At 44.6% G+C, this 288,358-nt stretch overlaps 2 protein-coding genes and 1 long non-coding RNA gene across 20 annotated transcripts in view; 2 read left to right on the forward strand and 1 right to left on the reverse strand.

Annotated features, from left to right (window-relative positions):
• Nucleotides 1-8,330: 8,330 nt before the first annotated feature.
• On the reverse strand, nt 8,331-14,158 carry SRSF6 (serine and arginine rich splicing factor 6). Its single transcript, XM_082430321.1, has 6 exons — nt 13,918-14,158; nt 13,544-13,692; nt 12,129-12,253; nt 11,774-11,982; nt 11,441-11,524; nt 8,331-11,342 (listed from the first exon to the last, which is right to left on the reverse strand). Exons 1-6 carry the CDS (start codon nt 14,022-14,024, stop codon nt 10,979-10,981), a joined length of 1,038 nt encoding a protein of 345 aa, XP_082286447.1. The 5' UTR covers nt 14,025-14,158; the 3' UTR covers nt 8,331-10,978.
• A 170-nt stretch (nt 14,159-14,328) lies between these two features.
• On the forward strand, nt 14,329-167,658 carry LOC309645381. Of its 4 annotated transcripts, none has more exons than XR_014254844.1 (5): nt 14,329-22,660; nt 53,453-56,611; nt 93,627-93,729; nt 155,051-155,305; nt 156,934-167,658. It is a non-coding gene; the product is annotated as an uncharacterized lncRNA (long non-coding RNA). The 4 variants fall into 4 exon arrangements; XR_014254846.1 differs by having other exon boundaries at nt 53,453-53,568; nt 56,431-56,611; nt 155,051-167,658; XR_014254843.1 differs by having other exon boundaries at nt 155,051-167,658.
• Nucleotides 167,659-245,214: 77,556 nt separating this feature from the next.
• Nucleotides 245,215-288,358, forward strand: part of PTPRT (protein tyrosine phosphatase receptor type T) — a 1,093,164-nt gene continuing 1,050,020 nt past the window's right edge. For all 15 annotated transcript variants that reach the window (XM_082430071.1, XM_082430082.1, XM_082430079.1 and 12 more), the window contains exon 1: nt 245,215-245,353. In XM_082430071.1, the coding sequence (XP_082286197.1) occupies nt 245,266-245,353 (88 nt within the window). In that variant the 5' untranslated portion in view covers nt 245,215-245,265. The remainder of the gene's footprint in view (nt 245,354-288,358) is intronic.

A 288,358-nucleotide genomic window follows, 5' to 3' on the forward strand; every position in this document is an offset into this window, starting at 1 on the left:
CTGCTCCTCACCTGAGGAAGGAGAGCCAAGGAACGTCAGAAAACCGTCTCAGGGCGGGCGAAGGGCCGTGCGACCAGAAGAAAGGAGCTCCCCGCGAGGTGCGGGTTCCGATCCTGGCCCTGATGGCCTAAAGGGCAGCATCAGCCGCGCCTGCGTTTGGATGACCACATTGCCATTGGCTGCTGCTGTGACCTGGGGCATATCACTTTATCCTCCTGGTCCTCCATTTCTCCGTTTGTAAAGACTATAACCTACTTCATGGCGTAGGGTTTTTGTTTTTGGGTTTTTTGTTTGTGTGTTTTGTTTTGTTTTGTTTTGAATAATGGGTTCCCGTGGTGGTGTTGCCTTGCGCAAATCATTGCCTGTCTGTGCTTCGATTTCCTTGGTCGATCTAACTGGTCAAATCTCCCTGTTACTGGTTCTTGTAGCACAAAATGCCTCTAAACGTTCGGCAGCTGTAACTTCACATAGATTTGTGTTATTGGAGAGGTTAAGAGACTGCAAGCTCCGAGAGGGAAGGAAACACACTAGTTTGTGTATCCCCAGCGCCTAGCACACAGCTGGACACTTGAGTGGGTGCTCAATAAACGTTTGTTGACTGACTAATGGTGTACTGCATGCAGGTGAAAACAGGGCAACTCTTGGTACAGTCGAGTTGTGCCCCACACCCTCATTAGTGATTTAATCTAACCTCTTATTTTACAGAAAAGGATATTGAGGTCCATCTGGCCTAAGGTCATGGCCACAGGTCAGACCTCCAGGCTCCTGATTTCCAGTGCAGATGAGAAAAGAGTTCCTAATTAATTGTAGGCAAATTCCCCTAATTGTTGCGATCATCAGGTTTAAATTTATGCGGACTTTATTCTGGTTGCCACACCAACGCATTACATGTGTCCTTCCTCGCTGCAGTGTCAATTTTTAATCACAACTCGTATTATTGGGAACAGGATTACATCAGTTGAGGAGGCTGGTTGCCATAACAATGGAAGTCTCTATACACACCAACATATACACCATCCACTCATTTTTCTCTCATTTCTACCCAGACTGTGTTTGTTCTAGATTCCAAAAGGTTTATTTTAGGTATTCAGAAGATTAAAAGAAAGTGACAGAACTACACAAACACATAACTTCTCAATAAGGAATGCGTCTTTTAGACTAGTGGAATCTGAGCTAGTGGGACGCAGGAATAAACAATGAATGTGGGTGTGAGTTGCCGATATATTATTTTTTTCTGCTCGTTAACAGTATTTTGGTGGTCTTGATACCTTTGGTGGGCTTGCTTGCCTCCACACCTTCAGGGATGGAGAGCTCCTCCCAAGTGGATGTGTTTGGGGAAGGTTCTGCCTCTAATATAGCCAGAGTTTGCTCCGCTGGTCCAATCTGCCCTCAGGAGAAAGTGATCAAGTCCAATTCTTCCCTCAAGAGACAGCCCCCTCTTCTACAAGTTAATAGCCCCCAGTGTCTTCTCCAAGTTAACCCCCTACCCAAGAGTGGACCCAAAACTTTTTGAAATGTTGATGAATAGAAGCACAGAGAAAACTGTTGTTTGTGAGCAGCCCACACCTTTCTGTTCCTACAGGAGATTTAAAATTCACCATTGGGGCAGTCCATGTATTTTAGGAAAATCATCAGGATGTGCCCTTTTTGTAAGTGGGAAAACACTTCTGGTTTCAGCGGTATGGCACATTTTGCTAATAGGGAGCATTTTGTAGCACAGACACCCCAAAATCCTGGATAAAATATTACAAGGAAGGAAGCAGGCAAGCCAAGAAGGAGGGAGAGTAAATTCATGGCTGAACTTGAAAGAAGGGGAAGTCAGCAGGAGTCAGAAACAAAGACAGAAACAGAGCAACCAGGGGGTGGCCTGATGTCTCTCTTGTCCTGGAGGTGGTTGTTGGATAGGGATTTGGATTTCATCACACACATAGGGATGGGAGATGGGATCTTGGGTCCATGTGGTACTGGGAGTTGAAACTGAATCCCCTGTATAAAGACTGGATACCCCTGACCTAGGGGTCCCACGGTGGAAAAGGCAGGGGAGGTGCAAGTTTCCAAATATGATTAGCTTCAGGTCCTGCTTTCCCCCTGGACATAGGTGTATGGGTGTATGTTTTCCAAAGCATCAGAAACTGACAAAATTTATATTTGGCTTTGGGAATTGAAGCTTACATTTGCAACCACTAGGTAAATTTGTCTCAGTGAGGGCCAGAGCCTCGGCTATTTCCATTACCCCAACCCTGCTAAATATCTGAATCTTGTTCTCAACATACTGATAGAATTCATGTCTCATAATGCTACTGAAAAACCCAATGGGTGGGCTTCCCTGGTGGCGCAGTGGTTAAGAATCTGCCTGCCAATGCAGGGGACATGGGTTCGAGTCCTGGTCCGGGAAGATCCCATATGCCATGGAGCAACTAAGCCCATGCACCACAACTACTGAGCCTGCGCTCTAGAGCCCACGAGCCACAACTACTGAGCTTGCGCGCCACAACTACTGAAGCCTGTGCACCTAGAGCCCATGCTCTGCAACAAGAGAAGCCACTGCAATGAGAAGCCTGCACACTGCAACAAAGAGTAGTCCCTGCTCGCTGCAACTAGAGAAAGCCCATGTGCAGCAACGAAGACCCAACGCAGCCAAAAAAATAAAATATATTTTAAAAAAGCATTAAAAAAAAAAACCAACGGGGAAAAAAATCACTGGATTAAGCTTATTTTTTTTAAACTTTTTGGTTGCATTGGGTCTTCGTTGCTGCATACGGGCTTTCTCTAGTTGCGGCGAGCAGGGGCTACTCTTTGTTGTGGTGAGCTGGCTTCTCATTGTGGTGGCTTCTCTTGTTGCGGAGCACGGGATCTAGGCACGTGGGCTTCAGTAGTTGCAGCACACAGACTCAGTAGTTGCGGCACATGGGCCTAGAGCACACAGGCTTCAGTAGTTGCAGCGCACTGGTTCAGCAGTTGTGGCTCACAGGCTCTAGAGCACAGGCTCAGTAGTTGTGGCACACGGGCTTAGTTGCTCCGCGGCATGTGGGATCTTCCCGGACCAGGGCTTGAACCCGTGTCCCCTGCATTGGCAGGCGGATTCTTAACCACTGCACCACCAGGGAAGTCCTTACTAGTTTTTAATTGGTGCTGAACAAATGACCACAAAGTTAGTGGCTTATAACAATACAAATTAATTATCTTGTAATTCTGGAGGTCAGAAATCCAAAATGGTGGTGCTGAACTCTTTTATCTTTTGCTTGTCCCTGGAACTCTTTATCTCTCCTTCAAATTTAAATGATAGACTTGCTGGGTAGAGTATTCTTGGTTGTAGGTTTTCTTTTCATCACTTTAAATATATCACACCACTCCCTCCTGACCTGCAGTTTCTGCTGAAAAGTCAGCTGATAGCCTTACGGGTGTTCCATTCTACTTCCCTTGCTACTTTTAAGATTCTCTCTTTGCCATTTTAATTACAATGTGTTTTGGTGTGAACCTCTTGGATTGATCTTGTTTGGGATTATCTTTGCTTCCTAGATCTGGATGTCTGTGTCCTTTCCCAGGTTAGGGTAGTGTTCAACTATTATTTCTTCAAACACATTCTCTGCCCCTTTCTCTTCTTCTCAGACTTAGTACATCTGATGTTGACCCAGAGGTCTCTTGAACTATCGTCACTTTTAAAAATTCTTTTTTTCTGTTCAGCTTGGGTGATTTCCACTACTCTGTCTTCCAATTCACCGATCTGTTCCTCCATATCATCTAATCTACTGTTGATTCTTTCTAGTGTATTTTTATTATTGCATTCCTCAGCTCCGTTTGGTTCTTCTTTATATTTTCTAACTCTTTGTTAAACTCCTCCCAGTGTTCATCCATTCTTCTGCTGAGCTGGTTGAGCATCTCTATGATCATTACCTTGAATTCTTTATTGGGTAGATTGCTTATCTCCACTTTGCTTAGCTCTTCTTTTGGAGTTTTGTCTTGTTCCTTTGTTTGGAACATATTCCTGTGTCTCCTTATTTTGCCTAAATCTCTATTTTTATTTCTTTGTATTAGGTAGATCAGTTACATTTCCCTTTCTTGGAGAAGTGGCCTTATTAGATGTCCTATGGGGCCCAGCAGCACACTCCCCTCTGGTTACCAGTGCTATATGCTCTAGGGGTGCCCCCATGTGGGCTCTGTGGCCCTTCTGTTGTGGCAGGACTGATTACTGTGGGTGCAGTGGTAGGTGAGGCTGACCCCTGGGCCACAGTTGGCTGTGGGGCTGGGGTGTTCTGGGACTGATGCTGGCCTGCTGGTTGGTGGGTTAGCACCTGGCACTAATAGGCCACAGGGAAGACTCCAAAATGGTGCTTGCCAGCACCAGTGACCTCATGGTAGAACGAGCTCCCCAAAATGGCTGCCACCCATTTCTGTATGCCCCAGGGGGAGTCCCACTTGCCTCCTGCCTCTCTGGGAAGCTCTCCAAGGTCAGCAAGTGGGTCTGACTCAGGCTCCTGAGAATAAAGCAACAACCAGGGCTACTGGGAGAAATGCCTGATTGCAGGTTTGGGACTAGGTATATGAGCCTGGAAATCTTATACCAGAAAGCAAAAACGCTGCTAAGATTATTAGGGTTGTTTCAAAAGAACTCAGGAAGCAACTTAAATTGACTCCCACTGATCAAACAATAAAGCAACATCAAAAAGAACTGCAGTGAGTTGAAAAAGTTTTAAAATCAAGGGTTCATGGATTAACGGATCTTGACAAAGATCTTGATAAAGATCAATGGCTGCCAATATGAACAACAAGAGATGAATCAGAATCTTATAAAAAGCCTCCAGAATAATGGGTCTCAAATTTGAGCGTGCCCCAGACTCACCTGGAAGGCTTGTTAAAACACCTATGGCTGGGCCCCACCTACAGTTTGATTCAGTGAGTCTGGGGTGGGGCTTGAGAAATTGCATTTCTAACAAGTTCCCAGGTGATGCTGATGTTACTGATTCAGGAACCACACTTCCAGAACCACTGCTCTAGGCTTATTAATTCACAGGGAATGCAGGGGACAGAACATGCTAAAGTATGCCCTGAGAATGCAATCAGCAAAATCAAGACCAGGAAACTACTCAATTGTGACCTTCAAGAAATACATTGCAAAAACAAAAAACAAAAATCTCCAAATACATTGCAAGGAAAAAAACCTGGAGGACCCTATAGATAAATGGGACTTAAGATGTCTTTTTAGAGGTATATATTGAACCGTCTTCAGCTGAAATATCTAGGATTTCCTTCAAAAGTATCTACAGAGAAAGTGGATAGGCATATAGATATTGTTAAAGCTGGATGAGTGCACAGGAGGTCCATCACACTATTCTCTAGCCAGTGTTTGAACTTTTGCATAAAAGTAGCAGCAATATATTTAAATAGTACACGCAAGGCTGTCCGTGAATGACTGGGAAGGGGTAGTGACATTTCTAATACTTGGGCACCACAGTCAGCAACTCTGCTTTACCTTTTTCTCACCTGGCTAGAAAAACATTAAGGTTTGACTATTCTCATCATGGAAATTTTTATTTTATCTGTGGCTGCACCGCTCGGTGTGCGGGATCTTAGTTCCCCGACCGGGGATCGAACCCGAGCCCTTGGCAGTGAAAGCGTGGAGTCCTTAACCACTGGACCGCCAGGGAGTCCCCTGGAATGGTTTACAACACAGGCAGCTACTATTTCACAAGTGGCTGTGCCAGCTGCTCTGATGATCGCACTCACTGCCTGCAATGTGGGAAGACACTGTTTCATAGCTGAGGACAGTTTTCTTTCTATTGCATATTCCTCTCATCTACGTAAAAGTTACCTCCAGCTCCCTTTCTCGGCCCTTGGCCAAGGGAACCACTGTCCTGGTTTCCACAATAATGGAGTACAAATTGATGCCATCAAAGCTCTCCCTTCAGCAACTTTGTCAGACTCCAAAAGGATTCCTTCCCCTCCTAAAACCCAAACACCCCTTCTTTAGATCTGACATTTAAAACAGTCTAACTCCCACAGAAAGCACCCCGACAGAATGCCAATGAACAAAACTTAGAAAATCGACAAACGTTAATAGTGGGTGACAGTTTGATAGGAACTGGGTATTTAATAGGCTCTGGTTATCTCCCACAAATTATTGACTATAAAGGGAAAAAGCGACTTCATAAGTGATTCAGGTTATTATCACAATGTGCCACTAGATATGATGCACTGAGGACAGTCTCATTCTTGTGATATTTCTGCCAAAAATGCAATCGTGAGGAGACATCAGACAAACCCAAATTGAGAAAACTTCTACAAAATAACCATTCTTTACTCTTCAAAAATGGCAAGGTCAAGAAAGGCCAAGGACCTGTTCCAGTTTAAAAGAGACTAAATAGGGCTTCCCTGGTGGCGCAGTGGGTGAGAGTCTGCCTGCCAGTGCAGGGGACACGGGTTCGAGCCCTGGTCTGGGAAGATCCCACATGCCACAGAGCAACTAGGCCCATGAGCCACAATTACTGAGCCTGTGCGTCTGGAGCCTGTGCTCCGCAACAAGAGAGGCTGCGATAATGAGAGGCCCGTGCACCGCGATGAAGAGTGGCCCCCGCTTGCCGCAACTAGAGAAAGCCCTCGCACAGAAACGAAGACCCAACACAGCCATAAATTAAAAAAAAAAAAAAAAAATTAAACTTTAAAAAAAAAAAAGACTAAATAAAATCATGACAGCTAAATGCAGCAAATGATCCTGGGCCAATGGAAAAAAAAGTATAAGGAATGTTATTAGACAACTGACAAAATATAAATACTGTGGATGAGACAAGATTATATCAAAGCTATTTTCCTGGTTTTGATAGGCAGACACTATAGTTATATGAGAATGTCCCTGGAAATACACAAAATTTTAGGGATAAAACAGAAAGATGTAACTTACCTTTCAGAGGGTTTAGGAAAAAACAGCGTAAATCAAACAAAATATTATTGGTGAATGGCAAAGGGTATGTAATTTTTTGTACTATATTGCAAGTTTTTCCTAATTTTGAAATTTTATCAAAATAACTATAAAAGAAGCCTGCTCATTCATGCCTCTTCAGTGCTTTTCACTAAGAGGAATTGAATATCTGAAATAGATATTGACACTTTAGGGCTGTTAAGAACTGAACCAGGATTTAAATCCTGCCTCTGTTAACAACTTCCCAAACAAATACCATACCTTTCTCAGTAATGATCTCAAAAATGGGTGCAAGTTTCTGGATGTTAACAATAACATAAATTACACGTGAGAGTTTCTTAGTAGAAGGTATACTTAAATATCACTTGACTTTGTAAAATTCAGATGAGCTATGATCAAATTACCTGGGAAACATTAATTTTACCAGGTTTGCATCTCCAGAAAGATGCATAAGAAACTAGTAATCCTGGCTTCCTCCAAGGGGCCAAAGATGGAATTTACTGTTTATTAACTTTTTGTATTTACCTTCTGATTTTTGAACCATGATTCCTTTCTATTCACTTTATCACTTTATTAAGTACTATGCTGGGGGCCCATCTGTGAAGTTGTTATAAGACAGCCAGGCAAATCTAAACAAGCTATTTAGGATCTAAAAGACCAATTACACAACTGCAAATACACATCCTTTTAGTGAATGGAAGCATACATTGTGTTAGGGACACAAAGATGTATCTTGTTCTAGATGTGGTTGCTGCCTCAGAAAGCTCAATATTTTGGGACTTCCCTGGCGGTCCAGTGGTTAGGACACCTCACTTTCACTGCCGAGGCTGAGGGTTCGATCCCTGGCTGGGAAACTGAGATCCCGCAAGCCGCACAGCTTGGCCAAAACAAAAAAGCAAGTCGCAGAACACACTCATGGTATGAATAGCTTACTGAAGCGCATAGGAATTACGACTGGAGAAGTCTGGGCAAATAGTGTTAGAACTCCCTAGTTTATCTGAGTAATTGTCACAGAAAATGTTCAAACTCCTACAAGGTAACAATGGGTAAATTCTATGTGAAAACTAAAGCAGGGCAATACGAGAGACTTACCATGTTTAGTCCTTCGTAACAGCATACTCACTCATTATGGTATTGTTCTAAGTACTTCTCACATATTAACCTTTCATCTTCACCACCCATGAGGGGTTATCCCTACCACTTCGCGGATGACACCGAAGCACGAATGCTAAGTACCTGCCCCAGTTAAACCATCTACTATGTAGAGCCTAACCTCATGTTTCTGAGGAGCTGAAAACAAGACCTTTTCTCATACTCAAATCAGGAATGAAACTTGCCAATGGCAACTCCAATTCAAAAAACCGTCTGCCAAATACTTGGCGCTAAGTGGGAATACACAATAAACTCAAAACAAGCCTTTCCCTCAGTGAACATTTTATTGAAGCAATAAAGCACAAAGCAGGTTAACAAAGTGGGAGAAAGAAGATACCAAGAGAAAAGATGGTAACAACACAGGAGTGGAACGTTAAGTCATAGGAGCAGGAAGGACTCGAACTGGCCATAAAGGCACTACGGCATGTCAACACACTACCACGTAAAAGAAAGGGGGATCCAGTTATCATTCACTTCTATTTTGCTCTCCACCAGGTTAATACTCCATTTAGCCACAGAGGAACATGTGGCAAGTTGTAGAGACTCAAATTCTACTTAAAAGTTAGCAAGGAACTAAACATTTCACTGGTCAAGTGGGCCAGTGTTATAAATACAGTGGTTTAACACGTCCAATGATGTAGGTCCACAGGTGTGGGACAGGAACCAGAATTTTAATAAGTTGGCCTTTGCTGCTAAATTCTTATGGGTGCAGACATTTACCTATACAGTTACCCACGGGGTGGGGGGCAGCTAACAATGCAAACAAACCTATTACCATGCGATGGAATTCTCGACACAAGAAAGCCCAGTTGAAGGATGCTGCATACTTTTAGAAAGCCTAATTTCACATTTTAGTACTCCCCTCTTTCATTTTAAAAGCCTTCGTTCTTTCGCTGAAAACAAGAGAACTTTGGTCAAAGCCAATTCTTCAAAGTAACTTGTCCTTAAACGTAATTTGAAAGGCAGTGGAGGCTTGCTTCCTCATGTAAGAGTCCTAACTTTTGTTCTTTCAAAGAGGCAAAACAATGAACTATAATTACAGACACCAGTTTCTTCTCTCAAAATCTGAAGTTTATATTGAAAAAAAAAAAAAAACCCAAACAAACCATATTTCTTATAAACATCTAAAAAAAAAATATCAAAAGCATTAAAGAAAATAAGGTCTTGGAAGAAGCATCAACCTTCTGGGGCACTATGTTCCTAAGATTAGGCTCTAAGATTTCGTAACAGGAAGCCCAGAAATTATTAGAACAAGTCTTTCTACATGAGCAAACACTAGCAGTTACAGTGTCATTTTGGCATCTAGGCCTTTGACTCAACCTTTTCCACGCTGTCTCAATTTTATTAGGCTTGGCTTCTGGATTATCTAAACCTACAAACCAACTCTAGATTATGATGCTTTCTAGTCCCCCCTGCAGCACAATGAGTGGCACCCACCACACCCTAACACTACCCAGCCCTTAACACCTTATATAGAGTGACAGCTCCCAGGAAGATGTTAAAGCTGAGCCATATAACCTACATCTTGATTTCAGACTAAGATTAATGAGTGCTTTTAATGAAATTACCTTATTTAAAGAATCTGGAGAAAGAGTTATATATATATAAGGTAATTCATTTCTCAAACTGCAATCTCAACTAACTAGGCTTAACGGATGTATGGACTAATTGGTAACCCAGTAACTCCTACAAATTTGCAGTATTATCAAATTTGGTTTCCACAGTATTCACTACCCTTCATGATGAAGTACAAAAGTTTAGGGTTAACCCGTTTAAATTTTTTCCAAGCCAACCACATAAAGTTTTACAAGGATGATCTAACCAATTATCACAGAACCCCACTAACTAAAGGGGACTGACTGTTAGGTGGAATTTTACTTTAATCAGTAAAACTGATTTATCAAGCGATCTGTTTTAAGTGCCTGTTAAGGATCTTTCAGTAGAAAATGAAATATTTGCTTTTCCATTTTGAATAACACACCAAATTTCTGATCAAAGAAAGGTTACTTCCATTTTTACATAACAAACATTAAAGACCACGGAACCTTATTCTAACAAAACACTAATTACAACGACCACTTCCAGAAAGTGGGATTACCAGGCTAGATAAGATCCCAAGTAACAGGAACTATTTTTTGAAGAGTTCAATCAAGTTAAGTTTGAAAAAGGTTTCATTATTTAAAAAATCTATTAATTTAGGCAAAATTGTGTAACAGATCAACTATAAAATCTTTTATTTTTAACTTAACCTGTTTAAGGGGCCAATATGACGTTGGCAAATTTGAATAACAGGACAAAATAATGTTATCCAAATTGAATAATTTATTGCTGGTCTGAGACTTGCCTTGTTTTACACTTAAGTAGAATTTACATTATTTCCACAGGTAGCAGATAATCAATATTTAAAGGAATTTAAGAGTGACCTATTCAATAAGGCAATCATCTTGGTAGCAAAGTTTTATTGAAATCTTACATAACTCAAGCTTTATAAAAAGCCAACATAATTGGAAATTGGGTTCTCCCTCTAAAGCCTTAAGTGTTCAAAGCTTGAAACGGTTAATTTAAAATTAAGCAAACAAATATAACAATGACAGAAACCCTTGCAGCAGATCCTGCTGAAATACTTAAAAAAAAAATCTAAATGAGCTTAATCTTTACAAAAGTTATTTTAGCTCAAAAGCTATAAAATCAAAGTTATCTTAATTCTACAAAGGGAGAGGATCTTTGACTTCATGCCATTTCTTTAGAACCTCATCTTTTTCATCAAATTTGGCTACAAATCCAATTTTTGTATGCCCCTGTTTTCGGGAGATTCTTCTTGCAGAAGAGGCCAAGTACAAATGTGGAAGAGTAACTGCCTAAGCAAGTAGGAAAGTGTTCCGTAATAGTGTGCAAAGAATGTAGAGTTCTGGATTAATCTCTGGAACTCGATCTGGATCGTGACCTTGACTTTGAATGAGATCTAGAATGGGATCTTGAAGCTCTTTTTGGTGGAGGGGACACAGAACGGGCCTTTGAGGGTGGAGCAGGTAGGGGTGAATTGGAACGAGACTGGCTCCTTGATCTGGATTTTGACTTTATATCACCTTTCCCATTTTCTTTGGGGGAACGAGATCGAGAACGAGACCTGCTTCGAGACTTCTCATATTCATCCTTCGATCTGCTCCGAGAGCGCGAACGGGAGCCTCGATCAGACTTAGGTTTAGATTTGCTTTTTGATCTAGATTTCCTGCCTTTTGAACGAGAACGTGATCGACCTTTGCTCCGAGACCTGGATCTAGACAATAAAAGCCAGATTTTTTTTCAGTACCTTGCCAAACATATAAGCACTCTATAAAGTATGTAATTCAGAAAAACACTCAAGGACACATTTACCGGGAGCGACTTTTTGAGATACTTCGAGATCTACTGCGGCTGCTCCTACGACTCCTACTTCGTGACCTTCTTCTAGACCGTGACCTGTAACAAGAAACGTGACAATAAATCAATAAATCTTTATCTCAAGACGTCTTGACGTGAATGTTTGAACAATTTATGAAAAACAGACAAACCAACAAAAAAACCTTAATTGCTCCAATGATGCAACAAAAGAAACTTAAGAACTGACCTAATTTCAATTAAGCAGCAATTGAAATACTGCTGTTTGAATTTTCCTTTATTTGTGGCAAATACTGTTTCCTCCCTTCTCCACATACGTCAATAAGTTACCTTGATCTGCTTCCAGAATAAGACCGCCTGTGGCTTGTTCGTGGTTTATCTTCAATTAGTCTAATATTTCTCCCATTGATTTCCGTACCATCCAGCTTATCCAAAGCACGCTTCATGTCAGAGTAGGAGCGAAACTCAATGACGCCTTCATTTGTGCGTTCTTTGTGAGCATCCGCATAGGTTACTTCACCTGCTTGTCTCATGAAATCCTAAAAGAGCAACAAGACTGGTCAGACCCAGAAATCTAAAGAAAAAACTATGCGTTAAATCCAATTCTCAGAAATAAAAGAGCAATACAAAACCCTACCTTTTAACCATTAGTCATATCTTTTTTATCTCACATTATAGCACTTACCTTTAAATCTTGCCAACTGCAACGACTAGAAAGATTTTCTACAATAAGCCTGAATTCTGTGCGTACAGGTGGTCCATATTTGTCTCTGCCAGAGGTTCTCCGACTGCTGTATCCACCTCCACCACCTTTATCACATGAAGAGAACAATTAGATGCTTTGTAATGATAGGGATACATGTTTTTGAAAGTTAGTACAAACATATCAACTTTTATTTACTGGAGTAGGACTTTGCTACTATATTGCTAAACCTTTGATACAGTTGTGATTTGCCATAAATTAAATTAAGGGCAAGTCAAATAGACTAAATCCAACTAAACTCTCCTACATTCTGTTAGAAAGTGACTGCTCCTTTATTCAATTTACCTCGCTAAGTTTTATTTTACAGAACATTGTAAAATATAAAACTTAACTGATTACATGCATTTCTACATTTTACAAAAATGTTTACTAGTTACACTAAGTACTTACATCACAGTGTGAGGTTTTTGGTGGTGGTTTGGCCACAAAACACGCAAGGTAACAGTCACCTAGTTCAGATTAACCAGTTTTGTCTAACCCTTGGAATCCTCACCATCACCCTGCGTCTAATGGCAAAAGGCTGCTGTCGTCATGGCTTCCGGTAAGGTCAGCCAAAGGGTCATAGGGCAAGGGTCACACAATGTATGGAAAAGCCAAGGCCAATCAGGAAAGGCAGTCATCTTAGCCTCAGTGGACACAGCCTCAGCCCCATTGGTCACTTTCAAATTGAAACATCAAGGACTTGTTAAAAAGTTTGAATTCAACATGCAACAATTTCAACATCAAACATTTAACATAACCAAAAATCCCCCCACCTCCTCCCAATAACATGCCCCAACTAGTTCAAATACAGCATAAAGCTCATTTAAATCTACTTTGTGGTAGACTACCACATTACTTCTAAGGAATATTTCCTTTGGCCCCCGCCAATTTGAATAACACTAAAACCTACTCTTAACCCACCCCCTTTCCCGCCCCGACCCCACCTCCACCCCAGCCTGTCCCCAAACTTCTAGGCTAAATCATTCACATTCCCAGCTAATGCACTGACAGGTAAGTAAGGGGCATGCAACAAATACAGCCATCCCTCACTTCCTCCGTAGGCAGAGCCCACGACAGTGCTGACGGGGGCCCAGCACGTCAGTCCCTCCCAACTTAGCAACCCCGCCCCCAAACACCCAAACCCTGGCTAAGCAAAACCCACCACCCAATCCCCGCGCTCCGGCGTCCCGTGTCTTCCCCGGGCAGGCGCGAAGGCAGCGGGCCCCAGGGACACCCGAGTCAAACGACCCCGGCCACCGCGCCTGCCCGGCTGGGAGGCCCCACCCCGCCCCCCCTAAGCCTGCGCCCGCCCCCCGGGGTCCCAAGGACGCGGAGCGCGCGGGGGTGGGACTCACTGCGGCTTCCGTAGCTGTAGCCGTCACGATCGCGGCGCGGGCCCCGGGCGTGCTCCACGATCACGCGCTCGCCGCAGAGCTCCTTGCCGTTCAGCTCGTAAACGGCGTCGTCGGCGTCGCGGGAGTCCTCGAACTCCACGAAGCCGTACCTGGGGGGCGGTGCGAGGGCGGGAGACCGGCGGGAGTCGTTAGGCCGGGGGCGCGCGCGTGCGCGCCCCCGCTCCCCCCGCGCGCTCCCGCAGCCCCGCGCCGCCGCCATCTTGGCGGCCCTGCCACGCGGCGCCGCGGCCTTGGTCGTCTCCTCCTTCCGACGGGCCCTGCCGCCGCAGGCCCGGGGCGCTGCGGGCGGACGTGGGCACCCAGTCCCGACTCACCCATTTTTAAGGTCTATTTCGAGAAGGCGGCCATAGCCACTGAAAAAGCGCTGGATGTCCTTCTCCCGGACGTTGTAGCTAAGGCGTCCTATGTAGACGCGCGGCATGTCCGCGGCGGGCGAGGGGCCCGAGGGCTGGCTGTCGAACGGCGGACCGCAAGACAGAAGCCGCGGTGCGGGTGCGGGGACAGCGAGGGCCCGGACACACACCACCCACCGCAGCGGCGGCCGAGTCCAGCCACACAATGGTGCGCGCGCGCCTGGGCTACGCTATAAGGGCGGGCGGCTGGGGGTGGGGCCCAGCGTGTGGCGTCAGCGCGCTGCACCTACCCTCCCGCGCTTTAAGCCGGAGCGCTGGGCGCGAGGGTGACTTGCGAGTTCTTCGCCCGCCAAGTTTCGGGGAAGTGAGGTTCTACCAGCTCATCGAATTTTCTCCACACATCCTTGTAAACGTCGTATTCTGTCTCCAGCCGCGGACTTGTTTTCTAATTTGTACTTAAAATAAAAAAACGAACCGTTCCTCTGTGTGATCTCTCCGGGACTGGCGCTAGGAGAATCCCTTTTTTCATTGGTTCTCGAGGTTGTCATAATAGGCCTCCGCGGTCTCCGATTGGTCCCGGGAAACGAGGCTCGAAATTTCTCCGCGGGTCGTTCGGCTCACGCTCGGCTGGTGGGGAAGGTGCCTTCGGACAAAGTCGATTAGGTGCCTTTTTCCACAGCGTCCGAGGTTTGCGCTCCGAGGTCGTGGGGGCCCGGCTGGGCGCGCACAGCCCTGCTGGCTTCTATCCCTCTTGGTCTCACAGCCGTCATCGTGGTCTCACAGCCGTCATCGTGGTCTCACTTCACCGCCTCCCTGTACGTCCACCTCTCCTTCCATGGGTCTTTCTTGGAGCACTGGCACCTGGAGTCACCTATAGATTGAGGTGTATATGGCAGTCCCACGCTCGCTGTAATTGCCGACGAAAGGAGCAGGACCAAGGCCTCTGGCCCAAGAAAGTTGAGCAAGACCTGGCAGTCCTGCCACAGAGGTACGCTCATTTTCTCCCCACTGTGGAGAGTCTGTTGTCCCAAAGCGATCCCTTCCCCCATTGGTTTGGAAGGCATCTTATCTAGGTGGCAGAAACGCACATTTTGGAGTCTATCACTAGAGATGCCAGTTAAAGCAGGAGAACTAGATGAAAACCACAGAGGAATAAGTTTAAGTGGAGAGCAGAAGACCCTGGAGTCCTCTGAAACTTCAGTTCAGGAAAAGGTGCTGGGAAGAAGTGACCAGAGAGGTGGGAAAAAGAGCTGGAGGGCATGGTGTCACACAAGCTGAAAGGAAATGGCATCACGGAGATAATACTGGCTGTTTAGGTATCTCCGTATATTCCAGCTCTTCGTGAGCGGGGCAGCCTTGATATTCTACAGCTTCTGGTTGAAAGGGGGCGATTTTGCCCCCATCAGGGGACATTTGGCAAAGTCTGGGGGTCTGTTGGCTGTCACAACTAGGGGAGGGGGAGTGTTAATAACTGGCATCTGATGGTAGAGGCTACAGTGTCTGTGCTTAAAGTTAGATAAGTAAAATATATAGGTGGATCTTAAAAAAATTGTGTGTGTGGCATATAGTAATTAGGGAAAGAAGAATTAATGGGATAACATTTTTTTTCACTCTTCATTGAATTGTCAGTATTTTAAAGTTAGTTAAAATTCATTGTTGGAGGGGAATTCCCTGGCTGTCCAGTGGTTAGGACTCCATGCTTTCACTGCCTTAGGGCCCAGGTTCGATCTCTGGTTGGGGAACTAAGATCCCCCAAAAGCCACGCAAAAATTCATTGTTGGCAAGAGGTGAACCAGGAAATGCCACTCTGAACATTCCTTTTGGGAAGGTAATGGGGTGGTACTTAGTAAGAAGCATATGGGGAGTGGGGTGTTGCCTCCTCTCTCCTTTCAGTTCATTTGCCCAAAGAGAAAGATGCAGCTGACGTTGTCCTCCACACTCTCTCACCTCTCTTTCTCCAGAGCCCAGTGACTACTCCTTTTTTTTTTTTTTTTTTTCTGGTTGCACCACGCAGCAGCATGCAGGATCTTAGTTCCCCGACCAGGGATTGAAACCATGTCCCCTGCAGTGGAAGCACGGAGTCCTAACCACTAGACCGCCAGGGAAGTACCGCCCACTGGCTACTCTTAACAAAAAATTTGAATTGCCTAAGAGGAAACAGTCTCAAATAGCTTCATTGAAGGGAGTGTTGGGCCATCAGCTTTCTGTGGAGTCTTGCTGATAATCTAACTCACCTCTGTTGATATTTTGGAGGAACAACTCAAAGGAGAAATGATGGATGTACAGCATGTGGTGATGTCTGAAGTGTCTATAAACATGGTGGCAGATAAAGATCACTGCTCATTTGAAAGTTGTGGAGCGCTGACAGGAGTCTGTCAGAAAGAGAGGGAGAGGAGCCTCAATCTGATACAGAAGAGAGTTAATAACTTCAAATCCATAATTACCCAGATTATAAAGTACAGTCTGGAGCAGGGCATAGTTGTGATTTTCAATCCAGGGGGTAGTCTTACTTTTGGAAACCAAAAGTATTTCCCAAGCTTTGAAGTGATGTAAGCTGGATTCTGATAGGCTGTCTTATGTTTGAAAAATTTATCATTCCAGAGGCTGTCAATTTGAATGGATTTTGGGAAAACATGGCAACTCAAGAGGGTGGAGTGCAATGACTGTGGCAAACTGTGGCCCCAGGCCAAATCAGGCCTGCTTTCGGGTTTTGTAAATAAAGTTCTATTAGAGCACCGCCACACCCTCTTACTTACCTAGTGTCTGCTTTTAAGCCACAACAGCGGTATTGAGTAGCAGAGACTGCCCGCAAAGCCTAAGATATAAACTAGTTGGTTCTTCACAGAAAAAGTTTGCCTACCCCTGGTCCATGTTAGGGACTTGTAAAGATGCCTGTGGTATGTTGTTAAATGAGAAAGGCTAGTTTTAATATATGCATGATCCTATTCTTATAAACAACAACAATCACCCCAAGCCTCAACCCTATATATGAACATATATGTGTATAAGGGTTTGTGGTTGTCTTTGAGCATCCGTGGGGGTGAGTCCTACCCAATCATGTCCCTGCTAATCCTCTCCTAGCATTCCTTACTCCTCCTCCCACTTGCTTCTTACTGTGCCTTGAATGTGCCAAGCTCCCACCCACCACAGGGCCTTTGCCCTGACCATCTCCCCGTATCTGGAGCTCTCTTTTCCAATGGTTTGTTCCCTCATTTCTGGTTTCTGCTCAAAATCACCTTATCACTCCTCTAACCACTCACTTTATTTTATTTTTCCCCAGTTTTATTGAGATAGTATTGACATATAATACATGTAAGTTTAAGATGTAAAATGTGATGATTTGATACATGTATACGTTGCAAAATGATTACCACAATAAGGTTAGTTAACACCTCCATCCCCTCACTTAGTAACCATTTTTGGGGGGTGTGTGTGGTGATAATTTTTAAAGTCTACTCCCTTAACAACTTTCAAGTTGTTAATACAGTATTGTTAATTATTAATTATAGTCACCATGCTGTATATGAGATTCTCCAGAACTTATTCATCTTAGAGCTGGGAGTTTGTAACGTTTGACCTACATCTCCCAATTTCTCCCACTCCCCAGCCCCTGTCAACCAGTATTCTACCCTGTTTCTATAAGTTCGACTTTTTTGGATTCTGTGTATAAGTGCGAACACGCAGTATTTGTCTTTCTCTGTCTGATTTACGTGGCTTAGTGTAATGCCCTCAAGGTCCACCTATGTTGTAGCCAAAGGCAGGGTTTCCTTCTTTTTTATGGCTGAATAACGTTCCATTGTGTGTGTGTATATATCACATTCCTCACATTTATTTATTTATTTATTTATTTTGGCCACGCAGTGAGGCACATAGGATCTTAATTCCCTGACCAGGGATCAAACCTGCGCCCCCTGCAGTGGAAGTGTGGAGTCTTAACCACTGGACTGCCAGGGAAGTCCCTCCCCACGTTTTCGTTTTTTTTAAAAAATTAATTAATTAATTTTATTTATTTTTGGCTGTGTTGGGTCTTTGTTTCTGTGCAAGGGCTTTCTCTAGTTGCGGCAAGTGGGGGCCACTCTTCATCGCGGTGCGTGGGCCTTTCACTATCGCGGCCTCCCTTGTTGCGGGGCACAGGCTCCAGACACGCAGGCTCAGTAGTTGTGGCTCACGGGCCTAGTTGCTCCGCGGCATGTGGGATCTTCCCAGACCAGGGCTCGAACCCGTGTCCCCTGCATTGGCAGGCAGATTCTCAACCACTGCGCCACCAGGGAAGGCCCCCCCACGTTTTCTTTATCCATTCTTTCATTGATGAACACTTAAGTTGTTTCTATGTGTTGGCTACTGTGACTAACGCTGCAGTGAACGTGAGAGTACAGTTATCTCTTTGAGACAGCACTTTCATTTCTTTTGGATATACTGTATACCCAGAAGTGGAATTGCTGGATCATATAATAAGTCTATTTTTAATTTTTTAAAGAACCTCCACATTGTCTCCATAGTGGCTGCACCAATTTACACTCCCACCTTCTCCCCGCATCCTCACTTTTTGATCATAGCCATTCCGACAGGTGTGTGGTGATATGGTGATCATCCACTTTAAAACAGCATCCCTCCCTGTACTTTCTTACCCTGTTGTATTTTTCTTTATCAAACTTTGACCATGTGACATGTATTTATTTACTCTCTCCCCACCCCCACTAGAGCATAAGTGTCATTAGCACAGGGATGTCGTCTGTTTCTTCACTGCTGTATCCCCAGTATGGAGGAAAGTGCCAGGCCCACAGTAAGTGCTCAGCGTGGTAATTGTTCAGAGCCCAGGAAATGAGGCTGTCTGTCCAGCAGATACCCGCACTGAAGGGCTCATTGGGACATGCTGGTGGGATGGAATCTTCCTCCTTCTGGCTCATGCTCACCCACTCGTGTTGCCCATACACTCACCCCCTCTGAGGGCTGAGAGGTGTGCAGAGATGTCCACTCCAGATCCCACACTTCCTCCACCCAAACTTATCTAGACAGAGAGAGAAGGCTGGGGTGGCTATGGAGACGCCAGAATTCTCATACATTGTCAGTAGGAATGCAAATTAATACAGTTGCTTTGGAAGACTGGTTGGTAGGGTCTACTAAAGGTGAAAGCTGCTAGTGTTACCCCATGACCTAACAGCTCCACACCCAACAGAACCATGTACATATGCTCTCCTTAGGGAACGTGCTAGAAATTCATAGCAGCATAATGTGTAGCAGCCCCCAAATTGGAAATCACTCAGATGCCATCAACAGGAGAATGGACAAATCAGTTGTGGTTTATTCACACAGCAACGAGAAGGAATCACAACCATACACAGCAAAATCAGTGGCTCTCACAACGATGTAACCCTCTAAGCAAGATGCACGGGAATCCATACTCTATGATTCCATGTATGTAAAACTGAAAAAAACAACCAAAACTAGGCTATGGTGTTAGAAGTTAGGACCAGGAGTCCGGGGAGTGACTAGAGAGGAGGCTTCTGGGATTCTGGTCATATTTTGTTTCTTGAGCTGGGTGCTAGTTACACGGTGTACTCTGTGAGAATTCATTAAGCTGTACGCTTACGATTTGTGTACCTTGCTGTATGTGTGTGGTACCTCAATGGAAAATTAAAAAAAAAAAAGATAATAAATCTCTCGCAAAGAAAATTGTAACTTACTTGACCTGGAGCCCTCTGGGTCCTGCTGGGGACTAAAGGTCTACTGAGGACTTGATTCATAGTTTTTGCCCATGAATGTTGATTTGAATCCATTAGTTAACTGTGTTTGCTTCCAAATGGTTTTCTGTAAGCTAATTGCTCCTTGGCTGGGAAGATGTGGCTCTGTCGCCACCTGGTGGCTATTTGTTATTACAGTGGTAGATAAATTCCACCTGCTGCCTCGTCCATGCCTCTTGCAGCTCAGTGACAAGGTCTTTGAAGGTCCCTGAATCCAAATCTTCTAATTGTCAAGCCCTTACCCAGAGGTTTTCTGGCCCTTACTTGAACACCTCCCCTGATGGAGAGTTCACTGCCTAACTGGGCAGCCAAGTCCATTCTTGGACAGCTTGCACTGTGATTAAATTCTTTGTAGAAAGTAAAAAAGTTGCTGCCTTGAACTGTCTACCCACTGGTTCTGATTGTGCCTCCGAGACTGTTCAATAACCACATCTGTTTCCCACACATAGGTCTTTCAGATGTTTGGGGGCAGCACACAGACCCTCTCCCTGTTCATGCCGCCTCTTTTGGCTAAATGTCTACAGTTTCCGCCAAATCTTTCCTGGGGCCCGCTTTCAAGTCCATTCGTCACCTTGGCTGCCGGCTGCTCGTGTGTTGAGACTCATCTGTGGTCCTCTTCAGGTGCGGCCCTAAGAGCCAAGCTCGCCCCCTTGGGCTTGTCTGGACGTGCCCATTGCTGCTGCCGCCATACTGTTCTCTGGGCCAGTTAAGAGCTGTGGCCGCTGTTGGCATAGGTGGTGGTTGCTGTCTCATTCCTCACTCAGCCCTGCCTCTCGTGCTGTGCGGAACCAAACGGGGATCGAGAAGCTCCTGGAATAGCCCACTGTGGCAAAAAATGTTTGTCTTGTGAATGGAAGCAGGCTAGGCAGCAGGATGGAAATCCAGCACTCATAGGCAGGTGGACTCAGAATCATTGCTCCAATTTCTGGGGCAGCCGGGAGGCAGAAGTGCGGATGAGAAAGATCCGAGTTGGCCATGTGTCAGGTGAAGAGCACGAGGCCGTGGAGGAAATCCGAAAAGAATGACTACAGAACCCACAGCAGACTTCAGCCAGTGCTGTGGGCTCCAAGCCTGTCAGAGTCCCATGAGAGGCAATGCTGGGTCCCCTCACAGATGTTCCCCGAGGCTGCTGCATGTAGGTTTCTGTTCTTCCACCTGGCACTGAGCTTGGCTTGCAGACATTTTACCCGTCATTAGTTCCACATCCTGTTATTTGGAAAAATTTAAGCTGAAGCTGATTGCCTTGTCAGTGCTCATGCTTATCACTACAGCTCTTACCCTGGCAGCAAAAGCTGCATCGCATGGTGACCCTCTAACGTCGTAGGGCAGAGAAGTTGAGTGGAACATGCTGGAGAGCATCCAGGGGTGTGCCCAGCGCACGAAATCCACTTCCTAGCAGAGGGAGGGGAAGTAAGTCTTTTTAAAGGCATCTTGCATGGTCCCGGCACTCTGCGAGGCTCAGGGGACATAACCGGTGTGAAAACAGACCCAGTCAGGCCCTCCAAAAACTAGTCCCAAAGCAGTGATCCTTGGACATTGGCAAGCATGATTTCAACTCAAAGCTATGCAGGCTCTATCCCTCAGAGCCGGGGTCAGTGGCTATGGGGCAGAGCCTGGGAATCTGCATGTTTAACATCCTCCTGCGTGATTGTAAAGCAGATGGTCAAGTGACCATGCTCGGGAAATACTGGCCTGGGGTCTTACTACTCAAAGCGTGGTCTGTGGACCTCCCTCCCATCAGCATTCCCTGAGAGTGTGTTAGGCAGGCAGGATCTCAGACCCCACCCCAGACCTACTGAATCATAACAGGCATTTTAACAAGATTCCCGGGGGATTCGTGTGCACATTCAAGTTTGAGAAGCATTGCCAGTGCAAGGTGCAAGGGAGTCGTTCTTTTGACCCTACTTGTGTATTATTTTTATAAGAGGAAGAGTGTATTCATGCATTACTTAGTAATTAAAATAAATGAATGAAAATCTTTGCCAAAACTGGGAAAATCTTGTACGTGAATGTTCACAGCAGCTCTGCCCATAATAGCCCCAAACTACAAACAGCCCAGGTGAATGGCTAAACAGATTCACAAAATAGAATACTACTCAGCAATAAAAAGGAACAATGCAGATTAATGCATTATACCATGTGGAAGGAGCCGGACTCAAAAATCTACATGCTGTGTGAATTCGCTTATATGATGTTCTGGAAAAGGCAGAACTAAAGGGACAGGTTGTGGGGCTTGGTGTTTGGAGGGGGAGGATTGACTGCAGAGGGGCAGGAAGGAACTTTCTGGAGTGAGGGAAGTGTTCCATGTCATGAGTGTGGTGGTGTGTACACAAATGTATGCATTTACCAAAACTCATTGAAATGGATGCTTAAAATGGATGTATTTGTATGTAGATTATATATCAGTAAAAATGATTAAAAAAAAAAAAAGACACGTAACAAGACCAAGACCATCAAGTGCTTCGTACCAACTGTACTGTTTCCAGAGAGCCTAGGTTAAGCCTCTCCGCATTGCCCTGCACCCCACCCCGCATACCTGAGTTTCCTACTCATCCTGCCAAAAATGAGAACTGGCCCTCCAGGCCTGAAGGGGGCGCTGTGTCCTGCAGTGTCTCACTGTAATAGTCCACTAGGGGACTTTCCTGGTGGCTCAGTGGTTGAGAACTCGGGGTTCGAGCCCTGGTCCGGGAAGATCCCAAATGCTGCCGAGTCCCCTGAGGACTCTGGGAGCCAGTGCAGAGCACACACCGCAGACTGGCGAAGAGAATGGCCTTTGCGCAACTGAGAGGTTTCGCAGCGGTACATCAGCTGGCCAGCCGTGTTGGAGGAGGGCTGCTTCCAGGAGCGTTCACTCCCTGCCACTTCCAGCTTGCCCAAGTGGCCAACTGTCTCCTACAGCCAGAAGTCAAGCCCTGGGGCAGAGAGGCGCAGGTGTTGCCAGCACTGCAACCTTGGCTGTGGAGGTGAGTGTCGAGAAGACGAAGCAGCTAGCTCGGCATCTGCCGCGGGCATGTCGGGCATGTAGACTTACCTCCCCTTGCAATTCTGTTTTCAAGGCATCTTCCCCTGATAAGAATGGATTGATGTACGGTTTCTTGTGAACTGAGCTGGGCGCTTTTGTCATGCAGCACACCCCAGTTCCCCCACCCCTTCCCTGCCTTCACCAGCTCCACCTTGACATGCCAACCCCAGTGATTGTTGCTCTGCCCTTCTCATAAAAGTTCAATAGTAAAACCAGTAAAAATAATTACTCGGCGCCTCAGATTTTGGATACCAGCTGGAGAAAAGCATGATACAAGGCTGGAGACCAGATGGGCTTCAGCTCTAGGAGCAGCCTGGCAGATGTCTGGAGGAGGGGAGGGTAGAGGTCAGGGGACTGGCCCAGTGGCCCACTCCTGGTAGGGGTTGTGGGCTGTTTCAAGAGTGAATGTCAGTGTTTCAAAACTTTGGCCACCAATGTTTTGGATGTGACTTGGAGGAGTGCCTAGAAGGAAAGGGTGGAGGGCTTTGGAATTATCCAGATTTCACCTTTCTGGCAGTGTGCCAAGTCATCTTGTGCCTCTGAGCCTTATTCCTCATCTGTAGAATGGACATAACTACAGGATGAAGTCGTGGAGTTGAGTTGAGAAGTAATTAAGATGGTGCATCAGCAGGGCACAGCCTGGTAGACCAGGTGTCAGCAAACGTTTTCTGTAAAGGGTGAGGCAGTGCATACTTTGGCTTTGTGGGCTAAATCTCTGTTGCGCCTACTCCGATCTGCCCTTCTAAGGCTCAAGCCCCCGGCGCTGACCCCTAGGGTAGGGAATGGGCAGAATGGGGAGGTTTTTATTTCTCTCTCTTAGAGGGAAGCAATGTTTCCTACTCACCTTTGTCCTCCTTTGGGCTCAGCATAGGGCCTGGTGCATAGTAGGTGCTCAGGAAAAACAGCATATAACACTGGGAAGAGAATGGTCTTTGGAGTCAAACAGACCTGGGTCCAAATCCTGTGACCTGTGTTAAAGAAAAAAATTATTCACCACCCTTGTTAAAAAACGGGAAAGCAGACTCAGTTCAGGGGGGAAAATTGAGATAAGTGTAAGGACTACTGCAATGGGGTTTTGTGGTAGGGAGAGAGATTTAGCTCAACTCTGAATACAATAAGGAAAACAAGTAATTTATAGCCAAAGAGCATGGTGTGTCGGGTTGACAGATGGAAAATTATCAAGAGGAAACATCAGGAGTAAGGGGCGATTCTGGTTAAACCAACCTAACAGGATTCTTGCTGAAGGCAGGCCAGGGTGATTTGTCGTCACCTGAGGGATGGTAGAAGATGAGGAACCTGATCAGATATTGACTGTGATCAGATATCAAGGGTGGGGAACTCTAGTGAAACTAACTTAGCAGGATTCCTGCAAAAATTGTACATATTAGCAGAGATGAACACAGAAGCTTCGAAATCAGGCCCTAGCTGGGAAGAGAGTTCAGAGGTTAAAGTTTGGTCAAGGAGAGATTCTTTGTCACCTAAGCTAACATACTTCCCTTCTCTGAGCCTCTTCATCTGTAAAATGGGCGTGATAATCTACCTACTGCATAAGGTTGTTGCAAGTGTGAATGGAGATCATGGGAAAAAGCGTGGATGCTGAAAAAATTTTTCCTAAAAAAGAAGCATAAAGTCTCCACCTTCCATGATTTTTGACTCAACCCCTTAGTCCCCCTGGATTGCGGGTCATTTCTTGTCTTTAGTCTTCACCAATAGCCCTCTCTGGCCGCTCTTGGGCTCTGTGGGTGGGTGGGAGATGGAACCATGGGAGAGGAGAGGTTGTCTGTAAAGAGGGTGAGGGGGAGAGTCATGCTTCCTGTTATGAATTCAGGGCCAGGCTGGCAGTAACAGCAGACAATCAGTTTTTGCCCCAAGGGCTCAGTGTTGGCTATGAAAAATTAATGGCCAGGAAAGGTGTCTGCCAATTATTTTTCCACTCAAGGTGCAGAGATTACAGAAACACAGTGGAGCCCATTTCAGATCCAGGCCTCCCAGCGCTGGCTGGCAAATACCCCCCCTACTGACTTCCCTCTCGGGAGAGTGTGGAAGTCAGGGGTCTCTCTTCGGGGGCAGGCTCAGACTTCCAAGTATATGCAGAACATTACATGATTCCACAGAGAAGAGGGTAAGGGAAGAAAGGACACACGTGGATCTTGAAACAGGCTCTGAGACGAGGATGTGAGTCCATGGAGTTTATTTGGGAGGCGATCCTGGGAAACACCAGGAGGGAAGGGAAGTGAGGTGGGGAAGGGAAGTGAGATGGGGAAGGGGCAGAGCTTAGAGGTGTATTATAAAGCCAGTTACATTGTGGACAATGGAGCTTAATCTCACCTGGGGACTCTGGAAATGGTGTAGCATATACACTTCAAAATTACCCCATTGGAGGGTGAAGGAGTGGGGGTATTTACACTCTTGTGGATCATTATTGGTTGAGGGCTGCTGCAGGGGTGTTAATTACCCAGTGCTTCTGGCCTGTTTCACTTGGTGGCCAAGACAGTCCTCAGGCAGGAAATGCAGGTGTTGGCAGCTGGCATGCCTTGAAATGGTAAGGCCTGGTGAATTCGAGCCAGGCACCCATAGAGACCTACTGTGGTCCAGGCACTTAACATCTGCCATCTCATTTAACCTCTGCATATATCCAAGACTGAATCTTAGTTTACCTCCTCTTCTCAGTCCTACTCCTTAGGGCTGGGACTAGGGTGCGGAGAGTGAGGCCTTCGTGCCAGGCTCAACATTTAAGGGGGCACCAAAAAACATGGCCATCAAATAATATTTTAACGCAATATTTTAAAAAAAAGGGAATGGGGGGGTGGATGAATTGGGAGACTGGGGTTGACGTATATACAGTAATATGTATAAAATAGATAGCTAGTAAGAGCCTGCTGTATAGCACAGGGAACTCTACCTCACTTCACCATACAGTAGAAACTAACACAACATTGTAAAACAACTATGCCCCAATTAAAAAAAAAAGGAATAAATGCAAAAAAAATCCACAATGAAAAAGATATCAGAATTTTAAATCTAGACAGGATCAGTAACAGTGCCAAGCCATATTGAAGCCTGAGGCAAAAAATCAGTAGTACTGATCTTGTTCATCATGGATTTTTTTTTGGCATTCATTTTGATTAAAAAAATATTGCACTAGAACATTATTTGTCTTGATTACTGAGTTTTTGGCATGCCCTTGTATCTGGTGCCCGAGGCAGTACCTCATTCGTCTCACCTTTGTCCTGGTCCTGTTGCAGCCTCTTTGTCATCCCCATGTTGGTAGGTTGCACTCAGTCCACTCAGGGGCTCAAGCCAGAAAGCTGGGCTCCTCTGTGGCCCCTCTCCTTCCCATTACTCATCTTTCAGTCCTACCTTCAAGCATCTCTCAAGTCTATCCTCCTTTCTCCATCTCCTTTGCCACCACTCCTCCACAATGAGGCCCCCCCTTTGTGGGCTCCCTTTGGCAGACAGGAACAGCTTCTTGGATTTCCCTGTAGGCTCTGCTGTGCACTACAACACTCACGTCAGTGTTTCCAGCAGACACAATAGCGCCTCTTTCTCTGCCCCTCTCATTTCCTTCCCTTCCCCAAGTCCTCCCACATCTGTGTAAGTCCTTACAGTATGAAACATCTTATTCCCCTAGCACTTGCAGAGGCTCTAATTTCTGTGACTAAATCCTGATGGCTACCCCACCTTTCTCCACCATCTTAGCTGCTCCAGGTGGGCATGGGGGTATCCTGAGGCACAGTCTCCTCTTAGAGCCTCAACAAAGCAAAACTCCTTCTGATCTGTCCTTATCCCCTTACCTACTGGGATTGCTAGTTTCTTACCTTCCCATTTTGGGGTGAGAGAAGTAGGGGCACTGGGTCCCTGAGGCCGAGTCAATGTCTTTCTCCTATTCGCATTGTTTCCAAGTCTCCCTCCTTCCTTGGGTCCACCTCCAGCTCTAGAAGAGATCACCTTCTTCTCGTGGGGTGGGCACTTTCCTGACCTCTTTTCCTGAATCCCATCTCCTGATTGCTCATAATAAACTCCAGATTTAGGCTTTGCCCTTGATATGTAAAAAGAAGATTCTGGAATTAAGAAACTATTTTTTTTTTTCCTCCCATGGCCAGATTTTAAGACTACCGTCTCCAGACAGACTCAAAGCCAAACTATGACCTCTTTATTTCAGGTGGTGTCTGCACTCCTTTTAAGGTAATAAATGTCCTTGATTGAATGGGGCGGGGGTGGGGTGGGGTGAAGGGACACACAACATCATGATTCACGGGGATGCAAAATAGGTGGATCCATTTGATAGTTTCAAAAACATTATCCCCTTTACGCAGTGACATGAGTCCCCAAGTTCCCAGTATCTTTGCCCCCCTCTGGGCATTCACTGTTTCAGGAGAGTTCCAGCAAGTTCTCCTGTTTAGCATTACTTCCCCACATCAGAGCCATATTTGTCTTGGGCACATGGATGGCTTCTTTGCTCACTTATTTATGTCCTGAGTGGACAAATAGGCTTCTTGAACCGTTGGTGGTATAATCCAAACTTTGGGTGGGCATTTGCATAAGGAAAAGAGAGACCTGGATTCCATTCCTGGCCCTGTCTGGGTCTAAAGTCCTTGAGTGGAAAATTGGGAAAATAGTACCCCCCCCCCATATGGGTTGTTGGAAGGACCAAACAAGATAATGGGTGTACAGTGAAGCTTTACATAGCAGCTGGCACAGACTGAGTGTTCTCTTGGTATCTGTTTCCTTTCCTCCTCTACCTCCCTGTCTCCCCAGCTTCCTGCCATCCCCTGCCCTCTGAGCTGAGCCTCCCTGTACCAGAACTCTGGGCTTCTGTACACAGAGCTTGGTACTGTATCTGTTAACCTGCTCAGCAAAGCTCATCCAGCTCTCAAGCACCAGCCCATCCCCTTGCTGTTCAGTAATGGGGTGATTAGGCATAAGTGGGCTGCAGCTCCCCAAATGACTAATTATTATTATTATTATTGTTTTAATTAATTTATTTTATTTATTTAATTTTGGCTGCATTGGGTCTTTGTTGCTGTGTGTGGGCTTTCTCTAGTTGCGGCGAGTGGGGGCTACTCTTCATTGCGGTGCACGGGCTTCTCATTGCAGTGGCTTCTCTTGTTGCGGAACACGGGCTCTAGGCATGCGGGCTCAGTAGTTGTGGCTCGCGGGCTCTAGAGCGCAGGCTCAGTAGTTGTGGCGCACGGGCTTAGTTGCTCTGTGGCATGTGGGATCTTCCCAGACCAAGGCTCGAACCCGTGTCCCCTTCATTGGCAGGTGGATTCTTAACCACTGTGCAACCAGGGAAGCCCCCCAAATGACTAGTTATTAATGCAACTTTCTCAGAAAAGAGGTGTGTTGGTTCCCCAGGTGTGAATGACCTTGGAGCTGAAGATTCCCCCAATGCCATTTGATTATTTGACCATTGTCATTATTGTACACACACACACACACTCACTCATGTGTTTAGGGTCCTGCGTCTTGGCATCTGGGAATCTTGGTTCAGCAGAAGTGTTGGGTTAAGGGACATGGGTGGGGGGAGCAGAAGAGGGGCCAGATGTCCATCTAGGTACCTACAGGTCCCCCACAGCCCCAGGTCTACTCACTAGTCCAGCCCTCCTAGCCTGGGGCTTACTTTGTGTCACACCTATTCTGACTGTTGTGCACACAAGGGTGGATGGGACAGAGTCCTGCAAAGCCCAGAGTGGAATGGCCCAGGCTGACCTCTTAGGTCCTGAATTTCTCCTCCCCTCTCTCCTCTGTGCTCCAGTCACAGTGACCTCCTTTTGATGACTAGAATGTATCCACCACTTTTCCTCCTCGGACCCCCATCACCTGCCCTGCTAGTCTCTCCTGTTCTTCCTCCTTCTCCCCTCTCTTCCCGTGGCTGTCTTCTCATCCTCCAGGTCTTAGCTCACATGTCACGTCTTTGGGGGAACTCCCCCAGGACCACCATGTCTAAGGAAAGTCCCCCTAAATTTATTTTTCACAGCACCTCACTTGCTTCCTTCACAGCATCTATTTAAGTTATTTTAACCCTTTTATTTTTTTTGAACGTGCTGTGCAGCGTGTGGGATCTTAGTTCCTCAGCCAGGGATTGAACCTGCGCCCTCGGCAGTGAAAACGCGGAGTCCTAACCACTGGACTGCTAGGGAATTCCCTATTTTAACCCATTTTTAATTTGCTTTCCTGTCCCCTCCACCAGATGGTACACTCCATGAGAGCCATTTTTGTTTTGTTTCCTACACGATCCCCAGCACCTAGATAGTGCTGGTACTAGTAGGTGCTTAATAAATATTTGTGGAAGAGCAATCCTCACTTCCCCTTTCCATTTTATTGTCTTAAACACATTTTGCAGTCAGCCCAGTGGGCCGCCTGGTTGACACACCTTGGAAATCATTTCTGGGGCCAAGTCTCCTTCTCATTCTTTAGAAGCGGCTGGGTTTGGATCCTCCAGCATGTAATGCCTGAGCCTCCATGAGACCCACATCGCCAAGACTAACCCCAGCAGGCTGCTTTCTTTCCAGGAAGCTCCTCTTCCTACATCTGGTGAGGGAAAGTCAGGGAGTAGGAACTAGTCTTTACTGAGAACTTACAATGTGATAGCTCTGTGAGCTTGGGCAAATTCATCTCTATGCAGTTTTCCCATCTCTAAAATGGGATTAACAGTAATGCAGGATTTCTCAACCTCAGCACTGTTGACACCTGGGGCTAGATGATTCTACGTTGAGTTTTGTGTGTGTGTCCTGTGCATTGTAGGATGTGTAGCAGCATCTACCCACTAGATGCCAGTAGCAAACCCAGTTACGACAATCAAGAATGTCTCCAGATATGGCTAACTGTATCTAGGGGGTGAAAATCCCCTCTCCCCCCACCCCATTGAGAACCACTCCAATCATATCTGCCTTACAGGATCGTTGGTAGATTAAATGATATAAGTCATGTTATGTGCTTATGAATATACCAGGCACAGAGTAAGGATTTAATGTATATATATATTTTTTTAATTTATTTATTTTATTATTTATTTATTTAGGTTGCGTTGGGTCTTTTGTTGCTGCGCACGGGCTTTCTCTAGTTGCGGTGAGTGGGGGCTACTCTTCGTTGCAGTGCACAGGCTTCTCATTGCGATGGCTTCTCTTGTTGCAGAGCACGGGCTCTAGGCACACGGGCTTCAGTAGTTGTGGCGCACGGGCTTAGTTGCTCCACAGCATGTGGGATCTTCCCGGACCAGGGCTCGAACCCATGTTCCCTGCATTGGCAGGCGGATTCTTAACCACTGCGCCACCAGGGAAGCCCTAGTGTATATTTTTAAAATCTATTATTGTTATTATTAACATCATCATACCGGAGGCCACAGAGGGTTTTAGGAAAGAGAGGTACATACAGGGAGGGAGGCAGGCAGGCCCAGGAGAATCCACTTCTGTGCCAAGTGTGTGCTGGAACCATCTTGTCCCTGCTTCTAATTGTTAAATTTTCAGGAAATTTGCAAACCAGTCTTTAAACACAGCCATCCTCGAAATTGGCAATGGTAGGAGTATTTACACCGTGGGAATCAGCAAATGCTGCGTAGAGCTTTATTTTCCAGGAGCCACTTGGCTACCACAGTGCTTCTTTATTAGCATATTAAATGACAAGATCTTGTCAGGGGCCTGATAACTTACTGACATTTTGAAATGGTGGTCAACATAAATGGCATTTTGAGATACCAGCAACAACTGTAATAGGATATGAAAATATCGATGATTTCTGTTGGTGACAAAGTCACAGGTACTGATTGGTTGCCCGCATTTATATTAGAAGGAAGTACTACAAAAAATTAGCCCCTGATGAAAGGCAAAGCTGTTATTAGAAGAAAATAATATAACAGAAGATCCATTTATTGTTGGATTTCAGGAGGATTTCTTAAGAAAGATGCAACAACCACAAAATATGATGGGAAAAGTTACATTTGACCACATCAAAAATCAAGGCTCAGTTCACTGGAAGACGCCATAGAGAACAATGAGGGACGTATTAGGGGAAGATCATTTGCAATGTTAAAAACACAGATTAATACCTGTAACAGCACATCTCAATCCCATCATATCTGATGTTCCCTTTTTTAAATTTTTTGTAACCACCTTATATTACCCTGAAATAAAAATTTATAGATTATATTACCTACGATACAAATAATTATAAATAATTATTGTAATGTCCTAATTGTTATATCAAAAGAAATAAAAGGGAAATAGTTTATAATAATGATGATAAAAAGAAGGAAGTACTAAATTGCAGTTAGAAGTGGGAGAAAATAAAGAGGTAGTTTTTTTTCAGCCACAGACCCCCACCCCCCTGCCCCCAAATTCTATCTGCCCCATTTAAGAACCTCTGCTCTAGTGGACACATTCAGTGGTGCAGTATAAATGAACCTGGGCCATAGAATCAGACAGACCTCAGCTTGAATCCTGAGACGGCCAGGTATTTAGCTGGACTTGTCTTAGTGTCCTGAATCTCTAAATGGGAATTGGAACCTCAGGGGTTGTGGAAATTAAAGGATGTATTAAAGTGCTTTAAGAAGGGCCTGGCACCCAGTGGAGGGTCTGTGTGTGTGTGTGTGTTGGAGGGGGGCTTTATAACATGCCTCACACACCCCCAGGTGTCCACGGAGACCTCCTAGTTAGAGCGGCAGAGGTAGTGACACCTCTCACCCCAGATGGCGCTCCTGGTTCATCTTTATTTTTAGTTTATGTCTGGACAAAAAATTTGCGATGTGTACACCGGGCAGAACAAATAGAATTATTACTCGCTTTTCACAACTTGTGTAGTGGATTTCACATACTTTCATGCTTGATTTTCCACCGTGTTTCAAACTGTTACAAAATTTTTTTCCCTTCCTTTGGGACAGTGGGGCGCGTGTTCCAGTGGGGAGGGGGCGTCGTGCTCCACCCCCCACCCCCTTGCCTTCCCGCGGCACAGGGAGGGAAGAACTACACTGTCTTCCTTCCTCAGCCTGGGAGCTTCATTATTCCTTGGCACAGGACCATTTTTCCAGCTCATTAGAACCTGGAGCTAAGATAAAGGAGGGCAGAGCCAGTAGGTAGCAATTTATATGTAAATGTGGAAGCTTCCAAAAAAAGAATGGGCTAGTGTTCTTTAGGAGCATTCAAGTTGGGACTTTTCTGGAAAGCGGACACACACAAGCCCTGTAATCTCACCCACCCCTCTGCCAGGCTCAGGGTATGAGGCCAAGGTTACACAGTAAGTGACAGATGAGGCCAGCTCTAAAAGCATAGGTGGACCCCAAAGGCAGTGTGCGGCCGCTTTACGGGGTACGTCTAAGGGCAGGAGGACCCTCTGACCAGCCTGCAGCCTCATAGTTTCCTCACTTCAGTTTTTTCCAGCCCTGTTCAGGCTCATCTTTTGGCTTGGGAGTTTGGAGCTGTCCGCTGAAAAAAAAATGCACAACCTAAAAGTTGAGAATTATGTTTTATTTGGCAGGCAAAACTGAGGACTTAAGCCTGGAAAACAGCCTCTCAGATAGCTCTGAGGGACTGAAGAGGCAAGGGAGGAGCCAGGATATATAGGAGTTTTGCAACAAAAAACAGGTAGTTGGAACATCTAAAGATTACTGTTCATTAAAGAAAACCAGACATCTCAAGTTAATGAATTTAGTGCTTTTTCTGTGTATGGGAAGATGCAAGAGTCTTCGCTCATTGAAATCATTCCTTTGATATGCACCTTAACTATCTAGGGCCAGAATCCTGCTTTTCTCCATCCTGAATCCCCTCAGGGTGTACCATCAGGGGCTGCTGCAGTGGCTGCTGGCTTGATGATCGCAACATCCTTTGTTTAATGATGTGGCAGGTGATATTTTTCATCCACAGAGCTGAGGGGAAAGGTGTATCGTACACTCCACGAATGAGATTTAATTAAACAATTATTGTACCCAGCACTGTGCTGTGTATGTGTGGAGGACGGTCACTAGCAAAGGAGCCCTCTGGGCTTGGTCCCAAGCTCCAATATTCAGGTGTCAGGAATTAAAATGGCGGCAACTCAGGAGAAAGCCAGAGCGGAACCTTTTCCTTAAAGCCAGAGAAAAGTGGCTTCATCCCCACTCCAGCTGTTCTTCCCTGTGATCAGTAGCCTCCAACCTGCCCATTGCTCAACCTCTTGACAGTGTCAGAGGGACAAGGGAGAGAGGGCAGGCTGTTGCTCTAGGAGAAGCAGGCTCCGCCCTCTTACATCTTTAGCCACCTGGCAGGTAGTTTTCTCAGGCAGGAAATACATGCTCACCTCTGCGAAGTGTCCAGTTCTTCAGTCTGTGCCATAGACTAGCTTAGCACCCTAGACCTTCACCCTGGCCCACAGCAATATTCTCCCTTCTTAGGTGTGGGATGAAGACAGAAGCCAGGGGCTGGAGGCGAGGTGTGCTGGGGGAGGCTGAGCATATCCTTAAACCAACAGGTCATGATTAAGAGTTTGATTCTGGTTTTAAGAGCATTGGGAAAGCCTCAAGGAAGTGATGTGGTCAGATTTGTGGTTTAGAAAGATCTCCCTGGTTTCCGTGGGGAATGAGTGAGAGGCAGTGGACAGAAAGACGAGTTTCAGGCTGCTTCATTCATTTTATTTATTTATTTACTTTAAAAATTATTATTATTTTTTTTAAATAACATTTTTTAAAAAAATTTTTATTTGTTTATTTATTTTTGGCTGTGTTGGGTCTTCGTTGCTGCACGCGGGTTGGTGAGCGGGGGCTACTCTTCATTGTGGTGCGCGGGCTTCTCATTGCGGTGGCTTCTCTTGTTGCGGAGCACGGGCTCCAGTAGTTGCAGCATGCAGGCTCAGTAGTTGTGGCTTGTGGGCTCTAGAGCTCAGGCTCAGTAGTTGTGGTGCACGGGCTTAGTTGTTCCACGGCATGTGGGATCTTCCCGGACCAGGGCTCAAACCCTTGTCCCCTGCATTGACAGGTGGATTCTTAACCACTGCACCACCAGGGCAGTCCCTGCTTCAGTCATTTTAGAAGAGATGTACGGTGCCTGAACTGTAGTGGTAGTGGAGGGGCTGGGCCGACAAGAGGCTGGATTTGATAGAGACCCAGGAGGTAGAATTGATAACACTGAGTGATTGATTGGCTGTGGGGGTGAGAGCAAGTGAGTGATGATACTCAAGCTGATGGCTTGAGCAACTGGGTGGGCGGTGATGTCTGCAGTTTCCTTAGGCTGGACTTTCAGGAGGAGAAGCAGTAGGTTTGGGGGGAAAGATGATGAAGTTTGTTTTGGCCAGGCCGAGTCTGATGAACCGGTGGGACTTCCAGATAGAGATGTCTGGTTGGAGCACAAGAGAGAAGCTTGGGAGATATTAGCAGCTAGATGGTAATTAAATTGAGAAAAGGAAGGGTCTGAGGACAAAATCCAGAGGGCAATAATGGGAAGGATGGGGAGAGGAAGATGATTTCACAAAGCTGACAGGAGAAATGATGGCAGAGAGGCAGGGGTGGGGACCAGGGTGTTGTGGAAGTTGATGGAAAAGAGTATTTCAGGGAGACAGAATCGACAAAGTGAAATACTGGAGAGAGGTCAAAGAAGATAAGGACTGAGCCGGAATGGGTTTGGAGCGGGGTTGAGGGGTGAATCGGAGGTGAGGATGTGGAAACACTGTGGACGACTCCTTCCTTCCCTCTGCCCCTCCATTCCTTCTGACAAAGAGAAGGAAATAAGAGTCACCTAGGAATCCTACCACCCTGGCGTGACTGACCATTTTCAACATTTTAGTTCTATGTATCTCTTCAGGTACCACTCACGGCATACGTGTAGACACTTTAACTTAAATGGGATGATACACATGCTGTTTTTATCATAGATTTCCCCGCTTAAGCCTGCATCAGCACTCAACCCCTTATCTTAGCCTCTCCCTATAAGCTGTGTTAACAATTTAAAATATGTTCTTCCATATTTTTCTCTTTACATATATAATCCCATACAGGGTATGTGTGTGTGTGTGATTTTTTTTTTTTAAACATCTTTATTGAAGTATAATTGCTTTACAATGGTGTGTTAGTTTCTGCTGTATAACAAAATGAATCAGGTATACGTAAACATATATCCCCATATCTCCTCAATAGGATCATATTCACACTCGCTTTTCTCCCTTAACAATACCTCAGTGAAATTCCTTTAAACTCTCTGGAGGAGCTCTGATTCATCTTTTTAATGGCCATGTAGTAGACCATGGCATGGTCATGCCACAGTTTATTCAAATGAACTCCTTACTGATGGATATTCATTTTACTTCCATTCCTTGTTCACTAAGAGCAACATTTCAATAAACATCTTATACTCTTACACATCCCTTCTTATAGACTAGTATTGTTACGGGATAGATCCCAGGAGTGAAATTATTGGGTTGAAGAGGCTATGTTTTTTTTTTCGCTAAAATTTTATTCTAGAAAATTTTAAATATATAGATAAATTGAAAGAATTATGCAATTAACATCGATACACCCATCACCGATATTTACAATGAACCTTTTGCTATATTTGCCCGTGTACCAGCTACTCCTGTACTACAGCCTTTTCCTTTATCAACCCATCTTATTTTTGGTGCATTTCAAGGTTGTAGACTTCAGTACTCTTCACTTCTAAACACTTTAGCATCATATTATTAATTTTAGTTCAATATTTGTTTACAGATTTTTTCAGATATAATTTATTTTTTTTTTTATTATTATTATTTTTAAATTGGTGAGTGACTATTTATTTATTTTTATTTTATTTTATTATTTTTTTTTGGCTGTGTTGGGTCTTCGTTTCTGTGCGAGGGCTTTCTCTAGTAGTGGCAAGTGGGGGCCACTCTTCATCGCGGTGCGCGGGTCTCTCACTGTCGCGGCCTCTCTTGTTGTGGAGCACAGGCTCCAGACACGCAGGCTCAGTAGTTGTGGCTCACGGGCCCAGTTGCTCTGCGGCATGTGGGATCTTCCCAGACCAGGGCTCGAACCCGTGTCCCCTGCATTGGCAGGCGGATTCTCAACCACTGCACCACCAGGGAAGCCCTCAGATATAATTTATATGCAATGAATTGTTCGAATCTCAAGTGTACCTTTCAACAAGCCCTGACAAATGCATGCTGTTCTATATCCCAAATGCCAACTAAGTTATAGAACATTACCATCAACCCCAGAAACTACTCTCATGATTTTTTCATGACATATTAATTTTTTCTGTTCTAGAACTTGATGTAAATGAAATATAAGTACTTTTTAGTAAGGCTTCTTTCACTCTTCATAATATTTTTGAGATATATTTATATCGTTTGTACCTTTTCATTGCTCAGTAGTATCCTATTTTATGACTACATCACAGTATGTTTATCCGTTCTTCTGAGCTGTTTTCAACTTCTGATTATTATGAATTAAGCTGCTATGAACATTTGTGTACATCTCTTTTTCTAGACATATGCTTTCTTTCTCTTAGGTAAATAGCTAGGAGTGAGATGACTGGTCATATGGTAGGTATATGTATAGTTTTATGAGACACTGAAGGATCTTTTCCCCAAAGGTACCGTTTTCCACTCCCCTCAACAAGATGTGAGTTGTGATCACACCACATTTTTAACAACAATCAGTGCTGTTAGTCTTTAAATATATTCATTTTGGTAAATATGTAGAGGTATCTCATTGTGATTTTAATTTGCTTTTCCTGATGACTGAAGATGTTGAACGTGTTTTCATGTGCATGTGGGCCACTCATATATTTTCTCTTGTGAAGTGCTTGCTAATGGGCTTTTAAATTTAGTATTATTGGTTGTAGGAGGCTTTTAAAAAAATTATGCTGAATAATGACTATTTGTCAGATATATATGTTTTGTACATTTTTTCTAGTCTGAGAATTGTGTATTCACTTTCTTTTTTTAAATTTTTAAATTTTATTTTTTAAATTTTTTTATACAGCAGGTTCTTATTAGTCATCCATTTTATACACATCAGTGTATACATGTCAATCCCAATCTCCCAGTTCATCACACTCCCACCCCCACCCCCCGCCGCTTTCCCCCCTTGATGTCCATACGTTTGTTCTCTACATCTGTGTCTCAATTTCTGCCCAGCAAACCGGTTCATCTGTACCATTTTTCTAGGTTCCACATATATGCATTAATATACGATATTTGTTTTTGTCTTTCTGACTTACTTCACTCTGTATGACAGTCTCTAGATCCATCCACGTCTCAACAAATGATGCAATTTCGTTCCTTTTTATGGCTGAGTAATATTCCATTGTATATATGTACCACAACTTCTTTATCCATTCGTCTGTTGATGGGCATTTAGGTTGCTTCCATGACCTGGCTATTGTAAATAGTGCTACAATTGGGGTGCCTATGTCTTTTTGAATTATGGTTTTCTCTGGGTATATGCCCAGTAGTGGGGTTGCAGGATCATATGGTAATTCTATTCTGAGTTTTTTAAGGAACCTCCATACTGTTCTCCATAGTGACTGTATCAATTTACATTCCCACCAACAGTGCAAGAGGGTTCCTTTTCTCCACACCCTCTCCAGCATTTGTTGTTTGTACATTTTCTGATGATGCCCATTCTAACTGGTGTGAGGTGATACCTCATTGTAGTTTTTTTTTTTTTTTTTTTCATTGTAGTTTTGATTTGCATTTCTCTAATAACTAGTGATGCTGAGCAGCTTTTCATGTACTTCTTGGCCATCTGTATGTCTTTTTTGGAGGAATGTCTATTTAGGTCTTCTGCCCATTTTTGGATTGGGTTGTTTGTTTTTTTAATATTGAGCTGCATGAGCTGTTTATATATTTTGGAGATTAATCTTTGTCCATTGATTCGTTTGCAAATATTTTCTCCCATTCTGAGGGTTGTCTTTTCGTCTTGTTTATGGTTTCCTTTGCTGTGCAAAAGCTTTGAAGTTTCATTAGGTCCCATTTGTTTATTTTTGTTTTTATTTCCATTACTCTAGGAGGTGATTCAAAAAAGATCATGCTGTGATTTATGTCAAAGAGTGTTCTTCCTATGTTTTCCTCTAAGAGTTTTATAGTGTCTGGTCTTACATTTAGGTCTCGAATCCATTTTGAGTTTATTTTTGTGTATGGTGTTAGGGAGTGTTCTAATTTCATTCTTTTACATGTAGCTGTCCACTTTTCCCAGCACCACTTATTGAAGAGACTGTCTTTTCTCCATTGTCTATCCTTGCCTCCTTTGTCATAGATTAGTTGACCATAGGTGTGTGGGTTTATCTCTGGGCTTTCTATCTTGTTCCATTGGTCTATGTTTCTGTTTTTGTGCCAGTACCATATTGTCTTGATTACTGTAGCTTTGTAGTATAGTGTGAAGTCAGGGAGTCTGATTCCTCCAGCTCCGTTTTTTTCCCTCAAGACTGCTTTGGCTATTCGGGGTCTTTTGTGTCTCCATACAAATTTTAAGATTTTTTGTTCTAGTTCCATAAAAAATGCCATTGGTAATTTGATAGGGATTGCATTGAATCTGTAGATTACTTTGGGTAGTATAGTCATTTTCACAATATTGATTCTTCCAATCCAAGAACATGGTATATCTCTCCATCTGTTGGTATCATCTTTAATTTCTTCCATCAGTGTCTTATAGTTTTCTGCTTACAGGTCTTTTGTCTCCCTAGGTAGGTTTATTCCTAGGTATTTTATTCTTTTTGTTGCAGTGGTAAATGGGAGTGTTTCCTTAATTTCTCTTTCAGATTTTTCATCCTTAGTGTGTAGGAATGCAAGAGATTTCTGTGCATTAATTTTGTATCCTGTAACTTTACCAAATCCATTGATTAGCTCTAGTAGTTTTGTGGTGGCATCTTTAGGAGTCTCTATGTATAGTATCATGTCATCTGCAGTGACAGTTTTACTTCTTCTTTTCCTATTTTTATTCCTTTTATTTCTTTTTCTTCTCTGATTGCCGTGGCTAGGACTTCCAAAACTATGTTGAATAATAGTGGCGAGAGTGGACATCCTTGTCTTGTTCCTGATCTTAGAGGAAATGCTTTCAGTTTTTCACCAATGAGAATGACGTTTGCTGTGGGTTTGTTGTATATGGCATTTATTATGTTGAGGTAGGTTCCCTCTATGCCCACTTTCTGGAGAGTTTTTATCATAAATGGGTGTTGAATTTTGTCAAAAGCTTTTCTGCATCTATTGAGATGATCATATGGTTTTTATTCTTCAATTTGTTAATATGGTGTATCACATTGATTGATTTGCGTATATTGAAGAATCCTTGCATCCCTGGGATAAATCCCACTTGATAATGGCGTATGATCCTTTTAATGTGTTGTTGGATTCTGTTTGCTAGTATTTTGTTGAGGATTTTTGCATCTATATTCATCAGTGATATTGGTCTGTAATTTTCTTTTTTGTAGTATCTTTGTCTGGTTTTGGTATCAGGGTGATGGTGGCCTCATAGAATGAGTTTGGGAGTGTTCCTTCCTCTGCAATTTTTTGGAAGAGTTTGAGAAGGATAGGTGTTAGCTCTTCTCTAAATGTTTGATAGAATTCACCTGTGAAGCCATCTGGTCCTGGACTTTTGTTTGTTGGAAGATTTTTAATCACAGTTTCAATTTCATTACTTGTGATTGGTCTGTTCGTATTGTCTATTTCTTCCTGGTTCAGTCTTGGAAGGTTATACCTTTCTAAGAATTTGTCCATTTCTTCCAGGTTGTGCATTTTATTGGCAGAGTTGCTTGTGGTATTCTCTTAGGTTGCTTTGTATTTCTGTGGTGTCTGTTGTAACTTCTTCTTTTTCATTTCTAATTTTATTGATTTGAGTCCTCTCTCTCTTCTTGATGAGTCTGGTTAATGGTTTATCAATTTTGTTTATCTTCTCAAAGAACCAGCTTTTAGTTTTATTGATCTTTGCTATTGTTTTCTTTGTTTCTATTTCATTTATTTCTGCTCTGATCTTTATGATTTCTTTCCTTCTGCTAACTGGGTTTTGTTTGTTCTTCTTTCTCTAGTTCCTTTAGGTGTAAGGTTAGATTGTTTATTTGAGATTTATCTTGTTTCTTGAGGTCGGCTTGTATAGCTATAAACTTCCCTGTTAGAACTGCTTTTGCTGCATCCCATAGGTTTTGGATCATCGTGTTTTCATTGTCATTTGTTTCTAGGTATTTTTTGATTTCCTCTTTGATTTCTTCAGTGATCTCTTGGTTATTTAGTAACGTATTGTTTAGCCTCCATGTGTTTGTGTTTTTAATGTTTTTTTCCCTGTAATTCATTTCTAATCTCATAGCGTTGTGGTCAGAAAAGATGCTTGATATGATTTCAATTTTCTTAAATTTACTGAGGCTTGATTTGTGACCCAACATGTGATCTATCCTGGAGAATGTTCTGTGCGCACTTGAGAAGAAAGTGTAATCTGCTGTTTTTGGATGGAATGTCCTATAAATATCAATTAAATCTATCTGGTCTATTGTGTCATTTAAAGCTCTGTTTCCATATTTATTTTCATTTTGGATGATCTATCCGTTGGTGTAAGTGAGGTGTTAAAGTCCCCCACTATTATTGTGTTACTGTTGATTTCCTCTTTTATAGCTGTTAGCAGTTGCCTTATGTATTGAGGTGCTCCTATGTTGGGTGCATATATATTTATAATTGTTATATCTTCTTGGATTGATCCCTTGATCATTATGTAGTGTCCTTCCTTGTCTCTTGTAACATTCTTTATTTTAAAGTCTATTTTATCTGTTATGAGTATAGCTACTCCAGCTTTCTTTTGATTTCCATTTGCATAGAATATCTTTTTCCATCCCTTCACTTTCAGTCTGAATGTGTCCCTAGGTCTGAAGTGGTGGGTCTCTTGTAGACAGCATATATATGGGTCTTGTTTTTGTATCCATTCAGCAAGCCTGTGTCTTTTGGTTGCAGCATTTAATCCATTCATGTTTAAGGTAGTTATCGATATGTATGTTCCTATGGCCATTTTCTTAATTGTTTTAGGTTTATTTTTGTAGGTCCTTTTCTTCTCTTGTGTTTCCCACTTAGAGAAGTTCCTTTAGCATTTGTTATAGAGCTGGTTTGGTGGTGCTGAATTCTCTTAGGTTTTGCTTGTCTGTAAAGCTTTTGATTTCTCCATCAAATGTGAATGAGATCCTTGCCGGGTAGAGTAATCTTGGTTGTAGGTTCTTCCCTTTCATCACTTTAAGTATATCATGCCACTCCCTTCTGGCTTGTAGAGTTTCTGCTGAGATATCAGCTGTTAACCTTATGGGAGTTCCCTTGTATGTTATTTGTTGTTTTTCCCTTGCTGCTTTCAATAATTTTTCTTTGTCTTTAATTTTTGCCAATTTGATTACTATGTGTCTTGGCGTGTTTCTCCTTGGGTTTATCCTGTATGGGACTTGCTGCGTTTCCTGGACTTGGGTGACTATTTCCTTTCCCATGTTAGGGAAGTTTTCGACCATAATCTCTTCAAATATTTTCTCGGGTCCTTTCTCTCTCTCCCCTCCTTCTGGGACCCCTATAATACGAATGTTGTTGCATTTAACGTTTCCCCAGAGGTCTCTTAGGCTGTCTTCATTTCTTTTCATTCTTTTTTCTTTATTCTGTTCCGCAGCAGTGAATGCCACCATTCTGTCTTCCAGGTCACTTATCCGTTCTTCTGCCTCAGTTATTCTGCTGTTGATTCCTTCTAGTGTAGTTTTCATTTCAGTTATTGTATTGTTCATCTCTGTTTGTTTGTTCTTTAATTCTTCTAGGTCTTTGTTAAACATTTTTGCATCCTCTCGATCTTTGCCTCCATTCTTTTTCTGAGGTCCTGGATCATCTTCACTATCATTATTCTGAATTCTTTTTCTGGAAGGTTGCCTATCTCCACTTCATTTAGTTGTTTTTCTGGGGTTTTATCTTGTTCCTTCATCTGGTACATAGCCCTCTGCCTTTTCATCTTGTCTCTCTTTCTGTGAATGTGGTTTTTGTTTCACAAGCTGCAGCATTGTAGTTCTTCTTGCTTCTGCTGTCTGCCCTCTGCTGTACTTATTTTCTTAAAGGTGTCTTTTGATGAGTGGACGTTTTAAATTTGAATAAGTCTAATTTATAAATGTTTGTTTCATGATTATTCTTTATGATTTTTTAGCGATTATTGCTAAGTCCTCCCTAAGAAACCTGCCAAAGAAGTCTAGTCTCTAGTTGAGAAGAAGGTCTACATTTTCTTCTAGAAGTTTTATAGTTTTAGCTTTTATGTTTAGGTCCCTGAGTCACCTTGATTTAACTTTTTTTTTTAAATTTTATTTATTTATTTATTTATGGCTGTGTTGGGTCTTCGTTTCTGTGCAAGTGCTTTCTCTAGTTGTGGCAAGTGGGGGCCACTCTTCATCGTGGTGCGCGGGCCTCTCACTATCGCAGCCTCTCTTGTTGCAGAGCACAGGCTCCAGGCACGCAGGCTCAGCAGTTGTGGCTCACGGGCCTAGTTGCTCCACGGCATGTGGGATCTTCCCAGACCAGGGCTCGAACCCGTGTCCCCTGCATTAGCAGGCAGATTCTCAACCACTGCACCACCAGGGAAGCCCTTGATTTAACTTTTGTACAAGGTGTGAGGAGGTGAGGGTTGAGGGTCACTATTTCTCCATATTGGATATCCAGTTGTCCTAGAACAATATGTTAAAAACATTTCCTTTCTTTATTGGATTGTTTTGTTGTTTTCATCAAAAATCAAATGACCCTATAAATGAGGATATATTCCTGAGCTCTCTACTCTGTTGCATTGAGCTATTTGTCTGTCCTTATGCCACTGCTCTAATGCCTTGATTACTGTCGCTTCACAGTAAGTCTTTAAGTCAAGTTGTGTTAGTCTTCTCCCAATTTGTCCTTTTTTATGGCTCCGTGGTCCGGCTTGTGGGATTTTAGTTCCCTGACCAGGGATTGAACCCAGGCCCATGGCAGTGAAAGTGCTGAGTCCTAACCACTGGACTGCCAGGGAATTCCCATTAATTTGTCCTTTTTCAGGATTGCTTTGGATATTGCTAGGTCCTTTGCATTTCTATATAAATTTTAGAATGAGTTTGTCAAATTCTATGAAGTAGACTGATCAGATTATTTTTGGGATTGCATGAAATGTGTAGATAACTGAGAACTTAAAAACATTGAGTATTCCAATTGATATATTTGGTATATCTCTACATTTGTTTAGGTCTTCTTTAATTTATCTCAGTATATGTACTTTATTTATTTATTTTTGGGCCCTACTGCGTGGCATGTGGGATCTTAGTTCCCTGACCAGGGATCAAACTTGTGTCCCCTGCAGTGGAAGCACGGAGTCCTAACCACTGGACCGCCAGGGAAGTCCAATATTTGTAGTTTTTAATGTAATTTTAATGTAGCTTTGATGTAGAGGTTTTTACTGTAGAGGTAAGGTCTTTTGTTAAATTTATTTTTGAGTAATGTTTTTTGACAATAGAGTAAATGAAATTGTTTTTCTTATTTCACTTTCCAATTTTTCATTGCTAGAATATAAAAATACAATTGATTTTTGTTTATTGTCTTTGTATCTGTGAGTTTGCTAGTTTATTTATTAGTTCTAGATGTTTTGTAGATTTCTTAAGGTTTTCTATGTAAACAATCACTCATCTGTGAACAAAGACAGTTTTACTTCTTTCTCCAGTTTGTACACCTTTTACTTCTTTTCCTCACCTTACTTCACTGGCTAGGACCTCTGGTACAGTGTGGAATAGAAGTGGTGAAAGTGGATATCCTTGCCTTATCCCAAATCTTAGGGGGAATATTTATTCAATATTTAACTATTAAATATAATGTTAACAGGGTTTTTAAAGATGCCATTAATTAGTTGAAATTTCCTTTTAATTGTGGTTTGCTAGAAGATTTTTTCCAAATGAATGGCTGTTGATTAATTTTTTTCAAATGGTTTTCCTGAATCTATTTAAATAAGTCTTTTGTTTTTCTTTTTAGTCTGTTAATACGGTTAATTACATTGATTGGCATTGCATATGTTGAACCAAGCTGAGATTCCCAGGATACACCCAATATGGTTGTGATGCATTTAGTTTTTATATTTTATTGGATTCTATTGGCTAATATTTTGTTAAGAATTTTTGCATCTAGGGGCTTCCCTGGTGGCACAGTGGTTACGAATCCGCCTGCCAATGCAGGGGAAACGGGTTCGAGCCCTGGTCCGGGAAGATCCCACATGCCGTGGAGCAACTAAGCCCGTGCACCACAACTGCTGAGCCTGCGTGCCACAACTACTGAAGCCCGTGCACCTAGAGCCCGTGCTCCACAACAAGAGAAGCCACCGCAATGAGAAGACCACGCACTGCAATGAAGAGTAGCCCCCGCTCGCCGCAAATACAGAAAGCCCGTGCGCAGCAACGAAGACCCAATGTAGCCAAAAATAAATAAAATAAATAAATTTAAAAAACAAAAGAAGAATTTTTGCATCTATGTTCATGAAGGATATGGGTCCGACATTAAAAGGATTTCTTTGTCAGGTTTGTTATCAGCGTTACGTTGGTCTTGTAAAATGAGTTGGGAAGTGTTCTTTTCCATTTTCTGAGTTTTTGTAAGATGGAAGTTAATTCCTTCTTAATAAAATTCACTGGTGAAACCACATGAAGTTTTCTTTGTGGGAAGGATTTTCTGTGTGGATGTGTAGGAAGGTTTTTAATTATTGATTTGATTTCTTATTAGATATGTGGCTATTTACATCTTCTATTTTATTTTATATCAATTTTGGTAAGTTGTATTTTTCAAGGCATTTTTCAAGGCATTTGTTTGATCTAGGTTGTCTAAATAATTTTTAGTATAAAGTCATTTGATATTTTATTATTATTCTTTAAATATCTGTAGGATTTGTAAGGCTGTCTCCTCTTTCATTCCTGATATTGGTTATTTGTGTTTTATCTCTTCTTGGTCAGTGAAGCTAGGGGTTTATTAATTTTATTGATCTTTTCAAAGACCCAGCTTCTGGCTTTGTTAATTTTCTTTATTTTCTATTTTGATAATTTCTGTTCTTAAAAAAAATCCTGATTTCTACCTCCTTTGGGTTTGCTTTGCTCTTATTTTTCTAGTTTCTTGAGGTGGAAACTTAGGTAATTTATTGTGCATCTATTTGATTTTCTAGTATAAATATTTAGATTATGAAGTTCCCACCAAGCATCACTTTAGCTGCATCCCACAAATTTTGATGTATTGTATTTTTATTATGCATATAAAAATGTTTAAAATTTTCCCTTATGACTTCTTCATAGACTCAATGATTATAAGTTTGTTGCTTAATATTCAAATATTTGTTTTTTTTCTATGTGTCTAAATGCTAACGATTTAAAATTTAATTCCATCATGGACAGAAAATGCACTCTGTATTACTTCAATTTAATTTTATTGAGACTTGTTTTATGGCCCAGGATATGGTCCATCTTGGTGAATTGTACTATGAGCATTTGAAAAGAAAAATGTGTATTCTGCTATTTTGGGGTATAGTGTTCTATAAATTTAAATCAGATCCAGGTGGTTTATGGCACTGTTCAAGTCTTTTAAATTTGTAATGATTTAAAAAGTCTAGTTGTTCTGTCAATTTCTGAGAGGAGTGTTAGATTTTGTCAATTTTTGTTTCATGCATTTTGAAGCTTTATCATTAGATGTAATTATAAATTTTTATGTCCTGATGAAAATGGACCATTTTACCATCATGAAATGTCCCTTTTAATCTCTTATAATACTCTTTGTCTTGAAGTCTCCTTTATTTGAAATAACATAGCCCCCATTCCAGCCTTTTTATGCCCTAATTGTATGCTGTATGATACATCTTTTCTCATCCATTTCCTTTCATCTATCTGTATTATTATATTTAAAGTGTGCTTTGTAGTCAGAATATAGCCTGTTCTGTATTTGTTTTTGTTCTTTAATCCATTCTGACATTATCTGTTAATTTTTTTCCCCCAATTTTTTATTATTTAGGACCATAAACATTACCATTAAACAATTACTAATGTATTAATCATACATTAATTAATGTATACTAATTTCTAACATATTTCTACTTTCCACTATTTTAAGCAATTTCAGTGGTTAATTTTTTTTTTTAACATCTTTATTGGCGTATAATTGCTTTACATTGTTGTGTTAGTTTCTGGTGTATAACAAAGTGAATCAGCTATATGTATACATATATCCCCATATCCCCATATCACCTCCCTCTTGAGTCTCCCTCCCCCCCTCCCTATCCCACCCCTCTAGGTGGTCACAAAGCACCAAGCTGATCTCCCTGTGCGATGCAGCTGCTTCCCACTAGCTATCTATTTTACATTTAGTAGTGTATATATGTCAATGCTACTCTCTCACTTCATCCCAGCTTACCCTTCCCCCTACCCGTGTCCTCAAGTCCATTCTCTACATCTGCGTCTTTATTCCTGTCCTGCCCCTAGGTTCATGAGAACAATTTTTTTTTTTTTAGATTCCATATATATGTGTTAGCATACGGTATTTGTTTTCTCTTTCTGACTTACTTCACTCTTTATGACAGACTCTAGGTCCATCCACTTCACTACAAATAGCTCAATTTCATTTCTTTATTTTTTATAAATTTATTTATTTTATTTATTTATTTTTGGCTGCGTTGGGTCTTCATTGCTGTGCATGGGCTTTCTCTAGTTGTGGTGAGCAGGCGTACTCTTTGTTGCGGTGCGTTGGCTTCTCATTGCGGTGGCTTAGGCTCTAGGCACTTGGGCTTCAGTAGTTGTGGCACGCAGGCTTCAGTAGTTGTGGCTCATGGGCTCTAGAGCACAGGCTCAGTAGTTGTGGTGCATGGGCTTAGTTGCTCCATGGCATGTGGGATCTTCCTGGACCAGGGCTCAAACCCGTGTCCCCTGCATTGGCAGGCGGATTCTTAACTACTGCACCACCAGGGAAGTCCCTTATTTCTTTTTATGGCTGAGTAATATTCCATTGTATATATGTGCCACGTCTTCTTTATACATTCATCTGTCAATGGACTCTTAGGTTGCTTCCATGTCCTGGCTATTGAAAATAGTGCTGCAGTGAACATTGTGGTACATGCCTCTTTTTTTTTTTTAATTAATTTATTTATTTATGTATTTATTTATTTTTGGCTATGTTGGGTCTTCGTTTCTGTGTGAGGGCTTTCTCTAGTTGCGGCAAGCGGGGGCCACTCTTCATCGTGGTGCGCGGGCCTCTCACTATCGCGGCCTCTCTTGTTGCGGAGCACAGGCTCCAGCCGCGCAGGCTCAGTAGTTGTGGCTCACGGGCTTAGCTGCTCCGCGGCATGTGGGATCTTCCCAGACCAGGGCTCAAACCCGTGTCCTCTGCATTAGCAGGCAGATTCTCAACTGCTGCGCCACCAGGGAAGCCCTACATGCCTCTTTTTGAGTTATGGTTTTCTCAGGGTATATGCCCAGTAATTGGAGTGTTTAGTCTTTTACAGATACTATAATTATGGATATGATTTGGTATAGGTTTACAGTTTTATTATTTGTCTGTCTTATATATATATATGTATGTATTGTTTCTCTGTTCCACTTTTTCTGTCTTCTTTTGGGTTAAATAAATAATTTTAAGAACTCCATTTTAATTTATTAATCGACTTTTTAGCTATACATTTTTGCATTTTTTAAAAAATTTTTTATTGACTGATTGATTGCTATGTTGGGTCTTCGTTTCTGTGCTAGGGCTTTCTCTAATTGTGGCAAGCGGGGGCCACTCTTCATCGCGGTGCGTGGGCCTCTCACCATCGTGGCCTCTCCTGTTGCGGAGCACAGGCTCCAGACGCGCAGGCTCAGCAGCTGTGGCTCACGGGCCCAGTCGCTCCGCGGCATGTGGGATCTTCCCAGACCAGGGTGCGAACCCGTGTCCCCTGCATTAGCAGGCAGACTCTCAACCACTGCGCCACCAGGGAAGCCCCCATTTTTGCATTTTTTAAAGCAGCTGCTTAGTGATTACACTATTCATTCTGAACTTTGGCCACGTTTTACTTAGATTTAATATTTTTACCATTTCACACAAAATTTAATAATTTACTGCCACCCCAACCTTTATGCTATATTTATCATACATATTACATTATGAACCTACCATACAATGGTATAATTTTTACTTTAAATGGTCAGATGCATTCTTCTTAGAAATTAAGATGAATCTAATGTTTTATATTTACCTACATATTTAATATCTCCAGGGATTGTCATTCCTTCTTGAAGTTATGAGTTTCCATCTATGTCATTTCACTTCACTTGATGAACTTCATTTAGTACTCCTTGTAGTGCAGGTCTGCGGCAATTAATTATCTTAGTTGTTATTCATTTGAAAATGTTTTTTATTTCCCATTCATTGTGGTGGACAGACCCTGAGGTGTCTCCCAGTGATCCCCACCTTCTGGTGTTCATGCCTTTATGGACCCCGCCCCTCCCCTTGAGTGTGGGCGGGACCTGTGACTTGCTTCTAACTGATAGAATATGGCAAAGGTGATGGGTTGCCACTCCCATGATTATGTTACATTGTAAAAGACTCTGCCTTGCTAGCTGACTCTAGAGGTTCTCATTCATTTTCTGGCTCTGAGCAAGCAAGCTGCCAGGGCAAGAAATTGTAGGCAGCATCTAGTTGAGGATGGCCTCATCTTACAGACTTTCAGAAATGAATTTTGCCACCAACCTAAGTGAGTTTGGAAAAGGATTCATTGTTGTTAGTCAAGCTTCCAGATGAGGACTGAGCCCCGGCTGACGCCCTGAGGGTAGCCTTATAGAGGACACCGTTGAGTCATCCTCTGATCTCTGACCCAATGTGAGATAATAAACGTGTTGTTTTAAAGCCACCAAGTTTGCAGTAATTTCTTATGCAGCAATACATTCATTTTTGAAGTATATTTTAGTGGATTTAGAATTCTGGGTTGACAGTTTCTCCTTCATCACTCTAGACATTATTCTATTGTCTTTTCTCCTCCATTATGTCTGATGTAAAGTCAGAAGTCATTCAAATCACTGCTCCCTGCCACGTGTAATTTTTCTCTGGCTGCTTTCATGATATTTTGTCTTTGATTTTCAGCGGTTTGGTGTGATATATCCATATGTGGTTTTCTTTGTATTTTTTCCTGCTTGGGGTTTGTTGAGCTTGACTCTGTAAATTTGTAACTGTCACCTAAATGGGAAAATTTTGGCCATTATTTCTTTAAAAAAATTTTTTTTTTTGTCCCCTTCTCTCCTTGCCTTCTGGGACTCCATTTATACATACGTTAAACCTTTTAGTATTGCTCCACAGATCCCTGAGTTTCTGTTAAATTTTTTTTTTTTTGTCTTTTTCTTTCTGTTCTTCAGATTGGATAACTTCTACCTACCTTCCAGCATATTTACTCTTCTGTGACCTTCAGTCTCTTGTTAAACTCATCCAGTGAACTTTTGAAAATAAATCCAGGTATTGGATTTTTAGTTCTAGAATGTTCATTAGGTTCTTTTCTGTAGTTTCTATTCATCTGTTGAAATTCCCTATTTGTTCATTTTTTTGAAGCATATTTTCTTTTGAGTCCTTGAGCATAGTTATAATAGCTGCTTTAACATTATTTTACGTGGGTTGGAATTTCTGAGATGCAGATGCTGAGACAGATTTATGGTATAGTAACACCTGTGAAAGGAAATGGCAGGATGCAGGCTTGGGCAGGGGAGCCATCACATCATGATGTACATCTAATACTGTCTCTGCCAGGCTGACAAGGGAGCTCTGAGGCAACAGTTGCCCATGAAAGGAGTCCCTCATTGGGCAGAAATAGCTAAGCCCTCATACCACTTGCTTGCTCATTGACCAGAAGCCACTCGGTGAGGATGGGGCTAACGGTATCTGTTAATTTCTTTCAGCCTTAGCTGGTTGTAGTGGCTTTGAAATATGTGAACTTGGCTAGGCTGAGCAACATTTTACAATTCTCTTATGTATATATTTCTTGTTAGTGTGGGCCTCAAGAGAGATTCTTTTGGGAGATTTTGAAGGCAGAGGTGAAACAGCAGCTATTTTGTGGCTCACACACATTGTCATCTGTCTGCCGGCTCACCACGATTATGGTGAGTTCTTGCATATCCTTGAGTATCTTTCTTCTACCCTATCATGTGAATAATTACTTAGCCAGCAGTCCTTTTGTCTCCATGGACTGTACAGGCTATCCAGACCTTTTCTCAGTTCAGGGAAGTTTTCTTCTGGTCTGAGCTTAATTTTTGCCTCATTTCCTACTCTTGTTTTGTCTCCATCTGGCACTCGTGTCTTTGCATGTTAGGTTTCCTGGATCTTTCCTCTAAATCTTTTATCTTTTTTTTCCTTCATGACTTTTATCTTGTTGTCTTTTTTCTCTAAGCTTTAAGATATTTCTTATACTTGATCTTCCAGGTTTCTGATTCAGGGCTCAAAAATGACATCCTTTCCTTTAATTCATCTGTGGGTTTTTTTTTTTAAGCTCAAAGTTCTTGTTTTTAAGTTTCAAATCTTTTTGTGATGGGCTTTTGTCTCTTCTTATAGCCTGCTATCATTTTTAAAATTCAGGTGTTAATTGGTCTCTTCCAGCTGCAGTTCTGTTCAGTGGCCATGTGGTCTGATTGTTCTACCTCATCCTCCTCTGAGGTCCTTCGGTTGGGCTGTTATCTTTTGCTGTCTGCTCCTTAGGGTTTAGCTCTGGCTGAGATGTGTCTTTAAAGATGGGCAGAGGAAAAGGGTCTCTGGCCCTGAAGACCTGTAATCCATGGGAGGCTGTTGGCCCCCTGCCAACACATCCAAAGGAGGCTTCTCTGTTCCCTGGTCTCTCTGAACTCTTCCAGACTTGAGGGTGGGTAGCTCAGACCACGCCAGAAACTTCCTGGCACTTTAAAGTTCAGGAAGGCTCAGCAACTCATGCCGAGTCTATAGATCCTGAAAGCCCAGTTTTTCCCTGGTGCAGCTACTTTTGACTCTTACCCCTGCACTGCTCACTAGTTAACAACTGTCCAGGAGGGAAGGAGTCTCACAGCGGTGATTTCCTCAGGAACCAGCTCTTACTCAGGAAAGGCAATAGTCTGGAGTGAGGATGGGAAGAAAAAGAAGTCCTTTCAGACTCCATTATCTTCAGAATCCCCATGTCAAAATATAATTTCCAAAATGTTGAAAACCTAACTTTCCATAAAGTGAGCATGTGTCAAAGATTTAATTAACTCCTTGAAATGAGGGAACCAGCAAGATGGTAAGGAGAGTTCAAAAAAGTATGAGGCAGAAATATTTATAGTCACTTGAAAGAAAGAATGTTGGAATAAGATGATTGCTAAAGTACATGTAAAAGAAATCCGTAAGCTTTGGGTTCTCATCTTTTCATTTACTTCTCTACAGGATAAAAATTCATCGGTCACTTGGTTTTTAGGGTTAGCATCTATGCTTTCAGAGTTGTAAAGAAGCCTGATCAATAGTAACTACAGTAAACACTGCTAAAGCAACGCTGTCCAAAAGAAATATAATGTGAGCCCCGAAGTAAACCACATACGCAATTACTCATTTTATCTACTTTAACTCAATGTGTTCACCATAGTATCATTTAAACATGTGTTGTGGGTTGAATTATGTCACCCCAGAAGATATGCTGAAGTTTTAAGGCAGCAGTCCCCAGCCTTTTTGGCACCAGGGACCGGTTTCATGGAAGACAATTTTTCCACAGACCAGGGTGGGGGCAATGGTTTCGGGATGATTCAAGCGCATTACATTTATTGTGCACTTTATTTCTATTTATTATTACATTGTAATATATAATGAAATAATTATACAACTCACCATAATGCTCACAGGAGGTGGAGATCAGGTGGTAATGTGAGTGATGGGGAGCAGCTGTAAATACAGATGAAGCTTCACTCACTCGCCTGCTGCTCACCTCCTGCTGTGCGGCCCGGTTCCTAACAGGCCATGGACCTCTACTGGTCCATGGCCTGGGGATTGAGGACCTCTGTTCTAAGGTATGCTGAAGTAACCTTATTTGGAAATACATTACTTGCGGATGTAATTAGTTAAGATGAGGTCGTACTGAAGTAGGATGGACCCTTCATTCAGTAATGACTGGTGTCCTTCTAAGACAAGCAGATTCCACGTGATGATACAGGCGTACAGGGAGAAGGCCAGAAGGCCGTGTGATGACAGAGGCAGAGATTGAAGTGATGCAGCTCCAAACCAAGGAGCACTGAAGATCGACAGCCACCACCATGAGCTGGGAAGAGGTGAGGAAGGGTTCACTGTAGGTTTCAGAGGGAGCATTGTTCTGCTGACACCTTGATTTTGGACTTCAAAATCCCAGAACTATGAGACAATAAGTGTCTACAGTGGTAAGCCACCCCGTTTGTGGTACTTTGTTGCAGGTGTAGGGAACTAATACAATGTGTAACATAAACATTAATGAGATAGTTGACGTTTTTCTTCTTACTAAATCCTTGAAATCCAGTGTGTGTTTAACACTTATAGCTCATCTCAGTTTGGACCAGCCACATTTCAAGTGCTCAATAGCCACATGTGGCTGATGGCTACCGTACTGGACAGTGTACAGTTTCTAGAGAATCGGATAATGCGGAATGGGGCAACTGCTTGGCAACACCCAGCACTGAAAGAACACAGTAATTTTCTTGCCTCATTTCCAAGTGTTGGCCAATTTTCTTTAATGTTGTCTTCTGCCACGACAGCTGTGAACTGACAGTAGAACCTGGTAGAGAAGGAGAGGCTAATAAAGAGGTAACCGAATGAGAAAGGGCTCTGAAAAAGCAGAGGTGTCTGAAATTTTGAGCTTGGGGCCAGGATTCCTACTTGCCTATAAGATACTTCTGTTCATATTTGAAAAATGGGCCACTCTGGGTGGATGAGTTAGAAAGGGCACGCATGTCTGGGCATCTCTTGCCAGGGGGTAGGACTTGGAAAGCTAAGGTGGGTTGGATTTCAGTTCCTCCTGGCACCTTGGCTAAGCACCCTTGTGCAGTGCCCGCCCTGCACAACCACACTGGCAGACCCCACCAAGAATGAGAACCAGCCTCAGACGGCAGGGTGATGGGACCTTCTCCACTCTGGCAGGAAAGCAAGGTGAGGGAGTGAGGGGATGTGCCTGGAAGCAGGACAGAGTGAGGGGTATGGAAGGAAGTTGAGGGGTTCTGTTTGATGGCATTATTTTCACTGTGAAGGAGAGATGGGCTGAGAGTGAGTGTCAGAGGTTCGGTGGGAGAGGCAGGTCTAAAACAGTCTCCATGGAGAAAACAAGAGGACATGAGACAGAAAGGGCACAACCTTTAAAAGAATGACATAGCCATTGAGGACACAACATAAACTGGTTAGAACCAACTAGGTCCAAGATGGCAGAAGATTCAACTTCCAGCGGACCTTGAGCCTCATTATATGCTCATTGTAATACTCTGGCATATGCTAAATGACACACCCACAGGTGCCATAACGGTTCTGAGGCCGACCATAAAAGGCCAAAAAGTGGGCAGTGACCCAATTCCTAGAAATCTCCACCCCTTCCCCAAAATACTTGGAATAATCCTCCCACTCATTAGCCTATGAAATTACCCAGCCTATAAAAACTAACCACCCCATATTTCAGGGCCTCTCACCTTCTGAGGTGGCCCACACTCTGTCTATGGAGTGTGTATCTCCCTGAATAAACCTTCTTTCACTTTACTGTGGCTTGCTCTTGAATTCTTCCCTGCGTGAAGCTAAGAACCCACACTTGGTGGCCATCCCAGGGACTCACCTGAGATGTGGAATGTGACCACCCTCTCACGCCCCACTCTCTTTCCTGCAGCAGACAGACTGGGACAAATCAGAAGGTTGTGGAGCAATGTAAAGGCCTAACAGATGTTTGTCTGCAGCAGAAGGCAGGAGTGACAACGGTTAGAAAGTGAGCAGCGAGTTCACCAGGTAAATAGACCCTCCTAAGGTGCAGATGTACAGGATGGGCAGGAGGGAAGAGGGATCGGCTGTTGGCCAGACACAAGACAAAACCCCAGCAGCTTGCTTTCGTCAAATAATGTATGCCAGCGCCTCTTCCAAGAACTTTACAAATATTATGTCTCAGTTGTTACTTCCACTGGGCAGATGAGAAAAGCAAAGCACAAAAAGATTAAATCATTTGCTCAAGGTTACACAGCTAGTTAAGTGGCAGAGCCAAGATTTGAACCTTGGCCATCTGGCTCTAGCAGCTTTGTAGGAAACTGTGAGAGGACTTCCCTTTTACCAGAGGTTTCTATGAGGTCATGGGGTCAGTCTCAAGGATGGGGTAAGGTGATTTTTCAAAAGCCAAAAGATAATTGTTTGTTTTGTTGAGTCAAGTCTAAACATTCTGATGTCACAATGTTTAAATGCCATGTGCCCACAGGGAGGATCTGGGAACCATGGGTAGGTCTGCTTTGTGCTTCAGGCTCAGAGACAGACTTGGGTGGCCCCAGAGACTGGAGGGTGAGGTCAGGGAGTGACACTCTTCTTCTTTCGTTAGTTGGGGAGGGAAGAGGCTAGAGGAGTTTAGACTCTGTAGTCTTATTTCTACTTGTAGAGCCCTTCATCTGAGAGAAACCATTTTTCCATTTTCATTATTTTTTAATTTAGGAAAACATGCCAAAACCAGCTTTATAATAATCTCAGTACTCGTTTTATAAAACGCAACATTTCCACTGAAGCTACCAGCAGAATCATTTCTGTCAGCCACCAGCCTTGTAAAAGGAGTGAATGCATTTTCTGTGCCCATAATCACCCCTCTGTGAGAATGAGGTCGATTTCAATGATTATCTAATAAAGGAATAACTCAGCATTAAAAAAAAAAAATTCAGAGTGCCTAGGAAACCTAGAGGCAAAAAGGCAAAGGAAATTTGATCTAATGAAGACTGAAATCTTTTTTAAAGGAAAGCTTTATTATTTTTTCTCCAAAAACTTCATTTTAAAAACAGTAGGTTGGTTTATCAACAAATCTCTATTTAAGGAATTGAATAAGGAACTGATTATACAGCTGGCAAAACCTCACTATTCCAACACATTCTGAGATGGTCTAATTTAGTGAAAGGTCTGAATCAGTTTGAAGCATGTGGTTTCGTAGACTCAGATTGAGTTGAGAAACTCATTCTTTCAGATTGCGGCCTCCAGAGCTTGGGGGAATTTGCAGCAACAAGCTGATAAAGATGGTTTTAATTAGCATATCAATTGTGCAATATTAATCACCTACTTCCTAGTAGTAGGAAGGTAGTAGGAAGGTACAAATAGGTTTGTACTATTTATTGTACAGGAGTCAGTCTCCCATCTGGGGTCTGGTCCCTGTTGGTGTTTGCACACCTGAAGAGAGTCTTAACTCCCTTCCCCCCAACTCCAGGGTCACCACTGCATGTATAACATACAGATATGGAGACTGAGGTTTAGGGAGAAGGGGGTGCCTTGCTTAAGGTTTCAGAGCTGAACTGCAGCTGGAACACATCTCCTTAAGACTCCCAGGCAGTGCTCTTTGTAATGAATGTCAGAGCACTTGGTATATGGCAGTCACATTATTAATACAAGAAGAGAATGTTAGAAAATGGTTCTCTGCTGTGTTTTAGACATTTCCCCTATAATCTTGTCAGTTACTGATTCGGCTTCTCTATGTCATAGTAACATGTATAAAGCAGTTATTATGTACCAGGTATCATCCTGAATATTGCATATATCCTCACTTAATCAATCCTATCAACAGCCTTATGTTCTATTATTGTCATCCCCCAGTTTATATTTAGGGAAACTAAGGTCCAGAGAAGTGATGTAAAATGCCTAAAACAGATTCCCATAGTTTCCCACAATCCTTAATATCTCAGTATTTTTTTCATGGTATCCAAAGGCCAAAAGAAATACCTAGTAGTTCTGTTTATTAAGTAGTTAGGTCCAAACAACTACTTATAAATATTTATGTCCTAACAGCTTAGTAATTATTGGAAAAAATAATTCACACAAATTGAAAAAAATTTTATTCCATCTTAAAGAAGCAGAATTACATAGTAATGGGTTGTGTGTGCCTGTTGGGCTCTGCACATCTTCTCAAAACTTAGACTCAGGTGTGACATTGCCATCTTCATTTCTTGATCCACTTTGGTTTTCACATGGTATTTGTTTTTTATTACTGTAACCACTGAAAACCCAGCTTTGCAAGGATCTGGTGTCATCGGAAGGAATGTAGCACAAATTAATGTTGAAACTGTGACTACCGTGAGCTGTAGTTTGTGGATGTACGGCAGATATCACTGTGTTCCCCTTGAACATTTAAGACAACCAGTGGTACCCCTCTGTGTTTGCCGCAGTGCCCAGGGGTGTCTTGGCACATAGTTTGGGAACTGTGGGCCTACAAGGGAAGGGCTAGTGAAAACAAGGCCTTGAACCCAAGCAGTCTTCTTCCTGAGCCCATATGTTTGGTACTAGGCTGTTTTGCTTAGTATGTCCCATCCCATAGCCCTTACTCTTTAGGAAATAGGCTTATTCATTCAGCGGATGTTTTATGAGCTGCTACTCTATCCCAGACCTTGGGCTGGGGTGGTGAAGGGACAAAGATTCATTTGCTCTAGGGCTCGTTTTTCAATCATTTTGTCACGTAGGAAAAGAATTGCAGTTCAGCTATAATAGAAGGACGTACAAAATACCACCTTATCGAGAGAGGGGTCCTGAAGGTGACCTGGGGCGGTACTGATGTAACTGCCATGAAAGCTTATATAGGCTACACCGATAGACATTTGGTTTTCGGAATGAAGTAAGTGCTGCCCTTTTCATTCTGTGCAGATCACTCCAGAATTACGTTCAGTCTGGAGAAGAGACAAATCAGGGGTTTCAGTGCATCTTGTCACCTCTGAAGGCTGCTGTGGACAGAAGCAGGAGGCATGGATCAATCATAAGTCTGTGATGAAGAACTTTGGGCAGAGGAAGTGCTGAGCACCCCGTCACTGGAGCTATGTAAGAAACGGTATGTGGTAGAGACCTACTTCAGAGGGGGCTGGGGCAGCTGGCCCTTGAGGTCCTCTCCGACTCTGAAAAAGGCTGATTTTCCAAAGCTGTCTTCTCACTGTCCACACTTGCCTCCCTTGTCACTGACTCTGAGAATCCAACGTGCCTGTCACTGCCCTTGAGATAACACTGCTGTTGTCTTAGACGTGGAAACTGGGGTTGGAAATTGACTTCTCTTGGTTCATTTGAAGTGCATTTGTCTGGGGATCCTGGCAGCACCTCCTGTCTGAGGTCGAGGTGAGGGGAGGAGGGAGGAAGGGCTGCTGCCTGACATCCCTTAGAGGCTGGTGGCGCTGGCCCCTTGCTGGAGGTGGACGGTGGGCACCTGATTCCCCTCACTGCTGCCGAAGGGACCTTGAAATTACACAGCTCACCTTGGCCCCCTCCTGCTCAGATTCCTCCAGTGGCTTCCCACTGCTTTCTGGATAAAGTCCAAACTTCCATATTCAGCACTGAGGTCCCCCGTGGCAAGGCCTCTGCCTAACTCACCAGCCTCGTCTTTCCCAGAGGTCCTGTGATCTAGTCGTATTGGGTGACTCATAATTCTCTGAAGAGTCCTCTATGCCTTTGCTTATGCTGTTCCCTCTGCCTGGTTTACCCTTCCTGGTTTGTCTACTTGGTAAATCCTACTCATCTTTGTAGGTCTGGCTGAGTCCTCTCCTTTGCTGTGGAGGGCTTAAAATCATAGCCATTTATTTAGTTCGCAATTCTGTAGTTTGGCAGTTTGGGCTGGGCTCAGTTGGGTGGTTCTTCTGGACCAGCCTGGGCTCACTCATGAGTCTGCAGTGTGCCAGTGGGTTGACTGGGGCTGGCTGGCTTATGATGGCCTCACTGGGATGTCTGAGATGATGGACAGGCAGTCTCTCTCTGCATAGCTCTGTGTGGTCCTCATCCTCCAGGAGGGTGGCCCAGATTTCTTCACATGGTGGATTCCAAGAGCCGACAAAGGGGACAAGCCCCACTTCTCAAGAGCTTTGCAAATCTTTGCTTGCATCCTGTTTGCTAACGTCCTGTTGGCCAAAACAAGTCACCTGACTGAGCCGAGTCAGAGTTGAAGGGGACTCAAAGTAACAGCAAGAAGGTGCACATATGGGGTGTGGAGGGGATTGTGTTTTTGTAATCTTCCACAGCGAGACAGCCTTCATGCCAAGAGGATCTGTTTGAGCTCACTGAGCTGTGAGCTCCTGGAGGCCTTGGTTTGAGATGCCTCAGTTTCCCCAGAGCTTTGCACAGGGCAAGTGCTTTGTAATTACTGACTTCTGCTTCAATACCCACGTGGCCAACTTGAGCCTTTGGTTCAAAGGAATGGCCAGAGAACCCAAGGTGAAGCTAGTTGCATGTCAGGGGAAGGAAGGACAGGCAATCTTTTACACATTTTTGCTCAGCAGCTCAGGGTTGTAATTTGTCCCAAAGAACAATCTCATCTGATTCAGCCAGTCTGGTCTCCACCTTTAAATGTTGGGAACTGCATAAATCAGCACATTTCCCCCAAAGCAGAGTCTATATACAGCACTAACAGGCTGCTCGCCATAATTAGGCCCCAGCAATGATTGTTTTTGCTCCCTGTGTTTTATCACCAGCTTTCCCAGGGGAGGGGAGGGATATGATCAGTGTTATGATGTTTATGTGCAACCCCAGTGTTTGAGAGGTCTGGGGCAAGCGTACAAATGGAAGCTCTGGTCTGGAGCCCATCCTCTTCTCTTCCGTCCCCAGCTTTGTCCTGCACCATGAGGGGTCTCCCTACATGCATATGGTCACTGTACTCTGCATCTCCCATTCCTTTCCACCTCCCTTATCCCCATGCAGATAACCTCCTTTTGGCCCTTTGAGGCAGGATGCACACAGTGGGGACAGTCCACTCTTGGGAGGAAAGACCCAAAGAAGAATTTATGCAGGTCCTGGAAGCCGGCTCAGGACATGTAGGCAGGGAATTCTGGGGACTTGGGGAACTGCAGCGTGGTCTAGGAATGGGGAGGGGCTACAGGTGGGCACATCCTCTTGGACCTCCAGATTCCTTGCCCTGTGGGCAGTAGCATTGGCCATTGGAAGGCCAGAGAAAGACCCTTCAAAGTAGAGACTCAAGGCAGGGAGGCCCTGGTAACTGGAGTCAAAGGGTGATACTCTGTGTGTGTGCAAAGCTAGAGAGGCATGGGGATCTCGAAATCTGACCCTGTCCCACTGCTAGCAGGACTGGGCCTCCCTGAGTTCTAGGAATCACGTGAGTGGAGCCAGGCCTGTTTGGAGTTCTGGAAGCAGCAGCCATCACTCCTGTTTGCATAGCCCTCTATTGAAATGAAAAGCTTTCACATCTGTTTCTATGTGCCTGTCACTGCCAACCTGTGGGGTTACTAGGAAAGGGAGTCTTGTCCCCCACTGAACAGATGAGGAAGCTGAGGCTCAGGGAGGTGATGTGGTTTGCTACAGGTCACACACCTATCAGTTGTGGAGCTGGGCTTGAGTCCCAGTGGTGGACTCCATGTGCAGTGTTCCCACTACTGCATCTACCATTGAGTTTTGGAATAGATCTTAAATGTCTCAGTCTATATCACTCATACCTATAATTGTATGAACACTCCCTTAATGATGGCAGTTGATGCTGTGTCCAGTTTTTTGCTGTTATGAACAATGTGGCAGTGGGCATCCTTGTACTGTCAATGCAGCACTAGATGTATGGGATAGAATCCCACCACTGTTGTGGACAAAGTTACTAAAGCTCACTTTCTCCTTTCCTATAACAGGGGTAATAATACCATCTGTGTGAGATATTGAATAAATGAATGAATGGATGATGGTAATGATGATGATGGTGGCATCTGGTCTACCTGAAAATTACATGCCTTGTTCGGTGTTCTGGTTTACACACCAGGTGGGCTTTTTTGATTAGAGGCAGCCTCTCTGTACCTAACATATGCTGGGACCCCCAAAAAGATTTTAACCAGTTTAGGTTCAGAACGAGGGCTCTGATGAGTTCACCTAGGTCCTGTACTCTATCTGCACTTGCTCTCTTGACTATTGCTTTAAATACCACCTGTATGCTGATGACTCCCAGGTTTATATCTCTAGGTTATACCCTTTCCACTGAGTTCCAGAAGCATCCATCCATCCTATTGTCTCAATCTTCAAAAAAAATTCCCAATTTTTCTCCATCTCCCCTACTATAGTTCAAGCTGTCATCATCTCTCTTGCTCTCTTCCAACTTCTTTATTGAACATTTAGCTTGTTTGCTTTAACTCTCTCTGGTTTTATGGTAAATACTTTTGAAACTATACATTTTCCTCCACATATTGCCTTAGCCTATTGTCCCAAATTTTGACGGTAGTACTTAGTTGCTTAGTTATTATAATTATTTTATTATTCCATAGATTATTTAGAGTATATATTTAGTTTTCCTGTTCATCTCTTCCTTCTAGAATGCACACTCCATGAGGGCAGGGGCATTGCCTATTTTGTTCACTACTATATTCTTTCAACAGTGCTTGACACATGGGTAGAGCTCAATAATGGGAGAGTTCATGAATTCACTGAGAGAACTAAATGATAGACCAGTGCTGTCCAACAGAAATAGAATATCAGCTGCAAGTGTGAGCTGCATATATAATTTTAAAATTTCAAGTAGCCACATTCCAAAAGTAAAAAGGAATAAGCATAATTAATTTTAATAATACATTTTATTTAACTCACTATATTAAAATATTATTTCACCATGCAAATGATATAAAATTATTATTGAGATATTTCACATTCCTTTTTCATGCAAAGTCTTTGAAAATGGAAGTGTATTCTACGTTTATAGCACATTTTAAATTCCAATTGGCCAATTTTCAGGTGTTAATAGCTACATCTGGGTATTATTATTAGACGACACAATTCTGGAAAAGGAAGACTTGTTCCAGGGTCCAGAAGAGGCTTTTCTCCCATGGGCCATTTTTGTTGCGGGAAGGAATTCTGAATCAATAATGAATCTCAGATTTAAAACTAAACAGCTGTGATGGTGTTAGAATATCAGCGTTTTGTGATCCCCAGTGAAATACTGGATCTAGGTCATGATGGTCAATGGTTGCTGACATCACAAGAAGGGAGGCCAGTTGGCATCTCCAGCCTCCTGACAGAATACAACGGCCCCTCCAAAGTAGACCTGACAACAGATCAAAATGGAATTTGAACAAACCTCTAGATTCAGTCCCAACTGACAGAATTTACAACTCAGAAAGTCTGAGGAACATGTTAAATGATACCACAGGGATGAAACAAACAAAATACAGACTGTGGGAAATGTCAGGACAAATGACCAATTTCTTTCAACAAATGAATTGCAAGTTAAAAAAACAAAAAACAAGGGCTTCCCTGGTGGCGCAGTGGTTGAGAATCCGCCTGCTAATGCAGGGGACACGGGTTCGAGCCCTGGTCTGGGAAGATCCCACATGCCGCGGAGCAACTGGGCCCATGAGCCACAACTACTGAGCCTGCGCGTCTGGAGCCTGTGCTCCACAACAAGAGAGGCCGCGATAGTGAGAGGCCCGCGCACCACAATGAAGAGTGGCCCCCGCTTGCCGCAACTAGAGAAAGCCCTCGCACAGAAACGAAGACCCGACACAGCCAAAAATAATAAATAAATAAACAAACAAACAAACAAACAAACAAAAACAAAACCCAGACAAAAACCCAAAACACAACAATAAATGAAGGGGAAACCTATAGATTTAAAAAGGCTCAAAAGACATTGAACCGGGGGCTTCCCTGGTGGCGCAGTGGTTAAGAATCCACCTGTCAATGCAGAGGACATGGGTTCCATCCCTGGTCTGGGAAGATCCCACATGCCGCGGAGCAACTAAGCCCATGTGCCACAACTACTGAGCCTGCGCTCTAGAGCCCGCGAGCCACAACTACTGACCCCGTGTGCCACAACTACTAAAGCCCGCGCTCATCAACAAGAGAAGCCAGCGCAATAAGCAGCCCACGCACCGCAAGGAAGAGTAGCCCCAGCTCGCCACAGCTAGAGAAAGCCCGCATAGCAGTGAAGACCAAACGCAGCCAAAAAAAAAAAAAAAAAAAGAAAGACATTGAACCAGTTGTAACGTGTGGACTTTATCCTGATAAATAAATTATAGAAAAATATTTATGAATTCATGAAACAATTGATGATTTGCCAAATATTTGATGCCATTAAGGAATTCTATTCTTATTTGCAGAGATAATGGTATTGTTACCGTGTAAAAATACTTATTTTAGAGATACAGAAACATTTAGGTTGAAATGATAAGATGCCTGGGATTTGCTTGGAAATAATTTGGAAGGGGTAGGTGCGGGTGGGTAAAGAAGAAGCAAGATCAGCCATGAACTACTAACTGGAGAAGTGGAGTGATGGGTATCTGGGAGTTCATGACTACAGTTCTTGCTACTTTTGTTTATGTATGAAGTTTTCTATGATAACATGTAGAAAAAGTGAAAGTGAACAGCTGATCCGCTCTTCTCCCACGCGCTTCCTGACCTCGCCACCGCCTAAGGCTGAGGCTGGCTGTACTTGAGCTGTACTCCCTGGAGCCACCAGTAGGTGGCGCCGCCGCTGCTCTGCTGGCTGCTGCTCAGAGGGCCTAGAGGCACAGGGAAGCCTCCAGCCTCCTCCATCCGGAGGCAGCCGGGCTACTACTCTTCCATACAAGGCGGGATGCGGGGAGAGGGGACATGGGTCCAGCGGGGATTTGCCCTTTCTAGTGTGTGTTGCAGGACGCTTCTGACCTCCATCCTTCAGGGCTGTGGTCACTCCTGATCCACTGGCGTAGGCTGGGGGAGGGACCTTGTCCTGGCCTTCCACCCTGACTCATTGAACCCAGTCTAGGCTCCTGAGCTCCACCTTGACCTTGGGGTCCCTATCCCTTCTCCTCTGGCCCCCCTGCCAACACCTGGAGGCTGCACTCCTGCTTCCACTCTGGTCAGGGGTACCACCCGCTGCCCCACACTCCTGCTGCTGCCCATCCCCCATCTCCTCATCCCAGACTTCCCTTTCAGGTCTGGCCAGATGTCCCCTGTTTCTGGACTTCCAGGTGCAAGGCGTCCATTTGGAGGCAGAACCACATCTGTAGGCTTGGCTGTGGTATTTAGCCATGGACGAGCAATGGACCAGGAGTCAGTAAACTTCGGTCCTAGCAGAGCTTCCCTTGAGTAGGTCATGCCCCCTCTAACAAAATGCTGTGGTTGAGACGGTAGAACAGTGGTTTTCTAACTTTTTAGGGGTGGAACTTGATTTCCAGAATCCCAGTATGTAAAATCAGCAGGAGTGGAGCATCCTGGCTCCTTATGGGGTAGGTTTAGTCCTCTGGCCCCCGCACCCACCCCAGGGTGAAAGTCACTGGGTGTCCTCACCTTGGATTCCTTACCTTTCTCACTGGCTATCAGCCCAAGGGTGCCTACAAGTTGGTCTGAGACTCTAAAGTCCCAGCATTCCATTCATTCATCCATCCATCCATCCAACATTTACCAAGCTTGAACTCTAGGCGGAACCCCCAGTGAGGAAAGTTGACCAGGATGAGGACTCTGTATTTATTGATTGATTGATTGATTGATTGCTTGATTGCTGTGTTGGGTCTTCGTTTCTGTGCGAGGGCTTTCTCTAGTTGCGGCTAGCGGGGGCCACTCTTCATCGCGGTGCGCGGGCCTCTCACTATCGTGGCCTCTCTTGTTGCGGAGCACAGGCTCCAGACGCGCAGGCTCAGTAATTGTGGCTCACGGGCCCAGTTGCTCCGTGGCATGTGGGATCTTCCCAGACCAGGGCACGAACCCATGTCCCCTGCATTGGCAGGCAGATTCTCAACCACTGTGCCACCAGGGAAGCCCAGAGGACTCTGTCTTTATGGACCCACAGCCTGGTGAGCAGACCACACAATCTGGGGAATGCCCTACAAGCAGGTGGTCCCAAGTTCAGGCACACAGAGGAGAGGGTGACTGCCAGTTGAGGGAGCCAGGGCAGGCTTCTTGGAGGAGGTGACATTTGGGTGATCTTGAGGAAAGCCATGTAGGGAATGAGTTGGAAGGGAGGAGGAGAGTCTGGAAGACAGTGAGACACTTTCTTTATTGATGCAGTCATCTAGAGGGGAGCCCCAAAAACGACAGGGGAGAGCGATTACTGCAGACTGTGGTTTGGATGGAGACTGTAGATACCCCGCTTGATGCTTTGGATGAGCATTTATCCATCAGACCACCCACACAGATGAAGCAGCGAGTCACCACTCCTTAAGTGCCACTACAGCATGTCTGGAAGGAAATCCACTTCCCTCACAGAGTGAAATTGCCAATAATCAGTGTTGCTGAGAGCATGAATAGCTTCACGGGCCCCTGATGCAAGACTGAATCCTGAGTGTTCCTTCCAAGTGCTGGGGGTGCATTGGCAAGAAGGTGCCAAGATTTTAAAGCCCCCCCTTCTTAGGCAGAATGCCTCTCCTTCCACAAATGGAAGCTTGCTGAGATTTTAATTAAGAACAGTGTGCATAAAACTCACTGTTCCTAAGTAAACAAATATTAAGCAAGATGCTTTGCTTTTGTGTTATGGGCTCTTAAGAGATGGGAAAAATTGGGACAGGAGAGGTGGGTGGAAGATATTGAGGGGGAAGAGGAAGAAAGACTCCGACTGAGAAGAAAATAGATTCCAGGTCAGGGAGGGAGAGAAGGCAGAAAGGCAGACATATACACTTCAAAAGAAAGAGAGGAGGAGAGGCAGATGGAAGGTTCTAGCTTCACTGCCTAGAGCTTGGTTTCTTGCTTACTTTATATTATGTTCTCATACCTGTTAGTTAGAGAAAAACGTTTTTTTTTTTTAACATCTTTATTGGAGTATAATTGCTTTACAATGTTGTGTTAGTTTCTGCTGTACAACAAAGTGAATCAGATACATGTATACATATATCCCCATATCCCCTCCCTCTTACATCTCCCTTCCATCCTCCCTATCCCACCCCTCTAGATGGTCACAAAGCACAGAGCTGATCTCCCTGTGCGATGCAGCTGCTTCCCACTAGCTATGTATTTTACATTTGGTAAAAAGAAACAAAATTGAGTTATTTGTAGTGAGGTGGATGGACCTAGAGTCTGTCATACAGAGTGAAGTAAGTCAGAAAGAGAAAAACAGATACCGTATGCTAACGCATATATATGGAATCTAGAGAAAACACCTTTGTCAACTCCGTCTTCCCTTGGGCTTTGTAGCAGGCTCATTGATGATTTGCTCACACCCATTGGCAGTCACCACCCCTGACTCTGTTGAGGGTCTCCTGCTGCAGGCACCGCCAGTCTCCACTCGAGGGCTAGCTCTCATCCCTGGGTGTGTGGGCAGGCTGGAAATACTGGTGAGTTAATGCCCCTGGGAGCAGGCTTGGCAGATGGGAGTTGGAGAATGACTGCCCAGCTCCCTTTCCCCATGGGTGGGTCAGTTCAGAAGTGAGTCTACACCGTCTCCCAGAGTCCCCAGCAGGATCGAGCTCTAGTCGCCCACAGTGCTGATTGGACCAATAACATGCTATTAATTGGCTTCCATCTCTTCTCTGTTTTTCCTAACCCCTCCCCTGCTGGTGCTTCCTGAGGTCACCTCCCAAATAAATTACGTGTACTCGAACCCTTGTCTCAAGATTTGCTTCTGGGGGAACCGGACTCTAAAAGGGCTTTATATATTAAACACTGATTTTAAGGATCTCATTATCCCTCCAGAATTAGGCCAAGCCTGTCTGAGATGTGGAGTGACTAATATCCTTTTATTGTCAAGGTTTTGAATTGAGGGCTTATTTTCTTATTGCATTTAAAATATATATTTATTTATTTATTTATTTATTTGGTTGTACCGTGTCTTAGTTGCGGCTCGAGGGCTCCTTAGTTGTGGCACACGGGCTCTTTGGTTGTGGCATGGGAACTCTTGGTTGTGGCATGCATGTGGGATCTGGTTCCCTGACCAGGGATTGAACCCAGGCCCCCTGCATTGGGAGCGCAGTCTTAACCACTGCACCACCAGGGAAGTCCTTCTTATTGCATTTTGAAGGTCTTTTGTTGCAGAAGGACAGTTTATTTTATTTTATTTTTTATTTTTTGGCCACGCTGTGCGGCACATGGGAATGTTAGTTCCCCAACCAGGGATCAAACCCGTGCCCCTTGCATTGGAAGTGCAGAGTCTTAACCACTACCCTGCCAGGGAAGTCCCCATGGACAGTGTAAAAAGTTACTCTGAGACTGTTTAGTCAATTTGGGCTGCTATAACAAAGTACCACAGACTGAGTGGCTTGTAAACAACAAAAATTTATTTCTCATGTTTCCAGGAGGCTGGAATTCTGAGATTAGGGTGCCAGCTCATCGGGTTCTGGTGAGGACCCTCTTCCAGGTGGCAAAGTGCCATCTTCTTGCTGTATCCTCACCTAGTAGAGAAAGAGCTAGCTAGCAATCTGGCCTCTTCTTACAAGGGCACTAATCCTACTCATGAGATCTCCACCCTTCTGACCTCCTCACCTCACAAAGGCCCTCCCCTAATACCATCACATTGGGATTAGGGTTTCAACATATGAATTTGGGAGCAGAGACACAAACATTCAGTCCATAACAGCAACCTTAGAGTTAACGATCAGTTTACTAGAAAATACCTGATGTTTCTGTTTCCAATCCCCAGATTACATCTGGAAGCAACCCTCGAGGTCACCTGGGAAGAGGTTCAATAGGGATAAGTGTACAAATATTCGGCTATTTTCATCAGTCACTCATTCTTTCATCTATGAAGTAAGTTTTTGTTGAGCAAGCACGTGTCATGTGCCAGGCATCCCTGCCCCATGAACTTGCTGTTCTGGGTAGCTTGAAATTGGATTTCATTCTTTTTTAAAAAAAATTTCCTGCTGCCTCCTCCCCCCCTGAAATTGGATTTCTCATGGGGTTTCAGTTCACCTGACTCTTCATTCAATATTTACTGAGCACTTCCCTGTGCCTAACACTGTACTAGGTCCTGGGCAAACAGAAATGGATAAGGCAGGGACGGTATTTCCTGGAATCCTGGAAGCCAGAGGCTGAGATGGATATAAAACCATGGTGGGCATGTTTCTGTGATAGATGCACCTACAGAGTCAATGGGGGCATGAAGGAGAGAGGTGTTCATTCTACCTTGGGGCCTGGGAAAGGTCAGGAAGTCTTCCTGGAGGAGGAGACCCATGAGCAGAGCCTGGAGCATTTTGGGGAGAGCAAAGGGTGCAGAGCAGTGGCAGCACTGGCCAGACTGGGAACTGCAAATGGTGTAGTGAGGCTGCAGCCCAAGTGGAGAGAGTATGGGGCCAGTTTGTTGAGGGTGGAAGAGTCTTTGGTTTTAAGATCTGGGCTGTGGTGGGAAGCAGCACTGCCCGGCGGTTAGGGCACAAGCTCTGCCTGTGGATAGAGCAACATTCCCATCTCAGCTCTGCCGCTTGCTTACTCGGTGGCCTTGGGCAAGTGGATAGACTCTCTGAGCCTCAGTTTACTCCTCAGTATTGTATTGGGATAGAAAACCTCCTGCATAGAGTCAGCATGAGGATTAAATGAGACACCTAGCACAGCACCGAGGACTTAGCAAGTGCTAACAAAAGGAAATTATTTGTTAATGATTTGCACCAAGACGTCCTGGCCGGGGTTAAGAGGAATTTGTGTCTAAAGAATTGAGAGCCCCTTACTGGTATACATTTGCGTCAACCGATGACCTGGGACTGAGGAACATCTTTGTAAAAGAGACTTGACAGTGCCCCGGGCAGTGAGTAACAGGAAGTGGACTAAACTGAGACAAAGGGGCACCCCCTAAATGTGGCCCTCTATGCCCCCATAGGTGGGAAAGTTGCATCATTTCCATCATCAGCATGACCTCAGTGGTTCCAGGAATTTATCCTTTGACATCTCTGGTAGAGTCCCTGTCATCTCACTGAAGGACCCAGGCCCCCCCCCCCCAGCCCCGGCACTGGGGAGTCACCAGCACTTTGCATTTGGGGGATGGTGTCTGTCTGGTGAGTGTGGGGACAGGCAGGACTGAGTGGCAGCACTCCAAACTTCTAACTCACTGCAAGGCCCACGTCTCACCCTTTTCAGAAGCATGTGCAGAGATGTTCTTGGAGAAGTTGGAGACCTCCCAACTGCCCACCCGTCCTGGTGTCGCTCTGCAAATGGGACTGGCAGATGGTCGGGGAGACCCAGTCTGCAGAGGGCCTGGAACATGCCTCTGCTTTAACAGCCTGGGGACACCCCAACCCCGTGAAGATTCCTTGGATCTGGGAGATGGGAGGGACCGGAGAGAGGGAGAGCTAGGACAGCCATAATTTGTGTAGATGGGGAAACTGAGGCTCAGAGAGGCGAAGGGAGTAGCTCAGAGTCTCACAGCAGGTCAGTGGAGAGGCAGGCTTTTGTCTCCTTGGTCTGTTCTCTCCATGCCCCTCACAGCCTCTTGTCCCCCTCACCTAAGAGATCTGCCAGCCAAAAGGTATTGGCAGGGTCAACCAGAAGCCGTGTCACTCACCTCAGCTGCGTGCTCCTAGTTCTGCCTCCAGAGAACAACTGTGCTCTCCTTCAGCATTTGTCCATCCATCCATCCATCCATCCATCCATCCATCCATCCATCCATCTAGTAAAAAAGCAATGATGCTGTCTCTGCCTCAGACACTTTTTGTTGTTGGCTATACAAAGGTGAATATTGGGGGCGGGAGTGAATCTGGGCTCCCCATTGAAGCAGGGAGGGTCTGGAGTCACAGCTGTTCCGGTAACTATTTCTCCTCTGAGTTCTCCATAACTCCTGCATTTCCTCAGTTATTGAACCACTCGCCACCCTTTAGTAACTTTCAGTCTCTTTGACTCATAATCTTGTCTCTTTACTCTTCCCATGTGAAATTTTGCTCTCTGTCTGAGGTATTGTTGCTGGGCATGATGGGGAGATCAAGGATAACTTTTGGGGCCAAGAGGTCTGGTACAGGGAAGATCAGAGCCATCTTCAGAAGCCACAGGCCATGGAGAAGATGGGAGGGAACCCGGGATGCTAAACATCCTACAGTGAACAAAACAGTCCCCCGCAACAGAGAATTATCCAACCCCAAATGTCAGTAGTGCCGAGGTTGAGAAACCCTGTTCTAAAATAAGGCTCTGGTCCTAGCTTTACTTTGCAGCCATGCTACCCTGGCAAAGTCACTTCATTTTTCTGAGCCTCATGGTCATGCAGAATTAATTCCAAGAATCTTTGTAGCTCTAACATTCAACCACTTTGGTCAACAGATGTTTATTATGGACCAACTACGTGCAAAACGTGGTGGCATTTTCCATGCAAAACACCTCTCCTATGGGAGATGGCCCACTTGGCAAACACTTTGAAAAGATGGTTGGGTTTTATATCGTAACGTGTAACCATTGCTTTTACAACCCTACATAAATAGTACTGTGTTTCCTTCCCTGCCCTTGGTGGAATTTAGAAAAACGATGCCACAGCACCATAGCTTTTAATTTTTGTTTATATGTCATAAATACATGCACTAATGAGGGCTTTTGGGGCACGAGCTTGCTAATTGGTGATGGTAACTATGGGCATATGTGCAAACCACCGTAATCAAATTTTTCACACTTGGTTAATTGAAGGCAACCTTTTGTTTGAAAATTAATAAAATATTTATTGCAATTAGTACTGGTCTACAATATATTGTTAATTAACAGTAGCTCTCAGTGGCTAGCTGATTGAGGTAGAAAGTGCAGAGGAACCTGCAGGAATAGAACAGACGAGTCTTCCTTGGCCAAAAGTTTGGCTGTTGTCCTTGGTTTCTAAGCAGTTGTTGTATGAAAATTGACATCTCAGCTAGGGTGACCAACTCATCCCAGTTTGCTAGGGATTTTCCTGGTTTTAACGCTGAAAGTTCCGTGTCCCTGGAAGCCCCTCATTCCTGGGCAGCCCGTAACAGTTGTCTAAAGACATAAGTTCCTTGACATGAGGACCTGATTGTAGGGCACCTCTCAACATGGCAACTGGCCTCTCTCCGAGCCAGTGAGGGAGAAAGTGAGAGAGAAAGCCAGCAAACTGGAAGTCTCAGTTGTTTTGTAACCTAATCTCAGAAGTGATATCCCAGCACTTTTACTAGAAGTGATATCCCAGCACTTTTACTCAATTTTACTAATTGAGTCCCTAGGTTCAGCCCACCTTCAAGGGGAGGGGATCACACAAAGGCATGAACACCAGGAGGTAGGATCCTCCAGGGCCATCTTGAAAGCTGCCTATCACACTGCCACAGGGCAAGTTTGCTGATTTATCCACAAGATCCCGTTTCTACTGATAAAAGCTTCTTCTGGGGGCTTTCCTGGTTTTAGTCCTGAAAGTTCTGCTTCCTGGGAAAACCTTCAGTCCCAGGCAAACCAGGACGGTTGGTCACCCCAGCATGAACAAAGTCTGCTACCTGGGTGCAGTTGAATCAGGAAACAATGACATGCTAAAACCTCATGAGCTGTTATGAGATTGTATACCTGGGTCCAAAATACTAACAGCCGAGATGCAAGATGGAGGGGCTTAGCATCACTTGAAGAAAATAAATCAGGGGCTTTAGTTTGTTCTGAGCTCAATTAGTGTCACGGTTTGATGTGGCCCTTTATAAAAAGTGAATGCAACAGAAGCATTAATGAAAGCATTGCTAAAGGGACAAAATCACAACAGTAGGCAAAAGCTAGGACCATCAGATGATCCCTTGTCAAAATCTGGAAGGACTTTGCACTGATTTGAAAGGATAAAGCAGGATTAGACAAAAATCTCAGTATGTGGAAAGAAACAGCAAAGAGATGGTACTAGTTGTCCCAGGCAGGCGAAGGGACAAAGGGCACAGGAGTCTAATTTTACATACAAATTCTTCAGTTTATTAAGAAAAGATGTTCTTGGCGTGAATGTCTGAGACCCACCAGGAGCATCCATGTTGCTATGGCGATGCAGTTGGTCTGCCAGAGGGAGGGTGGGCTACTCTCTGCAGTTGTCCACTGAAGGGGTTCCTGGGACAGAGGTGGACACAGGCCTTTTAGTGTTCTGTTTTTTTCCGGTGTGACTTTTCCAGATGTCAGTGCCTTGGGAAGTGAATCTCAAATCTGAGTGTGCATGAGAATCTGCTGGAAGACTTGTTAGAACAGATAGCTGAGCTCCACCCCCAGAGTTTCTGAGTCAGCAGGTCTGGGGTGGGGCCCAAGAATTTGCATTTCTAATAAGGTACTGGGTGACGCTGATGCTTCTGGCCCAGGAACAGCTGCCCTAGGACAGTGACCCCAAAGTGAACGTGCAGTTATATGAAAGGAAATTGCAACTTATCTTGTCAACTCACATGCATAATTTTCTCCTAATTCTGTCCTCTCCACTGCAGAATCACTGGGTGTGTGTGTGTGTGGCCCTCTGAGTTTATCTCCATTCTGCCATCTCATAGCGAAAAGGCCCCCTGTTAAAGTCGTCTAATTGTCAGGCTTTCCCCACCAACCTCATATTCTGATGCTGACATAACGTTAGCCGTAATTTTTGCTTCTGTGTGGTGTCTGGCGTCTCTTCATCAGAGCTCCCTAATAGGAGAGGTATGCGTTATGGGTCTTTCCTCTCCCTGAACCCTGGCTGCACACTACAGCTCCTCGGGATCTCAAGATCCTGAAGTTGACCCTCCACCCAAAGGAATTAAACCAGGACCTCTGGCGGGGAGGGGGTGGGGAAGGGAAGGGGCATCACCAGTTAAAAAAAAAACTTTCCTAGGTGATAATCATGATACTATAAAACCAGGGCTGTGAATACAGCCTCAGGCTGAGAATACGTTCTCAGAGGTGGTAACAGGTCCCATTCAGAGATAGTTCTAGACCAGAATCTTGGCTACACTTAGAATCACCTGGGGAGCTTTTATTTTATTTTATTTTTTCATATTTTAAAAACTTTATTCTCTTCTAAAAAGTCATTTATACAGTTTTTAAATATTATTATATTTTATATAAAGCTTTTACCTAGCATTTAAATTAGATTATTTGTTTACTATTGAGTTTTTTTTTCTTTCTTTCTTTTTATTTATTTATTTATTTTTTGGTTGTGTCGCATCTCAGTTGCGGCATGCGGGATCTTTGTTGCGGCACACGGGCTTCTCTCTAGCTGTGACATGCGGGTTCTTTTCTCTCTCTAGTTGTGGCGTGTGGGCTCCAGAGCGCATGGGCTCTGTAGTTGTGTCCCACAGGTGTAGTTGCCCCGCGACAGGTGGGATCTTAATTCTCGGACAAGGGATCAAACCCGCATCGCCTGCATTGGAAGGCAGATTCTTTACCACTGGACCACCAGGGAAGACCCTACAATCAGTTTTTAATACAACAAAAGATTTTGACCTCTAATAGACCTTATAAAGTGGTTTCCTGTGGTAACAGAAATAATATATAAGATATTCAAAAGATATGACTTTCCTTAAGGTAAGGAACATATTCAATTTTTTTTAATATAGAGGTATATTTCACTTATTTAGTTTACCTCAATCTATTAATAATAATTTGACCCCTACACTTAAAGGATTTCCTAGTGGTTAATTTCCAAAGTGATATGAGTTCTGGACTTTTACAAAACATTTTAAGACATATAGTAAATGTATACTTGTGTTCTGAAGTGTATTAGTATAGTATAAAGATTCAATTCATATTTTTCAGTATTTACCACTTAAGACAAACAATACTACCACAAAAATAGAACTAGACACAACTGGAATAATAAATGGGCTAATGAAATTTAAGTAAAATAGAAAATATAATCAAATGTAGAAGAAAATTGAATAAATGGGGCTTTTAAAATTCACAATTCAGGCACCACTCCAGACCAATTAACTCAGACTCTCAAGGGATGGGATCCACGCATCAGTATTTTTTAATATTCCCCAGTGACTCCAGTGTGACGCCAAGGCTGGGAATTGCTGGCCTAGAAGTATCTCTGCATAGGACCTGTCGCTGTTTCAGGCTCTGGCAGGGGATGTTAAATGCTTGGCTTAGAGCACAGGAACTATTAGGTCTTAGCCCAGCATCAAGGGGCCTCACCTCTGAGCTCAGAGACACCAGGACAGCCGAGCAGTGCCTGCTCCTTAGAAGTCTGGAGCTTCTTTCAGCTTTCAGAAACTGAAAAGCTTCTTTTCAGCTTTCTGGAGCCCTTGCTCCAAGCTTCTAAGTTTTAATAGTACCAACTTCGTCCCTTGTTTCTCCAGTTGTCAGGGTGATAGCTGCTCCTTGGAGTTGCTAATTATAGAATATTTTAGTGTTCTCTTTTTGCGTTTTCAGTACCTAGTTAACACATTTTTGCCCAGTTGACAGTTATTTACATTGAATTATTTCTATTAAAATAACTGGTTTTTGTCTCCTGACCAGAGCCTGACTGATACACTGAAATCTGTAGAAGAAGGAAATCTGGAACTGATGTAGGGATAATTTGTGTTCTAGGACAGTAAGAAAGAGAACAAATGTAACAGATACAATATTCAAAAAGGAAATAGAAGAAAACATTGCCAAAGTGAAGGGAGATAGCTCAAAAAGGGTTACCAAGTGAATTTAATGGGGATACAAAAAACTAATAGTGAGACATATGCTCTGATGAAACCATTATATTTCAAGGATAAAGAACAACTCTGATGAAAATTCAGGCAGAAGAAGCCAGTTGTCCTCAAAGGAAATAAAAATCAGATGGCTTCAGCTTTTCAACTCTGACATTAGATTCTAGAATAAAATGAAGCAATGAAGACATTTGAGGGGAAAGGATGGGATCCATATATATATATGATATATCAATATTATATATCATTCATATATTCTTCTTGTGAGAAAGGGAGTGCTAAGAAAATACTGGAAGAAGTGCTTCAGTCAACCAAGAGATGAATCAAAACAAAGAACTCATGAGAAAAGCATCTAGCATTGCTGGAAAAGGAAATCTTTTGGATGGTGGTGTGCTTTGTAACTATTTATATATAAAATTAAATTTAAAAAACCATGGAAAAATTATAAAACAGAAGGGAGTTATTATAATTCTTAAAAAATATACATAGCAAAATAACCTCATAATTTTACTATAAAAGACTGAGACAAATTCCCAGAGCCCACACCCACAGGGGTGTGGAGAGAGTGAGGAAGTATAAGGGAACTGATTTTCTTGTCTTTCACAAGGGGAGTCAACTGCTACTTTTTAATTTCTGAATTTTATAACTTTAGAGATGTAAATTAAAGCATGTTATTTAAAGATATGAAAATAATCACCAATAGAACTGAAAATATTCTGTTTACCAAATTAGCAGAAGGTAGGAAAAATTAGAAAATAAGTGTTTTAGTCTGTTTTGGCTGCTATAATAAAATACCACAGACTGAGTGGCTTATACACAACAGAAATTTATTTTTCACAGTTCTGGAGGCTGGAAGTTCAAGATCAGGGTGCCAGCAGGGTTCATTTCTGGTGAGGCCCTCTTCTGGGTTGCAGACTGTTTAATTCTTGCTGTGTCCTCACATGGTGGAAGGGGTGAGGGAGATCTCTGGGGTCTCTTTTATAAGGGCACTGATCCCATCATGAGGACTCCACCCTCATGACCTAAGCACCTCCCAAAGGCCCCACCTCCTAATACTATTACTTTGGGCATTAGAATTTCAACCTATGAATTTTGGGGGACACAAACATTCGTACCATAGCAAACTAAAAACATTCTGTTTACCAAATTAGCAAGGTAGGAAAAATAAGAAAAGAGAACAGAAGCATATAAAATATAAAACAAGAAAATGGAATTGAGACCTAAGATCTCTGTTATGAAAGTATGTATAAATTAAAAAAAAATCTAGTAAAAGAAAATGACTTTTAGATTAGGACATTCCCTAAAATAAAATTATTAAGGTAGAATAGTCACAAATACACCAGCCAGATGCAAACAAAAAGAAGGCAGGGGTCACCACGCTGCTATCAGAGGAAGGGGAATTCAAGGTAGATATTATTAAATGAGACCAAGAAGGTCACTTAACAGACTGATGGAGTTTAATCCACAACCTTGATGTAATAATTGTGAATGTAATGTAGCTTATAAATATATGTAGAAAAATATTGGACATGCAATGAGAAATCGACAGAAAAGCAGTTAGTGAGAAACTTGAAAGTATTCTTTTGATTCTTGACAGATCGTATTGACACAAATATAAATTAGACTATAGAGAGGATTTAAGTAACAGAATCGCTTGAATGATGTACATGAAGGCCAAAGCCCTACCTCCCTCGGGTTCTGGAAGGACGATTCAAGGGTCTTCTTCCCGTCTTCTTCCCAGGTTCCTAATTGCCCGTAATAAACTCGGTCCTGGGGTGAAAGGGAGCAGATCAACAGATGGTGGGAAAGGCAGGGTTTGGAATCCCTCAGACCTGGGCTTCAGACTCAGCACCACGACTAATGGCTGTGCAACCTTGGACTAGACACTTCACCGCTCTAAGCCTCAGTCTCTTCAGCTAAAGAAATCTGTAATAGTTCCTTCTCTTACAGAGTTCTGGTAAAAATTAAACAAAGCCCTCTCTAGGGGACGAGCGGTGCTCGACCATATCGAATAAGCAATACATGTGTTCTTGCAGGATGATCAGCAGCTGGCATAGTGTGAACTTGATTATGTAATTGTCACAGAGCTACACATCCATATGTGTGTGGCGGGGTTTCTCAGCCTCGGCCTCACTAACACTTGGGCTGGATCGTTCTTTCTGGGTGGGGGCTGTCCTATGTGCCCTGTAGGATATTTAATAGCATCTCTGGCTTCTACCCCCTAAATGCCAGTAGCACCCCATCCCAGTTGTGACAACCAACTATGTCTCCAGACATTGCCAAATGTCCCCTGAAGGACAAAACTGCTCTCAGTTGAGAACCACTGGAATAGAGAGAGATGTGGAATGCCCTCCACCCTTGTCTCTGGGTGGTGAGATTTGGGGGAACTTTTTTCATTAGCCTGTTCTGCATTGTTGAATGCAGAATCTACAAAGTACGTACAATGAGGTAGTGAATAAAGCACAAATGTTCAGTGTTTTATTTTATTATTATTTATTTTGTGAAACCAGAGGCCAAGCAGCAACCCCTTCTGTTCTCTGCCATGGCCCCTGATCGCCAGGAGATAGTCAAACCTCTTATGTGTGTGACTAGTTGGCATGTAGTAAGAGTGCAATCAATGTGGGTTTTCTGTCCCTCTTTGAGCTCTACTCTAGGAGAGAAGAGGTGATTAGTGCAAAGTCTCCTTCCCCAGGGCCAACAGAATGGAGCGGTCTTTGTGCAAAGGCATTAACAACTTCATGATTTTATTTCAAATGAGCAGACATGCAAGTTGTTGACAAAAATCTACCAAAGACGCATGCATCAGGCAATAATCCACCTGAGCTGCTATGCTTGTGGCAAAAATCTCAAAGACCCCAAAAGCGTAGCATCATCATGTTTACACATCACAGCCTTGAAATGAACATGAAATGTGCTATTGAGACTGATTTCTCCATTATCCTGTCGCGTTCTGATTTTTAAAAGAGATCAAAATTCCATTTTTCCTGAAGAAAGGGAGCGGAGATTCACAGATTTCATTACCAATTTAAAACAAATTGAGCAAAAAATTAGGGGGAATGTTTTTTCATACACAGCAAGGCCTCCTTTTAAAACCAGCAAACATCTGTGCACTTAAGTACCTTCTGTTAGGGTCTAAGGAAGTCAGTTTCTGGAATATGTGTGAGTTCATTGACTTGCCTCACTTTCAAAAACTGAATAAGAGATGAAGAAATCACTTTTTATTTTTTAAAAAAGTGGGAAAAATGATACATCTGCCAAGAAAGTTTGGATGGGGCATTCAAATCTTACAATAAACAGATGCAGAACACAGCCCTGGGCTGGAACTGGGCCAGACACTGGGGCAGCTTTTGGGTTTTCTGTTCTGAGTTTTTATTTATTAATTTAAAAATCACATCTCGTGCTCTTTTTCTAAGTATAAAAAATATTTGTTCATGATAGAGTTCTGCTCTCAAATAACAGTAGCCACTGGGCATGTGAGGCTATTTAGATTTAAATTTCAATTAATAAAATCAAATAAAAAATTCAGGTCCTAAGTCATATCATGCATAACACATTTCAAGTGTCAATAGCCGCTCACTACCATATTGGACAGCGCTACTCTAGAGAATTTGGAAAATAAAGACGCAGGAAGAGAAAGGATTTAAAGCACCTTATCCCTGAAATGTGATGGATTTCCTCTTGATCTTTTTTCTAGTACTTTCCATGTGAAATTTTAAAAGTTGTTTTAATTGGGCTATCTATATGTTTAGTAAGTAAATTCTTTGTATAGCTCACTTTCCACCTAACATTTTATCATGAGACGTTGCCCATCATAAAATATGTTCTTTGAAAACATGATTTATAAAATTTTCTGCTTGGAAGGATAATTCTTATTGTAGGAAATCGAAGTAAAAGAGAAAGCAAAATTCCTCCCGAAATGTCCCCACTCAGAGATAAAAATCTTCAACCTTTTGGTGAGCATTCTTTCAGATATTTCTTTGGGCATACATACACAGATGGGTATATAAATAGTCAGCTTTATTAGGGATATTTCTATGTCTGTGAATATAGAGATACATTATCCCTTTTATTGGCTACAGATTATCTCAAGGCACAGATGTTATGTTTGACTCTCGTTGCTTCATCTGATAAATACTTCCCCTGTTCTGCAGAGTTCTCCCCTTTCTTCTGAAAACCTTTTTCTTCTTTTTTGTCCTTCTCTCCTTTCTCTCTTTCCTCCCCGCCACTCCTCCTTCCTCCCATCTGTGTTTTCTGGGCCAGGCCCTCTGCTAGTGTAAGGGACAGAACAGTGAAGAAAATAGTTCCTGTTCTCAAGGAGTTTGCATCCTAGCAGGGAAGGCAGAAAAGATAAATGGACCCAGGAAAGAAATACTAATAAGTGACAGTCCAGTTACAGATTAAGGGAAGTGCCAGGAAGGAGGAGCCTGGGTGACTGAAGCTTGGGACCTAAGTCCATCTGGATGGATTCAGTCCTCTTGCTCCCACCTGCTTCCTGGGTGGCCCTGGGCAGTGGAGAAGGTAGCTGAGCCGCTTCCCCGGGAGGGGAAGGAAGCAGAGTGAAGTGACGGTCGATGGGGATGGAGTGGTCGAGGCCACTGGTCCTGGTCCAGATGCTGACACTGCTCTAGTGGTTCTCACTTGGGGGTGATCTTGTCCCCCTGGAGGACAATGGACAACGTCTGGAGACATTTTTGGTTGTCACTACTGGGGCAGGTTGGGGGGGGAACGTGCCACTGGCATCTAATGGGTAGAGGCCAGGGATGCTGCTAAACATCCTACGATGTAAAGTCAATCTTCACAATAAGGAATTAATCCAGCTTAAAATGTCAGTAGTGCTGAGGTTGAGAAACCCTGCTCTAGAAGGTGCCAGTGCTACCGGACCGGCTCAGTGGACTCTTTAATCAATAGAAATCGATAAGAGAGGCCAGACGCGAAATTCAGGCAAGGCTTTATTGGGACTCAGGCTGCAGCATGAGGGAGTGAAAATAAGAAACAGGTGTCCTTGCTCGTTCTCTGAGGAGGGCGGGCTGGTTCGTTCAATGGGGTGAGGGTAGAGGCAGATCGGTGGGTCAGGCCGGAGGGGTGGCTTAGGAGGTCTGCTTGCCCCCTGGGTGGTGCTGTGTGCAGGGCTCATGTGCAGTACTTTGCTTGTGCTCCCAGCCCCTCAGAAATGGCAGTCGTTTTGTGGCCTTTTTGTATGCTATTATTCATAATTGCCCCGACTGCAATTCAATTTTTGGTCCCTTTAGCAGTATCATTTATGCCGGAGGTTGGGCTGGGCTATACATCCAGGTCTGTCTGTTAAACAGCCCTGGGGCTGAGCCTGTTGGGATGCAGGTGACAGAGATGCTGCACTGTGGGTGCTCCTGGTGCTGATGTCAGGCTTTGTAGCGAGCCTGTCCTGGGAGGTTCCAGCTGCCTTGCCTGGGGAGGGGGACCTGGGGGAAGTGCTCTGGGCTCCTGGCCCCATAGGCTGGACTGCATGTCTGTGGGAGGTGAGTGGGTGCTAGAGATTCCAGGTCCTTGTCCAGTGTCTGGTCCAGCTCTTACCTGGTGCTGAGGGCCAGTCTGAAGGCCAAGAGGAACGGTGGTGGCCTTACTTCGTTTCTGTTTGCATTAATATGAATTTGTATAAAGGCGAGGCTTGTGAACCAGGCAGTTGTGGGTTCAAATCCTGACTCTGCCACAGCCCACTGGGTAACCTCGGGCAGTTGATTTGACTTTTTGAGCACTTGTTTCCTCCTTGGCAGGGGAGCTGGGAGGCTTGAAGAAGATTAGGCGTGTGACAGTGCTATCTATAAACTGTAAAGTACTATCCCCATGTGAAGTCGAATAAATAAGGACCCTTGAAAAGGAGACAGAAATTCCCCAGGAAGTTTTTGAGCCACGGAGTCTGACCAGAAACAGCCTGGGAGGGGGATGCAAAAGATGCTCTGGATTTGAAATGTCACCAGAACAGGCTCTGCCTGTGATATTTCCGCGCTGACTGCCCGAGGTTGAGTCACAAAGAGAACAGCTGGGAGGACTCGGGGACTTCACACTTCTACTCCCAGCACTCCGCAGAAGGGCAGCGGAAGTTGGAGGTGGAATTTGAAGGAAGAGTCCTGCAGAGCAGTGTTCTGTCTCACACGCAGCTCCTTCCACACCAGCAGATCCCCACGGCTGGAGGGGCTGGAGGCGGTGACCGCGGGCTGTCCACCTGGGAGCCGGGATCTTTACTCATATGATCTCCTTTAATCTTCCCCACACTCTTGAGAGTGGGTATGTTTATCCCTATTTCACAGATGAGGATGCGGAGACCCAGTGGGTAAATTACTGGCTGCAGGTCACATGGCTCATAAATGGTCTTGCTAGGATTTAAACTCAGGCCGGTTTACCCTATTCCAGGAAAGATTCTCTTTCCCTTACATCTCCCTGGCTTTCTCAGGAACTGGGTGCTGGAGGAGGGGTTAGGACTTTATCTAGGTAGGAATAACATAAGAGCTGTGCAGGACCCCGACCTCAAGAGCCAGTGATTGTGGCCCAGTGGCCCAGGGGTGGCCTGAATGGGACAGTTGGTAGCCAGACAGTAGCTGAGCTAGAATCAAAGCACTGATGTCAACGGGGGAACCTCTTCCCTTTCACTTTGTTTTAACTGGAGAATTTGCAGTTTGCAGATAGGAAATGATTGCCTGCCTTTCCGTCTAGACAAGCATCAGTTTGTTTAGATGTTAGTAGTTTCATTAGATGTTAGTAGTTTAGATGTTAGTAGTTTCATTAGCGCAGGGCAGTCTATTGAATGTTCTTTTTTGGTTTCTCAGGCCATGGGTCAGACAAGGCATTGCTCCCGGAAGGCAGTGCAGGAGCTGGGCCTCTTACTCCAATGACGGCACATTTTTGAGCACTAGCTGTGTGCACAGATCTGTGCTCTGAGGGTCAGGACAAGCCCCCAGAGCTGAGCCGCTTCCAGCCCACTCAGGGAAGTGGGAGATGGACAGCAGGGTGCTGGGTTTTGCACTGTGCTCTGTCCCTGCATTGACCACATGCATGTCAAATGCATCTTTCCACATCTGTCTCCCCGCCAGCCTGGGAACAACCACCTCCCCCATCTCTGTCGCCCTAGGCTGTTGCACAAGGTCTGAACACAGAAATGTTTAAGGGAACGCATATACCCTCCCATATAAGGCAATTTGCCTTAAATGTCCCATGAGCTAACCACTCCTCAATGGCTGGAGGAGTCCAGAGCAAATGAAAGCCAAACTTATGCTCCATCCCGGCCCCTTCCTCTGCTTCACACATCCCAGGGCCTCTAAAAAGGGGTGCTCTGGTCCCCCAGCAGCCATCACCCTTGGGACTGACAGGCAGGAGTTAGGTGTTCCCGGTTCTCCTGACCCTAATACCGTCAGACACCATCAACGCTTGGCTTTTATTTGTAAGGCGGTTGCTGAAGCAGAAGTTGAAGGAGGCAGTTGACAGTGGAGAGTGTAGCAACTCACTACTCAAAGTGTGGTCCATGGACCAGCCACACCGAAAACATCTGGGATCTTGATAGAAATGCAACCTCCCAGCACTGCCCCCAGACCTACGGAATCAGGATCTGCACTGTAACAGGATCCCCATGTGATCTGTGTGCACGTTAGGGATTCCTCTCTCCCATCTATGGGGATCATGTACCCCTTACCATCCTTGAGCCTGGATGAGCCCATCACCTCACATCGACCAGCGAGTGGTCATGGAGAGTTGTTGCTAAACTCACAGCCCATGCCTATGGAATGTTCTTCATCTCGTCATGCTAAGCTTCTGATAAATTATTGAGCCAGGTGAGAGTTCCCTTCCATCTCTCTAAAGTAGATTGGGAGAAGCATCCAGTGCATTAAACCCTCTTCCTCTTCATTCAAGCCCAAGGTCATCTCTAGTCAGGATGGAGGGAGGGAGATTTTAGCTTGGACCGGATCCATTCCTCTGTATTCCCTTAAGGATGGAGACTTTCCTGCACTCACGCCCCTGCTCGGCTGATGAATTATTGAAACCTGAGAAAAGTGTATTTGGTCAGTCACGTAGGCTTGGGGGGCCCCAGAGAGCAGCGCCTCAGAATAGCCGCTTTGTTTTTCTTTGAGAAGTTAGAACAAAAGAAAAACACAAAAGTAATGAATTGGCATGCCCACTGCTGGGATGATAACATTGAACATCTTGTTATATTTACTTCAAGTGTATTTTGAACAAAAGATATTTTATTTTAACATTTTAAACTTTACCCCTTTCCCAGAATCAACAACTATTGTGACTTTCATGAAGAGCTGTGTTTCCTTCTGGGCAAGCCTTTTAAAATAAATTGTCTTGAAACATTTGTATTTTTATATACATTTATGATATATTATAAATAATAGATACATGGCATTGTTTTGTGGGAATGCATTTCGATATTTACATAAATTTGCCCGGGGTCCCTTTACACCTTGTTTTTCGTTTTTTTTTTTTTAAGTTTTTATTGAATTTGTTACAATATTGCTTCTGTTTTATGTTTTGGTTTTTTGGCCCTGAGGCATGTGGGATCTTAGCCCCCTGACCAGGGATCGAACCTGCACCCCCTGCATTGGAAGGCAAAGTCTTAACCACTGGACCGCCAGGGAAGTCCCCTACACCTTGTTTTTCACACAAGGCCACTTTTGACCTCTATTCTTGTTGGCACATTTAGCTCTAATCCATTCATTCTAACTGCTGCAAGGTATTCTGTCATGTGGATAAGGCATGTTTTGTTTCTCATTTCCTTCTCATTGCATATTTAGATCATTTCCAGTTTTTCACCATAACAAACAATGCTGCAATAAGCATCCTTGCCCCAGATTTCACTGGGCACAGGTGTTTCCTTGGAGGCAGGCCATGAGGAGTGGGGATCATTTTGCTGTATAGTATGTGCACTCTCAATTTTACTTGAAAACTGATGTTGCCAGTTTTCTCCAAAGTCACTCTAGCAATTTACATTCCCAACAGCAGCACAGAAGAGTACGATTTTCTCCACATCCACTCCAATGCTTGGCATTGTCAGAATTTTCTACTGTTGTTAGTTCCATGGGAGAAAATGGTATACCTCTGCGGTTTTCATTTGCCAGTAGAAGTTCCCTTTTGGTTGGAAGAGGCCCTGGCAGCGGGGGGGACGATGTCTGAGCTGAGGTCAGTAGACATAGATTGTTATCCAGCTCTACTGTCAACTTGAATCAGAGCTTGGGCAAGTGCCTTCTCCTCTCTGGTTGGGCTGGGTGGTCTCTAAGGGGGACATCAGAAAGTGGGTAGGACTCTTCTGCTCCATGGCATTTGGCATCTTGAAATGACAAGACTTGCACAAGAGGGTTTCTCCACCATTTAGCACCTCTCCTAGATCCTGGGGTCACCTCTTTTTTTTCTTCCAGTTTTATTGAGTTATAATAGACGCACAGCATTGTATAAGTTTAAGGGGTACAGCCTAATGATTTGACTTAACATACATCATGAGACGATGACTGCAGGACTTCCCTGGTGGTCCAGTGCTTAAGACTCGCGCTTCCAATGCAAGGGGCAGGGGATCGATCGCTGGTGGGGGAAGTTCCGCATGCTGCACGGCTCGGCATCCCCCCCCCAAAAAAAAGATGACCACAATAAGTTTAGTGAACACCCATCATCTCGTACAGATGCAAAATTAAAGAAATAGAAAAAAATCGTTTTCCTTGTGATGAGAACTCTTAGGATTTGCTCTCAACAGCTTTCATGTGTAACATCCAGCAGAGTTCATTATATTTGTCATGTTGTACATGACATCCCTACTACTTATTTATCTTATAACTGGAAGTTTGTACCTTTTGACCACCTTCCTCCAACTCCCCCTCCCCCCAATCTCCACCTCTCCTAACCACAAAAATAATCTCTTTTTCTATGACTTTGTTTCTAAAGTATAACTGACCTACAACACTATAGTAGCTCCTGGTACACAACACAGTGATTCGATATTTCTACACAATTCAAAATGATCACCACAATAAGTCTAGTTACTGTCTGGGGTCACCTCTTAGTAAATGATTCTTGAATTAGTGAAAAGGCTGCAACATGGGAGTCAGAAGAAGTAGCTTTTAGTCTAGGCGCCAGCATTTACCTCTGGGGCAGGTGCGGGTGGATGACCAGGTATTGACAGTCTGGTAGGGCTCCAGCACAGAAAAGTCTATCTGCTTCAAGGCAAGGAGGCACACACCGGAGGAGCCCAGGTGGTAGGTCATTTTCCTGACAGTGGCCAAGCCCTGGACTAGCTGTAAGACCCAGGCTCCAAGTACAGCTCTGGTCAAGTGTATTTCCTGAGGCTGACTCTGTTTGCTCTTGGCTGTGACTCAAATGGTTTTTGGAAAGCTGAGGAAGTAACTTCACCTGAGATTGAGTTCACCTGGCTGCTTCAGGATTGGCAGGAATTTGGCTCAAGCACCTGGAGACTTAATGGGTAGGAGTGTAGAGTTGCCAGATTTATCAAATAAAAATAACGATGACTGGGACATGCTTACCAAAACGTTATCCATTATTTATCAGGAATTCAAATTTAAGCATCCTGTATTTTTAAAAAATATTTATTTATTTATTTGGCTGCACTGGGTCTTAGTTGTGGCACGTGGGATCTTTGTTGTAGCATGTGGGATCTTTAGTTGTGGCATGCAGGATCTGCAGTTGCAGCATGCGAACTCTTAGTTGCGGCATGCGGTATCTAGTTCCCTGACCTGGGATGGAACCCGGGCCCCCTGCATTGGGAGTGCGGAGCCTTAGCCACTGGACCACCAGGGAAGTCCTGGTGTCCTGTATTTTATTTGGCAACCATAGGTAGGAGGTGACAAGTCACTCAATATAAGAAATAACTGAAGACGGGGTAGTCTAACTTTCCAAGTAATGGGCATCTTTTTGCTGGAGGTATGTAAGCAGGGGTTAGATAAAGCATCAGTGGAGATTCTGTGTGTGATACAGTTTTTTTTTTTAATAAATTTATTTATTTATTTATATTGGCTGCATTGGGTCTTCGTTGCTGCTTGCAGGCTTTCTCTAGTTGTGGTGAGTGGGGGCTACTCTTCGTTGTGGTGTGTGGGCTTCTCATTGTGGTGGCTTCTCTTGTTATGAAGCACGGGCTCTAGATGCGCGGGCTTCAGTAGTTGTGGCTCGCAGGCTCTAGAGCGCAGGCTCAGTAGTTGTGGCGCACGGGCTTAGTTGCTCCGCGGCATGTGGGATCTTCCCGGAGCAGGGCTCGAACCCCTGTCCCCTTAATTGGCAGGCGGATTCTGTACCACTGCGCCACCAGGGAAGCCCCTGTGATACAGTCTTGTACCCTCTGCTTCCATGCCTTCAAGGTGCTCAGTGCTGCTTGAAACAGCTTGTGGACGTCTTGGGTGGTGAGAAAAGGCAGGATATTGCCCAAGTCCTCCATGCCTCTCCTGTCCCCACATGCCAGCCATGCGGTGGCTGGGAACACCCTTCAAGCACTGTGCCACCACGGTCCTCAAAGTATGGCCCCTGGACGGGCAGCGTCAGCATCACCTGGGAACGTGTTAGAAGCGCAGACTCTTGAGCCCCACTTCAGGACGCCTGAATTAGAAACTGTGTCTTAACAAGCCCTCCAGAGGATGCTGATGCCTGATCAAGGCTGAGAACCATGGGAACAGAGACTGGAGTAGAAAGTTGATCTGAGATCTCAAAACCGTTGCTTTGAACTTTGCTTTTTTGGTGGTGGAGTAAAGCTGGGAATTGCATTTAGGGTGAGGGTGTGGGAGGGGAGGGGTGGCTGATTGTTTGTGGGGTGTGTTCAGCACGGAAGGGAGGGTCCTCTTTGTGATTTCCTGACATGGGAGAGGGAGGGAAGGAGGGAGGGAGGGACAGAGAGAGAGAGAGAGAGACAGCCGAGGGAGCTTGGTGATTGTTGTTAAAGAATTGCATTTATTTTTAAACAACACCTACTTTATTTGTTTGTTTGTTTGTTTTTGGCTACGCGGCTTGCGGGATCTTACTTGCCCTACCAGGGATTGAACCCGGGGCCCCTGCAGTGGAAGCGCAGAGTCCTAACCGCTGGACCGCCAGGGAGTTCCCGAATTGCATTTTTTAACAAAAGGATTTGAAAGCATTTGGGGGATCAGGTATGAAGGAGAAAACTCAGTTTATGCCTTCAAGAGCTCACAGTCAAACGGGGGAGACAGGTAGTTATAAAACAGGCTGAAACACAGGCAGCTGTGCGTGCTGTACAAACAAGGGCTGGGCGACGTGGAGGTGTGGATTAATTTTGATTAGGGCAGCATGGCGCTTCACTGAAGGTCTTTGAAAGACTGGCCCAGCCACAGGTGTGGCTTGCGTGTAGAGACGGGGCAGCGTGGCGTGCTTGGGCAATAGGCTGCTTTTTCTCCCCATCTGAGAGGTCCACAGCTGTTTCAGGCTGCAGGGCGTGCCCTATCCTCGGAGGCGCGCAAGACCGTTCCAGCGCTGGATTCAAGGGTGGCCTGCATGACCTTCCAGGGTGGATCCCTTCTGGGGTTTTCAAGCTGCTCCCAGGGTCTACGGTGGGTCATCTGGGGCTTCTAGCTCTGGTCCCATTTGTGACCAATCCAGCTCTGTCTGCACCCCGTTCCAGCTAAGTAACTGTCCAACTATACATTATTCATGGGCAGAAAAGAGTAGCTTTATGAGGCATGCGTTAAATAAATGAAAGACAGCAAGGGAAAAGATGGACGCGTCCAGCCCAAGCCCTAGGTGTTCACTAAATGTGCTTTTGTAAAGAGCAGCTTGATTCTGCTTATCTGCCTCTATTGAGGGGTTCACGGATTGTCCGGGTCACCTCGTCTCAGCCCGCGGGTCGCGGTGGGCATCCCCGCGGGCAACTGTGTGGTCCCTTGCTTCTCCCAGTTCTCCCCTCTGAATATGCTGCAGAGCCAAGAGTCCTTGCGTGATCTGGCTCTTGGGGGGCGGGGGGGCTGGCGGGTGCTGGGTTCCAGGGGACTGTGAGCGCTGAAGCCATTTCTCTGCAACCACAGACTTGCTGCGGTTGTGAGCTGGGCCACGTCTCTGGCAGCTGCCTGCTTGGCACTGGGGAACGTGGTCACACCGTCTGGCCGTCTTCACAGGCTCCATTTTGGGAATAGAACGTTGGCACCGTTGAATTTGGCTTTGGTATTTTGTCCAGGTTGTTAACAGCCTCATAAACATCTACCCTTCTTTTTCTTCCTGGTATTTCTGGTGCATTGTCATCACCAAATACATGAAAACTTCACTATTATGACTGCCAACTTAGTAATGTCTGTCTGGCACTTACAGTGTACAAAGCACTTCCAAATACAATATCCAGGCCTCTGAATACGTCAGTGTTCTTATCTGTAAGATGGCAGTAAGGACAGTTAGCCACCAGCGTAGACGTGTACTGAGAAGTAAACTAGTTAATACATGTGAAGCTCTTAGAGCGATGGCAGACAATCAGTATGAATTATTTTCACTTTTTGAAGCAGGAATGATTTCCCCCAAACAATGGAAGGGGTTCCAGTCACCTGTAGTGTGTGAGGATGGCACACTGCCTGGGTGCAGGCAACAACGGGGAATGTTATCTATAGAGAATTTAAAAACAATAATAAAACCAACAAAGCCAGTCTATTTTTTTTTTAACATCTTTATTGGAATATAATTGCTTTACAATGTTATGTTAGTTTCTGCTGTATAACAAAGTGAATCAGCTATATGTATACACATATCCCCATATCCCCTCCCTCTTGCGTCTCCCTCCCATCCTCCCTATCCCACCCCTCTAGGTGGTCACAAAGCACCAAGCTGATCTCCCAGTGCTATGCCGCTGCTTCCCACTTCCTATTTTACATTTGGTAGTGTGTATATGTTAATGCCACTCTCTCACTTCGTCCCAGCTTACACTTCCCCCTCCCCATGTCCTCAAGTCCATTCTCTACGTCTGCATCTTTATTCCTGTCCTGCCCCTAGGTTCATCAGAACCATTTTTTTTAAAATTCCATATATATGTGTTTTTAAAAAAAATTTTTTAATTGAAGTATAGTTGATTTACAATGTTGTGTTAATTACTGCTGTACAGTGAAGTGATTCAGTTATACACATATATACATTCTTTTTTTTTTACATTCTTTTCCATTATGGTTTATCATAGGATATTGAATATAGTTCTGTGCTATACAGTAGGACCTTGTTGTTTATCCAGTCTGTTTTTCATCATCATGATACACTGGCAATTCTAAACTGTATCAAACATGCCGTCACCCTGAAATATTCAGTTGAACTACAATCTAAATTGCTGTGTTTACCGTCCAGTTTTAATATACATGCATGCTTCAAACTGACATATTTTAATCACTATCCTTTCATAAACATTGTATTTTACATGGCATTTAATCCAAAGAATTGCCTGTTATATAGTCATCCCTCTAGATTTATGGGCTCAGCGATACATGTTCATTGTAAAAGTAAGTTCCTAATGATTCAGAATCATTCAAGTTCTCTTTGGGCCCAATTCAGGTCTCTAACGCCTGTGGTATACATATTCCTGCATTTAAACAGTTGACTCAATAATAACAGTGATAGGCCAGCAATTAAATGGTGAAAAACGCTAATGTATTCCTTTAATTCTATCATTCTATGTGACCAGTTGGAGTTTTTATTTATGCTTAGAATTTAGAACAGTGAAATGGGGTATACATTGTGAGCTGGAAAAATTTGTGTTTTGTTAAGTGCTAATTTCAGTTCCTATAGTAAATATTTTATGGAATCTGAATGATATATGTAACATTGAATTTTTCCTTTATAATTGATAACTAACTGTCAGTGATTTTAAAACTAACGAATGAATCAAAAAAGTAATTACTATTGATTATTCCATGATTATTCCTGGGAATAATTTTGCCCTAGAGTGTGTGTGGAGGGTGTTAAAAATGATCCTCTGGTTACGTAGTTAGACTGACTGTATAACTGGCTCTGGTGGGTCCTTTGTACACAATAGATCTCATTGAATACACAGGGTGACCCGGAGAGAGACGGCTTATTATTCCTGGTTTATGTTTTGAATTGATCTAATTCTGCTAATGATACAGAACTCTAAACCATTGCTTGTTCTTACACTCAAATTTGCTCCCATTTTGTTTCTTCCCCATAAAATGTTTTATTACAATTGTAAGCTGGAAGCCTCCCCGGGCTGTGAAATGAGATCACCCATCCCGCCTACAATTAAATGGTTTTGGCATCAGCCCCTTCTGGGCCTCTTGCTGGTGGTAAAGCCCCTCTGAAGTCCCCTCCGTTATTTCAGAGGACTTCTCTGCTGCCATCTTGTGGGTGTGGGGAGGGGTTTGGCAGGACCCTCTGTTGCTGTGGCTGCACTACTGCTAGGGACACTGGTGAGAAGTCTGCCCTGGGGACAGGGATGTCTTTGTCCCTGATGATCACAAATCCCCCTCACTGGTCTCCTGGGGTCCACACACCCCTTCACTCCCTTGGCTGAGGGTGTGGGGCCGGGGAGTTGCTCTTGCAGCCCGCAGACCCAAGCACCACTGCGGAGACCCCAGGAGCTTCTGGCTGGCCTCCACAGGGCAGGGCCAGCTCAGCCCCCAGAAGCTGGTACACCCAGGCATTCACAAGGTTTGGAGTCCCTGCCAAATTTCCTCTTTGGCCTGAGAGGGAGGGGACATCCTTTGGTTGCCCAGTCTGAGATACCCTAATATCCTGCCCTGGGATCATGGCAGAGACACCTGTGCCCTTCAGGGGAAATCCTTCCCCCATCCACAGGGGTTCGCCTGACCCCCAGCTCTGACCACAATCACCAAGGTACTCAGCGTGTTCCCCCAAGTCAGGCTTGTTCCATCTTAAATACCGTACCACTTTGGAGGTACAAGCCCTGTGGATTCTCAGCCAACCCCAGCCCCGCCCACCTGGGCTCACCGCGCCCCCCCCCCCCCCCAGCCTTCCCTTTCTAGCCTCCTATAGCCTCCCTGGGGTGCAGGTGCAGGACCCTTCCCCCACAGGATCTCTGTGTTTCTCCTTCTCAATCCCAGGGGAAGATTATCTTCATGGCTGGTGGGGTGGAGGGCATTTGGCCGTGCTCCTCTCACACTTCTGTTTATGTCCCCCAAGGACACAGGCTTGTGGAGACCCGAACAAGGCAGGTGTCTTGTTTCTACTTCCCCGACCTAGGTCACGTCCTGCCCCTTCTCGCAGGCAGTGAACTCAGAGGCTTGGTGGCTTGAATCGGGGTGGGAGGAGGGAAGGGGAGAAAGCAAAAGAGTGAACTACAAGGAGGAAAAATAAAACTTCAGCTAATATCTCAGAAATGCTCTCCCAGTCATCCCATTGCTCACAGCCCCCGGGCTAATCCCAATTTTTTTTTTTTTTTAAGTCTATAGAATGTGTTAATGTCCAATGTTGTGTAAATTACCACAAACTCAGTGGCTTAAAACAATGCAAATTTATTCTCTAATCTGGAGGTCAGAAGTCTGAAATGGGTTTCCCTGGGCTAAAATCAAGGTGTCAGCAGGGCTGTGTTCCCTTCTGGAGGTGCTCGGGGAGAATCCCTTCCAACTTCTAGAGGCTGCCTGCATTCTTTGGCTTGAGGCTCCTTCCTCCAGCTTCAAAGCCAGCAGGGTAGAATCTTCATCTGCCTGTGATTCTGACCTCGTGGCCCTCCTGCCTCCCTCTGCCACTAATAAGGACCCTTGGGATTACATTGGGCCCACCTGGACAATCCAGGCTCCTCTTCCCAGCTCATAATTCTTAACTTAATCACATCTGCAAAGTCCCTTTTGCCACGTAAGGTCATATATTCACAGGTTCTGGGGATTAGGACGTGAACATCTTTGGGGAGCATTATTCTTCCCACCACATGCTCCATATCTCATAGGGGCATTGGAAGGGTGTGTTTGGGGGGATGTGCATGTGGGCACACAGCTGGCACGTCCTAATGTGGGTTTCTTTTCCTACCTGAGGGTTGATTCTGAGGAGGAGCCTGCTTCCTGATAGGGGTCCCCTTGGAAAACACAGGTAGACCAGAAGGTGGCCCTGGTCCAACTCGAGCCATCCTGTAGCAGGTGCTGTCAGTGCCCACCTCCCTCCTCAAACCCTCTCCCCAACAGAGGTCAGGTCAACTGCAGTTTCAGTGGGCAATTCTTATCCTCAATGACGGCGTCCTACCACAAGCACAGGTGTCTCTCTGCCCGAGGTCTTTCTTGGGCTCAGCCTTTGGTGGCGCAGCCTGGCAATGCTGGGAGGTTGACCCCAGGAGTAACCCTTAACCAAGGAGGGATGGGAGTTGGTGGATGTATCCGTGTTCTGTGGCTGCTATAACAAATTTCTGTAAACTGGGTGGCATAAAACAACAGAAATTTCTTCTCTCCCAGCTCTTAAGGCCAGAAGTCTGAAATCAAATCAAGGTGTTGGCGGGGACTGGCTCCCTCCAAAGGCTCTAGGGGAGAATCCTTTCTGACTCTTTGAATTCCTGGTAGTTCCTGGTATTCCTTGGCCTGTGGCTGCATCACTCTAATCTCTGCCTTCGACTTCACATGGCCTTTTCCTTTTCTCCCTGTGCATCGAAGGATGCTTGTCATTGGATTTAGGTCCCACCTGGGTAATCCGGGGTGCTGTCATCTCAAGATCCTTAATTATGGTGACAGACACCCTTTTTCCAATTAAGGTCACATTCATAGGCTCTGGGGATTAAGATGTGGACATCTTTTTGAGGACTATCATTCAACCACTCCAGTGAATGAACACCTGGCTTCCTTGCCCCTTGGGGACACTTCTCAGGTGTGTGCTACATAGCCTCGTAGAGAGTTCCGAGTGGGGTTGAGCTCCACCTGCCCAGTGACCGACCTGCTCAGTAATGCGGACTTTACTGTCTTCACTCCCCTGTCTCACTCCCCCGCTCCTTCACTGTGTTTCCTTGGATCACCTCCCGAATTGACTGCCTGCACCCAAATCCTTGTCTCTGGGTCTGCTTTTGGGGAAACCCAAATTAAGACATAGCCCCTCACTTCTAAGGCCCTTGCAAGCAGCTGGAAATCACATCCCCACTGGTTCCCACGTATGGTTTGTTCAGGGCCATCTTGTGCTTCCCATTCCTGATTGATCTTTCTCTCAGGTACTCCCTGGTTGGTCCTCCGGTCTTCCTGGTCTGTCCTCTCCCCCATCCCATTGCCTTTGTGATTCTACAGCCTCATCTCTGTCGCCTGGAGACCCCCTGCTGACGTGCAGCCTCAGCATAGGGGAAGTAATTGCAAAGGAACCTGCTGCCTTAGATAGTGGAGAAAGAATCACAGTCAGCATGCGGCTTAATTGAATTAAAGAAAGAAAGTCCTGCCCCACCTCCGCAGTAACTCATCGCCCTTGACAGGGTGCAGGTAGAGCTCATCGCAGAAGCAAGAGTCAAGGCTGCAGGCTTGGCTCTAGGAAGCTTCTGACTCTGACAGGGGAGGAGCTGAGTGCTTGGGCCCCTGCCCAGAGCTCAGAGGCATAAGCAGTCTCCTGACCTAGGGGTGAAGAAAGGAGGGTGTTTTGTGGATGAAGAGACAAGGGCTTTGGCTCTGAGATGTAGAGCATGACCCAGGAGGAAGGTCTGACCGAGACAATCCTGTGCTTGGGGCCAGCAGGTCAAGAGAGCTGGGAAAGACTGGGCAGAGGTGGTGAGGAGGTGCTCTCACTCCTCCCAGGGAGAAGCTGACTATCCGATAGGTCATAGTCAAGGACAGTAATTGGGTCTTGGGATTTGTGGGCAAGGCTGCAGTGGGCTGTGCCTGTCAGCCACTCCTTCCTTCCTGAGGAGGCGCTCTCAGGCCAGCACGCCCTTCCTGCCAGCTGCTGCAACGAGCCTTAAGGGAGGTACGGGCTCCACTGGTCATGAGTCCAAGCTCTGTGCTCCAGCCTCGGGTCCTTGGATTTCTTGCTGCGTGGACTGGGCGTGGGCCCAGCTCATCACAGGAGAACATGGCATTTCCTGTTCAACTCTATTTCAACTCTGTGAATTGACTCTCAATCATGTGAGTGCTGTGCATTCACACTTCCTAGGCTGTCTTCCAGTTGCTTCTGTAGGAAGCTCCCTCCTCTGTCACACCCTAGAAGGCTTGTGATTCACTGGGACACTTTCTCTCCATACGGTTTGAGAGGTAAAAGGAACCAGATTAGACACAATCTTGACCCAAGGCTGAGGAAGTTAAGAGCTATGGACTCCATTCAGGGGGTGCCTGGGATTCATGGAAGGTTATTGAGCTGAGGGAGCAGACAGTCAGAGTTGAGCTTTGATAAGTGAAAGAAGAGGCACATGTGCACAGGACTTGATGGGGGGACAGGGTGTTAATATACTGGAAGCTGACTGTTTGATCTGAAGGCCTTTATGTGTACTATCCCTCTGCCTAGAACAGAGATATTTGTCCCAGTTTAAATATCACTCCTCATGAGTTCTTCCTTCTCATTTAAATGTGTTTTCCTCATTACACCCTCTTATAGCTTCCCCTGGTTTTCTTTCACAGCGTTTACTACAGTTTTGAAAGTTTTGTCTTCCTAATCAGACCTTAAACTCTTTGGGGGCAGGATCCATGTTTTATTCATTTCTGTATGATGCCAAAGAAAAATTGCACTGGACAGAGTTCAATAGGCAAGGAGGACTTTATTGAAGACTATTGCAACAGGAGAGAGATTGAACTCAACTACACTGAAACAAAATGCAGGAGAGTTTTTAAGCCCTGGGGTAGGGTAACAGAAAAATAGTGGAGGCCATCGGTCTATGTAATGAGGCCACCTGTGTCTGCTAATTGGTGCTTATCAAAGAGAAGCTCTGACCTTCCTGCAGACACTGGGAAACAGGGGCACTGTTTTCCTTGATGACTACATTTCTGAGAGGACATTTCTGGGTCGTAAAACTGGTAAGAGGCTGGGAGAAGATTTACATCTCAAGGGGGGCAGAGAAAGAATTTACAAGGGCAAGTTTTCTAAAGTAACTGCTCTAAGGAAAGAGAGTTCAGTGACATAGAGTCAGGAAGAAACTGTCTAAAGTTTGGTCAAGCTGAGAGGAATACCAAGGCCGCCTTGGGAAATGACCTCCCCCTCTATGCTACATTCCTTCCCTAGAGGGACAGGCAAAGAACACAGCAAATAATAGGTGCGTTTAATTAAAAAAATTTTTTTTTGGCCATGCTGTGTGGCTTGCGGGATCTTAGTTTTATTTATTTGTTTTTTATTTTTATCTGTTTGGCCGCACCGTGAGGCCTGTAGGATCTTAGTTCCCCGACCAGGGATCGAACCTAGGCCCTGGCAGTGAAAGTGCCAAGTCCTAACCACTGGACCGCCAGGGAATTCTTGGTGTGTTTCATTTAAAATGAACATTTGTATGTCTATTTGGTTAATCTCCATTTCCCTCGCTAGATGGTAAGCTGCATGAGGGCAGGGATCACGCCTGTCTTGTTCGTTAGTATAAACCCAGCACCATCCACTTGCTTCTCATAGGTGCTCACTAAGTGCTTGCAGAGAGAATGAATGAATGGACGGATGGAGGAAGAGACAGAAGCACCAAGGATAACTTCCAGGTTTTCAGCGTGGGAGCAAGAAGGTAATGGGGCCAGTAGTGGCTGATGTGTGGAAGTGACAATGATGGGCTGAGGGCAGAGCAAACAGTCATGTGATCCCAGGCTGTCCTGCTGACTTTGCCTGGAGTAGGGAACTAACAGTGTTTGGTGTCTGAGATGGAGAAGATTAAGGCAGCGCAGCTGAGCCTGGGGAGGCGGTAACGTGTGCAGATTACCCCTCTCACTTGCCCTCGGTTTGATTCCTAACAAGCGACAACGATCCTGGGGTAAGAGACAATGTTTGCTCTTTTGAGTTTATTTAGAAGATACAGCTGCGTCAAGGTGAGGACCCCCCCCCCCACTTCCGGGCCACCCCGCGGGCAGATGGATGCTGGTGCATGTAATTACTTTCAGGGTCAAAGCAGCGCAATCAGCTCCTTTGTCAGCAGCATTCACTGAATAGTTTTATCGAGCGCCTGAAGGGGATTTGTTCCAGCTCTGGAGGAATTGTCCAATCAACCGCAGGTCCTGGGGGGAAGGTAGTTTGAAGGAAACTTCCCGAACATTTGAACATTTGTGATTAAGGCTAGATGGCTTCATTAATGAACAAACATTCTTTGAGCACCTACTGTGTGTTGGGTCCTGTGTCAGGCCTGTGGGAGGTGGAGGAGAGTTCTTGCTGTAAAGAACCTGTGGATGGTTAAAGGGGATAAATAGAACCATCCTTAGTCTCATGCTCATCTCAAGTGTTCCAATGAGAGCCCCAAGGAGGAAAGGCTTCTTCCTAATGGAAGAGGCTTTGGAGTAGGGTCTGGGAAGATGATGGGTAGGACTGGGGTGGAGATGAGGAGTTGGCACTTACAGTCATTCAAAGTCAGTGACAAAGATTCTTTCCTTGACCAAACTCTAGCCAGCCTCCTCTGAGCCCTCTTCTTGGTAGGACTCAACTTTGGCCTATAAAGACTTTAGCAAACACTAACATGGCGTCTAACAGCTCAAGCCTGCATCCCTAGTAATGACCCTTGCCCCCTCACAGTTCCTACCTGAGAAAACTCAAGGCTGCCAAATGAACTAATTCACTGTTCCAGCCAACACCTGAAGGTAGGGCCCATCTCTCAGTCTCTGTGGGAGGGTAGGAGCTTAACTTCGATAGGTACCAGTTAGCAAACCCAGATGGGTTTCACATGGACCAAACACCCCTTCCCACTTTTTGTAATTTTTCACTTTCCTGACTCTGTTCAAGCCCCTGCCATTCCTCCTCCCTCCTCCCTCATTCTTCCTTTAAAATGCCCAGTCTCCTCTGAACACAACAGAATGGAGCTCAGCACTTTCCCTTACTGTCAGTGGTCACTAAATCTGTTTTCACTGCTTTAGCTAATGTCTGGTTGTGTCCATCTTTGACAAAAGTTCTCCATGAAGAAATAAAAGCAGAAAACTGGTGCACACAGTTTTCAAAAAGAGACCCTTTTGTTTTCAATCCAGCAGGGGAAATAGTGAGAGAAAGAGCTATGGAGAAAAGGGGGAGCCGGCTCATGCAGGGCCTTGGAGGCTCAAGCAAAGAGCTGGGGGTTTTGGCCTAAGTGCCACAAGAAGTGGAAGATTGTAAGTGCGGAAGTCAGAGGGTCAGAGCAGTGCCCATTACAAAGTAAGCATTCACTAAGTGTTCAATGTTGCTGTTCTCACTTGGAGTTCCAAAAAATGATTTGTGTGGTGGTGGTATTGAGAGAGGGTTGTGGGGAGCCCAGGTGGACATGGGACAGTAGTTTGGAGGCCACAGCAATGGCTGAGGCCAGAGATGGTGGTGGTCTTGTTTGGCTCAGTGGTTATGGGGATGGAGAGAAGCGATTGAATCGAGGAGAGATTTAGGAGATCAAACTGGCAGGACTTGGTGAATGGCTGGAAGTGGTGGGGGCAGGGGAGGGAAAGGGATAAACTGAGGACGATGTCCAGGTTTCTGGCTTGTGAGAGTGCGTGGGTGATGGAGCTGTTCCCAGGTGTATGTGGGGCAGAGGGGGAGATCACTTTTTCAGGTTGAACTAAAGAGCACATGGGATGGCAGTGTGCTGTTGGGTACATGGGGCTGGAGCTCTGGAGGGCCAGCCTTCAGGGAACGGGGGCTATTCTTATTCCCACATTATACTTGATTTGATCCTGAGCTTCAGGCACAGCCCTGAGAACCTGGCATGTGTGTGACTTAGTTCAGGTTGTAGAGGAGGAAAAATTCTCCTCTATCCTCTTAGGTTCTCCAGCTGGACCTAAGAATTAAACTGACATAAGATGGATTAATAGGAGAAAAGCAAACAAGTTTAATTACATTTTTACACGTATACGGGACAAGAGAATGAAGACCTGAGGAAGTGACCAGAGCAGAAACTTTTATACCTTTTAGACAAAGAAATGATAAGTTTGGATTTCCCTGGTGGTCCAGTGGTTACGACTCTGCGCTTCCACTGCAGGGGGGCACAGGTTCGATCCCTGGTCAGGGAACTAAGATCCCACATGCTGTGTGGCAAAGCTAAAAAAAAAAAAAAAAAAAAGACAAGTTTGTGAAGAAATGACAAGACAAAGGGCAGTACATTTTGGGGAAATAACTAAGAGATATAGTGGAAGGGGGATTAGCGGAAGATAGGATTATTTTAGCAAGCTTGTCTGTACAGACCCCTTTCAGTGTCTGTCCCAAATCTGTGGTGATAAAGATATTCTTGTCTTCCTGGTACAGAGAGGCGCCTTTCTCATGGCCTGTTTTTAGGTAGAAAAGGGGAGGTCAGAGAACCCTTCCCGCATCTGCAGTTTCTCCAGTGCCTTCAGCTCAAAAGAATCATCATGCCCAAGTGGCATATTTTAGGGTGACATGTCCTGAACTCCTTCAGAGTTCTCCTGGACTCCAAAACAAGATTCAAGTGAAGGGACTTTATTTGGGAAGTGGAGGTCACACCAGTGGGGAAGTGAAACAGGGAAGGAAAGGAAGCAGCAAAGTGTGTGTGGGGAAACACAGGCCTCAGAATGACCCCACACAAGAGGCGAGGGAGCTGGGGTATTTATACACTACAGTTCCTGGAGCAAGAGCCCTTACACACAGAGATACAGATACGACAGATGGAAGCTGCTCGGGCACAGTGAAATGTCTGAGGGGTATAACAGGACATGGGCAGCATTGGCTACAAAGCCTAATGATGCAGTTTGTATAAACATGGAGACTTTTATCTCGCACTAGATGAAGCTGGTCCTCTGATTAGTTTTATGTCATATTGGCAAGTTAACTGCAACCTTCAAATAAAACCTAGTTGAGATTGGAGTAAATTATGTTTGTAGCACAGGGGGGTGGGATACAATTGTAACCAACCTGTGAACTAATAGTTCCACATCTCATCACTTGGGGTTCATTAGTTTGTTAGAAATGAACATTTATTGAGCATGTACTACGTGCCAGGCTTCATGCTGAATAGGTTAGATATTGATATATTATCTCATTTAATCTTTATAATGAAAAACCCTGTGAGATAGGTATGGTTAGACCCATTTTATAGATGAGGAGGGACTCAGTGTTGTTGTCTTTTGTTTTTTTTGGGCTTCGCCGCACAGCACGCGGGATCTTAGTTCACTGACCAGGGATCGAACCCGTGCCCCCTGCAGTGGAAGTGTGGAGTCTTAACAACTGGACCACCAGGGAAGTCCTGGGACTCAGTGGTTTGCTCTTGTTCCGACAGTGTGCAGTTGGCAGAACCAAGTTTCCACCCATTTTCTTTCCTCAACCTTTTGCTGCCGCTTGGCAGTTAGAAATTACAAGTGCAATCTTAGCTCAAGCATTGGGCTTATATTTGCATTCAGTATTTATTGAAGTTCCCAGGCTCATCCAGTACTAACTGTTGGGGCTTAATAAGTTCTAAATAATAATGATTTCCCCCTGGATGAGTATAGATGTTTCTGTCAGCTGAGGCTGATTTCCACCTAATTTTCAGGGAATTTGTGTGGCACAATGATGAGCTAAATATTTATGCAGGGAGGATGTATGTACAAATCACATTTCCATAAGAAACACAAGGCAAATGAGAGTTTCCCACAAAAAAATGTTTATTGCTGGGAAAAAATTCTTTAGAGGATCCAACATTAGCCAGGATTAACCAGCATTATCCAAGAGTTAGCCATATTTAGGCAATTTTAACATTTATGCCAGAGAAGTGTCTTTATTAAGAATTGCCAAGGATTACTAGAGGAGAAATCATGTTTGCTCCTCAGGGTTGAGGGAAAACACCTGGGAATATAGAATAGCTTTTTCTCCAAATGATCTAACCATCTTCGTGGATGGGACCCTGGGCAAGTTACTGCCTGTCTCTCTGAGCCTCAGTTTCTCAAGCTGTCATCTACTGGATAGGATTGGCTGTTCCTTAAGGCCCTGCCCACTCTGTCTTGTAATTCTGTGCGCTACAACTGTGCCTCTGTCTTTTTATCTCCACTGAGGACAGGCTGTTAACCTTGGACTACCAGCCTTCCTACTGAGGGAAAGGAGTCAACATTTCGGCTACTTATTGTGTGGCAGGCACCCGCTAGGTACTTTATGTCAATCAACTCATTACTCCTCATAGCAGCTCAATGGCATAGGTTTTGTTTCCATTGTATAGCTAAAAACGAATAAGTTGCAAGTTTAGGAGCAGCTGCTACTTTTGGGGCCATGCGCCAGTCCTCCCCACCCACATCTGAGTAAGTTCAACAGAAAGGTTTTTAAAGGTAAGCGTTTTTACTTGGGGCTGTCTACCAAATGGGTACTAAGGAGCAGAGAGCATAGGACTTGGGGTTGTACAGACCTGAGTTCAAGTTCTGCCTCCTCCAGGCACTAGCTGAATGCCCGGGTGAGTCACATCACCTCTCCAAGTCCTGTTTCCTCATTGGCACACTTACCTTATGAGCTCTATAGAGCAGGGCTGTTGTGTGGATTCCACGAGAAACCGTCCGGCTCTTTGAGACCAAGCTGAATTGGTTGGTCATTCTAGGTTTCCCTCTAAGGGTCATCTCAGATGGCCCTGCTCACTGCCACTCTGATGTAAGAAGCAGCTCTGGATGTGGCCGTGGCTTCCTCCCCATCCTTGCTCTCTTGAACGCCTTCGCCTGACCCACCCAAGCCCTGGCCCTCCTGACTTCTGCCTATGTGCATGCGCCGTATGGCTGGAGATACGGGTCCAAGCCCCAGCAACACCAGGTTCTTCTTATGTGACCTGAAGTCACTCATCTGATTCTCTGAGACTCTGTTTCTCTTCTGTAAAATGGGGATCATTTTACAGACTTTGTTCAAGACTTTTGTAGTTGGTTAAACGTCACGATGTTGAAATTAACTGCATGCATGTGTTCTGTCCTCACCCCAGGGAATGACCTCAGTCCTCCTGAATGAATTGTTTTTTTTTTAAATTGAAATATAGTTGATTTACAATATTGTGTTAGTTTCAGGTGTACAGCAAAGTGATTCAGATATATATATATATTTTTTTTTTTTTCAGATTCTTTTCCATTATAGGTTATTACAAGATGTTGAATATAGTTCCCTGTGCTATATAGTAGGTCCTTGTTGTTTATTTTATGCATAGTAGTGTGTATCTGTTAATCCCATACTCTTAATGTACCTCCCCCTTTCCCCTTTGGGAACCCTAAGTTTTCTTATGTCTGTGAGTCTGCTTCTGTTTTGTAAATAAATCCCTTTGTATTACTGAATGAATTCTTTTGCAGCCTTAAGAGTTCCTGGATTAAAGAGTCCCTCCTGCTTTGCTACAGAGGGACATATTGACCCAGCTTGTCCTTTGCTGTCAAGATTTAGGTGCCTTGAATGAGCAAATGAGTGAGCAACCTCCCTCCCTCAGATGTTGCTTTAAGACTGATTTCTGCCTGGCTGAGACAGATTTCCATATAGATGTAATCTCATTTAATGTTTTCAAACTCCTGTATCCAGGCACAACGTGCTGAAGCCACAGAACCAGCAGGTGGCCGCACTGGGATCTGGCGCTAGATCTGCCTGCATCCTTTCTGCTGTGCCCACTGAAGCTCACAGTCCTAGCCTCTGCTTGGAATTCAGCTTCGCCCTCACCAAGACTCACAGCCTGACTTTTAGCTACACTTGCTTCTGAGGCTGTAACATGGCTTTGAAAAGATATTTCAGGAAAATCAGAAAGTTGTAAAAAAATTTTGAGTTCCAGGTTCATAGGGACTTCAGAAACTCTCTCTCTTAAGTAACAACTTTACTGAGATATAATTTAGATACAATAAAATTCACCTTGAAAAAGAATAGTTTAGTGGTTTATAGCATATTTACAGAGTTGTTGTATAGCCATCACCACTATCTAATTTTAGAACATTTTCATTACCTCCCAAAGAAACCCCATACCTATTAGTAGTCACTCCTCATACGTCCCTGGCAACCACTAATTTACTTTGTCTCTGTGAGTCTGTCTATTCTGGGCATTTCATATAAATGGAATCGTACGCTATGTGGCCTTCTGTGACTGGCTTCTTTCACTCGGCATAATGTTTTCCAGGTTCATCCAAGTTGTTGCGTGTATTAGTATTTCATTCCTTTTGTGGATCCTTGTTTATTTTATGGGAATAAAATTATAAAAATAATATTCCGTTGTATGGATATGCCACATGTTGTCTGTTCATCAGTTGAGTTGATGGATGTTTGGGTTGCTTCCCCCTTTTTTGACTTTTATGAATATTGCTGCAATGAACATTCAGGTACAGGTTTTTATATGGACATATATTTTCAGTTCTCGGTATAGACTAAGGGTGGAACTGCTGGATCATATGGTAACTGTTTAACATTTTTTGTGGAACTGCCACACTATTTCCCAAAGTGGCTGCAACATTTAACAATCCCACCTCCAGAAGCTCTGTTTTGGTGTTTGTTGATTGAAATAGGTTTTCAGATGCTGGCAGTTTATTTGAGCTTCAAGCCCAGTTTGGTCCAAAGTCTCAGAGGAACACTCATTGCATTGCAGATCTGAGCATGGCCAGAAAAGACCTTCTATAGTCTACAATGTTGCACCCTAAATATCCTGTAATAAAATTCAAAATATAGTACAGGCTTGGGTTTGAGTTCTTGAGTAAGAGTTATGATCTAGCACAGGAAGAACAGTTTAGAACAGTGCCTATCTTGCTTTGAGTTCCTTTTGATGCGACACTGAGACAAGGATTTGAGTACAAGTTATTTCCTTGGGAGGTGATCCCAGGAAACACCTGTGAAGGAACAGAGGTAGTGAAAGAGAGAAGGGAAGGAAGCCGATAAGGGGGGGTTATATCAAGCAGATCACTACTATGGGCAACCAGAGCTCAACTCGGCTAGGGAACTCCGGGATCCAGTGTAGATCATGTCTTGAAGTTATCCCAATGTGGAAACAAAGAAGCTGGAGCGTTTATCTACCAATTCCTGGTCTGTCAATTGGTTGAGGGCTGCTTCTGGGGTATGAACTCCTTGGGGCTTCTGTTTTGCCCTGCACACTGGCCTAGCCTGCCCCCATACTCACAGGCGATGAGTTGCAAGGTTTGCCCTAAGCCGGCTTCAGTGTGTGGAGGTCCACGGGCAGAGAACCAACAGGATCAGCCATGGGGCCAGTCCAAACTGGGTATTTGAGTAACCCCATCTGGGGTCACCTCTATCTACGATAAAAAGGCTTGATCAAAATGTCATGTAAGTCTGTCTTTGTTGACTTAAAGGAATCAAAATAGGAGAAATAAAATCTTTTCCTAAACACGTCCCAGAGGTAGGAAGCACAAAGCTTCCAGAACACAGGAAATAGCTGATAAATGTATATTTTTAAAAATTGAAGTTGGAGGCTGTTCTTTAAGAAAGAAAAGAGTGGGGCAATTGAAAGGCACTTGCTGAAGTAATCAGAGTAGAGAGGCAGGAATAGAGATGGAAATCAGAATCCGCTTTGAGACAAGTTAGTAGGATAATCAAGGGCTAGGAGTTGTGCCAGTCCCCCCCAGATCAGAACCGCTGGGTTCCCCAGGTCCCCGAACACATGTTTATATTTAGGCCCATCAGAAGAAGGGACCTCTGTAGAAGCAGCTTCCAAATGCCACTGGAGACCAGAGTCACCTGGGGCACATGAGAAAAACAGGGGTCTGGGGTCTCGCTGCAGAATCTCCAGGGGTGGGGCCTGGGAATCTGTATTTTAACAAGTACCCCAGGGTGACTGTGAGTCAGATTTGGGGTTCTCCGAGAAGAATGCTGTAGATAAAGTTCCAGACTTTTTGGATATTGACAGGAAAATGTCAGAAATTGACAGATAACCTACCGTGCTCCCTTCTCAGCCTTCCCCACGGCCCTACTTAGATTCCACTGGCTCGTGTTTGTAACTAGCCTGGCCTTTTGTTCCCCACCCTCCCACCCCCATTAAAGTATCCGGCAGGAAGGTTTGTTGGGGTTGGATTTTCATCCCTGGAAACTGGGAGTCTTAGACACGCGTGGTTCTCTCTCTAAAGCATGGCGTCAAACAAACAAACAATCCAAGAGACAGAGTCTAGGCAGCTGAAGAGGATACAAGAGGAGTTGCTTTAACTGGAGTCTCTCTAAACACATGAAAGGCTTTACATTTTCTCCTCACTCCCCATTGAACTTTTCTTAGTCAGCGTTATAGCTAATGATGTCTTCCCCAATTCATGTTGAAGTCCTATCCCCCAGTACCTCAGAAAGTGACCTTACTTGGGACAGGTCCTGACAGGGGTAATCCAGTTAAAGTAAGGTCATTAAGGTGGGCTGTAATCCAGTATAACTGGTGTCCTTTTTAAAAGGGGAAATTTGGAGACACATGCATTACAGGGAACAAGCCATGTGAACATGAAGACAGTTGTTTACAAGCCAAGGAGAGGGGCCCCAGAAGAAACCAACCCCACCTCGATTTTGGACTTCCAGCCTCCAGAACTCTGAGATGATAACATTTTGTTGTTTGAAGCACCTGATCTGTGGTACTTTATTCCCTAGCAAACTCACCTAGTCAGCTTCCTTGCCAGTGGAGCCTACCTCCCAAATTTCTTTCAGCCTATCTTTTCCTTCTATCTTCATGGCCTTCACTGTAACATAAAGCTCTACCATCTCCCTGGACTCCTGCTTTACTGAACCAGGTTTGTTTGCCTGACGCCCAGCAAGCCTCAGCATTTGCTGAGATGCTGAGGTTTGCAGCAGAGAAAGGGTTTATTCATGAGACAGCCTAGCGAGGAGATGGGCGAACAAGTCTCAGATCCACTTCCCTGAAGGCGAGGGGCTCAGGATAATTACGGGATAGAGGAGCAGGGTGATCTGAGGCGTGGGGAAAGGAGATGGGAGACAGGAAAAAGGTGAAGTAATCAGTGTTCTGCACAGGTGTAGCTGAGTTACGTGCTTCTTCGTGGGACGCATGTTTAGAAAACGGCAGCATTAGCATGATCTGAGGGTGGAGTTTTTGACCTGCAAACGGTCATTCATCAGACACTCACAACAGGCCCAGTTGAATGGTCAGTTGTCTCGAATGATTTGAACTGGGCAAGACTAGCTCCATGTTCCTGAAAAACAACTTAAGCAACAGCTACTATAATGACTCATACGTCAGAGGTGTTATCTATAAGGGGCAGGTAAAGGAGTCTTGTGATATATTGTCTAAGCATGGAGGTATGCAATTTGCAAGAACAATTAAAGCGACCTTAGTCAGTGAAGGCAGGTTATAGAGTATTATTTATTAAGCAAGTTATAGTTTAAGAGATTTAATTGATAACAGCCCTTGGTTTCACGAACCTGCCTTTCTGCTTTCACTCTGACACCCCTGCCATTTTTTTCTCAGCCCAGCCACCAGCAGCATGTTTTATAAACACACATCTGACCGTGTCTCTCCCCTGCTTGAAACTCTTCTGTGGCTCCCTATGACTTTCAGGGTGAAGAATCAGATCCTCAGTCACAAGGCCCTACCTAGATGAGCCTTGCATGTCCTTCAGTTTTACTGCCACTTCCCTTCCCTTGTTCCCTTACGTTGGTCTCTTTTTTGGGTCTGAATTAGCCTTTCTTCCAGCTCTGCAATCTCTGCCAGGAATGCTCCTCCATATCCTGCCCTTCTCCCTGCTGATTCCTCTCCTTCCATGAGGCCTCAGTTAATGCAGTTCCTCGGGGGGTGACCAGGTTAGATTTCTTCTGCCTTGTGCTTTCCTAATGTCCTGAACTCTCCCATTGCAGCAGCTACGCACTTGTAATTAACAATCTGTGTAATGACTTATTTAGTGTCCTATCTAGAATGTAGATTCCATGGGGGCAGGATTTTTGTTCTGTTTGCTCACTTCTGTATCCCCGACACCTGGAACAGTGTCCGGCGCATAGCAGGTACTCAGTCCGTGTTTGTGCATGAACAAATGAATGGATGGAATTGCCAGAAGGGCCCGGCCCGGGTCTGTCATGGTCATTCCTGTTTCTCCAGCACCCAGAGCGATGCCCGCCACAGAATAAACTCCCTGTGAATGTTGGGGGAGGGTATGGGTGAGGAGGAAGGGGAAGGGGATGGGGGTCACTGGTGGAGGGGACTGAATCTCATCAGGCAGAGCTTCCCTGGGTTGGACTCCTTCTCAGGGAACTCTCGGTTTCCTGGGGGACACCCTCTTGCTAGGAGACGGTCTGACATCTCTGTGATGGGGACACACCCAGACGGCTGCTTGAGTCAGGTCAAAGAAAGGGGGATCCCGGGTGGAAGGAATGGAAGAAAGGGGGTAGTTGAAAAGGATGGTGGGGAGAGGAGAGGAGAGGTCTGCTGAGGAGACTTTGTTTTCAGGTTTCCCTGGTCTTGCTGGCCTAAGGGCCATGAGAGGACTTAGTGGGGAGACAGCAGAAAGCGCACCAAAGCTCACTCCCGGCACGTGTGCTCACCCACGGCAGAACCCTCGGCTTGTGGGGCTGCCTGCCTGGTCTTCACCACCGCACGTGTGGTGCTGGGGTTCGCCCTGCTTCCCCAAACTGTGTGCGGACTTTTCTCGGGGGCTAAAGGTTGGTAGGTCTGTATGAGGTTTCCACTCTAGAAAACAAATTCCTTCTATCGCGAGACGTCCAGCTCTTCTAATGTCTGGGAAACTCGAATTTATTCCAGAGGTTCTCCAGCAGACAGGCCCCGTGACTCAGAGAGCCCCCGGGGGCTCCTCCCGGCAGGCTGGCCTTGCTAAAGGAATCCTGCCTCTGAAGCTCTCCTGCCTCAGCTCCCTGCCTTTCAATGCACTTCAGCACGTTGTCGGGCTGTTTGGGTTTGGATGGCAAAGCAGTCAAATGTTTCCAAGGAGAAGAGGGGAAAAGAAATCCCACCCCCACCCCACCAGAGCCTTCTTGGGAAACATCCACAGGCCTGGCTTGGTCTCCGGAGTGGATCTGGAGCTGAGAACCCGTCCGGATGAAAGTGTTGGTGAGAGACCATGGGTTCTCAGGGCTCCGCCTGATGTGGTTCCTCAAGGAAAGATTCCCTGGGCATTGAGGACCACCTCCCCGCTTCCACGGATGTCTTCAGCTCCTTCTCTCTCCCTCTCCCCCAGCCACAGGGCTTGATTCAGGTACCTTTGATTGAATTAGTAACTCCTCAGGCAAAACATAAATCAGACAAAGTTGGAGGCAAAGTGTAAATGGGAAGATGGAAAGATTTACTCTGTTAAAATGCTCTCTGAGGTATCACAGAAATGTGATGGGATAATTCATTGAGGTTACTTTGTGCTTTGTTGATGCCGCTATAGTAGAATCAGAGATTGCATGCAGTCTGTTTGGGCTTTGGGCGTTTTTCCTCCTGTCCAGGCTTTTTCCAAGTAAGCATCTTCTTGTCTCAGGTGGAGTGAACTGGACTCCGTATCTCAGGTAAGCCTGCAAGGAAGGATCGCATGCCTTCCTCACCTTTGCTCCCAGGCCCCGTCAGCTCTTTGCAGCAGGCTCACAGCATTCCAAAGCCCTCTCTATGCCCCAGTTTTCTCATCTGTAGAGTGGGGTTCACCCTCATGGAGCTGTTGTGAGGATTAAGTGAGTTAACATAGGCAGAGTGCTTGAAATGGTGCCTGGTATGTACTAAGCACTCAATAACTGTTAGGTATTAGTTATTACCATCACTCATGCATAGAGTCGGGGGAAGAGAACTATTCGGCATGTATATCAGTCAGGGTTCTCCAGAGAAACAGGACTGGGTGGATCCATGTCTATATCATCATATAAATATCTGTAGATGTATCTAGACCTGTATCTGTAGCTATGCCTATACCTCTCTTTCTCTCTCTCCATACACACACACACACACACACACACACACACACACACACACACACACACACACACACACACATTTATTTCAAGGAATGGGCTCATGTGACTGTGGAGGCTGGCAAGTCTAAAGTTGGCAGGGCAGGCCTGCAGGCTATAAACTCTTAGGTGGGAGCTGATGCTGCAGTCTTGAGGCAGAATTTCTTTGTCCTCAGGGAAACCTCAGTTTTGCCCTTAAGGCCTTTTGATTGATTGGATGAGACCCACTCACATCATGGAGGGTAATCTCCTTTACTTAAAGTCACCTGATTGCAGGTGTTCACCACATCCACACAATACCTGCCCGGTAACACCGAGGTTAGCATGTGATTGAGTAAACTAGGTGCTACAGCCAGGTCAGGGTGACATCCCTAATCTAGCTAGCTCGTCCGCACGCACGTAGGCTGCACTGACCCGCTGCATCCGACCTCCAGGGAAGCTCCCTTTCCCCTCTCACACCTCTGCCTCCCCTGTTAAGGTTGCCCCCTCCCCTCCATTCCTGACCTCTGACGTGGCTATTCTCTTTCTTGCTTATTTTGCCTGTGGGTAGGGAACTTGGGGATGACTTTTGGGTTCTTGGGTGGCAGAGGGGAGGAAGACCACAGAGAGGTCTGGACGCTTCTCCTTTCTTCCTGTTGACACTGACCGTTAAGGAAAGGAGAATCAGACCTCGTCCACTGCCGGCATGAATGCCAGAACTCATGCAGACTTTAGAAACTCATTCAACTGAAAGTGTGTCTGTCTCCTTCCCAGTCTTGAATTATGTTCACAAGCCCCCTTTCCTTGATGACGATAGATGGGGGAGGGAAGGGCTGCCCTATCCCGTTGGCTGGTGACTGTCAGCCAGCTGGGAGTTTTGCTTGGAAGACGAGGTCCTGGCATGCATTTCTCAACCAGTTATAAAGTGTGTCTCCCGCTTCCACCCCCCACAGCCTTATGATTCTTTAGCAGCAAACTCCTTATGACCAACAGCTTGTCACACTCTCCTCCGGTTGTAAAATTTCATTTTAAGACATTATATGCTCCAAAATATTTACAGATGAAATTTGTACGGTTTGGGATTTGCTTCAAAATAGTGCAGGAGCAGGGAGTGGGTGGGATCAGCCGTAGATAGAGAACCGTTGAAGCTGGATGATGGGTACATGGGGGCTCAGTTGTACCATTCTGTGTCCTATTGAATATGTTTACAATTTTCCATAACGAAAAATTTAAAGAGAAAAAACCCCACATTATGAAGTCCTTAAGTATGTTTTCAAATAGTGTTTCTCAGGAATATATTCAAGGTTCCACAGATGTTTGCTTAAAATTTCAGTTTTTAATATATTCTTAACCCTTTAAGGCTTGGGATGACAGGATGTGGGAGTGTAGAGCTGGGGTCAACAAACTCTGGAAAGGGCCAGACAGTGAACATTTTTGGCTTTGTGGGCTGTACAGCTATACAGTGTGAAAGGAGCCACAGGCAGTATGAAAATGAATGTGCATGGCTGTGCTCCAATAAAACTTTATTTATGAACATTGACATTTGAACTTCATACAATTTTCACATGTCACTCAATAGTCTTTTGATTTTAAAAAAATCACTAAAAGATATAAAGAGCATTCTAAGCTTGCAGACCCTATAAAAACAAATGGCCGGCTGGATTTGGCTTGCGTGCCATAGTTTGAAGACCACGCTATAAATGATAGTTTAATACACTGGGGATGACCGACCAGGTAATTTGGCCTTCCAGGGCTGTTTTTTTTTTTTTTTTTCTTGAACAACTTGAGGAATAAAACTTCTCCTGTCATCTCCGTGGATGTTAGCAAAACAAAACAAAACAGAACAAAACAAAACACCCAAGCAAACTTCAGAGTTGCTAATTGAAAAAGAATCAAACAATTAACATGACAAACATACAGAAGTGAAAGTTCCTTTTCTCATTGCTCATTCCCTGGCCCATTACCCAGAGGTGAAAGCTGGGGTCCCAGTCCTCAGGGATACTAAGACACACTTCTCTGTCCTTCTTCTTCCTCAGAAGGCCAGACTTACATCAATGCTGCCCTAAGGACCAAGCAAAAGACAAAGATTAGCTGACCACTCCCCCCAATATAAAGAATTATACACTTTACATTTTGAGGATCAGTCCACTCATTGGCAGGTGAACTCTTTGAACTGATAAACCGGATGAGAAGGGAATGATTGATTATACATCTGACCTGAATTGACGTGTGTCAGTGTTGCTCTAAAACTTCGTGGTTCATGATACCTGAGCAGGACCCCATAGGGAACCTTGGGCAAAGCTTTCTTCCTGCCTCAGCTTCCCCGGTCTCTCTGGCCCCATCGGGATCCCCAGCTGCAGGGAGCTAGGTTGTCTGGTCAGTCTGTGGGTCTGACATCTTTTACGGGGTTTTTTGTTGTTGTTGTTATTCCACTCTCTTTGCTTTTTCTTTTGATTTTCTGAGAGTGGACACTAATTTGACTCTCAGCTTCCTTTCTATTTTTTTCCTCAGGGAATCACACTAGGCTATTTTTGTTCATGAGATGGTGAAACACATTGAGGGTAGAGAGAAAAAAAGCGTGAGAGAGAATATGTCCGCTGCCTCTGCTGGGATCCTTGCTGGCTGTTTCTGAGTTTTCCACGGAAAGCACTTAGATACTCAGAAAAAAGTCTAAGTGGTTTGTGTGCTGCATTTTTCTTTTAGAATCCGGAGAGAAGAACCTCAGGGATTAGCTGATCCAAACTCATCTCTTTTATAGATAGAGAAACCGAGGCTCATAGAGGTGGAAGGCAGGAGATAGGGGAAGGGTGCGTGAATGGGAGGGAGGTATATTTGGGGGAGGGTGAGCAGGCCTGGAGCCTGGGATAGGTGGGAGGAGGTGCTGCAGGTGTGTCATGGATGAGAGATGAGCAGGGAGGTGGCCAGGCCAAGACGGTCCTTGCATGATCAGCTTAAGACTTGGCTTCCTCTTGGGCGTTAAAAGGGTACCAGAAGGTTAGGCAGGGGATCTTGGGTTCTGTTATGCTTCAGAAAGATCTTTCTGTGAGGGAGGGACATGTGATGTGAGGCTGGAGGCTGGGAGATTGGGGGGAGGGGGAGGAAGGACAGATAGCTGGTGTGGATGTTTGGTGGCAGGTGGAAGGAGAGAGGGGAGGTAACGGTTTGGGACAGAGGCAGAGCCAAGGCCGGGGCTTTTGTCCAGGTGGGGAGACGAGCACGTTTGAAGGCTGGCCCGAAGGAATCTGTGGTGGGGGAGAGACTGAGGATAGGAGAGGATCGCCCTGATGCGAGACCTTGGACGTGGTGACCCAGGCCCAGGTGGGGGAGAAGGGGAGGACTGCGGTGGCAGGGGCTGGCTTTGACAGGTGGGGGACCCAGCCTGTAGTTTGGGCCCAGCCACAAAGGCTGACCTGTGACATCCCTGTTCGTGGTCTAGGCCTCTGACCGTAGGGCCACTGGCCACTGAGAGGACAAGCCAGATGGGTGAATTCCAGACCCCAGGCTTTCCAGTGTCCCTCACAACCTCCAGCCACCAACTCACCCTCCTTACTCTTGGAAGTGGAATCAAGGTGGTGTTGGCTACTGTTTAAGGATGGTTGATGCGAAAAAGTGGAAAACGTAATGACCCAAATGAAAACCACCCATTGGACATCTGGAAGCATCCTCTCGGCTTCCCTGCATTATTCTGACTTCTTTGGCCAGGTTCCTTACATGATACCAAGTGCCACTCCAGCCATATTTATAATATTTCAGACCCTTTCCAATCTCTGACAGTCAGTTTTTTGGCCATTAAGCTGGGCTGAAGCAGGAATACTTTAATGTGCTTATTTATATCTCATTGGTTACAGAAGTTCCCTCATAAGTAAGGTCTACGATCCCCCGAAGTGTCTGTGTAAGAGCTTAAATGGACTCATCAATTTCTCAGCCAGTCTTCCTGTAAGGTCAGCCTTGAAGTAGATTGTATATTTCTTACCACTGATCTCACAGCCATTTCACCACTTTTGCCTTATTTTTGAGCATGGGGACCTTAGAATCATAGAGTTACGGTGTTCGGACCAATTTGAGAGAGGAGGTGGGGGAAGCAGAGGGAGGGCCTTCCCAGCTGAGGGTGGAGGGTCACCAGAGTCGGGCCCCTTCAGAGAGCTGGAGTCTGTGGCCGAGGGCCTGAGACCCGGACGGGGTGCAAGCTGATGCGTGCTAGTCATGGGAGGATTTTAAGCCGGGAGGTGGCACCATCCGACTTCACCTGAGTAAGATCATTCGGCTGCATGGTGGAGGGTACGTGGAGGGAGGAGAGGCAGGCAGGGGTCCCGCTGAGTGGGACCAGCTCCCACAGCCCATCAGAGCCAGCTCAGACCAGCTTCATGCTTTCAGAGCCCAGTGCAAAGTGAAAATGAGAAGCATCTTATTCAAAATTTAAGCACAGTCGGGTATTATTCAGCCATACAAAGGAATGAAGTACTGATCCCTGCTACAACATGGATGGATCTCAAAAACATGATGCTAAGTGAAAGAAGTCAGACACAAAAGGTCGCGTATTGTATGATTCCATTTATATGGAATATCCAGAATAGGTAAATTCATAGAGACAGAAAGAAAGTAGAGTAGTGGTTGCCAGGGCCTGGGGACAGGGAAGAAGAAGGAGTGACTGCTTAATGGATATGGGGTGTCCTCTTGGGATGATGAAACGGTTTTGAAACTAGATGGAGGTGGTGGTTACATGAGATCATGAATGCACTAAATGCCACTGAATGGTATGCTTTAAAATGGTTAATTTTATGCTATGTGAATTTTTACCTCAATTAAAAAAAAAACATATTCTCAGGTGCTGGGGATTAGGATGCGGAATTCATTCATTCGGGGGTGGCGGAGAATCATTATATTGCCTACCACCCCCTTCTAGAGTGATGTTTAATTCCTGACCCAATAGATCACAGAGCTAAATTTTTCTAAAAACCTTAGTTTCTAGACAGAGTTCAGAGGTTCTTTTACACTTTTTAGATAAACTACCCTTCTGCTACTACGTGTGTGCGTTTTTGAAGATCTGTTAATTTATAGTGGTAGTTACTATAAATATATGGTAACTTGGACATTTTGGATGGACATCCTGAATTCCATGCTGGAATCATGTGTCATTAGCTACTCTCTTTATAATTCATGTAGTCTGGAAGACAGAGGCTGGTAAGGGTTACAGAAGACTAAAAGACCGCAAGAGCAGGCTTTGAGCTAAATTATTTACTCCAACCCTCTTATTTGATCCATCACAAAAATTGAGAATTTCAGGAAAACTTCTTCTCCAAGCACCGTGATGATCTCCCAGCTTGACTGAAATGCTCTGAGTAAAGGGAACCCACTACTTGTCATAGTAGATTACTCCAAGGTTGAATATTTCAATGCCTAGAATGCTCTTATTTTCCTGCAGTTGAAACATGCCTTTCCTTGGTGTATACCCACAGGACCTGGTTCTGTCCTCCGAGGCACACTGATTACCCTTCTGCAGGGATGTAAAGGCAGAGATCTGGTCCCTTATTCTTAAAGCTAAATGTCCCCTATTATCTTGCAAGCTTCTTCGCAGCCCAGCCATCCTCCCTAGGCACAATGAAGTTATTCACATCCCTGTCAAACCTGGTGACCAGATCTCCTTTCCCCCATCCCAATGCCCCCTCCCCAAGACTCTTTCTCAGGGTGCTGCCCCCTCCTTTTTTAGGCCATCTCACATAGAAGCTCTTCTTCTGATTCTTTACTCCCAAGGTGGGTCTTGTTGATCTCCTAAGAAAATAAAGCATCGCCCTAGAAGCACGCTGAGCTTGCTGACCCTCACTGAGAGGGAATGGGTCTGTTAGGGGCTGAATTGTGTCTCGCCCCCCAAACCCCTACATTTATATGTTGAAGTCCTAACCCCTAGTACCTCAGAGTGTGACTGTATTTGGAGATGGGGCCTTTAAAGAGGTGATTAAGGTAAAATTAGGTCATATAGGTGGACCCTAATGCAGTAGGTCTAGTGTCCTCATAAGAAATTAGGACACAGATACGCACATGCACAGAGGGAAGACCACATGAGGGCACAGGGAGAAGACGACCACCTACAAGCCAAAGATAGAGGCCTCAGGAGAAATCAACACTGCTGACACCTTGATCTTGGACTTTTAGCCTCCAGAATTGGGAGAAAACACATTTCATTACATTGTGTAAGCCACCCAGGCTGTGGCAGCCCTGGCAAACTAATATAGGGTCCTGGTCATCAGAACCTCCCAGGCCTCTCCTTCTTTTCTTCCTTTCAGAGGGTCACACCCTACACAACCTGCACCCCCTGCTAGCCAAGGATAGAGAAAGTGACTTCTGCCTGAAGCAGAAAAAAACCAAAACCAAAAACATGATTTAAGTTCCCAGTAGGACTCCCCGCCAGATAACTCATGGTAAAGCTTTGACAGCATTCTGCGCTTCTCCAGGAAGTTGAATCCTAATTTGAGTGTCTTGCTGAGGGATTCTCTCAGCCCCCATCTGGACTGAGGGGTTATTGCCCCTGGTGCCCAAAGTGGCAGCTCTGACTCACCTCTTAGCTTCTAAGGGAGGGAGAATAGATTTAATAAGGCTACCAGCAGGGACATTCTGGTAAACATCATGGATTTGGCTGTACCCTAGGAATACTTTTAGATGCTTGGGGTCCAGGGGGTGAGGTGATGGTGCCCAGACATCACTCCTCATCACATTGGACAGGGACTGAGGGTCTGGGTGGGGCCTGATCTCCAGAATAAAGCTGGAAGCAGGTAGCTGAGGTGGGTTTTCAAGCTCTGACAGCTGGAAGTCTCCGTCATAGCAGAGTAGCCACACAGGGTCTTACGTGCCTTCATGGGAATCATTTCTGCGGGGTACAGGGTTTTAAGCTCATTATTAGCCGAATGCCTGAACCACATTCAAAGCAGAACAAAGTTCACCTCTTTCTGTGGGTTCAGCCAAGATGGTGTCTCAAAGCAGGAATTGATTAGAGAAGTTGAGAAAGGCCAGAGCAGAAAGCAAACACGGCCCTCTGACTAGCACAGAAGGACAGGAGGTAGGGGTCTAGATGTGAGGGTCCCAGGATGGACCCTTATCTCTGACAGCCTGCTGCCTTCCGTGTTCAGTGCTATAGGTCAAAACTAGTTGTCTTGGTTACAGAGCCCATTTTCTTATAGGAGCAGAGGGTAGATATATTAATGTCTGTTTGTGTCAAATGCAGGAGATATGAAGGAAGGTGAGGAATTTAAACAGCTGGGGTTGGGGATTTTTGACCTAGCTGAGGCAGGGTGATTTACAGGGAGGAGGGGGGGTCAGGAAGGTGCAAATAACAGGGTGTCTCTATCACTTGCCCCTCTCCGGCTGATGCTCAGCTCTGAGCCCACTTTGGGCAGCACTGAACACTAATGAGTTAGGTTCTGAGATTCTGGAATCTCTGGGTTGAGATCCTGTAGATGTTGAGGCTCCCTGAGCTGATGTCGCCCACCTGATAAGTTTTGTGTTTGCTGCGGTTTTGATCCCCGGGGAGCCTTCTGTGGTGTAAGGCCTAAAATTGAGGCACAGTTTGATGGGCTGCCTTGATTATCTGCTGAAACTGAGGGACCTTGAATGGCCCAGTTGCAAGTTTCTTTCCCCACTCTGCTCCTGCAGTTAAGGTCCTCTTATCAAACAACCCTCCCTATCAAGGGCACCAGGTACAGCTCCTGCTTATCCCCCACGTGGCAGGTTTCTTTTCTCTGTCAGATCACGGAATTTTTCGAACAAGCAAATCACCTCCTCTCTTGGGAACCAGGGGTCATCCCACCCTGTTGACACTACAAAGCCTGCCTCTCACAGACCCTGGTTGTTCTCTGTGTTCTGGAGTACAATGCCTGTGTGGCCTTGTGTGACAGGCAGTGTTCTCCTCACCCAGGTTCTGAGTATATGCGATCAATCTGTCCATCATAACTGTTCAGTGCCGAGTGTTATTTGGCTATTGTTGTAACCCTGGAGCAGGAATCTCTCCCTCACCAGCGAGGTGAATAGGGGATGGTTAAAACAGACTCTCTCCTCAGCCATGCCTGGCAGCTGTCATGTTAGGCTCTCTGGAGAATGGAAATGCTGTCTCAGTTTCATTCAATTAAACCTTTGAGTTGCTCAGACCAAGTTCCCCTTGGGCGAGGTAGGAGGTCACCATTCAGGGTCAAGCCTGGGTACCTGCATCCTCTCACCTCTGAGGTCCTTCTCTGCTTCTTCCTTTGATCCAGGGTACCGGACCCAGTACCTTAGGAGCTCTGTTAACAATCCACAAGCCCTTCTTCTCCTCTTTTCTCCTTTGAGGCACTGATAAAATACGATCTCCAGTGGCTGTCTTGGTGTGCCAGCATTCCCATAGTTCAGATGCTTTCCTTCTGGATGAATGAACGAATTAATGAACAAGAGGGAGAATTGACTCTGTATAGTAAGGGAATTTGGCGTGTTGTTTCCTAGGGGTGTGTATTAGTTAAGTTAAAAGGCACAGCTGAAAAAAAAAAAAAGGCACAGCTGTTTTAACAAAAGACCCCAAATAATGTGGCTTAAAGATCGTCGAAGTTTGTCTCCCATACAATAGTCAGAGGTGACGTTCTAGGTCAGGAGGTAGCTCTGCACCACCACCCAGTTATTCAGGAGCTCAGGCTGATGGTGCCTCTGCTATCGTCATCTTCAAGGTCACTTTGGTTATCACCACCCAGCCAGTAGGAGGGAAAAAAGTGTGCAAATCCGGGGCCATCAAGGCCATAAATTCTTTGTAAGCAAGTGAGACAGAAACAGCACATGTGTTCACTCATATTCCATCACTGCAATGGGTACATTGCCCTCCTTAACCTCCAGGGAAGCTGGGAACTGCGTTCCCTAGCTGGAGGGCCATGTCGCAATCACAACACCTAGGGGACAAAGGGAGAATGGATTTGGGTGGGCAGCTAGCAGTCTCCCCCACAAAGAGCAACTTGATGTAGATGAAGGGACACAGGATTGGGAGTCAGAAGATATTGGTTCAAGTCCCAGCTTCCCCCGTTGTTAGCTATGCTCTCTTGGGCAAGTGCCTTTCCACTGAGCCTCACCTTCTGGATCTGCAGAATCAAGACCACAGCCCTGTTTCCCCCACTGAGTTGTCCTGTGGGTCAGTGAGATGACATGTAAACTCTCAATTGATGGCATCCATAAGGTATGCTGATGTCCTGGGCCCCTTCTGGCCTTAACATTCTGTGCCCTGAGGGCAGGGGGCTCTTGCCTTGGCATCCCGGTCACCTGTGATGCTCATCTTCACCATATTGGCTGTTTACCAGGAACCAGAGAATCACTGGGGATTGAGGTGTGGGGTTAACCTCAAGGGCTCCGGGCTCTACAGCCAGCAGATACCTCTGGGAGTGCCTGCCTCCACCTACAGCTTTAGGAGTTCCTCTCCTCTGCTGGTGAGAAACTTGGAAGAACCCAGAGAGGAAGATTTGAATCTAGGTAGTGGAGGAGAATAGGAGTTGGACAGGCAAGAATTAGAACTGGGGTTTTCGACCTTGGGTCTGCAGGCCTATGTCTGGACATTGGGGTTGTGAACTCGACATTGGGGTTGTAAACTCTTTGGAAAGGCAATGCAAGAGTTTGTGAGTGTGGTGCATGTTTTTTTTGTTTTTTGTTTTTAATTCCAGGAAAGAAATTCCATAAAGTTACCAGAATCTCAAAGGAGTCCCAGATGTAGGAAGGCTAAGAGGCTTGTGTGAATGATAGACAATTTCAATCAACACCCTATGAAAAGGACAATGGCCAATTGGTATATATTTAGAGAAGGCAACTCAGAAGCTGGGGGGACAGGGAGCATGTTTTCTGAGAAGGACACATAGAAATTGTGTTGTTCAGTTTGGCGGGGAGAGGTTGGGGCACTGGGACAGGACACACATGTGTTTTCAGATGACTGCAGGGCAGAGTATCAGGTGCCGTTGGCCCTGTGCTCACACCCTCTACACGCGAGGCTCTTGAACTTGCTGATGGCTTCCAGTGGCAAGTTCCCGCAGCTCCGAGAGTTTTCTTTGGCTGCTGCAGCTCGCTGGGGTATATGGGACAGGTTGAAATGCTGTCCTGGGAGCAACACTCAACCGATGATGCACGGACACTGGTGGACAGACCCCAGTCTCCTCACCCCTTGGGTGGGATAGTTCTAAGTTGTATTCTATAACAGCATCGAACAATAGAAATATAATGGGAACCATAAGTGGGAACCATACAGGTACTTTTAAATTAAGGTAAAAAGAAACAGGTGAAATCAACTTTAATACTATATTTTAACCCAATATATCAAAATATTGTCATTTTGATACATAATCAATATAAAAAATCATTAATGAGATATTCTCCTTTGTTTAAAAAATACAAAGTCTTTAAAATCCAACGTGCACTTCACACTTACTCCACATCTCAATTTGGACTAGCTACACGGAAAGCATTCCATAGCCCCACATGGCTAGTAGCTTCTGTGCTGGCCAGAGCACTTGTATATTATCTCCCACAGGATTCCCAGAGGGATTAAGCTGTAATTGTCCACAGTGGTAACATGCTCGTTAATACCCCCCATATTAGTTTCCTTCCTTTCCCTGTCTCGGTTTCACATTCACCAACTGGGGGTTCCTAAAAGCCCCTCCAAAATCAGGGCCTGCTTTGGGGGTTCCCTTCCTAAGACAGGCAGTCATAAGACCAAGGGTGCCCCAGGTGGTAACAGTAAGACCCATGGGTGAAAGTGTCACGAGTGTTCTTGGAGCAGCACCAGAGCTATTCATTCATTCATTCATTCAAAAATATGTGATGAGCTCTTGCTATGTGCTACGCACTGCTGGGGAATGGGTATGAAGGTCCCCATCACAAGAGGGGGACCAGGAAGGCGCAGACTGACTTCTTGGTGGGGCAGCTCCACAAGGACTTCATGAATCAGACTAGGATTTTAATCACGTGCTGTCTGGCATCCTTTGCAGCCTATAGATGCTGCCTTTCGTGATTCATCTGTGCCTCCGTGAAGTGTCTCACGTTGTTAATTGCCTGGCTCCCGTGGCACGTCGCTCCCTAAAGCTGCAAATCAAGGTTTTTGTGACATTTCTTCTCCAGCAGTGACTTGTGATTAGGTTGTTGTTCCTAAAAAAGGTCCATCTCTCATCATCTTTGCAATTTCCCTTTGATTTTCTTGTTTGGCAAATTGCGGTTCTCCAGATAAAGACTGGTTTGGAGTCTACTCACTTTCCCCCTTCAATTACTCAGCCAGAAAACACACCTAGGACTCCTGTGTCTGGAAGGGACCTCAGAGACCATCTGATTCAATGCCTTCATTTCAGAGATGGGGAAACATCGCTGGGAAGGGGGAAATTGCCCACTCAAATTCGCATGGTAACACTGGCTCAGCTGAGATGGAAAGGAAGTGCCTGGGTCTGCGTAATCTCCTTCCCCAGCTCTTTGCCTCAACCTGGCCCAGCTCATGCCAAAGCTACACCGTCTGCATACATCACTGGCTGTGTGGAGGAGCGTGCCCCACGAAGGAAATGGTTCTTCTCATGGTGGGGGAGAATGTTTTTAGTCTTGAATTGTCCTGAGGCTGTTGCAGGTGGTCACACAGTAGTTAGGGCCTGAATCAGGCTTCTGGCTCCTCCTTGGATAGCTGCGAAACGCCAAATGGGTCTCCTGGCCTCTCTGAGCATCAATTTCCACTTCTGCAAAGTGGAACACTAGAACTGTGACATCACTTTGCCTTGGTGATAAAGGACAAATAAATCCCTGTTGCAGCCTACAAGGTTTGGTCCCTGCTGAACTCGATGACCCCTTTTGCCCCAAGCTAGCCCTTCATCTCAGTACTTGAGCCTTTTGGACTTTTTCTGGGTCCCTCAAATATGCTGGGGTTTCCTGCCACTGGGCCTTTGTCTATACTCTTTCCTTTGCCAACACTGCTCTTCATACCACCTTCTCTTCAATGCTCATTTACTTAATGCCTACTCATCTTTCAGATCTTCACCCAAGAATGACCTTCTAAGGGAAGTCTTCCTGGGCCCCCAGATGAGTCCAGGATCCCCGTTTCATCACCGTGCATCTCTCGGACAGTGCATCTGTCTCAGTGTTTCATTACACTCACATTGGTGTGATTATCTGATTTTTGTCTGCCTCATGCACTAGACTATAAGCTCTATGAGGATAGGCTTACCATGGTATTCTCAGCACTAATCACAGGGCCTAGCAGACAGAAGCTACGCAATCAAATTTACCTGAGGTTTAAATGTTGAAAGTCTTTTTGAAATATAATTGTCCATCTAATTCGTCTAGTCACCTAGCAAGGGAGGTATTATTAGCATATCTTGTGGCAGTGACACTGTTTATAAAGATTCCACTTATTTTCTGATATTTCCTGGCTCCCTTGAGTTATGCAGGGCCAATAACATATGAGTGGGAGTCATGTGTGTCACTTCTGTGATGGTTAAAAGCCTGCTCTAATTTAGTTCTTCCCTGGCCATGTGAATACGGAGGCCTTGAGTTCCAGATGGATCAGCTACAAGATGGTAGAGACCGTCAGTCTGTGAGACTGTGTACAGCAGAGCCTCTCACAGGTTCACCTTGGATATTTATCATGAGCAAGAAATAGACTTTTGTGGTGTAAAGGCATCGAGTTTGAGTTTGTTATGTAGCATAGCTTAGTTTATCCTGAGTATTTTTTGCAGGTAAGAAAACTGAGCTCCAGAGAGGGGAAGTGACATGCTCAAAGTCACATGAAACTACTGTCAGAGCTGGGATTCTGCTCCTGTTTGTCTCATGGGGTTGTGAGGACATAGGTAAAAGTCCATTGAAAACTGTAAACTGCTGTGTAAAAGATAAGATTTCTAGGATGTTTTTCCAAAGGTCTGGTCTAGGGGTTCTTTGCCCCATGTTAGGGTGTGGAAGTTAGTATTCAGAGATGCCACCATGGACCTACTGGTCTGGAGAACCTTGAACTATCTTCCGAGTCTGAGGCTTTTGCCTCATAGGGACCAGTGGGTGGCAGTTGATGGCTATAGCAATTTAGGGTGAACGTTGGCTTGCTTTTTCCCCATAAGGGGCTCTTTTGCTCTAAATGCCATGTAATCTGAGTTTTTGGGGTCAGCTAGTCCAACTCTTTACTAGCCATTATGTCCTCTGGACCACATGTGAGGCCAGTGGTCACCCAGACTATGAGGGAACACATTATGCATTTCCAAAGCAGACTGGAGGTGAGTCAGACTGCCTAAACTAGACCTCACATTTCCATCCCTGTACCCCTCCATACCAACCCAGCCTCACTCTCAGCTCTCAGAACAGAGATGCCAGTCCAACCAAAAGCTACTCAAGAAAAGTAGAGTGCATTCTACACAGAGGAAATAGCTTGAGCAAAGCCATGGAGATATTGGAGAACTTGGTGTCGCAGGGACAATTATGAATGAGCATTTTTAGCTTTCTCCTTGATTCCATAGGGAAGAATTCTGTCCTACTTTGTCAGCTCCTGGGCTCACCTTAGTTGTACAGAATTTAGGTAAAGTATGAAATGGGAAGAAAGCACTAAAGCTGTCAGAAGTTGAAGTTGATCTACCCAATAAAGAAAGAACTAACGTGCGAACATATGGAGAGGGTTAGAAATAGAAAAGCCTCAAGATCTGGAGGTTAAAAGTGAGTGAAAGGGAGAGAGAGGGTTTTAGGAAAATAATATGCATGGGATATTGAAAGCCACAGTGATGGGGGAGGTTTTAAAGATGTTGTGTGTTAAGAATGTATAATACTTCTCCCTTTGAAATTCTCTGGGAGATTGAATAAATGTTTGAAATGCTTTAAATGACTTTTTTTAAAAAAATAAATTTATTTATTTTATTTATTTATTTTTGGCTGCGTTGGGTCTTTGTTGCTGTGTGCAGGCTTTCTCTAGTTGTGGTGAGCGGGGACTACTCTTCATGGCGGTGTGCCAGCTTCTTGCCATGACTTCTCTTGTTGTGGAGCATGGGCTCTAGGCACATGGGCTTCAGTAGTTGTGGCACGAGGGCTCAGTAGTTGTGGCTCGTGGGCTCTAGAGCACGGGCTCAGTGGTTGTGGCGCATGGGCTTAGTTGCTTCACGGCATGTGGGATCTTCCCGGACCAGGGCTCAACCCCGTGTCCCCTGCATTGGCAGCCAGATTCTTAACCACTGCGCCACCAGGAGAGTCCCTTAAATTACTTTTTTTGGTTGCTGGACTGTTTCTTTCAGTATAACACTGGGTTGGGCTGGACCATATGGTCCACATCCATACTTGGGTTACATGATGTTTGTGATCGAACTTGTGAGCAGTTAGTGTCAGGATCGTTATGGGTAAGCAGGGTGGAGAATATCAATATGTGAAGCTGTAAAGGACAATGAGGGTCTTCAGAATAGTCACTGCAGTCCTAAATCTATTCATATTCCCTAGGTTACACAGGTCCTGCAGCTGTGTTCTTCACCTAGTGAGTGTGTGCGGGAGTAATAGTAGTAATATTTGCTCGCGTTTACCATGCATTTACCACGTGCCTGGATGATTTCTAAGAGCTTTACCTATATTATCTCAGTAATCCTCACAACTACCCAATGAAGTAGGTATTATTATTATCCTCATTTTGTAGATGAAGGAATTGAAGCATGGAGAGGTTAAGTGATTTGCCCAAGGTTACTCCACTTGTAAGTGGCAGAGCCTGTATTTGAATCCAGGTAGTCTGACTCTTAATAACTATCATAAGGATCAAAGCAATTGTTTTTAATGGGAAAATATGACTTTGGAAATCTCTGCAAGGTTTTTCTGATCCTTCTTTCTCTTTCTTCCTCTCCTCTCCCCTCTCTCTTTTGTGAGGGACTTAGCATTATGTGAATTTATTGGATGTTTAATATGGTTTACAGAGGCAACAGTTTTAGTTAAAGAAAATTGGTTTCCTTTTCAAAATGTCATGTTTCTCATTTTCTCTCAGCATCTTGGGCTTTTTTCAAGCCTCCCTCAGCTCCTAAGTCATTCAGAAGCATGTTTCACAATTAGAATGCTAGAAACCCTCACCAGCCAATTTGAGATTTGTGATTTGTTCAAAAGGACACTTAAAATAACCCTGGAGTTGATTTTGAAGGAGAGGAATGAGTGGGAGCTAGATGGGAGAGGAAAAGAAGAAAATGTGAGGCAGTTGGGTATCCCCAGGGATGAGGGGCTCCATTTGTCCATCCATGAACCATCCACCCATTTGTTTATCTGCCCTTCCAAAGGTACGACATCCTCATCCACCCATCCATCCAGCCAGCCAGCTTAGGGTTTTTTTCTTTCTCTAACATCTCAGTGGAGTGAGGAATTTCTTAGGAATCAGTTTGGAATTGTTGATTTATTACCATTTATTGAACATCTTCCAGATGACTTAGAATTGTCCTAGAAAGTGTGTTAACATCTACAACCAAAATTCCCAACAAGCCTAAAGAAGTGAGGCTCAGAGAAGTTAAATATTTTTTTCCCCAAGATCACACAGTTAATGAGAAGCAAAATGGGAACAGAGAAGGTGGAGGGGGAGGGTTGGGAACTGGCACAGGGTTTGCCCCTGACTTGAGCTAGATTCTGGGGGAACTGACCTAGAGAAGATGGGGACACAGGAAGTTCAGTCAGATAGGGGTAACCACTAGTGTCCAAAGGTATATCAGTCAGCTGTTGCTGCATAACAAACCATCCCCAAAGTCTTACTCCTATCACTCAGGAAATTTCAAGGTTTTAGAGGTTACCTTCCAGGCGCTGGGAACAAAGGCTAGACTTTTCTTTGGGCAAGGCTAAATTCTTTACTACACAAAATTAAAGTTTGAGAAGTGTTGATTTAGGAAGGAGGTGGAAGAGAGGTGGAATCTTGTTGTTTTGATCTTCAGATGCCTTTCCCCCAGTGGTAAGTTCAGAATAGATGGTACATTAATAGGTTCTCCATCCATCATTATTAAATTTCTTCCTTCATTTTCTTCCTCTTTCTCCTCACTCCCCAACCCAAAGCAGGGTTCCTAGCCTTTTTAATCTACACAGACCCTCTCATTAGTTTAGTGGGGCCTATGGACCTCTGTTCAAGTATAAAATTTTTAAATGCATAACAAATACATAGGCTTCCAAAGGAAACCAATTATATTGAAATATAGTTATCCAAATGTTAAGAAAAAATTTTGTGATATTGTGATAAATGTGCTTCTTTATTAACACTTTAACTATCAACCTAGTGGAGGGTTTAATAAATACTGTGATTGCAAAGTAGTGTTGAATGTAAATGTTTCAAAATATCTGAAATATGTAGCAATTGTTAGGTGGTATGAAAATATTCATTATTTTAATTGGTGAAAGCCCACATCCTTCTAATACCACTGTGGTTTGTTTTCTTTATTCATAATGGAAGAAAATTCCAAGTTTCAATCAGAGATTGGTGAATAAAAGGTGTAACTTTTTCCTGCCCACGTTCCTAGATCACTGAATTCTATCCACAGACATGTAGAACCCGGGTTAAGAAGCCCTGCTTCAAAATCTTGCATGATGTATACTTATTTTTAATTGGATACTGAATGAAAATTCGATTTGTTTTGAGAAAATTTTGAGAGGTTTGCAGGAGTCATTGAAACATTGGAGACACCTAGAGTTGCACAGAACTTGGCCTGGGACTTGGTGCACTGATGGATAGGTGGCAGTGGAGCTATTGAGGGCCTATAATCCTCCCATCTGGAAAGGTTACATCGTGCAACATGGCTCAAAGGTGGGCTTGGCTTTTCGCATTATCAATAATGACATTTAAATTTATTCAACCCAAAAGCACTGGCCCTAGGCCAGGGTGAGGATGGGAGAAAAATAAGTGAAAAATTTTAAGAAAAGCTGAAAGAAAAGCAACTGCGTGCAGCCTTTGGGAAGTCCATTTGCAGCCACCCAGCCTCAGCCAGTCCACTTGGATAAAGCCAAGGTTTCTGCACTCTTCAGGACCGAAAAAAATGAACGAGACCCAAGAGCAAGACTGATGTTTAAAACAAGAGGCCTTTCCAGCATGGCCCACAAAGATTTTGATTATGTTCATCATTCTGTGCATAATTTTCACTGGCACTGGAAACCCTCCACTCACAGAAGGGTTTTCCCCTATGTTCTCTTTTCAGGGCTATGAAGGCAGACGTTGACTGTTGGCTATATGCCAACACCGTCAGAGCAGAGCATTTCCCTGGGAATTCGGGGACCAGACCCTTTTTATATTTCTATGTACCTGGCACCGGCCCCTGTTCCCCAGGAGACAGACAGGCTCTCGGCACAGATCCCTTTTGGGATCCAGTCGGGATGAAAGCCTAGTGGTGGTGTTGGGGGCACACTCTTACCCGGATCTTTTTAATTGTTTTAAGTTTGACAACGCAGACGTTGACAATGCAGCCTTGCTGGGCTTAGGCTGACCTGCTGCTTCAAAGCCCGTCTGACAGGCCTGCTAACTAATATCTGAGTCCTTGCAACCTTCCTGAAAACCCAGGGAATGGAAGCTGGGAGCCCTCTGGGGCACCCTGCCATCGTGGAGGGCTGAGCCCACACACAGAGCCCCAGGAAAGAGATATTATTGGCCTTGGAAGCAGAAGTGAAAGGTGTGTGTTCCTCTTTGAAGGTTGGGTTGCTCCTTAAATTTATTGCATCCAAGATGGAACTCAAGGTCTCTTCCTCTAACCTGGTCCTCTCCCAGGGAGTAGTGAAGCCAGGGTCTTAGATGAGATCGATCTTCCTCCTCAATCCCCACATCTATTCCATCAGCACATCCTACTAATTTCATTTCCTAATTATCTTTGAAATCTGTCCATCTTTCTCCATTTCCACTACCATCTCCCTAGTCCCAGCCACTAACATCCTTCTCCAAGAGTCTAGGACCCAGACAAAGGCAATGGGCTTGTCATCAATCTGCATGTCTCACTTTGCCCCATTTCATTGATTTTCCTGTGAACGTTTATAAGCAAAGGAGAGAAAATGCATTACTTGCGTATCCACTATATTATAATTAATTAATTAATCAATCAATTCATTTAATAAATATTTATTGAGTACCCATGAATGTCCCATAGCCCGGGTTTAGGCCTGGCAGACTGGGATGTGTGGTCACCTTACCTCTGGTGCTGTTGAGTGTTAACCTGGAACCATCTCAAAGTTAAGTGTCTCTGTTCTCAGTAAACGATGATCATTGAGTTTTTTTTAGACAGAAAAACCTGTATCAAAGCTTAACTGTTGTACTTTTTTGTTGTAACGTTGGAATATTTCAAACAGAACAAGGAATTTGGGAAGAGAGCCAAGTACCTACCATCCAAAGCTAGCACATGTGAACATTTAATCATATTTGCTTTAAATATTTCTTTAAAAAGATAAGTAACATGCTACACTTACTGCTGTAAGTTCCCTTTGTACCCCTCCTCAATCCTGTTCACCATTCTTCCAGGTAGCCACTGCCTCTAGTTTATATATTCTTCCTGCTCATGTTCTAATACCTAAATTACATATGGATCGACTTATAGTCTCTCTTTTTGCTTTTGTAAATTTAAAAAATTAACATAAGTGATATCATGCTGAAAATATTCTGCAACTTGCTTTTTAAAATTCAAACATTATATTTTAGAAATTTATCCATACTGATAATATAGATCAAGTACATTCATTTTAACTGCTGTATAGTATTCTATCCTGTGAATCCATCACCATTTGCCTCTGTGTTTCTCTACTGAGGGATATTTAAGTTGCTGATACTTTTTTTTTTTCCTGCTGACAAATGATGCTGCAGTAAACATCAATATACCTCCCTCTTGGAGCACATACATGGGATATTTGTATATCTTCAGTCTTTACCAGATACTGACATACGACTTTCTAAAGATGCTATCTTGTGATGTAGCAGGAAAGTTCTACAGTTAGGAGTCAGGTGACCCAGTTCTAGTTTAATTCTGACACCAGCTGACAGTGTGACCTCTGGCATCCCCTTGTTTGGTCTCAGTTTCCCTGTCTTTAAGATGAAGGTCTGGACTAGCAGATTTCTACACTTCCTTTTTCCTGAAATGATTAAAAAGATGTTTTACAGAAAGATCTTTTGGAAGTAAATCTCCCAGGGGCAGGCTTGTTGTAAGTCCTAGAGAAGGGTTTATTGTGGAAGGCAGTTGATACTTTTTGAGCTCCTACCAAGGACTGGGCACTTCAGTTTTTCATTTACTTGGCTTAGGGAGATTAAATGGCTTGCCCAAGACCACAGTGCTAGAAAGTATCAGAACTGGGACTTGAACCCCGCTCTGAGGGATTCCAGAGCCTGAATTCTGTCTATCAAACAAGCTGCTCTTTCTTTGCCACAGGGCAAGTTCTTTCCCAACACCCCAGTCTGGATTATTGAAATGGCATTCTCCCTGGGCATCTCAACCAGCATGAGGAGCCTGTATCCTGGGCCCTGCCCCAGGAATGCAGAGCTGAGCCTTTTAGATGTGAGAAGGTACTAAGAAAGAGCCCTCCTTTGGAGGGAAGATAGTGACCAAGTGGCACTGAACCAGAGGCTGAGGACAGCACAAAAGCATAAACACTGAAGGCATTTATCCTCTGACCACAGCTAACGAACCAGTGAGGAATCGGCATCAATAAGAAGCAAATTAAACACCAGCTCCAGTTAATTAGTAAGCACAGCTGCCTGCCATGCTACAGTCAATTTCAGACTCACATTATGAATTGCCTCCCTGGAGAAACCAGCCCCCTCCTCCCCAAAAAACCTTGGATCCAATAACTAACTTTTAATGGAGTAGCATCTTTCAATCGAAGGACGGCAACTTATCTCTGGGTCCTAGCTCTGTGGTGACACAAATTCTCTGAGCTGCCCAATCTCACTCAAGGATAGTAATTAAGGCATAATTGAAATGAAATTAATTGCAATAAATGTGTAATTAGCACAGCCATTGATTAAGGGCATTTGAAACGCGGTCTGTGCATGAGACATTGATTGCCATACTTTTTTTGATAAATGTAATTGCAATGATATCTTTTGTTACTCCAGAAGGTCTTTTTGTGTAATGAATTTCCACAGGAAGGACTGGACTTGAAGTCATCTGACTTCATGAAATTCAGAGGTAGAATATTTCAGGCCCAGTTGTGTTGGGTATAGGCTCTTTTGCCCAGATTTCATGTAGTGTCAGTTTTAGGGTAGACCCTTAATCCATAAGCATCTTTGTTCAAATTAGAAAAAGGCACTCCTTCCTTTGGGCAGTCCCAGCTCATGCCAGGTGCACAGTTTGGCCAGTGGAGCATGGGTTGGATTTCAACCTACACGGTTACATCCAGCTGGGCACCTTTGTGTGATGAACTCTTACAACCATACACAGCAGACTTGGTATCCTTCTCCATGTAGAGGGAGGTGACAGGAAGGCAGAGCTAGACCTTACTGGCTTGAAACTTGACTCAGGAGCAAAGCCTACAGATCCTAGATGTCCCCTGCCCCCAGCCACCTTGATTGGTTGGATGTTACATAGAAATTCCCATCTGGAATGCTGGGACTTAGTAGTAGCCAAGAGGGAAGACAGTGAGACTGGGCTAGGTGTGGCCTGGTAGAGTAGGGTGTAAAATGGCTGTAGGACCAAATGGTGGGCAGATGGTGGAGGTGGGGGACAGTGCATGGTCCTACCACACTATGGAGGAAGTATGGTGACCTCAGGACAATCAGGCAGGTGTCCATATGTAGGGGTCAGTTATGGCAGTGGGGAGCTGGTGGCAGAACCTGGGTTGCAGGGCTAGGCTTCTCTAGGGAGTTTGTGGGTAGCAGGGATAGGGTTCTCTGGGGTCCCACACTGAGTCTGGGGCAGTGGGGTCCAGCTCTGAGTCAGTGGGGAGGACTTAGTATGTCAGGGCAGCACCATCTACTCCAGGTCCTGCACCCAGGACAGGGCTGAGGCCCAGACTGGATGACAAGGTTCTGAAGGTCATGTCTGATGCTCAGTGACAATGTTCCTCAGCTTTCTGGCTCTGAGGAGGAATGGCTGGTCCTCACTGATCCCGAGGCCTTCCCTCTGTGAGTGTCTGTTCTTCATACCGAGGAGTTTGTTCATTCATCCGATCATTTATATTTTCATTCATTCACTCAGTGAATATTTAGTGGGTGCCTTGTGTGCAGGTGCTCTGCTAACTGCAAGGGATAAAATGGTGACCCAGCCCCTGCCCTCATGGGGTTCAAGGTTGAATGGGACAGGCAGGCTTTGAATAATCACACAGACTTACATATTCCCTTAATTACAAGGTGAGACAAGTGCTCTGTGCCTTTCGTTTGCCTCTCTGGGTCCACCTCCACCTTCCTCCACGCTTCCCTGGGGGCTGACCGCTGTGATCTGCATCGAATGGCTCTTCTGTTCTCAGCTGTCAGGTTGGACTGGGCCAACGGGGGCCTGGCCGGAGACCAGAGAGAGGGAGGAAAATGCAGTCGAGGTATCTATTCCCCCAGACCACTGGTTGTTGACTGTGTCCTTACTGAAGGCCACAGCTCTCCACCCAGCTGTAAGGTTCAGTACCGCTTCCCCCTGCTGGGCCTCCGGCTGGGCTGTTCATGGTGCCCCCCCTGTTTCTAGTCTGGAGCACTGCATGAGCCTTCGTGTTTCCCTTCACCCTGCTCGTCTTTTAAATGATTCCTCTCTACATCTCCGCTCAGCTACTCAGCTCAGCTGTGCTGTTTGTTCCATCTGGGAGAGAGAATGAGTTGATAGGAGTATAGGGAACTATGAGAAGGGACGACAGGGGGCACTGGCTTGATCTGGCATATGTGTGTGCAGGTGTGTGTGTGTGAAGAAATGCTTCTTTGTGGTTAAAGCTGAGATCTGAAGGATGAGTACGGGTTAAACAGGTGTGGGAAAGTGAGAGAAAAGAGGAATTTCCCTGTAGAGGAAAAGCCAGTGCAAGGGCCCTGAGGTGGGCGGGGAGAGTGAAATATCCTTGGTGCCTGGGAGGAGGCTGAATCCCTGCTGGCATTTGCTACCTCCTCTGGCCCAAAGCAGGGGCAGCTCTGGTCCCTGAAGCTAACAACAGCCTTCAACATGGTCATACTCCCTGCGTGGGGCTTGGTCCAAGGCCTCGTGTTGTGGCCTGGAGGCCACCCAGCCATTTCCTCCAGCAAGAGAGTCTTCCTTTCCTGAAGTCTACATGTATCTTTCAGCAGCTTCTTGGACAGGGGATGAGCTCTGGACTTAAGGGGCAGTGAACTGTGTGTGGTTGACCTCCTGGAACCAGACTTACCTAGGTGTGACTCCTACCTACTCTGGGCCTGCTGCAAGGTAGTTACCACTTTGAGCCTCATTTTCTTACCTGTAAAATGGGTCTCATGAAACCTGATTAGGTGAAGCATCTCTCAGCTTTCCCTCCCCACTCTCAACCCCTTTAGAGCCCCAGTTCCTCTTGGCTGACTGTTGCAACAGTCTCCCAGTTGGTCGCTTCGTTTCTCACCTTCAGTTTTTTTTTTTTTTGGCTGCACCTTGTGGCTGGCGAGATATTAGTTCCCTGACCAGAAAATGAATCCAGGCCAAGGCAGTGAAAACGCCAAGTCCTAACCACTGGACCGCCAGGGAATTCTCTCTCACCTTCAGTTTTGATCCCATCTGATCCACTCTTCCATTTTTCAGCTAGGTTGTTCTTCCTGAAATGTTAATTTGACCTCATAATGCCCCTAATAGTGAGTCATCCATAGCTCTATCAGTGGCTCCCCAGGGCTCCCAGCAGTGGGACCTCAGATACACCTGGAAAGTATTTTTAATTGTGGTAAAAACACATGGCGTAAAATTTATCATCTTAACCATTGTTCATGTTAATGTTAATTATATTCACATTGTTGTGCAACACATGTCCAGAACTTTTTCATCTTGCAAAACTGAAACTCTATTTCTATTAAATAACAACTCCCCACTACCCCTCCCCGTACTCCTTGTAACCATCATTCTTTCTACCTCTATGATTTTGACTATTCTAGGTACCTCCTATAACTGGAATCATATAGTATTTGTCTTTTTTGTGACTGGCTTATTTCACTTGACATAATGTCCTCAAGGTTCATCCATGTTGTACCATGTGTCAGAATTTCCTTCCTTATTAAGGCTGAATAATATTCCACTGTATGTATGGACCACATTTTGTTTATCTGTTCATCCGTCAATGGACATTTGGGATGCTTCCATCCCTTGGCTGTTGTGAGTAATGTTGCTATGAACATGTGTCTACAAATACCACTTTGAGACCCTGTTTTCAATAATTTTGGATATATACCCAGAAGTGGGATTGCTGGATCATACGATAGTTCTGTTTTTAATTTTTTGAGGGACCGCCATACTGTTGGAAAGGTTTTGAAAAGTATAAATGTCTAGGTCCTACCCTGGGAGATGCTGACTATGTAGGTCTGGAGACGAGGGGGTGGGTGGAGCTAAGCATCTATCTGCCTTTCACCTCCCTCAAAAGCCCCTCCCACCCTCCTGGCGTCTCTACAGAATTAAGTCTAAATTCCTGAGCCTGGCACACAAACGCCTTGATGACCTACCTCCACTCTACCTTTCCAGCTTCCTCCTCTCCACTGTCCCCTTCACCACACTTGTGCCTGAAAAATAACCATCTGCTTGTTTCCTAGACATAACAAGGTCCTTCACACTTCCAGGCTTTTGCATGTGCTCTATCTCCCATCCACAGCTCCCCCCATCTCTTTTGTGCCTAGAAAGCCTCAGTTAATCTGGCAAAATTCAGCTCAGATATTGGTCAGCTCCATAAGGAAAGCCCTTCTCTTCCTGGTCTTGGCTCCCCACAGCCAGAAGTCAAGCCAAGTCCCACAGAGGAAAGAGAGGAACCATGTTGGTCCCTCTAAGGTCCACATAAGGAACCATTTCTTTATCCTCATCAGCAGATTTTGAACAAAGTTTGAACTACACGCATGTCATGGTTTCCATGGTTACTGTAAAGGCATTCTAAATGTAGATGATTATATAACAAGCTGGGATGAATCTTTTGGGAAAAAGAAAAGTTTTGACCCTCCTTTTGCAATGAATGACTTGATGACCCAAGAACTGTGGGTGGTGACTGTGCGTGGGGTCACTGTAGAATAGTGCATTTGGGCTGCAGGCAGCAATAAGACTTGCCTTCAAAGAGCAAGTGCCCCATGCCACCATCCAGGTCAAAGCTCCTGTCATTCTGCAGACAGGGAAAACTGAGGTCCAGAGAGGAGAAGTGACTTTTCCTGAGTTCCATAGAGAGCTAGAGCCTGAACCCGGACAAGTTTCAGGTCACCAGGGGCAGTGTGCCATGGGGAAAGGAGCCCTGAGTTTGACATGAGTCTACTCAAATATGAACCTTGGCTTTTGCAGCCTCAGTTTTTAAACTTGTGATATTACTTGTATTAGTCAATGTAATCAATGCTGGTTGCTGTAACGATGAAGTCTAAAATCTCAGTGAACGTTTCAACAATAAATTTTTTGTTTTTTTGCATATGACACAGTGCAATTAGGCATTTGATGGACAACCTTCCATGTGGTGACTTGGCAACCCAGGCTTCTTTCACCTCTTGGCTCTGCCATCTCGAAGGACCATGAAGAGCAGATAGGAAAGGGTCTCCTTATGCTAAATGGACACATATGATGACAAGCATGGTGGATCCACAGGAGGGAACATGGAAAAACGCTGTCCTCCAGCCAGGAATATCTGCTTGTATTGCTTTAGCCAAACTTAGCCTAGTCTAATATAAAGGTTGAAAGTTCCTGGAACAGAGCAAGGAGTTTATCTCCAACTTGGGGACCTATTAGAGCCTTCCACTTCCACATGGCTCCGTCCCCAGCTGCCATGTTGGAATTCACCTTTCAGGAAGGCCACAGGATATAGGGAAAGATCAGAAACTTTGAAATCATGCAGACTTGACTTTTATCTTTGTCCCCATGTCTTATTAGCCATGGGATCTTGGTCAAGTCATTTACTTTCTCAGAGTTTCTTTGTTGAAAAACGGGATAATTAATAGAGATGGGAAGATTAAATAGGCTATATATAGAACAGTGTTTGCCCATAGTGGGTGCTCAATAAATATGCCCTTTATTACCTTCCTGGCCTGATGTTTAGAACCTGGAACCTACTGGCCCCTCAAAACTGTGACGACTTCTTCCTCCACACTGTGTTCTCACCTCCTGTGTCTTCACCTCTTTCCATCCTTGTCCTGATAGCTGTGCCTGGGGCATATTTCATAAGAGATAGCATTTTCCTACCACTCCAAACTCTGCACCCATCCTAGAATGCTGTCAACCCCAGTAGACCATTGTGGGATAGGTTGGTGGACGGCTCTTAGGAACCACAGGGCCAAACCATGCAGTTTGTTGGAGGCCTTGAGGTGACTGTATTTAATTCTATTTTATTTATTTATTATTGGCTGTGCTGGGTCTTCGTTGCTATGCACGGTCTTTCCCTAGTTGTGGCGAGCGGGGGCTACTCTTCGTTGTGGTGCGCGGGCTTCTCATTGCGGTGGCTTCTCTTGTTGTGGAGCACGGGCTCTAGGTGCGTGGGCTTTGGTAGTTGTGGTGCATGGGCTTCAGCAGCTGTGGCACGTGGGCTCAGTAGTTGCGGCTCGCGGGCTCTAGACCGCGGGCTCAGTAGTTGTGGTGCACGGGCTTAGTTGCCCTGTGGCATGTGGGATCTTCCCAGACCAGGGCTTGAACCCGTGTCCCCTGCATTGGCAGGCGGATTCTTAACCACTGTGCCACCAGGGGGGCCCTGATTGTGTTTAATTCTAAATGCAACTGTAAACCAATGAAGGATTTTACAAGATGAGAGAAGAATGACTTAATTTACATCTTAAAAGAGATGCTTTTTTTTTTTTTCCTGATCAGTGGGGTATGCAGGACTAAGGTGCAGGACTAAGCAGGAAGACCTGTTAGAATGGGAGTAGTTGGGATGGAGAGAGGTAGAGAGACTTAAGAAGTATTCAGGAGAGGAAATCATTGAGACTCCATGACTAGGAGGTTCTCCCAGAACACAAGGGCTTAAAGTGATCAGAGTGTGGATGAAGAATATGGAGGAGATTTGAAGCATAGAGCATTGTTCTCAGCAAGAGAAAACAATAGCAGCCGTACTCGTTGTAGAAGGAACAGTACCTAAAGGTGTGGTTATAGAAAACTTGATTGAGCTAAAGAAAGACTTGAATCTACAGATGGAAAGTCTTCCCATATAATAAATAAGAAAAAGAAACCATCCCATAGTCACTGCCAGGGAAGATTATAAATTTCAAGATAAAGAAACAATCGTTATCAGTACACTTGAAGGTAAACATTTTTAAAAGAAACAAAGGGAGAAAAATCAGACCAGCATGATAGCAAATTTCTCCTCAACATTCTATACAGAAGAAGAAAAGAATTAGAGTGGAAGCTTTGAAGGAAAATTTACCCCCCAATTCTATGCCTAGACAAGAGGTCATTCATATTGGAAGACAATGTAAAAACATTCATAGGTATGCAGGGACAGTGATTATACCACTTGTATGTATTTTTTTCTGGAAAATAAAAGACTGGAAAATGCATTTCAACATGTCAAGGTATGAAACAAACACTTTAAGAATGGAAAAGGCAGGTTATCAATGGTGGGAAGTAAGAATTGAAATAGTTTATACCTAGAATAAATCTAAACATTTTTTTGAACAGAAAGCAAATGTCATAAACAATCCTAGAAAGAATAAAAATAATAGTGAATGGTTAGTGAGCACTTCCTAAATGGTTGGCACTAAATGTTTTACCTGTATTAACTCAATTCTCATATCTTCATAAGGTGGGCACTGTTAGAACGCCTTTTTTTTTCTTTAATGAGGAAGTGGAATATAGAGAGGTTAAGAAATTTCCCCAAGGTTACACACACACACAAATCTAGGAAATCTGACTCCAGAGCTTGCATGACTAATTATACTTCTTCCTATCCATATGGGAGGGAGAAGGTAATAAAAATAAACATAAACATGAAGTGAATCTTATAAACCTATACAAATAAAAATTTGTATAGGAGAACATTCAGTTGGAATTTCAAGCAGAATACCTTCCTACAACAAACACATGATAATCATGAAAGAAAAAAATATTTTAAAATTTGTATTATTTGACCTAGGAGTTCTGCTTCTATAAATGCACCTAAAAAATAATCAGTAATATACCCACAGGTTTATGTACAAGGATTCTTATTGCAGTGGTGTTTATTATAAAGAAAAGTTTGAAAGAAATACAAATGGCCAAGAATTTATAATTAGTTCTATTCAGTAACTTTTTTCTGGATTCAATAAATTTTGATGCTGAACATTCATATGATAGAAAAACATGCAGTCATTCAAACTATACTGTAGAGAAAGATACAGAAACATGTATTAGGATATAGATTCAACTGCTATAAAGAAGACCTAAATTAACAATGAATTAAAAAAGATGGAAGTTTCTTTCTCCTTCATGCAGCAGTCTGGAAATAGTCCAGGACTTGCAGCAGCTCTGCTCCATGAGGTCACTCAGGGACCCAGCCTCCTTCTATCTTGTTGCTCTGCCATTTATAGAGCATGGTCCAAGACAGTCCATACTTCATCCTCACTTCCTGAGGAGTAGCTGAAAGTAACAAAAGAAGGCAATGGAAGGCATGTCCCTTTCTTTCAATGCAACATCTGGAAGTAGTATATGCATCACTTGTACTGGCTAGAACTTGGTCTCATGGCTACACTTAGCTGCAAGGGAGGCTGGGAAGTGTAGGTTTTTAAAAATTGAAGTATAGTTGATTTACAATGTTGTATTAGTTTCAGGTGTACAGCAAAGTGATTCAGTTATATGTATGTATATATAAATATATTCTTTTTCAGATTCTTTTCCATTATAGGTTATTGCAAGATATTGAACACAGTTCCCTGTGCTATACAGTAGGTCCTTGTTGTTTTTCTATTTTATATATAGTAGTGTGTATCTGTTAAACTCAAACTCCTAATTTATCCCTCCCCCACCTTTCCCCTTTGGTAACCTTAAGTTTGTTCTCTATATCTGTGAATCTATTTCTGTTTTGAAGATACGTTCATTTGTATCATTTTTTAAGATTCCATGTATAATTGATATCATATGCTATTTGTCTTTGTCTGATTTACTTCACTTAGTGTGATAATCTCTAGGTCCATCCATGTTGCTGCAAATAGCATTATTTCATTCTTTTTTATGGAGGAGTAACATTCTATTGTATATATGTATCACATCTTCTTTATCCATTCATCTGTCGATGGACGTTTAAGTTGCTGGGAAGTGTAGTTTTAAAAATATCATGAACAATTACAAAAAATTTTGGTGGATTTTGTTACTAAAGGGAGAATGGGAGAGTGGATATTGGAGAACAAACAGCACTCTGACTCGGCACAGAAAAAACCTTACAACATATTAAGTGGAAAAAGTAGGGAAAAAACATGATCAATTTCACACATCTATGTGTACCTATATGTAGAATTCTTTTTTTTTTTTTCCTGTATAAACAGTGGTATTATTTAAGAGTTGGGACTGTAGATGATTTAAATTTTCTTCTTTATGCTTTTTTTTGTGTTTGCCCAATTTTCTACAAATTAACATTTATTTCCCCCTGTAATCAGAAAAACTCACCATATATACATTAAAAGAAGTAATTTAGGAGAGAGGGCCATGTGTGTAGTGTGACTGCAGCCACCTCTCCTTTCTTCTCTGACTTCTGTCTGCCAGGCTTCTTTTGTTGGTGGATCTCTCGTCTCACACACAAAGGGATGACATTGTCTATTCTACGTCTCAGATATGAAACCCCAGGAGGAGTTGTCAGTGAGTTTATTTTGGTGTGAGGCAGAACGTTTTCTAACAGGAATACAAAGCCTGCCTCAAACATGGGCTTTCCTCCAGGGTGATCATTAAGAGCAGTTCTCTTGTTCTCCCAGGAATGAGGGGCTCTTGCACTGAGATGGGGGGAGAGGAACTGTTCAGCAAAGAGTGATGCTGGAGGAGGGGGCAGGAACCAGGAAACAGAAAGTGCCTAAAGAGACTTCTATTCCTGTTCCTTCTGCTTCTTGGAGCCCGAGACAGGGAGGGGTTCAGGGAAGATCTGCTTCTCCTTGGGGTCTGTCTTCTTAACTGATCTTCCCCAGGGACAGTCTTTTTTTTCCTTTCAGTTTTATTGAGATATAATTGCCATACAGCACTGGATACGTTTAAGAAGGTACAGCATAATGACTTGACTCTTGACTTATATATATTGCAAAATGATAACCACAATAAATTAACATCCATCATCTCGTATCAATACAAAAAAAGAAAAAAGAAAAACATTTTTTCCTCATGATGAGACCTTTTAGGATTTACTCTGTTAGCAATTTTCAAATATACCAGACAGCAGTGTTAACTACAGTCATCATGTTGTATGCTATTCACATTCCCTGTGCTCATGTATCTTATAAGTGGAAGTGTGTACCTTTTGACCACCTTCATCCAATTCCCTTCTCCCCACCCGCTGCCTCTGGTGACCACAAATCTGATCTCTTTTTCTACGAGTTTGGATTTTTCCCCCCTTTTTTAGATTCCACATATAAGTGAGATCTTGTAGTATTTGTCTTTCTCTGCTTGACTCATTTCACTTAGCATAATGCCCTCAAGGCCCATCCGTGTTGTCACAAATGGCAGGATTTACATGGCTAACCAGGAAACAGGAAGTGATTTACATGGCTAAATAATATTTCACTGTACATACGTGCCACATTTTCTTTATCCATTCATCTATCAATGGGCACTTACGTTGTTTCCATGTCTCGGCTGTTGTGAATAACGCTGCAGTGAACATCGGGGTGCAGATATCTCTTTGACATAGTGCTTTCATTTTCTTCAGATATATACCCAAAAGTGGGATTGCTGGACCATAGGATAGTTCTATTTTTAATTTTTTGAGGAAAGTGCATACTGTTCTCCATAGGGGCTGCACCCGTTTGCAATCAGGGGCACAGTTCTGACTCCTCCTCAAAGCTTTGTTGGATTTGTTGTCTGCTTTGCCTTTGGTCTAATGATGGTGTCTCAAGACTCCCCAACACTAGATGAGTGCCTCCTGTGCGCCTGGCATTGTTCAGGCTGACGGGAGTTCAAGGTCCAGCTCTGCCTTTCACTAACTGCATGATTGAAGACAGAGCACTCACCTCCTCTGAGCTTCTGTTTCCTATGTGTAAAGTGAGACTGTACAACCTCTACCCCACAGGATGGGTATGAAGATTAATTGAACTAAAGCCCGTGAAGTGTCTAGCACGGTGCCTGGTGCAGACTGAAAGACACTGGCTTAGTTTGCTGGGGCTGCTGTAACCCACACACTAGGTGGCTTAAACAACAGAAATATATTGTCTTGAAGTTCAGGCGGCTGGAAGTCTGAGATCAAGGTGTTGGCAGGGTCAGTGCCTTCTGAGGGCTGGTAGGGAAGGATCTGTCCCAGGCCTTTCTCCTTGGCTGTCTTTTCCCTGTGTCTCTTCACATCGTCTTCCCTTTAGGAAGACTATGTGTCTGTGTCTAAATTTCTCCTTATAAGGACACCAGTCATATTGGGATTGGACCCCCCCCCCCCAGCAAAGACCTCATCATTAACTAGATTACCTCTGTAAAGATTCTATCTCCAAATAAGGTCACATTCTGAAGTAGTGGGGTTAGGACTTCAACATATGAATTTGTATGCGTGTATGTGGGAGGGGGAGGGTGGGGGGCAGCACAGTTCAATCCATAACAAGCACCTGTGGCATCCATAGCAGAACACTAGAAATACTGGTCATTATTATCACCACGATCCTCGCAAGCTTTGATGTGTCATGTTGCCCTGGGCCATCTCGAGTTGCCATGGCACTGATTTCCTGGAAAGGGGTCAGAAATGTCTTTCTTGCCTGAGCCACAATGGTGACATTCCTGTCTGTCTCCCAGAGCTCCATCCCAGACAGCTCAACGTGCCAACAGTCTCTGGGGTGCTGGCCAGCTTCTACCCTGCGGGGTCAGGCCTGTTTAGCTCTTTCTCTCTCCTGCTGAGAGTTTGAGAAATTCATTTATTTGGCAACCACTTCTATTATGCTTACTATGTGTTAGGCATTATTCTAAGCACCTTGCACATATTAACTCATTTAATTCTCATTAACAGCCTAGGAGGTGTTGTCACCTCCTAGATGAGGAAACGGAGGCACAGGGAAGTTAATTTGCCTGGGATTTCATGAATAGCAAGTGGTTGAGCTGGGGTTTTAACCCAGGCAGTTTTGTTCTGAACAACCACATTATGAAGGAGAAGCAATGTCGCAGGAATATAAACTTTGGAGTCAGAGCAATGTGAATTTGGATTCCAGCTAATGAGCAGAACTAGACATTTCCATCACTGCCTGCTCCACCCATAGTTTTTCTGAGAAGAACAGGCCCCTCCCCCAGTTCTCCTGGTCATGTTCCATTATGTCATTCCAGGCCTCAGCTGATTGGACTGAGGTGGACATGTGACTCAAGGGTGCTCCGTCTGTTGGCTGGGACCCATGACGTAGATGGCCAATCAGATTTCACTCTCAGGCATTTGGCTAAGAGGCTTGAGCAGTGAGGATGGGAGCTGAAACCTTCTGGTCCAGAGGCATTGTTGGACTGGACTGGTCACTGGGGGTCAGGTGCAAGCCCGGGTTAGAAGGCAGTGGAGGACATGTGTGGGCAACTGGGGGACTGCTTTCAGAGGTGGAGAGAATGGAGCAGGGCACAGAGAGAGACAGAGATGCCTCGTGCTAGAGCAGAGGTTGTTCCCAAGAAGGAAAGACACACACACACACACACACACACACACACACACACACACACACACACACACACACACTGTTGGTGACCCTGCCCTTCATTGGTGCCCTTATACCTTAAGCTTCTGTGCATGTTGGCTGCTAACACCTTATAGTTGTTCCTTCCCCAGAGAAACCCTTGACCTCATGGCTTCCTAGCCAGGTTGGTCCGCTGCTCTGCCCCCAGCAACCAGCTGCCAAAGACTGACTCACATGGTACAAAAGGCCAGCCTCCTGACTCAAGATGAGGCCAACTCTGTGGTGCCATTCATACCCTTGAGCTCCCTGGGGATCGGGCTGAAGCTGGTCTCCACCTGAGATGACATTCTTGCTTAGATTTCATCTCTCCCCTTCCTTGTCCTGCTTCCCTCTCTCCCTTTCTCCTGAGAGCCTCCCTCAGTAATCACTTGCACAAGAATTCCCATCTCAAGGGCAAGTTGGATTCCCAAGAAACAAAAGACAGATACCTTGGCTCTTGACTGCTATCTACTTTCAGGCTCCATAACATCTGGTCTTGTTGGATTTCCTATGCTAGGATTCTGAGTCACCTATTTTCTTTATAAGAACCTCTTTGATTGAGTTAGACCAGGATGGTCTCTGTTTCTTGCAGATGAACAAGTCCAAATTGAGTGAACTTGGTAAAGTTTCTTAACCATTCTCAATCTCACTCCATCTGGAAAATGGTGCCCATTATTCTCCTAACTTCAGTGCTTGCTTTAGTGACTTAATCAGAGAATGCATATGACAATTTTCAGCGTTGTGATTGGCTTAGAGTGGGCACTCTGTTAGTGAGTTCTAGTTTTTCTTGTTTCTTTGGTTTTTGTTTTTGTTTTGTTTTACAATATTCTCTTCCACCCTTGCTCAAGTCAATTCAGGCTGGGGAAGCATAAAGAGAAAATATATCAGAGTGCTGTATGACTTTCAAAGCACCACGGAAATGGTTCAAAGAGGTATGAGTTTAGAGTCCCAGAGATCGTTCAACTCTCTAGCCCATTGCTTCTCAAATTATAATGATCATGTGAGTCACCTGGGGATCTTGTGAACATGCAGACTCTGATTCAGGAGGTTTGGGTGGAGCCTAAGACGCGGCCTTTGTAACAGAGGTCCAGGTGGTGCCAAAGCTGCCGGTCCTCAGAATAGCAAAACTTTGAGTGGCAAAGCTCTAGTCTGTCTTTTGGTTCCAGAGGGATTTTTTTCCTCCCCAAATAGTCAACTCGAATGGCAGGCTCTTCCCTTTTCATTCCATTTTGCACCTCCTGTGAGATGTGGTTCCTGCCAATAAGGAGATCTCAGTGGTTTAGGCAGCCAGGAAAGCTGTCGATTGTAAAGTGTGGTGTGTTGTAAGTAGAGCTCACTGTGGGGGATGTGGGAGGCTGGGGAGGGGCACTTGCTCCTGGAGAGGAAGTCAGGGAAGTCTCCTTGGCAGAGAAGAGCTGCCGGTCTATCACTGCACCGTATCTCCTGATTCCTACCCCCTCCCTGCTCCTTTAAGCAAGAATCCCAGGGCTGCTGTGACATCTTACCTCCTGTTGCCTGGACCCATGTCTGGGTGCCCTGCCTTCTGGACAAGACTATCCACACCTGAGCCCACCATGTTCCTTTGGCCATGGCCTTGAGCCTCCCAGCCCCCTACAGATTAGAGGTCTTAGCCTGCCTCTTTCTGATCCAGGGTCTGTTTTGACACCATGACTAAAACGAGAGGTTCAGGCAGTTCCAGATATGAGGAAAAAAATGTGTGTTATTTCCACAACATTTAGTGCATTTCTTCTTTTAATTATAATCCTGGCCAAGTCCTTACAAACATTACCCTTTCCAAACCGAGATTGGTTTTCCTTGTTCATGGATGCCAGCAGCTGGGATAGGTTTCCTCCGTCTGCTCCCTTTCTCCTTTGCCATTCTTCTTTCTTTGCCCCCTTTTTCCCTCGGGGTTCACAGCATGGAGGCTTTGTCTCAGAAAGGCCACTGTTGGCCTGAGTAGGGGAAGGAGGTCCTCTGCTTATTGCTAAGCCATCTTCTGTTGGCATATCTGGGAGTTTCCACTTACAGCCTAGAAGTAGCTGAACAGAGAACAGGCCCTTGATTGATTAATCCTTTCTTTAACATATGCTAAGAATCCTGGTATGCCAGACACTGCTCTGGGTTCCATGGATACAGCAGTAAACAGACATGGTTCCTGCCCTGACAGTCTAGCTAGATGTATTACACTAATCTTATCAATGGGGGCACTTACACACACACACACACACACACACATGCACGTGCATGCACACACATACATTCTGGTCTTCAACCTCCTGAGAAACCCAATCTCACCATCTTCAGAGAAATGGCCTCTGTCCCAGGCCCACAGAAAACAAAAGAAATTGCTAGAAACATACCTCACACGTGTTTGGATGGCTATTAACAAAAAGACAAGAAATAGCAAGTGTTGGCAAGGATGTAGAAAAAAGGGAACCCTTGTGCACTGTTGGTGGGAATGTAAATTAGTGCAGCCGCTATGGCAAACAGTATGGAGGTTCTTCAAAAAAAGATTTTTTTTTAATTAAAAATAGAACTACCATATGATCCAGCAACCCCACTTCTGAGTATATTTCCAAATGAACTGAAATCAGGATCTTGGAGAGATTATCTGCACTCCCAGATTCATTGTATTATTATTCACAACAGCCAAGATATGGAAGCAACCTAAATGTGGAAGGATGAACGGATAAAGATGGGGCATGGAATATTATTCAGCCTTTAAAAAGAAGGAAATCTTGGGACTTCCCTGGTGGCACAGTGGTTAAGAATCCACCTGCCAATGCAGAGGACGTGGCTTCGCGCCCTGGTCCAGGGAGATCCCACATGCTGCGGAGCAACTAAGCCCATGTGCCACAACTACTGAAGCCCGTGCGCCTAGAGCCCGTGCTCTGCAACAAGAGAAGCCACCACAGTGAGAAGCCGGCGCACCGCAATGAAGAGCAGCCCCCGCTCACCGCAACTTGAGAAAGCCCGCGCACAGCAACGAAGACCCAATGCAACCAAAAAAAAAGCAATTGGCCATTAAAGGAAAAATATCCTTAAAATAAAAAAGAAGGAAATCCTGCCATTTATGACACATAGTTGAACTTGGAGGACGTTATGATAAGTGACATAAGCCGGACAGAAAAAGACAAATACTGTATGGTTTCACTCATATGTGGAATCTAAAATAGCCAAAGTCAGAAATAGGGAGTAGAATGGTGGTCGCCAGGGCAGGAGAGGGGGAAATGGGGAGATGTTGGTCAAGAGGTATAAAGTTTCACTTATGCAAGATGAATAAATTCTGGAGATCAAATGTACAACAGTGTGGCTGTAGTTAGCAGCACTGTATTGTATATACCTGAATGTTGTCAAGAGGGTAAATAAATGTTAAGTGTTCTCACCACACACACACAGAAGAAGAAAATGGTAACTCTGTGAGGTGATGGATATGTTAATTAGCTTGATTGTGGTGACCCTTTCACAGTGTCTACACTTATCAAGATATCAAGTCAGTACACGTTACATATACACAATTTTAATTGTCAGTTATTCCTCAATGAGCTGTTGTTTTTTTAAAAAGAGCTAATGTCCTTTAGTAATTTTTTTCTCTGGGGGCATTTTGAGGGCAAATGGAGTGGGAGCCACAGGAAAGGTTTAAAAGTACCATCGATCAAAGAAACCTAACGGCTGGGGACTTGTTTGATGCAGAAGAGGGAACAAGAGTCCTCTGGAGGGTCTGGCCCCTCCGTGGGGGAGGGATGCTCTTGACAGAGGGCGGTGAGTCATAGCTGGGCCCCGTGTGCTTATGTACAGAATTTCACATCCAGCAAGGAGAGGTTCTTGCTTGAAAACTGATGGTGAATACAGACAATGCTCCAATCCCTGTGGAAGATGACTGCACTCAGCTCCCTAAATTCTGTGTTTCTCCATATTTGTATATGCTGTTACCCAGTGAATACCTGATTAAGGAGTGCAGCTGCTAAATGAATACATTTGTTGCTCATCAAATGGAACCATAAAGCCAGCGATGATGGGGCTTATTAAAAAGCTTCTTTCACTCAGTGAAAAATCCCCCACATGTCCCAGCCGGTCTCAATATCGCCGCTAATGAAATGGGTAACCAATACACAAAGGGATGTATTCAAGAGCAAATTAACTGCCTCAGGAATATGCATCATAAAGATTGCAGCCTGGAAAATAAATAGACAGTGTATTGGGCAAATTGGCCTCGTGTTTAAGTGTTGATGAGTTGGAAATATTGGTTTAGCTTCTTGATGGAAGCAGGCAGTATGGGATCCTGTAAGGCAGACATCAGCATTCAAAAATCAAGCCGGGGACCCTCTCATTTGCTAGAACTGGGAAAGGGGTGAGAAGGAGTGAGCAATGAGCCATTCCTGAGCCATTCCTAAGTGCCAGGCCCTGTGCTGTTGCCACCTACTCCTTGCATTGCCCAAGAAGGGGGGGGCACTATGTTTTTAGCCTTACCTACCTGTGACCATGTAATGAGATGACAGAAAGAGATTTTGTTTTCTCTGTCTGTCCAAACCATTAGTGCATGAGCCTTTATCAGATTATTTAAAAAGAATTAACCCCTCTTAAATAAGCCCTCAGACATTTCTGGGCTCCCTTGAGCCCTGGCTGATGAGAAAGAAAGAGAGAAAGAGAGAGAGAGAGAGGGAGAGGGAGAAGGAGAGGGAGAGGGAGAGAGAGAGAGAGAGAGAGAGAAAGAGAGAGAGAAAGAAAGGGAGGGAGGGAGAGAGAGAAGGAAGGAAGGAAGGAAGGGAGGAAAGAAGGGAGGGGAGAGGGAGGGGGGATGGAAAGAAGGAAGGAAGAGAGAGAGGAAGGAAGGAAGAGGTAGAGAGGAAGGAAGGAAGAGAGGAAGGAAGGAAGGAAAGAAGAAAGAAAAAGAGAGAGACACAGAGACAGAGAGAGAGGGAGGGAGGAAGGAAGGAGGATTTCCCTTTGTGTCTTCTGCTCAAGATTCTGGTCCTTCTATCTCACACCTACTCTCTGCCTTTATTCTCCTTTGGACACTTTCCAGACCAGAGGGAAGCAGCAACCTGCAGGTTGAATGGCCATTCCCAGCACCGCGGCTCCTCTAAGACCCAAGGTTAGGTCTTATTGCTCTTCCCTCCCTCCTCGTCCTAGTCAACAGACACACACACAGACACACAGACACACACACACACACACACACACACACACACACACACACACAGCCTGAGGAGAAGGCCATAGGGTGGGTTTTGAGTCACATGGATTTGGGTCATGTGATCCCGGGCAGGTCACCTGATGCTCCGGAGTCCCTGTTGCACCAGGAGAGTGAAGATGATCTTGTCTCCCTCACGGGCAGTTGGGAGGAACTGATGAAGTAACACACAGAAAGTTTCTGGAATTATTCCCAAACATCAGTCCCTCCTGAGTCCTGATTTCCTCCATGATTTTCACAGGCCTTCCTTCTTTTGAAAAGAACCAGTGAAGTGGGTAACTGAAAGGAAGTTCACAGCAGCTACAGGCCCCTCTACAGAGAGACTGAATGAGCTGATTTAATGTGTAGCAAGATCACAAAGAGATAAAAACCAGCAGACCCAAGTGCACCTGCTCAAGCAGCCTTTTTATTATTCTGTTTATTATTTATTTATTCTTTTATATTAGTATGTTTAATGTAATTATTACATTTCATTATTTTTTAGCGTGATTACTGCAATGATTATTTTTAAAGGAAAGCTAATGAATTGTTTGGGTTTATCCCATTCCAGACTAATTGACAGTCAATTTCCATTTGAGGTCAGTGGATTCTGGAAGGCTGTAAGGGCTGTGCACCCCATTTGTTTATGGGCACACGGCTCAGAGTGGGCTCCCCCAGAAGCAGATAAGGGTGTGAATGCATGTGATTTCCCTGGGAAGTGATCTGAGGAAGTGACTGTAGGGGACCAGGGTAGTGGCACAGGGAAGGGAAAGTATAGGGTGCCTTAATGAGCAAGTTAATGCATTGGCTGTTGAGGAACTTCTGGTAGGTAGCGTAGAACCCACATCACGGTCATCCCACTTGAGGGGGAGGGGGCTGGGGTGTTTATCCACCAACTCAGGTCAGTCATTTGAGGGCTGTTCCTGGGGACATTTATTCTTCAGTACTTCCAGCCTGCGTGCAAAGGACACTAAGCGGGGAGTTGCAGGTGCTTGTAGTAGGAAGCCATCCCCTTGCCCGGGACTGGTGAGTCCCCAAGGGGATATGGGTCACGCACCGAGGGTATCTGCACAAGCTTAAACATCTGGGATCCATAGAACATCCCGTTTGCAATGTTGTGTGTGTTTTTTTTTTTTTTCTGGCCGCGCCGCGCGGCTTGCAGGATCTTAGTTCCCAGACCGGGGATTGAACCCTGGCCCCAGCAGTGAAAGCACAGAGTCCTAGCCACTGGACCACCAGGGAATTCCCTGCAATGTTGTGTCTCTGTATTTGTCTTTCTCTCCAGACTATGAGCTCTCTGAGGGCAGGGCCATGTCTTGTTTTCATGCCCACTGCCTAGCACAGACCTGGCCCAGAACAACCACTCAGCAAACACCTGCTGACGGACTGAATGGATGATGGAGGGAATAAGTGATTGAAGGCTTGAAAATGCACAGGACCAAGATTATAAACTCAAATGCCTACAAGAGCCAGGGGGAGGGTGAAATGAGTAACACAGTTCAGAAAAAAAAAAAAAATCAGAAGGTGGGAGTTGTGGGGACATGAAAGACACACGTCCTGTCAATGGCACAGCTGTTACTCACCTTTGAGTGATTGTCACCTTGTGGGAATTTGACCCATCGTGGCTGGACCTCTTGACTTTTTAAAAAAGAAAAGCCAGGACTCCCCATTAGGTAAAATTTCTTGATTTTAAAATGTAGTCAATGATGTAAAATATTTTGAAAACTAGAGACAGATCCCTCAAACACATCCGGGTGATGTAACTCATTGCCAGGCATATGTGGTCACCCAGTTACACGAAGCAGGACACAGCGCAGAGCACTTCCAGAGAGAGAGACAGGAACTTCCCAGCTCCCCAGAAGTCCCCACAGCGATGTGCCCTGGAATGTTCATGGATTAGTAACATAAAGAATAGTCTGGTAGGTTCATGTAGTCCCTTAGGCAGGAGACTTGGGGGGAAAATCCCTCTATTCCCATATCTGTAAAGTAGGTACATTAAGACCCGACCTCTTTGTGGTGAAGGTTAATATATTGATGAGTGAGACAGTTCTTTATAAACCCTAAATCCAAGCTTGGTTGGTGCCCTTCCCAGAACTCTCCCTGCTGCCATTGAAGGCTGTTTCCTTGGCCTAGGGTTCTTCTAGGCTCTCTTCCTGTCTCTGCCCTAAGCCCTCAGGGTCTGCTGTGGTTGTCAGGCTCCTAACTGGTGGCCTTGGTCATGATCTGCCCGTCTTTGCCAGGTGCCTGGCAGCTTAGTGCTGGTGTGCTCAGCTGTGATGTCCACCTCTGGGATGCCACCTTCTGGACTGCCCAGCCTGGGTTTGCAACCTGGAGCTCATGACTCAGAGAAGCAAATATGAATGCAGTTCCTTCTTTGGAGGAGCTCACAGCCCAGGGGAGGCAGACCCTAATCCGTGACAACACAAAGGTTAAGGATCAGTGGCATTTCTTTGTTTACCAAGCCCCATTCCTTTTCTTCCTGGGCATGAAGCTAGACTACATTTCCCAGACTCCCTTGCAGTTAGGTGAGACCATGTGACTGAGTTCTGACCAATGGAATGTGGGCAGAAGCAATGTAGCCCGATTCCCAGCATGGCCCATAAAAATCTCCTCTGCAATTCTCAGTACACTCTCTACTTCGCCATCCACTGGATAAATGGAGAGAACTCCAAGCACTGAGACAAGCGTGGAGCCACAGGATGGAAAGGACTTGGGTCCCTGAATGACTGCAGAAAGTAGAAATTTCCACATCTCCAAATGACCTAGGTTGTACTGTGATGTGAAGGACAAACCTTATTGTGTTATGCTGCTGAGATTTGGGGGTTGTCTCTTACATCAGTTATCCCACCCTGACTGATACAGTGCCCTAAGTGGAAGTGTGCAGAATGCCTCGGGAACCCCTGGGCTCTCTGCTGGGGGAAGGAATGGACTCCAACTCAGAGCTCATTAAGGAAGCTGTAGGCTCTCCACCAGGGTACGAGAAGTGTGGAGCTGGAGAGTTCAGATCTGCTTCCACATACATTAAAGTAAACACAGTTAAAGGGACTTTGTGATGCCCCTTGAGGTGGATAGAAGGAACTTAGGGCAAGAATAATTGTTCCAAGTTGTGGGTGAGAGTTGCATTTTTCCATCCTCCAGGAATTCACATCTCAATGGTGCAGGGTAGACTTTATTCCTTCAGGGATAGCTAAAGACCATGAATTTCTCTTGGCAAATGGTTCTGCCTCTGAGAGTCACTTTTCTTGCTCACTATGCGAACAGGTGACAGTAGGACTGAAGATCCTCTTGGCAGGCAAAGATCCGTGAGCTCGAAGCTCTACCAGCAACTTCCGTCCTGCCGCTAGGGATCTGGGATAGAGAGCGTGTATTTTCCACCCAGGGCATATCTGCTGCAGAGGGAGAGGGGAAGCAGTCCAGTCCCACATCATTTGGGGCAAATATGTTCAAGGAGTCATCCTGTTTTCTGGATGTTTGTACCATCTACACGTTCCCCAAGGACTGGATTATGAGGTTCAGAAAACAACTCTGGCTACTTCTCACAGAAGGGAGGCTGTTGGAGCCCTCCAGATGGATGGAGGCTGGAGAGCAAGGTGTAAGAATCAAGGCAGCTCCTGAGGGTAGGAAGCAGAACAGGGTCAGATGGGATGGACTCCCATATTTTTGCAGTTTCTTTATCCCTCTCTTCAAGATTTAAATTTCAGGGAGAGAAGCCAGTTATACAAAGCATGAGACATGACAAGACATTCCCAAAGAGATGCACAGGCTTCTAGGACCCCCAAAGTTTCCCATGGGGATGTTCCACTTTTGCTGATGCCGCTGCTGGATGAGAGAAGGTGGCCTTTGCCATTCTCATGAGCTTTGTTATACTCTCTAAGTGTGTCCCCTCACCCCCCCAAACTGTTCTGACCACCATGGCAACAAACCAGTACAATACAGCTGTAGTGCCCTCCTAAGTGATGACTGTGAAGGCTGAGCGATGACTCCTGGAGGCCCAGAGGTGAATTTTCTAGACCTAGCATCACTCAGCAGGTCCAAGCCTCAAAGCTGCGTGAGATCTATTCCTGGGGTGGGGATCGGCTTAGTTCTATTTGCTTCTTCCTCCCCACAAAATAGCAAACAACCCATCCTTTAGGGCCCTTCGTTACAGATTGTGACAGCTTCCTTGGCCAGGTGCCTCAGTGTCTTTTAAAATTAACAAGTAATCCTGAGGCAATATTTCTGCCTAGACATGTGAGTGATTGCTTCTGCCTATGCTGGGAAAAGGGGGTTGCTTCAGGGACATGGGATACCAGATGGCTCTGAGAGGAAGCCCGGTTTCAAAAGTAATTAAGGACAACAATCTCAGAAGAGCAGCATAAACCAAACTGTCTGAACAAAGAGGCACTGGATTAGCCTGTTGAATGCATCAAAAAGAAATTCTCAAGATCCTGATGTTTCGCCAGGGCCTTCTAACACTTCACTGTTTGGTCATCTGGGCTGTGGCATCAGGAGGCCGGCACCTCTCTGTAAATAGACTAATTTCTGCATGTGGGTCAGGGTGGATCTCTCAGAACGGAGAAAATCAAACCAGAGCAAAGATCATCATGGAGGGAGAAAGAGAAGGTTTAAAAGGGCAGTCTTGGTAATGTTTTACTGCCTCTTTAAATGATCACTAGTGTGATAGGCAATAGCTTTTTAAAAAATCTCTTAAGACATTTATAGACTGCTTCCAGTGTGTGAGGCATTGGGAGGGATGAATGAACACACAGAAAAAGTATGACCCCTATTCTCAAAGGAGTTATAAACTAGGGATAATGATAATAAGTAATATTTATAGGGTGTTCAATAGTTTGCAAAGCTTTTTTTTTGGGTGAATGTTATAATGCTATTGATCACAGGTATTATCCATTCACTATTTTTCCTGAGTGTGCAGGAAATTGAAGCTCAGAGAGGTTAAGCAACTTGATCAAATTCACACAGCTTATCAGTGAAGAGACAATTTTTTTTTTCAGATTTTATTTTATTTTATTTTATTTTTTATTTTATTTATGGCTGTGTTGGGTCTTCGTTTCTGTGCGAGGGCTTTCTCTAGTTGTGGCAAGCGGGGGCCACTCTTCATCGCGGTGCGCGGGCCTCTCACTGTCGCAGCCTCTCCTGTCGCGGAGCACAGGCTCCAGACACGCAGGCTCAGTAATTGTGGCTCACGGGCCCAGCTGCTCTGCGGCATGTGGGATCCTCCCAGACCAGGGCTCGAACCCGTGTCCCCTGCATTGGCAGGCAGATTCTCAACCACTGCGCCACCAGGGAAGCCCTCAGATTTTATTTTATTTTATTTTACATACACATGTACCTATTCTTCTTCAAATTCTTTTCCCATTTGGGTTATTACAGAATATTGAGCAGTGTTCCCTGTGCTATACAGTAGGTCCTTGTTGGTTATCTGTTTTAAATATAGCAGTGTGTACATGTCAATCCCAAACTCCCAATCTATCCCCGCCCCCCACCTCTCCCCCCAGTAACCATAAGTTTGTTCTCTAAGTCTGTAAATCTGTTTCTGTTTTGTAAATAAGTTAATTTTATCCTTTTTTTTTTTAGATTCCGCATATACGTGGTATCATATTATATTTGTCTTTCTCTGTCTGACTTACTTCACTTAGTATGATAATCTCCAGTGAAGAGATTAAATTTGAACTTGAATCCTCTGCCTAAACTTCTTGCCTGTGTAGCCAAGGAGACAGACATGTATACAAATGACATGAGGGATTGTATGAATGCTAGAGATAAGGAAGGAGTAGAACGCTGATTGTGAACTAACCGTGAAATATTGAGAATAAGCAGTGGTGTTGTGGTGAAGAGGGTGCATCCTTCCTCTCTCTACTTCCTTCCTCCACAATGCTGCAGAAATGATCTTTCTATTGATAACAATATAAATCTGATTTGTTCACTTCTAAGCTTAAATCCCTCCATTGGCTTCTCATTGCCTTCATGGTGAAGTTGGTGTTGGACACTGAAGATTTACATGTTCCTGTTGTGTGGTTTTGCCCAGCTGGGGTTCCCCAGTGACAGCATGGAGGAGGAAGATGGTTAATTCATTCAGGATTGCATTATTGCCAATCGATGTGACAGAGAGATGAGGAGTCAGGCAACAGAGTAATGATAGATCATAGGATCCAGCTGATGAAGTGAGGAAAGGGAAGGCAGGAGGGGCTCATGGATGGGAGAAGAGGAGAGGTGGATGGACTGGGAGTCCTGATGAGGTTGAAGAATGGTTGCAGTGGGATGCTCGGGCGGGCAAGCTGGGTGGAGAGGATTCAGGGGGAATGGGGTGCGTGGATGAGTGAGTTTGCAGAAAGCAGTCTCAGATGATGATAAAGTTCAGGAAGTGACCCTCCCAATGGGTGACTAGTAGAATAATGCCCCCTCCCAGAGATATCCATGTCTTAACCAAAAGGGTCCATGAGCCAAGGAATGCAGGTGGCATCCCCAAGTTGGAAAAGGCAAGAAAAGAGATTCTCCCCTAGAGCCTCCAGTCAGCCTTGCTGACTCACTTTGGACTTCTCTTGTCCAGAACTATAAGAATAATACATTTGTGTTGTTTTAAGCCACTAAATTTGTAATTTGTAATTTGTTACACCAGCAATTTGGAAACTAACAAAGTTGATTAAGAGATTAGAGAAGAAAGTACTTGAATGACTCTTCACATCTTGGATTCTCTATTTCTTGACATATCTAGCATCAACTCAAGTGGAGTTTCCAAAGCTGGACAAGTGTTTCTCTAGCCAACTCATTCCTCCACGACTTGCATCAATTATTTAATTTTAAAGCTTTCCCCACTCTCACCACACCTCTTACCTCCTCCTCCCATGTGGCTATCAGCAGTTGACCTGAAATCGTTCAGGATGAAGTCAGTAAGTTGGGATTGAAGACGTCATTGAATGAAGGAGTTTCCAGGAGGTTACAACAAAGGTGGAGAGAGGCAGGTGTAACTTGTCTGAGTCTCAGAGATGCAGGAATTTTTAAATACTGAGAAGGTGTACTGGTCTTCTTGGGATCCTCAAACAATGAAAAAAATCACGGTTAAGCTGTTCCATATGGGAAAATGAGAAAGATTATTTTTCAGATCTTTGAGAAGGAGGAAAAGAGAAGCCAGGAGGAAGAGAAGGAAGAGGAGGAAAAAGTATAGGAGAGAGCCGACTTCAAGATGACAGAAGGCTAGGGACCACTTGGGGTGATGGGGTAGCCAAAATGGCTTTTAAGAGCATCTGTGCTTATGTGCAGTTTTAAGTCAGTTGCCATTTTGTAATATGTGTCTCATGGCCATGGCTTTCCAACACCCTTGGCAAAATGTTCTATATTCTTGCTTTCATCTGTGGGATTTTGGAAATCGAAGATTGGATTTGCTTTTACCTGTGGATAAACTTGGTGTGGAAAAAAGATGGCATGTACAGAGGTAGGAATTCAGAGGCTGAGGTGAGCATCCATCCATCTATCCTTCCATCCACCTACCCATCACCTATGTATCCATCATTTACCTATCGTCCATCTATCCATCACCCATCACCCATCACCCATCCACCCATCCACCCATTCACCATCTATCATCCATCCATCCATCTGTCCATCCATTCATCCATCTACCCATTCACAAATTCATTTATTCAACAAATACTCATTGAGCATCTATCATGTATACTTGATTCTGTTCTGGGTCCTGGGGACACTGCAGTGAACAAGATAGACAGATACCGTGCTCTCAGGAGCGTCCAATCAGTATGAAAGGCAGATCATAGTAAAGTAACTGAATAGATTACCAAGATTCTTTCAGACTATGATAAACACTATGAAGACAATAAAAGAACAGGGTGATGTTAAATAGAGCAGTAGCTCCCAATGTGTTGTTTCTGGACTAATAGCATTAGCACACCTGGAAACCTGTGAGAATGTAAATTCTCAGGATCCACCCCAGGCCCGCTGAATCACAAACTCTGGCAATGGGTTCCAGAAATCTGTAGTTTGAGCCTTCCAGGTGAATCTGATGCATGCTCAAGTTTGAGAGCCACTGTTAATGGGGAGTGACGGTATAGTTACTTGAGGAAGGGTAGTCTGGGAAGGCCTCTCAGAGGAGGTGACATATGAGTTGAGATCTCATTGACAGGAGAAATCTAACTGTGAAAGCCTAGAGACGTGTGTTCTGGGCAGAGGGAATAGTGAGGGAAAAAGCCCTGAGGCAGGAACCAGGTTGGGGGCTTCAAGGGCCTGTGTGGCTGGAATGTGGTGTACAGTTGTACAAATTAATGATAAAAGACAGTACTAGAAACATTCTGGCTGTTCTTTGACTATTGTTCTCTTTTTGTAGAAATATATAGACATCTCTCTTTATATAGAGATGTGGTCTTTGCCCATTTGTATTGGAAGATATATATCAGAATTCTTTTTTAAAGGAAAATATAAGTTAATTTAAATCATACAAGTAATACATATATAAATTTTCCTTATAGATGGATTTCTTGGCCTCTTATGAACTTGCGTGTCATCTTGGGAAGGGCACTGTGGGCTAGGAGGCAAGGGACTTGGGATCTAATATGGTCACAGTCTGGTCACTTATCTTCTCTGGGCCCCGTTTCCCCATCTCCAAGGTCAGGATGAGGAGGGAGTAGGAGGAACCAGCTGCTCTGTCCCCTGAGCCAGAAGACTGCTGACATCTCCTTGAGGGGCAGTCCGGTTCCTCTACAACCTCCCTCACCTCCTTTCCCTCTTCCCGATTCCACCTTGGACAGACACACATGGAACAGGGCAGGAGGAAACATGCACATGGATTCCCTTGGAATTATCATCTCTGTCAATCTGTTCTGAATACACCACAATTCTGAGAGCTCAAGTCCATGCTCTCAATAGCAGTTTCCTTTGTAGTTGTTGCCCTGCTGCTGAGCCCAACAGGTTTCTTTCTTACAAACGGATGTCTCATGAAAAAAACACTCAGCAGAGCTGCAAAATCACGACCACAGCATTTGGACTTCACTCTGCAAGACTGGGGAAACAGAGAGGAAACAAACCTGGACCTTGTCCAGGGAGGCAGTGAAGTGCAGTGGGAAGACCCTGGTGTGCATCCTTTAACTTGGCCTCCCTGAGCCTCTGTTTCCTCATTTGCAAAAAAGGGATGATACCCTTACACTGTATTAAGTAAGATGGCATGTGCCAACTGTCTGGCACACAGTAGGAGCTCAACATATGTCAATGCTTGTCTTCCATCCCTCCCCAGGGAGCGGGGAAATGACTCTCCTCTCCAGACAGCCAACAAGTCCCTCTTTGCCTACAACTCTCTGGGTTTGTTTTGCTTGTGTAGTAATTAGGCACCAGCAGCTGCGAGTATCCAAACCCACAGTCTTATCTTTTCCCCAAGCTGCTTCAGTTGATAGAGGGTTGGGTGGTAGATGACAGCTTGTTTATCCAGGGAGGCTGTAAAATATTCTGTTGAGCGAACACACAGAAAAGCTCATTTGTCTTGTCTTTTGTCTTTATAGCCGCACAGTTCAGAAGGGATGTTCTCCGACCTTACTGACTCCTTGCTCCTCTGAGCGTTGCTCACAGACCCTCTCTGCCCACACCTGGGCATGCTGGGGCTGCCCCAGCCCCTCCCTCTCACCTTGCCGCCCTCAGCAAGAGCATCCACCACGAGGGCTCCACTGACCACTCCCAGCTTCGGCCACTCCCCTGAGCTTCACACTGGACACCACCACCTGGATGTCCACAGGCCCCGCCCACTCGGCCCATCCAAGACGGATGCCACCTCCTTTCCCACACTTGCTCCTTCTCTTCTCTGGGTATCAGCCATCGGCAGCAGTGGACACCGCTCCTTAAGACTGAAACCTGGGAGTCCAGCCTGGACACCCCGCTCTTTCTCTGCTCCACATCTCAATACCCTTCAGGCCCTGTCCATGCTCTGTCTCAGATCTCTCTCCTGATTGCCCTCAACTCAGCCCCGGCCACCACCAGCCTGGGGAAGGCACTGGTCCTTCTGCATGCCTGCAGCCGGGGGATGGTTCTGGAACACACACCAGACTCTGTCAGCCGCTCCTTCTGGACCTGCAGTCCTGAGGACAGGTGCGGAGAAGAATCTGTGATCATCCCCAGAGGCCACAGGAGGCAGGAAATAAACCCAGATTTTTGAGAAAAACAAACCAATCAACAACAACAACAACAACAACAAATAACAAAGTAAAAACATCCTGGCCTTCAATTCTGATGCCTCCACATGTTAGCGGTGTTATTTCTGACACTATTTCAGATCTCTCTGGAGCTCATTTTCTTCATTTCTGAAAAGGGGCCAATACTTCCTGCCTCCCAAAGTTGCCATGAAGTTTAGGTGAAGCTGTCTATGCGGTATATGGTACAAGTTTGATGAATGTTAGGCTCTTCTCCCTGTCCTTCACTTTGAATAGTACTTCGTAGTTCTCAGAACCCTTTCTTAGATCGTTCATTCATTCCATTCGTTCATTCCACACCTATTTGTTGTGTGCCTGCTATGAGCTGGGGATAATGCTGGGCGCTGGGGTGGAGTGGAGAACAAGTCAGACTTAGTCCCATATCCCCTGGGGTTTCCATTTTTAGTGGGTGGAGACAGGCAGAAAGCAAGTAGCAAACAAATAATATGATATCAGGTAGTGTTAAGTGCCACGATAAAAAATCAAGCAAGATAAGATAGATGTGATGGAGACCGGGAACTCCCTGGAGAGAGCCATGGGAAAGAGAGTCAATAAACAAGCCAAAGAATAATTAAAATAATTTACTGACTCTGGTACGTGCTTGTGAAGGAAGTAAGTGTGGTTATGTGAAACCACAGGCAGGTTGAGAGGATTAAATATTAAAAGTGTGTGGGATGCGCCTTGTATGATGGTAAATAGCCTATTACCCAGTGACCCATTCTTTTCCCCAATTCTTCTCTTTCCTGTGTCTTTAATTCCTCCCCTCAAGGATCCTTCCCACCAGCATTTACACATGTCCAAGTCTCTTTCTACTTAGGACACACCTCTCTGCCCCAACCTTACGCCTTCCTCCATCTCTGATCCTACCTTACCCTCCTCAGAGAAGATGGTTCTAAAGAGTTGTCTCCACTTCCACAATTCATTCTTCGACTCATTTCAGTCTGGCTCCTGCCCCCAGGAGGGTTCCAGAAACTGCTCCTTCTGAAGTCACCAATGACTTCCATTGTCACTGAATCCTTTGAGCTCTCATACCCTGTCTCTTGGTCACATTCAATATCATTCTCTCTCCAATTCTCAATACATCACCACCTCTTCAAGTTTGTTTTTTCCCCACCTGTCTGCTTACTCCTTCTCAGGCTTCTTCACTAACTTTTCTTCCTCTGTTGGTTCCTTAAATTGTTGGGGTGTCCCAAGACTCCATCCTGGGTCTCCTTTACTTCTCTCCCTGTACATTATCCCTCGGTAACGTCTCACGTCTCCCAAATTTACATCCTCAGCCCAGTTTGCTCACCTGAACTCCTGGCCCATGTTCTCAGTTCATTCTTGGACACCTCCACTTGGAAGTCCCATGGGCATCTTTGACTCCACAGGTTCAGATTGGAATTCACCATTATCTTCCCCTCCAATCCTGCTTTTCTGCTCTTCCCATCTCAGTGAGTTTCACTACCTTCCAGCTATTATACAAGCCAGAGCCTTAGACTTCACCAGTTCCCCTTGACCCCATCCTCTCCCCCGTATTTGCTGGTCATCAAGTCCTGTAGATTCTACCCACTACATTGCTCTCAGATTTGTCCCTCTCCCACCACTTCCTCTGCCCCCTTCCCTAATCCAGCATCTCTCATCTAGACAACTGCATAGTCTTTTCTCTGTCTCCACCTTTATACCCTCTGATCTGTCCTGCATATAGAAAGCAGACAGATCATCCTCAAATTCAAACCCAACGGTGTTCACTCTCCTGTTAAAAACCCTTTAAGGTTCTTCATTGCCTGCAGGATAAAAACCAGACTCCTTTCCTTTGCAGCTGGGCCCTGAGGACTTAGTTGCTACCTGTCTTTCTGCCCTCCTCCCCCATCTGTCCTCTCTCACTCTGTGTCACACCAGGCTTAGTCCAGGGGCTCAGACCTATGAAGCTCTCTCTCTTGCCTGGGACATCGTCAATGCTCTTCCTTTAACTGGTGCTCTGTTCTCGTCCTTTTCCCAGCTGGCTGATCTGAAGAAGCCTGGCAGATGAGCCATTCCAGCTCCTCCTTTCGTAGATGAGTCTCCTGAAGCCCAGAGAGGAAGAGTGCTTTGTTGAAGGTCACCCAGCATGTATCTGGCCTGCTTCATACTAAGCAGAATGACCTCACTTCTCTCCCTGCCTCAGCCATGATGGGAGGGAAGCTTGGCATCGCCCTGGATCCTCCTCCAAAGACTCTGGCTCTTTTGCTGCTGAAATCAGAAAGCTGAGCAAGTGGTAAGTTTTGCTGGGAAAGGGTTGGAATCATGCGGGATCCCTTTGCCTTGGATTTCTGAGGCTGAGGCCCCGGTGACACTGGCTTCTCCTGCCGCCAGTCCAGACCTCTCACGGTTCTGCCCCAGCTTTTCCTCACCCCATTGCTAATCCAGACCCTCACCTGCAGACACTCCTGCCCGCTTCCTCTCACCTGAAGTAGCTTGAGTCTCTCAGTGGCTGCTGGCACAACTTGGCTGGGAACAAGTCTGGCTGATATTTGAGACCAGGAGTGCTCAAGCAAGGTGGCAAATCCTAGTCCCCTGAGCTGAGGTGGGGTTGATGCCAGGACAGGATCCATCAGTGAACCCTTGGCCATAGTCTGGGCTGGTAACCAGGTCGCAGACTAGGCCCTGACCCTGGCCACAGACTGAGCCCTGATTCTGGTTATAGACCGGATCTTGATTCTATCCCCAGACACAACTCTGACGCTGCTTCCAGACTTTGCCTTGATTCTGATAATAGACTGAGTCTTGATCCTCATCCCAGACTGGGCCCTGACCTTCGCTACAGACTGAACCGTGATACTGGCCCCAGGCTGTGCCCTGACCCTGCCTCCAGGCTGAGCCCTGATCCTGCCGTAGCTGTGCCCTGACCATGGACTGACACCCCTACCCAGCTCACAGACGGGATCTGCAGCTGTGGGCTCCTGGTGAGAGTGTAGTGGACGCAGGGCTCATCCGTCCCCTTAGGGGAGGGGTAGGAAATGTCTCTTCCTGGGAAAAACAGGACAGGATCAGCCTCTGGGGTTGTTAACACTCATGGATTTTGGGGGTCACCAGCTGCAGAAGGGGCAGGCTCAAAGGACTGCGGCAAAATCACATCCAGTAGAGCTTCCCAGCCAGTTTAGCTCCCAAATAATGGAGAGATTATTCCTGCCAATATCCATCAAGCTGAGATGGAGAGCATTTCAGTGAGAAGGTGCTTTAATGACTCTTTAAGGATTTGGGGCCTAATGAAGCACACATCAGAGGACGATTTAATCTTTCCCTCATAAAACCCTCACAATAAGGAGATCAACTTCAGAATCCAAATTCATCTTGACATAAAAATGTGAGCTCAAGACAGGCCCAGATCGCTGATAATTGTCTGGGGCTAATTGCTGCGGTCTTGGGGTGTTGAAGAGCAGCCGAGGGTGGGTGGCTATGGCAGAGGGCATCCAGGGACATGCTGAGCTGTCCCCTGTGAGGTCCCTGGAAGGAATTGACGGCAGTGACATCGGAGGATAAGATAGAATATGGTGAACGTGGGGCAGTAGACGGTCTTGCTTGGCTGTGGCTGGTTATCCCCTGCAAGGTGGATGGACCCTGCTCCCCAAATCCCTCTCCAAATGGACTAGGGCTCAGCAGATATCCACAGCCACTTGCCTAATAGGGAGCCCTAAATGGGCCAAGAAACTCCTGTTTCCAAGCGATAAATGAGACAATGAGAGCTTATGAGAGCTACTATGGAGAAAGCCAAAAGGAGGCGGCAGAGATGATGCGGGCATGTGTGGGGTGGATCACAAGAGGGTCTCTCCAGCTCTCTGGGGGGTAGAAGCAGGGTCCTCTGATCATGGGCCCCTCATGGGCTTCTCTTCCTTCCGTCCACAGCTTTCTGTTAGCTGGGGGCTCACCCACCAGCTGAAGCTTGCACATATCTTTTATTGCAAAGATTTTCTTCCTGCTGCACAAAATTCATTGGTGACATTGTATGGGGGGGGGGGGATCCTGAACAAATAGAGCCCAGCCACTAATTTCAAAAGGAAACATACTTTGTGATAATTAGATGGCAAAAAGCTGGAAATGATGAGAAACAAACTCAGTCGAGCCCTGGCTGGTGCATAATAATCGTTTATACTAAATTTATGTCCATAATGTACTGTGCAGCCAGGAAAGGTATGAGATAAAGAAATGGGACCCTCCTCCCACTTTTTTCTATTAAAAGAAGACAACATTTAAAAAACTTTTTTTTAAATTGAAGTACAGTTGATTTACAATGTGTTAATTTCTGCTGTACACAAAGTGACTCAGTTATACACATATATGCATTCTTTTCCATTATGGTTTATCCCAGGATATTGGATATAGTTCCCTGTGCTACACAGTAGGACCTTGTTGTTTATCCATTCTAAATGTAATAGTTTGCATCTACCTACCCCAAATTCCCAGTCCATCTCTCTCCCCACTGTTTGGCAACCACAGGTCTGATCTCTATGTCTGTGAGTCTGTTTCTGTCTTGTAGATTGGTTCATTTGTGCCATATTTTAGATTCCACATATAAGTGATATCATATGGTATTTGTCTTTCTCTTTCTGACTTACTTCACATAGTATGATAATTTCTATTTGCATCCATGTTGCTGCAAAGGGCATTATTTTGTTATTTTTTATGGCCGACTAGTATTCCATTGTATATATGTACCACGTCTTCTTTATCCATTCATCTGTTAATGGACATTTAGGTTGTTTCCATGTCTTGGCTATTGTGAATAGTGCTACTGTGAACATAGGGGTGCATGTATCTTTTTGAATTATAGTTTTGTCTGGATATATGCCCAGGAGTGGGATTGCTGGATCATATGATAATTCTATTTTTAGTTTTCTGAGGAACCTCCACACTATTTTCCATAGTGGCTGTACCAACTTACATTCCCACCAACAGTGTGTGAGAGTTCCCTTTTTTCCACATCCTCTCCAGCATTTGTTATTTGTGAACTTTTTAATGATGGCCTTTCTGACTGGTGTGAGGTGGTACCTCATCGTAGTTTTGATTTGCATTTGTCTAATAAGGAAGGCAACATTTTTGAGTAAGACCCAGAAGCATTAAAGGAAAAAAATGAACATATTTTTACTGTAGAAAAAATTTTAAAACTTAGAAAAAAAATCTATACAGTGAAACACAGAGCCAAAGTTAAAAGAAAGCAAAGACTGGGAGAATACACTTGCAGCATATACAACAAAGAACTGCTACACTAGATATAAGAAGAGTTTCTGCAGATCAATAATAAAAAACAAATATACAGTGGAAAAGTAGGCAAAAGGTGTGGCCAGGTACCTTCTAGAAGAGGAAAGACTGACGACAGCAATGGCCATGGAGAAGCTGCTCAGATCTCCTTTCAAAAGAATCTCCTGTGGGGAGAAGAAGTGATTGACAGCCTCAAGCTAGAGCATCTTTTGATCCATGGTCACTCCGGGCCATGCTTCCCCTGTTCCCAGCCAGTGACCAAGCACTGTAGGGATTTTGAACCAGTCTTTTGGAAAGTCTCCAGTGGCCTGATGGAGGCTTTCTCAGAATTGTGCAGTGTCCGAGGATCTTCCTATCCATTCCTTCCTTCCCCTCTTCTATCACAAGTGTCAGACCTGCACTTGGTCCGAAGCCTTTCCTGCCTCCTCCTCCTACTGCCCTTTGTCTTCCAGAGATACTTCCCCCAAAAGGTTCTTGCTTGTCTAATCCCATGTTGGCATCTGCTTCTCACAGGACATGAACTGACACAACCACAGGTCCACATAAAAAAGTTATTCAGGGCTTCCCTGGTGGCACAGTGGTTAAGAATCCCCCTGCCTATGCAGGGGACACGGGTTCGAACCGTGGTCTGGGAAGATCCCACATGCCGTGGAGCAACTAAGCCCGTGCGCCACAACTACTGAGCCCGCGTGCCACAACTAATGAAGCCTGCACGCCACAACTACTGAAGCCTGTGCGCCCAGAGCCCGTGCTCCACAACAAGAGAAGCCACCGCAATGAGAAGTCTGCGCACGCAAGGAAGAGTAGCACCCGGTCGCCGCAACTAAAGAAAACCTGTGTGCAGCAACAAAGACCCAATGCAGCCAAAAATAAATAAATTTATTAAAAATAAAAAAAAGCTATTCAACCTTACTCGTAATTAAGAAATTGCAAACTAAAATGTGATGCTGTCTTCTGTAATCAAATGGACAAACATTTTAAAAAGGTCATTAATATCTTGTTTAGTGAGGGAGGTACAAGGTGAATCTCTCTCCCATATTGTGCTAATGCCAAGAGTATAAAATATACATATTCACTGCATCAGCATTTCGCTTCCAGGAGTCTGTTCTATAGAATATATATATGTATATGTGTGTGTGTGTGTACAAAGGTATACATGTCCACTGTGGCGTTATTTATGTTGGTAAGAAACTTGAAGATATTCTAAATGTGCATTACTAAGGAGCATTTACATCAGTTATGGAGCACCTACACCATATAATTTGCAGCTGTTTGAAAGGAGGTCAAGCTGTCTGACATGAAAAGATGCTCACGATGCCACGCTCAGGGGAGAAAAGACAAAGCTGAAGGGTATATTGTGTAGTGCCCTTTGAGTAGGAAAACCCTTCTCTAAATGAGTTTATATGCATACAAATTGGTGAATAGAGCAAAAATCTGGAAAGGTAGAGCTAAATTGCTGCTAAGATTATTTGTCTTTGGGGAAGAGAGTGAGATTGGGGATAGCTACTAAAGGGAGTTCTCACTTTTTATTCTGTTTCCTTCTTTATTGTTTAGATATTTGACAGTGAATGTGGATTGTTATGTTTAATTAAAATGAGCAGTAATACATAAGAACAAAGAAAGACCTCCAGAGTGTAACTTTCATAAGGAGTATTGACCCCATTGAGAGGCTGTGTCCGTATTCCAACCGGTCTGTTCAGAGTGTTTGGATTCTCCTGGGAATGGCCTTCAGTGGCAGATAACAGCATAAGAAATTTGCTCTTATTCTTGTCTTTATCCTTTAAAATTACTTCTACAGAAATGTTAATAGGAAGCGGCATTGCCCGTGTCGGTCCTTGCCTGATGGACCATCCCTGATTCTGAATGTCTTTTTTAGTCTTTCCAAAAATCCACCCCCTGCCCCCAGTCCCCTGACCCAAAGGCCAAACATGCTATCACTGAAGATATTGTGGGGACACACCCAAGCTCTCTGGCCTCAGTTTTCCCATCTGAGTTGGAAGAGGCTGGATTAAATGGCCTCGATGTCCAGCGAGTGTTTCAAGGATTCGACGCCACCGGCACAGAGTTGCTGTTCTTGGCACAATCTGGACAGTCGAGATACTAGGGAGACCCACCCACGGTCCTCGCCTGACCTTCAGTCAGCTCGTCCAGCCTCCCCTGCCATCCATGCTCCAAGGTGAGCCGCCCGGCTGGGTGAACACGCCCTGTGTCTGTGCCCGCCCCCCCCCCCCATCCACGTGCCAGGTTGTCCACGCTTTAAGGTCTCTTACTGATTCTTTCATGATTTCCCTTGATCAACTAGTTTGGATTCCTGCTGCGTTTTCTCAATTGATCATACAGTGTGTAGAAGCCCCAATGACCACTTTGCCCTGCTTCCCATATGATCAGTCACTTCACATACCACATCCTCGGAAAAAGAGACACTGAACCAACACAGCCACAGGTTCATAACCCTGAGACAACCCCCAAACACCAGGGTCCCCCAAAAAATAAATCCTTGGATACTGCCCTTAATCCTGGACTCCCTAAGAAAGACAATTTTATCTTTGATTTTTGCTATGACTATCTCTGAAGATACCTTTGCGATTATGAAAATCATGTGTGAAAGTTGCTGTTTTCACTCCATGAGCAGATAAATGTAAACCCGGTGAGCCTGGTGACTTGGCAATTGTTTTCCTTGAAATAATTGCTGTGTTTTGTGTTTGGTAAGCCAGTCCTTCTGAAGCCTGACTCCCTCGCACTCTGCAAGTAAAATTTTCTTTTCTGAGTACTTTTGTGTCTGAGTCTTCCTTTGACAGGTGGGATAACTTAATACATTAATTGTGTGCTCTTGAGTCCCCTATGCTAAAGCGGAGGGGCTTTTTGTCTTCCCTTGCTAAGGGGGGGGCTTTTATGGTAGGATGAAAAGGAGAAGCTGCCTGAACAGGCATCTTTTTCTTGGTTTTCCTGAAAACCTGGGCTTCCTGGGTGTGGGGAGAGTAACACAAAGTAAGGAGGGAGAGAGAGAGGCCTTTGGAGGGATAAAGTGGAACTAGGTGAACGGGATGGGGGAAGGGGAGAGAGAGACAGAGTATTCCTAAAGACTAGGAAGCACTTGTTGTTTGAGCTTCTGTTGGGAGAAGGGAATTCCTGGAGGTAGCAGGATCCAGAGGGGATGACTATGAGGGCTTCTGAGGAGGCTGGGTCCCTGACACTGGGGCTCCCAGTCTGGGCAGAGTTTCCTGAGCCCAGCTTGGCACGGAGGCAGCATTGCCATCTGCCACCAAGGAACACCAAGGGCTCAGGCAACAACCCTAACAGAGGCTACCAATGTGGACCTACAACCACTGGACATCCACAAAGAGGGCTCTTTGTAAGACCGTTGAGACCTTCACAGGATCCTGGGGGACAAGAAAGGCACCCGGAGTATAAATTCCTGCCAGCTCGGTAAGCTGAGACCTGGGATAGATTTAGAGAAAATAACACGATTGTGACATTTCTTGCCTTTCTGAGCTTAACACACACTACCATTTCTTCCAGTATTTAGCACCATATGTCTTGTATTGTCCCCCACCCTGTGTTCTACCCTCCCCTGACCTCCTGCCCCCCTCACACCCTGCCACCCTGAAGGACATTCTTTTGTTTGTCTGTTTGTCTGTCTATCCCACGTTGGACCGTAGGACCCATCTTCTTACTCCAGTTGTCTACCACGGGGACCTTGTACCCAGTAGGTGCTCAAAAAATGTTGGTTAAGATGAAACAAATTGCACTGAATTGTAACCCTCTCCCCAGCCCCCAGCCTAGCAACATGCTTTGTGTCTGGTTGATATTCAACACATGTTTGCAGAATGGCGGAAGGTGAGTGGGGTATTCCAAGGTGACCACTTTGCAGGAGACAAGACGAACCTGAATGAATAAGTTCATGTGTGTTGCTCAAAAGCGCATTAGTGACCTGGTTTAATCACAGGAGACTGGCAAGCAAAGGGCCTGCGCATCTGCGAAACAAGCCACCCCTCTCAGAGAAGCCGGTGCCACTTGATCAATTAACCCCACGCCCTTGTCTTCCATCTGTGCTTGGATCGAGATGTGCGACTCTGCTGTGAGCGCAGAAGGTAATATCCATCCTTCGAATGGGCTGCTTGTGCGTGGGTAAGTGATGGGTTCCTGGGATCCGGGGAGAGAGGGAGAGATCCGAAATCAACGGCTCGCAGTCTGCACGCCCTCTCCGAGGCCGGCCCTCCCGTGGCCTGGGAGGAGAGGGGAGTCAGCTGTGGCCTCTCGCTAGGGACGCCAGCCAGCCAGACGGATTGGGCCTGCCAAGGGCTGCTGGGAGGGCTTGTTCTCTGTCCTCAGCCACAGCTCTCGCTCCTGGCAAAGAAATGAGTCCTGATTTGTGCTCAGGGCCACCTGGACACCTGTCAAGTGGTGAAAACAAGCTGTTTTAAAAGTGACGTCTGGCCAGTATGAGTATGCTGGCCTCTCTCTGAATCGTCTTTTAAACTCATTTTCAAAGTAAATGAGGCTACTGGCTGCCCAAGTCTGTCCTGTGAGGACGTATTGTTGGGCAGCCTTAAGGGTGGGCTCTGGAATCACACTGCCTGGGTTCAGACCCAGAGTCATCCACTTGTCAACTGTGAGCTGTTGGACTGACTTAGCCTCTCTGGGACTCAGTTTCTCCATCTGTAAGCTGGGAAAACATTAATGCTCAACTCATAGAGCCTTGTGGAGGGTAAACTGAGACAGTCCATGGGATGATAATCCGTGAGCTAACCCATGGTGCTGGATGCTCTGTCCGCAGTGTTCCCGGTGGATGTGTGGAATGGATGATTCTGGAGATCAATCATGTTTGATCTCGGATTGTTTAGTGTCCACCTCCTTTGCTAGACTAAGCTTCATGAGGGCTGTTGCTGTGGCTATCTTGTTTTCTGCTGGACCCTTAGAATGTGGCACTGAGCCTGGTTCATACAACACACTCGGTAAATATCTGTTTCAAGGGGAAAGAGAAGAAAGGTGATGTGGGCATGAGCCAGGGACCCAGAGAGGGCCGGGGCAGCCCTGGGGATCTGGGGTGGTAGGAATTAGGTCCAGGTGTCCACCCACAGCTACACTGTCAGTCCCAACAGGGAAGAGGAGTGAAACCCTGGAGCAGAGTTCAACGGCCCAGTCGTAGACACTATGTAGACAGCTGATCTAGAGCAGCTTTCTCACCCTTGGGACTCCGTCGGGTGTGTGGGCAGCAGACGCAGGCCAGCTCAGCATGAGCACCTGGTTGGCTGGGCCAGAGTGTCCACATGACTGGACATCATTGTGGGCGGCTGGGCAGGTCTGTGGCAGGCAGGGAAGAGCATCAATCACAAAATGCACCAACTACTAAGATGACCAGTGGGGGCTTCTGGGAGCTCACATGAGCTTTGGGGTCATATAAATATGGATACAGATCCCATTCTCACCTTTGTGCCCTGAGCAGATGATCTAACTCCTAAACCTCAGTCTCCCCATCTGTAAAAGGGGACACTATATTGCCAGCCTCACAGACGTGTGATTGAAGTGAAAAAATATACATAAAATGTCTAGTGCAGTGCATAGCAGACACTTCATAAACACTGGTGTTCTGCCCCCTCCCCTTTTGGAATCATTGAAAAGGCAGTATCTCATTTTTTGCCTCCATCTGAAAGAAGCAAAGTACTTTGCCGACTTCTTTATTTGGGAGCAATGAGTGATCGACCTACAAATTCACAGTGGGAATTCAGGGATTATTTTCGAATATGTGGAGTTTTCAGGTTCCTGCAGCTTTCTCGAGTAGAAAGTAAAGCCGGCCCCAGCTTTCTGCCAGTCCCTGTAATTACCTTGCAGTGAATCAAGCTGGGGTTTACCTTTGTGCCCGAGGTTGGTGTGGGCTTCTGCCCTTCACCCTCCACACCCATGTTTGAAGGTAACAGCTAATTATGATTTATAGCGCTGCCTGGTTGAAGCTGGCCTGCTTGCTTGGGGTAGAGCCAGGTAGGTGACCCCCTTCCCTGTCAGACGGCAGTAAGGAGATTCAAAGATGGCATGGCTCCCCGTGATCGAAGGGCCCAGCAACTTTGCTATTAAAAATAAATAAAGTGTAGGGATATGCACTAATGCTGGGCTGTTGACAACCTATAATTCCAACAGCAGCGGCAAGATGTATTTCCCTTTTAGAGTTTTGTTAAGAGGTGATTTTCGGTGTTGCGGAGGGCTGTGTGCACTGAGGCTGTGAATTAGGGGTATGTTTTTCATTCTGTGGAAGCAGAAGGGGGAGCCCAGGCAGGTTCTATAATGAATGGGGCTGTGTGTGTATTGAAGTTGTTAACGCACTCAAGACCAACAGGGGATTGTAAAGACCTACTCCCTGACCTCCAAGAGAATCTGTTTATCCATCCATCTATTGAACCATTGATCCATCCATCCATGGATCCATCCATCCATTCATCCGTCCATCTGCCATGATTCCAACAAGTATTTATCAAACGCCTTTCTCAAGATTCTGGAGCTGATAATAACAAAGATAACAACATCAGCAGCTAATGCATACAGAGGTGGATAATTTGGCACACTTACTGTAAGCCAGGCTCTGGGTTAAGCACTTTACATATTTCATTTGATCTTAACAACAACTCTTTGAATTAGGGACTATTATTATCATCCTCATTTTACAGATGAGGAAAGAGAGGCTTATAGAGGTTGTGATTTACCTAACATTTCAATCTAATATGTTGCAGATCTAGAAGCTGAATTCAGTCAAGTTGATTCCAGGGTCCATGCTCTTCCCAGTGAAATTCCACTGCCTCCCAGTGTCCTCCTTTGGTTTGGTCCATATCTCATGAGCCAGCATCTGCAGTATGGGTTCATAGGTGTTACCTAGGTTTGTCACTGGAGTCTCTGTCTCTACTTTGGGTTCCTTTTGATCAGTTTGATGGGCTTCAGAGAGTGGAGTTTTGTGAACATTGACTCATTCTTCAGTAACATCAGTAATAGTAGTAATAATAGTAGCAGCAATACTAACAGCTAACATGTATTGGGTTCCTATATGTAAGCTCTGGTCTAAATGCCTTATGAGTAGTAACTACTTTAGTCCTCACATCAACCCTATGACGTTACTTCATCAAATTCCCATGATTACTCTTATTTCATAGATGAGGAAACTGAGGTACAGGGAGGCTAAGCAATTTGTCATCTTCCTGGAAGTCTTCCTGTAATGCATGGGAATGCTTTTGGCTGCAAATAACAGAAAAATCTGTCACGTGCTTAAAGAATTCTTTTTTTTTTTTTTTTTAAATCTCATGTAACAGGAAGTCCAGAGATAGAGAGTCCAGGGCTGTTGTGGCAGATCAAAGATGCCATCAAGGACTCATGGCCGGATTTCCATTCTTCTGTTCTTAGTATGTTGGTGCTTTGTTGTTGAGCTTGTTACACATATGGTTGCAAGATGGCTGCTCCATTTCCAGTTTCATCTCTGCATTTCCAGGCAGAAAGAAGGGAGATATAGGAAAGCAAAAGCCTTCCCAGAAATTCTCAGTAGGTTTCCATCACATTTCACTGGCCAGAACTGTGTCACAAGTCCACCTTGAGCTGCAAGAGGGGCTATAAAATTGAGTACCTCCCCCCCATCCCTTCTAGCATTTACAGTACAGGAAGATAGGAAAGAAAGGGTTGGGGGTAGGAATTGGGTGACCTACTGTCCACATTCCTTCTCATCTATTTTTGTTATTGTTGTTGGCTCTCTTTATTCTTTTTTAATCTACAGCCTTCTCCCTACACTTTTTGATTTTTCATGACCATAAAGGTTTTTTTTAAATTTAATTTTTATTTTATATTGGAGTATAGCTGATTTACAATGTTGTGTTAGTTTCAGGTGTACAGCAAAGTGATTCAGTTATACATATACATATATCCATCCTTTTTCAGATTCTTTTCCCATATAGGTTATTACAGAATATTGAATAAAGTTCCCTGTGCTATACAGTAGGTCCTTGCTGATTATCTGTTTTACATAAAGTAGTGTGTATATGTTAATCCCAAACTCCTAATTTATCCCTCCCACCACATTTCCCCTTTGGGAACCATAAGTTTGTTTTTGAAGCCTGTGAGTCTATTTCTGTTTTGTAAATAAGTTCATTTGTATCATTTTTTAAAAAAAGATTCCATTTATAAGTAATATATGATATTTGTGTTTCTCTGTCTGATTTACTTTACTTAGTATGATAATCTCTAGGTCTATCCATGTTGCTATAAATGGCATTATTTCATTCTTTTTTATGGCTGAGTAATATTTCATTGTATATATGTACCACATCTTCTATATCCATTCCTCTGTCGATGGACATTTAGGTTGCTTCCATGTCTTAGCTATTGTAAATGGTGCTGCAATGAATATTGGGGTGCATGTATCTTTTTGAATTATGGTTTTCTCCAGATATAAGCCCAGGAGTAGAATTTAAAGAGCCCAGGCTAGTGGTCTTATAGGACATTTCACATCACTTCTTCTGTATTGCTTAAACTCAAAAAAAATTGTGATATAATCCACATACCATAGAATTCACTGTTTAAAAATGTATGATTCAGGAAAAGAGTATGGTTGTTCCTTAAAAAATTAAACATAGAATTACCATATGATCCAGCAATTCCACTTCTGGGATTATATATCCAAAATTATTGAAAGTAGGCACTGGGACAGATATTTGTACAGCAATGTTCATAGCACCATTATTCACAATAGATAAGATGTGGAAACAACCCAAATGTCTATCTATGGATGAATGGATAAACAAACTGTGATGTATCCATACAGTAGAATATTATTCAGCCTTAAAAAGGGAAGAAATTCTGACACATGCTACAACATATATAAACCTTGAAGACATTATGCTAAGTGAGATAAGCCAGATACAAAAAGACAGATATTGTATGATTCCACTTACATGAAGTACCTAGAGGAGTCAAAGTCATAGAGATAGAAAGTAAAATGGTGGTTGCCAGGGGCTAGAAGGAGGGGGGATTGGGGATTTTGTTTTGAATGTGTACAGAGTTTCAGTTGGGGAAGATGAAAAAATTCTGGAGATGGATGGGGGTGAATGCATTTCATGCCCCTGAACTGTACACTTAAAAGTGGTTAAACTGGTAAATTTTATCTTATATATATTTTATCACAATAAAAAAAGACATACAGTTCAGTGGCTTTTAGTATATTCAGAAGATTGTGCAACCATTACCACTATCTAATTCCAGAACACTTTTATCACCCCCCCACAAGAAACCCTGTACCTCTCCATTCCTCCCGCCCCCCATCCCCTGGAAAGACACAAAGGCCACACATTTTATGAATCCATGTTATAAAATGTACAGAATAGGCAAATCCTATCATCTATTTTTTTTTTAATTATTTATTTATTTATTTATGGCTGTGTTGGGTCTTCGTTTCTGTGTGAGGGCTTTCTCTCGTTGCGGCAAGCGGGGGCCACTCTTCATCGCGGTGCGCGGGCCTCTCACTATCGCGGCCTCTCTTGTTGCGGAGCACAGGCTCCAGATGCGCAGGCTCAGCAATTGTGGCTCACGGGCCTAGTCGCTCCGCGGCATGTGGGATCTTCCCAGACCAGGGCTCGAACCCGTGTGCTCTGCATTGGCAGGCAGATTCTCAACCACTGCGCCACCAGGGAAGCCCCTATCATCTATTTTTAAAGAAGATGGTCATAGGGATATGCATTTTTATTTTATTCATTTATTTATTTATTACATTATATCAAACATTTATTTATGGCCTTTGGCCTATGTTTTTTAAAAAAATTTTTATAGGAGTATAATTGATTTACAATGTTATATTAGTTTCAGGTGTATGGTAAAGTGAATCAGTTATACGTATACATATATTCACTCTTTTTAGATTCTTTTCCCATATAGGTCATTACAGAGTACTGAGTAGAGTTCCCTGTACTACGTAATAGGCCCTTATTAGTTATCTATTTTGTATATAGTAGTGTATATATGTCAATCCCAATTTCCCAATTTATCCCTCCCCTCCTTTCCCCCTGGTAACCATAAGTGTATTTTCTACATCTGTGACTCTGTCTCTGTTGATATGCATTTTTCTAATGTTTCTTCTTGGTGAAGAAGGGGTAAATGGAGCTCTCTGCGTTCTTTCTTCAAATCTCCATTAAAACCAGTAGTATTTGCCTGGGGAAGCCACGTTGCCTGGGCCTTGGGTGAAACAGAGGAGAAGGTCAGGTGTGGGAATCAAATCAACAGTATGAACCATGGTGAACTTTTTCACCATCTTCAAGGTGATGATGAATCATGACTGTAACATATCACCAGCAGCTAAAAGGCCTCAGATGGCTGAACCGGATGAAAAGAAGACTCCAAGGAAATATTTAAAGGGCTGCCATGGGAGGGAAATATGGTATCATGAACACAGTGAGCATTTTAGAAGCTCACAGACATGGATTGAAATTCTGGCTCTGCCACTTACTAGCTACCACATCTTGGGCATATTTACCTCCGTGAGTGTTAATTTCCTCTTTGGTAAAATGGATATAATTACAGACTTGTAGGGTTGTTGAAAGAACTAAATAACTTATAAAATATATTTTATTCCTCTCTTCCATGTGTCTGCTGAAGGTAAAGCTGTAACTGTTCATTTACAAGTTATTTGTTAAATCCATGTTGAAAGACAGGGCTTCATTAGACATGGGACAGTCATATGGAAGAAGACAAAGAAAGAGCCATCTAGTTGAGGGCGCAGATAGATGAGTGCATGACTGTGACACAAGGTGAGGGACGCTGCTCTGCTGGAAGCATTAAAAGGGACTAGGAGGCCACCGGGAAAGCTGTGGATGACCCTGAATGTCTTAGGGATATTCTCACTTAGCGGATCATTTAAGCCAGTTCTTTACAGCTAAATAGGAGTTCTCCAAATTTCTCTGAAGCAAAAGTACTGTAGGTGAGAGAACAGCCTAGTAAAGGCAAAGAGGTGTGAAAACACGGTGCATTTAGGGAATGGTGAGAGGTTTGGAGAGCTTGGCTGTGGAACACTTGGGGCAGTAGTGGTTGAGAAGTGGGTCAGACTAGATATGAAGGGAACTCAAGTATAGGCCTTGGAATGTGGCCTTTACCGCTCTTGAAAGTCTTGTAAGACTTTTAGGGCATAATATTTGGCAGGATTCTAAAGATACTAATGAAGGGAGAGGCAGTGGAGGCAGGGAGACCAAATAGGAGGCCATTTCAGAGTTCAGGGGAAGAGAATGAGATTGGGCTAGTGGTAGAAAAACTAAGGGAAACCAAACAGGGAACTTAGAGATGCTCAGGGTAGGTTTGTGGGACAAGGATGTGTTGAAGATGGCTTTTCCAAGAACTTACAGGTTGATGGGGACAGAGCTGGGACCAGAACTCAGAAGCCCTGCTTTCCTGAGTGGCGTAGCGTGGTCGGAGAGAACTGGATCTAAATTGCAGCACCGGCACTGGCTGCGTGACTTTGGGCAAGTGTCTTCTCCTCTCTGAGCTCAGTTTCCTCATCTCTAAAGCACAAATGATAATATCCACTCCATTGTATGAAGATTAGACAAGATTCTTCAATGCAGAATTTGCAGATTGAATGCCTGCTTGTCTGTCAGCATCGGTGCAACATTTAACTTTCAAGTATAATTTCGAGGACTAGGTATCATAGATACATCAGAGACCAAAACAGATTTTAAGAGTCTCAGAGTGTTTAAATATTGAATTAATTGCCAACTTTTAAAAACTAGGAGCTATCACCAAAATAGTCTGAACTTCTGTTTTTTCTTTAAAAACTTGAAGATCTGGCTCTCTGTGTCAATGTTCCCATGGGAAACAAGGGGCTGGAGGTGAGTAATGACTGTTCCCTTTGGACAGAGCACTTACTCTCCAGTTTACTACAGACTCCACTACTCCCTATTGTCAACCCTGCTTGCTTCACACATGCCCACTCAGATGTGGGCATCTGAGTTTGCAACACCTGGTTTGGTCCAAGTGTTGGGCTATTGAGTTTCTTAGGTTGGAAGCATGAAGACCATGTGGGTGGGATATTGTTAAATAGTCCAAGGGCTTGGACTTGGGTTGAGGCTGTGAGGATGGAGAGGAAAGGACATATATATGTATATAACACTAGGGGAATCTGGATGAAGGGGATATGGAAACTCTGTAATATTGAATATCTTTGCACCTTTTCTGTAAATCTAAAATAAAATATAAAAACAAGACTAAACAAAACAAATATGGCATCTATAAATTAAAAGCTCTGAAATCAGAAAATACTTTCAGTAGGAGAAGCAAATATGATGATTAAAATATCTAAATATAGTGGAGGCCAAACACTGGATTTAGATACCGAAAAAATCTCAAGTTAGTCATATCCATATATATGGATGGAGATGCCAATCATAACAATTCATCATCTGGAGACCAAATAAACCCGAGGGCTAACAGGATGAGTCCAAAGTCATTTGAGCTTTCCAGCCTGGATAGGGAGAGAGATGGGGTGGCAGAGGTGGGGGAAGGCATTGGGAGGCAGGGAAACTGGGAGGGTATGAGAAAACATGGCGTTGGGACCTAACTCTAACCCCCATCCCCACCCTTAAGAAAAATCCCCTTCAAGGCTGCCTTAGCTTTGTTTATTTCCCAGAGCTGTGCAGACCTGCTCAGCAGGATTCCTCGCTGCTCTCCTCAGATGTCCTGGAACTATGCAAATGCTCAGGTCACCAGGAGCAATGCCAGGCATCTTGGACTTTTCCATAGCTTGGATTTGTTGTGTTGCAACTGCAGACAAGTCAGTGCTTTTTGCATTTCTTCTTTGCCATGTCCTCCTGGGCAGATGCCAAGGGGCTCAGGCATGGCCTGGGGGCTGAGCTTCGGCCCCTGTCCATGGCACTGCTCACTGCAGGTTTTCCTGCCAGCGCTTACTCACTTACCATCCTCGGGAGCTGGTCCATTGCTTACATTTGAGGGAATTTTCCTTCTGTTATTTCCTTCATTATTGCTTCTCCTCCATCTGTCCTGTTCACTCCTTGTAGAATTCCAAATTGGAGCTTAACTGAGCCTTCAGGATTCATTCTCCATTTCTCCTGTCTTATCTCATCATATTCATCTTTTCCTCCCTTTCCTCTCAGTTTGAGGAAATCACTTACTCACACTGATCTTCCAAATGACTAATTTAGATTTTGGTGGTATCTAAATCCATTGTTTGGCCTCCACTACATTTAGATATTTTAATCATCACATTTGCTTCTCCTACTGAAAGTATTTTCTGATTTCAGAGGTTTTCCTTCATAGATGCCATGTTTGTTTTGTTTAGTCTTGCCTTGTTTTTATATTTTATTTTAGATTTACAGAAAAGGTGCAAAGATATTCAATATTACAGTTTACATATCCCCTTCATCCAGATTCCCCTAGTGTTAACATCTTGCCATGTGTTTTTGGATCCTATTGCATACATTTAGGAGAGATTTCCTAATGGTTTCTCAACTGTAGATTCAGGAAAACATCTGCAGAATTGGGCTGTTGTTTTCACCCCCAAATCTTTTCTTACGATAGGTGATTTTTCTTTATTTTCTCATTCACTGAGAGATTCATGTTTGTCTAAGACTGAGATGGGTTCTGTCAGATATTGTAAGAGTCTCTGCTCAAATGTTCCCCAGAGAGAGAGAGAGAAGTAGAGTCTAGTTGTGTGTGTGTGTGTGTGTGTGTGTGTGTGTGTGTGTATGTATGGTGGGGTGAAGGCATTTAAAGGGGTGCCCCCACTGGGTGGATCCTTTCCTATGTTCATATTAGTTTGACATTAGCTAAGACAATGGCCCTTATCCCTCGTGGGCTCTGCTGCCCACTCTAGGACCCCACTGTGGCAATGACTGCACTTGATTTAACCCACCACCCACACCTTCAGAAGGTCTGGAGTTAACTCCCTGTTCAGTGTGGGTTTCCCTAGATCCTGAGATAAAAACTTAAGTGCAAGTAGTTTATTTGAACGGTAACTTCAGGACACACCTGACACGGGAAGTGAAGGAGTGAGTTAGGGAAGGAAAGGCAGCCAATACAAGGTGCATAACCAAGCAGGTTACCTCTAGGGCCACCTGCAGCTCATTCCCACCAGGGAACTCTGGGAACCAGTGGAGAGTATGTGCCTCAGAGTTATCCTGCCTGAGAGGTGAGGGAGCAGAGGTATTTATATATACCCAGCTTCCAGGGACTTGATCCTTCTGGTTTACCTTACATGGACCGAGCTGGCCCTGGTGGTCAGAGAGAGGCCTCAGGTAGAACAATGCTGGTTGTGGTGTTGGAAGTCAGGCCGGCACTCAGGGAAAGAAGTGCCGAGATGACACAGGCAGGGCCCTGACAATGCCTGTGCTCTGCACTTCCTCTGCACTTGTTGTGTACCCATACCTCTTATGGGGTTAAAATTTGCTCTTTGCCTAACATCTCACATCTCACCTTTATCTCTAGCTCCCAACACTCTGAGAGTTTCTTTCTTTCTTTCTTTCTTTTTTGGTGTGGGGAGAAAGTAGGGACTCTGGTTCTACCCTGCCTACTTTCTGGATGGGTTTTTTCCTTTGCTTATTTTGCATTGTGAGTGGACAGTATTTTCCTTGATCTGATGCTACCTATACTATGTCCCATAGACATTCCATGAATATTTTGGCTTGTTGAGAGCACCAGCCTTGTTTTCTAACATGAAGATAGATTCTTCCCCTTTAACAAATTTCTAGATTTCTTTGTTCATTTCCATCGACAGACTGGAGGAAAGGGATTTAAATAGGTAGGCTTAAATTGGCATCTCAAAATGCAAGTAGTATGACTTATTCCCAGAAGGTATTCTCAATGCATTATCTTAGGGGCATTTGAACTTATGCGTATTTAATTCAATAACAGTTATAAAAAATAGCGGGAAGAAGCAGCTGCATTATTCACTTGGTTCAAAGACCATTTCTGTTTCCCCAACATTAACTTCCTGTACTTAAACTGACAAACCCCAGATAAATGCAATAATTTCTTCACATTTCACCACAATCAGCTCTTTACTTCTAACAGCAACAATTGTATTTCTCATTAACTTTTCCACTGCTGATCCTTGGAGTGTTTGCATCTTAAAAATAATTGTAAGAAACTGTCATAGCTCCTGTAAGAGACTGAAGAAGTAAAGAAATAAGCTATTGTGGTTTTCCCCTGGAGATAAGGATGCTGCTTGGGTCTTGAGCCAAAATTTCATCACGTCTTCCTCCTCTGCTGTTGGGCTAAATCTTACTTATGTTATTTGTAGTTGATGCTCTTGGTCACGTGATGGGTACAGTAAGGGAGGCTTTAGTGGGAAGCTTAGAGAAGGATGTGGGATTTGGAAGGTCTAGACTGCAAATAGGGAAGCTGGCATTTAAAACCAAGAGTTTTGGAATGACTTCATATGACTTCACATGACTTTAGCATCATTGCTGAGTTGAGGTCAGAGCAAGATCCCTAATGTTACTCTAGTTTCATACCAGAATGGAAAGTTTCAGCTTCTTGAATGTTACAGACAGAGGCTTGCTGTTTGCCCAGCCAGTTCTCTTTTCTTTCTGGGCACATAGCTAGATCATGTTTCCCAAGCTCTTTTCCAGCTGGGTGTGACCATGCAACTTATTCTAGCCGATGGAATGTTAACGGAGCGATAGGTACCACTTCCAGGCCAGGCCCGTAAAAACCTCCCATCTGTGTCCTCCATGCTCATTCCATTTATGCCCTACAGGGGAGCATGACGATCTTGGAAGCTACATGATGAAGATGGTTTCTTTTTTTTTTTTTTTTTGGCTGTGTTGGATCTTCGTTGCTGCACTCGGGCTTTCTCTAGTTGTGGTGAGCAGGGGTTACTCTTTGTTGCCTTGCGTGAACTTCTCATTGCGGTGGCTTCTCTTGTTGCCGAGCACGGGCTCTAGGCATGTGGGCTTCAGTAGTTGTGGCACATGGGCTCAGTAGTTGTGGCTTGCGGGCTCTAGAGCGCAGGCTCAGTAGTTGTGGCGCACGGGCTTAGTTGCTCTGTGGCATGTGGGATCTTCCCGGACCAGGGCTCGAACCTGTGACCCCTGCATTAGCAGGTGGATTCTTAACCACTGTGCCACCAGGGAAGTCCCATGAAGATGGTTTCTATCCACAAAAGAAAAGAAGGCTGGATCCTTGAATCACCACTTGGAGGAGAGCCATCCACTGATCCAAAACACCTCTTTTATTTTTATGTGCAGAAAAATAAATTTTTAGTGGGTTTGAGCTACTATGTATAAATATCTCACAGTAGCTAATTTAATCTTGACTAATCTACCCAGGGTCTGGAGGCAGAGCATGAGAATTAGAGCCTGTGCCCTCAGCTCCATCTCAGAATCCACTGCTTGAGGCACCTAAACTGGGACAGATGGTACGAGCAGTGGTCTGAGAAAGCAAGTGTGAAGATGGGATTTTGGAGTTGGATCACCTGCTGTCCAGCTGGCAATAAGGATTGTAGTAGGTGAGGCTTGGAGAGCCCCTGACATGAGGTAGCAGCGACTGAGTGAAAACTTTCACCAGTGGTGAGCTGGGATGGTATTCCGAGGAAGGGAAAGCACCAGTTGATGCAAGGTATCAGGAATTCGAGAAATGGGGGCAAATGGTATCCATAAACTCAGAGGAATTGGACGGCTGCTGCTAAGCTCAGTGGACACATTGGAAACAGATAAGGAAAGACTTTGAGTGATGAATGGGCAAATAAAAGCAAGGTGTGAAAACCAGAGGCCCTCCTTGGTAACAAGGAAAGGAACTCCCATCTCCTAAACATGAGGGTAGAGAAAGCTGAGGCCCAGGCCCAGGCCCAGGGCTTCATCATGACAGCAGCAGCAGATTTTCAGCTTAGTCCCATCTGAGTCCCTCTGATACATGGGACAGGAACATTTGTGTGGATACACCCCCAGAATCTTGAATTCCCAGATTCCTCTAAACTATCTGAGTCTGCAGAAGTGACCACTATCACTGCCCCCCGCCCCATCCTGCCTGAAGATGATGCGGAAGCCTCCTGCAAGGCCTCCTGTGCCTCTCAGGATCTGCCCCCACCTCCCCTCCTGGCCAGAGGCCACAACTAGGGTTAAGTCTCAACTTAACCCAGTGGGGACGTGCTATGCCTGGTGATGGAGGAAATAGAACACAGACAGTCCCCGACTGCTAAGACTATTTTTTTGACTTTACAGTGGTGCAAAAGCCATATGCATTCATGAGAGACTGTACTTTGAATTCTGAATTTTGATCTTTCCCGGGGCTAGTGATCTGGTGTCCGATCCTCTCTCCTGACGCTGGGCAGCCCCCAGTCAACCATTCTGTTCTTCTTTTTCAGTACAGTCTTCAATACACTACATGAGATATTCAGCACTTTATCATAAAATAGCCCTCGTGTTAGATGATTTTGCCCAGCTGTAGGCTAATGTAAATGTTCTGAGCATGTTCAAGGTGGGCTAGGCTACGCTATGATGTTCAGTAGGTTACGTGTATTAAATGCATTTTCAACTCACAATGGGTTTATGTGGACATAACCCCATCATAAGTCAAGGAAGATCTGTATGCCCCCAAAGATGCTGCAGGACCCAGTAAGCATGTGCCCCGGGGAGCCCAGGGAGTACGTATGGGACTGAGTTGTGAGAGCGCTGGGTCAAGAGAGAGAAATACAGGGCTGGATCACCGAAGTTATTGAGTTGGGAGCTTTCTCCGGGGGCAGGAGATTTGACACCGTGGTGAGGGTGCTGAGCAATGTGTAGGCGTGCCATCAGCAGGGCTCGTAGGAGCGTGAAGGAAGCCATGTGGATGGTTGGGGGCGCTCTGACGTGCTGCCCAGATCCCCATGCGGGACTGAAGGACTTACCCCCGGCTGCTGTGGGCGCTGTGGGCGCTGTGGTCTGTCAGCCCTGGGCTGTTGGTGCTCTGCAGGACTGCATCGGCTGAAGACAGTCACCTCCCTCTAGGTCATGTCCCCTGCCCAGGGCAGCCTGTACTGACACGTGTAGATGGAACCCTAACTTGGAACAACTCTGAAGGGCCATCTTCAAAGCAGCCCATGGAGTCAGCTGAGGCTTTTTATTGCATCTAGCTTCTCTCTCCGTTCAGACCTGCTGCCTTCGTGGGGAGCGACCCAGGAGCATTTTCTACTCTCTTGTCTCAGAGACTGCTATGACCCAACCTGCTATGACCTCTTAGGAAGGTCTCTCAGTGCAGACCAGAATAAAGCCTCTGGGTGAATCCAACACAACTGTTCTTCCTCCAGGGCTGGAAGAGGTCGCCGGTTCAAGGACCTTGGATGAAGAAACACGTTTCTTCAAACCGTGGAATCCTAATCCATGCAGAGAGTTGCCCACACTTGAAAGGTTCAAGGGAACAGAGACCAACAAAGGGAATGGCAGATTCACACCCTCAACTCATGTCCATTCTGGAGCCTGTGCTCATTGAGCGGAAGGTGGACAGAGGTGGCTGATCACAGACATAGTGATCGTCTGTCCATGCGTCCATGAACCCAGCCACACGTCCATGCACCCACCATGCATCCATCCATGCATCTCTTCATTCTAAGAACAAGCTGATGAGTACTGTGCACAGGCTCAGCGCTAGGTGCAGGGGGTTATGAGATGAATGGGACGCAGAGCCTGTCCTCAAGGATCTCACAGTCCAGGGGAGGAGAGAGATGCATCCACAGGTCCAGGGTAATGTGATAACGGTAACACAGGAGCTTCATGAGCCTGGAAGAGAGAGGGACCACTCTGCTTGTGAAGGGAAGGCTGAGCCTGACCTTGAAGGGTGAATAGGAGTTCTACAGGTGGGAAACAGGAGATCAGTGGTGCTTTTGTCAGAGGGAATGGCACCTTCAAAGACGAAGAAGAAAGATGGATTCCCCAGCATGAGATTAGGACATGATGAGGCAGAGAGGGAGAGACAGGAGGCCGGGAGGTTTGGCAAGAGAGTGTCACACTGGGCTGTTTGGACTGTATCCTGTGCACGGTTGGTGCCAGAGGTGACCTTCAGGGGCATGGGACAAGGGAGTTAAACATAGTATGAAGAAGGGACAATGAGGCAGGGCAGGGAACCAGGTAGGAGGCTACTGGACATGTCGAGGTAAGATATAGATGGGCTGGAAAGAGGGAGGGCAGAGGAGGTGTTCAGGAGGTAGAACGGATGGAGCTTGGTTACACAGATATGGCAGGTGAGGGAGGTGGCCAAGGCCAGGGTTCCTTCTGTTGTTTCTCTCTTGGGAGTCTAAGGATGCGATGATGCCAGAAGTTGAGTGTGGATGAAAGAAGATCCAGAGTCATTTGAGGGAAAGAGTAAGGGGCTGACCCGTCTAGAAAGATTCCAGTTTGCTCCTCTTGGAAGTGGGTACAGAACTCTATTCACAGGACCTCAGCAGGCTCTGGACAATGTGTGGGACATGGGCCCTCTCACCTCCCTTGTCCTAGCACTACACTTGTGTTCATGTGGCCCAGCATAAAATAAGACACGTTCAAGTCACACCATGAATCCACTTAATGTCACACCTGGTCCTTTGATCCATGAACAGTGTATGAACCGAGTGTGGGGTTCGTAGTTTTCTGAATTCCATTGTTAGGTTTGGCCCACCACCCCTACCTGGCAAGACCTTCCTGAAACCTGATTCTGTCACTCAATGAGTGTGGGCGAAAATTAATCGTAACAGTTTAAGGCTGAATCCCAGGATTCTGAGCAATTCTCCAGCCCCTTTTAGAACAGTTAGACTGTTCCAGGTTGCAGTGCGTGGGGAGCAGGTAGGGGACCATCGAGGTGAATGCCTTGTTCTGTAACGATTATCTGGAAAGCTGACAGTGGATGTGTGTGTGTGTGAGAGAGAGAGAGAGAGAGAGCGAGATACAGTACCAGAGCCTAAAAGAGAGAGAGAGAGAAAAATGAAGCAGGTAAGATGCCCAACCTCCAACGTTTATCTCAAGTTCTAAGCACAGATTCAGGTCAGTTGTCATTTTCCAGGCCAGTTCTGTCATCTCAGCCTCAGTGGGGCCAGTGCCCAGTTAATCTGAGCCAGCACTGACTGCTGTTTGCACCTCAGGGGCTCTGTGCTTGGCCTTGGGCACCAAAGATGAATCTGCCCACTGCCTGCCCTCTCAGAGCTCCCAGGCTGGCGGGAGAGGTCCTCCATGGCTCTTGCGGGGCTCTCTGACTCTGATCCCTGCTGTGTTGTAGGAATCCAGCCCCTAGAGGCAGCTAGGGTCTGGGGACAAGTTGGACAGACCAGGCACTGACTTCCTGTGTGGCTCTTATTATTATTTTTTGAGCCTCAGTTTCACCAGCAATAAAATGGAAAGAATAATCTGTGCTTCATATATGCATGAGGATTAAATGATAGACTTGAGCTGAACACATGGAGCAAGCACCTGGGATTCAATGTGTCCAGAAGATGGGGGTGGGGGTAGGCCGCCAGGGTGCTATCAACACAAGGGTTCTAGGATGCCCTGGGAAGCTGTGTTCCAGATCCACAAGTCTGGCTTGGAGACGGTGGACCAAACCAGAGAGGAGCTTCTGAGCCCAACGCAGTGTCTGTCACCGAGCAGGACCCCAGCCCCGCTCTTGGGCCATTCTTAGGCTTTCTGGAAAGGTAAGCTGTACTAAGACCACTTGGAAAGCCTACGGGCTGGGGTGCCTGGAGTCTGCAGCTTTCATGGCGATAGCTCCTGCAGGGCATGGAGCTGATGTTGTCTGTGCAGACAGCACCCTTTGGGTGGCAGGGGGAGAGGCAGGCAAGCTGGCATCTCCCAGGGGCAGGGGCCAGTCAACCGACACTAAACAGACAGCCCCCTCCCACGTCAGATGCCCCACAGAGCCAGGTGGAGCTGGGCGAGCCCTGGGCAGGTGCAGATGGCTCGATGCAGCCAGCCTGGCCCCGGAAGAGGGGATTGGCAGACACCCCAGGGTAGCAAAGAACACCCTCTGGGGCTGCTCAGAAATGTCCAGAAGAACTTCGAGGTGGGGCATGGGCAGGGACTCAGGGCGAGACATGAGAGTTGAGGTTCTTTTGTGATCTCTTTCTTTATTGTGGTAAAGTACGCATAATATAAGATGTATTATTTTAACCATTTTGAAGTGTATAATTCCGTGGTATTATGTTCATTCAGTGTTGTACACCCATCACCTCTACCTGGTTCCGAAACATTTTCATCATCCCAAAAGGAAACCCCACTAGTAATCACTCCCCATTCTCCCTCCCCCCAGCCCCTGGCAACCACTAATCTGCTTTCTGTCTCTAGGGATTTGCCTATTCTGGACATTTCATATAAATGGGATCATACCTATATGGCCTTTTGTGTCTGGCTTCTTTCACTTCGGGTAATGTCTTTGAGGTTCCTCCGTGCCGTAGCATGCTTCAGTACTGCATTCCTATTTAATCTCTTGCTGCACAGAGCCTGCTCTCCCAGACACATCGATTAAAAAAAAAAAAAAAATCTATCCCACCTCTTTTCCTCGTTCACAGGTTTACTTCCACCTGTTGGAGCTCCAGGGTCTGCTCAGAGTGAAGGGATGCGCTCTCGGGGGCGGGGCTCGCGCATAGTAGGTGCCCAGGAGCTGGGACGTCTTGTTTCCTGGAGGGTGTGTGAAATCCCAAGCTCCGGGCGGCACTAACCCCGAGCGCGGCCAGGGGGCAGCATGTTCCCGCGGAGCCTCGCGGCCCCCGAGTAGCGGACGTTCACGAAGCCGCTTGGCTCTGGGCACGTTCACCGCCTTTCCATCACGCATGTTTCAGATGTTCTGCTCCAGCCAAACAAATTGTCCGGGCTTAATTTCTGAGAAATCATTGTCGAGAACTGCTGAACCAGTTTAATTCTAAAGCACATATTTATACGGGGCTCCAAAACTCACATCCCTGCGCACGATTATAAATGGAAGGAAGAGAAAGTTTAGTCAGGAATGAGATTAGGTCTGAGCCGGGATGGTGGAGGAGAGGGTGGTGGAGACGGAGCGGGAAGGTGTGGATTTCATGAACCCTACTTGGGCAGCGCCTGTGGAACAGGGGTTGAGGGTTGTGACTCCCCTTGGGCTCAGACCCATGGACAGTCTGGTTTGAAAAAATGATGAAAATGTGTGAAGGAGCCAGGGGCTGTGTGTCTCACGGGACATCCGGGGCTTCGGGGTGAAGTGGCCTGTTTAGTGTCGGTTGACTGAACCCTGCCTCTGGGAGATGCCAGCTTGCCTCCCTCCCCCCCCTGCCACCCAAAGGGGGATGCCCTGCTCCTGTCTCCCCAGCCCCACCCAGGTGCCTGCCCTCAGCTCAGGTTGAAAGGGGCATGTAAGCTGGTCACATGGCAGGAGGCAGTCGGAAGCCCCTACCCAGAAGAAGGAAGGCAGGGAGATTCTTGCTCATGGAGGCCCCTGCCCCCTGCCCCCCTGTGCTAGCTTGTCTTCTTCAGATACAAGTCAGCTGCAGGAGGTCTGTGCATGTACCACCTTCCCAAGGAGGCGTCAACATGCCCTGTAGTGTGGCCCAGTGGAGACAGAGCCACTTTGCCCCAGATTCAGGATGTAGGACATAAGATGGAGGGGAAGAAGCCTTAGGCTTAGAGACAGTGATCTGCTGTGTGATCTTGGCAAGTCCCTGCCCCTCTCTGGTCCTCAGTGTCCTCATCTGTAAATGGAATGTGTTGGATCCATTCAGATTCAGAAGCAAACATGACTGAGCAGCTTTTATATACCAGACCCTGTGCTAAGATCTTGCCTGTTCACCATGTTGTTTAACTCTTAAAACAACTCCCAAGAAGGCATTATGATCCCCATTTTCCAGATGAGGAAGTAGGGGCTTAGAGAGGGATGTCACAGGGGTGGCAGAAGCTGTGGGCCCTGCCTCCCTGTCTGAGGTCACGAGGCAGCTCGGCTCTGATCCTGTGTCTCCAAGCATGCACCACATAGGGGACCCCAAGCAAGCATCCTGCCTGCCAGCCACAGAGTGAAGCAGACTCCGGCCCTGGAGTCTCCTGGCCACCATGACTTTAAAAAGCTCATCTTAGAAGGAAATCTTTACCACAAAAATCAGTTTTATTCACAGTGTCCCATAAAAAGTTATCAAACTTTTAAAGTAAAAAAAGGCTAAATTCACGTTATATTCTTTGACACATGAGGCAGTATAGCTCCATGAACACAGGGTTTGGATTCAGAGAGCCCTCTGTTCGGATCTCAGCTCTGCCACTTCCTGGTAGTGTGGCCCTGGGGAGGTTGTCTGACCTCTCTGTGCTCAGGATTTCTCTTTTGTAAAATGGGGATGATAATAATGATTTAACTACTTTATAGGAACTGGGGACATGTCTCACTAAACTGTAGCTTTTTTTTTTGGCTATGCCACGTGGCTTGCCGGATCTTAGTTCCCCAAACAGGGATTGAACCCGTACCCCCTGCAATGGAAACTCAGAGTCCTAACCACTGGACCACCAGGGAATTCCCTAAATTGTAGCTTTAATGCACATATACTGATTGAATGAGAAGTCTCAGCTATACTTCATGTCAAGTGAAATCCACAGCACTAGTTAAAACCTGTATCACTTGCAGCAGCACATCTTGAAGAGATAAGGACTGGAAAGGCTAGGGAGGGGTGGGTCTGGAGTTTGGGGTGTATGTAATTGATTTGAGACTTTTCAAGGCTTTGGCCATAGGAATGAAGAGTGGGCCCTCGTTCTTCTCCTCAGCAACCTTCAACTTTATTTATTAAACCCGGCTTTGTGTTTAATCTTTCTTTTTGTGGCCATGCAGCAAAACACCGTAATTTTCTAATACTGTACAGTGCCAACATCTTGGAGGGTTTCAGGACAGATCCAAATAGCCAGCAATCTCTGCATTGTAACAGTCAGATGCAAGAATCCTTGAAAGGCGTGCAACTCTCTAAAGCCGGGAACTGAAGCAGTTTTTCTTTAAACGTTTATTACAAATACAAGCCTTATTTGTATTCAGCACAGACTGAAGAGAGACTAAGCAGTTGGTCCTTTTTATTGCAGTTGAAATCTGGCCCGATCTGGCAACCCTTTTTAGAATCAGACACTGAATAAAGTTCCCAAGACATGTGGGGAGGTATGACAGTTTCTGTTGGTAGCACAGGGGTGTTGGGTGTGGGAGTGTCTGCGTGCGTGGGCTAGCTTGGAGCCAGCAGGCTACAGGCTTACCTCACTCTCAGTTGATGATGAAGATGAGATTGAGAATAAGGAATGCCGCATGATTGTTTATTTTTCATTAAATTAGTAGATCTCCGAGGTCAAATACAACTGTCAGAAACTCAGTTCCAAGCAGCTTAAGTAAAAAAGTGAATCTGTGCCTCTTGGGGCTATGCAGTCCATAGTTCTAGCTTCAGGCATGGCTTGATCTAGGGGTCTTAGGTTAGGTTCCTTAGAAGCAGAGCATGCAATGGGGATTCTTGTGCAAGTGAGTTCTTGAGAGAATGCTCTGGAGAAGAGTTGCAGGGGAGTGAATCTGTAAGCAGGATAGAACAGAAGAAAGAGCCAAGAAGACTGCTGTTTCAGCAGGAATCCAGCTTCAGCCAGACCCCACGGGGAGCTCTGGAGTGTGAATAAAATCACAGAGCTGTCCCATTCTAAGGCAAGGGGCCTGGCCTTTTGCACTCCCATATTAGTCCATCATTGGCTATGTGGTGTCTCTGAAATAGGGCAAAGTGACTCTCTTTGGCTGAGGGTAATTCTCTGAAGATTTCAACTGTGAGATGTTAGTAATCACAATTACAGTCAACACTTACAGATGAGTACACAGTCTGGTAGTGGGGAGCTGCGCAAGGTATCAACATTGTCTACATCAAGGGGCTCAAGCAATGACTCAGTTTCACCTCTCACCCCACTTCTGTGGTTTACTTCTTGGCTCCATTCTCAAATAGAGTGGGGACAAGATGACCACCGAAGGCCCAGAGCTCTCTTTATGTCTTCCATGCAGCTTTTAAAGAGGCCTGATCTCTCCTAGTGTTAAGTATTGAGTTTCCTGGATTAGTCCCACACAATTTCATGCTCACCTCTCTGTTGGAAAAGATGGTGGGGTTGGCTCTAATTAAACCTCATGGATAAGTTTCCCCACAATGTGTTTATATTTCTAGAAGAGGGAGGGATGCTGAGTAGGCAAAAAACAGCAGTGATCCCCTGCTGGGCTCTGAACTCCTATTTTAAGTCAGAAGGGCATTCTGCAGGCAGGGAATAGCATGTGCATGGCTGGAGGGAGCTAAGTAGCACCATATACTTGGGGTAGCAGAAGTGGTCTAGTTGGATGGGAAGGGGAAGTTTGGGGGAAAGCAAATGGGGAGGACTGAGAAAGACACAAGTGCAGCTCACGGAGGGCCTCATGGACTAACAGAGGAGTACCAACTTTATCCTGAAAATTATGAGTTTGGTTTGAGGTTCTTCTGAGTCTATACTGTCCTTTTGTTATATCATTCTTCCCCCAAGGGTCTGGTATCAACCCGCCAGTAAGGCTAGAGATTCTGGGCCCAAACCTAGCTGGTGCCAATATCAAAGGGACCCATTCCAGGGACAGAATTCAGTAGCAAGGTTGCTGGGCAGTGGTTCCCATGAACTGGGGGGAGTGGGGTTATAGGTGGGTATCACCCCTGACATTTGAGGTCACTGTCCATTTAAAACAGATCTCAGTCTAGAGCTCGGCGGGGGGATGTTGACCAAGTCTGAGCGGCCAGTCCCAAATGGCCTGGGGTCAGTCAGCCCTGTCTTGAGGGGAATCTGTTGTTCTATTCGGGGAAATTAAGGCAAGAACCCAGCTGTGAGAGTCAGGTCAGCTCACAATAGGGAGAAACTGAATGTTACAGTTTTTCTCAGGGAGAAAGTGGGATTCCAACCCTCTCTTCATGGGGGGGCTGAAGGTGCCAGGGGTCAGGAAGGGAGATATATTCGTTCAGATTATTCTTGCTGCTGTAACAAATAACCTCAATCATTTTTGTAACCTAATATGAGTGTTTTCACCATTTGGATACCCAAGTTCCTTCCATTGCGTGGGTCCACCATTCCCCAGGGTCTGCCTCCAGGCAGAAGAAGAGAGAGAATGTGGAGAAAGCACATCTGCTTCTTAATCTCCTTGCCTAGGAGAAACACAAATCGCTTTTGCTCAAATGTGATTGGAAGGAACTGGTCACATGACTTCACCTAGTTGCAAGGGTAGCTGGGAAATGTAGTTCTTGGCTGGGCTGTGCTCCTCAGGGAGAACTCTATATCACAGAAGGGGATGCATTTTGATGAACAGCGGGCCACCCCTGCCATGGGAGCCCAGCAGACACTCCATCAGAAAGAGGCCTCAGTGAGCCCAGCTGTGGGTTGGGATCATGTCTTTGCCCTGCCGATGACAAGCAGTTGTCCCAGGTACAGCTCGGCCCCTGAAATGGTCTGAATGGATTTGAGCTCTTTCCAACCCAACAGACTGTGGAATTGGACTGAGGAGATAAGGGCTCGGTGAAACGCGAAGTCTTGCAAAGTACACAGGAAAAATAAACTTATGCATGAAATGACAATTTCCTGACAGTGGGACCTGTGTTCCGGGAACAGCTTCTGAGCACACAGGGTTTGAGATAAATCAGGTTTTTCTCCTGCAGCTTCCGTTTGTGCTCAGGTTGTGTTTGATCAGCTCGATTTCTGTTTGGAATCAAGGACCTTATCCCACTCGTTTATTCCTGGGCTTCTCCTGGAGCTGCAGTGCATGTGTGTAAGGCTGAATTCATAGCCTGAAGACATTCTCTCAGCAGCTCCTTGTAATGATCTAAATATAGACGCCTCACCTCGGGTACAGAGCAAGGAGGGGAGAGACTGCTTTGCAGACTCCTTGCTGCGGCATCCTTGGTCGAGGGCCGGAGGACAGGATTCGAGTCTCAGCCTCTCCACTTACTCTCTGAGATCTTGACAAGTTACAAGACCTTTAGTACTGTTCCTTCCTCTGTAAAATGGGAACAGCTGCCATGACAGAAACAGATGAGTCCAAAAGAGTGTGGTAAACTGTAAAGTGATGTGTTAACATTAGTGCTCATGGCAGGGTTCATGGGTGTGTTAAAGCACAGACTCTGGAGCCGACCATCTGAATTCTGATTCGCATCCAGGCTTTGCTCCTTTCTGACTCAGTGACTTGGGTAAGTTACTGCATGCAGCTATCTGCAGCTCAGTTCCTCATTTATACAGTGAGATAATAATAGCACCTGCCTCATGAGGGTGTTGCGGGATCAGGTGAGCTAATGTATGGGAAGAGCTGAGCACGATCTCTGGCCTTTAGTTCCTGCTCAGTAAACCCTGGTGGTAATCACTGCTCCACGCATTCAAGCCTCTGATTTTCTGTCCACTGTATCTTTTTTTCTTTTGTTTCATCCTGATGCAGCGCCTTTTTCCCAGTCTCCCTGGGTGTGGTTCTCACTCACGCTTTGAGGCTCAGCAACAATGCTCAGTCCTCTGGGAAGCCTGCTCTGATACCTGAGGGGCAGTGTTACTGAACGAGGTTCGCTCTGCCCGACACGAAGCAAACCAAAACACTTAGACGCGGAGGCTTGCAGGAAAGAGAGGGTTTATTCACAAGGCAGCCAAGTGAGGAGATGGGAGAATACATCTCAGGTCTGCCTCCCCAAGAGCAAGGGGCCTGGGGTATTTATGGGATAAAAGAATAGAGAAGCACAGGAGCGTGGGGAAAGGTGATTGGAAAAAGGTGCAGTAATCGTTGTTCTGTGCAGGTTTAACTAAGCTACAGGGCTCTGCAAGTTCAAAGGTGGAGGCTTAGCATGATCTGAGGGTGGAGTTTTCAGCCCTCTGAGGTCAAAAGTTCACAGAGCGGACACTCACAGATGCCCAGCTGGAGGATCATTGGTCCTATCCAGTCTTACCCAGCTCAGCTCAAACTAGACACAGCCGACCACAAATTCCAGGAAAACTACTCGGGCAAACATCTTATTGTTCAGAGGACATGCAAGTCCTTGATTGGTGAAGTCAGGTGAAATGGATTTGACTAATGATTACCCACAGTTTCAACAGGCTGCATGAATCCCGGGAGTGCTGGTGCTTCCTGCAGGCATGCAACAGGACAGAGCTGCCTGGTATCACCCTGCAACATTTTCCTCCAGTGTCTGAAGTTCCTGTAAATCATCCCTCTGCTGGGATGCTTGGGTACATGTCTCTTCTCTCTTACTAGACCAGGAGCTCTTCAAGGGCAGGGCAGGTTAGTTTCCGTTATGCTTGCTGCTATAACAAATAGTACCAATAATTTAGTAGTTTAACACATTCACATTTATTATCTCAGGCCAGCACCAGGCATCTGGTAGGAGTACCACATTGTGGTTTTTAAAATAAATTTATTTATTTATTTATTTTTGGCTGCATTGGGTCTTTGTTGCTGTGTGCGGGCTTTCTCTAGTTGCAGCGAGTGGGGGCTACTCTTCATTGTGGTGCACAGGCTTCTCATTGCAGTGGCTTCTCTTGTTGTGGAGCACGGGCTCTAGGTGCACAGGCTTCAGTAGTTGTGGCACGTGGGCTCAGTAGTTGTGGCTCCCGGGCTCTAGAGCACAGGCTCAGTAGTTGTGGCACACGGGCTTAGTTGCTCCACGGCATGTGGGATCTTCCCGGACCAGGGCTCGAACCTGTGTCCCCTGCATTGGCAGGCAGATTCTTAATCACTGCGCCACCAGGGAAGTCCTCACATTATGTTTTAAATGAATGAAAGAATGAACAAAGGAATGGTCAAAGGTCTCCTTAGGAGAAAAGATCTTTTTGGATCTACCTTACAGCACTTGAGGGAGAGATATTTACCCAGCAGTTTCCATGAGCTCAGAGGGGAGGGTGGGAGTGAAGGTAGAAGGACAAGAGGGTCCAGGCTCTCAGTCTAGGGGGGTGAGGGGCAGAAGGAAGGGAGCAATTTGCCCAGAGTTATCTCAAGTCCATGCTCTTAACTGCAGTGCTGTCTGAGGCCGGCTCTTTAGACCTGGGCCTATTGTGCTATTTACATACCTGGGAGGGCTGCTGAGTTTTCAGGACACTGGCTCATATGTGACATATTTGTGCCTTTGCTCAAAATATCATCTAGATACTGATACTTAAAGCGTGATCCGCAGACTGGCAATTTCAGCATCACCTGGGACAAATGCAGAGTCTCAGGCCCAGCCCAGCCCTCCTAAGTCAGAACTTCTGGGGTGGAGTCCAGTAGTCTCTTTTGACAAGCCCTCCAAGTGATTCTGCTGTGAAGCACTAGTCTCCAAGGCATTGCTCCTTCCAGAATGCTCTGTGGATGCCTGTTCTGGGGATGGGTCCTCTCTCTCCTCCCTCCCTCAGCTTCATGTTCCATGTTTATTTAGACACTCCATGGCTGGTGTCCTGCAGACGACACTAATCCTCTGAAACACCATCTTCATGACCACGCAGTAGCTGCCCTGCATCCAGTAAGTTGTCGGCACCACGATGCTCCTAGTTGACTCTCCCCACGTGTACTGCAGGCTTCTCAAGGCTGTGAGTATTGTTGGCCTTGGAAACTGGTCTCCCAGGTCCTCCCAGCTGCCATCTCCCACCTCTTGATTTACACATGCAGGTGTGAGGGGCAGCACCCGTTAGAAATACACGCCAGGCGGGTTTTACTTTTACACCATAAAAATGGATACATCTGCCATCCATAAAGGCTTATTTATTGCTAAGAGTTCATTATATATGCATGAAAAACCAACGAATTTAACTCTGGCAGTAACTTCCTGCCTGAGGCTGGGTACAGGTTTGGAATTCAGGGTTAGGTGGGGGCAGCTAAGGTGAGCTTGGAGGGTTGGACCTGCAGGTGGATGCTAAGGGTCTGGAGGTACAAGGCAGGCTTCCAGTCCTGGCCTGGCATGGCTAGGGGTATGATTCTAGGCAGGTCTAGCCTCTCTCAGCCTCAGTTTCTCACCTGTAAAATGGGGATAATCATACCTACTGCCTGAAATTATATTAGCAATTAAAATTATACAGTATTTCATCAAACCAAAGCCTCTGACTACTGAAGATGCAGGATTATGCATCACTAAAAAAGAAAAAAAGTTCTGCCAACTAAACTGGATTCCATGCTTTTTAATCACTTAGAATTTTTATTTTATGCTTACTGAAAGAGCATAAAATAAAAATTGAAAGAGCTCTTTTAAATTCATTTAGGCATAGATTCTATGAATGCTTGCATACATTAAAACGAAAATACAAGCAAAATAAATTGGTGAAGGTATTCCTAAAACTTTTCTACACTCAGAGTTTAATTTCTCTGAATGCTTTCTGACTCAGATGTCGATGTCTGTATTTTTCCACATAATCTTGTTCTTTGTGCTACTGAGAGGGTTCCCGATGCAGCAATTTTTGGAAGACTGCTCTCAACTCTGCCCCCAGGATTTTTTTTTTTCCCAAGCTGCCCATTCTGCAAATTTTGATGCTAGAATTTTTAGAATATATCAGGAGGTGTCAAGGGAAGGTTTGCAGACAATCAGGACTTATGTTCCTGTATTAAATGGCTCTGTAGAAACAGAAACAAGAGGATACATATCTGAGGGGTAGGAAGAGAGAGACAGAGGGAGAGAGAGAGAAAGAGAGAGAGTGAGAGAGAGAGTGATTTATTATGGGAATTGACCCATTTGGCTATGGAGGTTGAGAGGTCCCATTTGCAAGGTGAAGAACCAGGAATCTGGTCCGAGTCCAAAGGCCTAAGAATTGCAGGGCTGAGGACTAAGCCCCAGTCTGAGTCCAAAGGCCCGAGAACCAGGGGCACTCATATCCCAAGGCAGGAGAAGGTGGATGTCTTGGCTCAAGTAGAGAGAGCAAATACATCCTTCCTCTGCCTTTTTGTTCTATTCAGGCCCTCAGCGCATTGGATGGTGCCCACCCTCACTGAGGAGGGTGATGTTAGTTTTTGTTCTAGCTCGAATCTCTACTGGAGACACCCTCACAGACCCACCCAGGAATAATGTGCTACCTGCTATCTGGGCATCCCTCAGCCCAGTCAAGTTGGCACAGGAAATTAACCACCACAGTCTGGTGGAAGTAGTTGATTGAATTGTGGGTCTCGCCCCTGTGCACCGGGAATCCCGAGCAAGTTTATTCACGCACGACCACAGCCATGCCACGGTGCCTGCCTCACCTTCTTGCCAGACACATCCCCATTTCAGAGATGTTAAAGTGGGAAAAGAAGGGGGCATCTAGAATCAATCACATGTGATAGATGTAAAACGCTTGTCCGTGAGTCTGCCACATAAGAATGGAGAGGAAATTAACATTTGCTGCATGCCCTCTGCGTACCAGGCATATTAGTTAGTTCAGCCTGCTGTAACAAAATACCAGAGACTGGGTGGCTTAAACACCAGAAACTCATTTTTTTTACACAGTTCTAGAGACTGGAAGCCTGAGGTCAAGGTGTCAGCAGGGTTGGCTTCTTCTGAGGCCTCTCTCCTTGGGTTGTAGATGGGCATCTTCTTGTGTCTTCACATGGTCTCCCCTCTGTGCATGTCTGTGTCCCAATCCCTTCATATAAGGACGCCAGTCATATTGGCTGAGGGCCCTGCCTAATGACCTCATTTTAACTTAATCACCTCTTTAAAGACCCTATCTCCCAAGGCAGTCACATTCGGCAGGACTTGGGGTTAGGGCTCGGATGTAGGGATTTGGTGCGGGGGACACAATTCAGCCCCCTAACACAGGCCCAGTGTGGCTGCTTTGCAAACAGGATCTCCTTTCAGCAGTGCGGTGATCAAATTGAGTTTTATCTGTATTTTACTGATTAAGAAACTGAGGCTCTGAGAGATTATCTGTCAAAGATCACACCCCTGGCAGGGGGGAAGATTTGACTTTCACACCTGGGAGAGGCCTGTGCTGTGCCTTTTCTGCGAGTTTCTCTTGTCAGCTGTGCTTTATGGAGCCTGAGGGGATGTCAGGCGTGGCCACCTCCCCACCTCCTGCCCTCCCAGAAGCTGCAGGGTAGGGGAGGGGGTGGGAGGGAGGAGGCCTGACTTCCTGCTTACCCCTCCCTCCCGTCATTAATCAGAGCTCTTCCAATATCTTACTGGGCTCCCTTATACATTTTTATTTGAAGCAAGGGTGGCTGGGCAGAGAAGTTTGAATATTTCTATATTACATAGTCTGTTCGTTTCCTAGGGCTGCTGTACAAATGACCACAAACCGGGTGGCTTAAAACAACAGAAACTTATTCACTCAGTTCTGGAGGCTAGATGTCTGAAATCAGGGTGACAGCAGGGCCATGCTCCCTCTGAAGGCTCTAGGGGAGGATCCTTCCTTGCCTCTTCCCCAGCTTCTGGTGGTTTCCAGCATCCCTTGGCTTGTGACTGCATCCCTCCAATCTTTCTCCACTGTCACGTGGTCTTCTACCTCTAGGCGTGTGCGTCTTTGTCTTCTCTTCTTATAAGAGCACCATTCATGTTGAATTTAGGGCCCGTCTTAATCCAGGATGACCTTACCTTAATGACATCTGCAAAGACCCTGTTTCCAAATAAGGTCACATTCACAGGTTACCTGGGGTTAGTATTTCAAGATATCTTTTGGAGGGGACACAATCTGAACAGTAATGCACGCATGGCATCATTAAGCAAGAACGTGTGTTAGAGTAGAAGCTGATGTCACAGATGTGGGACGTGCAGGCAGAGCCCAAAGATGATGCATGAAGCTGAGAGTGGTCACAGGGGTCAGGGTGATGGAGTGGGGTCCAAGGGATAAAATGGTCTGACTTCACTTTTTGGGGGGACATGTTTAACCAGCCTGTCATTTGATGAGCTTGCTGGGTCTGGGCTGCGCTGTGCTCAGTCATCTGTCCCACGCGTTTGCTCCCAAACCCCTAAGCCCCAACATTCGACAGGGAGAAGGCGGGGTGGGTGACGGTTGGTAAACACTGGGACCACCCTCTCACTTTTGTCCTCACTGATGAGGCAGAAGTCTTTGAAGACAGCAGGGGGCTCTGCTTTGAATCTGAGGCATCACAGAGTTTTATTCTTTTATAATCCTTGGTGGGGAGCTTCCAAAAATACCTTATCCTTGAGCAGTTTTCATTATGAACGCTAGTTGCTCAAACTTGACTAATTCAGGTTAACTTAGATCCCAGTGGAGTTTTTTCTTTGTTTCTCCTGGCATCCTCTGATGTGAGGCCAAACAGAAATTCACATAGAGGATGTGAGCCCACACTTCTCCCGGAGTTACATCAGAAGGGCCCTGGGAGTGTACTAATAGCCCGGAGTCATGGTACAAATGGTTATTTATGTATGTAAGTACACCCTCCAGTAATTATTCACAATTAACAAGCACTTCAGTAAATCAACAAAATCTGTTCTTGATCCACTGAGGCAGCAATTCTTTATCTGGAACTCATGTACCTGAAACTTCTGGTTAACTGGCCCTCCCACACAGCTCCAGAACAAAGCTAATTAGAGATTATAATCATGACCTTCAGGCTCTGGAAGGGGATTCCAGCTTTGGAGAGTTCCAGTGTGCCCTTGGGCAAACAGTAGGAACTAGGCTCCTCTCCCTGCTTGTCTGTTCTAAGTTGATGTCCTTGTTTCAGGTGCCTGTGATAATGCAGTTTATGGAGGGTCTGGAATGTCTGACCTGGAAGAAACCTCCAAGAGGTTCCCATTATATTCTTACATTTTACTTGAGGAGGCTGAGCCCAGGGAGGTTGAGTGATGCACTCATCTTTGCCTCTGTCTCCTGGACCTGTGTTCTCTCTATTACATCACAGTATATTGGACATAATTCAGCTGCTATGTTGATCATCTCTGGATTGGTTTTATGGCCAAAGACAGGATCCAGAAGACAGATCCTGTTTTTTTTTGTTTTGTTTTAATGATGAAGAAAATTAACTCAAACCTTATGCGTGGATTGTATAAGTGTTGGCTGAGTCTGGATCCTTGAGGATAAATGTGAGATGCATGAAACTTATGCCCACCAGTGTAATTTGGTACATTTCCACTACCCTTGCCTTCCCTCACTCCCTACATTCAATCTGTTAGCAGTCCTGCTGGCACTGCTTTGAAAATGTTTCCAAAATCTGACTGCTTCCGACCAATCCACAGCTCCCACCCAGGTCCCAGCCACTGTCTTTGCTCACCCCGGGTGACTTTCACCTTCTGGTTGTGGAAATTCCTAGGGTTTTTATTTTCCCAGAATTTTTTTTTGTAACCCTACACCTTACTAAACTCTCTTAAGCCTCCTTTTTAGAATCTCTGCTTCCATGTTTCTCATCACAACTTAGAATACAATATAAACTCCTAACCTGGGCCTCAAGCCCTGAAAAGACTTGACCTCTGTCCACCTCTCTGACCTCATACCCAACCATTCTACACTCTCTCACTCTGTTCCCATCACCCTGGCCTTGATATACTTCGAATCTGCCAAGCTCATTCCTACCACAGGACCTTTGCACAGGCTATTTTCTCCATCTGGAATGTTTTTTGCCCAGGTGGTTTCTTGGCTCACTCTTCCATTTTATTCAGATCTGTGCTCAAATATCACCTCTTCGGAGAGGCTTTCCCAACCTCCATGTCTAAAATAATGCCTCCACTCTTTCATTTTGTATTTCCTTATGCTGCTTTAGTGTTGTAAAGAACATTTAACACTGCCTTATTATAAGAAACAATACTATTTGTAAATGTTTATTTGTTTCTCTGTTATATGTCTACCTGACCTGCTGGAATTTAGGCTCTGTGAGGGCTAGAATTAAGATAACTCCCCATTTCTTACACCAGTGCCTGGCACATGGTAGGTGCTCAGCAAATAACAGTTGAAAAAAAATAATAAGCTAAAAATTCGGAACCAATAAGAGAGTTCAGTAAGGTGTCTGGTTACAAAAGAAAAAAAATTCTGGGAAAATAAAAACCCTAGGAGTTTCCATAACCAGAAGGTGTAGTACCTACATGAAATAAATAGCAAAAACTCATAGAGGCATATGAAAGCTGACAAGTGAATGGAGAGACATACCATGATTTTGGATGTGAAGACTTAGTATTGTAAAGAAAATAAGTTTCCCCCGAAGAGTTAATAAATTGAATGCAATTTCAACCCAATGCCCTTAGGAATTTATTTTGTAGCTTGACTAAATTATTCAAAAACTCATTTGGAGGTGTGGCCAAGACAGCAGAGTAGGAAGACCCTGAGCTCACCTCCTCCTACAGGCACAAAGAATTTACAACTAGTTACAGAACAACTCTCTACGAGAATGACGTGAAGACTAGCAGAAAAGATTTTCCACAACTAAAGATGTAAAGAAGGAAACACAACGAGACACGTAAATGGGAGGATAATCACAACTCCAGAGGTTCTCCCCAAGGAGTGAAGGGTCCAAGCCTCACATCAGACTCCCCAGCCTGTGGGTCCTGTGTGAGAAAGACAAGCCCCAGAACGTCTGGCTTTGAAGGCCAGTAGGGCTTGCGTACAGAAGAGCCAGAGGGAGGTAAGAAACAGCATCTCTGTTCGTGAAGGGCACATGTAAAATATCACATGCTCTGAGTCCTAGTGCAGAACCAATAATCTGAAAGGAGCCTGGGTCAGACTCACTTTTTGATCTTAGAGAGCCTCCCGGAGAGGCAGAAGGTAACTGGGACTCCCCCTGGGAGATAGATGCTGGAAAGAGCCATCTGGGGAGCTTGTTCTACCATGAAGGCACTGGTGCTGGCAAGTGCCATTTTGGAGTCCTGCCTCTAGCCTATTAGTGCCAGAGGCTTATCTGCCCACCAATAGGATGGCACTAGCCCTGGGACCCCCTGGACCCCATAGCCAGCCATGCTGGCACATGACTCCACCCACCAGCAGGCCAGCACCAGCCCCGAGATCCCCTTGGTCACACAGACAGCCATGCAGGAACCTGGCCCCGCTCACCAACAGGAAAGAAGCTCCCGCATAAGGCAGGGCCTGGCAACCAATCAGGCCTAGGGCTGGCCCCACCAACAAGCGCACACACAGTAGTTGGCTCTGCCTTAACAGGAGGGCCCATGCAGCTGACAGCTATATGCCCCTAGAGCACATAGCTCTGGTGACCAGAGGGGAGTGTGCTGCTGGACTCATAGGACTTGTCCTACATAAGGCTACTTCTCCAAGATCAGGAAATGTAACCACTCTATTTAATACATAGAAATAAACACAGAGAATAGGCAAAATGGGGAGACAGGGGAGTATGTTCCAAATGAAGGAACAAAACAAAACCCCAGTAGAAAAAATAAGTGGAGATAAGCAATCTAACTGATGAAGAGTTCAAGGTAATGGTCATAAAGATACTCAACCAACTCAGCAGAAGAATAGATGAGCAAGGTGAAAAGCTTAATAAAGAGTTAGAAAATAGTAGTCATAGAGGGAACTTACCTCAAAATAATAAAGGCCATATATGACAAACCCACAGCCAACATTGTTCTCAATAGTGAAAAACTGACACCATTTCCTGTAAGATACAGGAACAAGACAAGGTTGTCCACTCTCACCACTATTATTCAACATAGTTTTGGAAGTTTTAGCCACAGCAATCAGAGAAGAAAAAGAAATAAAAGTAATACAAATCAGAGAAGAAGAAGTAAAGCTGTCACTGTTTGCAGATGACATGATACTATACATAGAGAATCCTAAAGATGCCACCAGAAAACTACTAGAGCTAATCAATGAATTTGGTAAAGTAGCAGGATACAAAATTAATGCACAGAAATCTCTTGCATTCCTATACACTAATGATGAAAAATCTGAAAGAGAAATTAAGGAAACACTCCCATTTACCATTGCAACAAAAAGAATAAAATAGCTAGGAATAAAGCTACCTAAGGAGACAAAAGACCTGTATGCAGAAAACTATAAGACACTGATGAAAGAAATTAAAGATGTTACCAACAGATGGAGAGATATACCATGTTCTTGGATTGGAAGAATCAACACTGTGAAAATGACTATACTACCCAAAGCAATCTACAGATTCAATGCCATACCTATCAAACTACCAATGTCATTTTTCACAGAACTAGAACAAAAAAAATCTTAAAATCTGTATGGACACACAAAAGACCCTGAATAGCCACAGCAGTCTTGAGGGAAAAAAACGGAGCTGGAGGAATCAGACTCCCTGACTTCAGACTATACTACAAAGCTACAGTAATCAAGACAATATGGTACTGGCACAAAAACAGAAACATAGATCAATGGAACAAGATAGAAAGCCCAGAGATAAACCCACACACTTATGGTCAACTAATCTATGACAAAGGAGTCAAGGATATACAATGGAGAAAAGACAGTCTCCTCAGTAAGTGGTGCTGGGAAAACTGGACAGCTACATGTAAAAGAATGAAATTAGAACACTCCCTCACACCATACACAAAAATAAACTCAAAATGGATTAGAGACCTAAATGTAAGACCGGACATGATAAAACTCTTAGAAGAAAACATAGGAAGAACACTCTTTGACATAAATCACAGCATGATCTTTTTTGATCCACCTCCTAGAGTAAGGGAAATAAAAACAAAAATAAACCAATGGGACCTAATGAAACTTCAAAGCTTTTGCACAGCAAAGGAAACCATAAACAAGACGAAAAGACAACCCTCAGAATGGGAGAAAATATTTGCAAACGAATCAATGGACAAAGGATTAATCTCCAAAATATATAAACAGCTCATGCATCTCAATATTAAAAAAAACAAACAACCCAATCCAAAAATGGGCAGAAGACCTAAATAGACATTTCTCCTAAGAAGACATACAGATGGCCAAGAAGCACATGAAAAGCTGCTCAACATCACTAATTATTAGAGAAATGCAAATCAAACCTACAATGAGGTATCACCTCACACCAGTTAGAATGGGCATCATCAGAAAATCTACAAACAACAAATGCTGGAGAGGGTGTGGAGAAAAGGGAACCCTCTTGCACTCTTGGTGGGAATGTAAATTGATACAGCCACTATGGAGAACAGTATGGAGGTTCCTTAAAAAACTAAAACTAGAATTACCATATGACCCAGCAATCCCACTACTGAGCATATACCCAGAGAAAACCATAATTCAAAAGGACACATGCACCCCAATGTTCATTGCAGCACTTTACAATAGCCAGGTCATGGAAGCCACCGAAATGCCCATCGACAGACGAATGGATAAAGAAGATGTGGTACATATATATAATGGAATATTACTCAGCCATAAAAAGGAACGAAACTGAGTCATTTGTTCAGACGTGGATGGATCTAGAGACTGTCATACAGAGTGGAGTAAGTCAGAAAGAGAAAAACAAATACCGTATGCTAACACATATATATGGAATCTAAAAAAAAATAAAAAAATAAAATTGGTTCTGAAGAACCTAGGGGCAAGACAGGAATAAAGACGCAGATGTAGAGAATGGACTTGAGGACATGGGGAAGGGTAAGGGTAAACTGGGACAAAGTGAGAGAGTGTCATGGACATATATACACTACCAAATGTAACATAGATAGCTAGTGGGAAGCAGCTGCATAGCACGGGGAGATCAGCTCAGTGCTTTGTGACCACCTAGAGGGGTGGGATAGGGAGGGTGGGAGGGAGACGCAAGAGGGAGGGGATATGAGGATATATGTATTTGTATAGCCTATTCACTTTGTTAGAAATTAGAAACTAACACACTATTGTAAAGCAATTATACTCCAATAAAGATGTTAAAAACAAAAAAAGAGTTAGAAAATAAAAAGAAGAAACAAACAGAGCTGAAGAATGCAATAACTGAAATAAAAATACACTAGGAGGTAAAAAAATAGCTGGTCAGTCTCCTTCAAGAATGTCAAGGTCATGAAAGATAAGGAAGTGATCATACACAATCACCCGAATTATAAAAAGTAACATTTAAGAGGATAACGTAGTAGTTAAGAAAGCACAGACTCTGGAATCTGGCTAAGTTCAAATTCTGAGGAATGTCAGGTTGAAGGACGCTGAGAAGGTATGACAACTAAATATCGATACAGTGTAGGATCCTGGTTTGGATGCTGGGGCAGATAAAGGACATTAAAGGGAAAACTGGTGAAAATCAAATAAGGTCTGCAGATTATTTAATAGCATTATATCAATGTTAATTTTCTGGTTTTGATCATTACACTATGGTTGTGTAAGTTCTTTTTTTAAAAATTAATTAATTAATTAATTTTACTTTTGGCTGTGTTGGGTCTTTGTTTCTGTGCGAGAGCTTTCTCTAGTTGCGGCAAGTGGGGACCACCCTTCATCGTGGTGTGCGGGCCTTTCACTGTCACGGCCTCTCTTGTTGCGGAGCACAGGCTCCAGACGCGTAGGCTCAGTAGTTGTGGCTCACAGAACCAGTTGCTCCGTGGCATGTGGGATCTTCCCAGACCAGGGCTCCAAGCCGTGTCCCGTGCACTGGCAGGCAGATTCTCAACCACTGTGCCACCAGGGAAGCCCTGCTTGTGTAAGTTCTTAACATAAGGGGAAGCTGGGTAAAGGGTACACAGAAACTCTCAATTCTATTATTGCAAATTTTCTGAAAGTCTAAAATCATTTCAAATTAAGAGCTAAAAATAGTTTACTATAAGAATAAGGTGGGAAAATAATAGATTATTCAGTCAATGGTGGGAAGACAATTAGCTAAGCATTTGGAGAAATACATAATTTGTATAATATGTATATTACATATGTTTTATTTATAAAAATGTAATTCATACCAGAAACCAAAATAAATTCCATGTGGATTAAATATTCCTCAGCAACCAAGAGAGAAAGTTACATATTCTCTTGAAAGCAAAATATGAGAAATTAAGGTTAGATGAAGCAATGTTGGAAAATGAATATGCCATTTATACACAATGATGAGAAGTCAGTTAATATCTGTGTTACTATTTTAATTAATATTTATAGTGTAATATATTTATGTTAATATCTATTTTTATAAAAATACGTTGTTACCCATACCTTTCTAATTATCTACTTAGGGATATCCTGGTCAGTTTTCAGGTGAAAGTCAGAGAGATTTGGGTTCAAATTTAGCCTTCCCTGCAAACTAGCTATGACTGCGTCTATATTTAGATATTAATTAATTAATTAAACTAATATGTGTTGAGTGACCAATCATGGTGCTAGGATTCCTATACTGTTTTAGCTTTTAGCCTCAATTAATTCACTTGTAAACTAGAGATTACAGTATCTATCTCTTAGGACTGTTGAGAGGTAATAAAAATGGCAAATTGAAGTTTTGGATCAAAACCTGGTATATTTTAGGTGCTCATTCAATGTTGGTGCTTCCTACATCCATAAATTACGCACTACTTCATTTGTAAGTGGCCACACAAATCCCTGAATCAGAAAAAATAACATTCAAGAGTCTAATGTCATGGTTAAGAAAGCACAGACTCTGGAATCAGGCTAGGTTCAAACTGTAGCTCTTCTACATGTGAGCTCCGTGACCTTGAACAGGTTACTGAAGTTTTCTGTGCCTCAGTTCCCCATCTATGGACGGTGGACAATAAGGGGATCTACCTAATAAGGATGTTATGAAGATTGAATGAGTTAAGATTTGAAATGCATTTGGAATAATACCCATAACATAATAAGTGCCATATAAAGGTTTGCTACATAGAATGTTTTCAAAATAGATCATGAGGGCAAAAATCACTTTACTCTCTGCATTGAGATTGGAAAATGGTGCTATCATTTTTAGCCCTGTTAAGACCTAACCAGCTTCTGGGAATCAGTCCATGCCTTTTGCCCTGGGCCTAGAGATCCAAAGCCTCATTCACAGCAAAGCAATGAGCTTATGAGGGGAGAGGGCGGGGAGGAAGGGGGGGAGGTTCTGCAATCACATTAAAAGTGTAGCAAATACAAGGAAGTGATTTCAGACCGATTTGCTAATGAATTATTAATCTTAACACTTGTGATAGCATATCTGCAGAGTAAATCATGTTGGTCTAAATAACCCAAATTTACTTATAACTAAGAAAGAAATGAGACCACTTTTCAGTTGTAGAAAAACAATTTCCCATAGATCATGAAGTGTTTCACAAAGATGCTAACAGATTGCTTTCCCGTGGAGAAAAGAGATTGCCCAGCAGCAAGAAAGTTCACAGGGAGCTCCAGCGGTCTGTAGGACACATGTGATCCAGACCCAAGACTGATATTCAGCTGGTTTCCCTGGAACAGCAAACCTCCTGGGGTCTGTTCTGATTGCTCCTGCCCATGCCATATTTGCTATTTAGTATTTTTAATATCATTTCTGTTTGGGACCATGGTTGTTTGATTATCAGGCTGTTTCCATGCACTGGTAGATAGTTAGTTGAAATCCAAGAGACACCAAAAGCAAAATTTGTTTGCTTTGTCAGGTTCCCTCCCTAGACCACTTGGGTACTTTTTTAAAAAATTTAATTTAATTTATTTTTTTATATAGCAGGTTCTTATTAGTCATCAATTTTATACATATCAGTGTATACATGTCAATCCCAATCGCCCAATTCATCACAACACCCCACCCCTCCGTGGCTTTCCCCCTTGGTGTCCATATGTTTGTTCTCTACATCTGTGTCTCTATTTCTGCCCTGCAAACTGGTTCTTCTGTACCATTTTTCTAGGTTCCACATATATGCGTGAATATACGATATTTGTTTTTGTCTTTCTGACTTACTTCACTCTGTATGACAGTCTCTAGATCCATCCACGTCTGAACAAATGACCCAGTTTCGTTCCTTTTTATGTCTGAGTAATATTCCATTGTATATATGTACCACATCTTCTTTAGCCATTCATCTGTCGATGGGCATTTAGATTGCTTCCATGACCTGGCTATTGTAAATAGTGCTGCAATGAACATTGGGGTGCATGTGTCTTTTTGAATTATGGTTTTCTCTGGGTATATGCCCAGTAGTGGGATTGCTGGGTCATATGGTAATTCTAGTTTTAGTTTTTTAAGGAACCTCCATACTGTTCTCCATAGTGGCTGTATCAATTTACATTCCCACCAAGAGTGCAAGAGGGTTCCCTTTTCTCCACACCCTCTCCAGCATTTGTTGTTTGTAGATTTTCTGATGATGCCCATTCTAACTGGTGTGAGGTGATACCTCATTGTAGGTTTGATTTGCATTTCTCTAATAATTAGTGATGTTGAGCAGCTTTTCATGTGCTTCTTGGCCATCTGTATGTCTTCTTAGGAGAAATGTCTATTTAGGTCTTCTGCCCATTTTTGGATTGGGTTGTTTGTTTTTTTTAATATTGAGATGCATGAGCTATTTATATATTTTGGAGATTAATCCTTTGTCCATTGATTCGTTTGCAAATATTTTCTCCCATTCTGAGGGTTGTCTTTTCGTCTTGTTTATGGTTTCCTTTGCTGTGCAAAAGCTTTGAAGTTTCATTAGGTCCCATTGGTTTATTTTTGTTTTTATTTCCCTTACTCTAGGAGGTGGATCAAAAAAGATCCTGCTGTGATTTATGTCAAAGAGTGTTCTTCCTATGTTTTCCTCTAAGAGTTTTATGGTGTCCGGTCTTACATTTAGGTCTCTAATCCATTTTGAGTTTATTTTTCTGTATGGTGTGAGGGAGTGTTCTAATTTCATTCTTTTACATGTAGCTGTCCAGTTTTCCCAGCACCACTTACTGAAGGGACTGTCTTTTCTCCATTGTATATCCTTGACTCCTTTGTCATAGATTAGTTGACCGTAGGTGCATGGGTTTATCTCTGGGCTTTCTATCTTGTTCCATTGATCTATGTTTCTGTTTTTGTGCCAGTACCATATTGTCTTGATTACTGTAGCTTTGTCGTATAGTCTGAAGTCAGGGAGTCTGATTCCTCCAGCTCTGTTTTTTTCCCTTAAGACTGCTTTGGCTATTCGGGGTCTTTTGTGTCTCCATACAGATTTTAAGATTTTTTTGTTCTAGTTCTGTGAAAAATGACATTGGTAGTTTGATAGGTATGGCATTGAATCTGTAGATTGCTTTGGGTAGTATAGTCATTTTCACAGTGTTGATTCTTCCAATCCAAGAACATGGTATATCTCTCCATCTGTTGGTATCATCTTTAATTTCTTTCATCAGTGTCTTATAGTTTTCTGCATACAGGTCTTTTGTCTCCTTAGGTAGCTTTATTCCTAGGTATTTTATTCTTTTTGTTGCAATGGTAAATGGGAGTGTTTCCTTAATATCTCTTTCAGATTTTTCATCATTAGTGTATAGGAATGCAAGAGATTTCTGTGCATTAATTTTGTATCCTGCAACTTTACCAAATTCATTGATTAGCTCTAGTAGTTTTCTGGTGGCATCTTTAGGATTCTCTATGTATAGTACCATGTCATCTGCAAACAGTGACAGTTTTACTTCTTCTTTTCCAATTTATATTCCTTGTATTTCTTTTTCTTCTCTGATTGCTGTGGCTAGGACTTCCAAAACTATGTTGAATAATAGCGGCGAGAGTGGACATCCTTGTCTTGTTCCTAATCTTAGAGGAAATGGATTCAGTTTTTCACCATTGAGAACGATGTTTGCTGTGGGTTTGTCGTATATGGACTTTATTGTGTTGAGGTAGGTTCCCTCTATGCCCACTTTCTGGAGAGTTTTTATAATAAATGGGTGTTGAATTTTGTCCAAAGCTTTTTCTGCATCTATTGAGATGATCATATGGATTTTATTCTTCAGTTTGTTAATATGGTGTATCACATTGATTGATTTGCATATATTGAAGAATCCTTGCATCCCTGGTATAAATCCCACTTGGTCATGGTGTATGATCCTTTTAATGTGTTGTTGCATTCTGTTTGCTAGTATTTTATTGAGGATTTTTGCATCTATATTCATCAGTGATATTGGTCTGTAATTTTCTTTTTTTGTAGTATCTTTGTCTGGTTTTGGTATCAGGGTGATGCTGACCTCATAGAATGAGTTGGGAGTGTTCCTCCGCAATTTTTTGGAAGAGTTTGAGAAGGTTGGGTGTTAGCTCTTCTCTAAATGTTTGGTAGAATTCACCTGTGAAGCCATCTGGTCCTGGACTTTTGTTTGTTGGAAGATTTTTAATCAGAGTTTCAATTTCATTACTTGTGATTGGTCTGTTCATATTTTCTATTTCTTCCTGGTTCAGTATTGGAAGGTTATACCTTTCTAAGAATTTGTCCATTTCTTCCAGGTTGTCCATTTTATTGGCATAGAATTGCTTGTAGTGGTCTCTTAGGATGCTTTGTATTTCTGCAGTGTCTGCTGTAACTTCTCCTTTTTCATTTCTATTTTTATTGATTTGAGTCCTCTCCCTCTTTTTCTTGATGAGTCTGGCTAATGGTTTATCAATTTTGTTTATCTTCTCAAAGAACCAGCTTTTAGTTTTATTGATCTTTGCTATTGTTTTCTTTGTTTCTATTTCATTTATTTCTGCTCTGATCTTTATGAGTTCTCTCCTTCTAATAACTTTGGGTTTTGTTTGTTCTTCTTTCTCAAGTTCCTTTACATGTAAGATTAGACTGTTTATTTGAGATTTTTCTTCTTTCTTGAGGTAGGCCTGTATAGTTATAATCTTCCCTCTTAGAACTGCTTTTGCTGCATCCCATAGGTTTTGGATCGTCGTGTTTTCATTGTCATTTGTCTCTAGGTATTTTTTGATTTCCTCTTTGATTTCTTCAGTGATCTCTTGGTTAGTTAGTAACGTATTGTTTAGACTCCATATGTTTGTGTTTTTTACGTTTTTCCCCGGTAATTCATTTCTAATCTCATAGCGTTGTGGTCAGAAAAGATGCTTGATATGATTTCAATTTTCTTAAATTTACTGAGGCTTGATTTGTGACCCAAGATGTGATCTATCCTGGAGAATGTTCCATGCGCACTTGAGAAGAAATTGTAATCTGCTGTTTTTGGATGGAATGTCCTATAAATAGCAATTAAATCTATCTGGTCTATTGTGTCATTTAAAGCTTCTGTTTCCTTATTTATTTTCATTTTGGGTGATCTGTCCATTGGTGTAAGTGAGGTGTTAAAGTCCCCCACTATTATTGTGTTACTGTCGATTTCCTCTTTTATAGCTGTTAGCAGTTCCCTTATGTATTGAGGTGCTCCTATGTTGGGTGCATATATATTTATAATTGTTATATCTTCTTCTTGGATTGATCCCTTAATCATTATGTAGTGTCCTTCCTTGTCTCTTGTAGCATTCCTTATTTTAAAGTCCATTTTATCTGATATGAGTATAGCTACTCCAGCTTTCTTTTGATTTCCATTTGCATGGAATATCTTTTTCCATCCCCTTACTTTCAGTCTGTATGTGTCTCAAGGTCTGAAGTGGGTCTCTTGTAGACAGCATATATATGGGTGTTGTTTTTGTATCCATTCAGCAAGCATGTGTCTTTTGGTTGGAACATTTAATCCATTCACGCTTAAGGTAATTATCGATATATATATTCCTATGACCATTTTCTTAAATGTTTTGAGTTTGTTTTTGTAGGTCCTTTTCTTCTCTTGTGTTTCTCACTTAGAGAAGTTCCTTTAGCATTTGTTGTAGAGCTGGTTTGGTGGTGCTGAATTCTCTTAGCTTTTGCTTGTCTGTAAAGCTTTTGCCTTCTCCATCTAATGTGAATGAGATCCTTGCTGGGTAGAGCAATCTTGGTTGTAGGTTCTTCCCTTTATCACTTTAAGTATATCATGCCACTCCTTTCTGGCTTGTAGAGTTTCTGCTGAGAAATCAGCTGTTAACCTTATGGGAGTTCCCTTGCATGTTATTTGTCGTCTTTCCCTTGCTGCTTTCAAAAATTTTTCTTTGTCTTTAATTTTTGCCAGTTTGATTACTATGTGTCTCGGCATGTTTCTCCTTGATTTTATCCTGTATGGGACTCTCTGTGCTTCCTGGACTTGGGTGGCTATTTCCTTTCCCATGTTAGGGAAGTTTTTGACCATAATCTCTTCAAATATTTTCTCTGGTCCTTTCTCTCTCTCTTCTCCTTCTGGGACCCCTATAATGTGAATGTTGTTATGTTTAATGTTGTCCCAGAGGTCTCTTAGGCTGTCTTCATTTCTTTTCATTCTTTTTTTTTTTTAGTCTGTTCCACAGCAGTGAATGCTACCATTCTGTCTTCCAGGTCATTTATCCGTTCTTCTGCCTCAGTTATTCTGCTATTGATTCCTTCTAGTGTAGTTTTCATTTCAGTTATTGTGTTGTTCATCTCTGTTTGTTTCTTCTTTAATTCTTTTAGGTCTTTGTTAAACATTTCTTGCATCTTCTAGATCTTTGCCTCCATTCTTTTTCCAAGGTCCTAGATCATCCTCACTATTGTTATTCTGAATTCGTTTTTCTGGAAGGTTGCCTATCTCCACTTCTTTAGTTGTTTTTCTGGGGTTGTATCTTGTTCCTTCATCTGGTACATAGCCCTCTGCCTTTTCATCTTGTCTATCTTTCTGTGAATGTGGTTTTTTTCCCACAGGCTGAAGGATTGTAGTTCTTCTTGCTTCTGCTGTCTGCCCTCTCCACTCGGGTACTTTGACCCAAGTCTGTGGCCATACCTTAACCTTTTCTTTTTTCTTTGCACAGTTCATTCAGACATGAGTACATGTTTAACTTAATTTTGTAAGAAATTAGGATGAATTAGTGCCAGGTCATTTCCTTAAGCTATAAAGATGTGATAGTGTCCCTGCGTTTTTAAAAATTACAAATGAAAAAATACTAAACCACACACAAAAAAGTGGGGTTATCAAGATTCAGAATTTGGGGAGTGTGGAGAAGGCAGTGGGAAAAATAGAGCTGGCTCTCTTTGTAATTGTGAAAGGAGAGAGGAATGGACCAGGAAAAGCAGATCTTAAATGTGTAGGGGTCTGAAGTGAAGAGAAAGGGCAGGAATAGCAAAAAAATATGTCTTTGAAGAATCTTTGCTTTATGAACAGAGCGTGACTCTGGGTATTACAGATCTAAGGAGTTGTCATCTTCTCAATCTTCCACAAGACATGTGTAACTAAGGGGAGTTTAATAGAGGAACTGTTTACATGGGGAGGGCAGAGTTTAGGGAAAGTGACAAGAGCACTGTGGGGAACCCTTCCCACCCCAGGCCTGAAGGAGCAAGAGAATGAAGCAGTGACTGGACCTTGGAGAGGGGTCCAGCTCATTTAGGCTGGGTTCGATTTGGCTTTGTTAACAAACCTCATCCTCAGAATCGATGGCTGATAGTAATTGCTCTATAGATACCCCAGCTCCTTCTCCCCTCAAATGGGCTCTATACTAGTTCCCAGTGGAGCTTAAGTCCCCATAGCAGGTGGCTTAATAATGCACCCTTTATTGAATGTCTACCAGAAAAAGGGAAAGCAAGGCTTAAATCCCAAGAGAGGGGAGCACTCTGAGGATAGCCAGGTAGGAGTGGTAGCCTTTAGAAGAAGGATGCAGCCAATTTGCAGTCCCCTGGAAGGGAGGGAGCTGGGGGAATAATGATAATAATACCCCAATCATACGCTCCAATATTCGCTCCAATATTCCAGTCTCTTTTCCTGCGAGCTTTCTCTGAAGCCAGAGAAGGCTTCTCTGCTAACAAGGTAGCACAGAGCGCTGTGGAGTAAACATTGCTCAGGGTGATCTCCACTTCCTGGTATACACACCCCTTGTATATTCCCCACCGATTAAGTGAGGTCTGGACTTACTGACTCACTTCTAATGAATAGAATATGGCAGAAGTAATGGACATCACTTCTAAGAGCAGACTATAAAAAAACTGTGGTTTCCAGCTTAGGAATATTCTCTCATGCTTTCTCACTCACTCATTCCGAGGGAAGCTAGCTCATGTTGTGAGCCGCCTTGTGGAGGGACCCACAAGGCAAGGAACTGTGGGAAGCCAACAACCACACAGGTGGGCTTGGAAGCCGGTCCTCCCCCAGTTGAGCCTTTCAGTGAGACCACAGACTCGGGTGACAGTTTGGCTGCAACCTCATGAGACATCTTAAGTCAGCGACACCCAGCTATGCTGTGCCTGGGTGTCTGATCCCCAGAAACTGTACGATAAGACATGTTTGTTATTGTTAAGCTGCTAAGTTTGGGGGAGATGTGTCATATCGAAATTGACAACTAATCTCCTATTTCTCTTCCCTACTTGCCTGCTGGTGTTTTCTTCATGTCCCAAATAAACGACGTGCACTTGAATCCATGACTCAAGGTCTGTTTCTGGGGGCAGCCCAAACTAAGAAAACACACAAAGAAACAGAGGCTGGGAGAGAGGAAGGAACTTTCTGGAAGTTCTGCTGTGGGCTCAAACATTTGATTCTGAGTCTGGTGCTTATAGCACCACTTCCCACAGGGAGAGTCACTGATCAGGGAAAGGGGGAGCAGCTGAAAGAGTGCTGGACTGGAAGTCAGACAGCCTGGCTTCAAGCTGTCCCTCTGCCCATTCTTCTGGTGCCGAGGGTATTTGATTCTTCAGGGACTGTTTTCCCAGCTGAAAAACTCTAATGACTAACTCAGGGGGATGAGGATTAAATGAGCTTGAAGCCAATGACCAGGGCTTTGGAAACATGTGACTTAGTGCAAATGTGAGTCATTATTGTAGGCAAAATGGCCATTGGCCCCCAAATCGCTAATCACAGGACCGGCCATGTGACCCTTGAGTGGCATGGGACTTTGAAGCTGCCCCACTGGGCTTCCGGGCCCGATGGGCTTCTGAGCAAGTTCTTTTCTTTGCCTGGAATGCCGAGTGCCCTTGGAGAGGAGGCAAAGCAAGCAGCAACCCAGCCCACTCCGCTCTGGCAACTCAGCGGCTCTCTCAAACAGAAGCATTGTGTCCCAAGGCCCTTTTAAAATAATCCTATCTTGAGATGTTTATATACAAACCTGGGAAAGAATGGGGGTATTATGTCTGTGACAGAAAGTGCTCATAAATAAGAAGGCGCCATTTCTTGTTCATTTCCAAGGTTGCTCTGAGGGCTGCTGCCATTGGAGCTGGGCCTGGGTGCAATCTGACTTGCTGGATGGGCTTTTCTTGGGGTTTTGTTGGGCCTTGTCAATCAGGCTTGCTGCGGGGAAGGATTGTGTTTTGTCTTGGAGTTCCAGGAGTTTCTCTGCAGCACTGCTTATCTGCCTTGTCACTGGGGCCTGACTTCCTCCACTAGATGGAAGATACACTTCAGAAAAATCACTTTTCTTTGTAATCAAGGCTTATAACATGTTTCAGTGAATTCTTCAGAATCACTTGTAATCATTGTAGAGAGCCCTTGGGGGACGGGGCGTGGATGAGTTTGAATGCAGCGTGTGACACACACACACATCATGGGTTGCCCTCAATTATTCTCTTGTTAGATCTGCCACCAAAACATATCATCTCCAGGCACACCTGCCCAGTACCTCCCCATTATCACAGTTAGCCTATAGTAGGAAAGGCACATTGAGAGAGGTGAGGAAGATATATATTTTAAAGTGTGGGTGATGTGCCAGGCACAGTGCTGAGAACTCTCTCTCTGTTACCTCATTTTGTCTCCACAACAGTCCTGAGAGGAAAGTACCATCATTATTTCCATCTTGCAGATAAGAAAACAGAAGCTCAGGGAGATGAAGCTAGTTGACCAAGGTCACACAACTAGTAAGTGCTGGAAAAGGGACTCAAACTGTTGTTGTTTCATGCTATAATGGCGCCTCCCAATGATTCAAGAGTTATAGCAAATATTACTGCAGAAACATATTTACTGCTATTGCTATTACCCACTCTTTGCTCCTCCCCCAAGATAAAAACAATGCATGTAATATGATATACTTCAGAAGTGTGATCACTGCTCAGCAAACATTCACTTTCTATATGCTTCCCTGGGAGGCATGCAGTTCTTGGCTCTGATGATGTTGGGCTTGGCCGTGTAGTTTGGTTTGGCCAATGGAGTGTTCCTGGATGTGATATAAACTGAGGCTTGAGATGTGTTTGCATGGTTGAGCTTGGCTTCTTGCGCTGCTACCAATCAGGCAGCTGCTGGTTCAAGCAGGTTGGTAGACGTATAAAGGGAATTGGGATTCAACTCAAGCTTAGAGCCAAGCCTGGCTGAATCCAGCTGGCCCCAGCTGATTTTGCAAATGAATGAACAAGAAAAAAATGCTTATTGCTGTTTATCTGCTATTTGTAGTTGTTTGTTATGCAGCAAAACTGACTAATACAACAAGCAAAATGTAAGAAACCAAAATACTTCTTATGTCAGCCTCAAAAGTGTATTTCCTTATATACCTCTGTCCATCCAAACATTTATTGTGCAGCCAGTATGTACCAGGCACTTATAATCATTGTCTGCATTAATTTCTACTGCTGCTGCAAGAAATTGCTGCAAATTTAGCAGCTTAAAACCACACACATATATTATCTCACAGTTCTGTAGCAGCCTGGCTCTGCTGGGTGCTCTGCTTAGAATTTCACAAGGCCAAAATCAAGGTGTCGGCGTGGCTGTGATTCTTTCTGGAGGCTCTGAGGATAAATCCAAGTCCAAGCCCATTCAGGTTGTTGCTGAATTCAGTTCCTGGAGGCTGTAGGACTGAGAACCGTGTTTCCTTGCTGAATCTTAGCTAAGGGTCAGCCTTTGCTCCTAGACGCTGCCTTCATTCCTTTGCATGCTGTCTCTGTGGACCCTTCCAGTAAAGATGGGTCAAGTCCCTTTCATGCTTTGAATTTCTCCAGCTTCCCCTTCAGTTACAGCTCTGCAGTTGTAGGGCTGAACGAGACAGATGTGTACTCTACCCTCGTGGAGTGTACATTCTAGGAGAAGAGACAGTTAACAAATATCCCAATTAAAGGGATGAATCCAGATTGTGGTGAGTTCTGGGAAGGAAATTAATAGACCAATGTGATAGAATAGAGGAGGGAGTTTCTAGAGGTAGGGGCATTAACTCCGCTGGTTGTCTGAAAGATTCTACAAAGCAGGAAGGGTAAGCTTGATTAGTTTGTGAGCTCCACTAATGGCTGAAGAATAGAGGTTCCAATCTGGTCTTAGGGCTCCTGATGCCATATTTAACTGTGTGTATATGCCATTGGCTGCCAGCCCTAATCTGGGCATGGGCAGTGGGTGCTGCAGAAATGGCACTGGATGTAGAACCAGAACTATACTCAAGTCAGTTCTCCTTTGCTCACTAGCTCTGCTATCTTGAGAAAGGCAAGAAACCTAGCTGAGCCTCAGTTTCCTTACCTGGAAAATGGGGATATGACCCCTTTCCTGCCTACCTCCTAAGGCTCCTCGTGCTGTTGTAAATATGAGAAGAGGTAAGAACAATGAAGGAAAAGTGTCCATGTGTTGTGGCTGACACTTCCCAGAGCAAGGTGACATTGGGAGAATGCATGGTTGCTCATGTCCAGAAGATCGCTGGATTTAGGGCGACTAAGGTGTTCCTAGGGGGCTGATTTCCCCCACCCCTGCTGGAGGGCAACCCTTCACTGTTGTCTGAAATATGACACACACGGGTGTCTTGTGACCTGAAGGAGGCTTTTTCTCCCCTAAAAACTTCAAGAGGCCTTTTATAAAGCACGATGGAGTTGGCATTGGTTAGGACAGAGGGGTCACTCCTTAGCTCTGCTGGTCTAGCCTCTCCACTCCTCACTCCACTGTTGGCCACTGGGCTGAGTGGTGTGTAGAAAATATGCAGGACTTGGGATAAAGGGGTCTGGAATGGCTTGGATTCAGAGGTGGCTGGTTCCTGCTAGGTAGAGTCAAAAGAGCACGGGTTGAGGAGTCCCTAGGCAAGGAGGCAGTGTGGCATCATGCCCTAGACCGTGGGCCCTGGACCTGGCCTTCTGGATTCAGTCCCAGCTTATCAGCTCTGTGACCTTAAGTAAACCTTCATTTTGCTGAGTCTCAACTATTAAATGGGCACAATAATGGTACCTGCCTTCTTGGGCTGGTGAGACATTCCATGGAAGGTGTTGTAGCAGGTGTGCTGGGGCCCTTCTGCTATTCTCTTGGCCCTCTCATCACCTGCAGGTTCCTGTACACGCCCGTGACCTCCTTCCTTAAGCACCTCTGATTCTTTCTGCTCGAGAGGTTCTCTGGCCCCGCGAGGGTGCTCAGCCCCGACACGGCGCATCTACAAGTGCCAGAGAATTAATGTCTCAGGAGCGACTCTCAACCCATGAGGGATGGGAGTTGGTGGATAAACCTCACATTCAGTGGAATAATTCTCAAGTGAGTAACACAAAGTTTCCCAAAGTGTTCCCAAAGGGGACCAAGTCCCAGTTGCCTTCAGAGGTGACCTACTCATTATCGCGTGTTTTATTGGCTTTCCTCCCTTCCCTGTCTCTTTCCCTCTCCCTCTCAATGTGCTTCCTGGAATCACCTCCCAAATAAACTACCTGCACCTATATCCTTGACTCAAGGTCTGCTTTGGGGGAACTCAGCCAAGGCAGGGGCTTAGCACAAAGCCTGGCATTTCCTAAGTACTCAGCAAGTGGTACTTACCATTGGACTATTATCACCCCTACTACCACCCTGGCTCTACAGCGGCCCTGGGACATCCGGGGGATGTCCTGTCCCCGCTCTTGCTCTGGCCCAACTTTGAAGAGCACGAGCTCTGGCTGTGAGTTAGAAGGTGGCTGGCCATGAGTATCGCCCCTTTCCCGAGTTTGGCTTCAGCACCTGCCCATCCAATCTCAGGGAGCTCAGCCAACACTGGCAAGAGTGTATCTTTCCTGCTCGACATGGCTCAGGTCTGGGAGTAAGAGAATCTACTAGCTGCTTAGGTGGCTAAGCCTGTTTCCTTCTCTGTACAGTGGGTGTAATTGAGAGCCCAGGGTTGCTGTCTTAGTCCGTTTGGGCTGCTATAACAGAATCCCATAGATTGGGTGGCTTATAAACAACAGACGTTTATTGCTCACTGTTCTCAAGGCTGGAAGTTCAAGATCAGCATGGTGCCTGAATGGTCTCTCTCCAGTGAGGACCCTCTTCCATGTTTCAGACTGTCGACTTCTTACCATGTCCTCACATGGTGGAAGGGCAACGGATCTCTGTGGGGTCTCTTTTATAAGGGCACTGATCCCATTTGTGAGGACTCCACCCGCATGACCTAAGCACCTCTCAAAGGCCCCGCCTCCTAATCCTGTCACACTGGGGATTAGGATTTCAACATAAGAATTTGCGGTGGGGGAGGACACAAACATTCAGACCATAACAGTTGTTGAAAAAATTAAAGGAGGGAACGCTTATGAAATGTTTCATACAGTGCCTGGTACAGAGGGAGGACCCAAAACGGTGGCCAGAGATTTTCTCTAGACCAACCTCCCATGGCATACCTGGAAAACAGAGGCTCAGAGAGTGACCTGTCAGAGCTTTGGAATAGGCAGTCCCACCTGCCATGGGCTGTAGGGGTGGGTGGAGTGGAAGGGTCTGGGTAGGGCCTGAAGGACAGCAAGCCTTCTTGTAAAATTTCTGGCCCTGCCAGCATCCACTGATCAAATATTTATCAGACCCTGCAGTGTGCCCATAGCACAGTGCAGAGATGAAAACGACACACATCTGGCTCCCAGGAAGCTCACGGCCAAGCATCAGGCAGGTAAGCCCATGATGGCGCACAATAGAATATGTGTCATATGATGGATGTTTTCAGGACTGTGGGAGAAGCTGATTGGGAAAGCTTCAGATTAAAAGTCTCTGCCCTCTCTTTGGGATAGCTCAGTAATCATGTTAGCCATGAACATTTATTGACACTCTGAGACAGGCACAGCTTAAAGCAGTTCACATGAGTTAACTCAGTTGATCCTATACTGACATGGACCCTGTAAGTGTGGACTGTTATTATCCTCTCATTTTACAGTTAAGAAACTGAGTCTCAGAGAGGTCATGAGTCACACAGCTGGTAAGTGGTGGAGCTGGGATTTGAACAGTCTGGATCCAGAGCCCTTACTTTTAACCACCACTCTATGCCCCACCCCAGACTCACAGGGGACCTGTCATCTGGTCATCTGCACTCCCAGGGGTCCTTCAGGGGAATTTGTGTGCAACTTTAGTTAATGATGCTTTGATTAATTTTGGTCGCATGGCTCCTCCCTGGGCTCTGATAAGTTGCAAGTTCCGGGTTTAGTTTGGATTCGCTGGGAAACTAGAGTCCATTGAATGTGCAAGGATTACTGGATGACCACTCTGTCCTGGCTTCCCAAGGCCCCATCCTAGCTTCTAAGTGTGTGGAGCTTATCATGGTTTTCCAGGACATGACTGACCACCCAGCCATTTCCATCCTACAGATGGAGGGTTCTGAACCTTTGCAGGGTCACCGATTGTGGTAGGTACGGTTATAGTGCCCTAACACGATCCTTTTAATTCCCATCCCACAGTTGCTGTGAGGTCAGCTGCTAATGGCTCACAGCTGCCTCCTGATTAGGGTTGCCATATTTAGCAAATAAATATATTCTATTTTATCTGGCAGCCTCACCTCTTCTCTGGAGAACTGTCCTTGATTGATGGGAGCAACCTACAGCCAATGACTGACTGATACGGAGTCCAAAAGGCTTACCCCTTCCCATAGGATGGGGACACTCCGTGGTACAGTTTAGGCTCCAGAGTGCCCCCCCATGGATCAGGCCAGGGCTACATATGACCTGAGATCACATCCTGGCTGGGTTCTTTTCCCTTCCTTCTCTTTACAAGTTTCTCCTAAGAGCCTTTGCTCAGTAACTCACAAGATACTGAATCCTTGTTCAAGCTCTCCTTTAGGGAATGCAGATCCCCTTGAGAACATGATAAAAACTCTAGACTGTCTCCCTAAAAAAAGCACAGATGTACCTACACAACAACATCGGCACATGGTTTTTGGGATTGACCTTGAAGAGACCCCTCTCACTTCCCCCTGTGTTTCTCAGACCTGTCTGTCTCACCCTCTCAGAGTTGAATACTAGTGACTGTCAGCATCCACTGATCAAATACATTCAAAGGGACGGGAATTAAGCTCCACTTCTTGAGAGGAAGAGCATCACAGAATTTGTGGACATACCTTTAAAGCCACCCCAGTCACTTATGCAATTTTACCTTTAATTTGTGTGATTACGTCATTAATATCTGTTTGGGCTGCACTCTTCAATAAAGAAGAGTCTCATTTTTTTTTTCTTTTTCTCACCATGGTATCCCAGCACCCGACACATAGCTAGCGCTGAACAAATATTTATTTAATAAATAATAACCTTATTTATTTATTTTTGTCCATATAGTTCAAGAAACGTCTTTGGCAAAGAAGTCATGATCCATTTTTAGTAGCCTGTCACTGAAACTCGGCATATACGTGAAAATGCTTGCAGCTGCCCTTTCAATTCCAGTTTGAGGTTGAGGTATAGAGTATGGAGCCCATGATTTTTTTCTTCATTCATTTTGCAAACGTTTATTGAGCACTTACTATGTGCTGGAAAGAGTTCCAGATACTGAGGGTGTAGAGATTAATAGGATGCACAATGGCTTTATAAATTGAGACATCTACAGGCTAATGTATAAAGTAGCCCAAGGCTTTTGAATCATCTTCAGATATGAAAGACAATAGGCACTTGTGTTAGAAACAGACCCCTTGACATGAGTTTGCAGAAGCTGTTTTATCAGCCCAGCATGTCATCCAAGTGAAGTGGAGTATTTACATTTAATTCCAAACTGACTGTGCCAACATCAGGCCTCTGGTTTTCTTACTTTCGGTCACTGTTTGCAAATGTATAAAAGGTTTTGTCAGAGGAGCTGGATAAAGATGGAAAGAAAATGGCATTATGTATGACTAGTGGGGAATCTCAGAGTGGTTGACGCTGAGAAAGTCAGCTCAGGTCACGGGGGCGTTCGTGGAGAGCAAGGATAATGTGAAGAAATGGAATGGGAAAAAAATAAAATAGCAGCGGAAAAAGACTTTGGCCGAGGTGAATGCAGTGTGGTAAGAGGCCTGGTCTGTGGCTCAGGAGACCTCAGTCCAATCCCTGCTCTGCTACAGGGAGCCCCACTCTCCCTTTGCTGGGCCTCTGTGTCCTTGCTTGCAGGATGAGTGCATTAGATCAGACCAGAGGTCTTAAAACTTCTTTTTGGTTAGCGTGTCTTCTCTACCATAGCACTGTAACGCAACACCCAGATATATAGGACAGGTAAGAGTTAAGCCTCTCTTCTTAGAGGAGTAACAGTAGGGGCTGTATCCATGCTATTGGTGCCTCCACATTCCCTTGCCCTTAAATTTTCAGTATGTTCCACTAAATTCCAACTGCCAGTGTGTGCCTTTTTTTGCCCCAGGGCTTTCTTTGGCTGGCAGAGTCCATTTTGCCACCTACTTGGCAGGTTGGAAGTACTGGGGAATTAACATTCCCCACAAGCAGCCCTCAACCAATGAGTGATGGGAGCTGGGGTATTTATACCATAAGGTGGAGCATCTTGAGGCATGTGACCTAGACTGGCTCCCAGAGCTCCCCAGAAGCCATAAGCCCTGGGTGCCCACAGTGGCACCTGCATTGCTTACCCACCCTTTACTGGCTGCCTTTTCTTCCGTTTCTCACTTGCTCACTCTCCTACTGGTGCTTCCTGGGGTCACCTCCCAAATATATGACTTGCACTTAAATCCTCGTCTCAAGGTCAACTTCCAGGATGACCCTAACTGAGACAGGGGCTCAGAGTAGAAAATACCCTCCCTCCCTGCTTTCTCACCTCCCAAGACCTCTCTGCAGATCTCCTAGGCCCCAGAGCAGATTACAAACCACTGGACTTAAAAAAATAACAACTCCGTTTCCTTATGGCTGTGGCATTTGAAAATATCCACACGTCTCTGCTTTCGTAGAATGTGGTGTATGAAAAGCAACTCTACACTAGCGTTTCCAGGTGAAAAGAAGCAGATTCTTTATAAACCCAAAGTCAAATTGTGCTTCGACTTTGGAGGCAGGTTATTATGAACTAGCTTTCTCTTTTGCTCACTTGCTTTATGGAGTAAGAAAATGAATCTGTGCCAATTGGCAGACATGCCGGCCCCAAGTAAGTTAGGGACAACGAAGCTTGAATGTTTCTGGACTGATAGAGGCACCCCCCTCGTCATGATTGGTGAGTCACTTTCTGACCCTTCTCCTAACCTTCACATGGAGGAGAGAGGAAGAAAATCAGAGCCTTAGCGGTATTTGTCCTCCACAGCTGGGAAGGGAGAACACGAAACGCAAATGTAGCGCTCACTGTGGTGCGATGCTCAGATTCCCTCGCCCTTACTGCCTTGAGGCACTGCAGCCTAACTTCCAACTGCTTGCACCTGCGCTTCGTTGCCAGCGGCACGTGGCTGCCTTCCAGGGAATTCACGCTCCCTGGGAGCAGCCCTCAAGCTGAGATTGATGGGTGTTGGGGTACCAATATCCCAGCTCCCTAGTCCCTGGGACAGGAAAACTCGTGTGTGTGCTACACTGCATCCTGAGCTCCCCTGGAATTTGGTTCCAGGCGCCCATAGTGATGATGTGCTGGATAACGCGCCCTGTATTGGCTGCCTTCCCTGCCTTACTTTCCCATTCCTCGACTGCTATTTTCTTGCACCTCCCAAATAAATTCCAGCTGCTCAAATCCTTGTCTCAGAGTCTGCTCTTGGGAGGACCTCAAATGAAAGAAAAATTCCCCAGACAGGTGCCGGGTAGTTTCTGCTTATCCCTCATTTGTCCCTGAAAGCTTCTATTGTAGGTCACAGTGTCAGTTGATGAGCAGATGTTCATGGATACTGTTAAGTGCCTCTGGGATGGGGACTCAGGTTTCATGAGACTGTTACGGAACTGAACTTGGGTCTGCTCACCTGCACACAGCAAAGCCACTCTACTGACCCCAGGTTGTGGTGAAGGAAAGTACAGCATTTATTGCAAGGCATGAAGTGGGACCAAGCAAGGAGAATGAGAAGCTCATGCTCAAAAGACCCAAACTCCCTGATGGCTTTTGGGGAAGGGTTTTTAAAGGCAAGGTGAGGGAGAGGGTTGCAGAGTGCCTAATCACCTTGCAGACATTCTTGTGAATTTTTGGTGGTGAGGTAACCTGGTGATATTTCTTTTTATGTTTTAATTTTTAATTTTTAAATTTTTATTTTATATTGGAGTATAGTTGATTGACAATGTTGTGTTAGTTTCAGGTGTACAGCAACATGATTCAGTTATACATATACATGTATCTATTCTTCTTCAAATTCTTTTCCCATTTAGGTTATTACAGAGTACTGAGCAGAGTTCCCTGTGCTATACAGTAGGTCCTTGTTAGTTGGTTATCTGTTTTAAATATAGCAGTGTGTACACGTCAATCCCATTGGGAAGCTGGTGATATTTTGAGAATTAACATCATCAGCCTTCTGGTTCCAACGGGTCTGGGGTCTAAGTGCTAGTGGTCAGCAGTTAACGTCTCTCACTTGGTAGGGGTTTTAGTATTTGCAAAACAGCTCAAGGCGTTGGCTTAGGATATTATCTATAGCCCTTGAGGAGGAACTAAAGGTCCTTGACTTTGTTTTATGGCTATACTATTGTTATTTTGTCTCGCTTGACTACTTTCCTTTGTTTCTGCCTTTTTCTCACTTCTCTGATTAAATTTGCTCTTTGGAACTTGGGAAGGCCTAGGAGGCTAAAGCTTTTCTACTTCCTTGGGTATCCCTAGGAAGGAACTGCAGGGTCCTGCTCAGTTTCAAGAGCTGCCCCTAGGAGACCACCATGGGCTGGAGCACAGGTTAAAGGCCACTTGTCCTTCTACGCTGACCACCTGCTTATGGGCCAGACCTGCTCCTCCTGCTTAAGTCCAACCCCATAAGTGGCTCCCATGGCCCCCATGTCACCTGTGGTCTCTGCCCACCACGTCTGCCCTGTATGTTCCAGCAAGAGAAGACTACTCAGAGTCTCCCACCCCTCATTCCCATCCCTTCCCTGCCGGCTGACTCTTAGGGTTTCCTCTGCCTGTATTGCCCTTCCACACCTTTCCTTTAGCAAAATCCCATCCGTCCTTTAGGATCCAGTCCTAGGATCACCTCCTCCATGGAGCCTCCCCTGTCTCCCTATTTTCATGCATCCTCCTTACCTCCCAGGATCTCTCCTACCACATCTTCACACACTGCACTGAAATCATCAATGCAGGCATCTATCTCCCCACCGGACAGTGGGCTCCCTGAAAACCCAGGCTGTGTCTTATTCAAAGGGTCTGGCACACTGCAGGTGCTGGATGTAGGTTGGGTTCCCCAGAAGCAGACTCTGAGTTGGGGATTTGTTTGCAAGTGATTTCCTAAGGAACTGCTTTCAGGAGAAACCAGTAAAGGGAAGGGGGCCAGGGAGGGGCCAAAGATGTGATTTCAGGCGAAAGTCCGCAAGGGGAGCTTTCCACCTGATCCCTAGAGAACTCTGGAGTGGAAATCATGCCTCAGCAAGTGTCCTGGAAGCTGGGATTTTCCTCTCCTGTACCAGCCAGTCACTGACGGAGGGCAGCTCCAGGGAGACACAAACACCAGGTAAGTCCACAACTCTGTGTGTGTGTGTTTGCGCACGCACGCACACAGAGTGGCTCCAGGAGCCCACAGCTGGTCTTCTGGAGAGTCGCAGATGTGGGTCGTCAGAGGCAAAGCCCAGAGGATGAGCCCCCAGAGACCCCAGCGCAGAGTCTACAGTTGCAGCAACAGGGCTGAGAGGTTTGGCTGCGCTCCAAGAGTGTCCACTAGAGGGCTCCCCACATGTCCTATGACTGAAAGAAGTGTGGGCACACCAACTGTGTGGCTCTTTGGTGCCTCAAACTCAACACATCTCAAACCCAGCTCATCCCATGGCCCATAGGAATGGGAGCTCCCCACTACCATTCTTCCTGTGTTCTCTGGGTCCTTGACTCCAACACATTCTCAACCTCTGGGGTTTCCTTTGGCCTCAGCTCCTACCCTCATAAGTTCACCCTTCATAAATTCACCCAATTCTTTCAATCCTCCTTCCAAAAATCTTTTGCAAAATCATTCCCTTTCTTCTAGTCTCTTCACCTTGCTGTTACATCCTCAGAACCCAGTAAGGTCCTTGTACACATTGATTGAATGAATGAATAAATGAATGAATGGATGAGTGGTGGCCCAATCAGCTGAAAGGAGTCCAACCTCCTTAGCCTGGTATGCAGTGTTTCCACGTCCTGGAACACCCTCCTTTCTTAGAGCTTATGAATTCCTAAATACACATTCTACTTAACGGCAACACAAACCACTTAATCTTCTGTGACATAACTTGCGCGTTCTGACACTCTCACCTTTGCTCTGCTATTCTTCACACCTAAAAAGCCCAATTTCTCATCTCTGATTGTAAAAATCCCGCTCATTTTCTAAAACCCAGATTCCCCAGCCTTCTTTGAACTTGTGACATTTAGTTTGTTCCTCTCCGAGGGAACCACTAAAAATTTATTTTGGCACCACCATCTTTAAAAGACAATGAGCTTCTCCATATCAAGAGTTGTATGTGTGGTTGACATTAGCTGTTCGCTAAATATTTTGGGTTGTCCCCTGCTGTGGACACATAGTAGGACTGTGTCTTCCTGCTCACTTGAACGAAGTCATGACCATGTGACTTGCTTTGGCCAATGAAATATGAGCATAGTGGTGGGTGTCCCTTCCAGGTGGGATTTTTAAGAGCCAGTGTACGGTCCTCCACATCCCTTTTTCCTGCTTCAGCAATCGTGGAAGGACAGGGATGGAGCTTCTCTCAGCCTGGGTTCCTGAGTGAGGACAATGTTGAGTAGAGGTAGCATAAGCAAGAAATCAGCTTTTGTTGTTTCAAGTCTCTAAGATTTGGGAGTTGTTGTTACACAGCATAAGCTAGCCCCTGAGAATCTAGCATATGTCTTTATGCCGAAGAGCCTCAAGGTATATATGTTGAGTGAAGTCACTAAGAAACTCTGCTTCTTAACTGGAGTCACCACCATTCTGTGGCTGAGATGATGGAATGGATAACACTGGTGTGCTCTGGAATTAAGGCATTAAAATATTGAATTTACATGTAGTTAAGTGAGGCATTGAGTAACTGTCCATTACATTTTCATTGTAGATGGCCAATGAGGTGGTTACATTTTGGAATTGAAAGAATGTCCTCCGTATACTATTTTTTTTCCCTCTTTCCTTCCTCCCTTCCTCCACCCCTCCTCCCTTTCTTTTTTTAAAAATACTTATTTATTTCATTTATTTATTTTCCTTAGTTTTTACTTTTATTTTTTGGCTGCATCGGGTCTTAGTTGCGGCACACGGGATCTTTTGTTACGGCCTGCAGGCTCTTCACTGTGGTGGATGGGCTTCTCTCTAGTTGTGGTGTGCAGGTTTTCTCTCTCTAGTTGAGGTGGGCAAGCTCAGTAGTTGTGGCGAATGGGCTTAGTTGCCCCACGGCATGTGGTATCTTAGTTCCCTGACCAGGGATTAAACCCGCATCCCCTGCATTGGAAGGCGGATTCTTTACCACTCGACCACCAGGGAAGTCCCCCTCCTCCCTTTCTTTCCTTTAAACTTAGTTCTATCTGTTGGTTGAGCATGAAAAGCTTGTATGAGAAGCAGGAATAAGTCAGCCACATGATTTTTAATTTCTTTAATGTATGAATAAAGAACAGAAAACCTTGCCATAAGAAAAGTAAATTTGTATTTTGAAAACATTCATCTTTAGGCCAGCAGAGACAGTTTTGATCAGATCTTCCATTCCTCAATTTCTCATCCTCTGTATCTCAAATTTCACCCCAGAAGCAAAAGGAATAAGCTTTTCTAATGACAAAATAAATCTAATATTAAATTTTTGCATCACGCTTGTCTCACTTTCTGAGGTTATTTCCTACCATAATGGTCCAGGATCTTTGAAATATCTTAAAGAAAAAAATTTTTTTCATCAGTGCCTGCAACAAATGAATCACACAGACAATTTGATGCAATGGCTTTTCTTTTTGTGTGAAGAGCAAGAAATCCTGAGTGAGGAAGCTCAGATTTCACCAACCTCCAGGTTCTGAAATTACTCATCCAGACATGAAAAAAAATTGAAAAATCAGACAGATCTAGTTTGAAAGAAAAAGAATGGTTGATAGCTTGGGAAGCAAGTAAGTACTCATTTTGCTTTTGTGCTATGGGATGAAGATGCTTGGATCAAAAGAGGACTTGGAAATGTCAGGGAATTGACAGGCAGGGCTAATAGACACAGGCAAAGTGTTTATCATACAAAAAAAAGTCATACATCTGGAGTCAGCAGCAGCACTCAGCCCAGAGAGCCTCGCATCACCCCTCTTGCCATAACAAAAAACTCATTGACAAGAACTGTCATTGACTCTGCTTTATCTTCTGTGTGCTCCTAAGAGGGCGCATTCCAAGCGCATCCTACGTAAATGGAGGTTTGCTTCCTGACCTGAGAGATCAATTCTCTGTCAAAGAGAGCTGACTGATGGATCACCGTTTGGCTGCCATTGCATTGAAAATCACATCAAATACCTTCTCAAACACACTTCTGAATTACATGCTAGATCTCTGAAGAGGAGGTTACAGATGCATCCACGTAGCTCACCAACCTGCCTGTCTCACAAAGCAAATTAAATGAGGCTGGTGTTCAGCAGTTTGGGCTGTTCTCCCAGCCAGAGGCAACAGACTGTCGGGGTTAATAGCACTGATTTTGGAGCCTGGTGGCTGGGTTGGAGCCAGGATCTGCCGCTTATCTGCTCTGTGACCTTGGGCAAGTTATTCAACCTCTCTGTTTTGGTTTCCTCAGCTGCCAAATAAGGATAATAATATGGTACCTCCCTCCCTTACTCCTTCTCTCCCTCCCAGGGCTGTATTTTTTACCCCCAATTTTTGTTTGTTTGTTTGTTTGTTTACAACTTTATTGGAGTATAATTGCTTTACAACCTTGTGTTAGTTTCTGCTGTATAACAAAGTGAATCAGCTATATGCATACGTATATCCCCATATCCCCACCCTCTTGCGTCTCCCTCCCACCCTCCTTATCCCACCCCTCTAGGTGGTCGCAAAGCACTGAGCTGATCTTCCTGTGCTATGCGGCTACTTCCCACTAGCTATCTATTTTACATCTGGTAGTGTATATATGTCCATGCCACTCTCTCACTTCGTCCCAGCTTACCCTTCCCCTTCCCCGTGTCCTCAAGTACCTTCTCTACATCTGTGTGTTTATTCCTGTCCTGCCCCTAGATTCTTCAGAACCATTTTTTATTTTTTTTTTAGATTCCATATATATGCGTTAGCATACGGTATTTGTTTTTCTCTTTCTGACTTACTTCACTCTGTATGACAGACTCTAGGTCCATCCACCTCACTACAAATAACTCAATATCGTTTCTTTTTACGGCTGAGTAATATTCCATTGTATGTATGTGCCACATCTTCTTTATCCATTCATCTGTCGATGAACACTTAGGTTGCTTCCATGTCCTGGCTATTGTAAATAGAGCTGCAGTGAACATTGTGGTGCATGTATCTTTTTGAATTACGGTTTTCTCAGGGTATAAACCCAGTAGTGGGATTGCCGGATCATATGGTACTTCTATTTTTAGTTTTTTAAGGAATGTCCATACTGTTCTCCATAGTGGCTGTATCAATTTACATTCCCACCAACAGTGCAGGAGGGTTCCTCCCCCCAGTTTTATTGACATATAATTGACATACAACACTGTATAAGTTTAAGGTGTACAACATAATGATTTGACCTACATACATCATGAAATGATGACCACAATAAGTTTAGTAAATGTCCATCATCTCATATAGATACAAAACTAAAGAAATAGAAAAAAATTTTTTTCCTTGTGATGAGAGCTCTTAGGATTTATTCCCAGGGCTGTATCTTAACCTGGGTTCTTCAAAAGCAGACCCTGAGACATGGATTTAAGACAAGAAATTAATTGGGAGGTAAAGGTAAATGAGGGCTAAAGGGAGATGGGAAAGAGGTGGCCAGGAAGCAGTGAGTTGCTGAGGAAGCCACCATTGGAGGTGACTGGAACTTGATAGAGTCCAGGGAGCTCTGGAGACTGTAAAACACGTACCTCAGAGCAAAACATGCACCCGAAGGATGGAGAAGCTGGGGTACGTATAGACCAACTTCCATCCATCTCCACAAGGGCTGCACTCGTGTGTGAGTGCACGTGTGTGTGTGTGCACTTGCGGGGAGGTGGCGTCAATTCCCTGACGCTTCTGGCTTGCCATGTGGGCTATAAAATGGGCTCTGTCGGGACAAGAAAACCCTCAGGCAAAGATGCACGTGCTGACAGTTGAAGTCAGAGTGAAGGGGTAGGTGCAGGGTGATGGCAGACTCTTTGAAGTTGAAATGAGTTAATTATTGTGCAACACTTAGCAAAGTAAGCACTCCTCAAAGAGCTTGATTAACACGGAAGCTACACTGCTGTGCTTTGGGATGACTTATTATTTTTGGATGGATATTATTTTTGTTTTTCATGTTTTCCTTTGGGATTCTGAACCATGATTAGAGGTTTGGAAGAATGACCAAGTGCATTGCAGGTTTTTTTGAAGATGATTGTGTAAATGTGAAGTGGGTTTACTGATGGAGCTGTCTCAACCAGAGGGAGCAGCACCGTGTCATGGCTTGTGTGACAAATACCTGGCTGTCTCTCAGGAGAGCTGCATGTCTTCAGCACCTCATTCAATAAGCCCAGAATCTTAGTGGCTTAACAGGAGTTAACACCTGTCTAATCCTGTCCCTCCACCCAGCCTGCACTGTGAACTCATTGAAGACAGGCAGTGGACTGGATCTTAGTCACCACTGTATCCTTAGCTCCTAGGACAGGACACAGAACAAAAAGGGGACAATGATAAGTGAATGAACGAACAAATCAACCAGTGGATTCCATAAGCATCAGGCTTGCAGATTTCCCGTCCTTTGTAATATTGGCCTCTTCCCATTGACCATCTACTCAGCTCCTTAAAGCTTTTCTTGCTCTCCTGGGTCTGTAATTGTCCCTCTCCTCTAACTTCTTGAATGTCTGGTATCTCTTCCCGGTACATCACATCCTGCCTTGCATTATGGTAATTTGTGTACATGTCAGACCTGGTCACCCTTCCCTCAAATCCCTCTGATGGCTTTCAGGTGCACTTCGGATGCTCTCCGCATCATGACCTGTGCTCTAGCTCCTGAGTCTCCCCCTGGGGATCCCACCCACCACTTCGTCATCTCCTCTTCTTCAGCCATGGTGGTCCCATAGGTGTTCCTTGCGTGTGTCATGCATGGTTCTGCCTCAGGCCCTTTCACCTGCCGTTCCTTATGACTTCAGTCCGCTTCTGCCTTCAGACCACTTGTTCTATTGACTCAGATCACTGCTCAAATGTCATCACATCAGAAAGGCCTTCCCTGACCACTGTATCTTATAAAGGCCACACACCACCACATTAATCTGCTTTATGCATTTTTTCTATATCACACATTTACTTGGTTGTCCTGTCTGTCCCCTTCACCTACAAGAATGCAAACTCCATGTGGACAGGGACCTTGCCTTATTTTGTGTGGTATCTTCAGCTCCCACAACAGTGATCGGCACATAATATGACCTCAGGAAACATTTGTTGAATACATGCATAAGGATTATTGTCTCATTTTAGACATAGTGTAACTGAATCCCATAGAACTGCATAAAACTGCATAAAGTAACATAGCTATTTACCTGTCATGTATATCACATCTACTATGTGCAGACATTTCACTTTAATCTTTATAACAGGAAATTTGTTTTACATACAGGAAAACTGAGGCACAGAGAGGTTATGTGACTTGTCCAAGGTCACACAGCCAAGAAAGCAGCAGAGCAGGGATTCAAACTGGATGGTCCAGCTCCCAGGCTCATGCTCTTAACCATGGCGTTACTCTAGGAGGTAGCCAAGAAGGAACACACTGTGGGTTGTTGGAGCAACTACTAAGAGAATCAGTTGAAAGCTCTTTGTTGACTGTCCCAACGTTGACTGGGAATTTCTCACATGGGAAGCGTTATGTGATCTCCAACACTTAAGCCTGGACAAAAGCGAGGAGTGAGTGTTGGGAGCTATGATGGAGGTGAGGCAAGTGCTCTGTGAAGTGCACAGGGCACAGTCCTGGGGAGATGGTCTCAATACTGGGTCTGTAAGAGACGGCTTATACAGAGGCTTAGGGCATGACTCACCGTGTCAGCAAAAGTGAACAACATCTCTGCTTCCAGAATATTCTGATGTTGTTAACCAAATAGACCCATCAGTGGGCTACCATCTGAGTAAGGCATCCTTGCCCTGTCAAACTCCTTGAAGGCAGAGCCTGTGTCTCCACAGTACCTCACAAGGGCTGCAGGTATACGTGAGGTGCTCAATAAATGCTTAATAAATGGGGACAACTTTTTTCCATCCAAAAGCAGACATTAATTTAGGGACACACCCATCCATCCATTGCCCCCCTAGCAATCTCTCCCCATACTAATCTACTTCACACACAGGTATCTGACTGTTTTCACAGACCCAAATATGATCAAAGCCCTTCCATGCTCATAAACTTTCCCTGGATTTTCATTGTCCCAGAAAAAATTCCAGTGGCATCTATACTTAAAAAGAAGTCCTCTAGGATGTCAGTACTTGACAGAGGTTCAGAGACCACCTATTGGATTCCCTGTATCTTTCCCCTGACTAATTTTATAGAGTCCTGGTAAGGTAAAGGAAATTAACCAAGGATGCAGTGGGCCAGTGGTGGAGAACAGGCCTGGAACCCTGGTCACCTAACACCCAGTTCAGTGATCCATCCTCTGTGAACACCGCAGGGCACAAAAAAGTAACTACAAGGTCACAGAAAGCAGCTTTCTGTTTGAAGGCAGCTGAACTCTCCCCTCCCCCTGTCATGGGAACCATTTCCACACAGTTTCATCTCTCTTTGGCCTCTGATCCATGGGCTAGATAATTACTCGGGCTTTTGAATAATTAAAATGATAAAAAAAATGCCTTTGTGTCTGCTAAAATTGCTCCAGTAATTACTGCCTTATCAAGAGACTGATTCCACAGACTGGAATACTTTTCCAACAGATGGGAAGCATTTTCACTTGAGGCTTTGGGATTCAGAAGTTGAGGAAGGCGAGTTTGTTATGTTAGCTAAGTCCCTTTGAAGATGAATAGTACCACCTCTTGACTCCAAAATCTCCACAGAACCCCCCCTCCCCATTCTTAGATTTCCTAACAAGATACACTGTATCTCCTTCTTGGCATTCAGAGCCTGCTATAAAATATGATCATTAATTAAAATGATCTAGATTGATTTATTCAATCCAGATTCTGCCCATAGGCCTTTCTGAACCTGGCTTCCAAATTCAGTATCCACTTTTCAATAAGTAAACTCTCGTGGGAGCAAAGTGAATGACGATGCTTGCTTTTCTTGAGTTACTACCTGGCCCTTTCTGACCCAGCCAACACCTAAGCTGAGCCCTAAGATGAAACATTTTGCCCCCCGGGGTTCCACCACTTCTTTGTCGTGTTTCTTAATGGGTTTCTTGAAACCCAGATCCAGGGTGCCCAAGGCTGACAACTGCATCCTGGATTCAGGATGCCTTACAAAAACCTGATGGATATTCCCAGGAAATGCAGTGCAGTAGAAGGACCAACTTCCCAACCAAGTCTCCTTAAATTGCTCATGACCAAAGACAGGACTAACCACAACACCTGGGGAGGAAAAAATAATGCAGGTGTAATCAGGTGCGGGTGATGTTCATGAGGTTGTATAAGTTTTTACAGTGGTTAAAATCACATGCTCTGGACTCAGACAATCTGGAGGTTGTGTTTTCCTCGACTTCTGCCCGACTTCCAGCTGGGCATGGCCAATGGGGGCATGGCCAATCGGAGGCTGACAAGATGCTGACAGGCAGGGGAAAGGGAGAGGCAAGGAGATTTCTTCTCGTCTCTCTCTGCTTTGGGTGATTTCTCCAGCAGTAAAGAAGTGTTCCCCTTAGCTTCAGCTTCCCCTGGACATCTGTCATGGTTCTGGCTCTCATGCCTTTCCGCACCCCTGGGCTTCCAGTACCTTTGTCCCTCCATCCTAAGGCTGGGAGTAGCTTCTTGCTGTTGTGTATTTCTCAGTTACCTTCCCATCCCTTGTTGGGATCTCAGTTCCCTCATCACCTCTATAGCCAATTTCCTGAATTCCCTCTGTTGTGAGTACTTGAAGCAGTTTCTGTTTTCCTGGTTGGATCTCGATTGATCAACCACTGTTTGATTAGGTAAGTCAACGTGTGTCCTCTTGGACTTATGTAAATTTGAGATGGGTCTCTGTCACTTACAACCTAGAGAGTCTGGACTCATGTAGGAGTCAACAGGAAAAAAGTAGCTAGCGGCTCCTGAGCACTTACTATATATATACCAGGCACTGTGCTCAGTGCTTTGTTTTCATTATAGGATCTGTGAAGTAGGAATTATGATCTCTATTTTGTAGATGAGGACATGGAGACACAAACAGTTTAAGCAATTTCATCTCTATCAGGTTTGTTTTCTTCACAGGGAAATTCACTCAGAAGCAGCTCCTTTAAATAAGGAAGAGATTCCCTACAGGTATGTCGAGGCTTAGGGGTGGCAAGACAAGAAAGGAGGTGAGAAATGACAAAAGGCAGGTCTCTGTGCTGTTTTCTGACATGGTCTAGAAGCTTAACCTGCTTCTCCCAGTTGGGAGGGTGATGCGTCAAGAGAGCGCCACGTAAACGAACCACAGGCATCTCTAGTAACTGTGATTCAAGTCAAGTTCTTGCTGCTAATCGTGCACACATTTTGCTAAATGTAGTAAATAGGAATCATTCACGTGTCCTTAGAGACCGCGGCACCATTCAGTATTTGTGGCAAATATGTCACTGAGCTTCATAAGAAAATCACTTTAAAACAAAGCTTGGTCAGCTGTTTAATAATTTACTGATGGTGACAGCAGGGAGAATATCTAATAACCAGTGAGACTGGCTTTCAAATAGAAAATAAATTCATGTTAGAAGTTACAGGAGGAGAAAAAGGAGGAGGGGGGAAGCGTTATTAGCAGTAAGGAAATATTTATCATTTGTCAATTCTTGATGTTTTGGAAGCTATCAGAGTGGAGAAACCTGATTACTGAGAGATTGCAAAATTCCATGTGTTTATATTTAAAACGTTCGTGGGCCTGTAAATGTTCTTCTTGCAGGGAACAAGAATTTGGTAGAGTCCATTCTCTCAAGCAGAAGCCCTGACCCCCAACTAAGCCCTGGAGAGCTTTGTTAATGTGGGGGCTTTGGGGGGCTATATGGTCTCTGTTATCATATCTCAGTTTTCCTGGAGTAGGTAAGGCTTGAGAAATTTGGAGAGCAAAGCCTCAAAGAAACAAACTCAACCTAAACTATAATGCCACATTCTCCTGCTCTGGGGAGAACCTAGTGCAGAGCTTATTACATGGGATCTGGCTTCTGGGTACACTGAACTTACTTATTTTTGTTTACCAACAAAGCCCTATTGAAATGTCTGTAAAATGAAAAGGATTTTGAGATGCTTGGGCTTGGAGTTCTCTGCTCATTCCAATATTCTTGGTCCATGGTTGGGAGACACGATTACAGTAATTTTAAAAGGTCCAGGAGATGCTGAGAGGAAACCTAAAACCATTATCCATCCCGAATCACCAAAACTCCGTGTGCCTTGGTTTTCTCACTGGTTAATGGGAAATAATAAGATAATTGTAGGGTGGATCATGCACGTAAGGTTTTTAGCTGTGGGCTCACAGTAAACGCAAGTTCAAGCATTTCAGGAGGGCAGAAGCAAAACCAAAGTGACCAATCCCCCAGATTATCAATCTTTAAGCTTCAATGGCAGACAGTGATGAACGGTGTTTCTGAGTAAAGGAGCATCTCGGCCTCCCTATCCTTCAGCCCCCTCCCCAGAGCACAGGGCAGACTCTGTCCTCCAACCAATCCCGAAATTTGCCATGCTGGAGACAGGCTTCCAGATAAGACAGGTGATTTCTGTGTTTCCAGATGGTATTTTCTGTGGTTTTTCATTCCAAGATCATACCCTCCATTCTTCATGTTCATTTCAACAAACTCACCCTCGTTCAGCCTTGAGTTATTAGCATTTCTTTTAGCTTGTAGAAATAATGATTTATCAACGTTTTATTTGATGTGATAATGGCTTAAATAAACGTGCACAGTCTGGCCTGTCGCTCCCATGGAAAAATCTCGATGCACTTGGGAGTCTTCTGCCGCCATCCTGCTGGGTTCCAGGAGTGGGGAAGGAGATCCTGGGGGCTAAAGTTTGCTGCTAACATTTTGGGTGAAATGTCTTTTTCTGTAGTATAGTGTAGTAAAATATTTCACAAACAGAAGCTGTTTACTGAAACTGAAGGAACTTGTATTTATTCTACTGGATTGGCTATGGAGTAGCTGGCTGGTTGAACATGTTTTGAGGATGACACTCATGCTTTGGTACAGAGGAAGGGGCAGTTGTGTAAAAATCACAGGGTCTGTGTGGGGGACTGGAGAGATTGTTTGATGGAGAGGAGTTTAGTTAAGTAGAGGGCAGACCCTGCTTAAGTGGTTAGGTCTGTAGACCACTTATTAAAGGGGTTTCTGAGCATTTCGTTTCCTAAGTGAGGTGGATAGATGTTACTTGACTGCGCAAGATCCTTGGGAGAAAACCTTCCTTCCCCACTCTATTTGGTCCTCAGGGAGCTGTCAGTTATGGTGACCATCCCCAATATGGGGGGTGGACAGATGACCCTGGCTGGCCAATTCTAGTACTGCCCTCCCCACCACTTCCCGGGCCAAACTGATAGTTTCAGGAAATGGAATGTGACCCAAATCAGCCAATCAGTGTCTTCACTAGAGTTTGGCAGGGGTGTTGCAGAAGGTCTCATTTTTTACTGAGGATGCTAAGCCATGAGAACTATACATGGAGCTGTCATTATCCAATTTCCCTGGCTATTCACAGAGAGAAGCACAACTGAGATATGGATAGAGAGAGGGAGAGACAGATGGAGGGGGGTGGGGAATGATTGGCAATTGGGTACCTGGATCCAGCTTTGCCTGAATATGCCCATGAATTGCTCGGCTAAATAAGCCACTGGATTCCTCTTTTCACTTAAGCTTGTTTGAGCTAGATGTCTGTCATTTGTAGGAAAATGAGTCTTGCCTAAAGTGCAATGTGTGTACATGTTCCAGGCTCAGTATTCATCCTCTAAGCCCTTATAGGTACCAGAGACACAAGAATGGGCAAGATGCCGACCTGGCCTCAGTAGACTCAGAATTGTCCCTGGAGGCTCTCAGCTTCCCTTGTTCCTGACACTACACCAACCATGCACCAACTTACATATGCCTGACAATCACTGGGGTGCAAGTTTAAAAAATCAAACTCCTGAATGAGCTCTGCCCACCAGAGCAACACCCAGCTCTACCCACCACCAGTCCCTCCCATCAGGAAACCTGCACAAGCCTCTTAGATAGCCTCATCCACCAGAGGGCAGACAGCAGAAGCAAGAAGAACTACAATCCTGCAGCCTGTGGAACAAAAACCACATTCACAGAAAGGTAGATAAGATGAAAAGGCAGAGGGCTATGTACCAGATGAAGGAACAAGATAAAACCCCAGAAAAACAACTAAATGAAGTGGACATAGGCAACCTTCCAGAAAAAAATTCACAATAATGATAGTGAAGATGATCCAGGACCTCGGAAAAACAATGGAGGCAAAGATCGAGAAGATGCAAGAAATGTTTAACAAAGACCTAGAAGAATTAAAGAAACAACAAACAGAGAGGAACAATACAATAACTGAAATGAAAACTACACTAGAAGGAATCAGTAGCAGAATAACTGAGGCAGAAGAACGGATAAGTGACCTGGAAGACAGAATGGTGGAGTTCACTGCTGTGGAAGAGAATAAAGAAAAAATAATGAAAAGAAATGAAGACAGCCTAAGAGACCTCTGGGACAACATTAGACGCAACAACATTTGCATTATAGGGGTCCCAGAAGGAGAAGAGAGAGAGAAAGGACCAGAGAAAATATTTGAAGAGATTATAGTCGAAAATTTCCCTAACATGGGAAAGGAAATAGCCACCCAAGTCCAGGAAGCACAGCGAGTCCCATACAGGATAAACCCAAGGAGAAACACGCCAAGACACATAGTAATCAAACTGGCAAAAATTAAAGACAAAGAAAAATTATTGAAAGCAGCAAGGGAAAAACAACAAATAACATACAAGGGAACTCCCATAAGGTTAACAGCTGATTTCTCAGCAGAAACTCTACAAGCCAGAAGGGAGTGGCATGATATACTTAAAGTGATGAAAGGGAAGAACCTACAACCAAGATTCCTCTACTCTGCAAGGATCTCATTCAGATTCAATGGAGAAATCAAAAGCTTTATAGACAAGCAAAAGCTAAGAGAATTCAGCACCACCAAACCAGCTCTACAACAAATGCTAAAGGAACTTCTCTAAGTGGGAAACACAAGACAAGAAAAGGACCTACAAAAACAAACTCAAAACATTTAAGAAAATGGTCACAGGAACATACATATCGATAATTACCTTTAACGTGAATGGATTAAATGCTCCAACCAAAAGACACAGGCTTGATGAATGGATACAAAAACAAGACCCATATATATGCTGTCTACAAGAGACCCACTTCAGACCTAGAGACACATACAGACTGAAAGTGAGGGGATGGAAAAAGATGTTCCATGCAAATGGAAATCAAAAGAAAGCTGGAGGGCTTCCCTGGTGGCGCAGTGGTTGAGAGTATGCCTGCTGATGCAGGGGACACGGGTTCGAGCCCTGGTCTGGGAGGATCCCACATGCCGCGGGGCAGCTGGGCCCGTGAGCCACAACTACTGAGCCTGCGCGTCTGGAGCCTGTGCTCCGCAACAAGAGAGGCCGCAACGGTGAGAGGCCCGCGCAACGCGATGAGGAGTGGCCCCCACTTGCCGCAACTGGAGAAAGCCCTCGCACAGAAACGAAGACCCAACACAGCCATAAATAAATTAATTAATTAAAAATAATAATAAAAAAAATAAACAGCAACTACTTTAAAAAAAAAAAAAGAAAGCTGGAGTAGCAATACTCATATCAGATAAAATAGACTTTAAAATAAAGAATGTTACAAGAGACAAGGAAGGACACTACATAATGATGAAGGGATCAATCCAAGAAGAAGATATAACAATTATAGATATATATGCACCCAACATAGGAGCACCGCAATACATAAGGCAACTGCTAACAGCTGTAAAAGAGGAAGTCGACAGTAACACAATAATAGTGGGGGACTTTAACAGCTCACTTACACCAATGGACGGATCATCCAAAATGAAAATAAATAAGGAAATAGAAGCTTTAAATGACACAATAGACCAGATAGATTTAATTGATATTTATAAGACATTTCATCCAAAAACAGCAGATTACACTTACTTCTCAAGTGCACACGGAACATTTTCCAGGATAGATCACATCTTGGGTCACAAATCAAGCCTCAGTAAATTTAAGAAAATTGAAATCATATCAAGCATCTTTTCTGACCACAATGCTATGAGATTAGAAATGAATTACAGGGGAAAAAACGTAAAAAAAAAAACATATGGAGTCTAAACAATACGTTACTAACTAACCAAGAGATCCCTGAAGAAATCAAAGAGGAAATCAAAAAATACCAAGAGACAAATGACAATGAAAACACGACGATCCAAAACCTATGGGATGCAGCAAAAGCAGTTCTAAGGGGGAAGTTTATAGCTATACAAGCCTACCTCAAGAAACAAGAAAAATCTCAAATAAATAATCTAAACTTACACCTAAAGGAACTAGAGAAAGAAGAACAAACCAAACCCAAAGTTAGCAGAAGGAAAGAAATCATAAAGATCAGAGCACAAATAAATGAAATAGAAACAAAGAAAACAATAGCAAGGATCAATAAAACTAAAAGCTGGTTCTTTGAGAAGATAAACAAAATTGATAAGCCATTAGCCAGACTCATCAAGAAAAGGAGGGAGAGGACTCAAATCAATAAAATTAGAAATGAAAAAGGAGAAGTTACAACAGACACTGCAGAAATACAAAGCATCCTAAGAGACTACTGCAAGCAACTCTATGCCAATAAAATGGACAACCTGGAAAAAATGGACAAATTCTTAGAAAGGGATAACCTTCCAAGACTGAACCAGGAAGAAACAGAAAATATGAACAGACCAATCACAAGTAATGAAATTGAAACTCTGATTAAAAATCTTCCAACAAACAAAAGTCCAGGACCAGATGGCTTCACAGGTGAATTCTATCAAACATTTAGAGAAGAGCTAACACCCATCCTTCTCAAACTCTTCCAAAAAATTGCAGAAGAAGGAACACTCCCAAACTCATTCTATGAGGCCACCATCACCCTGATACCAAAACCAGACAAAGATACTACAAAAAAATAAAATTACAGACCAATATCACTGATGAATATAGATGCAAAAATCCTCAACAAAATACTAGCAAACAGAATCCAACAACACATTAAAAGGATCATACACCACGATCAAGTGGGATTTATCCCAGGGATGCAAGGATTCTTCAATATACGCAAATCAATCAATGTGGTACACCATATTAACAAATTGAAGAATAAAAACCATATGATCGTCTCAATAGATGCAGAAAAAGCTTTTGACAAAAGTCAACACTGATTTATGATAAAAACTCTCCAGAAAGTGGGCATAGAGGGAACCTACCTCAACATAATAAAGGCCATATACGACATACCCACAGCAAACATCATTGTCAATGGTGAAAAACTGAAAGCATTTCCTCTAAGATCAGGAACAAGACAAGGATGTCCACTCTCACCACTATTATTCAACACAGTTTTGGAAGTCCTAGCCTCGGCAATCAGAGAAGAAAAAGAAATAAAAGGAATACAAATTGGAAAAGAAGTAAAACTGTCACTGTTTGCAGATGACATGAAACTATACATAGAGAATCCTAAAGATGCCACCAGAAAACTACTAGAGCTAATCAATGAGTTTGGTAAAGTTGCAGGATACAAAATTAATGCACAGAAATCTCTTGCATTCCCATACACTAATGATGAAAAATCTGAAAGAGAAATTAAGGAAACACTCCCATTTACCATTGCAAGATAAAGAATAAAATACTTAGGAATAAACCTACCTGGGGAGACAAAAGACCTGTATGCAGAAAACTATAAGACACTGATGAAAGAAATTAAAGATGATACCAACAGATGGAGAGATATACCATGTTCTTGGATTGGAAGAATCAACAGTGTGAAAATGACTACACTACCCAAAGCAATCTACAGATTCAATGCAATCCCTATCCAATTACCAATGGCCTTTTTTATGGAACTAGAACAAAAAATCTTAAAATTTGTGTGGAGACACAAAACACCCTGAATAGCCAAAGCAGTCTTGAGGGAAAAATCAGAGCTGGAGGAATCAGACTCCCTGACTTCAGACTATACTACAAAGCTACAGTAATCAAGACAATATGGTACTGGCACAAAAACAGAAACATAGATTAATGGAACAAGATAGAAAGCCCAGAGATAAACCCACACACCTATGGTCAACTAATCTATAACAAAGGAGGCAAGGATATACAATGGAGAAAAGACAGTCCCTTCAGTAAGTGGTGCTGGGAAAACTGGACAGCTACATGTAAAAGAATGAAATTAGAACACTCCCTCACACCATCCACAAAAATAAACTCAAAATGGATTAGAGACCTAAATGTAAGACTGGACGCAATAAAACTCTTAGAGGAAAACATAGGAAGAACACTCTTTGACATAAATCACAGCAGGATCTTTTTTGATCCACCTCCTAGAGTAAGGGAAATAAAAACAAAAATAAACAAATGGGACCTAATGAAACTTCAAAGCTTTTGCACAGCAAAGGAAACCATAAACAAGACGAAAAGACAACCCTCAGAATAGGAGAAAATATTTTCAAATGAATCAATGGACAAAGGATTAATCTCCAAAATATATAAACAGCTCATGCAGCTCGATATTATAGAAACAAGCAACCCAATCCAAAAATGGGCAGAAGACCTAAATAGACATTTCTCCAAAGAAGACATACAGACGGCCAAGAAACACATGAAAAGCTGCTCAACATCACTAATTATTAGAGAAATGCAAATCAAAACTACAATGAGGTCTCACCTCACACCAGTTAGAATGGGCTTCATCAGAAAATCTACAAACAACAAATGCTGGAGAGGGTGTGGAGAAAAGGAACCCTCTTGCACTCTTGGTGGGAATGTAAACTGATACAGCCACTGTGGAGAACAGTATGGAGGTTCCTTAAAAAACTGAAAATAGAATTACCATATGATCCAGCAATCCCACTACTGGGCATATACCCAGAGAAAACCATAATTCAAAAAGACACACGCACTCCAATATTCATTGGAGCACTATTTACAGTAGCCAGGTCATGGAAGCCACCTAAATGCCCATCAACAGATGAATGGCTAAAGAAGATGTGGTACATATATACAATGGAATATTACTCAGACATAAAAAGGAACGAAATTGGGTCATTTTTAGAGACGTGGATGGATCTAGAGACTGTCATACAGAGTGAAGTAAGTCAGAAAGAGAAAAACAAAGATCATATATTAACGCATATATGTGGAACCTAGAAAAATGGTACACATGAACCGGTTTGCAAAGCAGAAATTGAGACACAGACGTAGAGAACAAACGTATGGACACCAAGGGGGGGAAAGCCGCGGGGGGTTAGGGGTGGTGGTGTGATGAATTGGGCAATTAGGATTGACAGGCATACACTGATGTGTATAAAATTGATGAGTAATAAGAACCTGCTGTATAAAAAAAAAAAAAATCAAACTCCGGAATCTCAACCTCTAGGGATACTAATTCAGTTCCATGGAAAATTAACGAACATCCTGAGTGGTTCTTGAATAGGTGTGTCCCATGGACCCATGTTAAGAAATGTACTGTCTACTTGCCCATGATGCTCTCTCCATGAACATCTCTCCTTATCTACAGGGAGTCCCTGAGGTGGCAAGGGGGTGGGGCATCTTTATAAGGGTGTATTTAAGGGTGTAGCTCCCACTCCATCCCCGCCACCAAATTTATTAGATGACTCATATCTCACCCACCCAGCGGTAGGGAGACTACGAATGAGGAATCTTTTTTTTTTTAGAAATTCACGTTCTTTTTTTTTTTTTTTTCACGTTCTTTTATTTATTTATTTATGACTGTGTTGAGTCTTCCTTTCTGTGCGAGGGCTTTCTCTAGTTGCGGCAAGTGGGGACCACTCTTCATCGCGGTGCGTGGGCCTCTCACCATCGCGGCCTCTCTTGTTGCGGAGCACAGGCTCCAGACGCGAAGGCTCAGTAATTGTGGCTCACGGGCCCAGTTGCTCCGTGGCATGTGGGATCTTCCCAGACCAGGGCTCAAACCCGTGTCCCCTGCATTGGCAGGCAGATTCTCAACCACTGCGCCACCAGGGAAGCCCCGAATGAGGAATCTTTTGCAATGGTTCTTAGTGGAAATATTAGAGAGATTAAAAAAATACTGTTGCCTGGGTCCTACCCAAATTACACAATGACTGAGGGTAGGGCCCTAGGTGATTCTAATATGCAGCAGGGCTGAGAACCACTGCAGCAGAAACCCAGGCCTGGCTGCCTTATGGGAGCCCAAGGACAACTGGGCTCTGGGATGTCTCCCCAAATTAGGGCCTGCCTAAATTTGTTTTGTGCAGCCTTCAAGGGCTGGCCTGTGGTGGGCAGAATTCTGTCACTGTCAAGGGCACGGATCTTATCCGTGGGTGGGAGGTCCACTGATACTTCTCAAAATACAATAATAAAATAACAAATCAATGAAAAGAAAATACCAAGTCCATATAACCATAAAAAGTAATAAACATAAGCCAATAAATAATAAGAGAGAGCTACGTAGGGAAACATTATGAAAGTATATTAAGAATCAAGGATTCTGATGAGACCAATTCTGTAAACGTAAGGTCTGAAGGAAGTTTTTAAAATTTCTTTTAAATTTTAAATGAGGCATTTGCTTTTAGCCGCTGTGTAGCTGGAGAGATCCTGGCCAGGCCAAGGACGTCAGATCTCATTGTCCACCAGCCCTTTGACCCTCCCCTAAAGCCCCTCAATAAAATGGTTTGAATTAAAAAAAAAGAAAAAAAGGCATTATTTCTATATCATTTCTGTTTCAGACCTCTCATTCCCACTTTTTTCCTCAAAGGTCCAGTGTCTATTATCCCTGGGAGTCGGGCCCCACCTGGAGGAGACTTCACACTGTGGGCAGACAGGCCTCTAAGGCCTCCAGGGCTTCTCTTCTGGTTCCTCTGTGACAGGGACAGGGCTGTTCCTGCTCTGAGCCTGGGCCAGGTGCTGCCAGCAGTCTGACTACCGTATAGTCGCTGCTGCTAATGTGTTGGCTTGGACAGAGTTACTCTGGTAGGACCTTCTATGAGACTCCCCTGTGCTCAGTCTGATAAAAAGGGAATATTTCCAGGCTCTGAACTTTTGGGTTCATCAGTTCTGGGGTGCGTGAGGATTCTGAGTTATTAACGAGAGCTCCTGGTGGATCCCAGGATCAGGGACAGTTGGGAAATGTCACCCTGACACATTTCACTCTGAGCACCTGTGAGCCATGCTCTGGCTCCTTTCTGATGAGTTGACTTTCCCACAGATCTTGACAGATGGGGCACTGAACCTCCTCTTTGAAGGCAACTCATCCCAAACTCCTATTTGGCCCCGGTAGGCAAATTTGGCCGTACGCTTCACCAACATATATTGAGTGCTTGCTGTATGCATCCGGGGGCTCGGCGTTGAGGGTATGAGGGTGTGGACATAGTCCTGGACTCTTCAGAGGCTGCCACCCTCATGGAGAAGGCAGCTCTGCAGACGGTAAAGTGGAAATGGAACTAATGGATTCTTCTTCATCCCGTCCACTGCAGTCCAGCCCTTGGATCCTGCCCAAAGCTGAGTGCTGAGGATTTGGATGCCTAGGTAAGGATAGGCAAGGATTTTGAATTTGGCATTGCAGAGAGAGGAGGCAATGGAGAGTCACCCAGTGTGGCTTGGAGTAAAGAGTGTGTGTAAATAAAGTCAGGGGACAGAGGGAGCCACTGCACCAAGGAGCTCAACCTTTTTGGCATGTCCCAGCCTATTTGAACTTGCAGACTCTTCCTGAGTGTTTGCCTAGCAGTTCCTGCCACCCAAATGCCCTTCTTTCCTTCTCTACCTGGCGAGGACCAGGTGTGGGGGAGTTTAAGGTGAATCAGGGAGGGGACAGGCTGAGAAAGGCAGGCTGGGCTCAGCCCGTGGGGGGCTCGTTGGCCATGTTAAGGATCTGAACTTTATTCTGAGGGCAGCGGGGCATCCGTGAAGGGCTTTAAGCTGGCGAGTGACAGGACTGAGTGCTGATGGTCTTCTCCATCAACCGCTCTGGCTGCTGTGCGTGGGGTGGGTGTGGGAGGAACGAGATGGGAGGCAGAATGGAGCTGAAGTTTGAGCTCAGCTCACTGCAGGGGTATGCGGAGAAGCAACAGGTTCAGCCCACCTCAAACAGGTGAGTCCGTCCCTACCTGGGACCCTCCTGAATCCGAGTCTACAGTCAGGGATGAGGAGAGGGGCTGAGGGTCCTGGGGAACCCCAGTGCTCTGAAACACCCGTGCCCAACTCCAGGGCCCCAGGCCTCCACGGAAACAGTGGCTTTTGTCCTGCTTCATCAGAGAACCACTTTGCTGGAAGCAAGAAGTAAAGGCTGGGGCCATGTCTTGATCATGTTTGACATCCATTATTTATGTCCATGACCCTGACACCATCTGCCACTGGTGTGCTGGTGTGACCTCTCAGCGTGGGCTGACTCTGGGCTCTTGTGGATGGGGTCACCTTACCTTGGCATCCCCACTGCTCAGCATGGGGCTGGTCACACATTAGAGACACAAACATCCCTGGTGGGTGCTTGGCAGACATCACTTAGTTTTGTGTGTGTGTTTTAATGAAAAGAAACAGCTGTCTGGCAGAACCCACTTAGGCAAAGCGAGATGCCATCCCAACATCCCACGCGCTGAGGTCTACCTGCCAATGGTCTGGACCATGTGCTGGTGGTTTGGCCCAAGGATGAAGCAGCTGGTGCTGTGTTGGCATCCAGGTGTCTATGATAATTGGCGTGGCGTCAAGGCTGGGGTGGTATGTGAATCTAAGACTTGGAAGTAGCAAAGGAAGGAAAAGTAGTGATCTCTTGGGTGGGCCAGGCCCTGTTTTAGGTGTTCTCTCATCCATTAAATCACTTGGTTCTTACTCAGTTCAATGGTGGGAACAGTTACCCCAATGGGGAGATAGATCTGCAGAGGGAGAGTGACGAGTTCACAGTCACCTGGGTGGTAAATGGAGGTGTAAGGAATGTGGGCAGGTGCAAGGCTTCACCTGGAAGAGGGGTGGTTTTTTTTAAAATTTTAATTTTATATTGGACTACAGTTGTTTTACAATGTTGTGTTAGTTTCACGTGTACAGCAAAGTGAATCAGTTATACCTATACATATATCCATTCTTTTTCAGATTCTTTTCCCATATAGGTTATTACAGAATACTGAGTAGAGTTCCCTGTGCTATACAGGGTCCTTGTTAAATATATTTATATATACATATATATATATATATAATATATATATATATATATTTTATATATAGTAATGCGTTTATGTTAATCCCAAACTAGAGGAGTGTTACCAAAATAGAGCATGTCCTATAGAAGAGGAAATAGATGTTGGGGGGAGGGTCCTGAAAATCACGTAAGAAGAGGCCCAGGAAGGATGTAAGGGATGGAGAAGGCTTACCTAGAGCACACCAACATCCAGATGAAAGTCACTTGGAAGTGTGTCCAGGCTTTCTGTCCACCCTCAGAAAGAGAAGCCAACTCTGACAGGGTGGTACCGTTGGTTCAGTGCAAGAGAAATCTTTCTAACCACAAAGGCCTCAAATTGAAAGTGATTCCTTCATAAAGTTTTGCTTTTGGATGCAGCAATAGCATTGGATAATGCATGTTTTTATAGAACAAAATGGTTAGATCATCAGCTTACACTCGAAAAATACGTATGGTTTCTAAGTTGCATTTGAGTTATTTATATTTGCATACTTCGACAGACAGCATTAATGTGTATTAATATTCCTGCCGTAAAAACATTATTCAAGCCAGAGATACTGGCTCTGAAAGAGTCTGTAGTATGTGTAGAGCCATTCTGCTAATAGAAAGGTTAACTTGTATTTTTGAATTATTGATGATTGCTTGTTACTAATTTTTTTTTTCTCAGAAAGGAGGAAATTATTAATGAAGAGATCATTGCCAATGTGTCTGACATCTATTAATGGTATCATCTTGCAACCAGCTTAAAAGAGACAGCTGGTCCATGAATTTATGCGTGGAGACAGCTCCAAACGTGCTAACAACTCTGTGGGAGGGTGGGGCTGCCAGGCAGTGAGGCCTGGGCATTGGCACAGGCGGCTGAGAGGTCTTCTCCCGGCTGGCATGGCCTCATCCAAGGGCTGTCAAAGGCTTTGCCGCAGAGGGACCAGGCAGTGGATGGGCTATCACTCTCCTGACATCTTTCCAAACTCTTCTGTTCCCACGGGAGCCCATTAACACCTTTTTGTGCCAGTCACTTACTGGCATTTCCTCCATGCGTGTTTTAGATCTGTGGTTTTTCAACTTGAGCATGCATCAGAATCACCTGGGAGGCTGGTTAAAACACACATTCTTGGGGCCCACCTCCAGCATTTCTGATTCAGTAGGTCTAGGGTAGGGCCTGAGGATTTGCATTCCCAACACGTTCCCAGGTGATGCTGGTGCCACTGGTCCAGGGAACACACTTTGAGAACCAGTTTTTGACTAATGATTGTCAGATTGTGATGTAACACTGTCTCCGGAGAAGGGGCTGGCAAACTTTTTCCGTAGAGGGCAAGGACAGTAAATATTTTCAGTGGTATAGGCCAGATGATCTCTGTCACAGTTACTCAATTCTGCCTCTGTAATGCAGAGAGCAGCCATAGGCAATATGTAAACAAATACACGAGATTGTGTTTCAGTAAAACTTTATTTATAAAAACAAGAGGCAGGCCGGATTCTGGCTTATTTGAATAATGTTTTTATGGCAGACATATTAATATGCATTGCTGCTTTTGTTACCGAACCAAACTTAAGTCCGCTTGCCTGTGTGCAGTAAAGCCAATCTACTTACACCAGGTTCTGGTGAAGGAAAGTGCAGCATTTATTGCAAGCAAGGAGTCCAGGGCAGCTAGTGCTTTAAAGACCCGAACTCCCTGAAGGCTTTCAGGGAAAGATTTTTAAAGACAGGGTAAGGGAGGGGGGTTGTGGGATGTGTGATAAGCTCATGGACATTCTTCTGATTGGCTGGTGGTGAGGTAATCAGGAGTCAACATCACCAGCCTTCTGGTTCCAACTGGTCTGGGGTCTACTTGCTGGTGGGCAGCATACAGTTAACTTCTTCCACCTGGTGGAGGTTTCAGTATCTGTACAACAGCTCAAAGGATATGGCTCAGAATATTATCTCTAGCCCTTGAGGAAGAACTGAAAATCCTTGTCTTTGTTTAATGGCTAAACTATTATTATTTTGTCCTGCTTGACTGTTTTCCTTTCTTTCTGCATTTTCTCACTTCTCTGATTAAATGTACTCTTTGGAACTCAGGGAAGCCTAGGAGGCTACAGTTTTTCTACAGACAAGAGGCAGGCAGAGGACCTAGGTCAGGGGCTGTTCTAGGAAGTCCCCATACACTTTCTGTCAAGACATGCAAATATAAATAACTCAAATGCAACTTCAAAACCATAAGTATTTTTCAAGTGTAACCGCATGACCCAAACATTTTGTTCTATAAAAACATGCATTATCCAATAATATTGCTGCATCCAAAAGCAGGACTTTAGGAAGGAATCCTTTTCAGGTGGTAGTGCTACTGAGCCCAAGCTTGTACTGCTCGTTGCAGGACAGGCCAATAAATCAAGAGATGAGTTGCTGGGGCAAGGATTAGCAACTTTATCCAGAAAGCCAGCAGACTGAAAAGATGGTGGGCTAGTGTCCCAAGGAACCATCTTACCCGAGTTAGAATTCAGGCTTCTTTCATACTAAAAGGGGAGGGGGTAAAATATTTCCTGGTTCTGGTCAGACTCGGGGGAAGGAAGGGCTGTGTTATTGTCGTCCTTCCTTCAGCCATTCACAGGTGGGCCTACTCAGGATGTATCCTGTGAGCTAAGCAAAGGTATTTCAGCTTAATGCTCATTACCTGGGAGGCAGGATTCCCAGAGACGGGCCATTATGTATAATTTAAGCTTATAGGCAACATCCCTTTAGTGGTAAACTTGTAATAGAATACAAAGGTTCTTCCCTATTACAGTAGTTTTCTGACCCCTGCTTGAGAGCAGCACTGTCTAATAGAACTTTCTGCAAAAGTAGCCATAGGCAGTACACAGATGAATAAGCATGGCTGTGTTCCAATAAAACTTTATTTAAAAAAAAACAGGCAGTGGGCCAGATTTGGCCCATAGGCTGTAGTTTGAGCAGTGCTGTCTGATAGAATTTTCTGTGTTAATGGAAATGGTCTATATCTGTACTGTCCAATATGACAGCCACTAACCATGTGTGGCTCCTGAGCACTTGAAGTGTGGTTGGTACGACTAAAGACTGCATTTCTAAATTTTATATTTAAACGGCTAAAGGTGCCCTGTACAAGAGCAAGGAGAGAGAAGGCTCCAGTGGAGGGCCACTCCTCGGCTGCCTCCCTACACAGGGTGTTGCCTCTTTGAGCCTCAGTTTCCTTGGGTATAAGATGCAGATAAAACAGTAGCTATATCACCGGGCTTTCCCCAGGGGTAAGTGAAGCATCTTGGCCCAAGTTGTCTTCCCCCGGTCCTTTGCTCCCCACTGGAGAACTGTCATCATTGGGGGCAGGGGAGGGGCTGGGGAGATGGAGATCACCACTGGGATCTTTACCTCCCTTCTCTTCGTCCAGTCTTTCCCACGAGACTGTAAGCTCCATGAAGGCAAAGACCAAGTCTACTGTTCAAGCTGCAAACCCACAGCCCTGCCATCCCTGGCACATGGCAGCCAGCCAGCTCACTTGTTGAAAGAATGCCCATGTTTCAGGCTTCCCCTCAAACTGTGCTCAGATTAAGTGATCTGCAGCTAAAGTGTCTGAACACTCCAGTCTTGGCCCCCACCAGAGCCAAAAGGGAAGCCACTGTGCAGACAGGGACACTGAGGCTGAGAGCGGTCTTGCCAAAAGTCCCACGGGGTTAAGGGCAGAGTCATCCCAAGGATAAGGAGCTACCTTCTTGAGTGGAATTGAAAGGGGGGTGGGGGGCCTTTCCAGCCATCACAAACCCTACCCCAGGCCCTGGCTTCCTTGCTTCAGCACTGACACCGAACCCAGCCCTGAGCCAGGAGTGAACACGTACGTGGTCAAGTTCCCTCAGCTCCCCAGGCTGATGGGGGGCAGGTGGGAAAGCAGCCCCTCCTTTCTAATCAGCACCGAAGTCCCAGTGAAGGAGGGTGGGAGATGATGCTGTCACTCTCCATGAACCCCTCCCTTGAGAAGCCAGTCATCTGTGGCCCTGAGCCAGCCCTCCCTCTCCCCCTCCCCCGTCAACCTCCCATCACCCAGCAGCTCTGTGTTAAGTGTCCAGGTGCCCTTTGAGAACTCAGGCTTGTAGAAAAGACCCAGGGGACAAACCACATTCCCCCCAGTGTGAAAAGCATCCCCACAGCAGCTGTCCCAGGGGGCCTTGGCAACAGGCCTAGGGCAGGAAGTGCCTCTCTGCCAAAGTTTCACAGAGAAGCCTTAAGGACCAGCATGGGCTAACTGGGGATATGATGCAGGGAAGGGCCTTCCAGGCAGAGGGAATGGCAGGTGCAAAAGCACGGTGCTGTGACCGGAGTCAGAGTCCTACTGGGCAGCAGGTTAGGCTCCTGAAGGAACAGAGGGGTCAGTTTCCAGGTGGAGGGCGGCTGGGAAAGCCCAGAGGGCCACGGCTCGGCCTGGGCAGGCACAGGCTAGTGCTGAGGGCAGGCAGTGGTCCTGCTCCACCAGCTTGGTCACCTTGCGAACAGAGCTTTTTCTTGGGGCCACGTGAACCCCATTCAGTGGGATATTTTAAGGCAGTGATATAGCATCTTTAGAGTGTGGGTGTGGGAGGGCTTGTGCTCTGACTCTATGAGAACTGCTATTTTATACTTTTCCAGAAAGTCTGAGACAGGGTATGATTAGGAGCCAAAGGGAACCAGGACAAGTTAGAAGCTCCTTAGGGGCTTAGAAACCTCCTGCTCCCCGGGGTCAGGCCCTGGGATCAGCCATGCCCAGAGTCACAGGTCATGGGCCTGGGTTAGGCCTCCCTAATAACTCCCCTGCCTGAGACAGGCCTCGGGTGACGGAGGAAGAAGCCAGCTGTTTAGCTCTGAGCAGAAGGGATCTTCCCAATCCAACTGTCCCGAGAGCCAGTCATCTCTGTGTCCCCCGAGACTAGCAGAGCAGGGCACGTGGTTAAGTGCCCTGTAGGTATTTGTAGAATTATTAAGAATCTCTGAGGCAGCTGGTAATAGGTCCCGCTCCCAGGCCTCTCCCCAGACTTGCAGAATCCCACTCTCCCCAGGCAGGGGTCTGGGAAGCAGAACTAGGCTAGCCCAAGCCCTTCACCTGTGAGGGTGGTGGGGGGCAGCTAGACAAGAGTGGAAGAATTAGCCTGGGATTACAAGTGTAGCATGGGGGCAGTTAGTGGTCTCTATTCAAGGCGACCGTTCCACTCCATCTAGTGGGAACTGGGGTGCAGGAGAGGGAGACTCTGTGTTCTCTGCCAGAGCAACTCAATCCAGAGCCCCAGGCTCCCCAGTTTTGGAAACCCTAGCCATGCCTGACTTTCATATTTCTCCCCAACAGTCTGTCCAGTCCAATCCTTGGAGTCCCAACAAGGATGTGACTGGGGATGGGGTGGGGGGCTGGGGCTTGCTGAAACAGAAGAAGGAGGGTTTTGGCCAGGTTCACAGAGTGTGAATCCCTTGAGCTTTGCCCAGAGGCCCTGCCCCTGGCTTTTACAGCCCAGGCCCCCAGCCAGGACCAAGTGGCACCTGGTCTCTTCCATGAGATCCCCTGCTCCCAGGAGAGCAGAGTCCCAGCCTGTGGGCTGCGAGGGACAGCTCGGACTCTGATCTGTGGTTTTAGGCTTTCAGCCTCAACCAGGTCTTTGTTCAGACCGGGAAGAAAAAGGAAAAAACTACAGGGATCTGTCTCCGGAGAAGGGGAAGGGGGAAGGCAGCAAGAGAGATTGGGATGCCTCATGCCCAGTCTTCACCCCCTCGCGTGTGGGGTGGCGACAAGGGAGAGGTGTGGGTGAATGAGAGGGGTGCCTGTGAGGCTGACGGGGAGGTGGGGGGGATTGCGGCGCGGTCATAGATGCACCCAGAAGAGTGTGTGTGTGTGTGTGTGTGTGTGTGCGCGCGCGCGTGCTGGAGGTGGGGTGACGACTCTTACATGAACTACTCATGGCAGGGCGTGCCCGAGACCCTCGCCAGCGGACACCTGCTACAGCTGAGGGGAGATGCCCCTCCCTTCCCCCCATTCACCTGGTCCCCCCTCCCGAGTCGAGACGTCTGCCCCCTCCTTCCCTCCTCTCGCATCCGTCCCCCCACTCACCTGTTCTCCCACGGCTTCTCCCTCTCTCCCTCCTCCCCCCACCGCCCCCTATACCTGCACCCCGGCCGGGCAGATGGTGCGCGGCGGCGCGGCCCGGGGGGAAGGGGCGAGGACCCCGCGGGTCGCGTGACCGTACGAGCCAGCTGCCCCGAGCCACCGGGCCCGGCGAGGGTGCGCGAGGAGCCCGCGTGGGCCAGGCGCGGGCGTGTGCGACGCGCGGGCGTGCGCGCGAGGGTGTGTGCGCGGCCGAGGCGGAGCGTCGGGCGGGTGGGCGGCGGCGGCGGCGGCGGCGGCGTTAGGACTCCGGGGACACCGCCCCCCGCCCCGCGTCCCGCCCCCGCCCAGCCGCCCGCCTCAGTTCGCGCAGCGCCTCGGCTTCGAGCGCAGCGGCGCCGGCTCCGCGAGCCCAGCGGCGCGCACCGCCTGCGGCCGCGCCGACGATGCGGGGCCGCCCCGCGCCCGCCCCAGTCCCGGCCCCCGCGGGAAGGGGCTGAGCCACCGCCGCCCGGATGGCGAGCCTCGCCGCGCTCGCCCTCAGCCTGCTCCTGCGGCTGCAGCTGCCTTCGCTGCCCGGCGCCCGGGCGCAGAGCGCCGCAGGTGAGTGCGTCCCCGGCCCCTTCTCCCTACCCGGCGCGTCCGGGCGCCCGCCGCCGGGCCCCGGGAGGAGAAAGTTGTGCAGGCTCGCGGGGGATGCGGGGGGCGGCTGGCCGGAGCTCGGGTCCCCGACTGCAGCCGCGGGGAGCCGTGTCCAGGCGCGCCCGGGCCAGCGTGCCCGGCCCCCGGCGTCCCTCGGCCGGCCGCGTTCGGCGAAGTGCGCCGCTTTACTTTCCTGCGGACCCCCCGGCCTCGAGTAACTTTCCGCGGCTGTGGCGAATATTTCCGCTCGCCGCCTCCCACTTGTCGGAATCTGTCACTTGAGTGTGTGGGGCGGTGAGATGGGAAGCGGCATCGACGCCCGGGGTGGAGCGTCCTCTCCCCGGCAGCCTCCTGGGCAGCGCGCGCTTTTCGTGGGGAGGACCGGTCGCCAGCAGGCCGAGGCGGCCAGGGCGGTGGCTTTTCTTGTCTCACGGGAGAGACAGGCGGCCCCAGACTTGCTCTAACCACGCTGCTTCCCTGAGCTTGTCCTTAAGCCGCTGAAGGCACCGTGGAGGTGTTGGTGTTAAGGATCGAGACGGCGATCCCTCCTCCCGACCCCGTGGTTCTTTTCCGAGGCAAACGGGCGCCCCTGTTAAGGCCCTTCAGGTGGAGGGGCTTTGACCTGTGAGCGTGTCTGCTCCAGAAAAGTTTGGGGGACTCGTATTTGGATTTGACCATGGCGAGGAGGCGAGCAGAGGTAGTTCCCCCTGTGTGTGTGTGTGTGGGCGTTTGCCCTGGCATGCTACTAATGGCAAGTTGGCATGTAGAGGAGGCCACCAGGATCCGGGATCTTACACATCCCCAAAGCCCGCGGGAGGCAGCTTCCAGCCCTGAGCCCCCAAAGAGTAGGCGGTGGGGGAAGGAGAGAAGGGAGAAGGGGGTGCAGGTATGCTTCCAAGTTCAGAATCACCTTGCAGTTTCCAATTAGCTCAGGTGTGACCACGCTGAGGGGAGATTGCTGGGATCACAGGGGCAGGCTGAGATGAGGTAGTGGGACTTAGGAAAAGATTCGTTTTGGATTGATGAGTAACAGCGGTGCCCATCTATTATCACGCTGAAAGAAAGAGAAGGGAAGAAAGAGAAAGAAACTGTGGGGGAGTGTAACCTCTTTAAACAGGCTGCTTCTGAGGTTAAGAGCCGCTGGAGTGACATTCCACTGGACATGCACTGGAGTCTTCCTTGCTCCAAAACGGGAACTGAATATGGGACTTCTGCGAAGGAACAGCTTGTTTCGTGGCTGGGAAGTTAGGTGACTAGAACACTTCTTTTGAGGTGTGTGAAGCTGAAAGGTTGGTTTAGCAAGTAAGAGAAGAGGGACAGCCACACATCATTCTGAAGATGGTGCACAATTCCTGTTTTCCTCGTTTTGGGTCTGTGTTAGGTGTGCTAGGGCAGGGAAGGAGGAGGATGCTTGGGGGCAGTCCTGGGGACCAGGCATCATTTGTGACTTAAATTTTTACTATCCTCCAAGACCTGGCCGGCCTGCCACCCATGAATAGTACTCAGGTTTCTGCGGCAAGAACCAGTGTCAAAAATATTCCTCCACGGGTCTCAGAGCGTTCTTGGGTGGCGTGCGGTAAAACCGTACGGGCTTGGGAAGCTGCCCGATGCTAAAAGCAAGCCGGCTCCGGATGCTCCCGCCAGGTGGCGCTCGCCCACAACTGTTAAAATGCAAATCTAGTTGCTTTTATCTCCGAAATAGAACTTCTTTTCAATTTTTAAGTGAGTAATGTGTTTATTCAGCAGCCTTTTGTTAAAACATTTAGAGAAGTGTGAGGAGCAAGCACCTTTTCTTTGTTTGCTCTTCGGAACACAGGGGAAGGAAAAGCAATCCTGGAGTACAGTTTGGGAAGAAATTTAAGGCACCATGTTTCTTTTGATTCGACCTGAGCTGAGTGGCTTCTGCAAACCTACTTTAGCGTATACTTAGCAAGTGGCTGCGTTTGTTCCAGGGGCTCCTTAAACGAGGGGGGGGGGATTAACTTGTGTTGGAGATTTGATGCATTCTAAGCCTCACTCATTTGTAAAAATGGGAATTTTCTGTATGTATCTATTCTCTCCTTTCTGGTTTAATGCTAACTAGAACGCTTAAGTTAATTATTTTTTCCAGGTTTCTAACATCTGCACTTGTAGATGCAGGAATGCTGCAAATGTTGACTTTTAAAAATGGACTTCTTACTTTATTTATAAATGCAGACATTGTTGGAACCCAAATCTAAATATGACTATAGTTTGATTTCTTTGAAAGAATCTGATTTAAAACTTTGGGCAAGTTTGGGTAAATAATACGTTTAAAAACTCAGTGGTGTGCTCTCCATATTCTTTTAATCTGAAAATTCTCAAGTCTCGAAAGCAATTTCAGTTTGTAAGCTTACATCCAGTACACAGTTTGGGTGATATATTTTGCTGTAATGTGTCGGTCACAGTGTCCAAAAGTCAGTGGTAAAAGCTTGTCGTCAAAAGGCAATTTCCTTCTTCCTTCTTGTGAGATGTGTTTCACGAGCCAGGATTATTTTTGTAAGCAATGATGGCAAAAAAAAAAAACATTTAAAATCAGCCTCTGAAAAGTGTGGCAAAAACATGATTTGGGATAAGGAAAGAAGGAAGCAGTTAAACAAATGGATAAGGGGATAATTCATTTATTTACTAGTGGGTTTCAGCATCCGTACATTGAGAGCAAAAATGGATCTGAGAGGGACTGACTTGCCATCGCAATTGTTAGTGATGTAGTCATTTAACTCGATAATCATTGCCACATACCTCTGGGGAACTGTTAGCAGTACAGTCAAATTTTACTTTCTCTCCTGGATTGCTTGATTTGTTTCCTAATAAAAGAACCATTAATGTGCAAACCTGGCTAGGATTCTGTTTCAGCAACAATCGCAAACATGTTCGTAGTGAAAACAGACCACCGTCTTGGGTTACAACCCACTGCCTTTCTCCTCTCCTTCTTTTCTTCTTGCTTAGCTCCTGCAGGCTCCAGGCTGCCAGCTGAGACGGCATCCTCTGTAGTAATGTAACTGTCACCTTTCAGAACCACAATCACAGGACATTACAGCATCATTTTTTTGAGCACGGGATACTCCCATGACTCTCTGGCAGTGTGTTGCTGTGGAAACAAGAGCAATGCCATATAGGCAGTGGGTCCTTGATACACAGTTATTGATGATGATGAAGAGATGGTAGAGTCTCGTGGCACCTGTGATGGGGGACGGGGGAGTTTAACTCGGGAGGCAGCCTGATTGAACAAAAAAGAGTATGAGCTTTGGAGGCTGAAGTCCTCAGTTTGAATACTGCCCCTGCCTCTTTCCAGCTGTGTCAGCCTGGGCAAGTCATTTCCTTCTCTAATCCCCAGCTTCTCATTTGTCAGGTGAGAATGATTATAGCTGCCTCCCTGGATTTTGTAAAGACTAGATAAGATGATGCACGAAGAGTGAGTGCATTGTACTACTTTATCCTGAAGGGGAGCCTTTTCTCTTACTTGCCCTGGCATTGATGCGTGTACACAGGCCAAGGGGGCACTGATGTTAAGCTCAGTTATGAATTGAAAATTAGATGGCTGGGTTTTGGTGATGATTTTTAGTGTTTCTCTTTTTCTTCCTTTTGGGGGCTTGATTCTCTGCAGCCACTTGTAGAAAGGGATTTGGAATGAAACAGGTGATACTAATACATTTGGCCATTCAAAGGTTTAGATAGGCGTGTTTAGTTCCAAGCATGTTTTACCTTGTAAATGAGAACGGATGGAAAACAGAGTGGTCGCACATTGTAACGGGACAGTGTTCACGTATGTCTTCCCTCCCTTCCTACCACCCTCCTCACACTGTCTTCCTTGCCTCCCGGCCCTTCCTCCTGCTCTACTGCCATCTTTTACCTAACCTAGAAATCAAGTGCGTGGCACTCTGGGGCTGTGAGGGGAAAGGTGCTTTGTGCACTTGACAAATACGCAAAGACTAAGTAAACACAAAGAGGGCTCTGGCGGTCCAGTAAGTAAAAAAGCTATGAGATTATTGAAAACAAACCATGCCTGACAGGTGTAATAGCATTTGCAGGCACATTACGGACTTGGGGCTAGGAGGCAGCACCATGTAGATATTAGAAAGTAGTTAGAGTGTCTTGTGAAATCTTATAAAATGGATTCAAATTGGTTTGGAGAGGAAGAATGCTGTGGGTCTTCTATGGATTAAGAGCAATCGGATGCAGCCAAAGGGACAGCGGGGGTCACTAGTGTTGTGTGCAGGTGGGACAGGGCGACCAGAGGGGGTGATGGGATTCAGCAGTGGATGTGGTCTTGCTGGACACCCTTATTTGCCTGGAAGAGAGAGAAATGACCATGATCATATTTATTTATTATCTATTGGTAAGAGTTGCAGGTTGCAGAAAAGATACAGAGGGACGCAGTGAGGATGCGAGGTATAGATCCCAAGGGATCTGCCAGAAGTCAACTGTGAAAAATGGGAATTAATGTGTCAAAAAGGCAGAGTGGTGAAAGGATGAGGAGCCACTGAGAAACAGTGATCCTTTGGCCTGTTTTATTTCAAAATGTCAGCATTGTTTCCCTTGGCACATCCTAGGTATTTACCCAGGTGAGGGCTGCTCAGAAACCCCACCAGATCCACCATCAGACTGATGGGTGACTAATAAATTGAAGTGAGTCTACAGTGTTACAGACAATTTTTTTTTCACACTCTAGTCAAGCTGCTGAAGTATATCTGACACACACATTCACTGGTGCACAAGTGGAATAGATAGAAAGTCTTTCCAATTTCTTGAATATTCAGCTTACAATCTTCATTTGATGCTGGAGGGAATAAAAAGTGGTGACGCCACTTTGGTAAGTGGTTTGGCAGTTTCTTTAAAAAGTTAAACGTACACGTGCCATAGGATACAGCCATTTCACTTCTAGGAATATACCCAACAGAAATGAAAACATATGTCGACACAGAGACACGTACGTGAATGTTCATAGCAGTGTTATTCATGGTTGCCAAAAGCTGGGAATAATCCAAATGTCCATCAACTGGTGAATCCATCCGGTGGAATACTACTAGCAATAGAAGGGAATGAACTATTGATAATATGCTACAGCATGGATGAACCTCAAAAAACATTACACTAAGCAAAAGAAGCCAGTTACAAAAGATTACATATTGTATGAAATATTCAGAAAAGACAAATCTATGGAGACAGAAGGCAGAACAGTAGTTGCCTGGGGCTGGGCATGGGAGCAGGGATTTGTAGCAAGTGGGCATGAGAGAACATTTTGGAGTGATGGAAAGATTTGAAAACTGGAAGGTGGTGATGGTTGAGTAACTCTCTAAATCCCAGCTCCCGGCTTGTGATATGAACTTGGTAAGTTACTTCACTGTTCTGAACCTTTATCTCTGCATCTGTAAAGGGGGCACACCAGTGCCCTGGTGCTGCAAGAGCCAGAGGTAACTCCTGTAAATTGTCAAGCTTGGCTCCTGGCACAAAACAGGCACCCAATAAGCGGCATCACTCTTAATTGTGCCTTACCAGTCTCCAAAATAGTTTGTTGCATTCATTATTTGCAAGGCGTTATTTTTGGTTTGTCCCTCCACCCCCCTTGTAGGCTCTTTAGACTGTGAATTAAATCAATGAGCTAACGTTTCTTCCCTCTCATCAGTTTGGCAAAAATGAAAAAGTTTAAGGCTATCAGGTTTTGATAAGGATCTGAGCAATTAGGTGGCTTTGTTCACTGTTGAGTAGTGACTATTGAAACAGCTTTTTTGAGTGCTCATTTGGCAATGTCTATTAAAATTGAAGATGCGAATGCTTTGTGCCTGGAATGTTTTGGTAGGGTTTGGATTGGGGGCCGGGAGGGAATAGACCATTCATTCATTTTCTTTCTCATTAAGCCAAGGATGTAGAAATTTAACAGAAGGGTGGAAGTCCCCTTGCTCGGGAGCAGATACAACATGCTTTTGGCCCCTCAGTTTCCTAACAGGATGAACAACTTGCAGGGGTGAGGAAACAGCTCATGTTTTTCTGCCTTTTGTGAGGGCTTCCATCAACACCCCAGAAGAACGTGCCACCGGCAGTTCATGTGCTGCTCTTAAGATGTTTATTAACCTCAAACATTCTGGACATCATGACACTTGTCCTCTTCCAGGGGAGGACGCAGTGCTGTCACCCGCATTCCTAGCTCCAATTTCCCAAGACCCTGGAAAGCCTGTTCCTCTCGGATCACCCAGACTTAACTTTACTTCCCTTTTATCCCAGTGGTTCCGAAACTGATCATGAGATCTCAAACCCATTTCTCTTGATCCTCCTGTAATTCATAGTGGGTGGTTATTTATCTTTTAAGGGTCATGTATTTGTCTCTTTGGAACCAAGCATGAATTCATGAATTCATATCAGCAAGGAGAACTTTTTAAAGCCTGCTTAAAGTTTAATCCTCATGAATGGGGTGGCTTTGAATGGCCTGTACTTGCTCTTATGGATTATAATTATGACTTTTCTGCTGCTCAATTGATCACAAGTTAGTCATTGGGAGCCCCTTTAAACCAGATCCTTTTTCACCATTTTCAAACACCTTTGAGAGCCTCCTGATTTTTCTGTGACAACAAGGAACTTCAGGCTTACCCCTAGGTTTTCTGTCCCAAACCTGTAGTCAGTTATTTATTTTTTTTAAAAAAGAGCCCAGAGGGAAGAGATATGGGGACATATGTATATGTATAACTGATTCACTTTGTTATAAAGCAGAAAGTGACACACCATTGTAAAGCAATTATACTCTAAAAAAGATGTTTAAAAAAAAGAGCCCAGATCCCTTTTTGTGGAGACATCAGAACCCGAGCTGCACATTGTGAGGTTTTATTTGAACACTGGAAGAGAATAAAACAGGGGCTCTTGGTAATGTTAGGGATAGAAAAAGATATTTTAAACAGCATGCCTTTATGACCATTTATCTCTTTGGTTTTTTAAAAGTTCATTTGAGCATGAGAACATATTTGTCTAATTAAAAATAATTTTGTCGTTGTCAAAGTATGTGCTTAAATGTGAGTATAGCCTCGAAGTTGATGTCACTATTCCTTCTTAAGCATCTTGGAATTGGCCCCTAAGTGCACAGGTCCAGATGATTCTCACCTGTCAGTGTTTGTTGAGCACCTGCTTTCTAAAATGAAGAAAAAGAAACCTATCCCAGTCTCATCCTAAGGCAACTTGGTGAGTTGTCTATTGCCGTGTAACAGGTTGTCCCCCGAAACTCAGTGGCTTTATTTTCTCACAGTTTTTCTTTGAGTCAGGAATCTGAGTGGCACAGCTGGGTTCTCTGGCTCTGGATCTCTGCAGTCAAGATATTGGCTGGGGCTGCAGTCAACTCGGCTCAAATGGGGAAGGGTCTGCTTCTAAGATCACTCGGTTGTTGGGAGGATTCAGTTACTCATGGCTGTTGGATTGAGGGCCTCAGTTCCTCATGAGCTGGAGAGAGGCCAACTGGGTTCCTTGCCAAGTGGGCCCTCCATCACAACATGGTTCCTGGCTTCACCAGAGTGAGCTATTGAGGGGACAGGAGACCGTATGAGCAAACTGGAAGTCAGTCTCTGTAACCTCATTTTGGAAATGACATCTCATCACTCTTGCCATCTTCAAGTAAAGTCACTAGATCCCGCTCACCCACAAGGGGAGGGAATCACACAAGGGCTTGACTACCAGGAAGCGGGGATCTTTCATAGCCACGTTAGGAGCTGCCAACCACAGGAACCTCAAATAAATGACACGCAGTATAGGAAACCTTGTATCTTGGGGAAAAAAATACAAACATCACTTTTAAAGTGTGTTCACATCTTTTCATTCTTTTTATTATTTTGGGCACCAGTTCAGTGTCAAGATTTCACTCCTTAAAGGACTTTGAGTAGAGAGATTTATTGTCTCGTAATTGACTTAGCTTAAATCTTAAAAAAGTTAATTATGAAGGTCAGAAAGTAAAAAATGAATTAATATGAAGATTCATCAGAAAACTTTTCAAACTTTATCCTAAAAGTTGAAGTACTGTGTTTTTATAAGACTATAAAACGTTCACACTAGGATGTAGGTTCCACAAGAACCATTTTATAATAAACACTAGTAGTTTAGGGCTATAATAAAGTTTAGCTAAAATTTACTATTTTTATTGCATATAGATATCCCAGTTCAAAAATTTAGTACTTAATATTTTAGACCTTTTTGACCCATGTCTAGAGAGTTTTTTTATTTTCACATAAGACTAAAATTGATAATTTATTAAGTTACAGTGATTGAAAGGTTTAATGTAAATATACAGATTATTATATGGATCAAAACATGTCCTGCATGTACGTTTAGTTTTGATTGCTGAGGCAGTAGTACAGTCATTACAGAAGAACTTCAATCACGGTATTCTTTTAGGTGACTGGTTGGGGCCCATGAGATCTTCCAGGAAGGATGGTTTTGTCAAAATCCAGATGGGCTGACCAGACATTGGAGTTCCTGATGGGGATGTGCTCCAGGAATTTACCTGTTACTCAGGTTACCTATTTGATAGGTGGTGGTTCCAGAGGTCCCCATTGTGCTTTCCTAGGCAGTTGTAAGTAGGCGGGAGGGTCACCAGTTTATGCTGGTCCCAACCCCAAGCTCTTTTGGATTCATCTCCGTAAGGTGACCTTGAGGAAGGAGGAAACCAAGACACCTTGAGTTTGCCCATTATATGCCTTGGGGAAGTGCTTGTCTGGGTTCCACTTTCAGGGGCTTGGACTTTTGAGCAGTTTCTCATTTATTCATCGTCATCTTCAGTCCTGCTGAGTCAGGCTGTGCAAGGTTGGGTGCCAGGCACCCCTCCTGCTATGAGGGAGGTGAGGGCATAATTGTCCTAGGTGTCTAGGTCAGGGCTGCTGCACGTGGCTCTGTGGAACCTGCACAGCTGTACATGCAGGACTGGGTCAAGGACCTCATTCTGCTCCAATGGATCAGCTTTGAGTTCAAAGCTATTTCCATGTTCAGTCTCTCTCATTTCCAGAACCAGAGCTCCTGATATTTTTAACTATTATTTTTTCTTTCTTCTGCCAAATATTTTCTGTTTACCATCTCTGCACCTGTTACATTATCTTTTTACTTTTTGTTATAGGAAATGTGTGCACTGGGTTGGGGGAATGGTTTTCAGCTCAGAAACTTCAGAAACTAAGACTTTAAGCAAGATTCTAACATGTCTCAAACCAGGGCTGGGGAGGGATGGGGTGGGGTGGGAGGAATGATCAGTTATATTCAGAAGCCAGGAGCAGCCAGCCTCTTCCCTGTATCTCAGCTGGTTCCAGTTTAGGATGGTTATCTTCCTCTAAACAGATTGTTTGGAACAAAGCAGAGGGCAGCTCTCTAACACTTGGATCGCATTGTCTTGAGGCCCTTTAAATTGGATTTATGGAGGAACTGTGGAATCTCCTGGAAAAGAGGAAACTTGTAGTTTCCAACTGTTGAGATGCTCAGTTCAAACATGCAGACACCTTAACTGAACCCAGGTACCATACCACTCTTGCTTTAAACAGAAGTTTAAAAAACTTTCTTGGCGGGGTGTACTTATCAATGCAAAATTTTCCCTTTCAATTAAATCTTTAAAATTTTCTGTACAGAGGATGTGTATTCCAAGTATAACATTATTTCTGGGACTTGACCCCTTGAACATGATTTTTGGTGGAGGAGTCACCTGAACAAATCCCAGAGTTCCAAGGTCACCACTGTGTGTAAAGATGTACACATATTTTATTTATTTTTATTTTTTATTTTTTTATATTTAAATGTAATTTTCTTTTTTTTAACATCTTTACTGGAGTATAATTGCTTTACAATGGTGTGTTGGTTTCTGCTTTATAACAAAGTGAATCAGCAATATATCCCCATATCTCCTCCCTCTTGCGTCTCCCTCCCTCCCTCCCTCCCTATCCCACCCCTCTAGGTGGTCACAAAGCACCGAGCTGATCTTCCTGTGCTATGTACACATATTTTAAAATAGATTTTCTTAGTTTAACTTGGGACCGCTCTCCTTATTGGTCGCTAGTTTAGTGAAGGTTGATGAAGTCAGAACTCCCTTACCTTTATTATCTTTACATCTTTTTGCACATAAAATGTTCAGCATACATTTAAATTCACTTGTATGCAGAAGCACATTGTAATTGCTTTTACCTGAGAACCGACTTAGCAATTCCTAATTCCACTCTCATTTCCTCGTACCTCCAAAACCTCAGCAGGTATCATTTGTCATTGGAAAGTTGCTGACCACCTGTTCCACCTGGAGCTCTAGGGGTCCTTGGTACCTCCCCTATTCTAGCCTACCTTTTCAGATGTCTAACTGGGGGCCATCCCTTTGTGATCTGTAGGTTTTGGCTCAAATCTGACATTTCCTTCTTTTGGGGTCTCAACTCCCTTTGGAGATTCTTAGCTTTAGCTACCGTTTTGGCTCATATAGAAGATTCCAGGAATTATGCCTTGGGCTCATTGCCCTTGGCTCAGCCATCTCTTACTATATGCAAGGTCCAAATGGTATGAGGCAGAGGAACAGTGAAGGAATTCCACTTGGCTCAGAGCCTCTCACAGAAATTCTCACGTTTCAGCACGTTTTACTTATTGTTTCCTACTTTGGCATTCTGATCTCAGAGTAAAATCTGGCCATGATAGTGAGCACAGCATGCCTGTCCCATTTCTGACACCAGTGGCGTAATTAAAATGGATTACAAATTATCTGGCAGAGACCTTGTATGTGCTCCAAACTTCCATAAATTCCTGATTTATTTAGCTAAAGATACAGGATATCATGGAAGTGAGGTGACTACAGAGAGACGAAGCAGATGTGGTGTCTTGGCCTGACCTTTTCTGGCCTCTTGGTTCCCCTCACGGGGTGCATACTTGCTGGTGACATCTTCAACACTGGCAGAATCCTGCTTATGCACAGAAGCAGCCCAGTTTTGGCTATGCCATTGCATAGCATCTTGGAAGATCCTATACTAAAAATATGAGCGTCTATTAAGAGATATTTACCAATATTTACAAATAGATTCTTCTGGTTCATGAAGCAAACTCAGCATCTGCAAGGCCACATCCTTTTCTGTAGGAAGAAAAAAAGAGCCAATTTTATGGATGTAACAATCGAATATTGTATTAATAATCACACTGTGTATGTTTATGTTAGTATAAGAAGCAGAATGGAAGGCTGCTCTTTGCAGAATAGGTATAGAGAGAAATGGAATTGAGATGGTAGATAAACGGCATTTTGGCTTTAATTTGTAATATTCTATTTCATTTGAAAAGGAGAATACATTTAAACTTTGTTAAAATTAGTTGATAATTCTTGATAGAGAAGAACATAGGTGTTAATTATACTTCTCTTTGTAATATTTCTGCATTTCAATTATTTCCTTTAAAAAGTGATACCCTTGCAATTTAAGATTTGTTGTAAATTATAGGGATTTTCAACATACGAACTGTTCCTCAATCATTCTTTCAAAACAAATTGAGGTCTTATTTTCTTTATGGAAAGCTGCCTTTCAAAGTCTGTAATGAGGATTCCTATGGGGAATTCTAAGACCCCTGCATCTGGTTAGAAGGAGCAAAGGAGAGAATTGTGTTACAAATGTAGGGAGGCACTTGAGCATGAGTGACTGGGGCCCCGATGGAGGGGCCTTCTTAGGCATCAGTGTCCATCTACCTCCTACACCTTCTCTCTCCTGGGGCCACATGGAGAAATAACAGAGATTCTTCCATGGGGCAGCCTTTTGGTTTGCTTGAGGCCTTGGGTTTGCTTGAGGAGGGTACATTTGACACAGAAGAATAATGTTCCACAATCTTTTCAATGTTTAGAGTTGCTGTGAACCTAGGCACAGTTTTCCCATCTGTAAAATGAGCAGATGACTTTGGTGTTTCTTAAGGGCTGGAGTTCTAGTCTCTGACTTTAGGCATTTGATTGTTTCCCCTGAAAATCAAATCATTTGACATCTTTGATAGGGGTTAAGGTACTAAAAATCTACCCTTTCCCGATGAATCAGTTTTGTTATTTGACACCATCCATAGTCTGTTCAAAAGGAATAAATTGTGAAATCCCCAGGTCTAGGAGAGGAAACAAACAGAATCTGTTTCCAGGATTGTTCATTTCAAAGGGCGACTCCATTAGTCCAGATTAGAATATAACAGAAGGAATTTTCACTCTCCTGGGGTGAAAATTTCTAAACCCAAAAGAGTATACAGAGGAGCGGAGCATTTGGCTTATGTTGGAACGGAAAGCAGAAAATACAAGGCGATGACAGGTCATTTGGTGAAATGATGGATGATAGGGGAATAATAATGGGCAACCAGATTTAAAAGTTATGAAAATCACAGGTGCACCGGGGTGTGTCTGCAGAGCCTGAAGGATTCAAACTGAACACCAGGGAAGTAAATACAAGAGAGGAAATGACTGCCAAATAGGGAACACTAACACTATTGTGTACTTTAAAAACTTAAAATGAGCCAGGCAGTTTTCAAAGGCTTTACTAATTGTCACTTGTAGAGTCTTTTTTTTTTTTTTTCACACACACACACACACTGTATTTTATTTTTACAAGAGATAAATAGACTGACACGAAGCATTGTACATGGATGACCACAACAAAAGCAACAATGATTGCAATTACCAAACCTGAAACACACTCATACTATGTCATAATACTGACATTCAGTCCAGTAATCCTCCACTGTAACAGCTCCTTTACTTTGCAGTGAAAATTGATTTGTATATTCTTTGCCTCTGAGTCCTTGTGGGATTTTTTTTTTTTTTAATTCAGACAGAAAGTCACAAAAATTATACTAATCCTCATCAGTTCACTCAGTCCCATGTAATTAAATTTTTTTTTTCATCTTGATCTTTTGTTAGCACTTTTTTGAGTTCATCAGTTTTTCATTAGAGTTCTGAAAATGCTTATTCATTCAGTTCAGCAGTACAGTCAGTTACCAGAAACCTGTACTTGTCAGAGTCTTTTCCATGAATTTCTTGAAGATGAAACCCTTTTATAGGAACATATTTGCAAAAGCATCAGAGTACACCCAGAACTGTCTGTAAATGACAAAAGACTTAAAAATGACCACAGTTAAAGATTTGATGAAAGTTCATAATAATGCAGTTGACAAGAAAATTAATTATTTCTGAGATATACATTTTAAAGTAATAACTAGGATTATTACTTATAACATTATACCAGAACATATAAAATTTTTAGAAATTTCATGTAATGTCTGAAACATTTATATTAACATATTTCCATACATATTTCCATACAAATACAAATATAAGATTCTTAGAAATTTCATGTAATGTCTGAAACATTTATATTAACGTATTTCCATACAAATAACCCAATGAAAGTTTAGTATTAGTTGTTTTGTTTGTTTGTTTTTTTATACTGCAGGTTCTTATTAGGCATCAATTTTATACACATCAGTGTATACATGTCAATCCCAATCGCCCAATTCAGCACACCACCATCCCCACCCCACCGCAGTTTTCCCCCCTTGGTGTCCATATGTCCATTCTCTACATCTGTGTCTCAACTTCTGCCCTGCAAACCGGCTCATCTGTACCATTTTTCTAGGTTCCACATACATGCATTAATATACGATATTTGTTTTTCTCTTTCTGACTTACTTCACTCTGTATGACAGTCTCTAGATCCATCCACGTCTCAACAAATGACTCACTTTCGTTCCTTTTTATGGCTGAGTAATATTCCATTGTATATATGTACCACAACTTCTTTATCCATTCGTCTGTTGATGGGCATTTAGGTTGCTTCCATGACCTGGCTATTGGAAATAGTGCTGCAATGAACATTGGGGTGCATGTGTCTTTTTGAATTATGGTTTTCTCTGGGTATATGCTCAGTAGTGGGATTGCTGGGTCATATGGTAATTCTATTTTTAGTTTTTTAAGGAACCTCCATATTGTTCTCCATAGTGGCTGTATCAATTTACATTCCCACCAAGAGTGCAAGAGGGTTCCCTTTTCTCCACACCCTCTCCAGCATTTGTTGTTTGTAGATTTTCTGATGATGCCCATTCTAACAGGAGTGAGGTGATACCTCATTGTAGTTTTGATTTGCATTTCTCTAATAATTAGTGATGTTGAGCATCTTTTCATGTGCTTCGTGGCCGTCTGTATGTCTTCTTTGGAGAAATGTCTATTTAGGTCTTCTGCCCATTTTTGGATTGGGGTGTTTGTTTCTTTAATATTGAGCTGAATGAGCTGTTTATATATTTTGGAGATTAATCCTTTGTCCGTTGATTCATTTGCAAATATTTTCTCCCATTCTGAGGGTTGTCTTTTCGTCTTGTTTATGATTCCCTTTGCTGTGCAAAAGCTTTGAAGTTTCATTAGGTCCCATTTGTTTATTTTTGTTTTTATTTCCATTACTCTAGGAGGTGGATCAAAAAAGATCTTGCTGTGATTTATGTCAAAGAGTGTTCTTCCTATGTTTTCCTCTAAGAGTTTTATAGTGTCCAGTCTTATATTTAGGTCTCTAATCCATTTTGAGTTTATTTTTGTGTATGGTGTTAGGGAGTATTCTAATTTCATTCTTTTACATGTAGCTGTCCAGTTTTCCCAGCACCACTTATTGAAGAGACTGTCTTTTCTCCATTGTATATCTTTGCCTCCTTTGTCATAGATTAGTTGACCATAGGTGCGTGGGTTAATCTCTGGGCTTTCTATCTTGTTCCATTGATCTATGTTTCTGTTTTTGTGCCAGTACCATATTGTCTTGATTACTGTAGCTTTGTCGTATAGTCTGAAGTCAGGGAGTCTGATTCCTCCAGCTCCATTTTTTTCCCTCAAGACTGCTTTGGCTATTCGGGGTCTTTTGTGACTCCATACAAATTTTAAGATGATTTGTTCTAGCTAAGTAAAAAATGCCATTGGTAATTTGATAGGGATTGCATTGAATCTGTATATTGCTTTGGGTAGTATACTCATTTTCACAATGTTGATTCTTCCAATCCAAGAACATGGTATATCTCTCCATCTGTTGGTATCATCTTTAATTTCTTTCATCAGTGTCTTATAGTTTTCTGCATACAGGTCTTTTGTCTCCCTAGGTAGGTTTATTCCTAGGTATTTTATTCTTTTTGTTGCAATGGTAAATGGGAGTGTTTCCCTAATTTCTCTTTCAGATTTTTCATCATTAGTGTATAGGAATGCAAGAGATTTCTGTGCATTCATTTTGTATCCTGCAACTTTACCATATTCATTAGTTAGCTCTAGCAGTTTTCTGGTGGCAGTTTTAGGATTCTCTATGTATAGTATCATGTCATCTGCAAACAGTGACAGTTTTACTTCTTCTTTTCCAATTTGTATTCCTTTTATTTCTTTTTCTTCTCTGATTGCCATGGCTAGGACTTCCAGAACTATGTTGAATAATAGTGGTGAGAGTGGACATCCTTGTCTCGTTCCTGATCTTAGAGGAAATGCTTTCAGTTTTTCACCATTGAGAATGATGTTTGCTGTGGGTTTGTCATATATGGCCTTTATTATGTTGAGGTAGGTTCCCTCTATGCCCACTTTCTGGAGAGTTTTTATCGTAAATGGGTGTTGAATTTTGTCAGAAGCTTTTTCTGCATCTATTGAGATGATCATATGGTTTTTAGTCTTCAATTTGTTAATATGGTGTATCACATTGATTGATTTGCGTATATTGAAGAATCCTTGCATTCCTGGGATAAATCCCACTTGATCGTGGTGTATGATCCTTTTAATGTGTTGTTGGATTCTGTTTGCTAGTATTTTGTTGAGGATTTTTGCATCTATATTCATCAGTGATATTGGTCTGTAATTTTCTTTTTTTGTAGTATCTTTGTCTGGTTTTGGTATCAAGGTGATGGTGGCCTCATAGAATGAGTTTGGGAGTGTTCCTTCCTCTGCAATTTTTGGGAAGAGTTTGAGAAGGATAGGTGTTAGCTCTTCTCTAAATGTTTGATAGAATTCACCTGTGAAGCCATCTGGTCCTGGACTTTTGTTTGTTGGAAGATTTTTAATCACAGTTTCAATTTCATTACTTGTGATTGGTCTGTTCATATTTTCTGTTTCTTCCTGGTTCAGTCTTGGAAGGTTATACCTTATACCTTTCTAAAAATTTGTCCATTTCTTCCAGGTTGTCCATTTTATTGGCATAAAGTTGCTTGTAGTAGTCTCTTAGGATGCTTTGTATTTCTGCGGTGTCTGTTGTAACTTCTCCTTTTTCATTTCTGATTTCATTGATTTGAGTCCTCTCCCTCTTTTTCTTGATGAGTGTGGCTAATGGTTTATCAATTTTGTTTATCTTCTCAAAGAACCGGCTTTTAGTTTTATTGATCCTTGCTATTGTTTTCTTTGTTTCTATTTCATTTATTTCTGCTCTGATCTTTATGATTTCTTTCCTTCTGCTAACTTTGGGTTTGGTTTGTTCTTCTTTCTCTAGTTTCTTTAGGTGTAAGGTTAGATTGTTTACTTGAGATTTTTCTTGTTTCTTGAGATAGGCTTGTATAGCTATAAACTTCCCTCTTAGAACTGCTTTTGCTGCATCCCATAGGCTTTGGGTCGTCGTGTTTTCATTGTCATTTGTCTCTAGGTATTTTCTGATTTCCTCTCTGATTTCATCAGTGATCTCTTGGTTATTTAGTAACGTATTGTTTAGCCTCCATGTGTTTGTCTGTTTTACGTTTTTTTCCCTGTAATTCATTTCTAATCTCATAGCGTTGTGGTCAGAAAAGATGCTTGGTATGATTTCAGTTTTCTTAAATTTACTGAGGCTTGATTTGTGACCCAAGATGTGATCTATCCTGGAGAATGTTCCGTGCGCACTTGAGAAGAACGTGTAATCTGCTGTTTTTGGATGGAATGTCCTATATATATCAATTAAATCTATCTGGTCTATTGTGTCATTTAAAGCTTCTGTTTCCTTATTTATTTTCATTTTGGATGACCTGTCCATTGGTGTAAGTGAGGTGTTAAAGTCCCCCACTATTATTGTGTTACTGTCGATTTCCTCTTTTATAGCTGTTAGCAGTTGCCTTATGTATTGAGGTGCTCCTATGTTGGGTGCATATATATTTATAATTGTTATATCTTCTTCTTGGATTGATCCCTTGGTCATTATGTAGTGTCCTTCCTTGTCTCTTGTAACATTCTTTATTTTAAAGTCTATTTTATCTGATATGAGTATAGCTACTCCAGCTTTCTTTTGATTTCCATTTGCATGGAATATCTTTTTCCATCCCCTCACTTTCAGTCTGTATGTGTCCCTAGGTCTAAAGTGGGTCTCTTGTAGACAGCATATATATGGGTCTTGTTTTTGTATCCATTCAGCCAGTCTATGTCTTGGTTGGGGCATTTAATCCATTCACATTTAAGGTAATTATCGATATGTATGTTCCTATTACCATTTTCTTAATTGTTTTGGGTTTGTTTTTGTAGGTCCTTTTCTTCTCTTGTGTTTCCCACTTAGAGAAGTTCCTTTAGCATTTGTTGTAGAGCTGGTTTGGTGGTGCTGAATTCTCGTAGCTTTTGCTTGTCTGTAATAAAGCTTTTGATTTCTCCATCAAATCTAAATGAGATCCTTGCTGGGTAGAGTAATCTTGGTTGTAGGTTCTTCCCTTTCATCACTTTAAGTATATCATGCCACTCCCTTCTGGCTTGTAGAGTTTCTGCTGAGAAATCAGCTGTTAACCTTATGGGAGTTCCCTTGTATGTTATTTGTTGTTTTTCCCTTGCTGCTTTCAATAATTTTTCTTTGTCTTTAATTTTTGCCACTTTGATTACTATGTGTCTTGGCGTGTTTCTCCTTGGGTTTGTCCTGTATGGGACTCTCTGCGCTTCCTGGACTTGGGTGGCTATTTCCTTTCCCATGTTAGGGAAGTTTTCGCCTATAATCTCTTCAAATATTTTCTCTGGTCCTTTCTCTCTCTCTTCTCCTTCTGGGACCCCTATCATGCGAATGTTGTTGCGTTTAATGTTGTCCCAGAGGTCTCTTAGGCTGTCTTCATTTCTTTTCATTCTTTTTTCTTTATTCTGTTCCGCAGCAGTGAATTCCACCATTCTGTCTTCCAGGTCACTTATCCATTCTTCTGCCTCAGTTATTCTGCTGTTGATTCCTTCTAGTGTAGTTTTCATTTCAGTTATTGTATTGGTCATCTCTGTTTGTTTGTTCTTTAATTCTTCTAGGTCTTTGTTAATCATTTCTTGCATCTTCTCAATCTTTGCCTCCATTTTTTTTCTGAGGTCCTGGATCATCTTCACTATCATTATTCTGAATTCTTTTTCTGGAAGGTTGCCTATCTCCACTTCATTTAGTTGTTTTTCTGGGGTTTTTTCTTGTTCCTTCATCTGGTACATAGCCCTCTGCCTTTTCATCTTGTCTATCTTTCTGTAACTGTGGTTTTTGGTCCACCGGCTGCAGGATTGTAGTTTTTCTTGCTTCTGCTGTCTGCCCTCTGGTGGTTGAGGCTATCTAAGAGGCTTGATGGGAGGCTCTCGTGGTGGGTAGAGCTGACTGTTGCTGTGGTGGTCAGAGCTCAGTAGAACTTTAATCCACTTGACTGTTGATGGGTGGGGCTGGGTTCCCTCCCTGTTGGTTGTTTTGCCTGAGGCAACCCAACACTGGAGCCTACCTGGGCTCTTTGGTGGGGTTAATGGCAGACTCTGGGAGGGCTCATGCCAAGGAGCACTTCCCAGAACCTCCGCTGCCAGTGTCCTTGTCCCCACGGTGAAACAGAGCCACCCCCCGCCTCTGCAGGAGACCCCCCAACACCAGCAGGTAGGTCTGGTTCAGTCTCCCCCAGGGTCACTGCTCCTTCCCCTGGGTTCCGATGCGCACACTACTTTGTGTGTGCCCTCCAAGAGTGGGGTCTCTGTTTCCCCCAGTCCTGTAGAAGTCCTGCAATCAATTCCCACTAGGCTTCAAAGTCTGATTCTCTAGGAATTCCTCCTCCCGTTGCAGGACCCCCAGGTTGGGAAGCCTGACGTGGGGCTCAGAACCTTCACTCCAGTGGGTGGACTTCTGTGGTATAAGTGTTCTCCAGTCTGTGAGTCACCCACCCAGCAGTTATGGGATTTGATTTTACTCTGATTGCGCCCCTCCTACCGTCTCACTGTGGCTTCTCCTCTGTCCTTGGACGTGGGGTATCCTCCTTGGTGAAGTCTTGGGTCTTCCTGTCAATGATTGTCCAGCAGCCAGTTGTGATTCTGGTGCTCTCGCAAGAGGGAGTGAGAGCACGTCCTTCTACTCCGCCATCTTGGTTAATGCTCTCGTAGAGTCTTCATAACAGTCCTATGTTGTGGGTACAGCTAGTGAGTGGTAGAGCCAAGGCTCGAACCCAAGCAATTTGAGGCTGGAATCTGTGTTCTTAGCCACTGCTTCCTGCTCTCTGTCCGGTTTACTTTGTGCCAGGTGCTGTGCTCAATTCATCCTTAGGGGAAAAGTTTAGATCCCACTTGAAATTCCTGGGTGGAAAGCCTTTCTTCAGAATTTTCAATGAGAAAATTGCGGGGGAGTTCTAAGACTTCATTGAATTCTCATAATGATCTTACGAAGCAGGCACAACAATCCCATATATCAGGTAAGAGAACTGGTTTTATGGAGGCTCAAGGGCTTGACCACAGTCATACTTGAGTCATCTCATTTCAGAGTCCAGGTCCTTAAACACATAATGTTGAATGTTAGGAGACTTTTCCGATTGGGGGAGAGGGGCTGTCTTCCTAAGAAAGAAGCCCCATCTTCTCCCCAAATAAGTCTCAACCATCCCAGTATCAAAAGAGGGTAATTCATAGAGAGGACCCTCATTTGTCCTAGAACAAAAATTGGGCCCCTAGATGCGGCTGATTGCACACTGGGGGCTCAGCAGCTGAAGGTGCCACACTCCCAGGAACTCACGTGGGATGAAGGGTTCATCCCTGACTATGATCTTTGGACCTCTGGGTCTCCAGCAAACACAGCATTTTAGGAAAACACTTTTTGGCTGGACTTAGTTGATTGAATTCATTTAACCCACAGGATAGTCACCCTGTGGATCTAAGAGAGGTGATTATTTGAGTTTTACAAATGAGCAGCTGAAGCCTAAGCCATCAGGTGGGACTGCCTTTGAATTTGTAGGATGCACCATCAGCTGTTGAACGTCAGAGATTTTTGCAGCAAGACTTTGGTTCTGAAATATAAGGGCCTGTGTAATTTTATCTCTAATCTTCCAAAGGCACTAAATACCTCCCCGTTGAATTTTTCGTTGTGTGCCCTACAATAAAGAATGTGTAAATCCCTTCTCAATTTCTGCTCTTGTGACTGCAGTTTTTGAGCTTGGTTCCTGATGTGACCTTTTGGTAGTTCTTGGCTGTTTTTTCTTGTGGAATCAGGTCTGGGGCAGGTGGACCCATCTGCTCTCACATGAAGGAAAGCATAGTGATTAAAAGTGCAGGCTCTGATCTCAGACTATGTGGGCTCAATGCTGTGCTACTTACAAGCTGTATGACCTTGAACAAGTTATTTGAGCCCTTTGAGCCTCAGTTTTATCATCTGTGAAATGAGGCTAATCATAGTAACTTGCTTGTAGGGTAGTGTAAGAAATCAATGAGGTGATGTATGTAAAATGCTTAGCCTGGGGCCAGGCTCATGGAAATTGCTCAATAAAGGCTAGTCGTTCTTGGTGGTGATGCCGTTGCTGGAGGGTACTGCTGGAACTCAGTGGAGCACAGAATACATGGCGAGGGTGACCAGTTGTCCTGGTTTGTCCAGGACGGAGGTGTTTCCCAGCATGTGGGACCTTCAGTAGTAAAACCAGGCAAACCAGGATGAGTTGGTCACTCCAATGCCCATCCCAGGCCACAAAGCTTTGTTCAGAGTGACCTCATTGCATATGCTGTGCAGGTTCCTGGAAGTTGCATGTACAATTCATATTTATGTAGCAAATAAAAAAAGATTATCTGATATTTGACCTGCATTTGATAGATGTTACTGTAGGAAGAAATAGAATAGCTTTTGTCAGTTTCCAAAAATATCACCACTAGAGGAGGTGTCTGGGGTCTCCTGCTGTATCTCTCTGGATCCTGATGGAAAACAGAATTATACTCCAATGTGTTGTGACACTTTAATGAAAGGACTGTACATGACTGGGGCTAAGGGGAACCACAAGGGTTGCTGAGACATCTAGGGACTAGGAACAGTGGGAGATTATTAGTACCCTTTAATTTGCAAAGGGGCAAGGGGAGGGAATTGTGTTAATGGAGCCCTTCTTTGTACTGCTCTGAGCTCCAGGAGGCATGAGTCCTTTGCCCTCTGGTTCTAATTGTGTTTAGCAGATGGGGAGCACTGGCGGGAGATGATAAGGCAGGAGGAGAAGCTCGGGGTATTTATCCTCCTCCCTTCCTGCCTCACTGCTTTCTGGTATGGCTCTACTCCTCAGTGGCAGTGCTTCTCAAAGTGTGGTCCCTGGACCAGCAGCCTCAGCATCACCTGGGAACTTTTTATAAATGCAACTTTTGGGGACCCACCACAGACCTGCTAAATCATAAACTCTGGGGGTGGGTAATCTGTGTTCTAAGAAGCCCTCTAGGTGACTCTGGCACATGTGAAAATTTGAGAACCGCTGGTCTAGGGAGCAGAGATATACCATTAATTTCATGTGGGGCCTTTGGCCAATTAAGTCCATTCTCTGGTTTGGAGGACCGTTTCTGTCTCAGCCATATGAGAGGGAGCTTTGCCATCTCTCTTCATAGCACTTGATCCTCTTAGATAGTCTTCTTTTTAAAAAAAAAAAATTTTTAGTTATTTTTGCCTGCGTTGGGTCTTCGTTGCTGTGCACAGGCTTCCTCTAGTTGCAGCCAGTGGGCCCTACTCTTCGTTGTGGTGCGCTGGCTTCTCATTGTGGTGGCTTCTCTTGTTGCGGAGCACAGGCTCTAGGTGTGTGGGCTTCAGTAGTTGTGGCACGTGGGCTCAGTAGTTGTGGCTCGCGGGCTCAGTAGTTGTGGCTTGCAGGCTCTAGAGCACAGGCTCAGTAGTTGTGGCGCACGGGCTTAGTTGCTCCACGGCATGTGGGATCTTCCGGGACCAGGGCTCGAACCCATGTCCCCTGCGTTGGCAGGCAGATTTTTAACCACTGCGCCACCAGGGAAGTCCTTAAATAGTCTTTTTGTTTATTTATGTCTTTATTTTCTGACTGTTTTATATTAGAATTAACACTCCATGAGGGTCAGGACTTTGTTCTGTTCACTGCTGATCCCCTGTGCCCAGCACAATTCCTATACATGGTACTCCATGTTGGTGAATGAATGGATAGGAAGTGATTTCTAAGATCACTTTTAGCAATTTTAGTTTTAATGTGAAGATTCTGTGTTCTGTCTTATATAATAATGGGTAGTTTATCCTAAATCTGTCAGTCTGAAATCTCAACCTACAATTCCATTTTTTGTAAAAAAGGAAAATAATAATCGATGAATTAAAGAAAGAATATTTAAAACACCCTCTGTGTGCCAGGGACCATGGCACATGTAGTATGTCACACATTCTTTATTTAATCTTCATAAAGGCTCTCTGAAATTGGATTACTATAAAGGAATGCTATCTTAGTGAGGCTGTGTGACATACCGAAAGTCACATAGCTGTTTTTTAAAAATTTTATTGAAGTATAGTTGAATTACAATGTTGTGTTTAATTTCTGCTGTACAGCAAAGTGACTCAGTTATACATATATATATTCTTTTTCATATTCTTTTCCATTATAGTTCATCACAGGATATTAAATGTAGTTCCCTGTGCTATACAGTAGGACCTTGTTGTTCACATAGCTATTAACTGGCCAAACCCAGCTTTCGATCAAGCTGTGTTCACTTCCAGGCCAGTATTGTTTCGATTTCAGAGCTGTGTAAGATTCAGAAAAATCTACTGAATTGCAAAGATTGATTACAAAAGAATAGTTTGCCTTGAAATCTGTTTTGTCTTGGGTCACTCAACATGTTGGAGAGAGGATAGGCACTGAAGTCAAAAAGACCTGAATTAAAATCCTGGCTCTTGCCAGTTAATGGCTGTGTGTCCTTGAGCCAGTTACTGTATCTCTCTGAGCCTAGCTTCCCCCATCTGTCAATAGGGAATAATTCTACCAGCGTGGAAGGGGCGGTTGCAACCATTTGAGATGATGCATATAAGATACCTGGCAAGTGATAATAGCAGTGGTGGTTTCTAAGAATTTTTTGAGAATTGGTAATTCATGTATGAATTGTAATAAGTCTCAGTTTCATCGGTGGATTTTAGAGTTTACTGTTCTTTATTAGGAAAAACTGATAATGTGACTTGAACTTGCAACAATCTCTGAAGATATTCTCATTCCCATCTGGGCTGGCTGTGGGCTCAGACTGCCTGGGATCCCTAATCGTCTTGCTTACTTGCTGTATGTCCTTGGGCAAATTAGTTAACCTCTCTGAGATTTAATGTCTTTATCCCAAAATGGGGAATGATAGTACCTATCTCATTAGACAGTTATGCACGTCATGTGAAATAACATATGTAAGGTGGCGAATAAATAGCGTGAAAATTATTATCATTGTTAAATGGGAATTTCTTCTGCATATCATATATGTCCATGGTCTCGTTACTGTTGAATTTTAGACATGCAGATGTGTGTCTATGCACATAGGGAGGCATCAAGTAAGGTCCTACCTAGAAACAGTAAATGGTAACTGTACACCAGGCATTGTGTAAAAACTTTCTTCTCTGAAATCCTACTATTTAGAAGCCTCACCTTCTAGTGCGATGTCAAGATCTTGGAAAGAAGCTGCAGAGTCTCTGGGCTACCCAGCAGATGTTCAACCCACACACAGCTGCTGTCCGTTCCCTAAGGGAGAGCCCCCAGACTCTTGTGTATGACTCTTTCTCCAAGCCCAGAGAGTTTGGAAGGAAGGAGACTGGCTGCTTCAGGGGGACATGCTTGCCGTGGTGGTTAATAAAAGGAGTGACGGCCTGATTGCTAGAGAGGAGCAGGAGAACTATAGAAGAAGCAGTGAGATCTCAATAAACTCAGTAGCTGGAGCAGTAGCATGTGGGCAGAGGACGCTCCCCTCCTCTGAAGGCCCCAGAGACTGCACCTTATTGCTTTGCTCAAGACGCTGTGGCAGTCATGGCAATTATGATGTCAGGATACAAAACTAAACAACAAAAAAATTTTTTTTTAATCCTAAGAATTAATACCCCAAATGCTGTCACTTTAAAACAAAATGATGTCGGGAGAAAGAACTAGGTGTGGGTTCCGAATACAATAACTGATCTTTTTACAGATAACCTTGAGTTATAAGAAAAGGCTAAATTGTTTTCTTTAATCCCATTATTCTACTTTGTAATGTTTTCTAAGGTATTTTTAGGCATATCATTCCATTTTAATCTTTGCTCTTAATAAGTGCAACCACCTTTTTGCAGTTAAGAGGTTGAATCTTAGATGCAACAGAGGACCAACCAAGGTCACACAGGTGCTAAGGGAGGGGGGCAAGGCCTGAAACCTGCTGTTTAGATTTTGAACCTGTGATGTGCACCATGTGCACCATGTGCACCATGGCCCCGTTCTATCATGTAGGAGGCAAGGGCAGTTTGTAGAACATTTTTAAAGACTTCGTAGACACAGCTCTTCAAGTGTCTGCTATGGTGGTTAGCATGATGCCTTCCGCCTAATGAACCCTAGGTTTAAGTATGTAGGAAACTGAATTAAAGAGCAAACCTTAGCTGTCCGGAAAGTTCTGATATTGTAAAGGCAGGTTTTCTTAGGAGCAACTGGAATGAAGGCAAAGTGGGAGGGGACAGGCGGGTAGGAGGAAATGCATAAAGAGAAATATAGGTAAAAAGAGGGAGAGTCTGGAGGGGCCAGAGGGCCTGGAATAGCATCGAGAGGCCAGTGGTGAAACAGGGCACATGGCGTTTCCTTGGAGAAATATGCTGCTGCTTTTTCTCTGACTCCTTTGATTTTGCTTGACCTGACTCTTCAGGGGAGCAAGTTTACAGCCTAAGGCTCTTAGTTAAAGATAACTTTTATTTGGCATGAGAAATTCATGCTAGCATGGGAAAAATTGCTACGCACTAGAGATTTTGATAACAAACAATGAGACAAGAGCCACGGAAGGATACCCCACCTCTGGCTTCCTCTGAGGCCAGTTCTATCCAAATGGTCTGGGAGGCCCGTGGCTCAGAACCATCTGACTCCATTCCTGGTGTGAGGCAGGCCAGGCTGAGTGCCGTTATCCCTTCCTCCCAGACCCAGAGATGGCCATGCCACGGTTTGAGTCTCCTCTTTGTTACTTGCATCAAAGAGGAAGATTTAGCAAATGACGTCCCTGTGTTGGAGGAGAGGGATCAAGATGTGTTTAATGTAGAGATTCTTCGGTGTCTATTCTTTTAAATTGGTGAAAGCTTCGTGCAGTGCAGTTGGAGGTGTATAGAGAGTTGACAGCATGTGACTTCTGGATTAGGATGACTTGAGAAATTCAAATTGAAGTGGACCCTGTGTTAACTATTGCTGCCTAAAAAATTACCACGAAGTTAGCCACTGAAAACAATACTTACTGAACCACTTAAGCAACTGACAATGACATTGGTTATCTCACAGTTTCTGTGGGTCAGGAATCTGGGCATCTCTGAGCTGGGTCCTCGACTTAGGGCCTCTCATGAGGCTGCCATCCAGACATCAGCCAGGGCTGTGGTCTCATCTGAAGACTTGATTGTGAAGGATCTCTTTCTAAGCTCATGTAGTTGTTGGCAGCATTCAGTGTTTTGTTTTTTTAAAAATTTATTTTATTGAAGTATAGTTGATTTACAGTGTTGTGTTAGTTTCTGGTGTATAGCAAAGTGATTAACTTATACATATACATAATAGTTTGCATTTGCTAACCCCAAATTCCCAATCCATCCCTGCCCCCTGCCCTTGGCAACCACAAGTTTTTTCTCTATGTCTGTGAGTCTGTTTCTGTTTTGTAAATAAGTTCATTTGTGTCATATTTTAGATTCCACATATAAGTGATATCTTACGGTATTTGTCTTTCTCTGTCTGACTTACTTCACTCAGTACGATAATCTCGAGTTGCAGCCGTGTTGCTGCAAATGGCATTATTTCATTCTTTTTTATGGCTGAGTAGTATTCCATTGTATACATGTACCACATCTTGTTTATCCATTCATCTGTCAATGGACATTTAGGTTGTTTCCATTGTGAATAGTGCTGCTATGTACATTGGCGCACATGTATCTTTTCGAATTAGAGTTTTCGTCTTTTCTGGATATATGCCCAGGAGTGGGGTTGCTGGATCATATATGGTAACTCTGTTTTTAGTTTTTTAAGGAACCTCCATACTGTTTTCCATAGTGGCTGCACCAATTTACATTCCCACCAACAGAGTAGGAGGGTTCCCTTTTCTCCATACCTTCTCCAGCATTTGTTTTTTTTTTTGACTTTTTAACGATGGCTATTCTGAAGCAGTGTGAGGTGATACCTAATTGTAGTTTTGAGTTGTATTTCTCTAATAATCAGTGATGTTGAGCATCTTTTTTGTGTGCCTATTGGCTATCTGTAGGAAGCATTCAGTTTTTTGCAGGCTGCCAGACTGAGGGTCTTGCTGCCCTGTGGGTTGTTGGTTAGAGGCCATTCTTAGTTCCTTGCAACATGGGCCTCTCCGACACAGTGGCCTGCTTCATCTCCCCAGCAAGGGAGAGAGTCTGCTAGCAAGACGGAGGTCACAGTCTTATGTACCTAATTGCAGCAATGAAATCTCATCACCTTTACCATATTCTGTTGGTTAGAAGCTAGTCACCAGTCCTGCCCACACTCAAGGGGAGGGAATTACATAAAAGCATAAGTTCTGGGAAATGAGGATCATTGGTGACCATCTTAGAGTCTACCTTCCACAGACCCACATCTCAAACTACCCACCCCCCCCATTTGTTTTTTTTGTGGTATTCTTCAGAGCCTTGCCACAAAAGCCTTTGCTTCTGTGGGCATGGGAGGGATTGAAATTTAAGTAAGAGACTTAAAGAGGGAGATGGAAAATTCTGTTTGGGTTTGACCCGGTTACTTATTTATCTTGATTGACTTATCATGGGGCTTGAAATATGTGATTTCCTTTCACCCTCACTGATAACCCTGAGAAGTAGGCAGATGAGGGAACTAGGATTTCCAGACAAGCTTGAATCTTGTCCAAGCTCGCAAGGGTCGAGGGACGTTAGATTTTGAAGAGGTCAGAAGGTGTCAGGAGGAAAGGCTTTGTGGGGCTTGGTAACATGAGCTGCTTTCTCTCTGCCGGGGCAGGCTTAGCTGGAGCTGGGCTGTGGGCTAAGTTGAATGTCAGGACACCAAGTACAGCCTACATAATTGATATGAAGGTCAGGCTCCGGAGTAGATGTTGGAAGTCAGGACTCAGGAAGGGTGGCACACAGTAAACACAATGAAGCTGAAAAGGGCCAAGTCTCTTGAGAGCCTTTCCTTTCATATCAGTAAGAATTAGGGGGGAAATGCTTTGCTTGTCTTCATCTTTCATTCATGCCCCTCCCAGTGTTGAATTTGGACTTCATAAAGCCAGGTGAAGCCATTGTATTCATGTCTGCCAACCATGGGCCACTCTTTCTCTCCTGCTGCCTTTGCCTGCACAGCTGTGATTGAATTTTTTTCAGTTTTCTCTTATATTATAAAAGCGAGAGGAAAATGGAAATGTGAAAATGCACGTCCTCTCGGTAATATGTTTGAGGCGAAGATGGAGCCTGATAGGTGTAAAGTCAGTGTTGACTGTTTAGCTTCCATTTGTTGACTGGTCAGATGCTTTCCGTTGTGAAAGGAAATCAGCTGAAGCTCACACATGAACTGCTGGAAGTGTGTCTTCCTCCATCGTGGCTTAAAGGCCATGTTTCGTGGCCTTTAAAACTATCGACTGAAATCTTTAACATTATGGACTGAAGGGGGCTTCCCTGGTGGCGCAGTGGTTGGGAGTCTGCCTGCCAATGCAGGGGACACAGGTTCGGGCCCTGGTGTGGGAGGATCCCACGTGCCGCGGAGCAACTGGGCCCGTGAGCCACAATTACTGAGCCTGCACGTCTGGAGCCTGTGCTCCGCAACAGGAGAGCCCACGATGGTGAGAGGCCCGCGCACCACGATGAAGAGTGGCCCCCGCTTGCCGCAACTGGAGAAAGCCCTCACACAGAAACGAAGACCCAACACAGGAAAAATAAATAGATAAATTAAAACCACCACAGGCAACATGCTGACTGCGGAAGACAGTTAAAAAAAAAAAAAATTATGGACTGAAAATCAACATTAAAGAAAAAAAAGCTTCAGTGATTCAGGTACAGAGAGAAATCAACAGATCCATAGAGCTTTTGATGGGAAGATGGTCTGCTCCAGACTCCTTAATCAAGAGGACAGTGTTCAGCTTCCTATTGACATATTTTTCCAAGAAAGTTGATGACACCGTCAGAATGGCCGCACAGCTGTCAAAGTAATTTTTTAAAAGCATAAATCAGAGCATGTCCCTCTTCTCTTTCAAATCATGTCCCTTGCATTTAGAATAAAGCCCCCAACCCAAACTACTGCTTCTTGACTCTAAGATCTGGCTCCTAAGACTCTTTTTAATCCCCTCTCCCATGGTTCCCACTGCCATTACTTGGTTGAGTCTAGCTTGGGGGTGGTTGGGGGGGCGTCACCAAACTTCATCCCATGGGCCAGATCTGGCCTGCCGCCTGTTTGTGTGTGGCCTGTGAACTAAGAATGGTTTTTACATCTTTAATGGTTGATAACAAATCAAAAGAAGGATAGCATTTTGTAACACGTGGCAATCGTATGAAATTCAGATTTCAATGTACATAAAAAAGTTATTTTGGAACAGAGCTTTGCCCATTTGTTTGCAAATTGTCTGACAGCTTTCACGCTGCAGTGGTAGAGTTGAGTAGTTGCAGGGGAAACTGAAGCCCTGCAGAGGCTAAAGTAATTACTGTTTGGGCCTTTACAGAAAAGGTCGGCTGCCTACTGCTCTAGCCACATTGGCCTTCTTTCTTTTCTCAAACAGTCAAAATCTGTGCCCACCTCAGGGCCTTTGCTCGTGCTGTTCTTTCTACTTGGGATGTTCCTTCTTTTCACCCTCCACTCAAGTATCACTCCTGCACTTTCTGTCCACATTAGCTTGAATATGTTGATACGTTAATAGTATCGGCTATCTCACGGTGTTTGTTTATTTACTTATTCATTTGTTTCTCCCTCTTGAATGTAAGCTCTTGGAGGGAGCAGTTCTGTCTTGCTCACCACTTAGGAAGCGCCTGGCACGTACTGGGTGCTCTGTAAATGTTTGTTGACAGACTCTGGGAATGAATGGAAATCAGTGCTGAACCTCCAGCCCAATCTTTTGCTACATCTCTGCCAGTACGTCCTTCTCCCCAACACAAACTCATTTTCTCCTTCATATGAAATGTCATTTTCAGTAAGCTGAGATAATTGGAATTTAAGATAAGACATCACAGAATTAAATTTATTGTTTGTAATTTATTTTAAAATATTTTAACTAAGCCTGAATAATCAGGAGTACATTGTAGACGCAGAGTAAAGAAACGCAACCTTGACACCATAATTAAAATTTCATAATTTTTAAACTCTCTCCCCACAGACAGCCTCCTCTATTCCACTCTTGCAGCATGTAAGGATCTGTATATTCTAAACTTTCAGTTTGCAACTAATTTTTAGGAGCACGTTTTCTGCAAGAGAAAATGTGGCATGTATGTGTTTCTCCCTCCTCCTCTCCCCCTCCTTTTTATACACGCATAAGGACACACAGGTGAGATAGACGTGCTGTGGGTGGACATCCTTGGATGACTTTTCCCTGAGGACACTAGTCCAGTGCAGGAACCACAGAACCGGAACGTAATATGTGAGAACTAGCTACTGCCTTATACGTGCAGCCTCTTCTTCACCTCGTGCTAGCACAGCATGGACCACAAGAACACTTTGATGCAATCAAGGGCGAATGTGATTTGGGTTGTAGAGTGGAATGTCACAAAGCCAGCACTCTGTCTGTCTCAGTTGTTGACCACAGATATTTATTTTGGAGACTCAGAAGCTGCTAAGAGGCTGCAGTTCATGGCAAGCCTTAGGCGGCATGGCTGTGGTACCTGGCAGGGCATCCTTGATGCTGTCAAGTGTAGGTCTCTGTTCTCTCCCCAGCCAGTTCCTTTGGTCCACCAGTGTTTTCCCAGTGTTTCCCTCTCTGGGTCACCCACTGGAGCTCCATCAGCAGGGGAGACACAAAGGACCATTCCTGTCTTCAAGGAGCTTACTGTCTGGTTTGGGGAAACAGGTGGGTATGTTTGCGGTCCTGGTATAGAGACAGTAGATGTAAGATGTAGGTGTAAGCTGGGGAACGGCTCACTTGGCTGGAGCCAGGGATGGTTTCTGGTAGACTGGGGTAGTGAGGCAGGCGAAGGCATGGGGGAACGACAGGTCATTGAGAAAAGCCAAGCCCTTTGGTGTGGTTGGAGCCGTGGGATGCCGAGCTAGTGTAGCGGGAGGGGAAGGGAGGGGCAAGAGGCAGCCCTGTGACCTGATCCAAAGGCTTGACTCCTTGCTGCTCCTGGAGTCCAGGACCATGGAGACCTCTGTCAGTAGGGAGTCAGTGTTATACTTGCCAGGGGCCACCGAGCTAGTTTTGGGCATTACTAGTTATGTGCTTTGGTGATGCAGGGTAGGACAGCACCAAGAATAGCTTTTGCTTCTGCAGAAAGTTGCTACTGTTCTTGTTTTTGGGCGTTTGTTAACAGAACAGAGGCTTTGGAGTCAGACACTGGCTTTGCCACTACAACATTTCTGACCCTGGGAAGTTACTGAGTCTAGTTCTGCCTCAGTTTCATCATCTGTTAAGGGGCATAATTATAAAACCCACCTCATAGGGTTGTTCTGATAATTAAATTAATTAATACATATATAAAGCACATAGTAAGCACACATTCTGTGCTACCTATTACTACTATTTGTTTTATTGAATCCCACTCCTGCCCCCGAATGTGTACCATGCTTGTTTAATTACATCTCCCTGCTTCCTGCCTTCCAGTTTCAAATGCAGGAATCACCATATTAGCATGGTAATGCCGCAATAATAATCCACCGAGTCGATGTAAATAAGGAGCATCTGTGCAACATTTATGACCCATAAAACACAGTTATACTCTAAAATGTTGTTCTAATCCCAAGTAGGTCATTGCAATGGTCCATGATTGGCAGACCCTCTGGGGGCCCTGGGCTCTGTTCACCAAGGTCTGTGCCAGCCAGCCCAGATGGGGATGGGCAGTGCCACATGGCAGTTGGCGAAAATTAGGCTCCTGAGGGTTTTTTTGCCCATCAGAGCAAAAAATGAGTTATCTTTTTGCAGGAAAAATGGGGTAAAGGTGCTTTGAAAATCAAGAACAGCCAGCTTTCAGTTGTGTGCATTGATTTAAACACTTGCCGGACTGTGCAGGGGATATTTTAAATCCCAGCTTGGTTTCCTGACATTCAGTGCATTTCTTTCACATGTGTTACCATTTTTGCTTGGGCGTCCAGGAAACTCTGAGTCAAATCTGCAGCCCAATGTTAGACATTATGTATGAGGTCACAGTGGGTGATTTTTGTAATACCTGTCTTGCCTTTGATCTTGATTTTCTTCCATTTATTCTGGTGTTCTTACTTATATTCTCATTGGATTGTGTGTGGTTTTTATCAGCTAACCTTTAAATTCTTTAATGAACACATCAGGGTAACACTAAGCTCTTCCTCCTGCTTGTCATTTGATGTGTTCATGGAGTCTGCAAGCTCATTTCCATGATTGGCTAAGAAACACACAAGCAGGAAGACAGATCTCCTAAGTGCCCAAGTCAGGTTCAGTATAGTGTACACAGGGCTCAGCCAACTTTTTCTGCAAAGGGTCAGAGAAGCAGAGACGATATTTAAATGAATGGGCACGGCTGTGTTCCAGTAAAACAAGCAGCTGGCCCTCAGGTCATGGTTTTGTGATCCCTGCGTTAGTGTAACATACATACAGAAAATTCCCTAGTCACTAAGTGTCTACCTTGACACACTGTCATCACAAGATGATACTCCCATGAAACCACCGCCGAGCGTCTTAAAGTCTCCCCATACCTCTTCCCACGTCTCACCCCTCCTTCCACCATGGAAGTAACTGGTAGCTTCTAAACGTAATAAATAAATTTTGCGTTGCATTAAATCCTGCATATGAAAACACTGTAGATTAAAAAAATAATTATTCTCAAGAGGCAGACCTGACACATGGTCCGCTCTCCGGCTGACTGGCTTTATCACCGTGCTCAAATGATTGATAAGCCCTTCGAGTTTCAGTTCTTTCACCTGTAAAATGGGGCTATTAATGCTAGTGTTGGGGGCTGTATGAAAAATCAATCAGATGCCATACTTGGGGTCTGGAATGCAGTCCTGTGTCCAGAAACCACCTAATTCATTTCTCGTCAATGAAATCACCTTTTCCACGCTGGCGGGCACCTCTTTGGGACTGTCGCTAACTCTAAATAGAGAGGAATTCTTAATCAACTGGACTTACTTGTGTGTCTGAAACCCGGTCAGCTTCTTTCAGTTTTATTCTGGCTGTTGGCTGCCTCCGTGGAGGCTCCGTTGGTGCTTTCCCAGAACACCAAACAAATAGCCGTTGTGGCGGATTCTTGGCGCTTAGACCTCCCTATTCATTTGTATTCTGGTGGCTTCTTGTTCACACATGAGCACTTGTCTCCCGGGCCCAAGTCCGGCTCGGCTCTGCGGGCTGGTGGGTGGCACCAGCCAGGCCTGCTTCCTGCAGGGGCCCTTTCAAGACTGGTCTTTTTTTTGGGGGTTGGGGGTGGGAAGGGGTGGGCAGAAGGGATTGGCTTCTTTTTGGGTCACCTTGCCAGGGCCTCTTTCAGCAGCCCAGCAATGTACCCATGCACGAGGGTGCTGAATGTAATCGGGTTATGAATGACTCTGTCTTCACCAGTTTGCTTTGGAGATAAAAGGTCCCAATGAGGTGGGTGCGAGCGACAGTAGCAACAGAAGTTAAACGTACCTTGGGGACATGAATGGCCATCTTTGCTCTCAAAGCACCTCCACTTCCTCCATCCAGAAAGGGGTATTGAGAGAGATCATTATCCACGTCGGAGAGTCCATTATGGGGAAGGAGTGCTTTGTAGCCAGAGAGCAAGGCCATAAAACCGAAAATGCCCTTTTGAAAGGGCCTCCGTGGCCTGCGAGGAAGCCAGCTTTTCCCTTTATGTGCGAAGGGAGTAATGGGGAGAGGAAGAAAGAGAGAAAGGAAACTGAAATTCTTCAGGCCAGACATCACGCCAGGGGCTTTGACAAACACGATTTTGTAAAAATCCTGAAGCCATCTCTGAGAGGCAGAAATTATTATTCTCCCCATTTTATAGATGAAAAGCAGGCTTGGAGAATTTGGGCCGAGTGCCCCAGTGTCCGCGGCAAAGCCGTACGGATGGTGATGCTGGGGCAGGTGCCGGCGTGTGTCCCACCCACATCTGTGCCCCAGACGACTTTAGGGCAGCTCTTTCTCCAAAGCCAGAAGTTAATGCCCCGTCTCCACCTGCAAGCAGCTCTCACCCAGTGACCGACAGGAGTTGGTGTATGAGCATCTCAGCTCCCTCACCCTTTGGTGGGATAGTCACGTGTCCTACTCTGGATTCCAGAGCACCAGGTGAGGTTAACTTCCAGCTGCCCACACTGGTCACTTACTTGATAACACACCCTGTATTGGCTTATTTCCTTCCATTTCTCACGTCCTCTCTCCTTCACCAATGTTTCTTAGGATCACTTTCCAAATAACCTATTTGTTTTCTAATCCTGGTCACAAGATCTACCTCTGGGGGACCCCAAGCTAAGTCAAATGCTAATAATAATAACAATTACAATGTGATAATTATCGCTGATATTTACTGAGCAGTTCCTAAGTTCCAGGTGCTGTGCTAAACTGTTTCGATGGGTCTTGTCACTAACTGCTCCCTAACAAACCAATGAGCTGGGTGTTATTAACCATCTTACACATGAGGGAACTGAGGTTCAGAGAGGTGGAGTGACTTGTTCAAGGTCACACAGCTAAGGAGTCACACCCTTGGAGAAAAGGGAACCCTCATACACTGTTGGTGGGAAAGTAAATTGATACAGCCACTATGGAAAACAGTATGGAGGTTCCTTAAAAAACTAAAAATAGAACTACCATATGATCCAGCAATCCCACTGCTGGATATACACCCAGAGAAAACCATAATTCAAAAAAACACATGCACCCCAGTATTCATAGCAGCACTATTTACCATAGCCAGGACATGGAAACAACCTAAATGCCCATCGACAGAGGAATGGATAAAGAAGATGTGGTACATATATACAATGGAATATTATTCAGCCATAAAAAGGAATGAAATTGGGTCATTTGTAGAGACGTGGATGGACCTAGAGAGTGTCATACAGAGTGAAGTAAGTCAGAAAGAGAAAAGCAAATATCGTATACTAACGCATATATGTGGAGTCTAGAAAAATGGTATAGATGATCTTATTTGCAAAGCAGAAAGAGACACAGGCGTAGAGAACAAATGTATGGATACCAAGGGGGAAAGGGGTGGGGTGGGAGGAATTGGGAGACTGGGATTGACACATATACATTATTGATACTATGTATAAAATAGACAACTGATGGGAACATACTGTAGAGCACAGGGAACTCTACCTAATGCACTGTGGTAACCTAAATGGGAGGGAAGTCCAAAAGGGAGGGGATATCTGTGTGTGTGGCTGATTCATTTTGTTGTGCAGTGGAGGCTAACACGACATTGTAAAGCAACCATACTCCAATAAAAATTAATAAAAAAATAAATAAAAAAATAGAGTCACGCCCTTAACAGAACCAGGATCCCTCTTCTAGGTTTTCTGATTGTGTGTCCATTGCCCTCCCCAACAGGCTGCCTGTTTTTATACAAGTTTGCCTTCGTAACACTTGGATAGTCAGGGGATGGAATTGTTTGAGGAGGTGCCTATTTGGTATTGCAGAGTGCCCGCTCCCTTCTACCCATAGACTAGCTCTGGGTGAACTAACAAGGGGGATCAGTTAGATCTCTTCTTGTTTCTTTTTTCCTTAGCATGTTCCACCAATACAATGTACTTTATTACATTTCTTGTTTACTGTCTGTTTCCATCTCCCACCCCCTCTAAGATGTAAATCCAAGAGGACAGGGATTTGGGTCTTTTTTTTATTGCTGTATTCCAGTGACTGAAAACGATGCTTGGCATTCAAAAATAGGTGTTGAATGAAGAGGCAAGGGATTTCTGATAACTGATTCATCCCACCCAGCCCACCGCCTTTACATGAATCCTGGCCAAGGAGCTGATCAGGGTAGACGTACCTCTCCTCTAACCACAAAAATTTCAACAAAGAGCCCCCATTGCGAGCCAGGCAAGGAAGCCACTGCAGCTGGTATCTCCTGCTCATCCCGGGCACAACAGTCTACTTGTAGCCGCTTTTTCCATTGGGTGATCAGGGGCTGATAAGAACCTGGAGCTGATAAGAACATGCCATTCTTGGTCTGTAAAGAGTGTGTGTGTGTTAATCCTCCCTCCACCACTCAAGCTGGCATTGAATTTGAGTCAACCATTCACTCTTCTCCCCTGGGAATCATGGCAGGAATTTTTCAGGTCGCTCCTTGCCTGGGGAGAAGACTTTGCTCTGATTTAGATTTTTATAGCAAGGTACCAGCTAGTCATCTCTGTTCTTCTCTCTGTCCCTCTCGCCCATCCAGCCATCTGTCCATCTGTTCTTGTCTCCACCCATCTATCATTTGAGCTACTTGAGCTCGGAGCCCTGGATTCTAGTGCTGGTCTGTCATTAACTTCCTGGGAAACCATAGGAAACCATTTCCCTTATTTGGGTCTCTGTATCCTCATCTGTAGAATGGGTGTTGCTGAGGACCCTCTGTGTCTGCAGCTCCTAATTCTGAGCTGCTGTTACATGGCTTCATGCTTGACGCAAGTGGAGCTCTTCACGTGTTCCTTTCCCCAGGGCTGACCAGGAAATAAGGCTTATGACCTTCTAGATGCCAGAAGCAAATAGAGAAGCCCCAGCACGGGGTCCGCCCGGCACTCCTTGTGTCTTTCTAAGCCTCAGGGAGGTTCATTGTCACTTGGGAGTAGTGTGGACAGTGTGCCAAGGAGCCAGGTGAAATGATGAACAGGCTTCAGAGTGGTGGAGGGAAGTTCTCAACAGAGGAATGCTGAGAACGGGGCTAATTTTTATAAAGAGGGGAACTTGACGAGTGACTTAGCCCTCTTCACATAGGTGGAAGGGTCTTGTGTGCAGGGTTCAGGCTGCTAATTTCTGAAGAGTAAGAAGTCAATTTATATTTTTAGAGGGAGTTAAGCAGTTTTGAGGAAGACCTCTCCTGTAGGAGAGTATTGATAGCTTTAATGGTTTGGTGTTTCCTTCCCCCAAAGACCCAAGGATGGAGAAGGTGGGGGATCGTCTCATCTGGAAGGAACTTGCTGCAGTTCTTTTTCCTGGAGGAGGATAGAGCCATCTCCAGAAGTTTCTCCACAAGCCACCTAATTCTGAAAGGCTGACTTTGCTGCCTCATCTTTGTTGGGGTGGAGTGGTTTAGGGGATCTGGGTCTTGAAGTAGGAATAAGAGTTGGCCCTTGTGAAGGGCAAGGGAATTGGAGGTGAGGGAATTAAGCAGAGATGCAGAATCCTGAATCAGCACAGCAGGTTTAGGGAGCTCTGTGAACTGGTGAGACTGGCAAGAGGATGTGAAGGGGGTGTGGTGGGAAAAGGGGCTGGAGATCCAGGTAGGGCCCTACTACTGGGTGACACCAAGGAGTTCTGAGGACAGTGGGAAGCCACTGACAGGTTCAAAGTAGGAAAATGACATAATTCAATTTGCTCTTGAAATAATTACTCTCATGGTTGGTAAAAGGATGAATCAGAAAGGACAACCCCAGAATCAGGGATATAAGGGAGGAGTAAATAGGATAGTTCAGATTAAGGCTTGTCAATTTGAGATAAAAGCAGCTGTGTGTGTGTGTGTGTGTGTGTGTGTGTGTGTGTGTGTGTGCGCGCGCGTGCGTGCGTGCACATTGTGATAATTGATGAGGAAGTGGATTTGACGTTACATTATGACGGAGCAGATGTTGAGGGAAAGGAGCCATCTAGGGTACCGCCATAGGACCCTTAATACAGGATATAGACGGTAGCAGGAGCCCTTTCTGCTGATGCCTACTCAGCATTAATTCTCCCTTTCCTTCTCCTAGTTGCACCTAGATTTTTATTCTCTTTTCCTAGGAATGGATCTGACTCCCAGCAACCTCACCCCCGTTCCCCAATCTGTGAGCTGGTCTTAGCCAATCAGAGTTAATCCAACTTTCCTAGCCTCAGTGATTAGCTTAGGACTGGGTTCTTGAATCAGTTATCGCATACATTTCCTTGGGCACAGCAGTTGGTGAATAAGTGAGCACGTGACCCCATCTGGGCCAATGAGGAGGCCGAGGGGAAGCCAGTCCCGCCTCTGCCTCTGGACGTGACTGTTCACTGTGGGTCTGAGAATTGACTAGTGGCTCTGGCAGCTAAGGACTTTCATTTACATGCCTCAAAGCTAAATTTCAAGCCATTTGATTCTGCTGTTGCTTCTCAGTGCATATTTGTTTATATGTGTTTGTTTAAAACACTGTGTTTTAACCTGAAGGCAGAGAACTAAGCTTTATACAGATACACATATTCACATTCTTTTTTATTTGGAAAAAAAAGGTAAAACACAAAAATACAATCCATCCACAGTTCTTTCACTTTATCTGAGTTATATACAGTAAGAAGTAGAAGTTTCTCTCTCCCTAGTGCACTGGCTTTTCCACTCAGCGTTCGCAGGGCTCATTATTATTTTCTGCTTGATGTATATCCTTTCTGACTTTTTCCTATGGGTATACAGACACATCTGTATGCAAACACACATACATACCTTTTAAACAACGTTTTAGTCGTGCTATACACATTGGTCTCCAAACTCAAGATATTTAGCTTCGTGGAGAGGAATGGTCAGAGGGATGATTCTCTCTGTGTGTCTTCAACATGCCTCTGCATGACAGTGTTTCTTCTGTCTTGATATATCCGATGGCAGCTGGCTTCACCATATACTTTGTGTTCACGTTTGCCCCTGGGTAGATGTCCCTTAGTCTTCAGACAATGAAGTATCTGAATTTCACCTGAGCCTTCCTCTAAATTCTTTTGGCCAGTATACAACAGCCTAATAGGGAACTAGGGAGTAGATAAAACCTGGTTGAAAGGTAAAAATGGGGAACAAGTTAGTAAAAAATAATCAGGGAAATGTTTAAGTAATACAGTCTCCATTTCAGGTTTTGGAATTGAATGCCAAGTGCAGAATGTTAAATGGGACATTTTCAGAGCTCGGGAGAAGTTTGATATATAGTATGTAATTAAGAGGCTGAGGAGAGTGCCATTTTTTATATCCTCCGCTTGTCACTTGTGCAGATTTGATTTCAAATACGATTTTTGAGGTTACAAGGGTAGTTAATTGTATGGTCTCTTCCAGGAACTATCATTCACCTGAGTAACATCCTTTAAATTGACAGACCCAGAAAAAGAGCAGGTGAAGGGAAATACAAGAGAGTGTGCATTTATTCACTTAACGGATATTTATTACACACCTACTATGTGCTGCAAACCTTGCTGCTCAGATTGGGAGGTACAGTGGAGATGGCAGGACATCGGGGGCACTTTGCCTAATCTAGCAGGGGACAGAGAAGGCAGAAGTATAGGCTCAGCTCCACTGGGATAGATCTGTGGGTCCCAGATCAGGACCAGATAGATGCCTGCTTGGGCTCTGTCACTTGAATGGGACTAATTCATGTATTTTATTTTTCTTATCTAGTTATAGATTATTTTAAACAAGTAAGATCAGCCCATTAAAGAAAGTGAAGATATTAGAGAAAAAAGGAGCAAAAATGGTATCTGCCATCTGTTAAGTGATACTACTACATAGAGTCAGCCTCTTTAATATTTTGGTAAGTTTTCTTTCAGTCTTTTTATTTTTTTGGCTTTTCTTTTTCAAAATTAATTTATTTTGTTTTTATTTTTGGCTATGTTGGGTCTTCGTTGCTGCATGCGGGCTTCCTCTAGTTGTGGCGAGCGGGGGCTACTCTTCGTTGCGGTGCGCGAGCTTCTAATTGTGGTGGCTTCTTGTTGCGGAGCACGGGCTCTAGGCACGCGGGCTTCAGTAGTTGTGGCACACGGGCTCAGTAGTTGTGGCTTGCGGGCTCTAAAGCACAGGCTCAGTAGTTGTGGCACACGGGCTTAGTTGCTCCGCAGAATGTGGGATCTTCCCAGACCAGGGCTCGAACCCGTGTCGCCTGCATTGGCAGGCGGATTCTGAACCACTGCGCCACCAGGGAAGCCCCTTGGCTTACTCTTAAAATGTAGTTGTCAGTTTACTTATTTAGTCTTTGAGCCTGTGGTTAAACTTGAACATGAGACAGAGGCTTTTCCTGAGCAGTTCCAGTATTTGAGAAAGCTGTTGTTTCCATGATAAGGAATGAATCCAGAATGAAACCTTTAAACTTCGTCCACATGTCACTGTAAAAGGAAGCATCAAATCCTTCATACTCTTCCTGGCTCCAGAATGTGGCTGGATCCAGCAGCTGGGTTTGCTGAGGTCATCCTTCTCCATCTTCAGGTGACGCAGGAATATAACTCCTAATGTCACGAGTCTTCTAGTTCTTGGCACTTTAACTTTGATGCACCTGTGGACTGAATGGAGTGTGTCTTTACGTAATTAGAAAAGCAGTACGTGTCTGCGGTTTGTATATTCAGATCTGGAGAAGAGTTCCTGGATTCAATTCCTAGTTCTCAGAGTTATTAGAACTTTCTGAGACTCAGTTTTCTCATTGGCAGAGTTTGTTGCCTTGCAGTTCTTTATTAGCTCTCCTTGTTAGAAGCTTTCTGTTCCTATGCCATCTTTTACCCCACTGGAGTACCAAATTAGGGACATATTCTTTAATATTTAGGTGGAAAATCTTCAGGACATCTCAGACCAACTATGGTCTGTCCATTCCCTTCTCAAACATGAGGTTAAATGTGGAGACAGACCACGCCTGCCTTCGTGTCCATTACTGGTCACTTTTGTGTAGTCTGGAGATGCATTTGAGAGTCTCCAAGTTTTTGGGTCCCGGAGGTGCCTTAATTTATGCAAATAATGAACACAGTGGAGGACAAACTTCAGGGTGAGACCAGCTGGAGGGCAGTATTCCTTGGCTCCAGCCAGCTGTTGCCATGAAGCAGCTTGGGCTCAGTCTTGCCCAAGCTTGCATTTTCAAGAGAATGTCTAAATCGAACTTTTTGTGGGAAATCTCCTGATTTTAAAAATTGGCTTTTTAAACAGAAGATACTCTATTGTGTGGATCCAGCAGAATCTAAGTATGGGCCACTAGTTGGATTAGAATTATCTAGAAATTCCCTTCTGGTCTTTCCAGTTGAGAATTCTGTATTCCCTTCCACATCCTCTCCTCCCTGCAAACTTCCAGGGTGTTCACACAATTTCCTCCCCTAGGCCCTTCAACTTTGAATAGAGTCTAGGTTGTCATTTTGCTCCTGAAAATATGAGATCAAGAGACCACACTGTTAGAGATGCTGTGTAGCACGTCAGATGAACTGTGATCTTGCAAATCAAAATACAGCGGCAGTAAATGAGGGTTATGATTTACGCTGTTACAGCAAGAACCTCCTACCGCTTGCTGTGTGTACTGCCCAAGTGAGACTGCATTAGGGCCTTTCACGTACATTATCTCATTTAAGCCTCATGCTGCACAATGAGCGAGGTGGTATGACCTCTGTGAGGTTTGGTCACTCGCTCAAAGATGCACAGCTGGTAAGAGACAGAGCCTAGCTTTTTGTCCATCTCTTCCACTCCGGTGTGGGCTGTGCTTTACCAGTTCATGGAGGTGTTATTTCCATCACAGAGGCCTTCCAGGACCATGCCTTGCACATAGTAGGTTCTTTGTAATTACCTTTCTTGATAATGATAATGTGAAGCTGGCTTTTCTCCAATGGGCAGAATTAGCCTAGTGGAAGCAGTTTTACAAGGCATATAATGAGCCTTTTTAAACCTGAATGACATGACAAAGTTTATTTTGTCGAAATACAAAGGAAAGGTAAATATTTACTAATTTTTACTCTATTAAAATGTGATGCACAGGATCATATTTTTAGAAATGACAGATTGTTTCATTCATAAAAGAATCTTGGAGAAAGAAATGTACCATATTTAAAAATTATATACTATTCTATAATTGCACAAACCAAATATGTGTATTATTTGTAATTACGTTGGTAATATATGTAATTACATGAGAAAACAATGAAAGCAAACTGCATTCCAAGCAAACATGAATCAACATTTTTTTTCCTTTTCGCCAGTTACTCTGCAGCATTAATTTGTCTTGCAGAAGTAAGAATATCACACAGACATTAAAAAAAAAAAACCCATCCCTGTCCTATCTCAGGCACTTTAACGATTTCTCAAGCAGGAGATACTGATGTTTTGCAATGTCGGAGGTGAGAGTGAAACCCATCTTACTTCTTCAGTTCTGCTGCCTTTTTTTTTGGCCTATGAAATAGATAGCAGACGGTACATTTTTGAGGCATGCTAAAACTATACCACCACTGCACCTGAGCCTCCAGAGTGGTTCTGCTATGGGTAATTTCTTCCTGAAAAAACCAACCCACATATTCTTTATTCCTTCTGCAAAAAAAATAGCTAGGCTGGTTTGGGCACAGTGATCCATTGTGTGGAAATGCACTTTCTTTTAAGAAATTCAGGGCTTATGAGCAACATAATTTAAGTCTCTGATTTCTGGGGGTGGTGGTGGTTATTCATTGAATCATTCCTTCATCAGACAATTACAGAGCTCCTGCTGCGTGCATCAGCTGCTGTGTTGGGCTCTGGGGATACAGAGGGGAAATAACCGGTTCCTGTTCTATGTAGGTGGAGTCTGGTCTGGTGGGTGAAAGACACATAAACAAGTATGATGCGGTATGGAAAGTGCTGAGAACCACATGATAAGAACAAGGAGACTCTGAGGAAGAGGAATCCAGAAGGCCTCACAGAGTGGTCATGGGTTTGGAAGGAATATATAGGGATTACTGTGATGGGTACCTCTTGCCCCAGGGATGAAGTGGAGGGTTGGTGAGAATGCATGCCAGCCTCCAGTGATAGACGCACTAGGGCAGTGGGATGTGAATGGCTGAGGCACATATAAGAACTGTCATTTCCCTGGAGTTGAGAGTGAAGGACAGGTGTGAAGGAGTGACAGGAGATGAGGTTAAACATAGAGGAAGATCATACCTCCCAGCCTAGAGGTGTGCAGACGTCATCAGTAATCTGTGTTTAGGTTACACTCAAGAACTTTTTTTTTTAATTGAAATATAATTGATTTACTACTGTGTTAGTTTCAGTGTACAGCAAAGTTATTCAGTTATACACACACACATATATGTTTCTATTCTTTTCTATTATAGGTTATTATAAAATATTGAATATAGTTCCCTGTGCTATATAGTAAATCCTTGTTCTTTATTTTATGTATAGTGGTGTGTACCTGGTAATCCCATGCTCCTAATTTTTCCTCCCCCCCTTCCCCTGGTAACCGTAAATTTGTTTTCTTTTTTATAAATTTATTTATTTATTTGTTTTTGGCTGTGTTGGGTCTTCGTTGCTGCGTGCGGGCTTTCTGTAGTTGCAATGAGCGGGGGCTACTCTTTGTTGCAGTGCGCGGACTTCTCATTGCGGTGGCTTCTCTTGTTGCGGAGCACAGGCTCTAGGCACGCGGGCTTCAGTAGTTGCGGCACGCGGGCTCAGTAGTTGTGGCGCGCAGGCTCAGTAGTTGTGGCTCGCGGGCTCTAGATCGCAGGCTCAGTAGTTGTGG

This window comes from Balaenoptera physalus, assembly GCF_965194825.1.
Source record: "Balaenoptera physalus genome assembly, chromosome: 16".
Taxonomy (NCBI): Eukaryota; Metazoa; Chordata; class Mammalia; order Artiodactyla; family Balaenopteridae; genus Balaenoptera; species Balaenoptera physalus.

Excerpts from the sequence above, each read along its gene's own strand:
- SRSF6 (XM_082430321.1), bottom strand. The coding sequence starts at position 14,024 with ATGCCGCGCGTCTACATAGGACGCCTTAGCTACAACGTCCGGGAGAAG. Across the intron at positions 13,693-13,917 it reads GAAATAGACCTTAAAAATGG|GTACGGCTTCGTGGAGTTCG; the intron begins GTGAGTCGGGAC and ends ACCGCCCCCCAG. Across the intron at positions 11,525-11,773 it reads TATTCTGGAAGCAGATCAAG|GTCACGGTCTAGAAGAAGGT; the intron begins GTAACTTATTGA and ends TTCTTGTTACAG.